Source organism: Schistocerca gregaria, chromosome 5 (genome assembly GCF_023897955.1).
Source record: "Schistocerca gregaria isolate iqSchGreg1 chromosome 5, iqSchGreg1.2, whole genome shotgun sequence".
Lineage (NCBI taxonomy): Eukaryota > Metazoa > Arthropoda > Insecta > Orthoptera > Acrididae > Schistocerca > Schistocerca gregaria.
In genome coordinates, this window is record NC_064924.1 from 442,733,951 (window position 1) to 443,022,308 (window position 288,358).

The following is a 288,358-nucleotide window of genomic DNA, read 5'->3' on the forward strand; positions in this document are numbered from 1 at the left end:
GTCCTACTTTCTGTTAAAAGATACAGAATTCCCCAGCATAAAGTGCCCACTGAATATAAGTCGGTAAAAACCAAGCATGTATTGGATAGAATATTGAAATATGTTGAGTAAATGCTATCTGAAGTAGACGTTATAAACAAAAGTTTGCTGGTTGAAAATATTGTGAAAGTGCTAGAAGTGCTCTGGTTATTATGTAAAGATAGAGCTTTTCCTAAAAATTTGTGAGATTTGCACCTCTTCAGTGCTATCTGATAAAGGATTTAAAATATCCGTCCTATATTACTTCATAACAGCATAAGATCGAGGAATGTTGACAATTCCCACTGAAAGTGCTGTTATGGTGACTCGACGTCTTTGGTTGGTGCAGAAAAAAATATTAGTTTTGTATTCTGGTGGTTTTATTGGTGATTCAGATCAGCTTTCTCTTTTACACAAAATATGTTCCTTAAACCTGGAGAGCTGTGATCTTACTGAGCCTGACTTAAGTGGTCTTTGCTATTATCAGAGAACTTTGAAGGAAATACTGCAAAATATTAACATTTTATCCTGTAAAGTAATGATAAACAGTATCACTAAAAATTTCAATGATTCTGTAACTATGCAGTTAAAGAAACTGAAGACAACTTTTGTGAATAACTTTTTTAATTGGTTAATTCACTGCATCCGTGGAGATGTGTCTACTGTTACTTAATATGTGGCAAAATAAATACAATTTTCTAACATAATTAGCATTGAGTCTACCAGAAAATAAATATTATAGCTACGAAAGTAATGCCGAACGCACGAAGTGGAAAAATGTCAATGACAGGAATAAATAATGTATTATACAACTTTAAAAATCATGACGTGTAAGTGTATTTTACTACTTTAAACGTAATAGAATGTGTAGTTTTTCAATAAATTACTATGCAAATACTAAATACATTTCTTTAAAAATAATTCATTTCCATTTGTCCTTTTCATTAAGTTTATAACTCAAATTTTGAAGTGTCTGCTAAAGAAAGAGTATGTTTGACTTGTACAGGTTTTGGAGGTAGTTTATTTAATATTTGGAACTGAACATCCCAGTTGCTTAGTGAATGAGTGGAATTTAGTGGTGAGACAGAGTAAAGTACAACATTTCACATTAAATATGCTATAGTGAGATACTACACAATTTTTTTTACGCTATTACCCTGTTATCTAACACTCTCCCTCTCTCTCTCTCTCTCTCTCTCTCTCTCTCTCTCTCTCTCTCTCTCTCTCTCTTCCTCTTTCCTATACCCCCTCCATAGTGTGTGTGTGTGTGTGTGAGTGTGTCGAGAGAGAGAGAGAGAGGACGGAGAAACAGAGAAGCTGGGTGCAGGAGAGACTGAATTTGAAATATAGAATTTATTCAGTACATGAATATATAAATGCTGGTGCCTTTCACGACACGTTTTAGCTGTAAATTTTGAAACATCTGCTAAGGAAAGACAGGAGATTTATCTTAAAGTAAGTGAACATATTTGAGCTGTACACTTTTTGAGAGGTATTCATTTAATGTTTTTGAGATGAACACTCTGCGAACGCTGTGGTATTTATGGTGATGCCCATTCTGAAGTGGCCTACTGTGTGTAAATACCAGATACATTTTTTCCCAGTCTTTCACCCCTGCCCTCTCTCATTTGCTACAACCTTTTAACTGTAGATTTTTAAGAATCTGCTAAGGACAGAAAAGAGGTTTCACATTAAGATTCTTGTGTGTATTAGTGTTTGATCTGGAGACTTTTTGAGTGTTCTTTACTTAATATTTTGAGAAGAACTTTTCAGTATCTCTGTATATGTGATTAAGTGATGAAATAGAAAAGTGTGTTCTGTAGTGAACGTGTGTGTGTGTGTGTGTGTGTGTGTGTGTGTGTGTGTGTGTGCGCTAGAGAGAGAGAGAGAGAGAGAGAGAGAGAGAGAGAGAGAAAGAGAGAGAGAGAGTGAATTGGAAGAACACTGATTGACTTAATAACTTAAAACATGTTGTAGTAAGGTATAAAACATCGTTTGCAAATATCTGCATGTATCAAGAAATTTAATGGCGTGACTGAAAGACACTATTTGATAAACAGAATGCAGTATTGAAGTTTAAAACAATTATTTATGAGTATCACTGCGAATGAGAGTTATGCGTTTTCTTTTATAAAGAGTCGAAACAGTACAGTGTGTTGTTAAACTGTGTTAATGAAACTCTTTCGAGGCCAAAGGTTTAAAGTAATTTAAAGGTAATGGAATTACTGAGAGCAGTATTCTTTTGGAATCAAGAGTAAATAGTAATCAGCGAGCAGTAACATCATTTGTAATTTTGCGAAGAAGAAAAGGAAAATACGTGAGATCCGATGCACGCTGAGCTGGGTCACTAGAGAGCTGTGTCTAGACCGTAGCACTACAAAGCTGACGTCATCAAAGAGCGCCCAGGCTAGTACCTTTAGTCGGGTGTAGCTATGTCCCATGCGAAGACGAGTGACAAGTACCTCATCTCGTCTGCGAGGCTGGAACGAAGTACGCCACAGCCGCGTTGTTGATTTTTCTAGGAGCAACTTACTGTCCGTCATTTCAGCCACTCTTATTCCCATCTACACATGACTCTTTACCTCAACAGTGAGGTGACAGTATGTAGAGGGATGTCATACTGAACTGTCTGACCATTACAACGCTCTCTTTGGCTGTCAGACCCGCCATTTCATTTCCCTCAATACACACATGCTCGGGTATGCAGCAAAAAAGACACATCCTTCCTCGGCCGTTGTACGTGGAGAAGGACCTCCTGGATACCATGGTCCACATTGTCCACTGGGTACAAGTGTTGTAAAGCATGAAGGGTACCTTGGGTGCCGGACAGACGAGGACTTTAGGCGGCTCGAAACATCTCATATGCTCAAGCGCTCTCAAGATCGCGTATAATCGTCATCGAAGACAGTGAAGTCTCGTGATAGCTTAACCTTGAGCACATTATAAGGGAAAACAACTGAGCAGTCATCGATTCCCCCTGTTTAGATCCATCCGTGAAAACAGCAATTTAAAATAGCGTAAAATATCAATTAAAACGGATGAAGGTGTGCAGCCTCTCCTGTACTGCACTAAATATAAAATTAATCTGGGCCTCTGGGCCACTAGGGTGTTAGTCAAAACCTTGGATCTGTGTCTCTACTTGCCCCACAGCAATTCTAATAAATGTTTCTCACGGATCCAAAGGTCTTCTTGTTACGGTACGATTGGAGAGATGGCGTTCTATAGCTGGACTAGCAACACTATAATACGCAGGTGAATTTCGAGCAGGTAGGATATATGCATGACACACCGTGAGGAGTTCCCACCGGAAGGTATGGGCGGTTCTTGTAAGCGTCCATGACCAAGCATCCGTGGCCAGTCTGATCCCCTCATGGTAGATAGCGTCAACGGTGTGCAGGTGAGAAGGTCTCGTTGAACCGTGTACCATGCACCCTTGGTCTACCCACGATCTCAGAAAACCCTATAAAACTAGACAGACGCCTTCTATTTGCTCCAGAAAACCTACAGTGTAGGGTTTTGCCCTATCTTGACGTATGATACCCTGGCCATGAAGCACGTGACAACAGGATTTACCACTGTTTACTGGCAAGCATTCAGCAGTTACGAGTACCAAACCAGTCATAGCTCCCCAAAATTATAGGAATTGGAGATTGTGGGTCTCGAGAATCTTTTCTTCCTGTGACCTTTCATCAGGCCATCTACGGACACCTTAGTGTCTAGCCGTTACACATAGAAGTGAGGCTGATCTTTCAGCACCATACAACGAGAGCGTCCCATTTTACTATGGTTCAGTGTCACGAAAGTCTCTGTTGACTGTGGTATGGTGTGAACAGCATACCACGTATGGCAACTTAAGATCTGAACCCAGCATCCAGTAATCTCATCCGGTGAAATTCTCTCTCAAAGTCCATCGGTTGGAGACACGGTGGACGATGACATGCCGGCCGTTGTGGCCGAGCGGTTCTAGGCGCTTCAGTCCGGAACCGCTCTGCTGATACGATCGCAGGTTCGAATCCTGCCTCGGGCATGGATGTATGTAATGTCCTTAGGTTAGTTAGGTATAGTAGTTCTAAGTCTGAGAGACTTCTTAGAGCCATTTTACGATGACGTTTTTGACCATGCTGTTTTGCTGTCTTCACATTAAAATTCCAGTAACGTTATACACACCCAACTTTCATCATGTTCTCACACTATTCACTATGCACAGGAATGGCTAATCTGTGTACAAAAAATAAGCTCGCGTAAGACTCGCACAGGTGTAGAAACAGTGAAGTATGTGTTTGACAGCAGCCAGGGTATGAAATTCCCTAATTCCGTCAGTGTCGTTGCTTGAAAGCCTGGAGAACAGCGCGAAAGAGACTAACTGAGAAAACGTTGTGCACGTTCCTTCTCTCCATATCGTAAAATGCTTGCGGCGAGTATTAAACCTTCTTAAAGGGTAGTCACAAGTATACTTTGCTGTAGATGCACTCGCATGACGGTTTTAAACTTCAGAAAGTACAAAGCAGAGTCGCATTTTCCTGACTTAAAGCCATATTTGTAGACACTGACAACATGCTTCACTTGTACACTTCCTGTAAAGCCTTTTCTAATTCGTTCTGGATGAGAGGTCTTCTATCTACATGGAAGACTAAATATTTGCTTCACCCTGTAGAATATGTCTCCAGAAGAGCCATTTATAAGAACCAGAAATTACATATTCCGTAAACAGTAATGAGGCCATGTACGGAGAGTTCAGATTTATGGCCGGCTGCGGGAAACTGGCTCGTGGATAACAGGTCGGGCCGGCACTAATTGTGGCCCGTTTAGGAACGCCAGGAGACGCGATAAGTCGTTAATTAAAAAACCGTAACAGGCCCGGCTGTTTAAGCACCTTAGTCGGTATTATTTACTGTGGCGTGACTTGGTCTGCGCCGTGGGCCAAAACATTATTTTGCTGGCGTAACCGTGCCTAACGCCTGAGACCAAACAACCCGTTCACCGGGTGACTTTCTGCCTGCAATCTATTTAAATATCAGATAAGGCAAACGTTTGGGGGATCAAATTGATCCTACGAGTATGGAGAAAAGTAGACTGGATGCTGCATATTCATGAACGCAATGCGGTCTGTGTGAAATGTCGCTAATTAGGACAGTTTAAAAATCTTTAGAAACTATCAATTTCTCTTGTATGTAACTGTATTTCGTCGAGCTTCGGATTTCGTGGTGTGCTGCGGCTCTGTCCCGTAAAAATGTTCTCAGTTCATTTTGTTTTATAATTTTACTTTCTGTTCTATAATAATTCGGTAATAGATATCGTCGGAGTGAGAACGCTCCAGGTGCCTCGGCGAACATAATAGCCTTAGGTCAGGTGACAGGGATGTTGTAGTGGTCTGAACGGACAGTGGGCGCACCCCGTTGAGCCAGAACATTGTGACCACCTAGCTAATACCGTGCTGGTTCATCTCTGGAACGCAATACAGCAGCTGTTTTGCTTGGCGTGATCCCGATAGGTCCTTGGTTTATTTCTAGAGGTAAGTGGCGTCAGATCTTTATGCCCAGGTCACACAATTGTCACAGATTATGGGCCGGTATTTCATGGGCAGAGAGCTGGTGCCCGATTGTACCCCAGATGTTCAGATCAGGCATATCTGGGAGTCAAGACATCAATGTCAGCTCAATGTCGCATTCCTGAAACCGCCACAGCACAATTCTGGCCTTATGACTTGGGCAGTTATTTTATTGGACAATGCCATCGCTGCGGGAAAGACATCAAGATGAAGGGATTCAGGTGATCCAGAGTAATATTCACGCCGTCTCCAACCATCTTGATGCCTTCGATTACTGACACAGATCCCATGGAAGCCCCGGTGAATGTCCCCCATAGCATAATACTGCCCCAGCAGCCTGCGTCTATCTAGCGGTGCTTGGTTAGAGTAGCCGTTCGTCTGGATGGGGAGACAACTGTACAAGGATATTGACCTGGTGTAACAAGAAACGTGAACATCACTCCAGGAGACACTTTCCCACGGATCCACAGTCCAGTCTCGATTTTCCCATGCACACTGCAATCGGGATTAACCAGTTCGTTGGACCTACATGGGAACCAGTAGGGATCATCTACTGCAGAGCCCCATGTTGAGCGATGTGTATTGAATGGTGTGCTCCAGAATAATAGCTTTGTGGATGCACCAGCATTGCACTCTGCTGTCGGATCTGCCCCAGTTTCACCCTGTTTTACAGATCCATCCTGTTTTACAGAGAGTGAAATTCTCCGACGCCCAGGTTCTCTGATGATTCATTGACGTCCAACACACAGTCGTCTCTTGGTGATTTTGAAGAAACACATGGGTGGGTCCCACTATTAATCAGTTTAATACTAAATAACAACATCGGTCAGCACCAAATCGCCCAGGAACGTTGCTTCGCTGATTCCAGAAGGCACTGCCTAATGCCCATATTTCTGCCCACGTTTTAGCATTTATGGAAATGTTGCAAGGATATCGATGCTGTGGCCAAGACTCCTTTTCTCTTCCACACACAAAGGAAAAATACAAAACCTGTAACACTAGCTTGTTTAGCTAGGGCCTATATGATTACGGCCGCAACATTATTAGCCAAATGTATTTATCGCGTATATGGTGTAGTACTGCGTATCTCGGACTGTCATCCACCGCCACATGCCATGGTGGATGTGGTGTTTAACATAGCTCATATTAACACTCTAGAAAATAAAGTAAAACCAATTCTTACTAAAAAATATTAGAGCAGACTTTTTGCAGTTGCTCATGTCTGTCCTATGTCAGTAGTTGAGTAGTTTCCACTGTTGCTGCGAAATAGATACAATATCATTATAGCAATATTTTACAAAAACCGTAAGATGCAACTTGTTGTAGGTGGTGAGGAAGGGCACCTCACGTTGCAAATAGGTATTGTTTATCGCCTTGACCGATTATATCCCAGTACAACACAAAATTACTAAGTCATTACTTATCGGGACATGACAACGTATTATGAAACTAACAACACACCTTTTTTTTAAAGTCCACAGAAAGACAAACATCACCGATGTCGCCACAGGTGAGAACTATTTCCATCCAAACCGACATAAATCAGTAGTCATGAAGAAGCCTTTATGAACAGACCTCACAAATTCCCATTAAATCCAGAAAATTTTTGCTAAGCAATGAAGATAATCAATAATAAAGTAATAAACAATGGACATAGGCAATTAAAGATGAATTCTGTTTGCAACAAAGTGAATAAAACACACAAATTAACACACAACATTGAGGGTAATAAGGGAAACAATATAAACAAATATTCAAGACATTCTGTTTTAGAAAACTTTTGTACTAACCTGGAAAGCTTTTCAAGAATAATGACACCAATTTAGCCTTTAAGTGCCTAAAAATAGTCCACTACATCCAGCAGATGACGAAAAAAAATTATCAGTGTTGAGTGCACAAAACTGCAAATATGCAATAGGAAAGTAACTGCTGTTCCAAGAAGTTCTTCACAGCTTCAGGTATGATAAAGAGGATGCATCTGTAATAACTACCCATATGCAAAACAGAATTTTGCCCAGTACCAGAAAATACCTCCAACCACTCAACCACTTCACGCTCAGATGAGGTTATAACTGACGAAGAATCAAGATGTAATAGATGAATCACTCGACCTACAGTAGTTTCTGAACTTCATAATTTAAACTCACATCCATGCCAGTTTTAATGCACTGTATTAAATTTTTACCTGAAATAATGCTGAGCTGCAGTTATGTATTTATATTTTTCCCTTTCTCAGTTATGTTACATGGTAATGCCTGTACGTCATGATAGGCGTTTCATACTGTCTAATGTCATATCTTTGATAACGAAGTGTGCAGAAATACATGTGTGCAGCGGACAAAACGTAAGTAATAGTTAGTTAGGTTCAAGCTCCATGTATCATTTTGCATGATATGATGCGGAACAGGTGATTTTACATTCACGTCATAAATTACGGTAATTTGTGAGTTTGTATATATCTTGTGACACACACACACACACACACACACACACACACACACATATATATATATATATATATATATATATATATATATATATATATGAGACTAAGTGAAAATTTGGTGGGACTAAGTTGTTTTAGAAGCTCTAAAATGTCCTTCTTCTAATTTAAATTCTTATCAGTATGGACGCATAAGGATTTTGAAGTTATGACCCTATATGTTATTTCCTCAGCATATGTTACGCTTATCACTGACACAGTACTCCTAGGTGTACAGAACTGAGCATGTTCTGTCTTTTTAAAATTGAGGATGAGACCATTCACATAAAAACAGTCAATGATACTTTTAAAAATTTTGTTTAGTATTTCTTCAGTTTCTCCACGTATGCTTGGACTTCTAATGCCATCAACAAAAAGAACTAATTATGCCTATTATGCACTAGAGGGAAGATCGTTTACATTTATGAGGAACAGTAGTGACTCAATAGTGAAGCCTGAAGAATCCCGTAAGCAATTTTTCCCCAGTCAGAATCATGTACCTGAGGCAAGTTGAATTACTAAGGACAGCTTTCAGCATTATTTTGTTCAGGTATGAGATTACCCACTTGCCGACTGTACCATCAATTCCATGAACCCTCAATTTTTCCAGGAAAACACTGTGATTCATACAATGAAATGCTTTAGATAGCTCGTAGAAAATACGAACCGGCGCTACTTTATAATTTAATGCTTGTAAAATTTGGTGAGTGGACATGTGAATGGGATTCTCAGTAGAACACCACTTCTGAAGTTCATACTGTGATTTTCTGAGGATATTATTGTTTCTGTGGTGAGACACTTTTCTAAAATACATCAACTTCTCAAAATTTTTTGTAAGTGATGTCAGCAGTGAAACAAGTCGCTAGATATTGACACCTCTCCTACCTCCTTTCTTATAAAGGTGTTTTACGACAACATATTTGTCAGTCTTCCTGGAAAATTACCTTGTGCTAGAGATGAATTACATATTTCAGATAAGACCAGACTTACTCCATAAGAATAAGTGTTTAGTACTCCACTGGAAACACTGTAAAAACCAGACGGTCTTTATTTTTGAGATTAAGTATAATTTTTTCAATTTCAGAAGGCGATGTTGGTGATACATTCATATTACTGTATTCTACCAGAGATACTTTTGCAACATACTGCTGTGATTTTTGTCTTCAACTGTTTCTCTCTATACTTTCTACTCTGTTTCAGAAACGACTATTAAATATATGTTCTACTTGTGACTCGTCACGTACAGCCTTACCAGTCAGTTCAGTATCGATGATATCCTCTTCTCTGGTTGGTTGTCATGCCTCTCATTTCAATACATTCCACATAACCTTTAATCTATTGTCAAAGTTATTGATTTATGACATTATGTACATCTTGGAATTTTTAATGACCTTTCGTAGTAATTTTGAATAGTTTTTGTAGTATGTAACTACTACAGGATCTCTACTTGTTTTTGCCAAAAGGTACATTTCCCTTTTCCTTTCACAAGGTATGTTGATCCTTCTAGTGATCCACTGGATTATACTGGATTATTAATGTCCATTCTAATTACATTACCCGAAAGCCATTTTCAAATATCATATAAGAGATTATATGTCATATATTAGATTAAATTTTAAGATAACACTGGTAACACTTGTTTCATTACAAATTTCATTACAGGTCACAAATGGTAAACTATTACTCAAAGCACTTGTGTTTGAGTCATTAATTACTGATTTCCAGTGAGGGGTACCTGTACTATGAGGAGCTATGTTACTTATCCTAACTATCTAACTGTACATCATGGTCAGAGACAGCATTTGTTACTGATGAAACAGTTCTTTTCCTGCTTTCAGCTGCACCAAAGAAAACATTTTCGGTTATAGTTCCAGTCACTTTACCTAACTGTGTTAGAAAATTAATTACTCAGATCAAACTGAGGGAACCAAATAAGGTTTCCAGATCCTTTACATATCTGAATCCGTCAGAAAATGAAAGTGGAAATCACGACAGATTAATAATTGATTGCTTCTGCCTGACAAGGAGTATAGTGAGTAACTCAGATTCTCTTAGACGATTCAAAATTTCCCATTGGGGACCTGTATACAGTTACAATTAAAAGTGAACTGTTTTTCAATATTAATTCACAAGCACGTGCTTCTGTTGGTCACTACAGAATCTACTTGCCTCATTCTTTTTCAACTTGCGTTTTAATGTGTGTAACAGCTCCTCCTTTTCCCATATAAGTTGTGTATGAGTAAGTTACTAGGGTGTAATGTTTTATATGTAACTTACCTAACCTGTGTTTATGTGGTTCTAGATAGGGACAAGAAGTCAATCTTTCCAGAGTCTCTGGATTTTCCAAATAGATAGGAAGCTCTTCTACCTTATTATTAAGTCCTCTAATATTTTGAAGAAATAAGCTCACGTTACTGTTCAGTGCAATTTTAAGCAAATCGTTTGCATATTGTGTCCAAGTAAAATCAAACTGCTTCAGAAAAGGTATTTATTTACAGTCATACCATCGCTGTTTTTATCATCGGAAACAAGAAAACAAATAGCACCAGCGATGAACAGAGAGAGAAAGTGTTTTTCCTACAAATAAGATGACGCATAATCCCCTGCCGACAAGAGGTAAAATTTGGATTGCAAAATGTGCTGTCTTTAGTCTGAAATTTATGATCTAGGGCTGTGAATAGTGAAGACATTATATAAAAGTCTATTTTTGTGCTGCGATTTAAAGCACAAGTCAATAACAAAAACTTGTGACTTAAATGTTCAAAAATGGTTCAAATGGCTCTGAGCACTATGGGACTTAACATCTATGGTGATGAGTCCACTACAACTTACAATTACTTAAACCTTACTAACCTAAGGACATCACACAACACCCAGCCATCACGAGGCAGAGAAAATCCCTGACCTCGCCGGGAATCGAACCCGGGCGTGGGAAGCGAGAACGCTACCGCACGACCACGAGATGAGGGCTACTTAAATGTCAGACGACGATCGCTCTAGAATTTTTCAAACTGTGCTTTTGCTGTCTAAATTTACACTCTTTTCTGGAATATGTGACGATGTACAGAATTTACAGCAGCAGCAGCAGCTATTGAGCAAAAGACAGATATCTGCAACAATAAACAGAAACTCTAAAATAGGATCACTAAGTACAGGTTCGGTTTGAATTTGTAGAGTATAGATGCTTCAGAAACCTTACGGAGATAGGGCAGCAAGAAAACTTGAAAAGGGAAGGGAAGTACATCGACGCCGTCAAGGTATATTGGTAAGGGGGGGGGGGGGGGGGGTCAATGAAGTGAAATGGAACGAGGATGAGGATTCTTGGTCAGACGAATATAGGGTAACATCAGCATAAAACATTATAACGAGATTAGGGTTGCTTAGCAATAGGAGGACAGGCCACTGAGTGAGCTGTTTTCAACAAATCAATGACAGGATTATTCTCATCGGAATCGACAACAATGATTCAGGTACACATTACAGTGTCATAAGCAGATGAAGATGGCGCAGATTATATGTGGACATTGAACAGACAACTCATTATGTAATGAAACATGATCATCTAAAAATTATGCGTGACTGGAACGCTGTGGTAGGAGAAGGAACTGAAGACGGTGTTACGTGAGAATATGTCAACGATAGTAACAATGAGAAAAGAGAAAGACTAGTAGAGTTCTGCTGTAAATTTTGGCTGCTAATAGCGACTACACTGTTCAAAAATCACAATTGGAAGAAATGTACTTGAAAAATCCCTGACGACCCGAAAATATCCCAGCTGTATTACTACATGATTAGAGATTTTGAAATCAGATATTGGATTTAAGGTGTATACAGGAGCAGATATCGGATCACAATTTGGAAATGATAATGAGCTGACGTAAGCTTAAGAGGATTCTCGGGGAGATCGGTTTAGATTCGGGAGATATGTGGGAACATGCGAGGTAATACTGAACCCAGCGACCATTCTTATTGTTAGACAATAGACTGAAGAAACACAAACCTGCGTGTATAGGATTTGTTATTTGAGAGAAAGCTTTTGATACCTTTGACTAGGGGACAAACTTTGAAATCATGAATATAACTGAGACAAAATACAGGCATGGAAATCTTATTCAAAAGTTTCACAGATATCAGATGGCAGTTTTAATGCGTTATAGGGAAGCTGTGTTAGAAAGCGTTTTCTGAAGGTGTTTGTATAAAAGTGAAACGAAGACGAGAAAATGTTCAGAGAAGAAGAGATCGAACGCTTTGGAAATGCAGTGTGAAACATCCCCTTAGAAAAATTGTACACGACTGTGCTTAAACTGACACACAATAGTTTTTTAGCGCAACGCAATCTGACATTCAATAATCCCTACAAAAGAATGGCCCTGATTAGCATTAACCTATACGTTTCACAAATCACTTACCTCACAAAATTCTTCGTTACTCAAGCTACTGCAATACAGCGAGCGCCACTACTGCCAGCTAAATAAAAGATTCAAACTACTGAAGGCACTAACTACTGACAGGCATAGTTATCAAATGAAAGATTTTAAAGAGAAAAAACTAGCAAATGAAATATTTTAATAGAGAACAAACAATGTATTTACCTTAATAGTCATAATATATATAGCAATTCATGACATCCACCAATAAGAAAACCTAAACAGCCTAATTACAAGTGTTACAGAAGAATACTGAACATTAGATGGGGAAATTGGATATCTAAGGAGTAGGTTTCAGTTTGTAGTAACAGAATGCTATAGACAAGAGATTTCAAACTGATTCCATATTTCTGGATTTGCAGAAGGCATTTTACACCTTTCCTCACAAGCCGTTTGTTATCAAATTGCGTGCTTATGGGATATCGTATCATTTACGCGACTGGATTGGTGATTTCCTGTCCGAAAGGCGACATACGTAGTAATTGACGGACAGTCATCGAGTAAAATAGAAATGATTTCCGGCGCTCCTGGAGGAGTGTCATAGGCCTTCTATTGTTCCTTGTCTTCGTAAACGATTTAGGAAACAATCTGAACAGCCATCTTTCGTTGACTACAGATGATGCTCTCGTTTATCGTCTAGTAATGTCATCAGATGATCAAAACAGATGGCAATACGATTTAGATAAGAGATCTGTATGATGCGAACATTGGCAGTTCACCCTGACTAACGAAAAATGTCAAGTCATCCACATGAGAGCTAAAATAAATCCGTTAAACTTCTATTACAAGATAAAGCAATCAAATACAAAGGCCGCAAATTTAACTGAATACCAAGGCATACACGCAGAAACACATAGACAATGTTGTGGGGAAGGCGAACCAAAGACTGTATTTTATTTGTAGAAAACTTAGAACATGCTACGACCTACTAAGGAGACTGCCTACACTACGCTTGTCCGTCCTCTTTCGGAGTATTGCTGCGCGGTGCGGGATCCTTACCAGAGAGCATTAACGGAGTACATCCGAAAATTTCAAAGAAGGGCTGCAGGTTTTATATTATCGACCAATAGGGGAGACAGTGTCAGGGGCGTGATGCAGGATTCGTGGTGTAAATCCTTCAAACAAATGCGTTTTTCATTATGGCCATATCTTCTCACGAAATTTAAATCATCAAATTTCCCCTCTGAATATGAAAATTTTTTGTTGATGCCGACATATGTAGAGAGAAACGATGATCATAATAAAATAAGGGAAATCAGAGAGTACATGGAAGGATACAGGTGTTCTTTTCTTCCGCGAGCTGTTCGAGAGCGGAATAATAGAGAACTGGTGTGAAGGTGGTTCGACGAATCCTCTGCCAGCCACGTAAGTGTGCTTTGCAGAATAGGCATGTAGCTGTAGATATCGGATTGGGGATAAAAGAAATTTGTGCTCAACTCGATCGAAAGAAGAGATCGTTTAATAGAACTCATCCTGATGCATCCACGAATTGTCAGTTTTGCATTGGAGGGAAGTGTGCAGATGGAAGGGTTAAGGTATTGGGGGAGGAGGGAGGGGGGGGGGGGGGCAGGGCTTTAAAATGTGGAGGGAGATCGAAACTTGCTAAAAGTAAACAAGTTCTGATTGAAGTAGGTTCCTCTTGTTATGCAGAGATGAGGTGTCTTACATTGGAAAGACTAGCAGGGAGATCTGCATCAAAGCAACACAACAGTAACAACAACAACATAAAGAATATACAGTTGTTGATGTTTCGCCGATGCGAGGAGAAGCGAGGGAATCGTGGAAGGCGCCCCGCCGCGGCTCACGCGGCTCCCTCCCTGGACTTTGAGGTCGTGTGGGCTTTGTGTGGCAGGCGTGCGCCACAGTTCCTGGATCGGCACCGTCCATTGTGGCCCTCTAATGCATTCACCATGAAGTCTGGCCCGCCGGCCGGTAGCTCCCTGGCGCCCGCTTTCTTTGCTGTCCTTGGCGTTTTAATTGCCGGAAATATCGATTGTTCACGGCGAGGCAGCCGACACTAAACCATTCCCTCACGAGTGCTGCTCACGCGGACGGGCTTCTCGTTAAAGTTCGGGCGCCTGCAGCTTCTTCTGCGAGTCAACACAGCAGATAACTGGCAGCTACGTTTGTGAGGCAACACAACAGGTAACTGGTTGCTTCGTACAACCGTCGCCGTTCGCGTTTTTTCTACAACTGATGGATGTCTGTACTTATCGCCGACTTCAAATGGTTGAAATGGCTCTATACACTATGGGACTTAACAGCTGAGGTCATCAGTATCGTAGAACTTAGAGCTATTTAAACCTAACTAACCTAAGGACATCATACGCATCCATGCCCGAGGCAGGATTCGAACCTGCGACCGTAACGGTCGCTCGGTTCCGGACTGAAGCGCTTAGAACCGCTCGGCCACCGCGGCCGGCTTCGCCGACTTCACCAATTCGGAATTGACCAGGTAGTGGACGGTGTAAGATCCCTTTCTCTAAAAATTATTTTTTGTGTGTAAAATTTTATGTAACGATTCTCGACCAGTGTGTCCATAATCAACATTGATACTACCTGTACAAATAAACGAGGGCGCAGGCTTTAATTTTTTCTAGGGCAACTTGGATATGCCTGGCTGCTCTCTTTTCTGTTTTTACATCCTGATTTTGTCATCTAAGCATCATTCTCTGTAGTTCTGAAAAGTCTTCCATATATTAATGTAATCCTCACTCAAAATCTATTCGGATACTTTATTAAAAGACCAATCTACATTTTTATGATTAATAATCATTGTATAGCCAGTTCCATTTTGCAACCTTTATGGGAAAGATGCAACATGTCGACGTGGCGTCGACCTGCCATTGGTGAGACGTTGTTGTTTATTATCACTGTCTTTTTTCACTTATCGTAGAAACTAAACCTAAAGTCACTCGAAGAAAAATCTCGAGACTTTTCACTGATTACTCCACATAGTGCGATTATCAGACCGTAATATGTAATTTACATTTTCAACAGCTCCATTGGTCCACATCCCAACACTAAGCTGGTACAATTATATTGTGCATTATATCGTTAGTTTGGCACTTATTTAGCGACCAGAGGTGTAAGCCATCTCACAGTAAGAAGAGAGAACTCAACTTTTCACCATCTCCTAAATAACACCTATCACGGATATATCGTGACTCGGGCGTACTTGAGAATTTCGATGTTGTGTCTCTCTTCACGAGGGTGCCTTTGCATGAATTATTGGAACTTATTGCTCAGACATTTGACAGAGACGACCAACCTTTTCAGACACGTCCTAACGTCGACATGCTTTCTCTTCGACGGTGGATGCTACAAGCAGACGGAAAGAATGCTCATGGGGAGTCAACATTTCGAGGAGGAATTCCTGGATTCAGCGTAGTGGAAACCTACTTGATCCTTCCACTATGTTGACGACACCTTTTTCATGTGGCCGCACGGTAAAGACAAGCTGAAAGGTTTCCTTATACATCTCAGTTCCAGTCACCAGAACACCAAGTTTATCATGAAAGTCGAAGAGGATGGAGTGCTCCCCTTTCAGGGTGTCCTGATTAAAAAAAGAGTAGACGGCAAGTTGGCCACAGAGTGTACAGTAAGGAGAAGCACACCTGCCTTCACTTACATGCAAACAGCGAATAGAAACGACGTCTTCGAAACGTTGTTTCACAAGGCCTGTAACCTGTCTGTCAATGAGAGCCTTACTCAAAAACTTGAACATCTGAGGTCAGTTTCCCGAAAAAACGACTACACAGAGGAGCAAATTCGGAGAACTCTATGTGCCACATCGACTGTACAGCCGGAGGAAACAGAAGAGCAACCTCAGCAGGATGTGGGCACAGCATTTCTTCCTTTCTGTGGCGCTTTATCGGGAAAATAGGTCGAATTCTTCAAAAACATCAAGAGAAGACTGTATTCCGGCCAGCAATTAAGACACAGGCACTGCTTGGTAATGACAAGGACGATCTAGGACTACTGAAGTCTGGAGTCTACCAAATGGTTCAAATGGCTCTGAGCACTGTGGGACTTAACAGCTGAGGTCATCAGTCCGCTACTTTAACCTAACTGACCTAAGAGCATCACACTCATCCATGCCCGAGGCAGGATTCGAACTTGCGACCGTAGCGGTCGCGCGGTTCCAGACAGAAGCGCGTAGAACTGCTCGGCTACTCTGGCCGCCTGAGTCTACCAGATCCCCTGCGAATGTATCATGTATTACATAAGTCAAACGGTGCGTGTTATCGAAGATCGTTGCCAACAACATCAACGGCACACCAGAGTGCAGCAACCTAACAAGTCGGCGGTTGCTGAACATTGCCTCTCGGAATGAATTATGACCAGATCAAGATCCTGACACAGACGTCCAGATATTGGGATTGTGTCATTAAGGAATCTATCGAGATTCGAGTACGGGAACTGCCGATTAATCGAGATAGCTGTTCCATCCTTACTAAGGACTGGGAACCTATCTTGAATCTGATTAAAAGGAGAAAGAAGACATCCCACCACGAACTGACTTCGAGAGCAGGTAGAGGTATTGAGAAGACGTCGCCGGCACGCGGTGCTGGGCGTGAAGAGAGAACGGAACGTATGCTGGACACACTGCGCCTGGGCGCGGACCGAGTTCGGAATACCTGAAGGGGAGGGGGAGGCGATCAGTTCATCAGTGCACCTGATGATGGCAAAGTGGTCGCTTGCCGAAATACTGTGCCCGTCGAACACTAACACTCAACTGTTCACCCGTGAACTGTTTGGTATATTGGCCTATGTTACTACATCTTTAAGAATGTCTTCATCACAATAAAATTTTGAGCAACCTATAAAACAATACATAGAAAATTAAGTGTGATAAAAAGTATTATCCGGCCGGAGTGGTCGAGAGCTGTTCTAGGCGCTACAGTCTGGAACCGCGCGACCGCTACGGACGCAGGTTCGAATTCTGCCTCTGGCATGGATGTGTGTGATGTACTTAGGTTAGTTAGGTTTAAGTAGTTCTAAGTTCTAGGGGACTGATGACCTCAGAAGTTAAGTCCCATAGGGCTCAGATCCATTTTGAAAAAAAGTATTAACCAAGATAACAATTGTCATGACGTATGCAGCTTTCTTACATTGAACTGCATTGCGAAAAAGCAGTGGTGTTCCATTTGGCACACGTGCCTAGCTAGGAACATTACTCTGAGCAGCCCAGTGGCTATCATTGCTGCTGGGGGTATAACCGATTCGATTTCTTCCAAGGTTAGAGAATCAGTGTATTTGTATACTGTCCAGAAATCTGAGTTAAATCAGTTTTTGACTAAATACATAACTGTTGTCTTCAGAGAAACCCCGTATACTACATGACACAGTCTGCCACACCCCATACTTCGTCCCACAGACCAAATGGGAGTCTGTTACTAAAAAGATACTAAAATGATAGAAATTGGAATTATAGAGCCGTCTCTTTCACCTCACAATAGTCCGCTAGTGGCGGTAGTAAAACCTGGAGGAAAATTTAGATTAGTTCTGGACACCAGGGATATCAATAAACACACTGTACCAATATGTACCAGACCAGAGAATCTGGAGGAACAAATCCAAAAATTCTTCGATGTAACGTATATAACACGGATCAGTTTCTAATCTTCGTACTGGAAGATCTGGTTGTCTAAATCATCAAAGAAATGTACAGCTTTCACTTTGTGCGGAAGAAGTTATTAATGTCGAGTGCTTCTCTTTGGGCCCAACGTAAGTGGAGATGTATTCATTAGTGCATTAGACGTAGTGTTAGGCCAAGAACTCTTGGACAGTGTCACTCTGTATGTGGAGGACTTGTTAATAACAACCCAGACATCGGAAGAACACATCGACATACTAGAGAGAGTTCTGCGAAAATTAGCGGACGCAAGTGTGAATGTCAACGCAGAAAAATCGAAGTTAGGCAGAAAAGAAGTAAAATTTCTCGGTCATGTAATTTCACCCTATAATAGTGCATGATTCAGAAAAGTCGCCGGCAGTTGAACAGTTTCCACCGCCAACGACTTAAAATCAGTTAAAGCCGTTTATAGGATCAGTATTCTTCTTCCGGCTTTTTGTTCAAGACCAGATACTCAACGGTGATATATTATTAAGCCTATTACGTAAGAATGTGCCTTGGGTTAAGTCAGCGGATGCCTACATGCATTCGAAATAATTAAAATAGGATTGTTGAAATCAAATATCCTCTACCAACCGAATACTTTAAACGATTTTTCTTTGGCAACGGATGCGTCGTCGTAAGGTATGGCATCATCTTTATTTCAAACCTAGAAGAAAGATGATCATAATGAGATACGAGTTATAGGTTTTGCAAGTCGTTGGTAAAAGACCAAGTACACAGAAAAAACTTTTTGTACACATGCTTCAACGTAACAGAGCTGAAAAACCTTGTCTCTACTTGGAGTGATGTAAAGAAATTTCTATTACAAGATCAGATCAATAGAAGATAATGTCTTATTTCACAGAACGAATGTAGACTCTGGGGGTATGTGTGTGTATTCCACAGCTATGTGTAGAAAACTTGATCTGCTACACACACCTCATCTGGGGACATGCAGGACTCGGAAAATGTGCTGCTATCACAGGTCACAAATAAGACGTAATGAAAAACAAAATAGACCACACAGACAATACATAAACTGAAATAAAATAACTACCACATACTGCAAATTACTGAGATACAACGCATAGTACATAAACCGAGTCTAAATGTTCTCAGTGTACTTTAGTCTCAGTTTGAAAGACAAAGGAAAACATGCCCCTGTGCCGTAAGATAACGCCCTATTTACCTGTCAAAAGCGCCACGATTTGTGCTCCTGACCAAGGGTCGCCAATTGCAAGCCATCGCCTGCTTTAATCATCAATGTGTCTCCGACTGATGCAAAATTTTATTGCCTTTACGCATAGAAAATATTATCTTCTCAACAATCTTCGAATAGTGAGCAGCATCCTTCATTTTTTATTTATTAAATTACTGAATGTACTCATGGCACTTCTGAAGCCTATGTCTGCAGCCACATTTGGAACACAAATTAGTAATCAAATTATCGAATTCAGTAATAAATGGCTCTGAGCAATATACGACTTAACGTCTGAGGTCATCAGTCGACTAGAACTTAGAACTAATTAAACCTAACTAAGCTAAGGACATCACACACATCCATGCCCGAGGCAGGATTCGAACCTGCGACCGTAGCGGTCGCTCGGTTCCAGACTGTAGCGCCTAGAACCGCACGACCTCTCCGGCCGGCCGAATTTAGTAAGACTGAACCTTTAATTACTTGTGTATCTGTGTATAACCACTAACAAAGTTGGTGGATATTTGAATCACAGGCACTACGGTGCATGCTGGAATTTTCAAATGTGAGACAACGCCTTCGCGACACACTATATGTCCGTGATGATATGCAGTTACACTGTCAGTACAGGTGGAAAGTACCACTCGCTCTTAGTCCACCACAAATTGCAGACCACAAGTATCGTCCAATAGGGAAAGACCTCAAGTTCTCCACCAGGAGAGGAGCAGAATATGGAAAAAACAAAGAATCACAACCACTTTCCACCAAGCCTTGACACCAGAGCCGAATTAGCAAAAGAAAAAAAACCTGCATCCTGCATTGTACAAACCAATCATTAAATCTCCCATCTTGATTGTTCTACTGGCCTGGTAGCCAATCCAGGCGAATCCAGACATAGCACTGGGATTCCCAAACTGCAGGAGTAACGTTTGCTTTGCATATCCTGAGAGGAACCAATCAGCTACTCAAAATCTCTCTTATCTGAAAAAAGAAGAGTTTAGGTTAGGAAGGCGTCGTTCTCATTGTAAGCATGGTCATGTTTTGGCAGAATATGTCCACCTGGAAGGGACTACAGTCCCTCGTTTACGGAGAGATCTAATCTTTCCAGGTCAACCATTTCAAATTTCTGAAGGAATGTTAATCCATGTTAAGCTTCGCAGACAGTTGTGCCCGTGAAATATACAGTATGTTTTTGCCGCTCGCTAAAGGAACCTGGCGATTTTCTGGAGTCAGGGGAGTTATAGTCTTGCCTCCACTAAACACGTGCACCAACAGATCCGTCTGTATCATCCCAGTTTCTCACACGAGAATGTTTGGAGTTTTGTGACCGTCCCACCCTTTGCACAAAAACTCAGCAAACAGCAGTCTCTCTTAAATGACTTCCTCCACCCAACCGGCCACTTCGTAACAGTCTGTTGGCTGGCCTTGGTAAAATGTTTTGCAAACCGGTGCCCTCCTGCTCCGACTCTAAGTTGGAAGAGGGGAGTGCCACGATTCGAAGTCTCTCTACAGGTAAAAATTCTCAGAGCGCTGCTTCCCAGAATAACTCGCACAGCCAGGTCGCTGGAAACAGCATTTATGGCCCACAATCCATCTTTCTCCCTGTTCTCAGTCGCCTCCACTACAGCTCCTTGGGCACAAATTCCCTCCAGGCTGTACATGCAGTTATATGAACGTTCTGCCCACAATTTCCTGACATAAAAGGCCACAAGTCACATATACAAAATGTAGTGCTATCGAGTACCGATATCATAACGAAAAATATGAATATTAAACTGACTGCCAAAGTTGTTAAAGAGAGAGAGAGAGTGGCGTGCCACTCCCATACTCTCGCTTGAAGTACTAAAATCGTACAGTTTTGGAGTACGTCTTCCACATACACAGCTTCCTTTTTTAAGTCCTATTTACAGAAAGTATTTCTGCGTCTTCATTTACCTTTAGCAACATGCACTGCTCTCCTTGCAAATGTAATCTCAAATGAGAAATAGTAACCATATTCTTAAAATAACCTACAAATTAAAGTAAAATATTTTACAGCTAGGCTAGCTGCTATAAGCCAGATCACAGAGATCCAATGAGCGATTATTTGACATTGTGTGATATAAAAAAATCAACATTGTATGCTATGCTTTCATGTACAGACCTGTATGCAGAAACGTGATGATTATTCTCTGATGTGGGAATCTGGCAAAGTAATCATTCTTATAAATAGAGAATTGTATTGTGTGTTAAGTCGGGGCCTAGATGCGACGGATAGGCTCCGTCCCTTCCGCAGCCGCAGTTGCCCGCAACCCCACGACGACTACCGCAGACCACTTCAGCTCTCCGCCGCCCCACACAGAGCCAGTGTTATTCTGCGGTTCGGTCCCCAGTGGAACCCCCCCCCCCCCCCCCCCCAGGGAACGCCTCACACCAGACGAGTGTAGTCCCTATGTTTGCGTGGTAGAGTAATGGTGGTATACGTGTACGTGGAGGTTTGCGCAGCAATCGCCGACAAAGCGTAGCTGAGGCGAAATAAGGGGAACCAGCCCGCATTCGCCTAGGCAAATGGGAAACCGCCTAAAAACCATCCACAGACTGGCCGGATCACCGGACCTGTACACACGTCCGCCGGGCGGATTCGTGCCGGGGACCAGGCGCTGCTTTCCAATCGTGAAAGCCGTGCGTTAGACCTCAAGGCTAACCGGGCGGGCTATAAATAGAGTATACTAATAGGAACTTCATAAGGAACTGTGTTAGTGTCTCAGATCCGTGTGAAATGTATGCTATCTGAGACTGTTCAAACAGCGGTTAGTGAACATGGAGCGAAATTGAAGTTTTCTGCGACAGAATTAAGACCACGTCGCAACGTCGATATGAGTACTATAGATGACAGTGACATCCAGGATTTAAGAGATAAAGCGAGCAAAACAACTGAAAAGTGATATTACTTTAAGTATGGACAGTGGTTTGATGCATAAAATCCATAATCAGTTCTTCTGGACCTGGTGCGAGTTTCAACAGTCAACATGCAGCATACCTCGAAAGCAACAGATGCGGCGGCGTGGACAGTTCAAGGTCACGGCGCTGAACGTTTTCCAGACAGGGAATGCAAATGAACGTGAGCCGTGTCGGGTAGTTCTATGTTTTACATCTTTGTCTGCTGGCGAGGTCCGTCTCTGTCTACCCGCTTCGGTGGCGTTCCGGTCACGTGTTAGTTGAGTCTTTGGTTGTAGTTCCTTGGTGCGGGTAGTTGACCACATGCGCAGGCAGTTGGTCGCAGTTCATGAAGTTTCCAGGAGAACGATTCTCTACGCGACCGATGGTCGGTAGAGTCGTCTTGGTCGGAAATATTTGGGCATAATGTCGAAGCAACCGGTTTACCCTGGATGAAGGAAGCATAGTTGCTGATGTGGGTGTTGGAGTGCAGTTCATTTTCTGCTTCCGTCTGTTCTACCCTTCGGCTGTAAGGTACTCATGACTTGATTGCCACATGTGCTCCCGTGCTAAAGCTGCTCCCGCTATGCTGGATTGCCTGTGGTTCTCCATGACTATGTGTCGAGTGTTAAATTTACCGTGTGGTGCTTCTGTTTGAAATTATATGGGTGCCACATTTGTTTTTTAAAATTTCCTTTAATTTTAACTTGTTTAATGTATGCTTATCTTGTCATTCGGGCCTTAAATTGTGTCATATGTCTTAGGCTGTATGCTCTAGAAGAGCGTAGCGTTCCAACAGTTTGGAAGAGTGCACAGGTCATCCCCGTTTTCAAGAAGGGACGTCAAACAGATGTGCAGAACTACAAACCCATATCTCTAACGTCGATCAGTTGTAGAATTTTGGAACACGTTTTGTGTTCGAGTATAATGGCTTTTCTGGAGACTAGAAATCTGCTCTGTAGGAATCACCATGGGTTTCGAAAAAGACGATCGTGTGAAACTCAGTTCGTGCTATTAGTCCACGAGACTCGAAGGGCCATAGACACGGGTACCCAGGTAGACGCCGTGTTTCTTGACTTCCGCAAGGCGTTTGATACAATTCCCCGCAGTCGTATAATGAACGAAGTAAGAGCATATGGACTATGAGGCCAATTGTGTAATTGGATTGAACAGTTCCTAGATAACAGAACGCAGCATATCATTCTCAAAGGAGAGAAGTCTTCCGAAGTAAGAGTGATTTCAGATGTGCCGCAGGGGAGTGTTGTAGGACCGTTGCTATTTACAGTATATATAAATGACCTTGTGGATAACATCGGAAGTTCACTGAGGCTTTTTGCGGATGATGCAGTAGTATATGGAGACGTTGTAACAATGGAAAATTGTACTGAAATGCAGGAGGTTCTGTAACGAATTGACGCATGGTGCAGGGAATGGCAACTGAATCTCAATGTAGACAAGTGCAGTGTGTTGCGAGTACACAGACAGAAAGATTCTTTATCGTTTAGCTACAGTATATCAGGTCAGCAACTGGCAGCAGTTAATTCCATAAACTATCTGGGAGTAGGCATTAGGAGTGATTTAAAATGGAACGACCGTATAAAATTAATCATCAGTGAAGCAGATGTCAGACTGAGCTTCTTTGGAAGAATCCTAAGGAAATGCAGTCTGAAAACAAAGGCAGTAGGTTATAGTACACTTGTTCGCCCACTGCATGAATACTGCTCACAATGTGGGATCCGTACCAGGTAGGGTTGATAGAAAAGATAGTGTAGATCCAACGGAGAGCAGCGCGCTACGTAACAGGATCATGTAGTAACTTCGAAAGCGTTACAGAGATGATAAACTCCGAAGAAAGACTGTACAAGAGAGACGCTCAGTAGCTCGGTAAGGGCTTTTGTTGAAGTTTCGAGAACATACCTTCACCGAGGAGTCAGGCAGTATATTGCTCCCTCCTACGTATATCTCACGAAGATACCATGAGGATAAAATCAGAGAGATTAGAGCCCACACAAAGGCATTCCAACAATCTTTCATTCCACGTACAATACGAGACTGTAATAGAAGAGAGAACCGATAGAGGTACTCTAAGTACCCTCCGCCACACACCGTCAGGTGGCTTTCGGAGTATGGATGTAGATGTAGATGTAGATATTAGTAACCACTGAAGTCGAGACTGAGTCTAATTTTATTGGAAGTTGTTGCTGACCTGACTGATGTAGCGACTACAAAATTGCCTACGGCTGTGGTAAGCATACGCTAGCGGCCCAATGAATTTTGGTTAATTTCAGTGATTAAGTCCCATAACTCTGGTGACATTTTGCCCCTTTCAAGAAAATTAGTGTTTATTGCTTTAAATAAAATTACTATTGTAGTTGTTTGAGCTTTACACTCAAGCTTTGCCGGTACCCTTTAAAAACATACGTTAATGTGTTTGAATAGTATGTGATTTCTTGGTTATAGCATTAACTTATTATATTTTATTGTAAGATTAATCGGTTAATCCTTTTAGTAATTCTTATTATAATATTCTTGATGTAATAGGTAAGGTTTGGTTGGGGCTTGGGCCCGCGCTCTCTTTGAGTTCTTGTCTTGATCTGAGCACTTTCATACGTTCTAAGATTATTATGCATGAGTTATTGTTTGCTTATTTTCTCTAGGCTTTTCGAGCTGTTCGTAGCGTTTCACCGCAGCCTCAGAGACGCTGCGGCCACCTGGCTTGCTACGGCATCCCTAAAAAGTTGAGTTTCTATCTGGTAGCAATTGGGCGTTAATTTAATCTGAAGTGCCCGTTTTTCTAAACCATCTTATGCAAATCTGGCCTGCTGTAAACGCCCCTTCAATGTTTCCCTTCTTTGAAGTTTGGTTTTAAAGTAATAATTTTAATATTGAGGAAATACTCAATTGTTAAATGGTATTTTATTATTTTTCCACGTCAAAATCTTTATTATTCCCAGTGGAAGACATCATTACATATCAAAATATGCAACGACCTAAACATAGCCAAAAATGACAGAGTATAAACCCATCTTACAAGTCCCCATTGCTATACAGTATTTTGCACGCACAGTCGTTAACCAGTAATTTTTCAACCAGAACATTATGTTTAGGAATGCAAACAGGCCCAATAGCCTGTGGACCCACTCAGAGCTGTAAGCAGACTAACAGGCTGAGCGTATTCACGTAGCTCCATAAAGAAGCGAATGATGTCCTAACGTCATTCAAAGGTAGCGAAGGTGACATTCATAATAATACTGTTTTGGTGAATGACATGAACCCTAAGATTAAATTCACCCTAAAACTGGAGCATAACTATTCCATTAACTTCCTAGATTTGTCTGTCAATAGGAAATATTGTAGAAAGCTTTTGGTATTTTTGGGAAACCTACTTACACTAATGTCACTATGAATGAGCAGTATTGTCACCCAAAACGATAAGAAATTTCTTTCTATTATTTGATGATTCATCGACTTTTGCGCCTGACTTTTGAAAAAAATGAAACTGAAACATAGATCACTATCTTAAAACGGATTCCCATTTCTAAAGGTTATAGGGCTTCAATCGTTCCCAATAATTATAGTAAACTTTATAAACAAACATATTCCGAAGTACGAATAACGATTTAAGCCCCAGTAACAGCCAAAAGACAAAAACCATATTTGTTGCTATGTCGTACAATGGCCACGCCTCAGTTGAAAATGAACACTGTTTCTCGAAATAAAATGTTAGGTTGCGCTTCCAAACGAAGACACATCGAAGCATGGGGGACCAGAGACAAATCATTTCGGTGTGTCTGCAGTGTATAAAATAAAGTGTAGCTATTATCATTATTTTTGCACTGGCCAGATGAGTCGTTCCTCTGACACATTCTATTAAGAGCATAGTATTCTCTGAATAGGACGATATTTGCAATGCGTTAGGCAACCAAGAGGCACGCTGTTCGGAATTCCAAATATAATATGGAGATACTACCATACATAAGGCTCCCAAAGACAGAAAACGGGACTTGGATGGAACGGAGATTTATAGTGGTAAAGTCCCCAGACTTTGTGCTCAATGAGCAGTGCGATTTCAGTCAGCGATGTTCATTCAATAGACTTCATAATTTTTACATTCATATTTACTGTCCTCTCACAGTACTTAGGAACGAGTTGTTGTTCTGCTATCTGGAAATACGATGCGCGCTGGATGGGCGTTCGCGGCCACCGCCACATCTCGTCTGCCACGGCCAGTCCATGAGCACTGACGTCGGCCTACGACTCGCATACCTGTTGAGTGATGGCGCTGCGACATCTCACAGCCTAGTCTACGTTTTCTCCTATTTCGTCATTTTATTGCCACGTGGGATTAGCCGAGCGGTCTAAGGCACTGCAGTCACGGACTGTGCGGCTGGTCCCGGTGGAGGTTCGAGTCCTCCCTCGGGCTTGGGTGTGTGTGTTTGTTAGGATAATTTCGGTTAAGTAGTGTGTAAGCTTAGGGACTTATGACCTTAGCAGTTAAGTCTCACAAGATTTCACACACTTTTGAACTTTTTTTTGTCATTTATTGTATTCCTTAAACAAATATTTGTTCTGCTGACCGAACATACGACGCCTGTCGTCCGTTCGGTTGAGGCAGTCAGTACATCTTTCCTGATTACTTCAGCAGATGCGATAGACGTTGGGCTACAACAAGCTCAACTGTGGAGTGATGGGGCTCCTACCATTTTGCAATCTACAAGCTTTTTCGTTTACTTAATTATTTATAATATACCTCTACTTATCCTCCAAGATTCCATGCACTCATATCACATACCAGTGGTCAAAAAACTGTTACATGTTCACCTTACCTGCGTATATCTTTGCATATATTTGTCTTAACTATTTTGGCATGTTTTGTCGTTAAGCATATATCGGGTAATTAAATTTTGTTTTCATTGATTTCTTTTTGCGTTTCATTATGTATATACCTCCTTCTTAATGTTTGTAACTATGTGTACTCAGACAGCACCTGTGAGCATTTTCCTTTTCTTCCTTGTGGGTCTGCGCAAGTACAAATGGCCGGTTAGTCTGCTTTTAACTCTGAATGGGGCCACATACTGTCGGTCCAGCTGGTCTTCCTATGCATAATGTTTTGATGTTTCAGTTGACAAGTACTGGTGTAACGATTATCTACACAAAATACTGAATATCAATGCGGACTTGTAAGATAGGTTATTACTGTGCACGTTTTTGGCTTGGTTTATGGCTTTGTGTATTTTACTACATACTGATGTCTTCTATTTATTTCTGAGGTCTTGTATACCCAATTTCTTATCTCATTTTGGTATATGTTTTTATTTCACTGCATATCGTTTCTTATATGAGCATCCACTGTGTGACAGACCCGTGCTACCGGTAGGCCTACAGATGCTTTTTACAATCTGTATGTATTTAGCTTCTTGTCTGTATTATTAAAGTTCCTTCTCGTGCCTTACCATTGTGCAATTTTATGTTATTATTACAGAGCTGAAGATGACTGACTAATCAGTTGAAACTAGTCACCACTTAACGTTATTTATTTGCGATCTTCACTTTTTACAAAATTTCTTTACGAAAGTTTTTTTTTTAACTTTTGCGTTCCATCTATCTTGTTATTTACGGCGAAGTCCGGAAACGCATTGTGGATATTTGTCAAAAAATTCGGAACCCGCCTGAAATATTTGAATGTGTACGGTCGTCGATGAGCAGAACTGTCAAGCCTGCCTTCCTTTGAACGATTACTGTGTCAAAGACTTGTAATATCTGTGCCTTTAGGTGGTTATCTGTAGTTTGTATGCTCCGGAGTCTGTTATAAGGTGTTCTCGTAGACGCATCCAATCGTAACACATCGTGTCAGCGAAACCATCGGGTTGCGGAACTACGTTTATAAGGATTACTTGCTCGTTTTATTGACATCCAACCGTCCATTCTCTTTGTACTTATTAGGCATACACATTAAATAAGCAGATGTGATCTTTGCACCAGAAAACATTAATCCATATGGATCTTTTTTTCTCTTATACAATGGGCAGCGACATTTCCAAGTTAACCGAGAAATGTTTGGGCGTTTTGTTGAATAAAGTTCAAAGAAGATGCGAAGAAGGGATATTAGAAAAGGACACATTGAAAATATAGGATCGGTAGGGTTCATTAGTTTTCGGTGCGCCACTTGCCCACTCAGCGAGACTCCAGACACTGCGTCACAGACGACGTTACCGCGTGGAGATAGAATCGAGGGCCACACCGGGTGCATGTTTCATCTGAATCTACACCACAAGCTCCTGGCAAGGAAAGAGTTGCTACAGCAATGTGTCAACGGACCAAATGACGTAATACAGCAGTGTTGGAAGCTATCAAGCTCCAATTCATGTGCGTGATAAATATATGTGCTAGGTGGTACAAATAGCTCGAGGAGGCAAAATAGACAAGTTTTAACTTTACTGCTGTTGCGGAGCGACAGATATCACTTTTGGCTGTCAGTGTCACTTAGACGAATTAAACTAACGACCAGCCTCGGCTTCGCACGGGAATCAGTTAATATCTACGACTTGACAACGTTTCTGGCGCAGCGGCAGTAGATTATAAAAATTCACCGTTAATCCGTCCATTTGCGAAAACCATATCAAAATCCCTACAGTAGTTCCTGATATCACCCTCCAGCACGTAGACAGATAAACGTGGCGGGAGACTTTAATTCGGTAATGTGTAAAAATTACCAACCTATCAAAGAGCTTCTGCTTATATCGACGGGACGCTGAACAGTAATATTTTTTCCCTTTCAGTTCCTCTTTCTTGCGGAATGAAGTCCATTAGAGAGATGCTTTCTGTTTGTTTAGGATAAAACATAATGATATTTTATTGCTAGAGAACAATTTATGTTGATCGGAGAGTTTAAACTATGACACCATAACATGCTGTCTTTGGTCTGGAACTGGACTCCATCCCGTATCGTACTAGGTGATTGCTATGACATATTGGGTGGTGAAAACCAAACTGTATACGATCAGTGCAAAGAAGAGAACGTTCTAACCTAGAAAAAATTTCCTAATGGCCATAGGTCAAAATTAACCATTGTAGAGTACTGGACATAAAGCAACAACAATTCAGTGACGGACTCGTAAGTGTGTGCGTTCAAACTGACACCATATAACACCAGATGTGACTTTGGCGCAGTTATTAAGATAAAGATTTCAGTTAAACAGTCTAGGCAAACTGTAAATTTCTCCTCATTGTTGGTTACAGCAAACGCGAATTTGCTGTGCTGTTACCTGTGCAAAACTTGACTACGGTATGAACTACGCTAAACGTACCTTGCTATCACTAATTTGTTGAGATAACAAGTTGTACCGCGGAAAGAGCGCTCTAGTGGGACAGCGGACATGGGGTACTGTAAGGTGACAATGTTATTAATAATACTCTCTGAATACATGTTTTAACTTTGATTAATACATAGACAACTTGAATGAACCTCTTTTTTAACAAGTGCAGTAGATCAGTAAGTGTAAACTAAGTCACGTGTCTTACAGAAAATACACTCTAAGACAAAAATATGACGCACCACGAAGGAATTATCCTAATGGGACGGAAGTCATTGATGTGGCGTACATGTAAAAAGAAACAAATGATTAAAATTTTAGGAAAATATATGAATTATGCAGGACAAAGAACTTGAATAATTGGGCAACTCAATAACGAGTTGATCCACCTTTGGTCGTTAGGAAAGCAGTTACTCAGCTTTGTACTGATTGACAGGGTTATTGGACGTCTTCCTGAAGGATATAGTGCCAGTTTACGTCCAACTGGCGCGTTATATCGTCAAAATCCCACTATGGTTTGATGGCCCTGCCCATAATGCTCCAAACGTTCTTAATTGTGAGGAGATCCGGCACGCTTGCTGACTGTAATAGTGTTGAGCAAACACGGAGACAAGCAATAGAGACTCTCGACGTGTGCGGGCGGACATTACCTTGCTGAAATGTAAGCCAAGGATGGCTTGCGATGATGGTCCACTAGGTGTTAGGATGGCGCGGATGACAACCAAAGCGCTCCTGCTACGAAAAGAAATGGCATACTGTAACTGACGGTTGTCTGGCCGTATGGCGGGCGCCAGTCAGGTTGGTATCCCGCCACGGCCCAAGTAGTTTCCAGCCACGTCTCCACCTGAAATCTCATTGACTGAAGTGGAACTGTCTCCAGTGATGAGTCCCGCTTCGAAGTATGCCCCGATGACCAACGTAGACCTGTCTGGAGACGACCTAGACAGTAGTTGGGCAACACCCTGACCACCTCCCGCCGTCCTGCCTGACAACCGGGAGTGGGGGTCTCGGTTGCCATTTATTTCATAGAAGAACCGCGTTGGTTGTCGTCCGCGGAAACCTTACAGCAAAGCAGTACGTCATCGATATTTTACACCCAGTTTTGTTGCTCTTCATGGCAAGCCATCTTGGGGTTACATTTCAGCAAGATAATGACCGCCGACACCTGCGAAAGTTTCTACAGATTGTCTTCGAGCTTGCCAAATACGATCTTGGCTAGCATAGTCGCTGGATCACACCCCGATTCAGATGTTTTGGAGTGTTATTAGCAGGATCCTCCAACAAGCTAGGAATTTTGACGACCTTACTCGCCAATTCGATATCATTTGGCACAATATTCATCAGGAGGATATACGACAACTGTGTCCATGCTAAGATGAACTGCTGCTTGTATAAGACGCACCTCTGGAAATTTGCTGATATGTTACGGATTACTGTTGTCGCCTTAAAAATTTTGGCGAGCGGCCTTCCACAGGTGTCTTCTTCGAGCTCTTCGCTGAATTGTTGCGTTTTCTGGCCGAAGCGCCTTTTCAACTGGAGAATTTTGTTCGATCTTATGTCCACTGCGCTCCTCTGAAGTTATCAGTCTGATTTTCTCCACCTAGTATAATCGAAAGAGGAAAGTGGACAGTCTTTCCTTCTCTTTTCTGAACATGTGCTTGTAAGAAAAGCTATGGTGCTGTTTTTAAAGGCCATGCACCATCTGCCGCATGTCCGATTAGATAGAGAAGGTAGTCATGGTGCCTTTCCCTGCAATTACCTTAGGTAAGTTTGGGGAACCGCATAAAGAATGAATGTGGATTGTATCTGAAGATGCCTCCAGCGCGTTAACTACTGCACCACCTCGCTCCGGTGTTAACAATTCAAAAAACAAATTCCTTGTAGAAGAGGGATACACGTCACCAAGAAGGTATATGGCTCAGTGTCATCTACAGAAGGTGAATGTGTGTATAAAAACCATTAACTGCACCAAACATTGTAATGAAACTGGTCTCAGTTTCATAACGAGTCTCCGCTTTCTGCGCTAGTCTTAGTCATTAGTGGTAATAATTCAAAAGCATTAGCGGGTCATGTTAATCATAGAAAACGAAAATGTTCGATTGTGTGTGAATTCTTAAGGGACCAAACTGCTCAGGTCATCGGTCCCTAGACTTACACACTACATAAACTAACTTCTGATAAGAACAACAAACACACACCTTCCCGAGGGAGGACTCGAACGTCCGGCGGGAGGGGCCGCGCAATCCGTTACGTGACACCTCAAACCAAGCGGCCACCCCGTGTGGCTTAGGAAATGACTTTAGAAGTTTTTTAGAGAGCTGAAGTTTTCTCTTTTTATCCTTAACGTCTGTACGGCGTTCTGTAACAATTTGGTGGTTTTATCGACCACACATTATTTTAATAGGTTTGCGCTATTAAATTTATTGCAACTTAGTCTTCCACCGACTGAGCAGCATTTTAGTAGGGTAATGATTTGGGAGCACTCCAGCAATGGAAGCTGGCTACCAGAGATAATTCTTCGTTGGAACGTGAACCTCCGAATTACTCGTCTGGCCCTCAACAAACTGAGTTGCCAACACTTGCGCTATGCGTTTATTTAGATGAATTACCGACGACGAGTCAGAAATCAGTCGGTTCAGTAAGTAAGGCTTGCGAAAATTCAATGCAAGTTTCCATTCCAACAAAATTATCGTTAGAAAACCTATAGCAACTTCTCTGATCGTTATAATTTGATGCCGATGTAGGTATACATGTGAATGGAGACTATCTCAGCGAACTTTGCTGATGACTTTGCCCATGTTGCATGTAAACGTCTACAACTAATGGAATGTCTCATCATAATTAAGTCCAATAGTAAGCCTTAAAATCAGTTAAATAAAAGCTGAGGTAATATACAATCTGCCAATAGAAAAAAAATGCAGATTAAAACTGAATATAAAGAGAAATTCAAGAGTGTTTGTATTTAACGGCAGGTGGAGAAGATGTCTGGATGGACACTTAAATAAATAAATACAGGAAACAATCGTAATGCGCCTTTTACCAACTAATTACAGTTCTCAGAACTAAGAATCCGACATGAATTCAGTAAAATCTGCAGCCAGTGTATATTTCTAATTCTAACATACGACTGTGCGACAAGGACTTTTAATACGTACTTGATATTTTTAATCCGTCTTATAGGCTGTCGACCACGTTTCCTTTTCCTCTCTGGGATGTAGTGTATACGTTCTTTGGTTATCTACTGCCCCATACACGCTAAACTATAGATAAACCCCGGGTTTCTAAATAGGTAAAGATTCATGATGGATATTACTAGGAAATAAAGAAAATCAAAGAGTTGAAGTACCAGAATTAAGTGCAAGACTTCGTCATAACTATAACGAAAAGGAAATAGAATTGGGCGGAAAATTCAGCTCTATAAACGGAGGTTGAATGAACCACGGACGTTCGTTCTTAAATCAGAAACGGTAAGGAAGAGTGGACAACACGATCTAACTGAATGCTGGAGCTACACGGAAGCCTATCGCCGAACCTAATTCATGCAAAATTACCTAGAAGGACTTTATCTAGAATTTCTAATGATAACGAGTGTAAATATATGTACAATGTGCTCTTGAACAGCAGATAAAAAGTTCGGAACGTTATTCTCTGTAGAAATAGAGAACATTATGAAAACAATGTTGTGTGATAGCACCCTTGATCATAGTTGCCTGAAATTACTGTAAATGGCGGGGTGCACTGGATGAAAGAGTAGATCTGTGACGAATAACCCGAAACCTGCAATCAGTTGCATGCTACTGTGTTCCTATACTGAGAAAGGCAGGATGTCTCTCGTGCGGGCATATGTGTGTGCTGCTGTTGCTGGTTTATTTGTCAGACTGTGAGTGAACTTCCAATTCGCAACGTAGAAGGATGCACGTACCCAGGTGGTGGTCGCTAATTCGAATTGTTTCTGTGAAACACACACCTGGAGGGCAATAGAGTGTCAAACCTGTTTTCCTTACAGTCTTGCATTGCCCCGACGTTTATGTTTACTTGCCAGTGCATCGCGGCTTTAGAGGCCAGACGCTAGTAAAATGGTACAAGAAAATTTTAATTTAAAATAATTGTTTTCAATGTGACTGAAATAGAAATTTGTTCACTTGAGGAATCGACAACGATAAATTTTCTCAAAGAGGAGTCATGCCACATAAATTATTTCTAAACCGTGGAATCGTCCATAGATAAGCAATTACACCTTCTTTTCGCGATCATTTGGCAGTGCAGGTAACTAATAGTCCATGATGAGTTCACGATTAATATCGAATGTTTGAAGTACTGTGCGCTACTACAGCTATTAACGTTTGTCAAGAGTGAAGGTTATATGCCAGCAACCCGCTTTGCAAGCATCGAGGGTGTGGCTGTCCTCTGTTGTCGAGAGACAGCTGTCAAAGTCATACAGGAGTAGTGCCCTTGGATTGCGCTCTCTACAGTTATTTGTGTACCGGGCATAATTTACATTTCAAATCCTGAGAGATATTCCTCCTTGATGGGTCTTCGATTTCTATGACTATTTAACTCAAATACAGTTATTACATTTGCTGCACTGTTTACTTTGTTGTCGTTTTTATTGGTTCAAATGGCTCTGAGTACTATGGGACTTAACTTCTAAGGCCATCAGTCCCCTAGAACTTAGAACTACTTAAACCTAACTAACCTAAGGAAATCACACACATCCATGCCCAAGGCAGGATTCGAACCTGCGACCGTAGCGTGTCGTTTTTATTGCCGCTGCCACTATTCTTATTGCTGCTGCTATAGTTAATACTCCTCTTAACATATGCCAACATGTGTGTACAAAACAAGAATGGACATGATGAAGCAAATTTATTTCAGTTTTTAGTTTTTGTTTTTCTGTAGCGTTGTTGTTGCTGCTACCGTAATTGTCGTTGCTCCTGTCACTACAATTAATGCCACTGTTGAGCTACGTCAACTTCTCTCGGCAAAAATCATTTAAAGGTACTGTACCTAAGATATTTAAATTTTTTATTTCTACATTTTTCTATAGCGAATGCACTAGGACATTTGACTTAAACAACGCATTATTATAATTCTGGCAAAAGCTCTGGTATCAAAAAAGTCTCTTATAGCATTTTGTGTAGCGTCTTAGGCAATATCTCGTCTGTGGAACAAGAAGAATGAAGTATTTTTTTAAAACCACCAGGCAGAGAGGCATCGAACGCATAACGTAGTTTTTTGGGGCATAGTATCATCATTTGAGTCATCCAAATACGACATTTGGTTAACTCAAATGTTTAACCTGGCTGTACCTGTCAGCTATTTATCTGTACTTCTACAAACGTCCATTTATTTTATTTGATTGACTGACACATATGCGAGGAAAATATGGCTGAAACGACTTGCATAATAATATATGCAATTGATATACAACTTGTCTGTAATATTAGGGAAGTATGTAGCTAACAGGAAACAAAAATAGAACACCTCAGTGCACTTTCAGACACCATGTAACGTAAAAGTTCAGAAACTAGCTTTGATACCGAGTGTAGTGTAATGTGAGAGCATAATACTGCTAACATGATTTTTTCTGGACTGGATCCTTAGCAAAGTTAAGTATGCCAAAGGTGTAATGAATTTTAATACTGGACTGCACCTACTAACAGTTGTATTTCAATTTTTAAATTACTTTGAATGTTTCGCAGTTGCAAGCAACAATTTATATCTTGTAACATGATACATAAATCTCAGGGAAAGATCAGAAATCAGCAAAAATGCAGTGAAAAAGCTAACGTTTAATTATAAGCATATTCTTTTCAGAATTTTTATGTGATTCACAACTTTGACCTGGCATGAACAGTATTCAATATTCTTTTTGTCACTGCACAAATCAGGTTAGTTACGCTATCCTCATAAATTAATGTAACAAGGAGTAATGATAGGTATAACAGGAAAGGAGGGATGACATTTTTGCTGCAGTTGAAGGTGACCCCCTCAGCCTTAAAGTCATCCCTCAAGGACACCACCACCTCCTCTTCTTCCCTCATGAACACTCTACAAGGTCCTTTTCCCCTTTCATGGTCAACATCTCCTTCTTCAAGGTCAGCCTATGCCCACCCCACAACTCTCCCATTCCCCCCCCCCTCCCCATTCACTTCACAATTCCTCCACCCCTCCAATACTCCATCCCTTCTTTATGTGCATAGGTGTTTCATTTAAAAACTGTTGCATGCTGTTATATTATTATTTATTCGAATAATTTCTGCATGAGTGCTAGAGCAACAAATGAGCACTAGAGTAGCATTCATCCACGAGACATGTATTGCTGGAGATGGCTGTCGACTGCACACGCCCTATGGGTAAGGAAACCAATTGGCTGGAGTGGTAGGTAGCTCCCTGCGATTTTCATCTTGCTCACATCCTTCTCCTCTACAGTTGGCAGCATATGCATCTGTAGGTAGCATCCGCCCTGGTTACACAGTGCACATACAGGCTGGAAGCCTTTGATGGACTGAGCGGTTCACACTATTAGCTGGTATCACATGCTGTGGTCATGACTTTTCCCCATACACATCTGTGACAATCACCTGTCAAACCACAAATGATGTCCTGCCATTTGTGAAACAATTTTTGAAGATATGTGGGTTATAAGTGAAGCACACCTTTTTGAGCTGAAAAAGGGAATCTTTTTCCCACAAACTGACATAAGAACTACAACCTGAACATCTCTGCTTTCTTTCCAATGCAGGCACCAGATCCAAAAAGAACAGAAAATCAGTGCCACGTGTGTTAAAGATGTCACTGCAGAGTGTATAACAATGTGTCAGGTATGTGTGTGTGATCTGAAGTGCCTAGCTGTGCTGCATCACGCTACGAGTGTGGTGGCAAGTGCTTGATGTTACTATACATAATACCTGGATTTTCTGTGCTCCCAGTCCCCCCTCCCCCTATCCCACCCTGCCCCATGTATATAGGACCATACAGTCATATTGCATAAATAAACACGCTGAAATTTTTATGATACAAGAGCTTGCATGCTCAGCATCAGTGATAGTAACCACATGCTGGTGAATAATACGCATTGCCAAAGTGTAAACATGAGATGTGAAGCAGCATTAGTTCCCTGTCATGGCACTACATAAAACAAAAAAGGAACTGTTCAGGTAAAATGTAATGTGTATTTATGTTGTTATCGTCATTGTTGCAAGTGACACTGAATCTGCACTGTCGAAAGTATTGCTCTTTAATACAATATGCAGTTTCAATATCAGCAATGGTAAATAACTTCCTGTTGGAATGGTGTCAGAACACTTGTTCAGTTCGGTTTTTGTTTTCTAAAATCATCGATAATGTGGCAGCAAAGTGGCATTATGCAGCTATGAGTGGCTCCAGCTATGCAGTAATTTTATGCTAACTGAAGCCATATTCAGCAGAAATACTCAAGCTGCCTTAAAGGCAGTGGTGACTTCCTATGAACATTGAATTTGTATAACACAAAAGAAAACGCTTTTATGATTTTAATGAATGTGAGCTATGCAATCCAATGTACAACTGATGGACACATCAGCTAGCAGCCATATGTAAATAGCTTCTATGAAAAGGCATACAGGAATTCGATGGAGATTGCACATCATGAAATATAATATGTGGAAAAGCCCATTACACAGCATTCTGACATGTACTGGGCTTAAAAATTTAATAATAATATGGATGATTCCATTATGCCAGATATAGGTGCAGAACTTCAATCACATTTATGCGTGTTCACATGTTTAAGTATATCCGAAAGTTTATAATGTATCCATTCACAGAACAGAAAAAATGTAAGCCATGTCTTTTCCTCCCTATAAAGTGCCTTGATTACTAATGTAATCAAATAGTCAACTTCGTGACTGGATAGATAAATACTAATTTCACAATGACTTATAGCAATTTACGTGTCCTGCAGTACTACAGGAAAAAAGGAAGAATGTCACAATAATGCCTGACAACGTACCGTCGAAAATTGTGGGCTATTATATTATAGCAAGACGAACATTCGAATGTCATGTTTGGATATTCTGGTGGAGTCTGCTTTGAACGTTTACGTGTATTTTTTTAAATATAATGTCACACCAAGTACCAGCAATTTATGAGCTGCTGTCAGGCATTGATGATGTAATATACGACAGCCCATCAAAGCAACGCCGTTCCATCTCTGGAGAGTTTATAGCAGAATGCTGTGTTTACATTTAACCAGGCTGTGGGAAACAAGGAACAGACGAAAATATTTATATACTGGTCGTCATTTGAGGGTTCACGGTCGTTATTTGAGTCAAACACACTCAAATTTTGCATTACATAAACTTCATTAGCACTTACAAACAAGATAAAGAAATTAACTACAATTATCAAACACATATAGGAACTAACATGATTTTTAATGAATGCAAAAGTATATGTAGAGACTGCTGCAGTCACGCACGGTGTGCGTTTTTGGTTATGGATAACACGTCAGCTGAACATAGAACAACACAGATGGAATTTTCTGGTGTTATGATTTTAATATAATCTAATGACATGTAAGTAAGTCAGTACATAGTACACCATGAACAAGTACAACCATATGACATGTCCTCACAACCACATGTACATAAATCTCAGAGCTGAAATAATGAATATACTTACATCATCATCATCATCATTTAAGACTGATTATGCCTTTCAGCGTTCAGTCTGGAGCATAGCCCCATATACTTACAGATATACAAAAAAATATTAAATATTTCCTTACAAAGTATAAAACCAGTGTCAGTAAGGTACTGAATGCCGAAAGAGAACTTGCCGCAGGATAGCTTGATGTAGATGTATTACATACCAGCCCATCTGTTGGTTTAGTTTCAAGATCAATTACCTGGCCTGTTAACTTATTCAATTCTCCTATGAATTTCCATACATTTATAAATAAGCAGTCAGTATCTCTCCTAACAGTCATCAAGTGCATTTTTTCTGGTCTTTCTGCATGTATTTGCAACCTAGGTTTTGCAGTGTGTCGCTAGGGTCAGCCTCAACGAATACTGCTCATCACGTCTTTCATGTGACGCTCAGTGTCCATGGAAAGCGTCAGTTTGTTTCCTTTTACGAACAAAATTATTCTTAAAGCGGAGTTTATATGCCCATTCAGTAGATCACTCAAAAACTAGTTTAGTGAGATATGCGTCCTAGCATTATGCAATAGAATGAACAGTACAACATGATGAAAACCAGTAATCCAGATAGAATCACGGTTAACACAAAATTCGAGAGGGACTTTCGACAGATAAACAGAAAATTCGAGAAAATCTGGAATACAATCCATTTGTTAGCGACAAGGGTTGTGTTACTTAAAAATGCACTAACAGAGACAAAGGAAAGAAAGAGTGTGTATGTGTACGCTAAGGTCAGGTGGACTACAGATTGAGGGAGCAGCTGTTGTCATACGGAAGCTGGACAGGAGCAGAAATGATTAGCGAACACATAAATCCATTAAAGAGAAAATTTATTTAACTTTTAGCTTCTTCCGAGTGCTGTAATGAATTTTTACGAAAGAACAAACAGTAGTGTAGTCCAGCTATTACAAGAAACAAACTAAAGAACGTCATGCAGCATGAGGCTCCCATTGCTAAAGCACAAGTGAACTATAGAAGGCTAAGACTGAAGACGGTCCAAGATTGCGACATAGACCCGGCTGCGTAACTGGCGCCGGCCACCCTGTATCGAGGTGTCAGAGAGAGCTAGTAGTAGGAACTGCTGGAAGTATGGCACATTGGGTGCACAACATTGGACTACCGGGTCACCATGTGACCACTATCAGCGTCTCGCAGAAAAGTGCATTACCACTTCCAACTGAGATGCCAGTGTTGATTGTGTAGATCTACGATACCACACAAGTTGAGAACAATACTACAATGAATGAATAACTCAGCAGTAAATTGATACGCTCAATCCACTAATTATTCGCTACATCTCGAGCAGGATATGAAAACGTTAGCCGACACCTTACACATTCCGGTAACCGTCCATACATTAGAAAATTCGAGCTGAATATTGTAGATAAAGACAGACATATTTATGACTTTCATGGTGAAACAATCGTAACACATTTTCTCTTGAAGCAGAATGTTAATACAGAATAAAACTGATGCAACGAACTGTGTAAATCACGATTTGCTATCACGAAAGAACTGATTTCCTTAAGTGGCTAGGCTTTGAAACTTGATAGTGTTTGATATAACTGCCCTAGTATACTATGATGAATAGTTTATGAGGCAAGAATGTTTCTCACAGAAGTTTTCTGCTTTGGCAGCATTCAAAATGATGAGGAAATTAGGATTCTTATTCAGCCACAAGTTTCAAGACCTTCAAGCAACAGCTTTCTATATTTGAAAGGAAAACTGGAGCTCCCACAACAACATCCCATCTTACATGTAATGCCTTCACATTACTGTTTCAGCAAGTTAGAACTGTGCTTAAATCAATCATATGTGAAGTATAGAAATCCTGTCACCCTTTAACATGATTCCGCATCAAAATCTGATTTTAATGGCTTGGAAAATGACGGATGTTTGATGGAAAAAAGACCCAACATTGACAAATGAAAACACATTGTTTAGTGCATAAGTACTACTCCAGCAGCCGATAATGGTATATTTCAGTAACATGGAACATATTGTCATCAGTTTACTATAAGAACTCAATCTTATATGAAGTGTAACGGCTAACAGGACCTATACTCAACGAATGTAAGCAACTGAAGATAATAATGTTGTGAGTGATGAAACTGTACGGAAAATGCTTCAAATCTCATTTACCGACGAAGAAAGATTAAAGATCTTACAGATGTTAAGTATGGGAGTTATATTGTCTACAAATTTCCATTCTACCAGATGCGTCGCGATGAAGCTACTGAAACAGCACTTCGTCTAGAAATGCCTCGATTCATCATACTCACAGCAAACAGAACCCAAAATGTGATTCCAGCGAATTTGACAATTTTAAGTTACTAAATGCCAAACTTGAGGAAGCTTAAAGCTTTTACAGATGGGAGTTCAATTGTCTTTAAGTTTCTATTCGTGTTAACTGTTTACACACCTCACACTACCAAATGTCTCCCAAAAAAACTACTGAAACAGCATTTCACCCAGAAATGCTTCGATTTATAATATCCACACAATAAACCGAGAGTAAGATGAACCAAAAACGGAATTCTAGCATACCCGGCAACTGAAAGCTACTAAATGACAAAGTTTACGTTGATTTGAAATTTTACTCATATGAAAGTTTCCAACAACAGTTGAGTAATAATGTTTACTGTTTGTAGTTTGATACGTAAGCAAGGTTTCACTGTTCTTGCTCTAAGGGCTTGGAAGAAGAAGTCAAATGCATGGTCGGTTCATGACGATTTGAGAAGCTAGAACCAGTAAGGTGGCAAGTCATTTTGATTTTTCTATGTTATCGATGTGCATGTGAGAGACAGAGCAAATTATGTTACTCTTAAGAAATCTCTGCTCTTGTTGTGGCACAGTTATTCCCACTGTACACTCTGACGCATTCTTAGTTGGAGTGTGTTGCCTTTTGATTGTATCTATCGGAAAAAGAAAGATCTATTGTAAGGGATAACAAGGCTGAATGCGATGTACATATTGGAAGGCGAAAAGAATACAAATTTCGAAAACTGTTATATTTTAAGAGAAGAAGTCTGAGATAAGACGGCAGCACGGTGCAGCTAGTTTCTCGGAATAGTTATCGTCATCAAGTTCACTTGCTCAGATCTGACAGAAAGATCACGTCACTTACCTGAGACATGTATAACGATATCAACTGATTAAGTTGTTTGGTTTATAAAGAAATTCTCTGTTAACACCGTACCCATTTCACATCATAGTGCACTTTATTAAGTGTAACATCACTCAGGCCAATGTTATGTGTCAAGATCACGCGAAATTTTACTCTGTCTTCTTGAATACATACTTTTCTAAAATCGTTGCCTCAGCACATCATTTTATAGGAATAGTTACTCTCCCCATCCCATTGATTAAAAAAGGTTCATCATTACGCATTATCACATTCCACAACAGCTCGAAAATTGTTTGGAAATTTTATTCAAAAATAGGAGTCTATCTTAGCCGCTGCCTGGTTGTTGTTAGCTGCAGTGCTTCTGAGACATCTGTAACAATGTTGTCAATACGCTACGTAAGCGAAAATTTTTATAAGTGCCAGATGACTGTTTTACTTCAGTTGCGCATTTAATACAAAGACAAGTTATAGTCTAACCAGTTACAGTTTCATTCAAATTAGGTTCTGTTTAGTCAAAGGTTAGCATACGAGTTTAAGTTGGATAACAGTTTATTGATAGATAGTTAAGGTAATATACAGATTTTTAATAGAGTGGAGCTACTTCTGCGCTATATTTCATACGAAAAAAAAGTAGTGGGGAGCTTACAAAACTTTTATTTAATATACTGCTAGAAATAGTACGCATCTGTAAAATAAGTTATCATTTACGTTTATGTAGAATTTGAAGCTTCAGCAAACTTACCATACACAGTAGTTGGCGAATTAATACTAAATGATTATGTGATAAATCATGTACCACTCACATGAAATGTACAAACATTCGTATAAACGCATAGGTACAGCACCATATTCAACACATTTTACAATGGTGCCTAAAGTTGCTACTGATACACTGTTATTGATGAATATGGATAATTCATATTCAATAATGTTCGCTACATTCACAAATCGTGGACAAAGTACTAGAACCTTCTCCATAAACGTTACATAACAGAAATTGTTCAGAGATGTGAAACGTGGCAAGACACGTAAAACAGCCTTACCAAAAACTTATAATTATCAGGGTACACATTAGAACGACCTGGAGATAAAATGTGCAGATATAACGACACCTACAAGATCGTTGACTATATATGTACAATTATAGTTATACCCAACGTTTACAAACATGCTGCAGTATCGAACTTGGAGAAGTATGGATGATTTCAGTTCACCTTCTGAATATTAATGGTGTTGACTGCGATTCATACTTTATGTGTACTGTTGGTAATGTAAACTGATAATAATTGGGATATCAGATAAGTTATTTTATTTTATTAAAAGACAATGTGTTGTAATACACCCCAACACCTTTCCGCTGGCAGTGCAGTGTAGTGCACATGCTATCAGCCCCATAGTCAGCTGCAGTGCGTCTGCAGACCACTCAGCCCCACCACACCCATCTCTCCACAACATTCGTCGGCTGTTGAGTGAATAAGCAGCGTGGGTTTCACACACAGTCCAGCAACAGTTTTCCACAATGAAGCAAAAGGGCTGCATCAGCAATAAGGAAGGAGCTAGCGACAGCAACAGTTCACATGCTCATCCAGTAGCCCTTTCAATTGCAGCCTCAGAAGCATATAGTCTGAAACACATTCCTCATAAGTACTGACACAGTTTGGACTCAAACATAAGTGTGAGCGAGACAGATTGGGGGTTAGAGATGATTATTTTAGTGAGCAGGCATCCATTCCTGCTACCTCATTCTATACATGATTTGACACTATATAAAACTATACCTACACAGTTTTTATTATCCTCATTTTACATTTGGTTACTATAATTTGATAACCTCTTTTGAAAACAGTATCCATTCCGTCCAGCTGACTTCTCTCATAGAATTACAAATTTTTTATTTCTTCTCTACGAACTGTAACTTCCCTTCCAAATTTCTTCTAGGTTTCGTTTATTGCTTACCCAGTGTATATACAGAATAACATCAGGGAGAGGCTTCCGTGGTGTCTCACTTCTTTCCCAACTACTGTTTCCCTTTCATGTTCTTCTACATGTACATCTACATACACACTCCGCAATCCACCATACGGTGCGTGGGGGAGGGTACCTCGTACCAAAACTAGCATCTTCTCTCCCTGTTCCACTGCCAAACATAACGAGGGAAAAATGACTGCCTATATGCCTCTGTAAGAGCCCTAATCTCTCTTATCTTATCTTTGTCGTCTTTCCGAGAAATGTAAGTTGGCGGCAGTAAAATTGTACTGCAGTCAGCCTCCAATGCTGGTTCTCTAAATTTCATCAGTAGCGATTCACGAAAAGGACGCCTCCTTTCCTCTATAGACTCCCACCCGAGTTCCTGAGGCATTTCCGTAACACACGCGTGATGAGGAAACCTACCAGTAACAAATCTAGCAGCCCGCCTCTGAATTGTTTCTGTGTCCTCTCTCAATCCGACCTGACAGGGATCCCAAACGCTCGAGCAGTATTGAAGAATAGCTCTTATTAGTGTTTTATAAGCGGTCTGCCTTACAGATGAACCACATCTTCCCAAAATTCCTCCAATGAACCGAAGACGACTATCCGCCTTCCCCGCAACTGCCATTACATGCTTGTCCCACTCATATCGCTCTGCTATGTTACGCCCAAATATTTAATCGACGTGACAGTGTCAAGCACTACACTACTAACGGATTATTCAAACATTACAAGATTATTTTTCCTATTGATCTGCATTAATTTACATTTATCTATATTTAGAGTTAGCTGCCATTCATTACACCAATCACAAATCCTGTCCAAGTCATCTTGTATCCTCCTACAATCACTCAACGACGACACCACAGCATCATCAGCAAAAAGCCGCACATTGCTATCCACCCTATCCAAAAGATCATTTATGTAGATAGAAAACAACAGCGGACCTACCACACATCCCTGGAGCACTCCAGATGATACCCTCACCTCCGTCGAACACTCACCATTGAGGACAACGTACTGGGTTCTATCACTTAAGAAGTCTTCGAGCAACTCACATATTTGGGAACCAATCCCATATGCTCGTACCTTAGTAAGGAGTCTGCAGTGGGGCACCGCGTCAAAAGCTTTCCGGAAGTCAAGGAATATGGCATCCGCTTGATACCCTTCATCCATGGTTCGCAAGATATGTGAAAAAAGGGCGAGTTGCGTTTCTTATCAGCGATGCTTCCTAAAACCGTGCTGATGCATGGACAGCAACTTCTTTGTCTCAAGGAAATTCATTATATTCGAACTGAGAATTTGTTCGAGAATCCTGCAACAAACCGATTTTAAGGATATTGGTCTGTAATTTTGAGGATCCGTCCTTCTACCCTTCTTATATACAGGCGTCACCTGCGCTTTTTTCCAGTCGCTCGGGACTTTAGCTTGAGCAAGAGATTCGCAATAAATGGAAGCTAAGTAAGGAGCAAATGCAGTAGAGCACTCTCTGTAAAACCGAATTGGAATCCGATTAGGACCTGGCGATTTATTTATTTTCAACCCAATCAGCTGCTTCACAACCCCAGGGATGTCTATCACTATGTCCTCCATATGGGAATCTGTACGAGACTCAAACGGCAGTATGTTTGTACGATCCTCCAGCGTGAAAGATTTCTCAAATGCTAAATTTAAAGTTTCAGCTTTCGTTTTGCTGTCTTCCGTTGCCAGGCCAGACTGATCAGTGAGTGACTGGATGGAAGCCTTCGATCCGCTCACCGATTTTACGTAAGACCAGAATTTCTTTGGGTTTTCAGCAAGATCTTTTGCTAAGGTATGACGGTGGTAGTGGTTAAATGCTTCGCGAATCGCTCTTTTTATAGCAGCACGAATCTCTACTAACTTTTGCCCGTCCTCATTCCCCCGATCTTTCTTGTACCCCGAGTGAAACTGCCTTTGCTTCCCGAGCATTCTCCGAATTGCGCTGTTAAACCACGGTGGGTCTTCTCCGTCCGTAACTCACTTTTTCGGCACATACTTGTCCAACGCGTGATTTACAATGTGGTTAAAATTTGCCCATAATTCTTCCACGTCCATCGTACCGGAAGTAAATTAAGTCGATTCATTTACTAAGTGGGATGCTGACAACTGCTTATCTGCTCTTTCTAGTAAGAATACTCTCCTAGCCTTCTTGACCGACTTTTTAACTTTCGTAACCATATTCGTAATGACATCATCATGATCACACATCCCTGTCTCAACAATGACACCGTCGATGAGGTCTGGTCTGTTCGTGGCTACCAGATCTGAAATATTTCCATTACGCCTTGGCTGTCGATTTAGCTCCTCAAGACAGTTTTCGGATAATGTGTTCAAAAGTAATTCACACAACGAATTGTCTGTATTATCTGTAATGAATCCATAGAGATCCCAGTCTATACTAGGCAGGTTGAAGTCGCCTCCGACTAATGTAGCATGATCCGGGTACTTCTTCGATACAGAGTGTAGACTCCCTTTGAATGATTCTAATACCGTCACGGTGAAACCTGGTGGCCGGTAATAACACCCAACAATTAACTTTATTTCTCATAGCCCTGTTAAACTGTCCAGATAACTTCACAATCACCCTCTACTTCGGCCTCAGCAGACACAATATTTTTTGTGAACTGCAATGAAGACACCACCTCCTAGGGTGTCTGTCTTTCCTATACACGTTCCAACCCTCACTAAATATTTCAGAACTTTCTATCTCAGGGTTCAACCAGGTCTCAGTCCCGAGAATAATTTGTGTGCCAGACGCTTCCTGCAGGGCAGTAAATTCAGGATATTTATTCCGAACACTCTGAAAATACAGAGGTTGTACAGAGTTTCAGGGAGAGCATAAGGGAACATATGACAGGAATGGATGAAAGAAATACAGTAAAAGAAGAATGGGTAGCTTTGAGGGATGAAGTAGTGAAGGCAGCAGAGAATCAAGTACGTAAAAAGACGAGGGCTAGTGAAATCCTTGGGTAACGGAAGAAATATTGAATTTAATTGATGAAAGGAGAAAATATAAAAATGCAATAAATGAAGCAGGCAAAAACGAATAAAAACGGTTCTAAAATGAGATCGAGAGGAAGTGCAAAATGGCTAAGCAGGGATAGCTAGAGGACAAATGTAAGGATGTAGAGGCTTATCTCACTAGGGGTAAGATAGATACTGCCTACAGGAAAATTAAAGAGACCTTTGGAGATAACAGAACCACTTGTATGAACATCAAGAGCTCAGATGGAAACCCAGTTCTAAGCAAAGAAGGGAAAGCAGAGAGGTGGAAGGAGTAAATAGGGGGTCTACACAAGGGCGATGTACTTGAGGACAATATTATGGAAATGGAAGAGGATTTAGATGAAGATGAAATGGGAGATACGATACTGCGTGAAGAGTTTGACAGAGCACTGAAAGACCTGAGTCGAAACAAGGCCCCCAGAGTAGACAACATTCCATTAGAACTACTGACGGCCTTAGGAGGGCCAGTCCTGACAAAACTCTACCATCTGGTGAGCAAGATGTATGAAACAGGCGAAATACCCTCAGATTTCAAGAAGAATATAATAATTCATATCCCAAAGAAAGCAGGTGTTGACAGATGTGAAAATTACCGAACAAACAGTTTAATAAGCCATAGCTGCAAAATACTAACACGAATTCTATACAGACGAATGGAAAAACTAGTAGAAGCTGACCTCGGGGTAGATCAGTTTGGATTCCTTAGAAATAATGGAACACGTGAGGCAATACTGACCTTACGACTTATCTTAGAAGAAAGATTAAGGAAAGGTAAACCTCCTTTTCCAGCTTTTGTAGACATAGAGAAAGCTTTTGACAATTTTGACTGCAATACTCTCTTTCAAATTATAAGGTGGCAGGGGTAAAATACAGGGACGGAAAGGCTATTTACAATTTGTACAGAAACCAGATGGCAGTTATAAGAGTCGAGGGACAAGAAAGGGAAGCAGTGGTTGGGAAGGGAGTAAGACAGGGTTGTAGCCTCTCCCCGATGTTATTCAATCTGTATACTGAGCAAGCAGTGAAGGAAACGAAAGAAAAATTCGGAGTAGGTATTAAAATCCATGGGGAAGAAACAAAATGTTTGAGGTTCGCCGATGACATTGTAATTCTGTCAGAGACAGCAACGGACTTGGAAGAGCAGTTGAATGGAATGGACAGTGTCTTGAGAGGAGTATATAAGATGAACATCAACAAAAGCAAAACGAGGATAATGGAATGTAGTAGAATTAAGTCGGGTGATGCTGAGGGAATTAGATTAGGAAATGAGACACTTAAAGTAGTAAAGGAGATTTGCTACTTGGGGAGCAAAATAACTGATGATGGTCGAAGTAGAGAGGATATAAAATGTAGACTGGCAATGGCAAGTAAAGCGTTTCTGAAGAAGAAAAATTTGTTAACATCGAGTATAGATTTAAGTGTCAGGAAGTCTTTTCTGAAAGTGTTTGTATGGAGTGTAGCCATGTATGGAAGTGAAACATGGACGATAAATAGTTTGGACATGAAGAGAATAGAAGCTTTCGAAATGTGGTGTTACAGAAGAATGCTGAAGATGAGATGGGTAGAGCACGTAACTAATGAGGAAGTATTGAATAGGATTGGGGAGAAGTGAAGTTTGTGGCACAACTTGACTAGAAGAAAGGATCGGTTGGTAGGACATGTTCTGAGGCATCAAGGGATCACCAATTTAGTATTGGAGGGCAGCTTGGAGGGTAAAAATCGTAGAGGGAGACCAAGAGATGAATACACTAAGCAGATTCAGAAATATGTAGGTTGCAGTAGGTACTGGGACATGAAGAACCTTGCACAGGATAGAGTGGCATGGAGAGCTGCATCAAACCAGTCTCAGGACTGAAGACCACAACAACAACATCTTGATAGTTGAATTGCCTTTACACTGAGCGCGTCCTGATTTCCCTGCCTGCAAGTCCACTGCTGAATGTTCATTAGGACACCTACTGCTTAGCCTAAAAAAAAAAAAACCATGTGCACGCCACAAGTACTCTGCTACCCGAGTAGCCGCTTCCTTTGTGTAGTTAACCCGTGACCTATTTAGGGGCGTCCTATAATTCCCCACCCAATAGCGCAAGTCTAGAAATCTGCAGCCAAGACCGTCAAAGAGTCGACGAAGCCTCTGGTTGAGACCCTCCACTCGGCTCCAAACAAAGGACCCCGATCCACTCTGGGAACGATGCTGCAATTAGAGAGCTCTGCTTGCACCCCGCGTGCGAGGCCAGCGATCTTCACCAAATGCGCCAGCCGCCTGTACGAACTGAGGATGGCCTCAGAACCCACTATTCTATTTATGTACTGCGGTTTCTGTACAATTTGTAGATGACCATTCATTCCCTGAACTTTGTCCCTGCAGTCTACATTGTCCACCGGTGTAGTAAATCTACAGGTGATATAAACAACAGTTTGCCTTACTTCAGTCTATATTGTAAGATAAAGTGGCAGGGGGGGGGGGGGCTAGTTAGTATCCCCTCGCGATTTCCTACATTTCTCCGGAACACAAATTCAACTTCCTACATCTGCTTCCACCAGATTTCCATTCTTCTATAAATAATTCGTGTCAGCATCTTGGAACTATGATTTATTAAACTAATGGTTCGATAGTATTCACACATGTCAGCACTTGATTTCCTTTGGAAAGTTGTTGAAGTGGAAATATGGAGTTTCTTTCTAAGTTTTGTGGTCATGCCTCGTACTCAAAAACAAGAAAAAATATTCATATAAACATATGCCCGGAAATTCTTCGTTTGAGAGTTATTAATGACAGATTGCAATTTAGGTGATCGGAGCTTATCAACACATAAACTCACAATAAATGCTCGAAATATCCTCTTGCTTCTAAACACGCATGTACTCGTTGAGTCGTGAACAGTCCCACCCTTTCAAATACTCTCTGACGTTTCCAGTGATTTCAGAAGCTTCATGACACATCGGTGCAGAGCCTCTACATGCAGGTTGTCTGCTCTGTAGAGCAGTTCTATAAGACGACCCCAAAAATAAAAATCCAAAGGACTGTGGTCGGAGGAGCGTGCAGACCATAGAACTAGTTCTCCACTGTATCCATCTGTCAAGGTAAATGACAGCCAGTGTATCCCTAACACTGAGGTTAAGATGTGCCAGAGCACCATCAGGCATAAGCCACATATTTCGAGGGGAATCTGAAGGAAGCACCTGTAGATATCACCTGGAAGAAGTGCGAGGAGGGCGTATGGCTCAACAAGACAGTCACCAACGATTCCAGACGACACGTGAAACCGTTGCTGATCCATAGCCTGTATAGTAGTGTGAGAACTGGTACCGACCCATGTGCGTTGGTTGCAGAATTTTGTTATTCCATCGCCAACTCAAGAGACAAATAATGGATTGGGGGTCTGTGGAACAAACCGGTGGTAAAACTTCTCCCGTAGAGGGTGATTGGCAGGAGCACGGCCCAGCACACGCTGAAGATAGTAGGGATACGTGAGATGCTCATGATGTACTCTTCAAGCTGAACCTCGACGTGCACCATATGCCAAGGCCACTGGTCTTGCTCTGATATGAGGCTCATCTTCTCAAAGAAAAGGGCTGTTAAAGGTAGCACTCTACGAAGTACCGTGATTCTCCGCCTTACCTCAGCTCCGTCGGAGTTCTGCGAACGGAAGCGCGGAGCGCTTGACTCTTCTCTTCACAGTGACAACCAAGAGGCGCTGCGCGGAGCTGGATTATGCTTCTTTTGTGGAAGACTGTGGTGTCGTCGTGTCGTCAATAGAAGAATTGTTTATTCACAAGCAAACAAATACTCATGTTAGCAATTGAGGATGCACATCCTAAAGGACCCGTAAAAAAGAACCACAGTTCCAATCAAACATGTTGAGCGTTTCCATTAAACGCTCAACACAATAGTCTTAATGCCAAACAGATTTTCGAATTCAAGAAAGCATTTTCAGTAAGTAAAGGATAAAATGAATTAAATACGAACTATTTACGAAAGTCGATGGATGATGCAAAACTAGAAGGCCAAACTAGTAAACAGAATAACAAAGAAAATGCGTGAAATTAATCCACCTCAGTTTCCCGCTGCTGATTTCCACATTCATTTACTTTTCTTTGCTTTATAGCTTTAATGTTGGGAATGACTGATGCAACACAACTCAATCTCAGGACACATTTCAGATGCTAATTTGATGTGGTCTATCTGAATCATGTTTTACACAGTTTCACTGGGGAAAAAACTGCTCACATTTCTACGATAACCCGAACAGCCTAAGCATCGGTCCTGCATGTCTATGAAGTTTTGGGTAACGCTTCAGCGACAAATGTTTGTAGAAGTCACTTGAAGTCCTTTTGCTCTGAGGTGTGTCTATCAATTATGAATCGCACTGAAGATCTATGACTTCCGTTGGAAGACGGTGGCTTACAGGATCCACGTCCACAGAATATGAAGTAACAATAATTTTTAAATCTGTTTCCATGCTCGACATACCAGTTAATCTAGTTTCAAACTCAGGACACAATTCTCTAAGAAGGTCTGCGTACTCTCCAAAATCTGCAATAATGACTACGTTTGTTAAATCTGACTTTTTCAGAAAGTAAGGGACGTTTCTAACCTCCAGCTGTCTTTCCCAGAGCGACAGCTCCATCTTGAATGGCTTAGTATTGTCACGTAAATGGATGAAAAGAATATCCTCAACTTGAAGTGATGTCCTGTTCCATCAGTTAAAAAGCTAAACCACAAATCCGAAAGCTGAGAAACACCTCGACCCTTCATTTACATGAATAATGACATATCTTGGCGCAGTTCCATGAAACGGTAAAGGACTTCTAACAGCCGTGTATCGCAAGTCTCTAGAGGAACGGAAGGTTCCAAATGATTGGAAAAGAGCACAGGTAGTCCCAGTCTTGAAGAAGGGTCGTCGCGAAGATGCGCAAAACTATAGACCTATATCTCTGACGTCGATCTGTTGTTGAATTTTAGAACATGTTTTTTGCTCGAGTATAATGTCGTTTTTGGAAACCCAGAATATACTCTGTAGTAATCAACATGGATTCCGGAAACAGAGATCGCATGAGACCCAACTCCCTTTATTTGTTCATGAGACCCAGAAAATATTAGATACAGGCTCCCAGGTAGATGCTATTTTCCTTGGCTTCCGGGAGGCGTTCGATACAGTTCCGCACTGTCGCCTGGTAAACAAAGTAAGAGCCTACGGATTATCAGACCAGCTGTGTGGCTGGATTGAAGAGTTTTTAGCAAACAGAACACAGCATGTTGTTATCAATGGAGAGACGTCTACTGGCGTGCCACAGGAGAGTGTTATGGGACCATTGCTTTCCACAATATGTATAAATGACCTAGTAGATAGTGTCGGAAGTTACAGGCGGCTCTTCGCGGATGACGCTGTAGTATACAGAGAAGTTGCAGCATAAGAAAATTGTAGCGAAATGCAGGAAAATCTGCAGCGGATAGGCACTTGGTGCAGAGAGTGTCAACTGACCCTTAACATAGACTAATGTAATGCATTGCGGATGCATAGAAAGAAGGAAGATTTTATGACAGCGGAACAAACACTGGTAGCAGTTACTTCTGTAAAATATCTGGGAATATGCGTGCGGAACGATTTGAAGTGGATAAACATATAAAATTAATTGTTGGTTGAGATTCATTGGGAGAGCCCTTAGAAAATGTAGTCCATCAACAAAGGAGGTGGCTTACAAAACACTCGTTCGACCTATACTTGAGTATTGCTCATCAGTGTGGGATCCGTACCAGATCGGGTTGACGGAGGAGATAGAGAAGATCCAAAGAAGAGCGGCGCGTTTCGTCACTGGGTTATTTGGTAACCGTGATAGTGTTACGGAGATGTTCAGCAAACTCAAGTGGCAGACTCTGCAAGAGAGACGCTCTGCCTCACGTTGTAGCTTGCTGTCCAGGTTTCGAGAGGGTGCGTTTCTGGATGAGGTTCGACTACTTATACCTCCCGAGGATATCATGAATGTAAAATCAGAGATATTCGAGCGCGCCCGGAGGCTTTCAGACAGTCGTTCTTCCCGTGTACCATACTCAACTGGAACAGAAAAGGGAGGTAATGATAGTGGCACGTAAAGTGTCCTCCGCCAGACACCGTTGGGTGGCTTGCGGAGTATAAATGTCGATGTAGATGTAGATCTAGAACTTCAGATGGACTGAACCAGTGAACCTCATAATCATAAGGTAAATCTTCATGTTGACAGCTGACATCGTCCAGAAACGCTTTGAATGAGCGGTGATTGAATCCTTTTACTCGAATAGAATTAGTGACTTTTCACAAGTAAGCTCATAACGATAATCAGTTTTACGCTTTCGGAACGCGAACGTTGTTGATGTATCAGTCAATGTATATGGATAACTAGAACATAATGATTTTTCTCTGGACGCGCCCTAGTAAGCCATTGAGATGTCCAGTCATAGCTGAAGCACTGGCTGATGCTACGTAAAATAGTAATTCCAGTGGCAGATCAAACATCTCCATAACAGGAATGAAATTTGCACTCTGTAGCAGAGTGTGCAGTAATATGAAACTTCCTGGTAGATCAACACTGTGCAGGGGGCCGAGACTCGAACTCGCCCTTACCTTTCGCGGGCAAGTACACTACAGACTGAGCTACCCAAGCACGACTAGCGACCCTTCCTGATAACTTCACTTCCAGCAATACATCGTCTCCTACACTCCAAACTCCATAGAAGCTATGCTGCGAGACTTGCAGAACTAGCTCTCCTGGAACAACGGATATTGCGGAGTCATGACTTAGCCAAAACCTGGGAGATGTTCTCAGGATAAATTTTCGCTCTGCAGCGGAGTGTGCGCTGATATGAAAAAGTTTTAATCTGCCGTGAAGTTTCATATCAGCGCACGCTCCCCTGCAGGTGAAAATTTCATTCTGGAAACATCCACCAGGCTGTGGCTAAGCCATGTCTCCGCGACATCCTTTCTTCCGGGAGTGCTAGTTCTGTAAGTTTCGGAGAAGAGCTTCTGTGAGGTCTGGAAGGTAAGCGACGACGTACTGGTCGAAGTGAAGCTGTGATGACGGGCCCTGAGTCGTGCTTCGGTAGCTCAGTCGACAGAGCACTTGCCCGTGAAAGGCAAAGGTCCAGAGTTAGTATGTCGGTCAGGCAGACTGTTTTAATCTGGCAGTAAGTTTCATCCCCATAACCACTATAACACTTTCGTCTGCTGCTGCTGTACCATAACCTTAAAGCAGGTTGTGAAATAAAACAATATTATTGAAGCAATTATGGTATAACGCAACAGAGCAGTGTTACCCTCTGAGAGGAATTTTGTTTTGTTGACCGTGTTGTACCTAACGGAGGTGGCTTATCGGAAGTGAAAGTCAGAATTACGGAAATATTTGAACAGTAACAAACAAAATTTTGCCTATCTGTGCCGTTTAACAGGTAAAGAAAACGGTCGCCAGCCTAACTAGGCAAGAGAATGATTAACATTCTCGTTCAAGAAAATAGTTATTAGTAACTTTAATGGATAAACACACCCTATCTGCAAACTTATAACAGATACCGAAACACACTATTACTTTAAGGGTTACACAAACTGGATGGTCTTTATAACGTTATTATTACTATTCACTGCAGAATCATTAATTGGATATAGGTTTAAGTCTCTCTCAGTTAAATACTTTACTATTTAAAATGAAAGTTAATTGGAATCCACTAACAGGTTGCTTCTCACAATCATTTCAATAGAGAAAATATGGTTTTCATAATTAATGGTCTTTCCGTTACTTGTTACCGAGCATTAACACAATAGACAGACTGTGGATCCTGGTATACTATTCATATGCACTTCTAATACACAAGAGAGACAAACACTTAGCAAACATGAGTATATAACGTTTCATACTGCAGTTTCCCACTCTTACTACATTGAGAGACAAAAGTAACATGTATATAAAATACTGACTCACCTTCTGTGATTTACAACAGGCATTAATGAGATCATTTACGATGCAAAACTTTATAAGCCTCAGTCTTACGAACTCTTAATTTGAAGTTGGCAACAATACATTAATAAGCAGTTTTATTAGGAAAACTACTTTCATTAACTTTCTTTTTTATGTTCAAGAGGCATTAATTAGCAAAAACACTGGTCTTTAATGTTCTTTCAGTAGGGACACTCGGAAATCACTTTAGTTCAAACGGAGAGGAACGTGAGAGGTGTTATGATTAGGAGAAAAATCAAGGTAGGTACATAAACTCATTTATAAATTACCTTATATTTGGGCACACTAACACATCCATTTAGCCGATCCTTCACTGTACTTTGCTATAGTGCTCCATTACGGTGACTGCGCATTGTGGTGGCGATTACATGTCGGTAGGTGGAATTGCAGGTAGAATTGCTGGACTCTGTCATTTCTTGGTGGCGATGATAGATACAAATTTCAGAATAGTTCCAGCTATTTATCCATCCATCCGAGGCATTGGAACCAGCACAATATGTAACATTTACATGGCAGTGCACAGTTTGGTAGCTCGTCCCCGACTGGTGGTTCGCCCCCGACTGACTCTTGTCCACCTTTTCTACCTAGGCCAACCACAATTTGCGCGCGTTACACAGTTCCGTTCCCGAGGGGAACAACAACACGTTTTACATACAAACTAACTAAGAACCCTAAGTGAGGATCAGCAGTTTACATAACATTAACCAAATAAATTAAATAAAACAGAATATTTGCACATATTGACATTGCTACAAAAAATTATTCACACAAAATCACAATTATAGACAGTAAGTTTTGTTCCCTCCAAATGGGACAAAGAATTTAAATGACAGATACACTACATTGCATAGAATCATATCATGACATCGAAGTTCTTACAAAGAAATGAGTATACAATTTTATGTTATCGATTCAAACAAACACATTTACAGAAGCTCAGTGATGTAACATTAAATGAAACAAAAACCAAAATAAATCATTGGAGTATTAGAGCTATGGTGTTACACCACTTCCAGTGAATCGCGCATGTCTTGACCTGTTGTTGTGTCCTTCAATGGAATGAAGCCTAACATCTCCTAGCGAACTGTCAGCATTTTCTTTACTGTCCTAATATGAGTGCAGTGCCCTTTGCTACAGTTGGGAGATGGAGTTATTCTAGACAGGGCCTGCACCTGAATGGGAGATGGAAAGACAGATTGGCTGAACTTCTTGCAAGAAACGCACGGGGGGCCACCATCGCACAATGCAATATTCCTGTGGTTATTGGTTTCAGAGAGGCACGTTTTTTGGCGCTCTGTTTTGAAACAAGTCAATCTAACAGAAAAGTGAGGTTAGTTTACTAAACCAAAATATTAGAGGACTGTGTAATCAGGTAGAAGAGCTTTTTGCGTGCCTGCAAAATTTAAAGATTGACATCCTGTGCCTGTCTCAGCACTACATAACCACAGCGTTAGGTAAGTTACATATAAAAGGTTACAGTCTAGCAGCTTACTCACGCTGAACTAATATGGGAAAAGCAGGAGTTGCTGCATACATTAAGACAGAACACAAGATCAAAACCATTGACACAAATGGCTTTTGTACTGATCAGTACGTAGAAGTGCGTGCTTGTCAACTAATGCAGAAAAACAGGTAGCTTTTAATTGTAACAGTATATAGATCCCCACTGGGAAATTTTGAATTGTTTATGAGGAACCTGGATTCATTACTATGCTGTCTGTCAGACGTCAGGAAGCAGTTCATAGTCAGTGGTGATTCAATGTAGATTTTCTAAAGGATTCTGATAGGAGAAATGATCTGGAAACCTTACTTGGATCGTATAGATTGCTCTCAGTAGTTAACTTTCCAACACGGGTATATAAAGACAGTAGGTCCCTAATTGATAACGTTTTCTTTGATGAGACACAAAGCAAGAAAATAACTGTTTACCCAGAACAATTGCTCTCTCTGATCATGACGCACAGTTCGTCAGGATAAACGACAGAGTGCTTTACAGTGTGGATACGACGCAGCGGAAGTCAATGAGAATTATTAATGACTACTGGGCAAATGTTTTAAGAGTAGTTTACAATAAACAACCTGGGATGACATGTATAAAGAACCGAATGCCATTATGAAATATGATCTATTCCATGATAAATTTGTATCAGTATTTGAAAATAGCTTTCCGGATAAGCTAATCAGAAGAGACATTAAACAGCCATGTAAAAAACCATTTATCACTAAGGCGATTAAAACATCTTGTGAAAGGAAAAGGGAAATGTATCTTTTGACAAGAACAAGTAGAGACCCTGCAGTAGTTGTGCACTTCAAAAACTACTCAAAATTAGTAAGGAAGTTTATTAAAAAATCAAAAAACATGCACATAATGTCAGAAATCAGTACATCTGAGAACAGAGCTGAGGCAATATGGAATATAGAGAAGAAAGAGACAGGACAAACAACCACAGAAGAGGATAAAATTGTTATTGAATGGAATGGAAGGGCTATAAATGACAAGTCACCGATAGAAAATTAATCTAATAATCATTTCGTAAACGTGGTAGAAAGCATAGGAATGAACAGTTCAAGAGATAAATCACAGCACTATGTTGAAGAAGTAATTCTCATAAAATTACGTCATATGAATGTAACACCAGCTTCTACTTCTGAAATTAAGTGGGTCATACATTCTCTCAAGAATAAAACCTTTTTCGTTTTCGATGGTGTTTTCAATAGAGTACTAATGATTTGTTCATATACAATAAGTACGATATTGTCTGAAATATGTATTTGTGAGTTAACGAGCATTTCACTCTCATTTAAGTATATGGCCGAAAGAGTCAGCCTTCAGGAATTATGAAACGAAACCTGTCGTCCAGGACCATGTGCCACAAAGAGCACAGATTCGCCACGAGATGGGGAGATTCACGGGCATCTGTTGTGTTGAATGAGGACTAAGTGCTGTAGTGTGCAAGTGAGACAGACGAGAACCTACGTCATAGGGAAACCCCGTAGAAGCTGTTTGTGGCCAGGGAGACATAGAAGTGTTAAATATGGCGTACCTAAGATCGGCCATAAACGGAAGCATTTATGAAAACTATTTAAATCTGTAATAATTAAAGGAAATGAATCCACAGTAATTTTAATCTGCCATCCTGCATAAATTTTCATAACGATCCCAATAAAACTTGAATATTGATCATATCTATAATAGTTTAGGATTTACTGTTAAAATAAAATTAAAAAAATTGTAACAAAGACCTGAATGATAATACCTGAATGCTTTGGTCGACCTTAACGATCGACATTTCATATGAAAGCGCATCATTGAAATGATAAATGTTGTAAATTTCGTCCCTATAACTTTATTTATTTAAAAGATATAGTAAATTTAAATTATCGGTATCTTCAGTTAAGCATCAGATCATCATTTCCTCCACACAAAACACTTTGAACGATGACAGCATGACACCTTATTGTATCATTAGGTAACAGAATATTTGTTGTAAAGTTTAGTAAACAGTATTTACTTTTGTTCTTTCTTTATTTATCAGAAAGCGCATTGGTGCAAGGCTCCTGGCCCTGACATTCAAAGTTAAGAAGGAAATTGTATTGGTTTTATGAAAAAGAATGTAAAGTTTATTATATAATAGATATTATTGTTACTTCATTTAAAATGTGAAAGTGATCAGGCTCCGATAATTTAAATGTATTAAAATGTAAAATAATATAGAATACGCTGAAGCCATTCACATGGACGGCTTCAGGAAAGAGAACTGCCCTAGTCAGTTGTACGAGGATGTTCGGCGCGCATTTAATTGTAACTGTTTGACGAAGTTGCTGAAGTTTCAACGTCAACGTAACTTTCCGAGTACAGTTGGCAATTGAGCGTTCTGTGTACAAGCGGCCTATGTTGTCATTCTTGAACAGTTTTGGCTAAAGTTGACTGTATCAGACTTACTGTGTGACTTCGCTTGTTAAAATCACTCACTGTACCGTCAGTGATTGTGTAGCGAGCCTTCTTTGTCTCCCTCAGAGGCGTATTTGTGTTGCTAGGAAATCTTTAGTCTGGAACAACCAGACCAGGACAATTTGGTTTGGGCTATACTCGCGACATTATCATCACCACGACGGGACGCCGAAGCAACCAGCCATCGCCTCCAGCATGCCAGATAGTGTCCTTGCAGTTGAGAAGACAACTTGGTAATGTATGTTCGCAGCACCGGCAAATCAGGGAATTTTGCTATGTGACAATCAGAGCACAGCAGAGCGCGCCTGTTCCCGTCTTTTCTAACATGGTTCTGTCTTGGGTGTTCATTGTTTGAGTTCTCTCCCATTACTGTAGCAGCAATTAATGTTGGGTTGGCTGGGTGTTTCTCTTAAGATTTGAGTTGCAAGGAAATGGCTCCACTTACCACTTGGTCATAAATGTCACAATTCTCCTTTATGGACAAATTCACCTTCACAGCATTTATTTATCCTATATGACGTATTGTAAATGTTTCACGTGTTTTGTTTATTATTTTGAGTTTAGTCATAATAAATCAAATTGTTATTTTGCACAGAACTTTCATTCTGTTGATCGGTAAAGCAACCCCTCATTACTCACTACGATAATGAAATTTTCCTTTATCAAATTAATTTATGTGAAATTTAATTATTATAGGTGCCAAACTCTTTTCTACTCCACTTGCAGGATCGATTAGAGTCAGTTCGCGTTTCTTCTTAATCCATGTGCAACAGCAAAAGTCGGAGTTAGAAAAGGGGGCTTAGAGTATCATTTCCAAATGAAGATTTTAGAAGAATTTGGTGTTAAATACACTGCTAGCCCCGGCACATCGCTTGGTTTAATACTTAGTGACACATTTATGATTCTACGCGACCATCGCACTCAGTAAAAAGGTATAGATCCTCCCATGCACCACTGAAGTAAGTTGGTGCTGGGGACCTGTTGTTAGAACTGTTTGCTGCTTCTTCCGTGTTTAAATGCCCTGACGACTGGGGCTGGCGGCCGACAAGGCCCACGCTTTTACCGTCGCCCTCGCCTGTCGCTCGTTTACATCTTGCGGCCCATGCTTCCGATCTGCTTTGCTGAACATCAGTGTCGCAGAATGTGATCTTCCTGTCCATAAATGCTCGATGGGATTCATTTCGGGTGATCTGGGCCACACTCGTAACCCTTGCGCAATAATCTATGATGCTAAATACCCTGTCCCGATAACACGACGATACACAGCCCCAGAGGTTCGATGACTCTGCTGCCTTCTGTCTGGAATCGGCGTCTCACACAACCATGCATCCTTGCGTCAATTACAGTCCGCACGGTCGTACAGAAAAAGTAAGCTACCCTGCCTACGAAACGAATGGCCTGCCATGTGTGAAAGGAGCGCTTCCAACTAACTCACTATCTGTAGTGTAGCGTATGTACTCAACGGAAACGTTGAAGAGAGAGACGAATGTGAACAAGTCTCTTTGGCAGCACAAAGCCCTCTATGATATACTGAGTCAAATGGATGCACAGATAAGTGAAATTGTTGGGTTATATGTTGAAATCTGAATATCAAATTGATTTTTTTATTCATCAGGCTTTTTACTCCTTTTACTCTGTCCCCCATTAGTGCTTGTCCCGTGCCAAACTCTTCATCTCAGAGGAGCACCTCCTGCAAACGACGTTCTCAATTACTCAATTATTCGCTGAAAGTATTCTTGACTCTGTCTCACCCTACAGTTTTTACTTACTACGTAAGTTATTCCCTGGTATATTAACAGATGTTCTACCACTCTGGTCGCCGGCCGCGGTGATCTCGCGGTTCTAGGCGCCCAGTCCGGAACCGTGCGACTGCTACGGTCGCAGGTTCGAATCCTGCCTCGGGCATGGATGTGTGTGATATCCTTAGGTTCGTTACGTTTAAGTAGTTCTAAGTTCTAGGGGACTGATGATCACGGCAGTTAAGTCCCAGAGCCATTTGAACCATTTGAACCACTCTGGTCCTTCTTCTTGTCAGTATATCCAATACATTGCTTTCCTCACCGATTCTCTGCAGAACCTCCTCATCCCTTATGTAATCACTGCACCTGTTTTTCAGCATTCTTCCGCAGCACCATATCTCAGATGCTTCAATTCTCTTTTGTTCCGGTTTTTCCACGGTCGATGATTCCCTACCCTACAATACATTGCTTCAAACGTACATTCTCAGGAATTGCTTCTTCAAATTCACACGTATGTTCTATACAAGTAGATTTCTTTTGGTCGGGAATATCCTTTTTGCCAATGCTAGTCAGCTTTTCATGTCCTCTTTGCTCCCTTCGTCATGGGTTATTTTGCTGCCTACGTAGCAGGATGTCTTAACTTCATGTACTTGGTGAGCGCTCGCTGTTTCCATTTCTGATACTTTTCATTACTTTCAGCTTTCCTTGATGTATTCTCATTCCATATTCGATACTCATTACGCTGTTCATCACATACAGCAGATGCCGTAATTCTTCTTCACATTCACTGAGAATAACAATGCCATCAACGAATAGTAACATTTACACTCTTTCACATTGAATCTTAAGCCACTCTTGAACTTTTCATTTATTTACGTAATTGCTTATTTATATTTATTACGTATTTATTACGTTTCATATTTATTATGTAGTTACGTAATTTCTTCTTCGGTGTGTAGGTTGAAGGGTAGGAGCAAAAAACTACTCCCTTTAATCCTAGCACTTCTTTCTTGGTCCCCCAGTCTTACTGTTTCTTCTTGACTCTTATACATATCGTATGTTACCCGTCTTTCTCTATGGCTTACCCTCTTTTTGTGAGAATTCAGAATATCTTGTACCACTTGGCACTGCCGAACTCTATTTCCAGGGCGACAGATCCCATGAACGTATCTTGATTCTTCTCTAGCCTTGCTTCCATTGTCCGCCGCAACCTCAGAACTCCCTCTCTGTTGCTTTACTTTTCCTACAGCCAAACTGATCGTCTACTAACACTTCCTCCATTTTCTTTTCCACTCTCCTGTTCATTATTCCTGTTAACAACTTAGCTGCATGAGGTTTAAAGCTGAATGAGCGATTATTTTTCGCATTTGTTCTCTCTTGCAGTCGTCTGAATTGTGTGGATAAAGTTTTTCTAAGACTCAGATAATGTATCGCCAGACTCATACACTGTACGCACCAATGTGAATAGTTATTTTGTTGCGAATTTCCCACCCCTCAAAACACCACTACGATTTCAGAGATTCTGATAGAATTTTACCTATCGCTTCTGCATTATTCGATCTTAAGTCTTCAAAGCTGTTCTGATTCTAATACTGGATTATCTGTTTTTTTTCTGTACCTTCTCCTGTTCCGTCTTCTTTCCAGTCATCAGAGAAGTCTTCCCCCTCATAGAGGCCTTCAGTGTACTCTTTCCTCCAATCTGTTCTGTCGTCTGCACTTAGGCAGTGGAATTCCCATTGCACTCTTAATGTTAACGCATTACTTATTTCATCGAACATCGCTATGACGTTTGTATGCGCTGACTCAATCCTGCTGACAATCATTCCTTTTTCGATTTATTCACATTTTCTATGCTACCATTTCGTCTTAGCTTCGTTATACCTACTATTTATTTCATTTCTAAGAGAAATGTATTTCTGTATTCCTGAATTTCCCTAAACTTCCTTCTTTCGTCGATCAACTGGATTTCTTCTGTTACCCATGGTTTATTAGCAGTTACCTTTCTTGAACCTATTATTTTCCTTCCAACTTCTCTGATATCCCTGCCGGCCGAAATGGCCGTGCGGTTCTAGGCGCTGCAGTCTGGAACCGCGAGACCGCTACGGTCGCAGGTTCGAATCCTGCCTCGGGCATCGATGTGTGAGGTGTCCTTAGGTTAGTTAGGTTGAACTAGTTCTAAGTTCTATTGGACTATTGACCTCAGAAGTTGAGTCCCATAGTGCTCAGAGCCATTTTAATCATTTGTGATATCCCTTTTTAGAAATGTCCAACATCCTACTCAGCTATGCGTTATCGCAAGATCTTAAAGCCTCGGAGAACGTCAAGCATATCTCTTCATTCGTTAGTACTTCCGTATCCCACTTCTTTGAGAATTTATTCTTACTGACTAGTCTCTTAAACGTGAGCCTACTCTTCATCGTTACAAAATTGTGATCTGTGTGTATATCTGCTGCCGGCCGCAGTGGCCGAGCGGTTGTAGGCGCTGCATTCTGGAACCGCGTGACTGCTACGGTCGCAGGTTCGAGTCCTACGTCGGGCATGGATGTGTGTGATATCCTTAGGTTAGTTAGGTTTAAGTAGTTCTATGTTCTAGGGGAATGATGACCTCAGAAGTTAAGTCCCATAGTGCTCAGAGCAATTACTTTTTTTCTCTCTTTCTTTTGTATATCTGCTCCTCCAGTACCTCCGCTCATTCTCCCAGTATACCTCCTCCTCTTGCAATAATAATTCGAATACGACGGATTTTCAGACTTGCGTTAATTTCAACGGTGTTTTTCTTTCTGTTGTTTCGTTGTGAGGAAACTGTCCCCAAAGGTTAAAAACATTTTTGAAACACCCAGTGCATAATTTCTGTAACTTGTTTTGCCATTGTACAACGACTGAATGGCACGCAATGCGACGTGCATCGGGGGCAGGGCGGAAGTCCCAGCTCGCGGCCCTACCCAACGACACCGGGCCCGGACGCTGGCTGGGGCCAGGAGCGCAGCACTAGGTAGCCCGCGCCCTGCAGGGCGGCCAGCGGCGGCCTTTGTGCGCGGAGCGCCCAGCCGCAGCTGGCGAGGACCGTTCCCACGGGGCGGCGCGTGCCGTCCGCTTTGTTGTCCGCGACGTCTCCTTCACCCCACATTACCCCCGCCCGTAATGTTTGCTTGGCCTGCATGGCCCGCGCAGGTCCCCGCAGCTCGCCCTCCACCCCCAATCTGGCTTCTGCGGTCCTACTGACTCTTCACTGCCGAGTAAAAATTGAAAGTAATATATACGTGTCTCTGTTCAGAAACAATTTGCTTACGATGTGGATCAATGGAATACAGATTAACATGGGTATGAAGACAAGGAACTATCTAATTAGTTGTCCCAAACATCGTACTCACAATAAAATTTATGCCTTTGAACGTGTCGGCAGAACGAACATAACGTACAGGGTGGGTGAGAAGTCCATCAATGGGAACAAATGTCCATAGAAGTTATATTAATGAATAGTTTCGCACGCGGAACAAGTTTTAGCCGGTTCTCAGGACCATGAGAATATGTGTACTACATTATACTTTCCCATATGCTCTTGCGTTGTAGACCAAACTACGTAAATGTGTAGGAACGTCAATCTTCCTGGCAGATTAAAACTGTGTGCCGGACCGAGACTCGAACTCGGGACCTTTGCCTTTCGCGGGCAAGTGCTCTACCAACTGAGCTACTCAAGCAAGACTCCCACCCCGTCCTCACAGCTTTAATTCCGCCAGTACCTCGTCTCTCACCTTCCAAACTTCACAGAATGTCTCCTGCGAAACTTGCAGAACTAGTACTCCTAGAAGAAAGGATATTGCGGAGACATGGCTTGGCCACAGCCTGGGGGATGTTCCTAGAATGAAATTTTCACTCTACAGCGGAGTGTGCGCTGATGTGACACTTCCTGGAAGATTAAAACTGTGTTCCGGACCGAGACTCGAACTCGGGACCTTTGCCATTCGCGGGCAAGTGCTCTACCAAGTCTCTGTCCGGCATACAGTTTTAATCTGCCGGGAAGTTTCATATCAGCGCACACTCCGCTTTAGAGAAAAATTTCATTGTAGGAACGTCGTTAATATCAGTTATTGATTTCTGCAGGGAAGTCACCGGAACGTTTCCGAGGACAACTACGATCCTCTCCTCTATTTTGTCGAGAGTGCGTGGATTTGTTCGGTGCATCTTGTAAGTAGGCTGTTTAGGTTTTTTATTGGTAACGCCACATAGCGCACTGTATGAAAAATCACTGGCTGTGCTGTGTGCAGTCAGTGGCTGGTCGGCATTGTTGCAATATTCGCCATTGTAGTGTTGGGCAGTTGGCTGTTAACAGCACGTAGCGTTGCGCAGTTGGAGGTGAGCCGCCAGCAGTGGTGGACGTGGGGAGAGAGATGGCGGAGTTTTGAAATTTGTAAGAATTGGTGTCATGAACTGATATATATATATTATGACTACTAAGGTAAATACATTGTTTGTTCTCTATTAAAATCTTTCATTTGATAACTATGCCTATCAGTAGTTAGTGCCTTCCGTAGTTTGAATCTTTTATTTAGCTGCCAGTAGTGGCGCTCGCTGTATTGCAGTAGTTCGAGTAACCAAGATTTTTGTGAAGTAAGCGATTTGTGAAACATATAGGTTAATGATAGTCAGCGCCATTCTCTTGTAGGGATTACTGAAAGTCAGATTGCGTTGCGCTAAAAAAATATTGTGTCTCAGTTTGAGTACAGTCGTGTATAAATTTTTCTAAGGGGACGTTTCAATCTCTTCTATCGTCCTATCCCACAAGAAGAATTCACAACGGATGAGACAGGGACTTCGCGGAGGCTATTTAACGGTCCTCTCCGACGCAGCGTACGTCCTGGGAAGCCTTCCTCCAGCCAGTCATGAAAGATGCAGCAAAATCAAGCCATGTTCTGTCTTGTTGAAAAAGAATTGTAATGGCAGTGGAGACGCATATCTATTCAGCATCTGGCGATTCTGGTCGCTGTTCATGAGACGATCCGCAGTCATACGGCGCCAGACTGTCAATTTTGATCCAGTTTGTGATTTTCAGTTGTCATTCCTATGTTTGTTTCTCCCCAGTAACGGCAACTGCGTCGATTGACGAACTCTCCACAGTGAAATACCGCCACGTCACAACATAATGTTCTTCAAAAATCCAGCCAATCGTTAGGTCATGACATAATTTCCGCGAATTCCATGCGGAAGTCACAGTCCTCCAGCGATAACTCCAGAACATAATGGCGGCTCCAGGGTTTCCAGATCAGGTTCTTCGTTATCACAACACGCACCTTGCGCCTGCTTATTCCACTCACACGAGCTGCCAGGCATGTTGATTTACAAGGACTGCGCGAGAAGATTTCCCTCACTTCCGCTACATTTTCTTTAGATCACCAGTTGCCATTAGCTTCGTGTGACAATTCCTAATGGTTTCAACATGAGCTGTGGCAGAGGGCCATGGGCACCATCGCTGAACAAGGCCTACACATCGCCTCATTTCAAACCGCGAAGCGACCTGGGTGAGATTTTGTAAAGTCCATTTTCCTGCCATGGTACTACGTATGGTCAAGGTATTCTCAGGGATCCTGCAACAAAACACAACAACGTTTGTTAATAAACATAGGCAATCACAAAACCTACGGCCATTTAAAACTATGGAGCGGCATCATACTCATCCTGTATATGGCTACATGATGTCAATTAACCATTTTTTACAGTAACAAGAAAAATAAAAAATAAAAAATAAAACTAATCCAAGAAAATTCAAAAATTTATCTGGTATAGAAAGATTTGTTATGGAGAAGCATCTTTAATTTAACTACGAAAACACTTCTGCTGCCAGTCAGACATTTTATTTCCGTAGCTAGATTGGCAGTTTTGTACATGCATATATTACCCCAGTTTCTGCGCCAAAGTTAGACATTAAATAGGAATGCAGATCATTTTTCCTCCTAGTGTTGAATACTGCTTAGAACGAACAGATTCAAATAATAATAACAAGTTTGTTTGCGAGGTCATCATCCCAAACTACTACACATGTATTCTGTTTATAAATTCAAACACTTTATTTCTAGCTGCAGTATATTTTATTTGCTCCACACATGTTTCGCTTGTTTATACCACTGAAGATACTTTATTTAGGAAATAAAATGCACAACAGCTACAAAAATTCGTTTAAATGTATCAAACCGACAAATAATGACTTAAAAATACCTATAGGATCAATTAGTTATAAAACACTGAATCTGTACACAGTCGATGTTGTTTGAAGGTGAACGAATAGCAAGAATGAAGACGATGATGATTGTGAGTTGGTTTGGACAAATAGCAGCAAAATCCTTAGCGCCAATACTAAAAAGCATTATGGATAAAGATGGTAGACTAACGAAACTTCATATTTATGCGCAAGGGCTAGCGCAAGTGCATCCACGGACGTGTGCGCACACAGAAATACGAAGCAGTACGTGAGATGGCTGTAGCTTGCAGATCTCTAGAAAAAAAATGATGTGGTGGCTACTTTGTAAGACACCAAAATACTTCCATCCCAAAAGCTAAGCCTGAAGTCCACCCACTACACGAAATACTAAAATGCTTCACCACGTCTTGTCAAAAGAACTATTGAAGCACAAGTCGTTGAAGGTACAATATCGTGCGATAGACGATCATTACCAGCCAATTCATATGAGTCGTAAATGAGGAATTATTTGCCATAAACAAAACAAAAAAACTCGCATTTACCATTAATTTTTAACACATGTGGTACTTTCTGAGTTGTGTAATACCAAAGTAAAAGTTGCTTTGTTGTACGTTTTTTCATTATGCGTCATGAAAGTACAAATATACAGTTTCAATAAAGTTATTAAAACATAACAGAAAGAAACAACTCGTGGCACACACTCGAAAAATGTGGCCACCGCGGCTTTTATGTGTGAATACACTGTAAATGACACAGAACGATCAGAACTTACCTCTTTTAGACGTGCATACTTTTCCATTCATCTGTGTTTTAGTTATTTCACTGAATCGATGACGAGTAAGGGACGAATCTATAACGACGTAGCTGCTTTTATCGGGGATAGTAAGACTACGTAAACGTACTATCATATACTGTTCCAAATAACTATATAGCGATATGCAAAACCATACCTTACTCAAGATTCTTCTAAATCTGCTAGTCCTGATAGTTACAAGGGAAGTTTTGGTTAAATTTTCGCCATTCAGGCTGGACAATTCCCTTTTCAGTGGTCTGTAGCAGGACATGGGAACACTGAATAAAAATTCTGCGAGGGGCGTTGAGTAAGTAATGCAAGCTTTTTTTTTCTAAACGCATTTTGGTTTTATTCCAGATTTCAATAGATCAAACTATACCCCACTCTTTTGGCTACAAAAACATACTTACCAACATAATTTCCGTTCAATGCGAAAGCGTTACACCATCTTACTCCGAGGGCTGTCTACCTGCACGCCTCCAGTATACTGGTCGATGTCCGAGTCAACGTCTTGCTGCATCTGTAAGGCTGCTGCCGAGTGCATCCTTCATTACTGTTTATGATCTTCTGTTAGATGCCGAGCAACTCAACGGGCACACAGTTTTCAGTACTCCACGTGGTGGACGAGTGTGTCAGCACCACTAACGGAGAGGTCCAGTTGTTCAGAGCGGTGTTTGATTGCGATTCGTCTATCACCTCGAATGAGAGTGGCTGCATGTTCCAACATAGCAGTAGTAACAGCCGTGTTAGGCCGTCCGACACGCACGAGAGCGGACGGGTTTTCGCCACCTTGTTTCGATAGTAACAGACATCTCGACCAGCGACTCGCCGTGCTTTTGTTCACTGCCATGTCTCCGTAGACATTCTGAAAACGCTTATGAATATCTGCGATACTCTGGTTTACCGCCAAAAGAGAATCAATGACAGCTCCTTTACCGTGCGGTTCTAGAAGCTGCCGTCTGGTAACGAGCGACCGCTACGTTCGCAGTTCCGTATCCTGCCTCGGGCATGGATGTATGTGATGTCCTTAGGTTAATTAGGTTTAATTAGTTCTAAGTTCTAGGCGACTGATGACCGCAGAAGTTAAGTCACATAGTGCTCAGAGCCATTTGAACAATTTGAACAGCTCTTTGCTTGGAATAGACCTCGGTTATAGACGTCATTTTGAAGGTTACGTATACCGCCGCCACTTATCGGAACGTCATGAAACTATAGGGCCGGTAGCGGAAATATTTCACGACGCCAGAAAACAAATTCAGCATTTTTTCAACCGAAAGTAGCCGAGAAAAAATGTATTGCATTATTTGTTGAAAGCCCTTCGTAGTACAGTGAGCGCTGCATTCACAGTGCCACGCTGTGGCATGCACTTCGATCTGCAATCTACACTTCCCCAATCTGAACTAAAAGCCGGCCGGGGTGGCCGAGCGGTTCTAGGCGCTTCAGTCTGGAACCGCGCGATCGCTACGGTCGCAGGTTCGAATCCTGCCTCGGGCATGGATGTGTGTGTTGTCCTTAGGTTAGTTCGGTTTAAGTAGTTCTAAGTTCTAGGGGACTGATGAGCTCAGAAGTTAAGTCCCATAGTCCTCAGAGCCATTTTTTTTAAAAGTAAAAGTCTGCCTGTATAACCTAGTCATCGACGGGACATTCAGTCCTAAACTACCGTCCTTTTCTTTTTCATACTGCATAGAAGAACAAGCACTGCTTTCGCAGCGATACGCCGTGGCGTGAACTCCTATCTCCATTCCCACTTTTCCCCAATATGGCCTGACTGGATACTGAAATCTTCCTTCCACGCTATTTCTTTGATCAACAAGAGTGCGATGGCGGCACTCTAAAGTTTTGGAGTGCCTACGGGTCTGCAGTTTCTGAGAGACTTAACCGAGCTCGATTTCTGGCCCGGTACGCAATTTCAGTCAGTAACGTAGACCTATTTGAACGAGTAGGAGAGTTAATTCACACACATAATGTGCTGTCGGAGATACTGAACGGCATCACCGTGCACACGACGCCCTTGACTGTAGTGTTACATCTGCGCGGAGAGAATGGGCGGCGAGATGCGGCGAATATGCAAACACGGCGCTGCCGCGGGCGGACGCGAGAGGCCGGCTGACGGCCGGCCGCGGACAAAGCCAGCCAGCGGCGGGTGGCCGCGAGTAACGAGCGCGCCGTGACTGAAGAGGCCACTGCGCCCGCGGCGGCGACAATGGGCGGCGCGCGACCAGCATATGCGGGAGACGACAAGTGTGGCGCAGCATCCCGCCGTTAATCTGGGAGGGAGAGGCGGCCGTGGCAGCCACCAGCTGCTCGCTGTGGGAACGGCGCCGTGGGACCGGCGGTGTCAACGCGCCGGCAAGGTGCGCGCTGCGCGATGCACGCGCCGCGCCCCTGCAACCACAGGGGCTGCACCCTCCGTACGGGCGGCTGGGGGTCAGCTCCCGTAGCGGGGCGGGCAGCCGCTCCCAGCCTCCAGAACTTATCTGAGGTCCAATCCTTGGTCAGCTGTTGTGGAAACAGCCCGTCAGTATACAACCACTTGGTACGGTGGCGAGTCTCGTGTCAAGTGAAGGGTCTCTACGTGAGGTTCTTCATCATTTTGTTTAACATTTCACTTAACGTACTGTAAGTAGGCTGCTTAGGTTTTTATGTTGGTAACGCCACGTAGTGCTCTGTATGAAAATCACTGACTGTGCTGTGTGCAGTCTGTGGCTGGTTGAAATTGTTGCAATATTCGCTATTGTAGTGTTGGGCAGTTGGGTGTGAACAGCGCGGAGCGTTGCGCAGTTGCAGGTGAGCCGCCAGTAGTGGTGGATGTGTGGAGAGAGATGGCGGAGTTTTGAGAGCCGATGACCTGGACTTGTCTGTCCATCAGAAAGAGTAAATTTGTAAGACTGGATGTCATGAACTGAGATATATATATATATATATATATATATATATATATATATATATATATATATATATATATATATTTCATTTGCTAAGTATAGCCACCACTGGTTAGTGCCTTCAGTAGTTAGAATCTTTTATTTAGCTGGCAGTATTGGCGCTCCCTGTACTGCAGTAGTTCGAGTAACTAAGTTTTTTGTGAGGTAAGTGATGCATGACAGGTATAGGTTATTGTTAGTCAGAGATTATTGAAAGTCACATTGCATTGCGTTAAAAATATTGTGTGTCAGTTTAGTATTGATCAGAATAGTTAAAGAGCGAAATGCCTGAGCACATTCAGTACTGCTCAGCTGTTTGAAAATCAAATAATGTAAGACGTTTATCAGCCCAGTAATTCATAGATTTTTCTAAGGGCACGTTTCAGTACCCACCTCTGGCACCTCAGTTCTGGGCGCAAACTGTAAACTACATAAAAAAGAAACTTAGCAGCAGAGAGAGTCTATAGTGGCCGCGAGATATATTACCCTTATTTCAACACAACTTTTACAAAGATTTTTGATAACTATTGGAGCCCCAAAAATGGTCCAAATGGCTCTGAGCACTGGTGGACTTAACACCTGAGGTCATCAGTCCCCTAGAACTTAGAACTACTTAAACCTAACTAACCTAAGGACATCACACACATCCATGCCCGAGGCAGGATTCGAACTTGCGACCGTATCAGGCGTGCGGCTCCAGACGGACGCGCCTAGGACCGCTCTGCCACACGGCCGGCTATCGGAGCCCGACACGCATACTCAATACATCTATGTGCAGTATGTCAGTGTATACATCCTTTCCTCCTCTCACCTGATGAATGAAAAGCGTGAAAGAGAGTGTACAAGGTAAATTTCAGTATAATTTCTGAGAGTAAAAGTAGTCTGCTACTGTGGCAGAATAACCAACCCCATAAAGCACGTAACACGTAGCAAACAAGTTTCTGTTCGCTCTTGTACAGGTTGGCACTACACAATAGGGATCTCTTGGCACTTCCGGAGGAACGGAAAGCGTGGGTTTCAAAAACTGATACTATTATGAAGAACAGCAAACATCACCCAATTATTAATTGTTTAGCTTATTCTATAGTGTTCGGAAGACGCGAGACGGGCAACACCGACCAAGTGTGAGTGTGCCTATTCGTAGTGAATTTATTACCTTATTTTTATAGATTTGAGCTCCATTCAAAATTAACGTCTTGCTCTCATCGCTCATGGCTCGTTGAACGGTATTCCGAATTTTTCTGGCCAATTTGGTTCAAATGGCTCTGAGCACTATGGGACTTAACATCTGTGGTCGTCAGTCCCCTAGAACTTAGAACTACTTAAACCTAAGTAACCTAAGGGCATCACACACATCCATGCCCGAGGCAGGATTCGAACCTGCGACCGTAGCAGTCGCACGGTTCCGGACTGCGCGCCTAGAACCGCGAGACCACCGCGGCCGGCTTTCCAAACTTGTTTTAGTACTTCTTCTATGTTGCAACTATTAAGAGTTTATTCTTATCGATGAATTCTTGTTCTCTTGCTTCGTGCACTCAGGCTGAGGGAATGGCCGTTTCTCAATCGCGTGCATACTGTTGAAGTTTCTCTTTATTCTTATATTTGTCCTTAATCTCTATTATCCGTGTATACGTGCGTGGATGTCGCCACTGAAAGATCCCACTGATCCTGATTGTGCTGGGGTCCCCAGGACGCAGTAGTAAATTTAGTAAATCAGCCGATACTACTATCTAGAACAGTGAACATCACCCAACTATTAGTTGTTTAGTTTATCAGTTTGTTCAGCTGTCCTTGAATAAACGTGATATTTTTAACAGTACACGTGCTTACGTACTCTCGCAAAACCTCAATTTTACGTATGCTGCTATCCTTGTGCAACAGATAAATATCGCCAAATTATTTATTTAAAATTTATTTAGTTATCATACACGTAAATGTTATATGAGGGTAAAAATCGTAGAGGGAGACCAAGAGATGAATACGCTAAGCACATTCAGAAGGATGTAGGTTGCAGTAGGTACTGGGAGATGAAGAAGCTTGCACAAGATAGAGTAGCATGGAGAGCTGAAGACCACTACTACAACATCATACACGTGCAGATCTGGCAACCCAGTTCGTCTCAATGTCAAAAGTTTGTCTTTCATGTGCATCCAGTTACTGTCTTCCCACCTTCCATATTATTAGATACCTCATTTTCATGGACACCTTCATCACGAGCAACGATCCCGAACCAGAACGTTCACCGACAGATGCCCTTCACAAGTAGGGCTCAGTGTAATGGAGAAACCTTTAAGCGCTCTCGGAATCTTTCGAGGTGGCAGGCTTCAATAAAATCTTCTTGATTTACAAACCGCGTCATTTCGAATGAATCCTTCAAGGCTTGTGACTCTGTTGATTGTTTACTGATCAACATGGGAGAAATACACCCATTTTGTTCGTCTTACTCACGATTATGCGCTAGCGTGTGATTAAGTAAGTCTAAAACTGGAAGAGGTGTGTGTATCAGCTTAAAATTTTATTTTCCTTTTCAACACACTCCCCTTGTATCTTAAATACTTATGCCATCTTTTGACAAGGCGTTAAAAGCCTGCAACCTACAATTCAGACGGAAGCATTGGCATCTACGGAATATAACAAATTTATTTGGTTCCTTAAATTGCTCCAACCCACAAGATTGATGTATCAGGAAAAATGTGCCCTCACTGAATAACCAGGGTGGCTGTGACGCTCCTTTCATGTCCTTTGGCGAATTCCTACAGCCGTTTGAACATAAATTTCCATGAAATACAGTTGTAACCACATACAGGACAAGTTTCGCTATGAACATGCTGTGCGGAGAGTCCCTAGGCTCACAAAAAATCATGTTGTTCTATTCAGCTATGCACTCACGGTACACGTGCCATCTTGGTCTGATTGCAGGTCATTAACCATTACCCGCAGAATACTGTGTGTCGACTGCCTTTCACGCGACATGTGTTGGCACTTTTCAGATACGTGCTGGCGCGATATTTACAACGATATGTGGTAGTCTGTCGTTTGCGACTTATTTATTGTCTCAGTCTCGTAGGACACAGATTGTCCATACTCAAAGTACAAGTTTCAGAACCCCGTAAAAGGAAAGCCGCTCTTCAGAATGACGTCACGTTTGAACAGAATATTATTGAGGAAGAGGCCAAACTCATGGTACAAGAAAAATTAACTAAAATCTTGCCAACAGTTGGCGTCAGTGGTATAGGCTATAAATGACAGATAATACGACGGCTATGGATGGGATTACGTTGACACACATCTGTACTCCTCAATGTGCATGGCTGCGCAAGATCGGCAGTCAAGAGTCCGTTAGGCAAGTCGGACCACTACAGCAACGTCATGCCATTTCCGACGGGAAAAAGTCGCTTTTTAATTATCCTGGGGCCAAAAACTGCATAAAAAGCGAAATTAAATCTGTTTTTAAATGTCCTGGGCAAAAAACAGCATTGAAATTAAAATGACATCGATATTTGCTAAGGCCAAAAACCGCACAAAGAGAAAAATGAGATCGGTTTTTATTCTCCTGAGGCCAAAAATCACATAAAGGGCAGAATCACATCGTTTTATGACTGCCGTAAGACGGGCGCTAGACGTATACCACATGCTGTCGACCGTTTCCTGCCACAAGATGAAATCGAGATACAGCATGTTCCACAAATCATTGGATTGTTTCGGGGATCACTTTCAGAGAGTGTTGGGCAATGTGTAGCTTCACTTCAGCTACCTACGAAACTGAAGCACTGAACAGAATATGTTTAATACAATCCTACAGTCAGAGGCTGTAGGAAAATAGCAGCAGATAATTTTAGCATTTCCGAAATACCTCTGTAGCAGCCGCTTAGCTTGTTGTGCAATGTGCAGAGGAACACCATCTCGCATAAACATGATCTTCCTCAAACATCCACCCCGTTGAAAAGCTGGAAGGACGTTCGTGTATAAAAGATTGTGGATACGTTTACCAGTAATGGAACAGATAACACCCGCAGCTCTGATGTCCCAATAAAAAATAAAAAAATAATATTCCGTCGACCCGCTCCACAGTCACCTAATTAATGGACACACTGCAACATTCTCTGTCATCTTGGGCAACTGGTCAGAGATTAGCACAAGGCGGACTAGAGCATTACAGTCCCATGCATACGCTGCGTCAATGTAACAACGGAAACTGTTGTGTATAGAGGGGTGCCGTGACGAGGCAATGTGTATTGCTGATGAATGGCGTCGCATTGTGTTCATCGATGAATTGCTACCTCAGACGACTATCATATGGCGGAGACCTCAGGAGAGGTCCCATCCCTCCATTGTATTGGAGAGACACAGCGCTGTTAAATCCCAGCTTCATGGTGCGTGAGCCACTGGGTAAGACTTCAGGTCACAGCTATTACTGATAGAAGGAACTCAGAAGGCACAATGGTTCGTCACAGACTTGCCGCGAGAACTCTGCATGATGTTGAGCTACTCTCGTGGTCAGCAAAATCCTCTGATCTGCTCCAATATAACATGCGAGCGACTAACTTGGATGTCAACTCTGTTTCGATGACAGCATCCAGGATATCAACGACCAGGTACTATTCGGGCACTATTCAGCACCGTGGCTGATGGGAAAGACAGTAAATGGGAGATTACGGGTCGGTCAGGGTGGCCGAGCGGTTCTAGGCACTACAGTCTGGAACCGCGCGACCTCTACCGTCGCAGGTTCGAATCCTGCCTCGGGCATGGATGTGTGTGATGTCCTTCGGTTAGTTAGGTTCAAGTGGTTCTAAGTTCTAGGGGACTGATGACCTCAGATGTCCCATAGTGCTCAGAGCCATTTGAAACATTTTTGGAGATTACGGTCGGCCCCACCAGCCACCGGATCTAGTGTCAACTTGGTATGCGCGAGTACATATACGACATCAGTGGATCAGTGTGTCTCAGGAGAGGATACAACGTCTTTATGACGCCATTCATAGCCGAGTTACTGCATGAAACCTTGGTCATATGGCCACGTTCTGTACAAATTTTACTCGCACTAGTAAGCACCGAAATAACATCACACACCATCTCAATGCCTCCGAATCCTCTTCTGGCTGTTTTAATTTTTGTCAAGCAGTGGACTTAAATTATTGGTTTCTATTCTGACACTGCCTCAGTTATTGTTTAAGTTTCAATATGACTTTTTTCCATATCACTACTTAGTTCACAGACTCTCTCCACAACTAAATGATAAATATTTACCGGTTTTCGACCCTTAAATTCAGGAAATAAATAACCGATCGGATGTCGTATTACATCGACTCTTTTTATAATACCAGGCTTCTTGATGTCTTATAACTAGGGCACTTTATTGTTGTCTTGCTAAAGCATCTGTTACAGACCAATAGAAATTCATCTATAAACAGATCATGCACTTGAAATCTCGAACATCATACACATACACACACACACACACACACACACACACACACACACACACAGAGAGAGAGAGAGAGGGGGGGGGGGAGGGAGGGAAAGAGGGAGAGACATGTTCCAGGACAGATGGTGGTATAGCCATCTGGTGTGCATGATAGGAATTTAAAAATAATGGCATGAGTAACGTTTATGAGAGTATGACATAAATGGTGAAATAGGTCAGAGACATTTAAAACGTGAAGTAGCATTTTGTGAATATAAAATATACATTTCGTGAAACCTGGCATAGTCAGGGAGGATTGACGGCGTTATTAAATAGATTTATTAAATAATATTTTTTAATGTAGAAACGTTTTTATAGCCAGACTGCAATTTTCAGTACTCAATTCAAGCACGGTGTCCAGGTTCCATTACTTTTCACAACCGCCTTCCAATCATTCAGATACGCAAAAAGCGGTGAACATGCATTGGAAAACATCGTCATTAGATGTAGTCATGCAGTGAAATGTATTCGTATTATGGACTAACAAGACTATGACAGTATTTAGTTAAAAACTTCATCACGAACCAGCGAGGTTGTAAACTATAATAGCACAAGATGTCAGTAGTAAAGAAGTTTTGACATTAACAAGCTTTTATTTAATAAAAAATATATTAATTTTTTACTTTTTAATACGTAATTTGCTATTATCGTCTGTAGAAGAAAATTTTTTGTCCTGTTCTGGAAAAATAATGGAATAAAATCTGTGAACTTATGGACATGGAAAGGGATTTATTTCTGAGATTTGGAGAAGGAAACTGCATTGAGAATTAATGAAAAAAATTATAATTATTGTAAGTAATAGGTGTATGGTAATTCGATGGATAATAGAATACGCTATAAATTATTTGAAATACTTCTACTCTTTCCCATTATCCAGATTGCAACCTGTTAATTTTTTAAATAATTTAATTACAGCTTTAAGTGAAGGAGAAGATTCACATGAGTTTGCTGTTGGTGGAAATAATTTCAAATTGGGCCACGTAAGAGTCGATTATGGCCTTGCCAAGAGAGCGGTATAGCTCGACGTCTTGTTCTCAATGATACTTGACAGCAAGTACGGTTTATATTGTGGTAGTTGTTATTCTGATCTCTCAGCCTGTAATGCGGGAGAAGCAATAACGTTGTTCAAAGATCAGGGTAGGACTACATACTTTGTCTGCGACCTCCGGGCTGAAGGTAGCAACACCATAAAGCTGTGATGGCAATTTTTAAAAACAAAATAATCTCTCTTCCGAAATATTGATTGCAATTACACCGAACATTGGATTACTAACAGAAAACTTGACTTATTTTTTCTGTCCGATACATATTGCAGGCCCGGTATCCTGCCGACTGCTCTTTTAAATATTTAGTAAATACTTCGTTCGGCTCAAGAATGGATTTCGATTAACACACGGTTTTTGTGTAATAGCATTACGAATCGAAAAGTGTCGGGTTAGATCACTGGGACGTCCTACGATTTTTATCTGTCACGTATGGCTTCTTTCACCTCTGACTCAGTTTGTTTGTTAATGAGAAAAATGCCGATCTCCATCGTGGTTCAGAGTTCACGTTTAACTTAAATGCGTCTATAATGCCTGGGTAGTCAGTTTATAGGACGGAGGAAGGCAATGGCACATATTTCCTAGCATATCACTGTAGTGTTCACACCACCCTTCAGATCGACGACCTCTTTACGTTGTGAACGGCACTTCACGTTCACTTTGATGCTTACACCTGTAGGCAACAACCACTGTGGTTGTTTAGTTAGGGACGGTCGGTGGGGAAAGCAGAGGCTGAAACGAAGGAAAACATTGAGTTATTAGGCCTTGAAAGAACAGCATAGGTGGAGGAAGCAATTCCCAGTTTTATTGCCAGACCTACACAAATATACACGTGTGGTGAGTAAGCGTACGTGAAGAAAGGGCGCCCACGCTATGTCTGCAAGAGCTATGCTAATCGCACAGAGGCGCTGCATCACACGGCCCAGTAGCCGCAGGAGCAAGGCAGTCTGAACCCTGTTAGCCTTTGCAAGTGTGCACCCACGTATCATTCTCTTCTCAGAGATTGGACACTCTTGCACTCCGCCTGGTTTGCGAATGCATTTTCTGGGTCATTTTCTTTTACAGCAGCGAAGTACAGCATGAAGATCTGCGACTTTCAGTAGAATGCGGAACGTAAAATTCATTTTCGCACTTCGGCTCGCCAAACACAGCATAGGAAGGTGGTGTAAGTTGATCAGCTCTGACAGATGTGCGCACATCGGCCATTGAGGTAGAGACCTGCTGCACTGCACAGAGAGCGAGTCACATGGCTGTTGTACTGGCAGTTGGCACAAGATGGAAGAAGACTCGTGAAAACAGATTACAATTGATCATGGCCTGATTCTTGGTGCCTCGCCTCCGTAGCAGAGGTCACTTACAAAACACGCGAAGGCCACCGGTTAGAACCCAGATGAAGTGTTCCCACCATCATTCCCTTTTTCAGGAAAGTTCAACGGCACATAATTACAGGCCCGTATCACTAACGTGAGCCTGTTGCAAATATGAAGCGTCGGTAGAGCAGTTCAGCTCAGCCATGAGATGCTACTGGGCTATGCCTGGCGACCTGCAGCGATAGATAACTGCCCATAAAGTCATGCGAATTTGAAGAAAACGACGCCGTGCGTTGAAAAACGGTTTATCTGATTAACTTACCAGGGATGAACCTATTAAGCATGAAAATGTAGGTACTCCAATTCCAGTGGATATATTGATAATAGCATCCATCGAAATACGAAAAGAAACTAAGGACCATGAGAAAATCTGGTATATTACTAAAAGATATCAAAAATATTTTAACCGGTGAGTCAAGAATACAATCAATTTTCAAATGTACAAAGGACTGCAAATGTGGATTATGGCCTTGGCGCAGGTGGGTGGATACATGATAGAAACGATAAAAACTAGCCTCTCAGCTATCTCCAACGATTATGGAATAAGTTAATGATTTAAAGACATCTTTCCCTGCAGCTTTATGATTTTCAAAGAAAAAGTGTTATATCTTATGTTCCCACAACAAGAGCTTTCTTACTCTTCCCTACAAAACTTAGCTAGTCGTGGCAGTATTGGAATCTTAGTGGCCAATTGCAACAGACCTTGCAAATTCCAGTCAACAATAATTTAAAAACATCCTAACGAATTCCCCACTCTAATGTATTTTGTTGCGGTTAACCAAAGAATTGTATTCCTCTCCTGAAGCGGGGTAGAGGGCAGAAAATCTCCACGTCCATGTAACAGATCTTCTGCTTGCAGTCAGTGAGAAGGCGTCCATCTATGTGCACACTTGGGAATTCTTTCCCAGTGCGAAAATAATTACTATGAACGAATCGGAGTTCACCTTACTATATTTTGAACAATTTCCAGCCTTCTTTGGGCCTAACGGATGGTGCAATGGTAGTAGTGTCGTGTTTTCTTCTGTCCTCCAGATCTATATCTTCGCCAAAAGTGCTTCTTTCCGCTTCGTTCACAATGACGGTTTGTGATGGGCTGGCTACCTTCATAGTCACTTCAGCTACATTCGGTTGGTGGACCTCTCCTCCAAATGTTTATTTGCACGATAGGTTTGTTTACAGCAGAATCATCCTCAAGACGCGTCTAGTCCCTTTTAGTGACTCAGGCTTCCGACAGACAGTTAAAAGCCCCATGCTGCAGTAAATCTTAAGGCACTTCCATTGCACGAAAAGGAAAAGAGATGAGGTTATTCCGATTGCAATTACTGGCATTTGCTACTGTTGCATGCAGTTTTCATGCAGCGTTAGTCATTTGATTTGATTTACTAGTCGGATACGCATATAGGATTTTTAAACAGCTTTTGGAAAAAACTACCACACAACATAAAGTTGTGGAACACCTTTAGAGCTCACACATTATTAGGTTTTTGGAGATCTAAAATCTCTAAACACCATCATGGACACCATCAGTTGTCTCTGCTAGTGCATGATATCCAGAGCGGCGTGTCTCGAACCACGTATGACACACCATTTATGTACGGTTTAATGGTAAAGAAAGACGATGTCAATACCGAAAACTATTGTAGTCGTTCCAGTTGACCGGCAGCTCCTTCTGCATCTCACGTCGGGCCTGTGACGTTGAAACCTTCTGTCGACAACAGGATCCCCAGCAAAGGCACGGTGATGCAAGGTAAACTTTCATTTTCGCCACACATGTTAAAGTCCACCCTATATCAGTGCCTGTAAGATATACTCTTGTGAAGTCGGATTCTGGGAGTATGTAAGGTATTCAAGTGGCAAGACACAAAGAAGACGAGGTAAATACTGCAGAATTCGAATCGAGAACAGCTGCCAACATGAGTAACTTAGAAGCAGATATTCTCAGAGTAGTGAAGCAACTTAATCATTTAATAAAAGCAAGTCTTCCGGTCCAGATTGTGTACCAGTTAGGTTCCTTTCAGACTATGCAGATTTAATAGCTCCATAGTTAACAGTCAGATAGACGCACTTCCTCGACGGAAGACCCGTACCAAAAGACTGGAAATTTGCACAGGTCACACCAATATTCAAGAAAGATTAAAAGAGCAATCAACTCAATTACAGGCTCTCATCATTAACGTCGATAGGCAGAAGGATTTTGGGATATATATTGTGGTCGAACATTATGAATTACTTCGAAGAGACTGGTCTATTGACACACAGTCAACACGGATTTAGAGACCAACCTTCTTGTGAAACACAACTAGCTCTTTACTCAAATTGTTCATTGTTATCGACAAGGGATTTCAGACTGATCCCGCATTTCTAGATTTCTATAAGCTTTTGACACCGTACCTCGTGATTTTCTGTCAGAGAGGTCACAGTTCGTAGTAACTTTCGGAAAGTCATCGAGTGAAATCGAGGTGATTTATGGTGTTTCCCAAAGTAGTGTTATAAACCCTCTGCTGTTCCTCATATTTATAGACGAATTAGGAGAAAATATGAGCAGCGGTGTCAGGTTGTTAACAGGTACTTCTGTTGTTTATCGTCTAGCAAATTCATTAGGAGTTCAGAAGCGATTGCAAAACGATTTGGATAAGACATCTGTGTGATGCGGAAATTGGCAATTGAAGCTAAGTAATGAAAAATGAGAGGTCATAGACATGAGTATTAAAAGGAAACCATTAAACTTCAGTTCCATGTTAATTCCGTCAAGTCTTATGGCCGCAAATTCCACTAAATACCTAGGAATTAAAATTGGGAAACGTAAATTGGAAAGAACACATAGAAATTCTTGTGGGGAAGGCGATCCTAATACTGCGTATTATTGGCGGAACACTTAGAAGATGCAACACATCCACTAAAGAGACTCCCTATACTAAGCTTGCCCGTCCTCTTTTGGAGTATTGCTGCGTGGTGTGGGGTCCTTCCGAGAAAGGATTAACAGAGTACATCGATAAAGTTCAAAGAACAGCAGCACGTTTTGTATTACTGTGAAATAGGGGAGAGAATGTCCGTGACATGACACAGTATTTGGTGTGAACATCATTAAAACGGAAGCGTTTCTTGTTGTGACGGGGTCTTCTCAAGAAATTTCAAACACCAACTTTCTCTTACGAAAGTGAAAATATTTTGTTGACTACGACCTACACATGAAAAAACGATCATTATAATGAAATATGGGACATAAGAGCTCGCACAGAAAGATACAGGTACACTTTTTCCGGGTGCTGTTCGAGAGTAGAATAATAGAGAATAAGTGTGAAGATGGTTCGAGGAACCTTCTGCCAGCCACTTGAGTGTGATTTGCAGAGTTGCCATGTAGATGTAGATGTAAAACCGTTCTGAAATCTTTTATATTGTATGACGTGAAGACATGAAGCACATAACAAGCTTTCGTAAATGATAACACTGCAGTTTTGAATTGTTGTCTACAGTGATACCAAATCAAACACACAGTCATCTGAGAGGCAGTTTCCTCTAATCCCTCTCGAAAAAAGTCGAAACATCAATGAATAATTTATCATTGAAATAAGAAATTACAAGTGGCGTTTGGTCTAATAAAATATCGGAAAAATGATTACTTATAATGTTCGGCTTGGATCTCAAAAAATATTAACGACAAGCACTTGCGGACATTAGCGTCGGATATTAAATAACTGAAGTGGTGGATTTTCAGTCCTTAAATGGGCAGCGAAAGACTAAAAACGAACAGCTCTACTACCCAAAGTTTTATGCAGTCAGTGCAAAAAGTTACAGAACTGCTCAATAAATTGTAAAGGGAAACACTCCTTGAAAGCCTCGCTTAACGAGAGGATTGCTACTTCTTGTTCTGTTCAAAAATGGAGAGCGGAACAAACGACTAATAATTTCTCATATACAATTTACTTTCAGTCCTTGAACAGGCAGAGAAAGACGAATCAAAAACAGCTCTATGATAGTGTGGGTTACGTACAGCGGGATCAAAATACTGAGAATTTCGGCACTGAATGCTGATCTTGTTTCAAATACCTAGATGTGACTACACATGTAAATGGAAAGAGTGTAGACGATATTATAAATGTTATTGAATAAAGGAATGTGTTATTAGACAGTTAAGCTAAATCATCTGAAGTAACAAGATCACCAACAAAACTAAAAGGATTATACATAAAATACACTTACCTTATATTAAACGTAGTCAAACTTTAACCCACTTTTCTACACTTGAAACTTCCGGTCTGGCACAGTTCAGAGACAGAGCTCCAATTAGGGAAGGATGGGGAATGACATTGGATGGGCTCTTTCAAAGGGGCCATCCAGTCATTTGCCTGAAGCGATCTACGGAAACCACGGAAAATCTGTATCGGGATGGCCGTACGCATATTTGAATCGTCGTCCTCCCAAATGCGAGTGCATTGCGCTGACCACTGCGCCACCTGGTTCCGTAACAGGCGCCGTAGAGGGCAACACAGTTCATCATATGACCTCGGCAGAGAGATTACCTCTGCTAATGCAAACATTCTCGATTGAAAGTAATCGATCGTCATTCTTACGGTACCACGTTAACATCCACATTTCATCAAACTTAAAACCTTCTTCTTTTCTGTTAAAATTATTACGATGCTAACAAGTCTCAATAGTCTCTCCATACATGCGTGCAAGACAATGTGATGTTTTCGATTTGACTCTCGTCTCACTCAATTTTATGATCACCGCTATGGCCGATTTGTACGTATGTCCCAGGCGGACACTCCTCTTGTGTTCAACCAGCCGGACGTCTTTTTGTGGTTCTAATGTGAATAAGTGCACAACTACTACCGGTGCAGCCAAAGGATGTCGTACATTTTTTGCTGATATTTAAGATTCTTTTATCTTTCTGGTGGGTCTGAAAATACATGTTTTTCAACACTTTCCCAATGCGATCCATAGTTTTACTAATGAATTGAAGGAAAACTTTTCCCTTGAGCTGCGTTTGTTCATCATTGATACTGATTCCCTCCTTAGGGCGAAGTGCTCGAGCTATTTCCTTTTTAGAATAGTCTTTCTTTTTGATTGTCTACAATAGATGTTCAGCCTCGTCTTTTAAATAAGTCAGTTCATAAATTTTGCACGCCATGTCTACCAAGGTTTTAATCACACCTCTTTTTAATCTGGGTCTCTGGTTAGGATCTTTATGGACCATGACGGTCAGTGTGTGTGGCTGTTCTATATACACTATGGTCCATCGTCCCGTCCACTCACTTGATGACAGATACATCCAAAAAATCAGCTGGTCATTGTTCTCCGTCTCCATAGTAAACTGGATTTTCGGATTGTCTTCTGTGGGTCTCGATTTATATAATGCAAAGTTCATGGTTGTTTTTCTAACCTTAGGAACTAAAACATACGTATTATATGGTGCTCACCTACAATTACATTGGTTGTAAAAATTGTGTCTCTGTATCGTTTTTGACGTCATATAACCTGCAGGGTAGTCGTGAAGAAATTTCCTTATATCTGAAATGTTTTTTTGTGATTAGTGGTTGTGTATGTCACTACTTACATTTTCCCTCCAGTTGTAGATTTCTCCGTCACGTTTTCGTGCGAACAGTTTTGGTTTGTGTGTTTCTAAGTGTGTGTGTGTGTGTGTGTGTGTGTGTGTGAGTATGTGTGTATGTGTCTATGTGTCTATGTGTGTGTGGGATGTTAGAATAAGGACTACAAATATCATCCCACACGAACAATACTCTGCTGAAAAATCTAACACTAAGAGGATCTCGAGAGACAGATTTTCCAAAGCTAGAATCTATCAATCTACCTGTATCATGCCAATGTTACTTCATGGAACAAAAATGAATAATTTATAAAACTAGATGTTCCCAACACCTCAGCGCCTTAATAAGTGACGATATACACTCCACCTTTACAAATCATCTCCTACAAGAAAATTAACCTTCAAAACAAGATTGAGACTGGTCACATGATCTACAGAAAAGCAATAGTCTCTATAAAGAAAATGCAATAAAGAAGAACTACCACATACAAAAACCGGAATACAAGGAAAGAAAGTCGTGTATGGAAACAAAACGTTGGGCAACAAAAGACAGTTTCCAACACTCAATGAATTATAGAGGAACTCTTCCCCACAGAAAACATGGCAATTAAACATCATTACTTAACCTAAAACATCTGCTTGTCAATTACCTCCCGCTTTTTCCTACCTTTGTCTCTTTCTCTCTCTATCTCCGTCTCTCCCATTCAAAGCATATACACGTACTCATACCCACGCACCGACCCACACAAATCCTCCCTCAGAAGACTCACCACCATTGTTCGCAGCAAAACAGGTGAAATTAGCACCAAACTGAACAGACGCAAAATAATGAACAAGTGAGTGGAACCAATAAGGGACCACCTCTCTACGTGTATGGACACTTAAGTGTTTACTCAAATACCTTTTTGCGACCAATACGTGTGAGGGAGAAAAAAGGTGAGAGCGAAATGAAAGAAGAAGTGTGGTAAACAGTGTACACAATAACAACAGAAAGAGAAACGCACCAGAGATGCACAACTGGACGGTAAATGTAGATAGTAGCAAACACAGTCACTACTCCGGAAGAAGCACTTCAAAAATAAGCAAATTTCTTCATGACTACTTTTCAGATGATATGCGGTCAAAACAAACAAAAGGGCACATGAAACGTCGACCTAAAAATTCAGTTTTCACGAGAAGTGTAATTCCAGGAGACCAATTAAAACAAATTAAACAAAACAAGGCCTGCTGGGGTGGCCGAACAGTTCTAACCGCTACAGTCAGTAATCGGGCGGCCGCTACAGTCGCACGTTCAAATCCTACCACGGACATAGATGTGTGTGATGTCCTTAGGTTAGTTAGGTTTAAGTAGTTCTAAGTTCTAGGGGACTGATGACCACAGATGTTAAGTTCCGTAGTGCTCAGAACCAAACAAAACACACTTGTTTTAGTTCACAGACCTAAAATAGAGAATGGCTCTGAGCACTATGGGACTTAACATCTGTGATCATCAGTCCCCTTGAACTTAGAACTACTTAAACCTAACTAACCTAAGGACATCAGACACATCCATGCCCGAGGCAGGATTCGAACCTGCGACCGTAGCAGTCGCGCGGCTCCGGGCTGAGCGCCTAGAACCGCGAGACCACCGCGGCCGGCCCTAAAATAGAAAAACAGTTTTGAACTGCGTATGATATTTTACATAAATAAATGGAGACCCACAGAAGATGGCACAAGGGTGTCGAAACGTTTCGTGGTAAATAAAAAAGATACACATCAAATCTTCTATAAAGCGGAGTTAAAAAAATGAATTTATTGGTATCTCTAAATAAATCAACACGTGTAGCATTGCTCTACGTAACGAAACAAATTAGTCAAGATCATAATAATAATCATATTAAAATTCTGTTTTATTTCAGGAAAATTATTATGGACTTGTATAATACCTTAACCGCACCCAAACAGTTCATGAAGGCCCAACGGGACCGTCCGGCTGCCGTGTTATCCTTAGCTCACAGGTGCCAGTGGATACGTCTACGGAGGGTCGTGTAGTCAGCACACCGCTCTCCACGCCGTATGTCAGTTTACGAGATTTTTCAGTCAAGTAGCTCCTGAGTTTGCCTCACAAGAACTGAATGCATTCCGCTTGCCAACAGCGTTCGCAGACCGAGGGGCCACACATCCAAATGCCAGCCTAGCACGACAGCGCTTAACTTCGGTGATCTAACGGCTACCGGTGTTATCACTGCGGCAAGGCCGTTGGCGGATCTGTACAATACGTTGCCTTTTTCGCAATCCATGTCTGCACTGAATACGGAAACTGTCCGCCGGCCCCTTTCGAGACGACGTAATCTGGAGTCACAAATGTTTCACAGTGATATATACTTAAATAAATCGTACCACAACATGTACTTTAGGCTTTTACCTTTTACTCACTACGAAGAAATGAGGACTAAAGTCACAGTATGCAAAATACAACACTGGCCATTAAAATTGCTGCACCAAGAAGAATTGCAGATGATAAACGGGTATTCACTGGACAAATATATTATACTAGAACTCACATGTGATTACATTTTCCGCGTGACCGCTACGGTCGCAGGTTCGAATCCTGCCTCGGGCATGGATGTGTGTGATGTCCTTAGGTTAAATACGTTTAAGTAGTTCTAAGTTCTAGGGGACTGATGACCTTAGAAGTTAAGTCCCATAATGCTCAGAGCCATTGGAACCATTTGATTACATTTTCACTCAATTTGGGTGCATAGATACTAAGAAATCAGTACCCAGAACAACCACTTCTGGCCGTTATAACGGCCTTGATACGTCTGGGCATTGAGTCCGAGTTTGGATGGCGTGTACAGGTACAGCTGTCCATGCAGCTTCCACACGATACCACAGTTCATCAAGAGTAGTGACTGTCGCATTGTGACGAGCCAGTTGCTCTGCCACCATTGACCAGACGTTTTCAGTTGGTGAGAGATCTAAAGAATGTGCTGGCCAGGAAAGGCCCGTACAGGACCTGCAACATGCGGTCGTGCATTATCTTGCCGAAATGTAGGGTTTCATAGGGAACGATTAAAGGGTAGAGCCACGGATCGTATAACACATCTGAAATGTAACGTCCACTGTTCAAAGCGCCGTCAATGCGAATAAGAGATGACCGAGACATGTAACCAGTGGCCCATACCATCACGCCGGGTGATAGGCCAGTGTGGCGATGACGAATACACGCTTCCAATGTGCGTTCATCGCGATGTCGCCAAAGACGGATGCGACCATCATGATGCTATAAACAGAACCTGGATCCAAAAAAATTACGTTTTGCCTTTCGTGCACCAGGTTCGTCGTTGAGTACACCATCGCAGGCGCTCCTGTCTGTGAAGCAGCGTCAAGGATAACCGCATCCATAGTCTACGAGCTGATAGTCCATGCTGCTGTAAACGTTGTCGAAATGTTCGTGCAGATGGTTGTTGTGTTGCAAATGTCCCCATCTGTTGACTCAGGGATCTAGACGTGGCTGCACGATCCGTTACAGCCATGCGGATAAGATGCCTGTCGTCTCGACTGCTAGTGATACGACGCCGTTGGGGTCCAGCACGGCGTTCCGTATTACCCCCCTGAACCCATCGATTCCATATTCTGCTAACAGTCACTGGATCTCGACCAACGCGAGCAGCAATGTCGTGATACGATAAACCGCAATCGGGAAAGGCTATAATCCGACCTTTATCAAAGTTGCAAACGTGATGGTACGCATTTCGCCTCCTTACACGAGTCATCACAACAACGTTTCACCACGCAAGGCCGCCAACTGCTGTTTGTGTATGAGAAATCGGTTTGAATGTTTTCTCATGTCAGCACGTTGTATGTGTCACCACCGGCGCCAGCCTTGTGTGAATGTTCTGGAAAGCTAATTATTTACATCTCACAGCATCTTCTACCTGACGGTTAAATTTCGCGTCTGTAGGACGTCATGTTAGTGGTGTAGCAATTTTAATGGCCAGTAGTGTAGTTTCTGTAAAATTTCGAAAATAGGAGTGACGGAATGTTTGAACTGAAGCTGTGAAACGTGTCTGGTTAGCTCAGTCGTTAAGAACACTACACACTAAAGGTAAGGTTATAATTTGGTAATAAAAAATGAAGGTCAGAGTTTACGTCCCATCGACGAAGAGTTCAGTGCAGACAGAGAGCAAGTTCGTATCAGGGAAGGATAGAAAAGGAAATCGGCCCTGTCGTTTTCAAAGGAGCAGTCTTAGCATTTCACTCAAACGGCTTAGGAAAACAATTAAATAACTGAATCATGATGGCCGAACGTTGTACACAGTGTCGAACGCAGTGGAGGAGTCTTTTACGGAACTGACTCACAAAAATGTGATTTCAAAGTGCCGAGATAAATCTTCACGAGTTTTCTCCTAGAGCAACTTCCTTTGTGGCTATGTTACACAAGTTACCTGCCTTTCAGAACCGAAACAGCTCTCTGCGGTTGAAGCGGCTGATAAGAGACGCCTTCAGTCTTCTGCTGATATTTGTAGCGAATTCACCCCTTCAGTTTTAGCCAACAGCGTACGTGGGACACAGGTCGCGTGTGTGGACTCTGGAGGGTCCAGCAGGCCAGAACACAATTGTTTCGCTCTCTTATGATCCTGACCTCCAGCAGAACATACGTCTTTGTTGGGAGGCAGAGCCTGTGGTTCTGCGCCACTTAATATGAACCGAATCCCTCCCGTTGCCCATTTTATTTAGTTCGTTCGACTTCGTAGACAGGCCTACACTTGGTAACTTCCTTCCTAAGAAGGGGCCCTTGTATCCTTTTCGTTGAAATTATTTCTCTTTATTTTACCCAATTTCTGCTCCTGTTATTTGATGTCAGCCCTGGAAGCCTACTCACAAGTCCTGACGGCTCGACCACTTGTACCGGGTGATCAGAAAGTCAGTATGAATTTGAAATCTTAATAAACCACGGAATAATGTAGAGAGATAAAAATTGACACACGTGCTTGGGATGACATGAGGTTTTGTCAGAACAAAAAAAAAAAAAAAAAAAAAAAAGTTCACAAAATGTCCGAAAGATGGCGCTGGCCAGCAAAACGTCAGTGACCGCGCTTGACAATCGTGTATAAAAGGAGCTGTAATGAGAGAGAGAATAATCAGATGCGCCAGCAGTCGGAGCATGTTAACATTACCTGAAAAGGCGCTTTTAGTGAAGCTGTATTATGAGAATGGGAAATGTGCTAGTTCAGTGTTACGATCCTATCGACATAGGAAGGGGATTCGAACGGGTAAAGGTCCGTTGACAAATGCAGCTGTGGCGTGAATGATTAAGAAGATCGAAGCCACGGGTTGTTTAGACGACAGACCTCGTCGTGGCCGACCGAGCATAAGGCGTAATGCTGCTGAGACAGTTCCGGAAGAAATGGAAACTGTTGTGGGTTGTTCTGTGCACGGAGAAGTCAGCGCTCGTGCAGTCGCACGTCGCACAGGCATTCCATACATTGCTGTTTAGTTGGCACTGAGGCGTACACTCCGATTCTATCGGTGCAAAATCCATCGGCATCATGAACTGTTATCTGGAGATTTAGTGAAGCGGAGGGCATTTGTGGTGTGGGCGTTTCAAAAGATGTCGGAATATGGCGATAGGTTGAGTAACGTGTTGTGGACCGACGTAGCTCATTTCACGCTCCGAGGGTCTGTCAACGCCCACAAATGCAGAATTTGGGCTACCGACTATCCTAGAACTGTCGTGGAAACTCCATTGCACGACGAAAAGTCAAGGTATGGGTTGGATTCACCACATCTACCGTTATCGGGCCTTTTATCTTCAAGGAAATGCGTGATTCTGGTTTTGTAACTGCTACCGTTACGGGTGAGAGGTACACCGCTAAGTTACAGAATCGCATCATCCCCAGCCTGGCTGATAATCACCTGCTGGAACGTACGAAGTTTATGCAGGACGCCGCTCCACCACATAATGCTAGACGCGTGAAAGATCTCTTGCTCGCGTCGTTTTGTAATGATCATTTGTTCAGCCGCCATTTTCGTCATGCTTGGCCACCCAGGTCCCCAGACCTCAGTCCGTGCAATTATGGGCTTTGGGTTACCTGAAGTCGCAAGTGTATCGTGATCGGCTGACATCTCTAGGGATGCTGAAAGACAACATCCGACGCCGATGCCTCACCGTAACTCCGGACATGCTTTACAGTGAACATTATTCCTCGACTACAGCTATTTTTGAGGATTGATGGTGGACATATTGAGCATTTCCTGTAGAGAACATCATCTTTCTTTGTCTTACTTCGTTATGCTAATTGTTGCTGTTCTGATCAGATGAAGTGCCATCTGTCGGACTTTTTTTTGAACTTTTGTATCTTTTTGGTTCTAATAAAACCCCACGTCATTCCAAGCATGTGTGTCAATTTGTACCTCTATAGCTACATTATTCCGTGATTTATTCAGTTTACAAATTTATACTGACTTTTTTGTCACCCGGTACATTGTCGCCGTAAGCGAAATTCAACTACCTTCTACCCTCTCCCCAGGCTTGCACAGTTGCTTTGAACCATAGTCCTTCCGAATTCGAGTTCAGTTTCGTACCATTGCCCTTCGTGATAAAAAAAAGGCCAAAATGCTGTTCAAAAAATGGTTCAAATGGCTCTGAGCACTATGGGACGTAACTTCTAAGGTCATGAGTCTCCTAAAACTTAGAACTACTTGAACCTAACTAACCTAAGGACATCACACACATCCATACCCGAGGCAGAATTCGAACCTGCGACCGTAACGGTCGAGCGGTTCCAGACTGTAGCGCCCACCACCATCCGGGCCGGCGCCAAAATGTTCATAAAGTGGATGACGCAGTAATGCTTCCAGAGTATGAAAGGATGTTGAAACTTATCTTCATTGAAATCGTGCAGTTACATAAAGGAGTGTGATTTTAAATGAAACCTCAAAACGAACACCTTCAAATGCTGTTTCCCACGCCCGGGTTCGATTCCCGGCGGGGTCAGGGATTTTCTCTGCCTCGTGATGACTGGGTGTAGTGTGGTGTCCTTAGGTTGGTTAGGTTTAAGTAGTTCTAAGTTCTAGGGGACTGATGACTATAGCTGTTAAGTCCCATAGTGCTCAGAGCCATTTGAACCAAATGCTTTAAACAATTATTCTATAATAATGTTGTTACGATGTATATTCTTTGGACTTTGCGATTATATCTTCTCTTCTGCTATACGAACCTTGCACCTAGCTGATTCCAGACGCCATATTTGTTTACAAATGTGGCAGTATACATGTGATGTGTTACGACAGCAAAAGGAACCTGATACCACTGAAGGTACTCTAGTTTATTTATGTAATGTTTACCATTAGATATCAGTTTAATGTTTTGTCAAAAGTAATCCTAAACCACATTCTGAAATAGTGTCTTGTTTCTCCACTGGGCAGTACCACAAGTTCCTCCAAAAATAGTAACACAACACACACACAAATGTAATACTAACTAATGTAAATCCACCCGATGATGGATGTTTAAACCTTCGAAACGCGCCGTGGAAATAAATAGCACGCTGACTGGTAACAGTGAACTTGTTGTTTCATTTAATGTCACGGTAAAGCCTAACCTAAAATGTTCGCATTTATACATTGTGATTTTGTTTTCACTCGTTGGAGTCAGAACTTCGTAATTCATAACACGGAGAATGTGCCATTTGCCTGGTGATTACTCAGGAAAATGTAGACAGAGCATTAGTCACCGGGTACAGTGACATATATACGACTGCGATTCGTGCTGTGGGGCGGTGTCATCCAATACTCGCAATTAATCACGCGCTGTCGCGTGCGGCTGTGGGAGACGGGGTGAAGCTGTGTGGTGTGGGGGAGGGGTTGTCTATTCATCACGGTCCACGTGGCGCATCTCGCACGGGTGGGCTCGAAATTAGCGCCGGCCCCTGGGTCCGCGCCCGCGCCCGCGCCCGCGGCTTAAACCAACACCGCCGGCCGGCCGCTGCCTGCGGACTGTGCCGGCGAAGGGGGCAGGGGCGGCTGTGGCGACGGCGACAGCGCCAGGGTCCCGTTACCAGCAGGGCGTCGGCGGCGCGGCCCACGCGCCGGCCGCTCTGCGCATGCGTAATTCATAAGCCACTGTGCGTACGCCGTGGCGCCGGCGCCGGCGAACGCCCGCCATTGTGGCACGCTCTCGTAAATCGCCACTCCCGATTGGGCTCTGCGAGCGATGGCCGGCGTGCTGTAAAACTCGCAGAGCTGAAATCTTTCCACAAGGCGCTGATGGATTACACCCTCGCTAAACACAATCATCTTGGACGCACTTTAAAGCTAGTTGTTGTTGTGGTCTTCAGGCCTGAGACTGGTTTGATGCAGCTGTCCATGCTACCCCATCCTGTTCAAGCATCTTCATCTCCCAGTATTTACTGCAACCTACATCCTTCTGAATCAGTGTATTCATCTCTTGGTCTCCCTCTACGATTTTTACTCTCCACCCTGCCCTCCATTGCTAAATTTGTGATCCCTTGATGCCTCAGAACATGTCCTACCAATCAATCCCTTCCTCTTGTCAAGTTGTGCCACAAATTCCTCTTCCCACCAATTCTATTCAATACCTCCCCATTAGTTATGTGATCTACCGATCTAATCTTCAGAATTCTTCTGTAGCACCACATTTCGAAAGCTTCTATTCCCTTCTTGTCCAAACTATTTATCGCCCATGGCTACACTCCATACTAATACTTTCAGAAATGAAAGAGGAAACCGTCTGGTAGAATTTTGCACAGAGCATAACTTAATCATAGCAAACACTTGGTTCAAGAATCATAAAGGAGGGTTGTATACATGGAAGAAGTCCGCAGCTCGTGGTTTTGCGGTAGCGTTCTCGCTTCCTGCGCACGGGGTCCCGGTTTCGATTTCCGGTGATCACTGGGTGTTGTGTGTTCTTCATCATCATTTCATCATCATTGACTTGCAAGTCGCCGAAGTGGCGTCACCTAAAAAGGACTTGCAATACGGCGGCCGAACTTCCCTGCAAGGGGCCTCCAAGCCAATAATGCCATGCGATCATTTCATCATTTTTATAGATGGAAGAATCCTGGAGATACTAGAAGGTATCAGATGGATTATATAATGGTAAGACAGAGATTTAGGAACCAGGTTTAAAATTGTAAGACATTTCCAGGAGCAGATGTGGACTCTGACCACAATCTATTGGTTATGAACTGTAGATTAAAACTGAAGATTCTGCAAAAAGGTGGGAATTTAAGGAGATGGGACCTGGATAAACTGACTAAACCAGAGGTTGTACAGAGTTTCAGGGAGAGCATAAGGGAAGAATTGACAGGAATAGGGGAAAGAAGTACAGTAGAAGAAGAATGGGTAGCTCTGAGGGATTAAGTAGTGAAGGCAGCACAGGATCAAATAAGTAAAAAGATGAATGCTAGTAGAAATCCTTGGGTAGAAGAAGAAATATTGAATTTAGTTGATGAAAGGAGAAAATATAAAAATGCAGTAAATGGAGCACGCAAAAAGGAATACAAACGTCTCAAAAATGAGATCGACAGGAAGTGCAAAATGGCTTAGCAGGGATGGCTAGAGGACTAATGTAAGGATGTAGAGGCTTATCTCACTAGGACTAGGGGTATGATGGATACTGCCTACAGGAAAATTAAAGAGACCTTTGCAGAAAAGAGAACCACTTGTATGAATATCAAGAGCTCAGATGGCAACCCAGTTCTAAGCAAAGAAGGGAAAGCAGAAATGTGAAAGGAGTAAGTAGAGGGTCTATATAAGGGCGATGTACTTGAGGACAATCTTATGGAAGTGGAAGAGAATTTAGATGAAGACGAAATGGGAGCTACGATACTGTGTGAAAAGTTTGACAGAGCACTGAAAGACCTGAGTCTAAACAATGCCCCACGAGTAGACAATATTCCATTAGAACTACTGACAGCCTTGGAAGAGCCAGTCCTGACAAAACTCTACCATCTGGTGTGCAAGATGTATGAGAGAGGTGAAGTACCATCAGTCTTCAAGAAGAATATAGTAATTCCAATCCCAAAGAAAGCAGGAGTTGACAGATGTGAAAATTACCGAACTATCAGTTTAATAAGTCACAGCTGCAAAATACTAGCACGAATTCTTTGTACACGAATGGAAAATACTAGTAGAATCCGACCTCGGGGAAGATCAGTTTGGATTCCGTAGAAATACTGGAACGCGTGAGGCAATACTGACCTTACGACTTATCTTAGAAGAAAGATTACGGAAAGGCAAACCTACGTTTCTGACATTTGTAGATTTAGGGAAAGCTAGTACTACCAACGTATTTTCCACAACGTGTACTATTAATGGGAAGTACTTTATGCACACCCCAAAAATAAAAAAAGGAAATAAACAAGTTTCGTTAATTATATTCACGTTTGATACGGCGTCAGTTTGGGGGCGATCTGAAAGTTATATTAATCTTGAAGAGTCAGGTTTCGTAAGATGGACAGCAATTATTCTTGTTACTACACTAAAGAGCCAAAGAAACTGGTACGCCTGTGTAATATCGTGTAGGGCCCAGCGAACACCAACTGCACACGCCCCACACCATTACAGATTCTCCATCAGCTTGAACAATCCCCTGCTGATGTGAACTGACCAGGGATTCATGATGTGGTCACTATACACATTGTATTGTATTGTATTGTATTTTAACCGGGGACCTAGAAACGACAAGAGGCTCCGTCCCCGCCGCAATTGCAGTGGTCTACAACCCCACGACGACTACCGCAGTCCACTTCACCACTCGGCCGCCCCACACCGAACCCAGGGTTATTGTGCGGTTCGGCCCTCAGTGGACCCACCAGCGAACGTCTCACACCAGACGATTGTAGCCCTATGTTTGCGTGGTAGAGTAATGGTGATGTACGCGTACGTGGAGAACTTGTTGGCACAGCATTCGCTGACATTGTGCAACTGAGGCGGAATAAGGGGAACCAGACCGCATTCGCCAAGGCAGATGGAAAACCACCTAAAAACCTTCCCCAGACTGTCCCGTACAACCAGACCTCCACACAAATCCGCCAGGTGGATATGTGCTGGGGACCAGGTGCTCCTTCCCACTCGGAAAGCCGTGCGGTAGACGGCACGGCCAACCAGGCGGGCTCTCCATACCCATACATGCCCATCTGCTCGACACAATTTGAAACATGTTTCCAGTCATCAACAGTTCAATGTCAGTGTCGACGGGCCCAGGTGAGGCGTAAGGCTTTGCGTCGTGCAGTAATGAAGGAGATACGAGTGGGCCTTCGGCTCCGAATGCAATGGCAGATTATTAAGATTTTGAAACGTCCCCTAGGAAAAATAATACATAACTGTGCTTAAACTGACACACAATATTTTTTAGCGCAACGCAATCTGACTTTTAATCATCGCTACAAAAGAATGGCCCTGACTAACATTAACCTATACCTTTCACAAATCACTTACCTCACCAAAAATCTTCGTTACTCAAACTACTGCAATACAGCGAGCGCCACTACTGCCAACTAAACAAAAGATTCAAACCACTGAAGGCACTAACTACTGATAGGCATAGTTAGCAAATGAAAGATTTTGATAGAGAACAAACGATGTATTTACCTTAATAGTCATAATATAAATACAGCAGTTCATGACATCCAGTCTTACAAATTTCAAAACTCCGCCATCTCTCTCCTCACGTCCACCACTGCTGGCGGCTCACCTCCAATTGCGAAACGCTACGCGCTGTTAACATCCAGCTACCCAACACTACAATGGCGAGTATTACAACAATGCCAACCAGCCACAGACTGCACAAAGCACAGCCAGTGATTTTTCATACAGAGCGCTATGTGGCGTTACCAATAAGAAAACCTAAACAGCCTACTTACATAGCCCCCATGCTCCCCACAAAAAAAATTTACAAATTGTTTTGGGCACTGGCCAATACAAATTTGAAAAATTTTTTCATAATTATAACAACAAAGAAATGAAATGCCAACACTTATCGATACAATGTTGGCCAAAAGCTAAAATTTTCTCACAGTCCATAAAGACAGTCCTGACCGTTCATCACAGTAAAATAGCAGTAGTTTTGCTCAATGTCTGAGCAGTAAACGAAAATGCACACGGAAGTAGTGGATTCCCATGCAGTCTTGAAGAAGTAGTGTTGTCCTTCCAACGGAAAGACATGCGGACAGGTAATGGGCCACAGCAGAGTCAGTCGAAGTTTCGAAGAATATTGGAAGGTTGGTCATCACAGAGCAGACCCACTGTAGTCCTAGTAGAGATTATGGTGTTGGTGGGCCACCAGAGGTGCAAACACACTGCAGTCCTTGTAGAAATAATGATATTGGTGGGCCATCGAAGGTGCAGACCCACTTCAGTCCTTGTAGAGATGGCCAGGAGCCATCTGTTGCGACTGTGCAGGTGCACAATCACCATCGAAGAGTCTTGTGGATAACATAGCAAGTCCATAAACCACCACTTGCGCACTCACAATTTTTTTTGGAAATGTCCTTAGAATTAGCAATGTTGTTAACAAGTCCCTGGTTGAATTATTAATACATGTGCAAACACTATCAGTTGCTACTTCTCACATATTGTCCATATACTATGACCAACAGAAATGTGTGCAGTGAAATGTAACTTACAAGTTACTTAATTTGATGAACTGGTGTCAATTCCAATTTTATAACACAAGAATACAACAACAAAGGTACAAAATATATCATTAAAGAACATAATAGTACAGATAACTTTTGTAGTAAAACAGGCTTTACAAAAGAATAGAAATAAACATGCACACCAGTGTTACAAAAATTATGACATAAGTACATACATAAAGATCAGAATAACTTTTGAAACATAAACTTCACACATGAGCATTAAAACAGAACAGAATTAATAATGTCTAACATCTTTACAAAGTAAATAACATGTTATTAATGCAAATTATATTTGAGGATAACAGTATTCCTCATCATAGTTCATGTAGCTGAGTATTAGAAAAATTCTGCAACATAAGTATTATCAGATAAACACATAAAGACCGGAAAAACATAAATACACAAGGGTACACAAACACATAGTGTGATAGCACAAGGAAAGGACAGGGTTTGTTTTCAGTGTAACATTTGGTACTGCAGTCCAACCCAAAACTTCATTCCATAGACCTTTCATCTTATTTCAACATTTGTTTCCACCAAAAAAATTCTATCCAAGCATGTTTTTGTGTTTATATGTTCACCTATTTCTTACCTCATTATTTATTTTCCATTATCTTACCTCATCATTTATTTCCAAGAAAATCCTACCTAGACGTGTTGTCCCTAAACCCTACATTTTTTGTTCCTATCCTCTTTGAAAATACTTTTTTGGCCAAACCATTTTCTTATAGCTTCTCAATGCATTCCTTCCAATTCATCGCAACTCATTCTCTTATATAGTCTACCCCCTCTTAAGCTAACTTAAATCTACTGAGCTCAGATTCTTAACTAAGGGACCAGGCAATGGAGCAGCACAAAACAATTAACACAAACAGCAATGACAAAAAAATGAAAATTGGCAAAGAAATTGCAATATTACAACTAATATAAGGCACTGCACAGCAAACAAGAAAATAAATCCATAGTAAAACTGGCTTAACGGAGTAATACAAAGTCAAATTCAGTAACACTATGCCTGGCAAACAGCAGCAGCAAATGCAATAACTTATATCTAAACATGACAAAGCTCAAGCAGAAAAAATATTACACTAAAGACAACAATGCAGATAAGGGAAATGTATATTCACATCTTAATGTCTATGTAATTATAGTGGTGCACCACAAAAACTTATTCTATGAAATAAATTACCAAGAACTTGAAAAGAAAATTATGTATGCAGTTCCTGTGAAGGGAAATGTCTTTTTGTGCTCCCTCATTTTTTGGAAGCATATCACATTATTATTATATACTGGATCCGTAGACAGAAAATATTTATATTAGTACATCTATAAAATTTTATCCTAACCAATGATGCAGTGGAGCTAGTAACTAGATATTAAACAAAATAGGCAAAGCAAGGCGTGAAACGTCATTCGCTAGCCATTAGGCATTTCATAATGCAGTAAACCATCTTCCAACTAGCAAGACAATAGAAATGAAACGTTTCTCATCATTTCATTTCAGTAAATATCATAAATTAAGAACTCTACAGTGTAATCATGTTTTCAAGTTTGAGGGTGTCGTATTTACGATGCTTTCTACAGAGGAAAGTCAATAGCGAGGATAATAGCCTCTTTTTTTTTCTCCACCTGTGCCTCTGACAGGCACACACTAATGGCTTTTTTCAAGGCGTCTGTCGCGCAGCTGGGTGTCCACGACGCATTACGTGCAGGTGGTCACTTAACATTCTTACCGAAATATTTACGACAGCAGTTTCTGCTACAGTGACAGTCTCATATAAAAATATTTCACAGGTCAAGAATTTGCGTTACAAATCTGTAGAAACAAAATCCTTTAAATATAATAGTGTCCAAAAAATTTTCGCCAGCATAGTGATACATTCACGCATATACACACATTTCATAACTCTTAAAGTACGATTCTCGGTTTGCAACATCCTTTTTCACAAACCAGAGTCCCTAACCACCACTCATTATTCCTTACCTTAATACACATAAACATATTCGTCGACACTTCTTCAATATTTCATCATAACAGATATGTAGCATAAACATATAACTCATATAGCATCAACTTAACCATACCTCATCAGCATAATTCACATCGTCGTAGTAATACTAACATCATAACACCTCATTCAAATATCAAAAACGTCATAGCTTTCTGCAATAATTTCAAAACCTAAAAAAAATTCTCTGCTCATGTCAGAAGTGTCATCTACCTCAAACGTACTTTAAAAATCATGTTCCCATACCCAATATGTCATTCAAAGCTCTCATAGTTACACAATGGTTCCAAAAAAATATGAACAGTTCACAAAGTACAGACAAAATACAATTTCGTAAGTGTGAAGTCATCCAACTGTGTAATTACGTAAACATCTGTCACTGATGTAATAAAATGAATGTTTGTCTCTCCCAGTTAAACGATCAGATAGCTGTGTAACTAATGTGTTAGAGAAATATGGTACCGATGTATAAAGTTGTATAAGCAAATACCATATTAGCTAGGGCTCCTTGTGCTTGCCATACACATGGTACACAAAGTAAGCGTGTACCCCCCTGAGAATTAATGTAATTATATCCTCAGGTGTTACAGATTACTGCAATCGAATGAAATGTATCACGGAAAACCTTTGTATCATTGTACTTCAAATATCTTTAAAAATAAATATTTTAAGTACAAAATTAGTCACTCAAATACGTGTACTGTAGCGCTAAACTGTGCGTCTTGTTGTAAAATAATCTCTGTGGAAGTGTCGTAGTTATCGTCCTCCGAAAGCTAAGTTCTGCAGAAGTCAATATACTTACCTCATGATAAACAAAAGTGAAATGCTTTGCGTATAGATATCGTGGTTACTACGCTTATTGCTGTGATGACGTAAGTACTGTACTGTAACGTATTGTTGTGCTACAGAAAAGGCTGTCTCATTGTAGCTATACCACAAAGGTACTACTAAAACATGTCTTCCTTTCCAGAAGAATTCAGAAAAACTGTGCAGATATAAAACAGATACACCGCAAAGCACAATGTAAATTCTGTCACACATTAGTAGCGTCGTGATATAATCGTGTAGCTATCAAAGAAACAAATGCTAAGTCATCTTTAATCTCACAGAAAGTACTTCAAATAAAAAATATCTTTTCAACTAAACCAAAATGTTCGATTAAAATCCCATTAACAGTATATGTTCTAAGTATGTAAGCCTTATAGTCGTTACGTAATCGTGCAACTAACAAGCAAGAATGTACAAATAACAACACTTTCATCTGTTCACTATAACAATGCATTCGTAATTTCTGTTTTAAAATGTTCTCTAGGTTCTAGACTGGATAGTTAACTTCAAAACAATGTTGCATGTTAACAGTTTCTCAGTGTGACAAAGCATACTAGAAATGTGAAGTGAAATGTTTTATAGCAAAGACAAAGTCAAAAAGGTTAGGTTAGGTTAGTGGTGTTTAACGTCCCGTCAACAACGAGGTCATTAGAGACGGAGCGCAAGCTCGGGTTAGGGAAGGAAATCGTCCGTGCCCTTTCAAAGGAACCATCCCGGCATTTGCATGAAACGATTTAGGAAAATCACGGAAAACCTAAATCAGTATGGCCGGAGACGGGATTGAACGGTCGTCCTACCGAATGCGAGCAAAGTTAAAAAGCAGATTATATTTCAATAAACGGTTTTCCATGTGAAATATGGTGTAAACTTTTACTCTTCCTAATACGCAGAGTTTCAGCTTCAATGTAATTATCATGTGGTGTACGTCAGATTCTGTAAGGTCCATTGTAAACTAGAAAACATTTGTGACTCAGGTGTTTCTTCTTATGTGACAGTGAATGAGCTTTAATGAGAACTTTCTGACCAATATATAATTTCTTTGCATTTGCTTTACAGTGTAACTTTCTCCTTTTGTCTGCAGCACAATTTATATTTTTAATACCCAAATCAATTATGTCTTTGTGTCGAAGTTAACGTGTATTCGGAAAAGGTACAAGCTCTGTGATTCTGTTCGGTAGTTCTTTATTCTTCAGTACAAGAACAGGTGGTAAAGCAGTGGAGTCATGAGGCGTTTCATTCAGCACGTTTTGAAATAAGTGTAAATATCTGTCCCAATGCTGATGCTTTCTGAGACAATAAAGTCTGCAAAGCTTATTGATTTCTTTCATAATCCGTTCAGACGGGTTACAATGTGGTGAGTACAATGAAATAAAAACTGATTTGATTTTATGGTTACGAAGCATGCGTGACCAAACAGCAGATGTGAATTGCGGTCCGTTATCTGAAATGACTTTACTAACGTGTCCAACATCACGTAAGAAATTTTTAAGAAAGGCGTTGGATACAGACCGTCCAGTGGCTTTACGTAACGGAGTGAAAGAAACAAATTTTGAAGTAAGTTAAACAGCGACTAGAACGTACGAAAGTCCATTAGATGTTCTGACAAGCGTTCCCAAGAGATCAACAGCAGCAAATTCTTTTAATTTAGAAGGAATGATAGGAAACAATGGAGCACGTTGCGAGATAGTAGATGGTTTCGCGTTTTGACAAAGTTTACAAATAGACAAGACTCTTCGAATTCTCTTTTCCATATTGTTAAAATAACAAGTCGTTCGAAGAATATGATAACATTTTCGTGGACTAAAATGTGCATAGCTGAAATGAATGTACCAAATGAGCTTATTAACGAAATCGTCTGGAATGCAAAGTACCTATAGATTGTCATCAACAGTGCAGCGTTTGAACAGTATGTTGTTCCTAACCAGATAATAATGCCGAATCTGTGTGTGTGTGTCTTTTCATGCCATTTACTTTTGAAGTCTTTCCAAATCGGATCTTTATCTTGTTCATGAGCAATGTCCTTTAAAGATTTGGTGATGAAGTTTTCAAAGGCGACTTTCTGAATGTAAAGAATACTGAAATTTTTCTCGAGGTTGCTTTCTGTGTTACTTTTCTCGAGCCCAGCCGGTGCGCGTGACAGTGCGTCCGCAACAATGTTCTCCTTGCTGGGAATGTAGACTATTGTGAAGTGGAATTCTTGCAGAAACAATGCCCAACGTTTTAACCTGTCATGATTTAATTTTGAAGACATAAGAAATTATAATGCACGACGATTACTGTATGCCTTTACGTGCTTACCATAAAGAAATAAACGGAATTTGTTAAATGCTCAAACGATAGCTAAAGCTTCTAATTTAGTAACAGAATACTTTTTTTCAGATTTTGTTAGAACTCGGCTAGCAAAAGCAATGGTTTCCTGAACAGTAATGTCATTTTCTGTGGCTTCTTGAAATAAATGGGCACCAAGACCGACTTTAGAAGAATCCGTGCTAAGGCAAAAATCTTGTGAGAGATCTGGATGAGCTAGTATTGGCGCGTTAAGTAGCGATTCTTTCAAAGAATTGAATTCCAACTGTGCTTGTTCGTCCCAGTTCCAAACAGTATTTTTGCCAGTGAGAGAACAAAGTTTTGGTGTAACTAGAATTTGCATATTCAGAAAACGACAGTAAAAATTTACGAGACTTAGAAAACTGCGGACTTGTTTTTTTGTGGATGGAACTGGAATGGCTCTGATTGCTTCTAACTTTTCAGGGTCCGGCTGAATGCCTTCAGAAGAAATAATATGTCCCAAAAACCTCACCTTTGACCTACCGAATTCAGACTTTTCCAAGTTAACTGTAATGCCAGATTTTGCAAAAATACGTAACAAACTGTTGAGGATGCGATTATGTTGTTCCCATGAGGTTTCTGCTATTAGAATATCATCCACATATAAGGTGATGTGACGTTTTAAGAAATCAGGTAATATGGAATTTAGCCCACGAATGAATGCTGCCGAAGAAATGTTCAAACCAAAAGGAAGAGTCCGAAACTGATAACAAACGCCGAAACAAAGGAAAGCTGTGTATTTTCTACATTCTGGATGAAGTTCGATCTGATAAAAGCTGGTTATGAGATCAATGGAAGACAACACTTTTACACCATTAAAATTTTGAAGAAATTCTTCCAACGCTTGCGGCCTGTCTGTTTCAGGAATAATGATAGTATTGATTTGTCTCGAATCTAAGACAACCCCGATCGATCCATTTTTCTTCTCAACAACATGTAATGGATTGTTGTATGAGCTTACTGCAGGCTCAATAATGCCCTCGTCAAGCATAGATTGTATTTCTACTCTAACACGGCCCCCATAATGTGCTGGAATTACGTATGGTCTAACACAAAATTTAGTATGCTCACGAACAAGAAATTGGTACTGAAATCCCTTGATTGTTCCTGTTTTGTGAGTAAAAACTGTGGAATGTGCCTGTAAAATCTCAAAAAGGTACTTCCTATCAGTGTCATTACAATTCTCAATTGTTTGAATTTTATTCTGAATTAACTCATTAGTTTCAAATATGCCGTCGACATCATCCCTGTCAGTACTTGCAGAGTGATTGTTAGTGTCTAGCTCTGTATAAAAATTCCGAACTGTTGTCTAACAGAAGGTAAAGACGATTAATTTCCTCGTCATGGTTTGAGAGCCAATCTTCAAATTTCAAAGCTATTGACTTACCTTCTTTCTCTAAACTTATTTCAGCATCGTCTACTCCCAGTATAATTTCCGTCGACAATAATGGAACAATAAACAAGTTCATAGAGAAGCTGTGGCCTTGACAGGAGAATTCTAAGTATACATAACTGTGCTTAAACTGACACACAATATTTTTTAGCGCAACGCAGTCTGACTTTTAATCATCCCTACAAAAGAATGGCCCTGACTAACATTAACCTATACCTTTCATAAATCACTTACCTCACCAAAAATCTTCGCAACTCAATCTACTGCAATACAGAGAGCGCCACTACTGCCAACTAAATAAAAGATTCAAACTACTGAAGGCACTAACCACTGATAGGTATAGTTAGCAAATGAAAGATTTTGATAGAGAACAAACAATGTATTTACCTTAACAGTCATAATATATATAGCAGTTCATGACATCCTGTCTTACAAATTTCAAAACTCCGCCATCTCTCTCCCCACGTCCACCACTGCTGGCGGCTCACCTCCAACTGCGCAACGCTACGCGCTGTTAACATCCAGCTGCCCAACACTACAATGGCGAGTATTACAACAATGCCAATCAGCCACTGACTGCACACAGCACAGCCAATGATTTTTCATACAGAGCGCTATGTGGCGTTACCAATAAGAAAACCTAAACAGCCTACTTACAATTTAAGTGAATTTGAACGTGGTGTTATAGTCGGTGCACGACCCATGGGATACAGCATCTCCGAGGTAGCTATGAAGTGGAGATTTTCTCGTCCGATCATTTCACGAGTGTACTGTGAATACCTGGAATCTGGTAAAACATCACTCTCCGACATCGCTGCGGCAGGAAAAAGATCCTGCAAAAATGGGACTAGCGACGACTGAAGAGAATCGTTCAACGTGACTGAAGTGCAACCCTTCCGCATATTGCTGCAGATATAGATGCAGGTCCAACGAAGAGTGCCAGCGTGGAAACCATTCAACGAAACATCATCGATATGGGCTTTCAGAGCCGAAGGCCCATTCGTGTACCATTGATGACTGCACGACACAAAGCTTTACGCCTCACCTGGGCCCGTCAACACTGACATTGGAAACATGTATCATGGTCGAACGAGTCTCTTTTAATACTGTATCGAGCGGGTGGAGGTTTACTGGTATGAAGACCGCCTCATGAATCTATGGACCCTGCACGTCAGCAGGGGACTGTTCAAGATGGTGAAGGCTCTCTAATGTTGTGGAGCGCGTGCATTTGAGTGATATGGGACTCCTGTCTGATTACTTGCATCCATTCATGTCCATTGTGCATCCGAAGGACTTGCGCAATTCCAGCAGGACAATGCAACACCCCACAAGTCCAGAATTATTACAGATTGGCTCCAGGAAGGTACTTCCGCTGGGCGCCAAACTCCCCAGACACGAATGTTACTGAGCATATCTGGGATGCCTTGAAAGTGTTTTTCAGAAAAGATTTCCACCCTTCGTACTCTTACGAATTTATGGACAGCCGTGCGGGATTCATGTTGTTAATTCCCTCCAGCACTGCTTCAGACATTAGTCGAGTCCATGCCCCATCGTGTTGCGACACTTCTGCGTCCTTGCGGGAGAACCACACAATATTTCTTTGGCTCTTCAGTGCATATTGACGTGTAAGAAGGGTCCTGAACGTGAAAATATGAATGTAACATTAGTTGTGAAAAGTGGCATCCATTACTAGGACTTGATAAATTTAAAATAATTTCCGTACCTAGTAGAATTAATTATTAAAAACTACAAGTTTTTCACAATTTTAAAATATTAGGCACATGAGTCGATAACAATAGTTTGAGAAGATGCTCATGAAGTACCTCGTCCCACATTGGCACTGCGATTAACAATGCTCTGACTACCAACTGCAACCGATTTGCTATCCACCCCTGTCAATCACGCTCTCCACAGCCGTCATCTTTGTTGCTGTTTTCCGTCTGCCTTATACGACGTGTCATTTACAGGTAAAACCCATAGTTTGTGGCCTCTCCAAACACCTGGAAGCATCTGAAATTACATGCGAGACAAGAATATTCCGTAACAAATTCTTTATAATTTTGAGTTCACAGACGACTGCAAAATATTTCATAAAAGCCCATGGCATACTTAACAGTTAGAAACAAAGAAGTAGTAGTAGTTAGTCATTATGAAATCAGTTCCTCAAAACCTTTCCCAGTACAGTTTACTGAAATCTGGGACATTATCATTCAACTCAGTTCTCACTGTAAGTTAATGTAGCTAACTGGTCAATCAGATACGGCCATTTACAATATCTTCGTAGACATTTGTAATGGAAAATATTTTATAACAAACTCAATAGGCAATGGCCTCTCAGACCATGAAATACAGGATGTTTCACATTGTTTTGACGATTCAAATTTAAGAAAGACACAGACTGATCGCGAAATAAAGTTGAAACATTTTATTCAAGGTACAACATTTTTCGAAGTTTACTTGCGAAATACTACCTCGGACAGATGACGACTGTTCGCGGCTATACAAAACTCGACTTCCTTTACCCAGTTTTTGAACACATCTTTTGGAGCTGCTGTAGCAATTCTGGAAATTTCATGGTGAATTAGATCTGTCGCAAACTTCTCGGCCGGCCGTAGCACACTCTCATCTTTAAATAACCCCACAGATAAATGTCTGCCACCGCTAACTCAGGCTGGCGAGGCGGTCGTTTGACATAAGCGCGTTTGGAAATTATGCGCTTACCAAACCATTCACTGAGAATTTGAAAGGTCTTGTTGGATGTGTGGCATTTGGTGCCGTCTTGTTAGGGCCAAGTTTTCGTAACGAACGACGGCTTGCCTGCAAACTGCTAAGCACACCGTCGATGTTCTCGGGAGTTCGAACAGTTTTCCGAGGACCGATTGGCTTCCAGTTGGTTGCGCTGGTAGTTACACCGAAGTTTCTAACTCATTTCAATATTGTTCCACGAGCAAGACTTGGATATCGCAGTCGAACCTTGAAATACTTACGATAGATGTGTTGTACGCGCGGTAACGTAAATAACATCACATCGCGAACGCACAATGTTACTTAGAGTAGTACATGGGATGAAATTTACCACTCTGCACTACTAACAGAAGGCGCCAAACTCGCTGTATCTTCCTTTTAGCGTTCGTTATTCAGATTTGAAATCGCTTAAACAATGAGAAACGCTCTGTAAAATTACCTTGCGTTAAATTTTAGTGCAGATTAAGACACGAAATCTATAAAAATAATGTTGGACAAAGCAAATTTCTTATCAGACAGTTAAGCTGAAAATTCAGAGTCATAAGATCACCGACAAAACCAAAGCAGATATATCGAGACTAACAACAAATCTGTAAAACTCTCGTGTCAGTCTGTTTGTCAAGCTCCAATCAATTATACTAATTTTCTTGGGGTTTTCGGAGATAACTTCAGCATCGTTTGGAGCACCATTAACTTTATTAAATCGAATAAAGGTGAAAATCGAGATTTAGTCTTTAAAAATCCTTGTATCTGTCTGATTTTGTGTCCTAACACGCTAATGTCTAAAACTGCTAGAATTTTCATCTCGTTTTCGCAGGTATTTTGAGCACAGTTTGGGGTACCATGAAGGCTTTATTTCATCAAAATCGGATCACGGACGAAAAATATCGCAATTGAAAGTTCTGTCCATACTTATATTATAAATGTGAAAATAACTCAGCCTCTTACGTTCTCATGACTAAACGCTAAATCCTAAAAATGGTTGAAATGGCTTTGAGAACTATGGGATTTAACTTCTGAGGTCATCAGTCCCCTAGAACTTAGAACTACTTAAATCTAACTCACCTGAGGACATCACACACATCCATGCCCGAGGCAGGATTAGAACCTGCGACCGTAACGGTTTCGCGGCTTCAGACTGTAGCGCTCGGTCACAACGGCTGGCGATCGCTCTCACGATTTCGTTGAAATTTGGTACGGGGATAACCTCAATCCTGAAGAAGAATATGGGCTACTCTAAAAAGTTTACTGTACAAAATACTTACTCGTTTGAAGAATATTACACGAATTAGGGAAAAATATTTATTCCTTGACAAAGCTATTTTCTCATTGATCTTTGATCATTATCATATTTGTGAAAATACTTTTATTGTTTGATACGTGTTACGTTATACGGATCAGAGCAGTAAATACATTGCTTATGTAATCTTCAATGTGTATAATCCATACTTGTACATTACTTGTTAGATAATGTACACGTTGTATTAACTACTTCAACAACTCGCTGCATAGATGCGCACTCTTCCCCGTGCTCCTCAGTCCACAGTGCTCGAAAGCGACGCTGCGCGTGCCAACTCAAAGCATGTTGGGACAGTTTTGGGGGGGAGAGAGCGAGGCGCATATCTGTATCTATGCTTACCCAAACGGGCAGAACATGAGGGCAGCTGAAGTTACTGCATGTGGAGTAGCTTACTTACTCACTATCAAAATACTGATATGCGAGCGCAGCTGGTATAAAATAATATTATAAATCATATGTATGAGAGGATTCGAAAAGTAAGTTACACATTGTTGTGGCTAGCCAATTAATTTTAATTTAATGCTGCACTACACTGCAAAGCTCCACAGACACTCGATGCTTCTTTTACCACAGTCAACAAGCCTCTGTAAACAATGGTGGGAACGTTCTGGCAATCATTCGGTTCCTTGGCGTCACCGATCTTCTACTTAGTCACAGAGACGTTCGAGACCCGCTGCGTGAACGTACTCGTCACCGGAAGATCTGCGATTGCTGTGAATCAGTGTGGTCTGTGGTCGCTGTCGATGATTTCCTTCTTGAAAACATCGTCCTCGTCTCTGGGAACTTTGTCCAATTACTGTACTATTTCACTACGGCGTGAACGCGACGTTCCATTTAGACCACATTCCGCCAGAATTTCACGTTTACTTTATGTGAAATTTAGACATTTTGCAACACAAGAATTGTAGCGCTTTGCATACTTCAACTTTCGTACACATTCTTATCTTTCTGACTATTTCACTCCCACACTGTTTTGCATCAGTTATCCGTATCACAGTATTACTGTCCCCGCAGAAACTCCTGAACATGTTTCCACCTTATAAGGCGTAGGTAAGTGATTTACGCATGTTGCGCACTGCGCAAAAAGAGTCGCGCATTGTTTGAAGAGAGTACGTAATGTTAAATTTGGGAAATAAGAGCAGCTACTAGCCATGGAAGTGGGTCACTAGAGTCAAAGTGCAGGAATCTCAAATTTACACCTCTTCAGAAATGAAGAAATCAGAAAAAGCATTAAAGTGGTAGGAAACGTAATGAAGCCATTGAGAGGAATGAGAAGAAGTGGGTGATAGCGAATTGGCAAAGAAGGTGTGACAGAGGACCCCAGAGGGAAAAAGAAAAAGAAGATGACCATCTGGAGCTGGACAAAAACTTTCAACGAAGTTATTCATTCGAAGAGTCTCCTGTCAAAATCAATAGAAACCATATCAATATGTGACCACGCATCAGGTGTTCGCACTTGTACTAACTACAAAATAACTCTCCTGACAGAAGAGTTCTGCCGGGACCAATAATGGCAACTCAGAATTGATAGAAATACTACGTTGTTATGTTTGGATGCTGAAAGCATCTTTACTGGGTCACACAGCATATTGGACGAGTACTCATAATCCTTGTCAAGAGACAGTGACCATTGTGTCGTAATTAGTGAAATCCTTATACAGTGTCCTGTTATCGTCTCACCTGATTCATTAAAAGTTCACGTTTTAAAAAACTGATGACCTAGTATTTTGAACCTACTTAGCCTTCACTACTACGACGAGGACTACCTAAAAACCAAAATTTATTTCTTTTCATTAATGTCCCTGCAGTCTTACTTTTCAAAGACTGTTTTGCTCTGTGGATACCTACAACTGCCTGAGGCTCACCCCATGAAAACCAAAGCAACAGATCAAGCTAAGTTTTCCACATTTAGCACAAAGCTTTCGAAAGAAGTGTTACGCCTGTTTCTTCTATTATCTGTTGCTTCCTCCCTCCTTAAGCCCTTAACCCGTCTTGGCCATTCCCAGCCTAAACCAATCACATCTGAAAAAAGAAATTTTTTATTGTTCGTCTACTTTTTTATCTCTACTGCTGATTCTGCAAAACAGCTGAATAGCCTCAAATGTTCTCCGAAATCCCAGGCCATTAATCACTACAACGGAATTAACTACTGCTTGCTGCATACCAAGTCAGGCTTTTCATTCACTGTAAACAGTGATTTGGAAAGAATAAGAGATGTAAAATAGCAGGAAATGTCTTTTACGCCAGTACGCGACTGTAATAACTCAATCGACTTGTGCAAATTTTGTGAACCAGACCAATTAAAATCTGAACTTACTCGCATAGTATGTAGTAAATAATAAACAGATAAGCTCCACTTACAATTGTGGATAGAAAGTAAACAATTAAACATAAATACATTCGCCAAAATGTAAAAAAAATCGTCTACAACCTAGCTTTCCGTAGTTTTCGCGTTTTGTCGAATAACAGCAATTACAAAGTGAAACCTTTAATGGGGAGCTTAAAACATGGTTCTGTACACTTATTTACTGTATAATCTTAATTTTTATTACTACCTCTGCGAGACTTCGCAAGTCACGTGTTTCACTCGGCGCAATGCTGCTAGTTGGATGTACTCATGAAAAACACGTGAGAGGATGTATGGTGAGAGAGAGATGCTAATCATTATTACTAAACTTCAACTGTTGATAGTATGCGTTTATCGTCTGACTCCCATGTCGCAAGTTCAGGGTTTCATCGCCCACTGCGACGAGAAATGCATGAAACAATCGGAGCTCCTTCTACCAAATGAGAAACAAATAGGTTATAATGTAAAAGAAATGTTTCACTTTTGTTTCTGCAGCGTTGTCACCTTAACGTGTGCCTCTGTTGAATCCTACATCCAAACTCAGAGAGAAAATGTCCCACAGAAGAGGATATTTATTTTTGTCCTAAGCAATACGAGATTTACATCATTAAAATACTATCACATTTGTGTAGTTATGTACGACTAAGAAACTCATCAGTATTAGGTAACAACATTGGTGAAATAAAGGTTACCAACGGAAAGTAACTTTTACCATAGTTTGTACTTTCTACCTCACACTCACACTTCGTCATTAGATAAAAGTCGAACCCTTACGATCTCTTCTCGCAGATGATCCTGCGGCATACTAAAATAGATGTAAATTTCCTTCCCATGGAAGCCTTTTCCTTAGCAACACAGTCTATAGTTCATGTTTTCTTACTAACCTACTAGAGTGCAGTCTTGCTGTCAACCTAAGTACCTGACGGCCATTAATACAAACTTGCAGCTTCGTCTTAACTGAAATGGAAATTTAGGTAATTGGAATCGTGTCTTCGCTGTGTATTTCAGAAGTCAGAATAGCGTGACCCTTCGTGAACAAACAAGTTATACCTTACAGCAAGGAAAACTGAGAGATTTGGAAACTGCGTTCTCGTGGTCGGGCGTGCATTCCGGATTCAACTTTACAGTGTTCTAGCCGAGCTAGAGATGTAAGTACAGGCACTGCGAGCACTGACATCAGATCATGGAACCAGTAGCTAGTTTGATGATGGTGTTTCACCCAGCGAAACGGACGATTCGAGGTTTAGAAGCCGCCAATACAACCTATATTTGGTGAACTGTATTCCTCTTCTGTTGTTGTGGTGACTAACGGCGGGGGTTTCTAGTAACCAGCTGAAGGCTGCCTATAGAATCGTTAGTAATGAATATGTACCAGTCCCGTCAGAGGATCGCCGGCCGGAATGGCCGTGCGGTTCTGGGCGCTACAGTCTGGAACCGAGCGACCGCTACGGTCGCAGGTTCGAATCCTGCCTCGGGCACCGATGTGTGTGATGTCCTTAGGTTAGTTAGGTTTAAGTAGTTCTATGTTCTAGGGGACTGATGACCTCAGCAATTAAGTCGCATAGTGCTCAGAGCCATTTGAACCATTTTTTTGTCAGCGGATCTCGGAATCTTTCCTGACGTCAATTAAATAGCTACAGGGCTTTCTACGCTCTTTGCTTGGAACGCACCTCTGTTACAGACGCCATTTTGTAGGCTACGCATAGCGTCGCCCCGTATCGGAACTTCAAGAGACAGTAGGGTTTGCAGCGTGTATATTACACGATGTCCCACAAGAAATTCTGCATTTTCTCAACAGCAGGTGGTCGAGATAAAAATGTGTTGGATTACTTATTGAACGCCATTCACAGTTTTCATTCTTTCAAATATGATTTTGGGTTGGTTTGTATCACTTCAGATTTTTATGCAACTCACGTCTGAATTCTCACTTGAAATCACATTTTCTTCAAACAGGTTTTTTTTGTATTTACAATAAAAATGAGTTAATTTGTTTTGAAATCTTGTAAAGAATCGCTACACACTGCGTTAGTGTAGAAAAACTTATATGACCACATAAAAATACTAATAATTATTTCAAAAACACAACACATGTTTGATTGCCGCGTCGCGGAGCCGCGCCGTCAGGATGGCCTTGCCACGATTCGCACGGCTCTTCCCGTCGTTGGGTCCAATCCTCCCTCGGGCATGGGTGTGTGTGTTGTCCTTAGCGTAAGTTAGTTAAGTGTGCCTAAGTAGTGTGTAAGCCTAGGGACCGATGACCTCAGCAGTTTGGTCCCATAGGAACTTACCGCAAATTTCCAATTTTTTTACGTGTATGATTTTAATTTCCCTTCGCTGATTTCACTGCATCAAGTTCTTTCTGGCACTCGCGAAACTTCTCTTCCTTAATTTTCTCCCTTCACTACCGCTATCTCTTTAGTACAAAACAGTGCTCAGTTATCATATTTGCATTACACCTTCCCTGGTATATCATTTCCATTTCCCTGACCATCCGATGAAAATATTCTCCCTGTTCTTCACTGACTTCGCCAATGTTCCCGGGCAAATAATCTGTAGGTGAATGTAGAAAACCAAGCTTCACACGCATGTCGTCATAACGTCATGACATTCTGCAACATTGTTTTAATCATGGTTTTACAGTTTCCATTTTCGTTGTTGATCGAAAAGTTGACCATTGCTTCTTTAAATGAAACCAATGCCGTCTTTAACCTACTAGATTCAGGGTACTTTCAGACAAACAGACTGTTGTTAAATTTCTGATCTGCTGGCCTACAAAGATCCTTCTTTAAATTGTCGTAAAATAGCTTAGGAAATGTTATTACCATCTACAGGAAGAAGTCACCATCTTTTGGAAGCACTGGATTATAAGTAACGTTAAAATTTTTAGTAAACACTCAACGAAAAGCCACACGATCTTCTACTAATTCCTTTTACTTTTCCTGTGCCAAGAGAACGATTCTCCCGTTACTAGATGTTTTGCTTTCAATCTTGATCCACGTAATTCGGCGGCATCTTTTCTCAGATTTAGGTCACGAGTTAAATCATTTGGTTCGCTTTCACTGAAGAATTCCCATGCAGAATCTTGTTTCAACTTGTAATGATTATTATCATCGTACCCATTTTGGGAACTGCTTTCTTGTTGCAAATCATCAAAAATGGTACATGGATTGGAACAGAGAGAAAAGCTATGCGTAACCGGTCGTAAGGCCGAAGATATGGATAGAGTATTACATTTTATATTCTCACTTCTTGTGTTATGACCTTTAGCATTTACGATTTGAGAAAGGCATTGATATTGTGTTCCAATTTTTCCACAGTCTTACTTCCTCAACTTATTTACAATATACCTTGCTAGGTGAGCAGCTTCTGTAGAGTGAACCAAGCCTGATACCAAAGTACGAGTAGTAGATATTGTTCACGAAACTATTAATGTCCTGTCTTCGCTTAGCAATTGCGCAGCTGCCACAACATAGCAGAATACAGCTGAGTTATTCAAACACTTCAAGAACTTTTTTCTAAGAAACTGCAGAATAAAATTTAACGCCACAAAAAAAAAAAACTTTAGAACACTGCAGCACGTTAAGAGCGAACTGAAGTTTGGCGCCAAGGAGACAGATGAATGTGACTGGTTAATTATTTTATCTTGCTAAAATAAAATTTTCCTTACTTTCAATAAATTTTCGTTGTATGGAACTTAGCTTTAAATGAAAATCGAAAGAATTTGACTCCTGAAAAAACTGTACATGACAGTATAACTGCTAGCTTCTCTCAGGACGAAAAGTGATAATTCATGCAAAAGTAAAGATATTATAATGATTTAAATATAAAAAACTGCAGATGTTATTCGTATTTTTATGCTTTGCCCAACGTGTTTCGAGAATTTATTCTCATGTTCAAGTCCATTTCTTTACATGAACATTTTTTGTGATGTGTACGTGTGGGTTTCTGCCTCTCTTGCACTGTAGAAAACTACATTGCAAGGTAAGCACAAAATCACACACAAAAACGCCACAATTTATTTTTAATTTAACTATATGCACTTGAAAATGAGAATAAGTTCTCGAAAAGAGTTGTGTTAACAATGAAAATATAAGTAACATGCATTTTTATTTCAATCGTGAATGCCACAGTTGCACCCTTTCCGAAAACATTGATTATGATGAACGAAATAAAGGTATCGTGATGTAATTGTAACCTTGCAGCTGGTTGATGTAATCATTTATCTTACGAATTGCAGATGCCAACCGCAAGTGTGTTACTTGCATTTTTTGACTTCTTTTTGCTGCACTTCACTTCTCTAATTCTAAAAAACACATTTAATTAACACAAATTAACTCTGCAACCCAACTAACATAATAAATCCGCAACCATATAGACATTTACGATTTGAGAAAGGCATTGATATTGTGTTCCAATTTTTCCACAGTCTTACTTCCTCAACTTATTTACAGCTTCTGTAGAGTTAACCAAGCCTTGTACCAAAGTACGAGTAGTAGATATTGTTCACGAAACTATTAATGTCCTGTCTTCGCTTAGCAATTGCGCAGCTGCCACAACATAGCAGAATACAGCTGAGTTATTCAAACACTTCAAGAACTTTTTTCTAAGAAACTGCAGAATAAAATTTAACGCCACAAAAAAAAAAAACTTTAGAACACTGCAGCACGTTAAGAGCGAACTGAAGTTTGGCGGCAAGGAGACAGATGAATGTGACTGGTTAATTATTTTATCTTGCTAAAATAAAATTTTCCTTACTTTCAATAAATTTTCGTTGTATGGAACTTAGCTTTAAATGAAAATCGAAAGAATTTGACTCCTGAAAAAACTGTACATGACAGTATAACTGCTAGCTTCTCTCAGGACGAAAAGTGATAATTCATGCAAAAGTAAAGATATTATAATGATTTAAATATAAAAAATTGCAGATGTTATTCGTATTTTTATGCTTTGCCCAACGTGTTTCGAGAATTTATTCTCATGTTCAAGTCCATTTCTTTACATGAACATTTTTTGTGATGTGTACGTGTGGGTTTCTGCCTCTCTTGCACTGTAGAAAACTACATTGCAAGGTAAGCACAAAATCACACACAAAAACGCCACAATTTATTTTTAATTTAACTATATGCACTTGAAAATGAGAATAAGTTCTCGAAAAGAGTTGTGTTAACAATGAAAATATAAGTAACATGCATTTTTATTTCAATCGTGAATGCCACAGTTGCACCCTTTCCGAAAACATTGATTATGATGAACGAAATAAAGGTATCGTGATGTAATTGTAACCTTGCAGCTGGTTGATGTAATCATTTATCTTACGAATTGCAGATGCCAACCGCAAGTGTGTTACTTGCATTTTTTGACTTCTTTTTGCTGCACTTCACTTCTCTAATTCTAAAAAACACATTTAATTAACACAAATTAGCTCTGCAACCCAACTAACATAATAAATCCGCAACCATATAGACATTTACGATTTGAGAAAGGCATTGATATTGTGTTCCAATTTTTCCACAGTCTTACTTCCTCAACTTATTTACAGCTTCTGTAGAGTTAACCAAGCCTTGTACCAAAGTACGAGTAGTAGATATTGTTCACGAAACTATTAATGTCCTGTCTTCGCTTAGCAATTGCGCAGCTGCCACAACATAGCAGAATACAGCTGAGTTATTCAAACACTTCAAGAACTTTTTTCTAAGAAACTGCAGAATAAAATTTAACGCCACAAAAAAAAAAAAAACTTTAGAACACTGCAGCACGTTAAGAGCGAACTGAAGTTTGGCGGCAAGGAGACAGATGAATGTGACTGGTTAATTATTTTATCTTGCTAAAATAAAATTTTCCTTACTTTCAATAAATTTTCGTTGTATGGAACTTAGCTTTAAATGAAAATCGAAAGAATTTGACTCCTGAAAAAACTGTACATGACAGTATAACTGCTAGCTTCTCTCAGGACGAAAAGTGATAATTCATGCAAAAGTAAAGATATTATAATGATTTAAATATAAAAAATTGCAGATGTTATTCGTATTTTTATGCTTTGCCCAACGTGTTTCGAGAATTTATTCTCATGTTCAAGTCCATTTCTTTACATGAACATTTTTTGTGATGTGTACGTGTGGGTTTCTGCCTCTCTTGCACTGTAGAAAACTACATTGCAAGGTAAGCACAAAATCACACACAAAAACGCCACAATTTATTTTTAATTTAACTATATGCACTTGAAAATGAGAATAAGTTCTCGAAAAGAGTTGTGTTAACAATGAAAATATAAGTAACATGCATTTTTATTTCAATCGTGAATGCCACAGTTGCACCCTTTCCGAAAACTTTGATTATGATGAACGAAATAAAGGTATCGTGATGTAATTGTAACCTTGCAGCTGGTTGATGTAATCATTTATCTTACGAATTGCAGATGCCAACCGCAAGTGTGTTACTTGCATTTTTTGACTTCTTTTTGCTGCACTTCACTTCTCTAATTCTAAAAAACACATTTAATTAACACAAATTAGCTCTGCAACCCAACTAACATAATAAATCCGCAACCATATAGACAAAATTCATAGCCACTTAACTAAAAACACCACAAACTTGTGTTCTGAAGCCAATGCACCTCTCTTGTGTCAGCAGTCTCTAGTTATACAGAGAAAAGATGGAAAGAGAGATAATCCGGTCGCCAATGGTGCTCTCCACCGTCAGGGATGGGAACCGGATGACGGAATCTTGGCAGGAAGCTGCAGAGGTTCTCCCCCGTTACCTGCACCCTGACGATAATGTAGAAGAGGATACAGAAGAGTATCGCCTAACTAGGCAGGCAGTTCAGGGAGAATATATGAACAACACTGTGGTGTATCCATTCCGAGAGGAAATAGTGGCAGCACATATAAAATCATTAAAGAGAGGCAAGGCCCCAGTACCAGATGTAATTGTAGCGGAAGTAGCGCAGTACCTCGCCCCTCAACCGGTAACACCTCCGACAAAATATATGGTTCAAATGGTTCTGAGCACTACGGGACTCAACTTCTAAGGTCATCAGTCCCCTAGAACTTAGAACTACTTAAACCTAACTAACCTAAGGACATCACACACCCATGCCCGAGGCAGGATTCGAACCAGCGACCGTAGCGGTCGCGCTTTTCCAGACTGTAGCGCCTAGAACCGCTCGGCCACTCTGGACGGCGACAAACTATACAATGAGGCATTCCGCCTCAGAATGTTTCCCTCCATCTGGAAACAGGCCAATCTAGTGATCATCAAGAAATGCCAGGACAAAGACCTACAAGAAGAATACAGACCAATTGGTCTGTTGGACCTGCTGCGCAAAATGCTAGAGCAGTTGCTAGATGACAGATTGATGACACATCGAGTGCTGTGTGGGATGAGCGACAGGCAATTCGGCTTTCGGCAGGGGCGACCTGCGTCTGACGCAATTGCCCTGGCGCGTGAGGTCTATGGATCGTCCCCACATAAATACATAGTTGGCATCATGGTTGAAATCAATGGCGCCTTTAACAGCCTCCGGTGGCCTTCACTCTTCTCCTGCTTGCGGGAGAAAGAGTGTCCAGGGCCGCTATATGGCTGTCTCAGGAGCTATTATATGGAAAGGCAGATCTGGCTATCATCCCCTAGCTGGAGAGTTGGCAAAAAGATTATGAAGGGGTGCCCACAGGGTTCTGTCTCAGGGCCATTTTTTTGGGATATAAATATGGAGCCACTGCTGGACAGCCTGGAGAGAAGTGCACATGTGCTAGAGATGGTAGCCTACATGGATGACCTCCTCCTGCTGGTGGGTAGCCATGACCACGAAGATCTTGAACCTAATACTGAAAGGGCAATGACTATACTGACACAACGGTGCCAAACAACAGAAATTATAATAGCGCCCAATAAATCAACACACTTATTTTTAAAGGGTTAATTGGATCTAGGGCTCAGCAGTTATTTTGCGTCTCGAGGCCTGATACTTGGGTGTCATCATAGACAAAAGATGGAGCTTCGCCAAACACATCAAAGAGATGACCCAAAGCTCTTTAGCATGACTGAATAACCTCATTATGATCAGTCACAGGGGATTCCACCTACCCCCAGAACTGATCAAATTATAACACCATTCTCACCTCCATCGTGGGTTACAGGTCCAGAGTCTGGGCACACAGGCTCACGGCGGTCGAGCCCGTCATGGCCGTGAGGAGGGTGCAGTGCAACATGCTTCTACATTCGATTGTAGCTTACCGAACATCTCCTTTGGGGGTGGGGTGGCACTACGGATTCTCATGGGGCTGTGTTCCTTGGACATAGAAATCAGGGAACTAGCAGCTTGGTATTGGGTCAAAAGAGGGGAAATTGAAAAGACTGAACATATTCTGGGGGGGGGGGGTGCAGGTAAGGGATAAGTTTGCAGTAGGAAGAAGGGGAGAAGAACTGTGGCAAGAACTTTGGGTTGAAGAAGAGACGGGAAGAAGGACTTGCCAGCTGTTGCCTAATATCAAGGAACGGCTCCAATTTACACATTTCAAACCAAGAAAATTATTGCTGCTCGGACATACCCAGCGTATCTTTGCCGGTTCGGGAAGAAGGCTACACCCTCGTGTGACTGTGGTGCTGAAATAGGCACTCAGGACCATGTGATCTACGAGTGTCCCCTTTTAGATGACATAGTCACAGAATTAAGACGCCAGTTATCAAATAGAGACACCTATCACCTGATCAGAAATCCATTTACGTTCAGATCATTGACAGTCTTGTCAGTGGGGTATCAGCAAAAGTCTTGCATGAATACTGTAGTGAGAAACAATGAAACTTATAAATTGACATTCCACGCACCTGTCCCATTCCGCCAGGGTAGGCACGTGACGGTCGGAATCCGCCATGTCTTGGAACAGGGGGAAGGTGCGAAACAATCCCGGACTTGACTCATAGAACACTAATGATGACTAATAGTAGTTTGGTGGTTTAAGTAGAATGTAGTTTTTTGCACAATGACTAACAGTACCTGCAGCGATTTCTAGTTAAGGTCAGCCCAGTGCCACGGATACGCCCACTGGGGTCAGCTCGGTGGACACTGCCAAAAAATAGTAGGTTTATAAACCTACTGGCACGCCTGTAACGTTGCAGGAGCTAGCTTCCCAGTTAGACTAGTACTTCAGTGGATAGTAACACTTGCCCATAGCTTAACTTATATCCCCATACCCTGTAGAAAGCAGGAAAGTATAAAATTTGAAACATTTTAACAAATGATGCTAAGAAAACAACTGTACTCTAGATGATTAAGGCGCACTAATGTGTAAGTTTGTGGGTTATGACGTATCAATGTTATTTGTTGAACAAAGAATTTAAAAAAAAATAACAAACGTGGTAACGTGCTGCCACACCGGCATTGTCAGGGAGTACAGATCTCAATAGCCACTTGCTCTCAGCTGTACCTACGTAGAGATACTTCACCAGATTTGATCAGTCAAAGTCTGCACAGTGTCAGATCAATTCAGCTTGCGTTATCCACATTTTTAGGGCGAGAGTACTTGATTCACTGATCACCTAGTTAAACTGGATTTGCCAACCAGGATCGGCCCAGTGGAGTATTAAATCATCTGTTAGTTATTAACTTGTTTAGTATATTTTATGTCTTCATTTGTAAAATAAATGTTGTTAGTACACTAAATTTTGCCAACGTTCTCAATCAATCAAATAGTGCAAACAAGTTACCTTTCAATCTAGGCATGAATACGGTAAGCACTTTCAAATAGATGTAGGTTTCAGTAGTTATGAAGATATTTAAAGGTATCCACAGGATAGATTTCTATGCTGCATCAAACCGGTCTTTGGCCTTGAGATATAATTCAAGTACTGATGGTTTAAATGGTTCAAACGGCTCTGAGCACTATGGGACTTAACATCTTAGGTCATCAGTCCCCTAGAACGTAGAACTACTTAAAACTAACTAACCTAAGGACATCACACACATCCATGCCCGAGGCAGGATTCGAACCTGCGACCGTAGCAGTCGCGCGGTACCGGACTGAGCGCCTAGAACCGCTAGACCACCGCGGCCGGCTTAAGTACTGATTATCCATTAGTCAAGCAAAGTCGATCAACAAACCTAGTAACGGACCCGTTGACGCCAACCTAAACTGAGAAATTCAGTTTTTTGTATATCAGACATTTTTATGACAATAGCATAAGAATGCTTATTGTCTGCTGATTCTAAAGCTGCCATTCAGTCCTTCTCAAATTGTGTTTTAGGATTCTAGAACGAAATCCATATTTTGCATGTTGAAACTAGTTAATTTCTTCACCCTATACTTTCCTACCAGGAATTGAGAGTCTGTGAGAACAAGATCGTAATAGGTTAATAGGTTTCACGGAGCTCCTACTCATTCGGCTAATTCCAAAATTGTATGATGATTTAACGGTGCCAGCTGTGGCACAGTATTAAAATTCAAACAAACGACTGTTTTCAAAAGTAATGTTCATTCGGATAATGCTAGAGTCATACTATTGAGTCCTCCAACCCTTTTTTTGCGTGTCTCTTTCGGCTAACCATACAAGATTTACGAGGTTATGGATCGGGTAAATCATCTCTAACGACCTAGTTGTCGACGCGACGTTAAATAATGATTTGTTCTTCCTCTGTGGATCAGTTAAAATACGCTCATTTATATTTCTAACATCTGACTCACTTTAATTCTTAGCTCTTCCCCTCCTACAACTGCGATTAGAATCTCTCTCTCTCTCTGTCATAGCTCCCCTGCATTAAGTTGCTCTTTTGGTAACGGATTCAACAGCGAAACAGCCAGACGAGGCCTGCCTGCTACGAAAAGCACTTGACATCAATTTCCTTCACGTTCACCATAGTTTGTTTCCAGATTCTTAAAGTGCTCCTACTATTGCAACTGCCGCTTTCATTTGCCTGTATATTGCTAAATTATCTATAGCCCATTCTTAATTAAAGGTACCCTATGTCGGCATAACATAGAGAGCTTAGTGAGCCATACAATGAGGTGACAAAGGTCATGCGATATTTCCTAATATTGTGTTGGACCTGCTCTTGGCCGGCGTAGTGTAGCACCTCGACGTGGCAAGAACTCAAGAAGACGGAAGTTCCCAGCAGCAATATTCTGACCCGTTGCCTCTATAGCCGTCAGTAATTTCGGAAGTGTTGCCGGTTCAGGACGTTGTGCACGAATTCACCTATCGATTATGTCCCACAAATGTCCGATAGGATTCATGTTGGGCGACCTAGGTGGCAAAATCACTCGACATAATTGTTCAGAATGTTCTTCAAACCAGTCGCGAACTATTGTGTCTCAATGACATGACGCCATTGCTCGGTAACATGAAGTACTTGGTTCAAATGGCTCTGAGCACTATGGGACTTAACATCTATGGTCATCAGTCCCCTGGAACTTAGAACTGCTAAAGTCTAACTAACCTAAGGACGTCACACAACACCAAGCCATCACGAGGCAGAGAAAATCCCTGACCCCGGCGGGAATCGAACCCGGGAACCCGGGCGTGGGAAGCTAGAACGCTACCGCACGACCACGAGATGCGGGCATGAAGTACTCGAATGGCTGCAAGTGATCTCCAGATAGCCGAAAATAACCATTTCCACTCAATGATAGGTTCAATTTGTCCAGAGGACCCAATCGAATCGTTGTAAACATAGCTCACTTAGGTAGATGGCTTCCTGGGGTGAGCGCCACACTCGAACCCTACCATCACCTCTTACCAACTGAAATGGGGACTCAGCTGTTCAGATAACTGTTTTCCAATCGTCTAGGGTTCGACCGATATGGCGCAACAGGCAGTGAGCTGTTAGGAAAGGCACTCGCGTTGGTGGTCCTCTGCAGTAAAGCATCAACGCTAAATTCCGCCGCCCTGTCCGAGCGGATACGTTCTTCGTACGTCCCACATTGATTTCTACGAGAGACAAAACCTTCTCATACCTAATACGTGTTACTAATATGATTTTGTGTTGATTAACCTGTGCAATATCATGGATTGTAGGTTGTAAACTCATCTGGAGTGCATCTTCCTTTTTAAAACAAACCTTGATATTCACCAGATTGACGGTCAAGCGTAAATTGTATACTGTTCAGTAACGCTGTTGAGTAAATAGTGAAAGAACTATTTTATAATTTCATCGCTACTGTGTAAACCGTTTCACCATTGGATAAAAAAGTACTACTGCTTAAATTCTGTTTTGTATCGTGCGTTCGTGAAATTTACAACAGGTCTCTTTGTTCAACCCGAAAAATAAACTAATAATATGTGGCGAGAAAGATGTAGGTGTCCGTTTGGAGGAGTGTCGAGGTATTAATTATTCTCCGGCAGATGTTTTCCTGCCAACAACATTATTAGCGAAAGATTTTCATGGGAAGAGTTTCGGAAAAATACCTTAAGAGGCATCGCCCTGTGGCAGTGTTTGATATACTGCGCCTGTGCAACTTCCACGGCACCTCGTGCGCTATGCAAAAACACGGTAATTTTAGGGCACCGTCGTTGCCGATTTAATTCTTCGCCATAAAACCGTGACCAGAAATAGTTTTCGGCGTTAAGCAGATAATGGCGGGTTGCCGCGTCCATTGCCAGCCGTTGCGCAGTAATTTACGGCGCCGGGCGGCCCGCCAGCCACGCGTCTGCCCCGCGGCGCACGGCGCATGCGCGAACCCGACACCTGCTCGCTTGAGCGCGCCACCGTGCTGGAGGCAGGCCATTATTTACACTCCGCGAGTGTTTGCACGGCGCCTCACCGACGCTCTTGCCGGGTTGTTAAAGTGAGTGTGAGCGCAAACGGGATTTCCGACAGCCGATCCGCCGAAGGATACGATCTTACGATACGGCAAAAGTTTTCAGGCAGCAAAACACTTAAAGGTATTGCGGTATTTCTCTCATCTGGGATAATACATGCTTTACGATAGCACGCGATTCATTCAAAGAGTAAAAATAATAATAAACCTTTAATAATTACTTAGGCTACTTGGTCACAACAGATTTTCTACCAAACCCTAAAGTCCTAACCTCTCCTGACATTTGTATTGTGAGCCTGTGGGATTGATCTGAGATGTACCCTTTACCCTGTGGTTCCTGCAAGATGCAATTCCCACCCACACACTACTACAGAAGTCAGACAGACGCTCCTAACGTTCTAAAGAGAAATGCCTGAAAAACTTTCAGCAATAAATATCTTCTGGAGTCGTCTGCTGTAAAGAAATGACACAAAAATTCACAAAATCTCTTACGTAACTAGTGGGATAGTTGGGTACTGGAGTAGTGCTAGTTAGTGTAAGAAAAACATGAAACTAACGAAAATTATTATTTATTTTCCCAAAATTCTGGGAAATCACAATGGCACTTTTAGGTATGAACTTACCATTTTATTTCCAGGTTCTTTTCGGAATGTGAAGTTATCTCTCAAGGATAGAATTCGCTAATGGAATTTCTATGAAAAGTTTAAGATTTTTATTGACTTGGCAGAATGGCTGAGAGCAGCACCTACTCAACTTGAATAATTATCCGTTAGAATGTTGCTAGGTACGCTCGTGGCTGTCGCATGTGCAATGCAGTGAAGGGTACTCTTGTGGAGGAAATATGGGGCTCGCAATAGCTTTTGGGCACAATACCGTAAGCTACGATGACTGGTGTCTGCGTCGCTCGCTGCTAACAAATAAGATAACTCTCGTTCTATCTGGATTGACCTTCGCCAATCAAACTCTCCCCACGCCTTGATGAAGTCAAGGATTCCTATTCGCCCCTAGTCTAACTATTGGCGTGGTACACCGGTCAGATAACCAGTCCACCGCGATGCCACTCAAAAATTCGCTCACAGGTGTTTAACTATAACTCTGTTCGTTCACACCGCACAATAAGTGTGGTGGCCAACACAGTGAACAACGCTTAATTGCAAGGACTCAATATAGAATCACACTCCAATTCGCTCTCGACAGAGGTGCTCTCCCAGTGAAGTACTGAGGAGAGACTTGTTCCTCGCTCTTTGAGTACATGTACGAGCGACACACTCCCATGACGTGATCTCGCTCCAAGAGCGACAACGGAACAGCCCCTCTCGAGACCAGACGTGAAGGTATATATCTTTCGATCTCTTCCATTACTCCTTCAGCTTAAGGCATCAGGAATATCGTCTGCCAATTAGCATTGCTCTTCTAAAATGGGAGAATGACATTTCATTTAAGGCGACCAATCCGGAAATCTGTAGCATCGGTGGTTGGCGTTTTCTGCCTCCCTGTAAAAATCTCTGAAACTGTGTGCTATGTGTAGAGAATGTGTAGGCTGGCCGCTCCCACACAATGTAGCTGAATTTGCTTTTAAGCCGAACACGGGGTCATTCCTCCTTTCACTAGGGCACACGCTGTCCACTCTATGAGCGGTCACGGGCCAACGTAGATAGCTCCCTGTGAAAACCTCTGAAGGGACCGGCGTCCTGGCGTGCGGTGTTTGCCTCTCCCAAACTAAAAGCTTTTGTTACCGTCGTGTCTTGAATGTGTGTGTGTGTGTACGCCACCCTCGGGTTTCATCACGGTGTGCTTACTTGTTATTTATTAGTTATTTGCATATCGTTTACATGAATTCATACTACATTGACTTTATCTTATCGCGATTGGGTTCGAATGAAGCGTCTTGATTTGCGGAATGTGATTGTGAGGGCGGAATATGTAAGCAATGAAGGTGAGGAGACCACGGTGTCTTACAGTACCAGTTAGCCTTGACCTCACGGACCTGCACTCTACAAAGCCATTACACTTGGAGAAATATTAGGAAGTCTTATCAGAGGGTTGTAAGTTGGGTAACAAACCCAATCCGTTTATGTACACTTCCCCCGTTATTGTGAACCTACATTGTTTCATAATATTTCTGAAAGCATTTGATAACGTCACAATCTTTCGACACTACCGCAAACTATGTATCCTCAGCAGTCCTATAGAAGCCGAAAAATACAATAAGCACAGTTAAATAAAAACTTTTGTAATGTTGCGAAAGAACGCAAACAAGAATGTTCATTGGTGCCTACTGTTTTCTGCGTGTGCATTAGTGACATTCAACTCTGTAAGCAAAGGTAACAAATCATCCTCAGTCAGTATTTTAAGTATTTTGCTTCATACTGACCACACTATAAAATATATTAAAAGGAAGATGTTTTATAACGTTCATCACTTAAATCATCTATGTGCAATACGATGTTGAAATCTGTAAAATCATGGTGGACAGCATGTTTTTAAACTCAATAGTTGGGTTATCTGAGTTATTTATTAACCGAAACGATAGTGAATACCTAAATGTAAGTATAGTCAATTGATAAACATGTCACACGATCCAAAAACCTTAAAATATAAGACCACTAATTAGGCTGTTTAGGTTTTTTTATTGGTAACGCCGTCGCCACGTAGTGCTCTGTATAAAAATCACTGGCTGTGCTATGTGCAGTCTGTGGCTGGTTTGCATTGTTGTCTGCCATTGTAGTGTTGGGCAGCGGCAGCTGGATGCTAACAGCGCGTAGCGTTGTGCAGTTGGAGGTGAGCCGCCAGCAGTGGTGGACGTGGGGAGAGAGATGGCGCAGTTTTGAAATTTGTAAGAATTGGTGTCATGAACTGATATATATATATTATGACTATTAAGGTAAATACATTGTTTGTTCTCTATTAAAATCTTTCATTTGCTAACTGTGCCTCAGTAGTTAGTGACTTCCGTAGTTTGAATCTTTTAGTTAGGTGGCAGTAGTGGCGCTCGCTGTGTTGCAGTAGTTCGAGTAACGAAGATTTTTGTGAGGTAAGTGATTTGTGAAACATATAGGTTAATGTTAGTCAGGGCATTCTTTCGTAGGGATTTTTCGAAGTCAGATTGCGTTGCGCTAAAAATATTGTGTGTCAGTTTAAGCACATTCGTGTATAATTGTTCAAAGAGGACGTTTCACATTGACCAGTCTTGTATAATTTTTCTAAGGGGACGTTTCATTATAAAATTTTGTAAATCTCGTACTGAGAGTGAATGCTGACTTCTTAAAAAAAGAACTTCAGTCAAAGCAAAAAGTACAGGAATGAAATTTATATTGAGAACTAAAGGTATGTGAAAAGCAGACCACATAAGAAACAAAGGAGAACAACGAGAGCTTGAAGTATATGCAGTTGAAAACGAAGATGTATGGGCCACTACATTTCATGTGGATGACTGCAGAAGGAAGACAACACACATAAGCACTCGCTTGTAAATCGGCAGACAGTAAAGTTTGCAATGATCCTTCCGTACATCCTCAAAGCTTCCTTGGCATGACGCAAAATCCTAATTGCACCTAGAATCCGCAGTCTTGAGCCTCGAACACACCTAACGATGAAGTCGCGAGGCATTGTACTAGCCAAACACAATATTACTGCAGTTGGCCAATATGGGAAATACGCGAAATTGTTACAGTAAAGAAGTACGGTGTTGATCAAGTAAAATGCACAACAATGTCAGTGCTTTAAGGTCATTTGTGTATATCCTCTCAGCCTTGATTGAATGGCGACTCACGATGAGCCGACGAAACTGTTTTCACATCCAGGTACAGCGATACTTTGGTCGCCTAACATACAGACAGTCCCTGTAGAAAGTCGCGCGTACACATATTCGGAATCTGTTGCGCTATAGAAGATAAGCACTGTAACTGGGATCAAGCGTCAAAGGTAAGATAAATAGTTACGTCAGTGAAAAATTATATGTCATAGCATTTGGTATTATTATGCGGATGAGGGAATATAATTTAGTGAATACGGATATGCACATATAATTTTTACTTAGAATGAAAAATAATGCTGACATATGCATACCTGCATAATTAGTAGTTCCCACAAGATTACAGGTAACGGAAGTCAGCCGGCCGCGGTGGTCTCGCGGTTCTAGGCGCGCAGTCCGGAACCGTGCGACTGCTACGGTCGCAGGTTCGAATCCTGCTTCGGGCATGGATGTGTGTGATGTCCTTAGGTTAGCTAGGTTTAAGTAGTTCTAAGTTCTAGGGGACTGATGACCACACCAGTTGAGTCCCATAGTGCTCAGAGCCATTTGAACCATTTGTAACGGAAGTCAATCTACAGTACTGTATAAACTGTTACATAAAACACGTATTTGCTTTACTGAGCGTCTATCTTCATCGCCTTCGTAGCAGTCTGTATGCCAACTTCCCCTGTATTCTATGTCCTGTAGTAAAAATTGTAACTGGTGCCAGTTGGGCTACTCTGACGTTTCGGAGAAGAAGCATTTTTAATGCCCCTTTGTGCTTCTGTTTTTGTAGTTTTGGAGTGTCACATCCGAACGACATGTGAGGGCCTGAAAGTCTCCAATTATTTTCGATGCTATCCCCCAGGCTTTCCCGGCGAGGCGTTGTCATGCTGAAAAACAGGGTTTCTGTCTGTGATTCAAGTCTTTCCTGCACGATATTTCAACTGCGTGACTCGCAGCCTTCTTCAGGTGCTGTCTGATATTCAATATGACTTTCGATGTTGTCTTCGTGACAGCAGTTAGGAACTGACTACGAAAGCGTATAGACTGCGCCAAGTCGTGTAACGTTATCACATGTCCCTCTTTCGTTTGGCATCACGGAATCCGTGCAACACGAGAAAAATGCCGCTGAACAGCGACTCGCCATGTGTGTACGAGAGTTAAGTGATGCGTGGCTCGCGACGGAAATTACGTTCTTCTGAAACATTAACTGACGGACTCTGATCAATAATCTGCTCTGGTGCACTGTCAGGGCAGTTGAAACAAGGGACCCCCGGCCTCGCTTTGGCCCACGAGACGTTGCTCAACTTCTTTCTGCTCCAAGGTTCACAACTAACAGCCTGTACTTATCTGTCAGCGAGAGTCCTACGTTTCACCACGGGACTGCAAAATATTCATCACTAGCAGTTCATTCACCGACTCTAGCTGGCTCCTGGCTACATCTGCTGACAACTTCCAAGAAGATAAAATAGGACAACAGCTAAACTCAATAGAGAGAAAAAAACAACAACTGAAATTTCCACGAAAACACACTGAATTTGCCGGTTTCAATCAAACTTCGCCAAGTCTGTTCGGTTTACTGGACACCATTTCTAGACGGCTACTGAATGCGCGATTTGATATACACTCCTGGAAATTGAAATAAGAACACCGTGAATTCATTGTCCCAGGAAGAGGAAACTTTATTGACACATTCCTGGGGTCAGATACATCACATGATCACACTGACAGAACCACAGGCACATAGACACAGGCAACAGAGCATGCACAATGTCGGCACTAGTACAGTGTATATCCACCTTTCGCAGCAATGCAGGCTGCTATTCTCCCGTGAAGACGATCGTAGAGATGCTGGATGTAGTCCTGTGGAACGGCTTGCCATGCCATTTCCACCTGGCGCCTCAGTTGGACCAGCGTTCGTGCTGGACGTGCAGACCGCGTGAGACGACGCTTCATCCAGTCCCAAACATGCTCAATTGGGGACAGATCCGGAGATCTTGCTGGCCAGGGTAGTTGACTTACACCTTCTAGAGCACGTTGGGTGGCACGGCATACATGCGGACGTCCATTGTCCTGTTGGAACAGCAAGTTCCCTTGCCGGTCTAGGAATGGTAGAACGATGGGTTCGATGACGGTTTGGATGTACCGTGCACTATTGCACTATTCAGTGTCCCCTCGACGATCACCAGAGGTGTACGGCCAGTGTAGGAGATCGCTGACCACACCATGATGCCGGGTGTAGGCCTGTGTGCCTCGGTCGTATGCAGTCCTGATTGTAGCGCTCACCTGCACGGCGCCAAACACGCATACGACCATCTTTGGCACCAAGGCAGAAGCGACTCTCAGCGCTGAAGACGACAAGTCTCCATTCGTCCCTCCATTCACGCCTGTCACGACACCACTGGAGGCGGGCTGCACGATGTTAGGGCGTGAGCGGAAGACGGCCTAACGGTGTGCGGGACCGTAGCCCAGCTTCATGGAGACGGTTGCGAATGGTCCTCGCTGATACCCCAGGAGCAACAGTGTCCCTAATTTGCTGGGAAGTGGCGGTGCGGTCCCCTACGGCACTGCGTAGGATCCTACGGTCTTGGCGTGCATCCGTGCGTCGCTGCGGTCCGGTCCCAGGTCGACGGGCACGTGCACCTTCCGCCGACCACTGGCGACAACATCGATGTACTGTGGAGACCTCACGCCCCACGTGTTGAGCAATTCGGCGGTACGTCCACCCGGCCTCCCGCATGCCCACTATACGCCCTCGCTCAAAGTCCGTCAACTGCACATACGGTTCACGTCCACGCTGTCGCGGCATGCTACCAGTGTTAAAGACTGCGATGGAGCTCCGTATGCCACGGCAAACTGGCTGACACTGACGGCGGCGGTGCACAAATGCTGCGCAGCTAGCGCCATTCGACGGCCAACACCGCGGTTCCTGGTGTGTCCGCTGTGCCGTGCGTGTGATAATTGCTTGTACAGCCCTCTCGCAGTGTCCGGAGCAAGTATGGTGGGTCTGACACACCGGCGTCAATGTGTTCTTTTTTCCATTTTCAGGAGTGTATTATGGCTTCTATCTACGAAGTACGACCTCACCGTAAAAAATCAGAAAACGTCTAAACAGAATTTCGTGACTGCGCACGCAAACGTATTTTATGTTCTTATAGTTTTTCCGTATTTTATATGCTACTCGTGGATAATGAAAGGTAACGTGCTCCTGACTTCCAAAGTGATAAGCTACCTCCTTTCCCAGAGACAACACGACTTCGTCTCCTTCACACAACAAGAGGAGTTAGCCCTCCATTCTGATAGCTCCTAACGGTTCGACGAACTTTCAGATCTAGGAACAGAGCACAGGTGAGTTCACTGGACATATACAGCTCTTCTGTAAAACTAATTCCTGCTAGAACTTTCCTTCCAATAGTGGCTGGAAGATTCCTGTCGTCACTATAAAACCGCAAGTCCTAAAGTCTTAGAATGCTAATTTGACGACCAGACCATAATCTCCAGACTGAAGAAGATTCCCCTCCGCCAAGTATCAGAAGTAGACCCTCACGTCCACAGTAGCGAAGAGGCAGATCACACATGCACGACTGGGAATGATACGCTACATTGACACTGGACATAAGAAAACAAAGAGGAAGAAGGTCAGATAGCGAAGGTTTAAAGCAGCCTTATAAGGAGAAGATGAAGGACAGCAAGTGAAGCAGACATAGCAATCATAACCTCTAGTCTCACTCAGGATCAAATAGCGCTTATATCTGTGACTCTGTTCTTCAAAACTACTTCTTCATCATAAACGGTTCTTCTCCGAACAGAGGAGTAAATCCGAAGATTCTCACTTAGCAGTTTTCACACAGCTCTAGTTCATGTTCGACGCTGTTTTTGGAACCCTCCTTCCCGGAACTACAACGTTCACTTCTTTCAGACCGGAATGCACAATGTACGCTTTGAGGTGAGATGGACAAGATAGTTAAATCAGTTGAGTTAATGTTGCAGAAAGCAAGCAAAGTTCGCAAACACCTTCCCCCAAAAAGTTATTGTTGTTGTCCTCATCAGTCCGAAGACTGCTTTCATGCAACTCTCCGTCCTCTTTTCTCTTGCAGAAGTCTCTTGCACTCCAAATAACTGCTGAAAACTATATCAAATTGAATCTCATTACTTATTCATTCCTTCGTCTCCTTTTACAATTTTTACCCCTCATACTTCTTTACTCTACAAAAATTCACAGTTCCTTGTTGTCTCATGATATTAATCAACCTACCTATTCTTGCAGCCAAGCTGTGCCGTAAATTTATTTTCCCCTCAATTCGATTTAATTCCTTTTCATTATTTACCCGATATGCACGTTTAATGTGTGGCATTCTTCTCTGGCACCACATTTCCAAGGCATCTATTCTCTTCAAACCTGATATGCCTGTCGTCCACCTTTCACTTCACACTTCAGTGGAATGCCTTCAGGAAGAACTTGTTAACACTTAAATTTGTACTGTATGTTAACAAATATCTCTTTTTCAGATTTGTTTCGCTTGGTGTAGCTAGTCTGCATTTACGTACTTTCAGTTTCGCTCATCATTACTTATTCTGGTTCCAAACGGCAAAACTCGTCTAGTGCATTTAATGTCTCATTTCTTAGTCTAATTCTCTTAGCATCCCCTGATTCTATTCGATTATATTGCACTATCATTGTTTTACTTTTGTTGATGTTCATTCTATAACTGTCTTCCACGACGCTACCCATTCCGTTTAACAAGTCTTCCTGGTCCTTTACTGACAGATTACAGTGCAATCGGCAAACGGCAATCTTCTTCTGAAATTTTAACTCCTTCTTCAATACTTACTGGTTGCTCAGTGTACAGATTGAATAACATTAGGAACAGGCTAAAAACTGTCTTTCTCGCTCTTCAACTACTGTTTCCCTTTCATGTCCTTCTACTGATAACTAAAAAACTTGTTTCTACTCAATTACAAAATAAACCTTTGCTTCTCTGCATTTTTCCCCTGCTACCATTCGAGGTCTACGCTGCGAAAGCTGTTTCTAAATCTAGAAATGCTATAAACGTAGATTTGCCTTTCTTTAAAGTATCTTCTAAGTTATGTCATACGGACAGTCCCACCTCTCCTCTTCCTATATTTCTCCAGAAACTAAATAAATTTTCCCCACGTCAGCTTTCTCCGAAGACCCCTGCGCTGATCCGAGCGGATGCGATAGGATGCCATAGTCATTTTAACATTCAGTAGAGTTGCATGTACTCGTGAAAAATAATGGCTGTTCGCAGAACCAGTACAGCAAGGCCGTGTTACAGCGTCTGTTTAGTCAGTCATCCAGACCGATTTCCACGCTACTGTTGAACAGGTTCCTGCCCCTGTTCAAGAGCCACATATTTGTGTGACCTTTCGACAGACAGTTCTCTGCTATGGCTCCGCCTACATTAAGACTGTCTGTATCGTAGAGACACGCAATCCACGCTACCTGAGCAAGATCCATGATGGTGCGTTTTTTTCTACCAGATACCTTAACATGTTTTCGAGTTCATCGAAAATGTTGTACATGGTATATGTAGAGAGTATTCTACGCTATTTCCTCCGTAACTGCTCAAGAAGTAAACTAAAACCAGGTAGCACGTAGCGACGTGAAATTCAAATATTACTTACCATCTTGTAATCGTTCAGCTGCCTGATAACTTTGCCCAGACCTCTGTGGAACGGCCTTCCACGGTAGCCGACCGGTTCTAAGCGCCTCAGTCCGAAACCACGCGACTGCTACGGTCGCAGGTTCGAATCCTGCCTCGGCCATGGATGTGTGTGATGTCCTTATGTTAGTTAGGTTTAAGTAGTTCTGAGGGACTGATGACCTCTGGTGTTAAATCCCGTACTGTTCAGAGCTATTTTTGAACCTCTGTGGAACAATACGTTATTACTCCAATTATCTGCGCGTTGCTGGCGGTCAAAGGCTTCACATCTACAGCGTAATGTAATTTTAGAAAAGTAGAATCGCTGTGGAACTGACTTTACGCTACACATAGTGAATTAATCTCCAAAATGTTTGTTTCCACACAACGAGATATTGCTCCTGGAATGGTTAATTGCAGTTGCAGTGACTGATAATTATGATTACATATTTGTAGAATCACATCAGTAGTGTCCCCAACTCATCTGACGAATCACAAGTTTAAATTAACATTCAAATGGACAAAATGTTTAATTAGCACTGCCTAGTAACGACACAAATGATCACCTGTAACTGATGACAAATTCTTCCAGTCACGTGACTTTCAGCCGGTAGTCTATGAAGCAAAAAAGCTACAATTCATGAAAGCGTCCCCTTCACAGGCACTACCCACGTCACATATCCGTGCACGCTGCCATTTCCCTACATCAGCAAGCAATTCTTTTTAAACCACATGAGCTACATTTAATCTACCAAGGTAGTGTTATAGGCCCTTTGCTCTTCCTTATCTATATAAAAGATTTTGGAAGCAATTTGAGCAGCCGTCTTCGGTTTCTTTCGGATAGCGCTCTCGTTTATCGACTAATGAAGTCATCAGAAGGCCAAAACAAACTGCAAAACGATTTAGAATAGATATCTGAATGGTACGAAAAGTAGCAGTTGACCCTAAATAACGAAAAGTATGAGGTGCTAGAAGGAATTCGTTAAACTTCGGTTACACGATAACTCACTCTAACCTAAAAGCCGTAAAGTCAACTAAATACCTAGGCACTACAATTACGAACAACTTAAATTGGAAGGAACACATAGAAAATGTTGTGGGGAAGGCTAACCAAAGACTGTGTTTTATTGGCAGGACACTTAGAAAATGCAACAGAGCTACTACGGAGACTGCCTACACTACGCATGTCCGTCCTCTTAGAATACTGCTGCGCGGTGTGGGACCATTACCAGATAGGACAGACGGAAAAAATCGGAAAAGTTCAAAGAAAGGCAACACGTTTTGTATAATCGCGAAATATGGGAGAGAGTGTCACAGAAATGATACAGGACTTGGGCTGGAAAGCATTAAAAAAAAAGCGTTTTTCGTTGCGACGTAATCTTCTCACGGAATTGCAATCACCAACTTTCTCCTGCGAATGAGAAAATGTGTTGTTGACGCCGACCTACATAGGGAGGAGCGATCACTACAATAAAACAAGGGAAATCAGTGCTCGTAGGGAAAGATAGAGGTGTTCATTCTTTCAGCGCGCTATACGAGATTGGAATAATAGAGAATTGTCAAGGTGGTTCGATGAACCCTCTGCCAGGCACTTGAATGTGATATGCAGAGTATCCATGTAGACGTAGATGTAAATTTATCAAAGCGTGCACGCAGACTGCAACGGTCGCGATTGCATTACTGTTATCATATTAGGTATTCCAATATAACCTTAATAATAAATTCTCATACTGCATGATTTTCGTACAATAAAAGATGCTTTGTTTACAGTTGTCAGGAAATAGCTACATTATGTGATATTCTGAATGGACTTTTTTATTGCTTCTATTGAAGGCAGGCGGAAATGTCCCACTGTTCACCGTTAGTTACGACAGTTAGGAAATTACGGTTCCTAGAGACAGTTATTTTCTAAAATCCATAAAAGTATAACATCACCATTATTGTTATGTCTTAATCTTTCGCACGGTACTGCTTGCGTCTGTGTCTTTGTTGATGGTTACTTGATGCACAGTAGATTTTTCTACACCATAAGAAGCGCATTCCACTGGAAAACGCTGGTCACTGCGTCAATTTTTGCTTGGCAGAAATGAATTGTTTAGTAAACTATATATCTGTGCATTTTAAAACATTTCGAGTGATTAAGTTTTCTTTGAATCAGTAAGTTCTTTACAACTTCTGTTTGAAACTTCTGCTCAAGTAGTGTACTTCGTAGTGTATTAGAGCAGCTGTTATTGCCACTGAATATCCACACAAAAATAGGATATTGCCGATCTTCAGCATGCTCAGTATTCAGCATGTGACGGCGCGGACGTTACTACGCTCTCGTCTGCCACTGGACGTGTGGTACTCTGCGCTCAGCACGTGGCTACCTCTTTACACGTAACGACTGGCTGGTCTCCTGTTGAGTCTTCGGCTTTCTGCAGCAGTGACAACTAAGAGCCACTCAGGATTGATGGCCAGCTTATGAATGGTCACGCCCACACTCAGAGCTCGTCGTGAGGCGTTACGCCTTATTAAGAGACAGCTTATGAAGAAAGTTATATCGTAAAGGGAGACATACCACTTTGATTGCCTAGCGTTCTGGCACGTATTATCAAGCGTTTATGCACCCAGTCTTACCCTTTAATGTTCTTAAGCAACGTCTTGTGGATTATTTTTTCGGTGTCTCTGTTTGGGTGCACGCTGCACCTATCTCGATCCCTCACTGCTATAACACTCAACGCCCTTCGTTAGATGTACTATGCAGAACGTTTCAAACTTACATCTGGGTGTGATGGACCACGTCGTGGGGAACAAGCTTTGTTGACGAAACATGTCCGGTGACGCTTCCCGCAGATGCTAGCCATCCATTTGGACAGGTTATGCCCGAGAGGGACGGCAGGGTGTGATCGCCTTGCGCCCTGCGTATGCCTTGTGTGTTGTCCATAACGCAGCCATCTCTCTTTATGAAAGGTCCTGATTCTCTTCTAAAGCCTTTTTCTCCGTTTACAGGCACGTTTTCTTCATGTTTTCTTGTTGCATAGGTAGTTTTCAGGACATCTGATTAGTAAACCATGCATGTTCAATGACATTTCGTATCCTAGGGCCGGTAGATACTGAAACTCGCCTAGCGTCGACGAGAATCGTTATCTAACATTTTGATTCTAACAAAAGTTGTTCCTCAAGACGTGATCTATCACCCCAAGACGTTTGATACAAACATCTTGACGCAGCTATTATATTCTAAGGCGTTCCCCTCTGAATTCTTTTCCTCTTCCACTTTTCTCTACTTCTGAACGATATCACTCATCAGATGCCATGGAAAGAGTGACACACATGAATTTTCCGTTATGTTAAGAATTTTCTGTGTTTTTTCCCCATATAATTAAAATTGGGAGTGACACTGTCGTCCACTGATAGAAGTACGGATGATGTAAACAATAAAATAGGCCAGGGCAAGCGAGCCATAAAACAACTAAATGGTATTCTCTGGAACAAAAGCATAAAGCGCAGAACAAAACATACGATCTACCACACAATTATTGAAAGTATCACAACATATGGTGCAGAGTTGTGGGAACGAACTCAGAGGCAGAAAGATCGCCTGCTGGCTGTCGAGATGGATTTCTGGAGATACTCCAGACTTAACCATATTAGAAATGATAGGATCAGAGAGATTATGAATGCCAAAAAGTACAGCCCTAGACTACATAGAGAGGAAGCGCCTACTCCGGTATGGTCATTTACAGCGTATGCCGTACACAAGATGGCCAAAACGGGTATGGCATTGGACTCCACATCAAAGAAGAAAGCACGGTAGACCTGCGAGATGCTGGAAAGATGACGTCAACGAAGCAATGGCGGCGAGAGCTCTTAATGAAGGAGATTGGAATGACCGTGAACAATGGAGATTGGGATGCGAATGTTTTCTTTTTAATTTCTCAGCTGGGTAGTCCATTAGGGTCTCACAGCTGAGGTAAGCGAGAGGAAAGGAATATGTGGAAAACACTGACAAGGAGAAGTGATAGGATGGTAGTACATCTGTTAAGACATCAGAGAATGATTTCCATGGTTCTAGAGGAAGTTGTAGAGGCCAAAAACTGTAGACGAAGACAGTGATCGAAATATATGCAGAAAAAGTTGAAGACGTAGGTTGCAAGTGCTACTCTGAGATGGAGAGGTTGGTACAGGAGAGGAATTCGTGGCGGGCCACATCTAACCGGCCAGAAGACTGATGACTGAAAACAAGGAATTATTTCAGAATAAAGGATCACTGCTGTAAACTTCGTCTCAGATCTTGCCAAAACACGCTTTAATTTCACCCATGTTTGGACGTCTTGATAACGATCTGTGTTGCCTATGATGTCACTGAAAACATTCTCCTAATGAATTCCTGTGATCAACGTCTGAGAACATAAAATGTTTCAGAAGTATCCTACCATCATTGGTAGTAAATCAAAATAGTGGGGCAATTCTGAAGACGGCACATATCTACGCTGAGGGTATAGGGTTAGGGTAGGGAGTGTCAAAGAAAACAACGGTTTTTTCGTAAGTATAGGTAGAAAATTCATCGATGCGGAGATAAGACAACAAAAGATAAGTCAGTCAGTGCTGCCATACGGCAGGAAACGCCACAAAATCGCTGGTCCCAAGGGTTTTTGAAATCGTGACGTACATTCGCTAATACATCATAAATTATACGCTGCGTGACACAAAACTGAAGTAACCAGAATAGGAAGAGGAAACGAAATGATACTTCACGGGCTGACAGGACATTTGATGTTAGTTCACTGATTACAACATCGAGTCAAATTTACAAATAACTTAACTGTAGGAGACCACTTATCACTACGACGTTGCAGCCCCTCTGGCGTGGACGCATGCAGTGGTTTGGTTGGGAACGGCGACATACTCTACTCAGATAAGCTGGCGCACGCTGTTGTAACTGGTCCTTGATATCCTGGATGCTGACGCTAGGACCGAATTGACGTCCGCAATTGTCCACAGATAACATATTAAGGACAGATCTGGGAGTCTTGCTGACCACGAGAGTACCTCAACACCGCGCAGACAGTTCATTAAGACACGTGCCATGTTTGAAGGGACACTGAACCGTTGACAAAGGGTACCACGATACTGTCGCTTGAGAAGTAACACACGAGGACGCAGGATGTTCTTGGTGGTCAGTTGTCTCTTTAGCTTTCCCTCAGTCACTACCGGCGGTGACTTTAAGTCGTATTCGATGACTTCCCACGCCGTGACTCCAGGATTAACAGTGCTATGCCTTTCCAAAACAGTGGAATATCGGGACCTCTCCTCGGATTACCAATATACTTGCCATCAATGGTGATCTTCGGCGGTGTAGTAGTGCAATTCAAACCTAAACACAGTGCTATGGGATTCACAAGCAGTCCATGCTTCCCGGTCATCATAACACTCCAAATACAGTCGTTTATTTCGTTTGTTAGTGGCAGCCTACGCATGAGAAGGTAAACGTTTGCTATTTCCTGATCGATGGTGCGGGATGACAGAGAATGTTGCAGAGAGCCAGTTACCTTTCGTCGGATGGTGCATGATACACACATCAAGAAAATGTTTAACATCACCTTGGTTCCTAGGGTTCCGGAACCTGTACAGAAAAATGGAATAGAGATCAACATTATCATTTTCGCCCTTTTTAGTGCTCATGAAAACCACACATTGCATGTTGTACCACCATACAGCGAGACCTTCAGATGTGGTGGTCCAGATTGCTGTACATACCGGTACCTCTAATAACCAGTAGCACGTCCTCTTACGTTGATGCATGCCAATATCCGTCGTGGCATACTACCCACATATTCATAAACCACTGCTAGGCCAGATTGTCCCACTCCTCAACGGCGATTCGGCGTAGATCCCGCAGAGTAGTTGATGGACCACGTTGGCCATAAACTGCCCTTTCCAATCTATCCAAGGTATGTTTGATAGGGTCCATGTCTGGAGAAAATGCTAGCCACTGTAGTCGAGCGACGTCGTTATCCTGCAGGAAGTCATACAAAAAATGGTTCAAATGACTCTGAGCACTATGGGACTTAACTTCTGAGGCCATCAGTCCCCTAGAACTTGGAACTTCTTAAACCTAACTAACCTACAGACATCACACACATCCATGCCCGAGGCAGGATTCGAACCTACAACAGTAGCGGTCGCGCGGTTCCAGACTGTAGCGCCTAGAACCGCTCGGCCACTCCGGCCGGCGAAGTCATACACAAGAGGTACACGATGGGGGCGCGAAGTGTCGTCCATGAAGACGAAAGCCTCGCCAATATGCTACCGATATGGTTGCACTATCAGCCGGAGGATGGTATTCACGTATCGTGCAGCCGTTACGGCGCCTTCCATGACCACCAGCAGCGTACGTCGGCCCCACATGATGCCACCACAAAACAGCAGTGAACCTCCACCTTGCTCCACTCGCTGGAGAGTGTGTCTAAGGTGTTCCGCCTGACTGGGTTGCCTCCAAACACATCTCTGATGACTGTCTGGTTGAAGGTATATGCCGCACTCATCGGTGAAGAGAGCGTGGTGCCAGTTCTGAGCGGTCTATTCGGATTGTTGTTGGGCCCATCTGTACCGTGGCTGCAAATTATCGTGCTTTCAAATATGGACCTCGCCATGGACATCGGAAGTGAAGTTGCTCATCATGCTGCCTATTGTCCACAGTTCGAGTCGGAACACGATATCCTGTGTCTGTACGAAAAGTATTTTTCAACAAGGTGGCTTTGCTGTCGGGGTTCCTCCTAGCCATAATCCGTAAGTAGCGGTCCTCCTCTGCAGTAGTGGACCATGGGCGGCCTGAGCGAGGCATGTCATCGAAAGTTCCTGTCTCTCTGCATCTCCTCCATGTCCGAGCAACATCATTTTGGTTCACTATGAGACGCCTGGAGACTTTCCTTGTTGACAGCCTTTCAAGGCACAAAGTAAGAATGCAGACGCTGAGGAACTGCAGTATTAACCGTCTAGGCATGGCTGAACTACAGACAACACGAGGCGTGCACCACCTTCCTGGTGGAATGACTGGCATTGATTGGCTCTCGGATCCCTCTGTCTAATAGACGCTGCTCATGCATGGTTGTTTACATCTTTGGGCGGGCTTAGTGATATCTCTAGACAGCCTAAGGGATTGTGTCTGTGATACAATATCCACAGTCAAAATCTTTCTTCAAGAGTTCTGGGTACCGGGATGATCGAAACATTTTTTTTTATGTCTGTATGACGACGTGGTCGACCAAATCTTGACGACGAGTTTTCCTGCCATCATGTACCCACGCAGTCCCACATCGGGCCACTGTCACGTTCAAATGCCCAATAAGTCTGGATATTCGGCCAGTCAGCTAATTGCAGGCACAAAATGAGGTGCTTTAAAATTCTATTAGGTGCTGATGAAGCTGTTTCCAGATGTCTCAGTGTACTCCGCAGTGATCACCAAGTACATGACTCTCTTCATGTCCCCTGACACATCCTATCAGGACTGGTAACAACACTAAACACGAACAACTTGTAACGGTAACGCCGACACTTTAAACGGCAATCAATGCTAACGTTAAACCTCTGCGAGGAATTTTTGAGGAAGTTATGACCATGAGATAACCTAACGGGAACAAAACACTCAGACTGGGATTCGTATCCGAAACACTCCAACAGAGTATAACCAACAGACGTTCTTCGAGCACAAAAGCATGTTGTAATATAACGTTTTAATAGTGGTCGCCAGCCTAATTAGGCATTCTTGTCTCAAGCAATATACACAGTACTGACCATTAAAATTGCTACACCACGAATATGACGTGTTACAGACGTGAAATGTAACCGACAGGAAGAAGATGCTGTGGTATGCTAATGATTAGCTTTTCAGAGCATTCACACAAAGTTGGCGCCGGTAGTGACACCTACAACGTGCTGACATCAGGAAAGTTTCCACCCGATTTCTCATACACAAACAGCAGTTGACCAGCGTTCACTGATAAAACGTTGTTGTGATGCCTCGTGTAAGGAGGAGAAATGCGTACCATCACGTTTGCTACTTTGATAAAGGTCGGATCTTAGCCTATCGCGATTGTGGTTTATCGTATCGCGACATTGCTGCTCGCGTTGGTCGAGATCCAATGACTGTTAGCATAATATGGAATCGGTGGGTTCAGGAGGGTAATACGAAACGCCGTGCTGGATCCTAACGGCCTCGTATCACTAGCAGTCGAGATGACAGGCATCTTATCCGTATGGCAGTAACGGATCGTGCAGCCACGTCTCGATCCCTGAGTCAACAGGTGGGGACGTTTGCAAGACAACAACCATCTCTACGAACAGTTAGACGATGTTTGCAGCAGCATGGACTATCAGCTCGAGGACCATGGCTGCGGTTACTCTTGAAGTATGATCACAGACACGAGCGCCTGCGATGGTGTACTCAACAACGTACCTGGGTGCAAGAATGGCAAAAGGTCATTTTTTCGGATGAATCCAGGTTCTGTTTACAGCATCATGATGGTCGCATCTATGTTTGACGACATCGCAGTGAACGCAGATTGGAAGCGTGTATTCGTCATCGCCATACTGGCGTATCGCCCGGCGTGATGGTATGGGGTGCCATTGGTTACACGTCTCGATCACCTCTTGTTCGCATTGACGGCACTTGGACAGTGGTCGTTACATTTCAGATGTGTTACAACCCGTGGCTCTACCCCTCATTCGATCCCGGCGAGACCCTACATTTCAGCAGGATAATGCACGACCGTATGTTGCAGGTCCTGTACGGGTCTTTGTGGATACAGAAAATGTTCGACTGCTGCCCTGGCCAGCACATTCTCCAAATCTCTCACCAAAACGTCTGGTCAATGGTGGCCGAGCAACTGGCTCGTCACAACACTCCAGTCACTACTCTTGATGAACTGTGGTATCGTGTTGATGATGCATGGGCAGCTGTACCTGTAGACGCCACCCAAGCTCTGTTTGACTCAATGCCCAGGCGTATGAAGGCCGTTGTTACGGCCAGAGGTGGTTGTTCTGGGTAATGATTTCTCAGGATCTATGCACCCAAATTGCGTGAACATATAATCACATGTCAGTTCTAGTATAATATATTTGTCCAATGAATACCCGCTTATCATCTGCATTTCTTCTTGGTGTAGCGAGTAGAGTAATAAAGCATCAGGCAGTGCTCAGGCTAACCTTCCGCACTAAACTCTTTCTTTATATGTGTTCACACTACAGTACAGTAACCTAAAATTGCAGATGAATTGTATTACTAACTTGGAAGTCAGACAAACTAATGGCCAATGAGATTGCAAAAAGTAACGTATGCCTCTCAGCAACAACTACCTTAAATGAACTAGATGCGGAGTTTATTGAACCCACCACGAACACACATGAAACTAATACCATTACTAAACAGGAAAGAACTACAAATGATTCTGATTTAAATCAGGGGGGGGGGTCTATGAATGATCCTACTCTATAACACCATTGCTTAGTACGGGATCTCTATGCCTGTGCATTAACGAAGTTTCATTAGAACAGCTAGCACAGTAAATATTTCTTTCTTAAGCCCAGTTTGAAGCAATTAAGCAGAATGCAAATCTGACTACACTGGCTCTGAAGGGGCCTTTGCTTTGCTTCATTAACTAACTAGCCTAGCACATGAAGTCCCTTGAACTTTCATGATTTCAAGAATCATGCTCATTAACAATACTACACAAGTATGTACAACTAATGATAAGTATTCTTATCAATAACTATTAATTAAGTAAATTACAACAAACTACAACTCTTTAAATAACAAATGTGCTTTGATAAGCAGTCTTTTAACCTACTCAAAATATAGTTGGCTGTGCAACTGCCAACACAACATTAAATTTAAGTTCAAACAGTTTCTCATGAAATTAACACTGGTAAAATTTTGTAATGTGATCAAAGTGCATAAATGCAACAGTTAATAGCGTTTAACGCTTCAAATCGATATTATTGTTCTTTTAACTTACAACTTTATCATTTTCAGGTAGCTTTTCAAGTAAGGCAAATTATTTAAGAAAATGACTGCAGATTGATTTAAAAATGTACTGAAAGTGGAGTATTTCTCAAACTACAAAACGGAACTGTAAACGTTGTAACTCCTCACATTACTGAGCAATCACAACTATTTTTACTGCTGCCGAATAAGTCTTTCCGTAATAAATTAGGACGCTCGGAATTAAATTCTCTACGATAGAATTCCAGTCCAAGTTCGTTAATTGGGATAATCACGGGTGTAAGATGGAGTCTGTAGCAACACCACGATTATTATTAATATCAACTAAATTTCAGAAATACCTGGTCCATCTGCAGAATGTCAAATATAAACAATTTAGTGTAAGTGTGGTGGCACTTCTGGCGTAATTTGCAGTGGCTGTTAACATGGCGGCGATTTAGTCATGGCTGTTAAAGGTCTTCTTGGCGTCGGAATAACATTTTTACATTGCCAAAAACCATGCCATGATAATAATATCACCAAATACAGCATCTGAGGCCCATACATACTGCTCTTAAGCTCATCTGGCCTCAAAACTCCAATAACATGAACCACAATTATGTGCTACACTAGTGAGATGTTAACAAAAGCATTGCTCAGCTCAAACTCCTTATACACTCCTGGAAATGGAAAAAAGAACACATTGACACCGGTGTGTCAGACCCACCATACTTGCTCCGAACACTGCGAGAGGGCTGTACAAGCAATTATCACACGCACGACACAGCGGACACACCAGGAACCGCGGTGTTGGCCGTCGAATGGCGCTAGCTGCGCAGCATTTGTGCACCGCCGCCGTCAGTGTCAGCCAGTTTGCCGTGGCATACGGAGCTCCATCGCAGTCTTTAACACTGGTAGCATGCCGCGACAGCGTGGACGTGAACCGTATGTGCAGTTGACGGACTTTGAGCGAGGGCGTATAGTGGGCATGCGGGAGGCCGGGTGGACGTACCGTACCGCCGAATTGCTCAACACGTGGGGCGTGAGGTCTCCATAGCACATCGATGTTGTCGCCAGTGGTCGGCGGAAGGTGCACGTGCCCATCGACCTGGGACCGGACCGCAGCGACGCACGGATGCACGCCAAGACCGTAGGATCCTACGCAGTGCCGTAGGGGACCGCACCGCCACTTCCCAGCAAATTAGGGACACTGTTGCTCCTGGGGTATCGGCGAGGACCATTCGCAACCGTCTCCATGAAGCTGGGCTACGGTCCCGCACACCGTTAGGCCGTCTTCCGCTCACGCCCCAACATCGTGCAGCCCGCCTCCAGTGGCGTCGCGACAGGCGTGAATGGAGGGACGAATGGAGACGTGTCGTCTTCAGCGATGAGAGTCGCTTCTGCCTTGGTGCCAATGATGGTCGTATGCGTGTTTGGCGCCGTGCAGGTGAGCGCCACAATCAGGACTGCATACGACCGAGGCACACAGGGCCAACACCCGGCATCATGGTGTGGGCAGCGACCTCCTACACTGGCCGTACACCTCTGGTGATCGTCGAGGGGACACTGAATAGTGCAATAGTGCACGGTACATCCAAACCGTCATCGAACCCATCGTTCTACCATTCCTAGACCGGCAAGGGAACTTGCTGTTCCAACAGGACAATGCACGTCCGCATGTATCCCGTGCCACCCAACGTGCTCTAGAAGGTGTAAGTCAACTACCCTGGCCAGCAAGATCTCCGGATCTGTCCCCCATTGAGCATGTTTGGGACTGGATGAAGCGTCGTCTCACGCGGTCTGTACGTCCAGCACGAACGCTGGTCCAACTGAGGCGCCAGGTGGAAATGGCATGGCAAGCCGTTCCACAGGACTACATCCAGCATCTCTACGATGGTCTCCATGGGAGTATAGCAGCCTGCATTGCTGCGAAAGGTGGATATACACTGTACTAGTGCCGACATTGTGCATGCTCTGTTGCCTGTGTCTATGTGCCTGTGGTTCTGTCAGTGTGATCATGTGATGTATCTGACCCCAGGAATGTGTCAATAAAGTTTCCCCTTCCTGAGACAATGAATTCACGGTATTCTTATTTCAATTTCCAGGAGTGTAGGTGTTACAAACTCTGATGCGCTCTGGATGCAATATGAACTGTTACAGCGAATTGCAATTCGTGATTTACATAGTGGACGGTGCGGTGTAAGATTACGAAGCTATATTGACGACTCACCATGTCCTCCGAATGCTTCGCGTTTTTTTTTTTTTTTTTTTTTTTTTTTTTTTTTGTCATGTATTTGCTACAGGAAGAATACCGACGTGCATGGTTTTGTTTTCTTTTTCAACACCTTAGAGGCTGATAATTACTGATCTACGTGTAAGAATAAATGTTCGCTTATAATTGCTGCATTAATAAAAATGAGAACCTGTACGTTTTATTATTAAAACTACTGCACTTTATATTGTTACATGTCGAATATCGTACTGTAGTGCTGTTTTGTACTGCAGTTTCTCTTAACGAAATTAGTAGATTACAGTGCTTCAAATGTAGTTGATTTAATAGTCAAGCTTTACTCAGTAAGTATCAAAGAAAAGGCCCCCCTCAGGATATTAAGCTTTGATTTATCGCCTTAAACAATTACCTCGAACTAGTTTAAACAATAACTCCACTGCTTAGCATAACAGGTATTAGCCGGAGCGAGTTAAAATGCATATCCATTCACGCTCTCGTCGCAGGTTGACTGCCGTTTTATTACCGTGGCTCCACAACGCTACACTCTCTGCCTATACTTAGCTGAAAACTACTGCTCTGTTAGGTATTACCTACCCTACTCTGACATTACGTTTAGGTTTTTCCTTCCGTATCCTTCATGAAGGAGAGTGATCACTAGGTAGCATGGAGTTCCTCAAAGCGGGAATGTACTTTTTTTGAAGGGGGGGGGGAGGGGAGAGGAGGGCGTGCGGAGGTAGGAGAGTGGAGGGACGCATAAAGGTTTACGTGTAAGTGGTACGGCAAATGATCCTACGGGAAACGAGACTGGAGATTAGGGGAGTCCTCTTGTGGTTGAGATCTGCAGAGAAGGGGATAGAAGAGGCACATTGACGATAATTACGTGCACTCATGGTATTCAGGTTACAAACTAAATATTTAGATACCAACCAAGGCGAACGCTTCTGTCGGATTGGCCTGAATTGGTAAGATATGTTTACTATAGTTTTAGTTGCACCTGATACAATTTTAACCTTTTTGAGATTTTTCGGGCTACGTACAGTACTGTTGTTCAGGTGCCTAAAACTGATATTATCGTCACATTTTCTCTTTAAATTGCATAAGAGTGCTACTAAATTGAGATATTTAATTATAGTTTTCAGTTTAATGTAACGACGGGAACTATATATATATATATATATATATATATATATATATATATATATATATATATATATATATATATATGCCAAAAGACATCTTGAAGCATCTGACTGATACTTTATCGAACGCTAATATTGGCACTTGTAACTATTGTGCTCTCATTTGTGTGTGGTTCATCAAGTCGACTCATTATATGGCTGTCTATACAGCGCATTGCAAAACTTCTTGTATTAGTGAATATAAACTTCACAATCGAGTGAGTGATTAATATCACACTCGCTCCCACTCAGTTTACCGTTAACGGAAATGAGCGGAAGGCAGACAATATAGAGTAATATCTTTCAATATTTGCCTCTACCTCCAGTACAGTAGTCCGTCAAGCATCTTCGTTAGCCCCAGATCTTTTAAGACCACTTCACAGGGGTGCTAGTTCCGTTCATTCAAAATGTAAGAGCTGCTTTGACCATTGTTGTAAGTACAGGTACATGCCGACTCGATAGAGATGGTCTGAGTTACCCTCATCTCTTTGAGAATATGTCCTTCAGTTATCAATTAGAAAGTGTTTTCAGATACAAATTGCAGTAACGTTCAGTGATATATTTACAAATTTTAAAATGCCTATTTATTTGCTGTATCACAGAAATAGTCATTTTTAGCAGATATCTGTAATTTTCAGTTCCTAATGACAAGCGGCTATAGAGTTATTGGCCTTCATAAAGTGATGAAACATCTTACTTATAAAAAATTAAATGTTGCTTTGGCAAACCACTGAACTTTTCCTGGTATTAAAAGTAACTTCAACATATGGCAAAAAATGTTTCTAAACATGGCATGCCATATTGGCGTTCAGTTCCATTCTAAAAGTGTTTGCACTGACAGATAACTGCCTCTGTGAGAATTTGCAAATCGGAGCTCAAGATTAGAGTAACTCATCCATAATCACTTTTACCAGATACAAATAATTACGTCACTTTTATGGTGAAAAACCGTCGGAACTGGAAACAATATCAGCCATGCCAGTGGAACTGACGGTAAGACCTATTAATCTTTATTCTACGTTCATAAATGACTTAGAATGTAATTACACAACATTACATCGTTGGACAATGTCGTTATATGTGGGGAAAATACTTCACAACATTGTTACAAAATGTAGGAATACTTGCTCATGATACGTGCTTGTGGGTAGGTTCCAGATTCCTCCTGAACTGAAGTGTAAATAATTTGACCCGAATAAACACTTGAAACTAATTTTATATGTAACTAAAAGGACATCTGACATTTTCAAAATACATCAAAACGACGATGTTCAAGTCCATTAAACAATCAGTCCAACTACCTGGATAGGCTTCAAGTTAGCTGTGTCTTCACTCTGCGATGGTCGATACTGGTTTCGCCGACAAAATCAGTGTTGACGAAAGTTCAACTAAATACCCGCCACGCAAAGGCCACAATGTTCAGTCTATGGGTAGCAGCTGAAGGTTAGTTAAACTATAGAACGTTCGAGGTTATTGCATGAGTCGTTAACAAAAGTGTCAAAAATTTCCTTTTTGTTGGCTTATTTTCTTTAAAAGAGGAAAATGGCTATTAAGTCCGTATATAATATCCCGACACAAGTAATGCAATATTTCTGACAGTCTCTGTAACAAATTCACACAAAAAAGCAGCCAGAAGATATTAGCTCGCGTTATTTTAAACGTCCTAAACACTCACTAACCAACGACTACTTGCGAATTAACATATTCAGTCGTTCAGTATGCTTCTTGTAAAGAAGTGCTCACCGCAATGTCTCGTTATCTGCACGAAACACACCACTCTAAGTTTATGGACGACATGAAATGTTCACAGGCTAATATCTCCTTAAATAAACCACCTACAAGGCTAAAAATTTCACAAAATACTCAGTGCTGTAGTAATGAAACAAAAGGAAATTCATAAAAATTAGATTGTATGAACCTATCCTCTTGGCTGTAGTTTCAGTTGACACTATAGCTAAATACATTGCAGTCCCGAACTCGGTTTCACAATGCCAGCACGGTTATTATGTGTTTTAGGTAAATATTTATATTTCCGAAGGTACTGAAGTTACTGATTTGTAATTTTAACGGTACAGGTGTATTATCCATAGAGTTCGGTATACTAGGTACGAAAAAGAGCCATTAGTATTTAACTGTACTACTTCATATTCATAGAGAGTACGTGTTACGTACTGTACACAGCATTAAGCAATTCCGCAGCTCGCCAATTCTTAAAGATTTGCTACATTTCTAATCTGCCTCCTTCGTAGTTGTGCTACACTTCCTAAGAATTCTTTCAAAAAATCTTAATCCGGTATCTCGTGCGAATACTCCCAAATATATTTTCTGTACTTCATTATTTCTAGTGACTTTTAGGCAATCGTGTAATCGAACACTAATGGGTTTTACTGCCTGTTTTCGCTCAACGTTACATATTTTACATAGTAACGTTCAACTACTATCCTTGGTACTAAGCGTCTATCTGCTGCTGCTGTATATTATTCTGACCAGAAATGGTCATATAAAACTCTACTGTTGGAAAGGGGGGCTGAGATTTTATGTCCGAGATTTCTCAGCAGTATAAACGATACGATGCTTTCTGTTTTCTAGCTATTTTTAATTACTAAATTAGTCATATATTTCCTATCTGTTGCATTAGGTGGAGGCGCGCAGCTGTGTTGACCATCTGCCGAAAGTCAAATAATACGTCATCAACCTGGACCCCGAAAGCTTCTACCATATTGGTCTCGATGACTAAAGGGGCGAAACGATTTTCTCAGGATCGTTGTTCGCAGAACGCGAACTGATTTCTACAGAAGGTATTTTTCGTGTCCAGGAAGGTCATAACATGCAAGCACATAATGTTTTCTAAAATGCTAAAACAAATTGACCTCAGAGATACTCATTTAGGTGTTTAGTTGCGCTCGTGTGTCCAACAATCATTCTTTCCAATTATTTGGAAATCTTCGTACCTTCATTAATGTACTGTATTCTGCTGCTAGAAGATGAGCAAGTACTGTTTTCTATTTGTAACAGTAGCAAAACGCAAGGTGAACCAGGCGACAACGCAGTTTATGGCGGCGGGAGTACACTACAAGGTCAGTCCAAGATTAATAACACTACGAAAAACTGTTATATATTGCTGTTTGCTTGTTCTGTTACTGAACTCTGTTATGTATACAAACTAAGGACTGCTACAAGCTGCTATTTCTGCGGCGACTGGAGCACACGTAATGAAACGAGTAAACGGAATAAAACATTAAATAAAAGAGTAGGGGGTCGAACATGCAGATACTTTCCCTTCATGTTATGACACGAGTCGTTGCTGTAAACTGAGTTTCAGAGGATAGGAAGGGAAATATCGGAGTAGTAGGTCTAGGTAAAGGAAAATGATTAATAATGAGGCAGCAAGCAGGTGACCAATATTGATACGCCCCAACCCCACCGAGTTGAGATTGGATTATGGTGTCTTTAAAATCTTTAAAATATGAATGTAAGATACTGATAAAGCAAGTCATCATTAACTGAGGCAGCAAGAGGATGATAAAGTCAGAAGTAGTTACATAATTCAGATCTGACGTATCGAATCTTTAAATAAAATGTTTCGTCTACTGCCCGCCTGATCTCGGTACATGTAAACTTTTCTCGCCATGCCTATATGTACGTCAAATCCAGAAGTCATCGTTGGTGATCGGGGAGCTTGGTGACTTAAAAGCACTATTATTATTGTGTTTTAATGCAATTTAATGTTCATCACTATAAAAATAATGATAATAACCGATCTTGGTTTAAAATATAGATTGCAGGCTCGACTTGCAAGTACTGGAATGCCTAACGATAACGCAATGATGGCGCGCTGTCGATGGGTCATCAAACCGACTACTTCAGAAATATTTAACGGACTTAAAACACACAACAATTTTATACACGAGCTATTAGTATGGCGGTCCAGGCGAGAAGAAGGAAGAAGACGAGTGAGTACTTCACTTTTTATAAAACAATATACCCCTGCAAATTAAGAAGAGGTATTAATTGTAATACAGAAATAAACCTTTCATTCAAAAAAATAATTACGTCGCTGATCGCTGCGAAATATAGCGACTCGTTTTGTTGCCCCCTTGAATGACGGAGATATCATGTGTTACAGATTTTGGATACGCGATTCAATAGCATATAATTTAGCAGTTCAGTCTTTGTCATATCGTAATAATTTTAGTAATCATACATCCATAGTTAATTGACATAAAGTGATTCTGTTAAACAATTGGTATGTTGTAGGTGAAAGATGTTTTATTGTAAACAGTTCCAGTTAATTAATGTGAGATATTTCCTCGTCATTCCGCTCATGAGAGTTACTTGATTATAAGACATTGCTTAAGATTTACAATAAAATATTAGATGTATTGTCTTACTGTGGAAGTCTGGAATTATCTCCATGCTCAGCACTATTTTAGTGAACATATGCTTCCTCTTCCCTTTCGGGCGTAGTCAACATGAAGCCTTAGAAGATTGTGACAGGGCCTTCAGATGTTCATATTTTACGAAATTAAAGATGTTATGAATCATTGCAAAATGAAATCGGTATAACATAGATTACAGTTGTCAATTCTATTAAGTACAGTCCTTCGCAAGCTAACTTGTCAGATACGTTGTTCTCTCCTTCGGAAGCTCGGATTCTTGGAACTAAATTTCTGTTAGTGATATTAACATGGAGCTATAAACATTTAGACAATGTTCGTATTCTTCAGTCCATCTCTTCTCACAGGTAATACATATAATCTGTACGGTAGCAGTAGCAAAATGACGTTTACACTTTTCTCTTTTTTTTTTTTTAAAGTAAGTGCTAAAATTCACGAGATGCTGGAGTGTGGTTAGCGTCGGATGGTTCTGCACACGATGGCCAGGTGCCATGGACCCAAGGACAACGTGAAGGCGACATTGTCGGTTGTTGTGGGACCCATGTTAGGAGCTATGATCGAGAGAGAATGTTCTATGCCCAGAACGACAGGTGGGATGTGTCAGTATAGCATCTCAGAGAAGCAGCAGAGTGTCTCGCGTTATCACATTACATTCAACAGTTCTACAATCGAATTAGAACTATGTAATGCACCATTTTGTGAAATGTGGTCAAATGAAATATTTGTTAATATATGAACAATTTCTCATACAAGTGGAACTGATAAAGAATAACGTGGCTTACGAACGAGAAATAGATCCGTGTTTAGCTTGCGGGGAGGTTCATAATCATTAATTTTTAACCTCAATTTAGTGTCAGATACACCGGGCTTTTAATCGTTAACCGTAGCTTCAAATTAGCTGACGAGATTACTAACAGTCTTCCATACTAAATGACCACAACATGCACAGAGAAGTGTCTTTGTCAGGCATTTATATTTACAGCATAGGTGTAAATTAATAGTGACAACACGCGTACTGCTTCACAACAGCAGTGAGGTTTGCAGCAGGCATACAGTATCGTAGGGCTCGTTACAACGAAATCCATTGCCCATTACGCGTCTGTCCCAACTACTTGGTGAACGTGAGCGCAACGAAAACCGTTCCTTACACCACGAAGAAAGCCTTCAGAGTGGATTTAGCACCATAAGTGAATCGTTGTTTGCTGGTTACTACTCAAGTAAGTGAAAATATTTGCCATAGTTCCCGTTGGTGACCTTTAGTGTGTTACTGTTCCGTTGCGTGCCCAGTAACACAACACATATTCGAAACTGTCAGGACACATTATTCACAATAAATGCTTTTGTCACCCCCACAAATCTCAATATTATTTCCAAGGCGAAAACAACAAAATATCTACAAGGTAAGTATGTATACATTTCAAGGGGATCATATCATTATTCATAACAACAAGATTGCAATACAATGATATATTTTTTTTCACAGTTCAGACCTGAACTGGCGAAACCCCAAAATTCTCTAGCATTTCATTGTTTGTGGAGGACAACATCACGTTTCCACTCATAGGACAAATGTAGCCAATGCGTATCTGCATTAAGCTAAGCCATACGCTAAAACCTGACAAAAGACAAAAGCCGAAAAAAAACTCAAAGCAGAACCGAGTAATTGCTTTAGAATTCGCAAAGCGCCAAGTCAAATATAATTCAAAATCCGCCCACACATAGAAATGTAATTATTCACATGGCTCTGAATTCTATTAACACTTGCTCAAATGCTTTCTTTTATTAAAAAACAGTAGTTTCTTTTGAACACAGGAATAGCCATTTCAAACAAACATTACATTATTTCTGGTAAACTAAGAGTGGCAGTGTGACCTCTTGTTCACTTTATGCTTCATTAAGCAGAACTTGCGGAGCGCCACAACATGTAGCCATCATTTTCATTTCCAGAGGACAGATGGAGTACATTAATCCTAAAACAATTTCTTGTTCTGTATCGCTAATTTTGTGACACATCCACTGCAGTGGCCACTATTCGTTCTCTCCAGTACATGTGTATTGTGGGTGATTGTGTGTCATCATAAATAACATTACTTACTTTCAGACTGTGTTTATTCTGTGGGTAAAAATAGTGTTACGATCTTTCTCCAAGAATCACATGTAATGCTACTTACTAAGAGACACTCAATTATCCATTTACTTTCATAGCAAACAATAAAAGACGACCTATAGGGTCAATACTGTAGATATTTTTTCAGATCTTTTTGTGAGTATTCATCATTTATCTTGTGGCTTCTAGGATGGGCTCTAAACTGAATTCCTTTATTAGGTGTCCTGATTATTATGTACGGACCTGTATAAAGTAGCTGTCATTTACAGTTTGTATGCCGTAAAAGTGAGGATTTTGGATGAGTTTTCAACAGTATGTTTTCACTAATGTATCTCTGTACACTGTCTAGTTTCTTGTCGTAACTACCTTTTCATTAATTGAGCTTGTCCTGCAAAAGTGATCATCGTTTGCATTATCTTTTCCTCCCAGTAACACTCTTCTTTAGGGTGTCGGGGGCAATGAGGGGGATTCATATGGTAATTTTGTTCTCTTACGGTGCCTGTAAGTTCACCTGATGTGTATGGTGTGGTGTATACTGGTAGATTATTTACTATTTGTTCAAATAGTTGCAGATGCTCAATCTAAGGTGTCTATCTGTTATCTACATATACACAGATAAACCTATTAAATTTATGGTAAATTCTAGCCTTGTGGTTATTCTAAAATGAATTTTCTATATAAGAAATTCTATGATTTGATTTTCCCGAAAAAATACTTTCCATCTTTTACTCGTAAAGTGTAACACTTCGGTAGTCATCCAGGAAGCAGGCTTGCAGACGTTGTTAGGTAGTCACTTGCAAGTCTTTGATTAGTTGATCCGGCTGTGGCAGACCTCATGGCATACAATTTAAGATAATTTGAAAAAATATACAATGCTACTATGTACTTCACACCACCTCTTGCTGAAGGTGAAAGCTCGACAACATCAAAAGAAACCATCTGTAATGATTCTGATGGCAAGACAGGATGTATTCTGTACAATTTAATTGGTTTGACGGTTTTATTGTTTGACGTATGACACATGTATCTGTTAACTACTGAAAATACCTCCGCTTGTTAAGAAAATGGCAATACACATTGATCTTTCTTGTGCATTTCACTGCTGCATAATGTCCCAGACATGAAGCGAGTACCAAACTAAACCATCCTGGTAGGTGGCTAGAATACAAACAAACACACCACACGTTTTATCATGAATTTTGTGTAGAACTGACACTCATTATCGATTATCTAATGTAGGTTTAAGTTTGGTGTGGGATTTGCGAAAGCAGGGATTTAACTATCCATCAGCACTGGTCAGCATTCTGCAAGTCAGCAATATTTTTAAACACATCTAAGAAATACTGACTGTAATGATTGTGTTTTAACTATCAGTGCTCGGTAATCTGTAGTTTCTTCTATAAATCCGCAACGTTTAAGTAAACCTTGTGGCTGACGAGGCAAAGCGTGTGCTGCTGTATTATCTTCTCTAGAAACATGCTTTATTTAAAAATTGTACTTCTGTAGAAATTGTCACATAAACAACAAATGTACATGGAGCAGCTTGTATGACATAAAAACTTAATGTTTGAAGATCTCAAAATACATTGACTTAAAGGCCGAATTACTTGTATGATATACAACTTGATAGCAGAACAGATCCGTTCAAATTTTGACAGCGTGCAGCTAGCAGAATACATGACATGAATGCATGGCTACTACCATCTTCGTTAACCTGAAATAAACGTGCCCCTAAAGCAATGAATGAGGCATCAGTAGCAACACAAAAGTCCTTGGGGAGATGCTTTATTAAACATAAAATATTTGTTATAAAAGTATATATACACACCGCTGTCAGTCAGAGACCATCATCACAGGAGATGAGCAGAAAACAGATGACGTTTAAGCATATTTTATGTTCCTTTTACATTTATGCAACATAAAAGTCGATATGTTGAAAGTTCACAATTACAGTGATTAATACCCAATCACTGTGATACTGTGTTACTACTGTAATTGCTGTATTTGACTATTGGATTACAGACTTTCACTACGTCAACTTTGAAATTAGATGAGCCTAAAAGGAGTACGCAATATGGGAACACTCACTATGGTTCCACCTGATCTGTTTTCCCCTTATTTCCTGTGACGATGGCTCTGACAAAAACTGGCAGATGTGGAGGTCTATAATAATCTGCTGATGCCTAATAATGCATCTTTTTGCGCGAATGTAATGACTGTTGATTGTCACTTAACCAAAACTTTAAACAAAACTCCTTGGAGATATCTGAGGGACGTAAAATTTTGGATTTGGCTAAAGCATGCTTTCCTAAATCAAAGTCTTTCTGGCAGTCACCTCACCAGAGTTACGTTGAAATTTTCTATAATAGTCCTCGTAAAGCTACAGTATTTGAAAGATGATTAAGCACAAATTCTCTAAGATATGAGCATAATTCTAAGATTGCCCTTGAGTTGTTTTTCAGTTCTGTATAAGGGGAATACTCTGTAGCACTGATTTTATTTGGATATGGCGTTATCCCTGTGGAAGCAATTTTTTGGTCTAGAAATTTAATCTTGTCTTTTACAAATTTCTACCTCTGTAACTCCTGGTTCTGAGAATTTTATCTTCTTCCTAATAAGTTTATAAGTTATTTCCATGAGGGATAGCTATCAACAGAACATAAGCATACAAACATAATTTATCTAGTAAGGCTGGAAGATGGTGTCCAAAGCAGTAATGAACACACCTGAACTTAGACTAAATCTGAGCGAAAATACACAAAATTGATAATTGCTTCGTCTAAATATTAAAGGCATATTTATTCTGGATCCTTCTGACAGGCTCAACTGCCAATATGAAATCCCAAATGGCTGGTGCCAAGATACTTGACGCTACGAACCTCTTTCAACTGTTCATCTATGATCTCTGGTCTAGTGTGAACAGGCATGATGATTTTGTTGATAGCCCTTGTATCACAGGTACCAGGTGAACACACCCAGCGGGCTATACTACAGCTAATAAAGGGCTGCAGTATTGTGACATCAGATGTTCTATAATTTTCCATTGAAGCAATTGCCGTATTTCCTTTGTGACCACCGTTCATATGGTCCATGGGATAGAGTATGTATTCTGATAGTAAATTTTACATGGATAGACTTCCATTTGATATTGGTATGTACTAATAATACCTCTTTTTTATCAAAAATATGTACATTCTTGAAAAGCAAATACTTCAGCTCTGCCTTCTGCAAGGAGTCAACGGTTGAACAATATCACCTTATCCTTAATGAAATTGCTGTGTACTATTGGTGTGTGCAGCTTTCGTTTTTATGAACTTTACTTTCAAGTCTTCGTGGTATTTACCATGATCAGTCCTTGTTTTTACCAAGTTAACAACAATTTTTTTGCCATTGATGTTCTGGAAGCATTCGCCTGAGGACAAGTCGATCACCACATCCTCTCTCTTAGAAATTCCAAGCCAAAATGCACTCTACAAGTAACCCACTTGCAATTAGAAATGGACAGACTATGGCTCCATTCCCTATTACTACTTCAACCTAAGATTGCACGTCAGTATGGCACAACCTTACACTGACTGCTTCAATAATGCTATAAATCTGTATGGAGAAAGCATGTACCCTTGTGGTGTCACGAATCTTATTAATTAAATTGGATGAAATAATATTTAGCATAACACTTGTATACAGAACAGTTGTAGTTGGAACTCTTCCTGCAGTACTGTGTACAGTGGCTGGAACAATTTCATTGGTACAGTCACAGCATTTCTATTGGTCAGTGGCCAATGCGTCTCTAATGTCCATCTCATTGTTATATCTCAATAGGCGTACAGTATTACTTTCTCTGGACCCAGTCCATCCTGCGACAACCATTAGAGGGCGTAATGCTCCTGAATCTAGATTATTGAACCCATTGTAGTCGGACGGGATTCTTTCGCCACCTTAATAATATTTACAACTAGATTTTGCACTTACTAGGGTGAGTCAATTTGTAGTTTTGTACAGGACCTTCTTCATGTTGGTATTGTTCATGCATGGCTGACTGCAGCTTCCCATATGGGGATTCCGCCGATTATTGTCATTGTTATTCTGTCACAGCACTGTCTCAATACCGTAGTAACCAGGATGATACCTGTTACAGTTCCTTCTTTTACTGAAGAAATTCGATGCACTGGGGTTAGAAAGCTAAGCTTTATGCAGCGGCAGCGATGCTGGCTGTGTCACGACGTTGACACGACAGCGCCTTGTCTTGTGATGATTAGATTTCATGCGCAGTGGAGTGGACTGGCTCATGTCACTACATCTGCATGAATTAGATTGGGTGACGCAATACAGACATGAAGTGTTATAGATTTATTTCTGGCACATAAGCTAATGTGTGTCTTAGGTCCAGTGACGATTTTGTTTTTAACATTCGTAAAACGTCTCTGTGTGGTAAGTGTTCATCCCAGCGCTAAATCTCATTCAACTGCTTCTCGAAATGTTTTTATACCTTTCTTGCTTACCGTGAAAAGGTTCAGGGTTGAATATGTCTTTGTTGTGTCTTTCTTGCACACTTTCTGGTCAATGTTTCGGTAGAAATACTTTCTCAAATAGTTCATATATCTGTTTTCATCAGTCTTAGAAACATGGATTCTCTCTGGACAAGGCATGTAGTAAAGTGTATTTTTTGCAAATCTGTCCATGCTCTTGGTAATACGCCCTCAAATGATTTCCAAAACAACACAGGTTGAAAAGCTAAAACTTTTTTCTGTGAGGCGCCAAGATCTGTAACTTTTTTTTATAAGCTGTCATCTAATAAAATGGTTGATAAAGAGAAGGTGCTGCCCCTGCTCCATAGAATAATTTTTCAGATGACATTGGCATATGATCTGTATCACTTCTATACATTCCCTCATATGGTATGCGACTATTATTTCCGCGCCGGCTTAGCAACAGAGGGAGTTGTGCCATTTACTACCTACTTTGCAATGGACAGCTCCTGTTCTTTTAAAATAAAACTCGTTACTGTTTCACCACTCTGGTCTTTACTCAAGGTTATCTTACTTTGGTTCGATTCTGTCTTAACTGTTTCTTCTGAAGAGCTTTTCTGAGAGAAGACTTCAGTGGCAGATTTTTACGTAACAACTCTTAATTCTGAATAGAACCTTTCATTTATTTGTGTTTCTTTATTGCAAAAAACGCCTGCGAAAATCCTTCTCTCTGTGGATCAAACCGTCCCTTCATTTTAAATTCCTGTTCAGTTGTAAAATGATCAACCTTTTCGTTCACCTTATGAACAGATTCCTTTAGCTGTATTTGTTCTTCAGTTAGTTGCTGTGTTGCTTCAGGAAGGCCTGGTGTTCAGTTTTTAGATCTGTGATTTCAGTCGTTAAAGAATCCTGTTGCAATGATTAATTTGTCAGTTTGGATGGCATTGCACATTATTGTAGTAGTCAATTTGTCACGTCAGTTGACAAGCTTATCAGTTATTATGACTTAACATTTTCTTGGTTGGAGTTTCATTTAGCCTGGATGCCATTGTAGATGACATTTCATCTTGCTTTACTGATATCTAATTTTGCTTTAACGATAAATGTTCAAAGTTTTTGTAGGGTAGCTTCCAAACTGCGACATAACGCAGTAAATGGATCTCGTGTGGGGCTAGCAGTTGTATTAACTACCTCGCTCTCGGCACTGGACTCAGTTTCAAGAGCTGAAGCTTCAATGTTTTCAATAGTCGCATCAGCGAACTCCCTATCCTCGGCATTTGATTCTACAGCATTTCGGGATTCTGAGTCCATTTTCGTGGGCTTCCCTATTTTTGCCGTACATGCAAATTGACTGAATATACACGTGAAAAATTAAGTATTTAATTTTGATATTAGCACGAAAGTAACAATGTCGCCGGATATGAACACTCTACATTAATGTGCGACACCTTTACCTGCAAAGTCAGTCATCTTGTAGAATCTTATTATTAATTATTACATGTTGCTATAAAATTTCAAAAAATTTGTTTATGGACACAGAATGAGGTTTTGATGAAAAATTTGATAGGTTATTAAGACGATATGTATAGCCAAAGGATAATAGATAATGTTCTCCTTACTGTGTATGTATCGTTGTAATAAAGGTTAAGGATATTATTTCCAAAATATAGTCACCTGATAATGATAATAACCGAACTTGTTTTAAGACATAGATTGCAGGCTCGACTTATAAATGTTGTATGAGTAAATGGTAGGTCTCTGGTGGCGTGCTATGGTTGCGTCAACAAGCCGACCACTTGCAATGTGTTTAACAGGAATAAATCAATACCTTCCCGTATGGTGGTCCTTGCAACAAGAAGGAAGGAGACACTTCTGCGTGCTTCTCTTTTTATAAAGCAATATACCAGAGAAAATTAAATAGAGATATTAATTGCAACATGGAAGTAAACCTTGCTTTTGCAAAAATAATTTTATCGTTGACCACAGAAAAATACAGCTGTTAGCTTCCAGCATGATGGTCTTTGGTGGTTGATTAAGGAAGTCAGAGAAACTAAGCGCGGAAATGGCAGAGAGGAAAAAAAAGTGTAATATACTGCTTGGTGGCGCGCCTTCGAGCTATTTATGATATTGCGTTTAGTGAAATTACACTGCTGACCATTAAAAGTTAAATGCCACGAAGGATGGCAGATATGGAAATTTTTACTTATTATGAGTATGCCGTATACCAGGAAGAGCAGGCAGTTATATCTGAAGGTGATTTGTGGGTAAACAACCCGAAATTTGATGTACACAGCTGCCACCTCTGGCAGCAGCAATTGCTCGAGCCTGGCTCATCGTCGGATCAAACTGAGCTTGGGCGGCAGACACATGTACGTCATTTTATGTTGTTTCATGAATCTTCGTGCCTGGTCAATGGTTCGCCGCTCGGTAATCCATAACCAGACCATTCCAGCGGGTGAGACATCCGCAGCACGCGTTTGGCAGGGCAACAGTCGAAAGCATGGAAAACATGATGTCTTGTGTTATCTTGTTAACAGGGAATTTTCCAAGACAGGACGCAGACACCGGCCTTAACACGCCAGAAAGGTAGCGCCTATTGTGTAACCAATGTTATTCCATACCATCACGCCCGATGCTGGGCCCATATGATGACGACTGATAAAGTCTCTCAACGTATATCCACGACACATGGATACGTCCACTGTAACGCAGTAAACAGCCTGAAAAGACGATGGTTTCAACTTCCAGATCCATTGTTGTCATTGGGCACACCGTTGTCTGCCATGTCGAAAGATGCCACGACAATGGTCTCTGTGCTGACAATCCATGGCACTCCAGACGTGACAGCATTATCCATACAGATACTAGTCTCGTTACAAACAATCCCAAATTATTACCCAAAGTGCATGACATGGCAGTACGGTCTGCTCTCTTGAGCAGCCGTCTCAAAACGCTGCTGGGATCTTGAATAGAAAAGTTTGGCCCTCCAGAAACCACTATTCCACATTCTAATTACAGTCGTAGTATCGCAGCCAGTACGAGGAGCAATAAACAAAAATGTACAGCACAAATTTGCATGACACATTGCTCATAGGTAGATGAAGAAAATATGTTATATGAACATGGGGCTAAAATCGTGTTACGACTCATTTTCTCCAACTCATTAATCACGGAAAACACACACGAACGGAACGCAACAGCATACCACATGCCACTCTTTCTCACAGGAGATGTTCAATATGCCCTCCGTGGCCACTGACACACTCATCAACCAACCATCGCAGTGAATCTCAGATGCGGTGATGTAGCCCGGGAGTGCTACGTGTGGTACTGCTGCCTTTCATATTTAATAATACGAGCACGGAGACTGAACCTCTTGTATTGCAGCCCTTCAAACAAAATTCCACTGGGTTTAGATCCGAAAGCGTGGAGGTCAGGCAATTGGTTCATCTCTGTCTATCCGTCACCGAATCTATTATTTAGAAGCCAACGGAAATTTATATTAAAAGAAGAAAGTGCTCCAACGTGCAATAAGTACATGTTATGTCACACAGCTAAAGGCACAGCTGCTAACATATGAGGTAGAACACTCTCTACGAAATTATAATAACTGTGTCCGTTGAATCAGGGTGAAAAAAAGTGAGGCACTACCAAAAAGGCACCAATTATGCCGGCCCAAACATTGACAGAAAATCTTTGGTGATGACTTGCTTCAACGGTTGCGAGAGCATTGACGTCCCCCAAACATGCCGACTGTAAAAATTACTGGTAGAAACGTTGAGTTTGAGCCCCATTGCCATCAGCTAATTCATACATGAAACAGGCATCTGAACTCTCTGCATTTGGGTACACTCCGCCAAGTCTAAAAAAAATGGCTCTGAGCACTATACGACTTAACTTGTGAGGTCATCAGTCGCCTAGAACTTAGAACTAATTAAACGTAATTAACCTAAGGACCTCACACACATCCATGCCCAAAGTTGGATTCGAACCTGCGACCGTAGCGGTCGCTCGGCTCCAGACTGTAGCGCCTGGAACCTCACGGCCACTCTGTCCTGCTCCTCCAAGTCTGTGATTAATTCTACGTAGTAACCCGTGTGCTTGTAACGCTGATTGCTGGAACAGCAAAGGCGTACGCCGCGTGGCAACAGGGACTTGTAAACAATACATTGGCTGTGCACAACGTAAACAGACGTCGCCAAATGTTCCCCATGATGTTAACATTCTGTTCATGTCTGATTCCCAGAGCAAATAAGATGCAACATGGAAATGAAGCGTTTCCAACCCAAGTTCTTTTAACAAATATCTTCGTCTACGTGTGAAGAATGTCTTCTGCAATTCGTGCTGTACATCTTTGTTACAACCATAATGTTCTATCTTCTTTGTGCGGGTGTTTTATCAAGCGAAGTGGCGCAGTGGTTATCATATTGCACTGTTCAAATTCTTGTCCGGCCATCGTGATTTAGATTTTTCGTTATTTCCCTAACCCGCTTAAGGCAAATGTCTAAATAGTTCCTTTGAACGGGCACGGTCCAATTCCTTCGCCATCCTTGACATAAACCGAGCTTCTTCTCCGTCTCTAATAATTTCGTTGTCGACTGGACGTTCGTGTGACTGCGCTACTACCTAGGCAAACAGTAGACTTCACGCCATTTGAAGTTTGTTGCATACAACCTACATGTTCTCCATGTTCTCGGTTATGTCCCATAAATGTTCGATGGGATTCATATTGGGCGACCTCGGTGGCAAAATCATTCCCTCGTATTGTCCAGAACGTTCTTCAAACTAACTTCGAACAAGTGTGGCCCGGTGACTTGGTGCATAAAAATCCCATCGTTGTTTGCAAAGATGAATTTCATGAAAGGATGGAAAAGGTCTCCAATTATCCTAACATAGCTATTTCCAATCAACGGTGAGTTCAGCTGGACCAGAGAACCAGACCCATTCCATGCAAACAAAGTCTACACCATCATTGAACCACCGTTATCTCGTATAGCACCTTACTGATAACTTGGGTTCATGACTTCGTGGGGTCTGCGCCACACTCATATACTACCATCAGCTCTTGCCTACTGAAATCTCTACTCATCTAACGAGGCCATTATTTACCAGTCCTCTAGGATCCAAGCGATATGGTCAAGACCCTTGGAGAGGCACAACAGGCGATGTCATGCAACCACCGTTATCTCGTATAGCACCTTGCTGATAACTTGGGTTCATGACTTCGTGGGGTCTGCGCCACACTCATATACTACCATCAGCTCTTGCCTACTGAAATCTCTACTCATCTAACCAGGCCACTATTTACCAGTCCTCTAGGATCCAAGCGATATGGTCACGACCCTTGGAGAGGCACAACAGGCGATGTCATGCAACCACCGTTATCTCGTATAGCACCTTGCTGATAACTTGGGTTCATGACTTCGTGGGGTCTGCGCTACACTCATATACTACCATCAGCTCTTGCCTACTGAAATCTCTACTCATCTAACGAGGCCACTATTTACCAGTCCTCTAGGATCCAAGCGATATGGTCACGACCCTTGGAGAGGCACAACAGGCGATGTCATGCTGTTCGCAAAGGCACCCGCGTCGGTCATCTGCTGCCACAGCCCATTAACGACATATTTCACCGCACTGTCCTAACGGATACCTTCATCGTACATCCCACATTGATTTATGTGGTTATTTTACGCAGTGTTGTTTGTCTGTTAGCACTGAAAACTCTACGCAAACGCCGATCTCCTCTGTCGTTAACTGAAGGCAGTGAGCCGATACGGTGTCCATGATGCGAAATAATGTCTGGAAATTCGTATTGTCGTTATTCTCTTGACACTGTCGGTCTCGGAATATTAAATTCCCTAAAGGGTTCAGAAATGGAATCTCCCAAGCACCTAGTCCCAACCACCATTCCACGTCCAGAGTCGGTTAATTCCCGTGGGGGGGGGGGGGGGGGGGGCTATAATAACGTCGAAAACCTTTCCACGTGAATCACCTGACTACAAATAACTGCTCTGCCAACGCACTGCCCTTTTGCACCTTGTGCACGCTATACTACTGTCATCTGTACGTGTACGTATCTTCATCCCACAACCATCGTCACCTCAGTGTTTGGAGGACAAAAATTTGCAATATAGTCTCTAGTGAGATACAGTGTAATTAAACGGCGCCGATCCCTTAAAGCAGCTGAAGAATGACACGACGGGAGCACTGTCTGATACAAGGGTTAGAATTCATTACTTTCGGATATCTTATCACATTTTTATTAGGTCGGTTTCCTGTCTGTCTGGCCATCCGGTAGAAATTTTGCAATTGATATTGAACTCACTTCCTGATGACCTAGAAACTTAGTAAGTTAAATGCAGCTCAGAACTGGATGACAACGCAATATTAATTTTCTTTTTTTTTTCTGGTGTGTAGTGCAGTGTTGTATGTGTATCATTGCGATTTCCCCATTATCCTGCTCAAGTACGAAAAGTTTCGCGGAGGAATGATAGCTGGTAGGCCTCCATGTGAACTTTAAACTACCTCTTTAGTTATTTTTTTAAACACTCACCTACCGAATTTTCCCTGACAAAGACAACTCAGACTTAACCTATTCATTTATTACCCAGAACCTACAACCCCAACGCAATCTGGCTGTTACACATTGACAACATGACTTCTAACAATTAACACAAAAGAATGACCCTGAATTGGAAGAAATCCTAACGATAATACAAGTCCAAAAAATACGAAATTGAAGAAATATGGAACTACCTAGTACTCTTTTAATTGCCTAAACTCATTTCAGTCTCGAATATCGATAGTGGAAACCCATTCTTTTTCATAAGTCACTTATCTCACAGAATATCCTGATAACACTAAGTACAGAAATTGCAGCAAGTAGTAACAACGGCCCGCTAAATAAAAAGCTTCTAACTACTATAGACTCTAACTACTATGAGGCATATGGTTAGCAAAAAGAAAGATTCTGTTGAAGAGCAAACAATGTATTTGGAAAATTTTACCTTATTCCTGTGACATCCAGTTCCAAAAATTATATAGTAGTGAATAATTCCTATAAACACACATTATCAACAACATTCATCATCATACATTTCCTTGCATATTTTCTTATAAACACATCATTTCATCTCACATTATATTTCGTGTCCAACTAACACAGTGTCTACACTAAGAAAATGCTAGATCGTTCAATCACGAAATCTCTTGCTGAGGGCGCATAGCACTGTCAACGATATTAACAAAGTCTATAGCGCTGTCACATACAAACAGGCTACTTACATAGCCAAGCCCCTGCTCCACTGAAAAAATTTTACAGCGTGTTTTGGGTAGTGGCTGGACTAAGTTGTTCAAATTTTTATGTTAACAATATCAAATAGGGCATATGCACACAAAGGTTAAGTAATATGCTGTTGGTCAATAAAGTAAAAATTCTCATCACAGTCCCTAGAGACAGTCCTAATAATTTTTCAGGAGAGAAGTCTGCGAGAGTTTTATGCACAAAGATTGATTAGTATATGAAAATGCACAAGTAAGTAGCGCACAACCACGCAGACGTGAAGAAGTTGTGTCCTACGGAAACACACTGCTGATCTTGACATGAAGTTTTGTAATGGTATCGTAAGACTGACAATGGTCCACAACAGAGCAGACCCACAGCAGCATTAGTCGAAGTCTTGAAGAGTTTTGGTGGATTACCACAGAGCAGACCCACTGGTGTCCTTGTAGAGATGGCCAGCAGCCATCTATTGCGACAGTGCCGGTGCACATTCACAACTGAAAACTCTTGAGGATAATGTAGCAAGTCCACGAGCCACCATTGTGTAGTTAGCATTGATGTATATTACGAGTTCCTAAACCATCGCTTGTGCATTGACTTTTTTTTTTTGTTGCAATGTCCTTACAACCAGCAATGCTTTCAACCAGTCCCTTGCTGAATTGTCAACACGCATGCAAGCACTAACACAGTCACCTAATCTTTCTAATCTCTGAGATTTGATATGTGCAGTATGACGAACTAGCAGATGTGTGCAGTAAGAAGAACCCCTACTATTTACCTAACTTGGATTACTGGTCTTTATACTAATACAATTTTACAGCATAAGAATTAATTACAAATGTAAAGAAAACATCATTATAGTACATAACATGATGATTCAAATAGCATTCGTAGTAATACAGGCCTTAGAAAAAGAATAAGCACATACATGAATATTACAGGAATTATGAGATAAGTAAAGAAATGAAAAATGAGAATATCAGTAGAAACATTAACTTGACACATGAATAATAAAGGAAAACATGACAGAATAAAGAATCTCTGACCATCTTCCTGAAGTAAAAAATTCTACCAAATTTATCTCATTAGGTAATGTCAAAGAGATAGGAAAAACACCTTTAAACAAGGGTACACATAAACATATCGGAATAACACAAATGGGAAGGACAGGATCTGTTTTCAAGTGTAAGTGTGTCAAAGTGTAACTGTAGGTGTAACACTTGATACTACAGTACTTGTGGTATGCATTTTATACTCTGTTTCATATTTCTCTTTTCAGTAACATATTCATGGTCATACCTCCTTTACTTTCAACCAAAACTACTTCATTTACAAAGAAAACTTCATTTAATTCTCGCAGACCTCTCTTACTTCAACATTTGTTTCCACAAAAAATCCCATCTAAGCATGGTATCTGTATTTATACTTTCAACCAATGTATACACTTCCATACTTTTCTTACGTCATTATTCGTTTCCAAGAAAATCCTACCTAAACCTTTTATCGCTATACCCTACTTATACCTATTCATTTCCCATATCAAAATAATTGTTCCTCATTATACAATGCTCTTTGGCCATACTTTTTCCTTATAGCTTCTCAATGCATTTCTTCCCCACTCACCACGACTCATTTTCTTATATAGCATACCACTTCTTAAGCGAACTTAAATCTACTGAGCTCAGATACATAAACTAGAGAATGAGTCAATGCAGCAGCACAAAAAAAAGACATAGACAACAACAACACAAATGGAAATTGGCGAACCAAATAGTAGCATGTCTACATTAGCAAAGCAAATGCAGTATTACAACTGGTGTAAGACAATATGCAGCAACAAGAAAAATAAATCAGTGGTAAAACTGGCTTAGCTCCTTACAACAAAGTAAAATTCAGTAGGACACTGTGTGATAAATAGTAGCAGAAAATGCAATAACATATACCCAAAAACGATAATGCACAAGCAGAAAAAATATTACAGTAAAGTCTGCAATGCAGATAAGGGAAATACATGTGTAACCATATAATAGCACGAGTGCATCTGTGATCATCAAAACTAAGCAACGCGCCAGCACAAGGAACAATATCTCTACTATCTCCCATGTGAAATTCAATGGATCCATGTCACATCTTAACAGTAAAGGCGTCCACCACAAAATCTATTCCACAAAAAAATTCTTGAATAGAAAATTATGTATGCACATTTTGTTACTAGTGCATTCTCCTTCTTACTGTTCTTTCCTTTCCAAGTGCTCTTTTTCTAGAATGTGGATCATAAAATTATTATGTAAAGGATCTGTTGACAGAAAGTGTTCGCGTTAGCATAGGTATTATATTTTATTTTATAAAACGAATACTGCAGCGCAGCTAGAAACCAGATCTCAAATAATATAAGCAAATATGTACAAAGCAAAACATAAAAAAGTCATTTAGTAACCATGTGGCATTTCATAAGTCAGTAGAAATTCTCTCAACTCTCGTACAGAGACACTTGTCATAATCAGGTGTGTAAATGTAAGAATATTTCTCATCAATTCATAAGCATTTCAATAAGTTTCACGAAGTTCAAACACGAAATTGTAATCATACGTTTACAAGTAGTAGTGTCTGTCACGTTTGGGATGTGTTCTGCAAGTAAATGCCAATAGTAAGGTGAACGGCCTCACCGCGCTCCCGGAAGCCCTTGCAAAGCTGTAGAAACAGCTTTGCAAGGGCTTCCGGGAGTGCGGTGAGCTTCAAAATGGCTGAAGCGGCATCAGTATAGTTTAAAGGCAACACAACGATGGGTATATTTCAAGGCGGCTAGCGCTCAGCCCAGCACAGCAGAGCATTATGTCAAGGTCAGATATACTCTCCACCAAAATATCTATGAAAGCAGTTTCAGCTACATTGACAGTTTCGTACAAATGAAAAAAATTTCACAGGTTGAATAATTACAGGAGAAGTTTGTGTAGAAACGAAATCTCATAAAAAACAGTATCCAAAAATCTCCGTCAGCATGACTCTTGAATTACAATTCTTGGCTTCAAACATACTTTTCCAGAAACCAGAGCACCTAACCCCTACTAATTACTCACTGCCTCATCACGAATATGCGTATTTATCGATACTTCTTCAATATTTCATCATAATAAACAAGTAGCATAATCTTATTCCTCATATAGCATCACCTTGTTAATCATAACCATATCTCAACATCATAATACACAGCATCATCGTAATAATACCATCATAAAACATCGATCAAATCACAAAATCGTCGTAGTTTCCTTCAATAATCTCAAAACCTCTTAAGAGAATGCTCTCTGCTGATTTCAGTAGACACCTACCTTAAATGTAGACACCTACCTAAATCATGAGCCCATACAATATACATCATTCAAAGCTCAAGCAGTATCACAGAAGTTCCGAAAATATATGTGAATAGTTCACAAAACGCAGACAATGTACAAATTCTTAATTGCAAAACAATCCAACTGTAATTATGTAGACATGAGTCAGTGAAATAGTAAAAATGTTCATTTCTCTCTGTTAAATGACCAGATAGCTGTCTAATTCTGAGTTAGAGGATGGTACTGATGCATAAAACTGTATAAGCAAATGTCATATTACCTAGGTCTCCTAGTGCTTGCCGCATGTGTGGTGTACCCCCTTGAGGGACAATGTAATTATACCTCAGGTCTTACAGATTAAAACTGCGGAATGAAATGTATCGCCGAAAACCTTCTCTGTATCATTGTAGTTCGAAACTATTTCTAATAATATTTCAGTTGCAAAAAGTAATCACTCAAATGCGTGTCATGTAGTGCTAAACTGTACTCCTTGCTGTAAGAAAATTTCTGTCAGCGCTTAACGGTAAAAATGTGCCAAGTCTCGTAGTTATCGTCGTTCATAAGCAAAGCTTCCCAAAAATCAATGTAGTTACTTTGTCACATACAAAAGAAAGTGCTATGCGTATAGTTGACATAGGTACTACGCTCATTGCCGTGAACTTGAAAGTACTGTACTGTAACATATAGTTGTCTTACGAAAATAGCTGTCTCATTGTAGCCATGCCACAAAAGCCGTTACCAAACCATGTTTTACTTTCCAGAAGAACGTAGAAAAACTGTGCAGATATAAAACACGTACAGCGTAAAAGCAATAACGAAAATTGTGTAGCTGTCAAACAAACCAAATACTGTGTCATCTGTGACCTCTCAGAAAGTACTTTAATTAAAAATGTCTTTTCACGTAAATCAAAATGTTGCAGTAAAGCCTCATTAGCAGTATGGGTTTCAACAAAGTGATCATTACACTCGTGACGTAATCGTGTAACTGACAAGCGAAAATGTACTTGCAATAACACTGTGTAGTCTGTTCCCTGTAAAAGTATACACACAAAATTACTGTCTTAATAAGTTCAATACGTTCTTGACTAGACAGTTAATTTGAAAACTTCGCTGCATGTTAACGGTTTCTAAATGAGACAAAGCTTAACAGTAACTTGAAGCAAAAAATTTTATATCAAAGACTGAGTCAGAAAGCAAATTATTTCTCAATAAACGGTTTAACATAAGAAGTGTGGTGTGATCCTTTACTTTTCTTAGTATGCAGAGTTCCAACTTCAACACAATTATCATGCGGTACACGTCGGATCGTGTAAAGTCCATTGTAAGTCAGTAAGAAGTTGTGACTCAAATGTTTCTTCTTATGTGACAATGAATAGGCTTTAATAACATCGTTTTGACCAATGTGTAGCTCCTTTGCATTTGTCTTGCCGTGTAGTTTTCTCCTATCTCCAGCAGAATTTATATTTTAATAGGCAAATCAATTATGTCTTTATGTTGAAGTTTACGTGCACGCGATAAGATACAAGTTCTCTGATTCTGTTCGGTGGTTCCGCATTCTTTGGACAAGAATAGCTGGTAAAGTGGTGAAGTCATGAGGCATTTCATTTAGTACATTTCAAAATAAGTCTATGTCCCAATACTAATGATTCATGTGACAATAAAGTCTGCAAAGCTTATTAATTTCTTTCATAATGCGTTCGCCGGCCGGAGTGGCCGTGCGGTTCTAGGCGCTACAGTCTGGAGCCGAGCGACCGCTACGGTCGCAGGCTCGAATCCTGCCTCGGGCATGGATGTGTGTGATGTCCTTAGGTTAGATATGTTTAATTAGTTCTAAGTTCTAGGCGACTGATCACCTCAGAAGGTAAGTCGCATAGTGCTCAGAGCCATAATGCGTTCAGACGGTTTACAATGTGGAGAGGACAATGAAATAAAAAGGGGTTTGATATTACTAGTCCAAATCATGTGTGAAAAAATAGCAGAACTGAATTGCGGTTCATTATCTGAAATTACCTTGTCAGTGTGTCCAACTTCATGTAAGAAATTTTCAACGAAGGCGTTGGATACAGAAGTTCCAGTGGCTTTGCGTAATGGTGTGAAAGAAACAAATTTTGAAGTAACTTCAACAGTGACGAAAACATACGAAAATCCATTCAGTGTTTTTGAAATTTTTTCCTGAATTCAAACGTTAGTAACTTGAAAGTCTTCAATATCATCCCTGTCAGTGATCATTAGTCATATTCCGCAGAAAGTTCCAAACGATGATCTGATGAAATGTAAAATCGATTGATTTCCTCATCATGGTTAGAAAGTCAGTCTTCCAATTTCGAAGCTATTGACTTACCTTCTTTCTTTAAAGTTATTTCAGCATAATAAAAGTTTTAAATTGCTTTATACTCATTCAAAAAATCTGCACCTGATATAATCTCCGTCTACAATAATGGAATAGTAAGAACATTCATAATAAATCTGTGGCTTTGACAAATGGATCCTAAGTTACTTTGTTGGCGTATATATACACTTTTTCAAAAAATTGCAACTCGTAATTTAATTTTATGTAAAGGAAGTGTGGAAAATTCATTCGATCTCTTGCATTTATTGAAAGCTATTTCACTAATTACCGACAGGGACTGCTGGAGTCAAATACTGCCATAAATTTTATGTCATTTGTTGTAATGTGAATTACAGGATATGCATTATTTTTCTGTTTCATGTCATGTTCCTGGAGTAAAATCTCCCCTATGTCTTCCATTTTCACATAACTGATAGTCATGGCAGCTACGTCATTAGCCTCATAAGAACGTTTTGTAACTGCCTGCGGCGTGAGTAATTTATTATCTCTTTGTTGTAGCACATCGTTACTGGGAATTAGAGGTCTAATTTCTACAGTTTCAACGTGTCGAGAGGGCCCTACCCTATTTGAATCACGCTAGTTCCGCTAGTTCTGATTAAATTTAGATCTGTTGTCATGGCTATATCGTCTTGTCGATTTCTGTAGTGTCTTTCTTGTCGATTAAGTGGTGGAGAATTTCTCCCAGATTCGTATTTACGGGATGGACTGTTGAGTCTGAAGTCATTTTCTGTTCCTTGATAATAATTATTCCGGTTCCCATATCGTCTGTTTCTACGGGTGTCTCTGCCATAGTCATTGCCACGGAAATGTTATTCGTCTATGTAATTATTGTTATTCTGCCAGTGGTTGTCATACGGGTAGTGTCTGTGTTGGTCACGATTTGCTTTATAATGCTAGACTTGTCGTGTACGGTTATTGTCTCTGTAGTCACGAAATAGTGATGGATGTGACTCGCATTTGTTGCTGTTTCCTGTTTTCGCATCATGCTATTGTCCGTGTCGTATTCCATTTCTTGCAAATCTCTCTGTAAAGCTTCGATACCATCTTCACAACGCCCAGCCAAAGTAATATGTCATAAGTGTTCAGGCAATTTAGTTAAGCAAATGCGAATAATTTCCGAGCGGCTGTACGCGTTTGACAAGTACTGATTCTTGTATAACGTATCTTCAAAATATTTGACAGAGCTAGAAAATTCAGACTGTTCGAAATGCTTCATCATTATAATTCTGTGTTCTACTCGATCTTGTGTAACCTGAGAGCAATACGCAGAAATGAAGGCATGATAAAAATCTCCTTCACTGTGATAGTAGTGAATTCTTGCAACTGGTTCAGTTTCTAAATAGCCACACATAAATTCTAATCTATGCTCAAATGAGCAGTTAGGGGGAAAACAATGAGGAAATTGGTGTTAGGTTTCTGATGAACCCGCCTGTTACAGGTAACTAGGACAAAACACGAAAGAACGTGATGTCTTACTGCCTCGTAAATGCAGAATGTACTCACTGAGATTTTATTCAGTTACGGCTCTTACAAAGCTGAACGAGGAGTTGGGCATCATGTCTTGTTCGCCAACGTTACCAATCGCCGCTAGCGTGTAGCCGCCTTGTAGTAGAGCTACGCGACGTAATGACTGTCTGTGTGGTTACCTCTCGCCCGAAGCAAAGCGTTTAGCGCGGTAATTTCCCCGTCTGCACATCCTGCCCCAAACGCTCGTTCCATCTGCAATATGACCTGAGATATGGTCACTAAGACGAGCAAGAAGTTAGGGAGAGACGCCCTCATCGGGGGCGGCCGCAGGGGTGAAACTCCCACATTGCTTTCCAGACGTAGGGGATAAATATGTTTTCTACGTCGGTAATATCACCAATACGCCGACCAGTGAAAGGGCGCCGACATTACAGTTCCTTAAGGAGCAGGACGTGATCCGCGGGCGAGTTTTCCCGCCTAATTGGTGCCCGGAAAAAGAAATAGCAGAGGAAACGTAGCCACCGCCCTGTAGTTACGGCCGGGTCGGTTAGTGAAAATTAATGAAGGCGTGGACTGCGATGGAGAGATGATTGTGGGATAATTGCATCTCGCAGAGTCCGCTGGGGAGCTCTCACGGACGACGGCCAGCGGGGGTGCACGCCACGTTCACGTTCTAGGGAGCTGAGCCGACTGTACCGCAGAGGTCGTAATGCGAACTGCAGACCGCCTCGTACCAATCTGGGTGCCCTTAACTGCGCCTCCTGCGGCACATCAGGTTCTGCTCCCTTCTCTAAACAATAGCGATAACAGGCGCAACACGGCTTCCTGGCATTACTGGTGAGTTCGCTGAGTACTCCGTGTCTCGACCGATTTATCTAGGCACGGTAGACAGAAAAACAATTATTACTATCTGCTACTGCGATATAATAAAATTACTTAGCAGTTTTCCGTGCTGGGATCAGTTAACAGGCTATGTTCTAGGAACAATGTAATGAACTTCGCACATTTCCAAAGCTAAAAGCGAAAAAACCAAATATTCCAACTGAAAAAGCTGTTACTTCTTTAACCTGAGCAGATTAACGCCTTCAAAACCGCTCTTAAAACCGTCCAGGATTTTAAATTTCTGGGTACATACAAGTACAGATTGTCTGACTTTGATAGCTGTATCAGGATAGTTTCAAACATCTAATAATGGCAGTAGCTCGAAACGGTTATTGTGAATTGTATAGTGTATACGACCAAGATTGACACTCATAAATAAAGGGCCAAAACATGATTGAGGGCTTTTGACACACATTACGTCATCAGCTGATAAGAATGTTAAAAGCGAAGAGATATGTTCTTGTGGTCTTCAGTTCTGAGACTGGTTTGATGCAGCTCTCCATGCTATTCTATCCTGTGCTAGCTTCTTCATCTCCCAGTACCTAATGCAACCTACATCCTTCTGAATCTGCTTGTTGTATTCATCTCTTGGTCTCCCTCTACGATTTTTACCCTCCACGCTGCCCTCCAATACTAAATTGGTGCCTCAGAACATGTCCTACCAACCGATTCCTTCTTCTAGTCGTTTTGCCACAAACTTCTCTTCTCCCCAATCCTACTCAACACCTCCTCATTAGTTATGTGATCTACCCATCTAATCTTCAGCATTCTTCTGTAGCCCCACATTTCGAAAGCTTCTATTCTCTTCTTCTCCAAATTATTTATCGTCCATGTTTCACGTCCGTACATGGCTACACTCCATACAATTACTTTCAGAAACGACTTCCTAACACTTAAATCAATACTCGATGTTAACAAATTTCTCTTCGTACAGAAACGCTTTCCTTCCGATTGCCAGTCTACATTTTATATCCTCTCTAGTTCGACCATCATCAGTTATTTTGCTCCCCAAATAGCAAAACTCCTTTATTACTTTAAGTGTCTCATTTCCTAATCTAATTCTCTTAAAATCACCCGCCTTAATTCGACTACATTCCATTATCCTCGTTTTGCTTTTGTTGATGTTCATCTTATATCCTCCCTTCAAGACACCATCCATTCCGTTCAACTGCTCTTCCAAGTCCTTTGCTGTCACTGACAATATTACAATGTGATTGGCGAACCTCAGAGTTTTTATTTCTTCTCCATGGATTTTAATACCTACTCCCAATTTTTCTTTTGATTCCTTCACTGGTTGCTCAATATACAGATTGAATAACATCGGGGAGAGGCTACAACCCTGTCTCACTCCCTTCTGAACCACTGCTTCCCTTTCATGCCCCTCAACTCTTACAACTGCCATTTGGTTTCTATACAAATTGTAAATAGCCTTTCGCTCCCTATATTTTACCCCTGCCACCTTCAGAATTTGAAAGAGAGTATTCCAGTCAACATTGTCAAAAGCTTTCTCTAAGCCTACAAATGCGAGAAACGTAGGTTTGCCTTTCCTTAATCTAGCTTCTAAAATAATCCGTAGGGTCAGTATTGCCTCACGTGTTCCATGTTTCTATGGAATCCAAACTGATCTTCCCCGAGGTCGGCTTCTACTAGTTTTTCCATTGGCGTTAGTATTTTGCAGCAGAAACTGATAGTTCGGTAATTTTCACATCTGCCAACACCTGCTTTCTTTGGGATTGGGATTATTATATTCTTCTTGAAGTCTGAGGGTATTTTGCCTGTCTCATACATCTTACTCACCAGATGGTAGAGTTTTGTCAGGACTGGCTCTCCCAAGGCCGTCTGTAGTTCTATTGGAATGTTGTCTACTCCCGGGGCCTTGTTTCGACTCAGGTCTTCCAGTGCTCTGTCGAACTCTTCACGAAGTATCATATCTCCGATTTCATCTTCATCTACATCCTCTTCCATTTCCATAATATTGTTCTCAAGTACATCGCCCTTGTGTAGATTCTCTATATACTCCTTCCACCTTTCTGCTTTCCCTTCTTTAGAGACATAGAAAAGACTATAGGCGTCCGTCAGGCCGTAAAGGATACCTAGTCGGATTAATTTCCCTTGTCTCTACGTAGGCAGGACATCTGTGCGTAAGATGGTGAAACATGAAAAAAATCGTGAGCGTCAGAGACATATCACATTAGAGGTCACCAGCAGCTCATAGCACCTTTGCAGAGAAAGATTTAGTAGCCAACCACGAAAAAATCGCTGATCTCAGTAGCGTGAGATACGACGGTTTGCGGAAGTTTCAGTTTCAAGTCACAGGAAAGAGTTTTATATTTTCGCAGGGCATGGACAGCCACTGATGCCTTATTCCAAACCGTAGCTCTCTGCTCTGAATATCTGTTTTCCTCTAATATTATAACCATTCAAATTAAAAAGGGGTCACTCGATGTAAACTCTACAATCAAACATGAATAATCAGATAAATAACACATTCTACTCAGAGGGAGGGAACTACAGATGGGATAGATTCCAGAAATTTCAGGCTACTGAGTCTAGAATGAAAAACCAGGACTGCATGGGTTTTAGTCGATTCTTCAAAAATGGTTCAAATGGCTCTGAGCACTATGGGACTTAACATCTGATGTCATCAGTCCCCTAGAACTTAGAACTTCTTAAACCTAACTAACCTAAGGACAGCACACACATCGATGCCCAAGGCAGGATTCGAACCTGAAACCGTAGCGGTCGCGCGGTTCCAGACTGAAGCGCCTAGAACCGGTCGGCCACACCGGCCGGCAGTCGATTCTTTGCTCACTGTGATGATGTAGACACGTGTGCACTCACTTTCTTTTAAGCTCTTCTCAAGATAATTGATTCTATGTTTAACTGCAAATGCAGATCAATGGCATACGTGATATGTTCGTTTGCATGGCCATCTTCAGCAGAAGTTGTTAATATCGGTTATAGCTGGTTTCTCCATCTTAAACTTACTGGAACTTAACTAAACGTATTTTTACAACATACACGTTTCGCTTTTATTTATATCATCTGTGGTCATTCTGCAAATTGGACACGTATGTTCCTACATTTTTGGTCGTATTAGATTAAAAACAGCGTTTTGTTTATAAGGTTGGTGTGCAGTTTTCTTAGATTTTTCTGCGTCTTGTCTCCATATTTTTTAAACCACTGCTTATTCCCTCTTTGTTAGTAGAGGTTGATGTCGAAAGGCTTCGTTTAACGTGTACAATTGGCAGTTTTTGCCTTTTTGCACTTTTTCTTAAGCTGTAATTGCGCTATTTGCACTTCGCCTCATTTCTGAATAACTACTACTACCTAAATACATTTTAATTTTCTTACATATTCAATCCATGGTCTCCCTGTGTAGTTCTTACTCCACAAACGTCCCTACATTACTAAAATGACGATCCCTTCTTTTAGTCAATCTGTGCCATAAATTTCTTTTTCCTCTAACTTTATACAGTAGTCCCTCATTAGTTATTATACTTATCTATCCAATCTTTAGCATTCTTCTGCAGGAGCACATTTCAAAAACTTCTGTACTCATCTCCTCTGAACTCCTTATTAAGTAGGCAAAATAAGCATCTGTCTCAAATGACACTTCCTTAGAAACGTTAAAGTTCTTGGGAAAACTTAGCATTTCACCTGGTATGAAGGACACACAAGGCAGGTGAAATAGTGTTAGGTTAAAAAAAAAGGATGGAATAATTCCAGTTTCCAAGGACTGTTAATTATACAGTTGAATGAGTCGCGGTTCCAAATATTGCTACAAATTATTTATAGAATGGAATAATCGGTAGACGCCGCCCTCTGGAAAAATCAGTTTTGCTTCTGCACAAATCTAGGAACACAAAACGCCATAATAACTGTCCGAAGAAGAGCAAAGCTATGTTTATAGCATTTGTAGATTAAGAGAAAGCTTTTGACAATCTCAGTGTGAATACACCAGTGGAAATCTAAGAGAGCAGGGAGAAAATACAGTGAACATAAGGTCGTTTACATGTTGTGCAGAAACCAAACTACATGTATAAGAGCAGAAGGGCAGTGAAAGGGAAGCAGTAGCTAGAAGTGAGTCAACGATGTAGTAAATAGTGAACATAAGCCCGGAGAAATTGGGGACGTTCAAGTAAAAGAAATTATAACTTTTATCTTCGCCAATACCGTAATAATTCTGTCAGTGACGGTGAACGACTTCAGTAAGTTGCTGATCGAAAGGGACAGCGCCTTGAAAAGAGCCTGTATAATGATCATCAATAAGAGTGAAACAAGGGTAATGGAATGCATGCGAATTAAATCACTGGATGCAAATGGAAGTGACACTAAAGGCAACTGGAGGGTTTTGCTATATTAGTTGCAAAGTCCCGATCTCGCGACGTAGATTTAAGTTTTCGCTGGTTTTCCCAAATCACTTACGACAACTGTCGTTAAGATCCTCATAAGAAGGCTCCAGTAAACTTCCTTCCTGAGCTCATACTCCTTCTGTTACAATGTCGTCGTCCAGCTTTTTGCCAGTACTCTTATTGACACAAACACTACTGCCTCTCTTTTATGCCATGACTGCAAACACCACACCTACTTATCTGAAGAATATTTTGAATACTAATCTTCCTTCCAAATAATTCCGTCAGCAGCATCGCCGCGAGGAGTGGCCCCATGGTTTGAGGCGCTTATGTCACTAATTGCGCGGCCCCTCTCGCCGGAGGTTTGAGTCCTTCCTCGAGCATGGGTTTGTGTGTTGTTCTTAGCATGAGTTCGTTGAAGTTAGATGAACTAGTGTGTAAGTCTAGAGATCGATGAACTCAGCAGTTTGTTCCTTTAGGAATTCACACACATTCAACAGGAACAAGTACGACAAAGTTAACACGTTTTACTGTGCCTGATAAACCGATTCTCCAGTGTTTCGTCCTAGATATTTAACTGATGATTCGATGCAAAATGCTTTCCTGCTAATATAATCAGAATTAGAACTTTTCCTTGTAGTGACTACGCAATAAACATCTCCGTTGTTCTGCTCTTGCTAAAATGGCCACCTACCCTGTAGCTTCCTACCCTGTCTGTAACACAACCTTCGGCTTCATTTTGTAGTTACATTCGTCATTAACGTTGGTCTCTCGCTTCATTATGGTCACTATGATGAAGCACCAAACAGTAAGCTGAAAGATATGTAAATAAGAGTCATAGACAGACTCAAAGGGAAAAATATATTCCAATAAGACCTCAGTAACAGGTATAAGTAGCACACTTAATCAGTTAACGAAATATCACTTAAATTAATGGCAAAAGACTCTTACACTGATCCGCTTATTACAGATCGTTGGACTGGCAGTTCCTGATCGGTAAACGCAAGCAAATCACTCTCAGTAATTATTACAGTACACAAGAAAACGAAGACGAGCGTGAGAAATGATGTGTCACGTAATGGTTGCAGTACGTTTACCGTTACCTGAATGGCAGCACGGATGACTTTGTGGTTCCGTTGCGGTCGTATTTCGAGTTAATATTTAATAACTGAGGGGTATAAAGAATACTTTCTTCAGTCAACACAACTAAGTTCCTCCTCCGACCAACAACGAACTCGCCTGAAGTATATGAAGTGACTTGTGGTTATGGAAAAATATATAGCGATCCAACTGGAAGAACAATAAAAGAACGCACGAAACCCATGCACGCTTAAAACAAAATCCGAAATCAGCATTTATAAAGTACGTAAAATAACTGAAATGTCAAAGAAAGAGTACATTCGTTATAATAGCAATGACAGCTACAGGCTTCCGTGTTTATGCAGTCCGCTATCATGGAAGTAAACACGAGCCATGACGAACGAGAGAGGAACATTATGAATCGACTGCAATATTGTGGCATGTAGATGTGAGAGCGCTTTGGTCTGTTTATCGATAATTTTTATCGCGACAATCGACGAGGACACTCTGAAACATATGATGGTATATGCACAACTGTCTTGATGTCATTCATAGTGTGACGTTTCTGCCTTAGCCACCAGTGTGCTTGTTTATTGTAATGTCACAGCGCGTTTCTGGCAACGGAAGTGCATTAATATCGCGGACAAGTAGTACTACCCACAAAAAACTGAGCCAGCACCACAACAATAATATTTTGGATACCCCCTTCTTTCAGTATCTGCTTTCAGTTTTTACCCTGCCCCCCTCCCCCCTCCCTCTTCCCAATAACATCCTGAAGACTTTTACCAAGTATTGTCTCGGAAAAAGGGGGACAAAATAGTCTCTTATAAATCAAAGCAACTCTCTTTCGACCGTTCAGACACCAAGTACACCAGTTGAAACCTTAAGAAGATCATAGGAACGGTGTCGAAATATCGAGCATTGAAGAAGTTTACAAAGCAAAATGTCGGGGCCTAATGACTCAGAAGGTTTTGTCAGCAATATTAAACTGTTTGCTCCTCGAAAGCCGGCAACCTTTCTCAAATTTCAGCACTCAGGGAACAATAACATGGTGCTTCAACTGTTAGCCCCTGTGCCTAGGAGACCGACTATGCATAGTGGTATTGTTTGTTGACTTCTTCAGGGCGGTCCAAAAAGTGTGACCTACTGCTCGTTTTGGTCTTTATATAAAAACTACGTTCCCCTATAAAACACTCTCCAGAGCGAAGGGCTACTTTTTATGGCCAACCTGTCTCTTTTACAGCCGTTCTGGAAGAACAAACCTGGAACATTAAGTTGGCTGGCTCGGTGTCTTACAACTGCTAACAGAACCTCAATGTGTATGCGTGCTCATGAACGCGGTCAAGTTCCAAGGAACCCTTGGTCTTAATGGTAGTAGCACTGTTCCTGATAATTAGTAAGTTATTGTAGGAACTAAGCAGTCTCTAGCAAAAGTCAAGGAAAAAATGCTTTATATCTATGCATCACAATTATCTTCTGATCATCTATCGGCTGCCATCAACTGATATGCAAATCAGCCGACTCATTAATTACCAAAGTATCTGGATTATTTTTTGACCTGAAGTGTTTGATATTCTTTCATCGAAGTAATGATGAATTTTTATTACCATTCTTGAGAATGTGGCAGCAGAACTACGAATGTCAGTTACTTTAATCTACGTACCACATAGTACATTCCTGCAATTTGCCAGGAGACTTTCCGGTCGGCAAGGTGTACGCCAGGCCTGACGGAGCTTCGAAACTGGCGCATTCTTATTGCGTAATTACCTGTTGCCGAGTGGGTGTTCCCTCGTCTGGCGAGGCTGCGATAAAATCTCAAAACAGACAGTTAACAGCGATCAGACAACGGGACGCTCGGAGCATAGGAAGCAGCATAATTCTGCTCCCTCCCTTACACAGTCCACGTAATTTCTCGTCGGCTCTTTCTTAATTAACAGTTACCGATCGCCGTTTAGAATTAATTACGAGGCTTTTCCAGCATTCTTCTGGGTTAAATTAATGTTTCCAGCGGCCGCACCGGCGAGGAGAACTCGCCGCTACGCTGCAAGTGGAGCTGCGGAGTTCAGAAACCAATACACGGCGCAGGAAATAAGATCTCGGCCATCTCGACCGAATCTCGACTAATGGCTTTTATGGAAAGACGTGATAATGAGAATTTCGTTGCTGTAGCAATAGGTGCCGTGTCCGCGAGATGCAGTCGGTTTGCTGAGAGTTAATGTGTACGAAAACTGGCCGAAACGTGATAGTCGGAAACGAGATGTGTCGGCGCTCCGTGTGGGACGACGGCCGATGGCGAGAGATTATAGTAATTACGGCCGGCGGCTAACGACGTGTGTTGGCACGGCGGTCGGCGGTCGTGCTGTCAGACTGCTCACGACGGTCCCCGGCTTCCGCCGTCCCAGGCGCCGGCGTTGACGCTTGGCTGCCGTCGCCACCGAGTGCCGCTCTCACTCACTCCACAACACTCGGTCTGCGCACGGAAAGGGCAGAAAATTCTGTCCCTATATGAATTCTTCTTGTTAAAGTGTACGGGTATGTGCTACGTCTTCACCTAACTCTACAAAATGAACCCTAATTAACCGACAGAATTTTAGAGGCTGCCTTCTCGTGCGATAGCAATTAAGATACTATCGATGACATTGCTGCTATAGCAAAGTTAATAAACACAGCCTTCCGAAATGCCTTCGCAAAAGAAGACGAAGTAAATATTCCAGAATTCGAATCGAGAACAGCTGCCAACATGAGTAACGTAGAAGTAAATATCCTCCGAGTAGTGAGGCAACTTAATTCTCTTAATAAAAGCAAGCCTTCTGCACCAGTCTGTATACCACTTAGGTTCCTTTCAGAGTATGCTGATGCATTAGCTCCATACTTAAAAATCATATATAACTGTTCGCTCGACGAAAGATTTGTACACACAGTTCGACAGTTGCGCAGGTCACACCAATATTCAATAAAGGTAGTAGGAGTAATCCACTAAATTACAGGCCCATGTCGTTAACGTCGATAAACAGCAATATTTTAGATATATTATATATTTTGTTCGAACATTATGAATTACCTCAAAGCAAACGGTCTATTGACACACAGTCAACATGGGCTTAGAACACATCGTTCCTGTGAAATACAATTATCTCTATATTCACATGAAGTGTTGAGTGCTATTGACAAGAGATTTTGTAAGACGTCGTGGTCCCCTGACCTTTATTGCTTACATATTCCGCCCTCACTATCGTATTCCGCACATCAAGACACTTCATTCGAACCCAAACTCGGTAAGATAAAGTCAATGCTGTATGAATTCACGTAAATGATATGCAAATAGCAAGTAAATCGCAATTGCACACCGAGGTTGAAATGCTCGAGGCTGACGTACACACACACATTCGAGACACGACAGTCACAAAAGCTTTCAGTTGGAGAGAGGCAAACCACATGCCAGTCCCTTCAGAGGACGAGTGAACCTATCTACGTCGGCCGGCGACTGCCCGTAGAGCAGACATCGTTGGCCCGAGTGAAAGGGAGAACGACCCCGTGTTTGGCTTAAAAGCAAATTACGCTACATTGTGTGCGAGCGCCCAGCCTATGCATTCTTTACAAACATAGCACACAGTTTCAGAAGTTTTCACAGGGACACAGCAGACGCCAAACGCTGATGCTACAGATTTCCGGATTGATCGCCTTAAATGAAACGTCATTCTCCCGTTTTAGAAGAGCAATGTGAAGGAGTTATGGAAGAGACCGAAAAATATACCCCTTCACGTGTCGCGTGGAGAGGGCCGTTCCGTTGTCGCTCTTGGAGCGAGAACACGTAACGAGAGTGTGTGTGCTCATACGTGTACTCAAAGAGCGAGAAACAAGTCTCTCCTCAGTACTTCACTGGGAGAGCACCACAGTCGAGAGGAAATTGGAATGTGATTCTACACTGAGTCCTTGCGATTAAGAGTTGTTCACTGTGTTCGCCGCCACACTTATTGTGCGGTGTGAACGGACAGATATATAGTTAAACGCCTGCGAGCGAATTTTTGAGTAGCTTCGCGGTTGACTGGTTATCTGACCGGTGTACCACGCCAATAGTTAGACTAGGGGGGAATAGGAGTCCTTGACTTTATCAAGGTGTAGGGAGAGTTTGATTGGCGAAGCTCAATCAAGATAGAACGATGAGTTATGTTATTTGTCAGCAGCGAGCGGCGCAGACAGCAGTCATCTCAGCTTACGGTATTGTGCGCCACAGCTCTTACGAGCCTCATATTTCCTCCACAACAGTACACTTCACTGAATTTCACATGCGACCGTACCTAGAAACATTCTAACGGATCATTATTCAACCATTCTGCCAAGTCAACAACAATCTTAAACATTGTATAGAAATTTCATTAGCGAATCCCATTCTTAAGAGGTAACTTCACATTCCGAAAAGAACCTGGTAATAACTTGTTCAGTTCATAACTAAAAGTGCCATTGTGATTTCTCAGAATTTTTCCAAAAAAAAATTTATTTAGTTTCATGTTTTTCTAATACTAAGTAGCGCTACTCTACTACCCAAGTATCCCACTAGTTAGATAAGAAATTTTGTGATTTTTTTGTGTCATTTCCTTACAGCGAACGACTCCAGAAGATATTTATTGCTGGAAGTTTTTCAGGCGTTTCTCTTTAGAAATTTAGGAATGTCTGACTTCTGTAGTAGTCTGGGGGTGAAAATGGCATCTTGCAAGAGCCACAGGGTAAAGGGTACATCTCAGATTAATCCGTTGCGCAGAATGACAGAATAGCACCCACCCGTTCGCTCACAATTTCAGATCGATTCCGTATTTCTGGATTTCCGGAAGGCTTTTGACACTGTACCACACAAGCGACTCGTAGTTAAATTGCGTACTTATGGAATATCGTCTCAGTTATGTCACTGGATTTGTGATTTCCTGCCAGAGAGGTCACAGTTCGTAGTAATGAACGGAAAGTCATCAAGTAAAACAGAAGTGACTTCTGGCATTCCCCGAGGTGGTGGTATAGGCCCTTTGCTGTTCCTTATCTATATAAACGATTTTCGAGACAATATGATCAGCCGTCTTCAGTTGTTTTCAGATGACGCTGTCGTTTATCGACTAATAAAGTCATCAAAAGACCAAAAATACTTGCAAAACGATTTAGAAAAGATATCTCAATGGCGCGAAAAGTGGCAGTTGACCCTAAATAACGACAAGTGTGATGTCATCCACATGAGTGCTGAAAGGAACTCGTTAAATTTCGGTTACACGATAAATCACTCTAATCTAAAGGTCGTTAATTCAACTAAATACCTAGGTATTACAATAACGAACAACTTAAATTGGAAGGAACACATAGAAAATGTTGTGGGGAAAGCTAACCAAAGACTGCGTTTTATTGACAGGACACTTAGAAAATGTAACAGACCTACTAAGGAGAGTGCCTGCACTACGATTGACCGTCCTCTTTTAGAATACTGTTGTGCGGTGTGGGATCCTTACCAGATAGGACTGAAGGAGTACATCTAAAAGGTTCAAAGAAAGGCAGCACGTTTTGTGTTATCGCGAAATATGGGAGTGTCACAGAAATGATACAGGATTTGGGCTGGGTGCGACGGAATCTTCTCATGAACTTCCAATCACCAACTTTCTCCTCCGAATGCGAAAATATTATGTTGACACCGACCTACATAGGGAGGAACGATCACGAAGATAAAATAAGGGAAATCAGAGCTCGTACGGAGAGATACAGGTGTTCATTTTTTCCGCGCTCTATACGAGCTTGGAATAATAGAGAATTTTGAAGGTGGTTTGATGAACACTATGCCAGGCAGAGTATCCATGTAGATATAGATGTAGATGTAGAGCCTGCTCTTGGATCTTTTCTAAGTACTCTGGTATAACTGAACCGTGGTCTCCGATGGTTTGGTACAGGGTAGTTCCTTTTGTTTGATTTCTTAACTCAGTTAGACATATTTTTTATTAGTTGCACTGAAAGTGTCTGCACAAAAACGTAAATTACAATGGTACGTCCTACGTGCTGTGGCGTGCCTACCGCGGAGCGCCATCGGCCGAATGCCTGCCGGCCGCATAATTAAAACCCCTTACTTCTGCTCGAACCGCGGCAGGTCCAAGAACTCAGCGACTAGGCCATCAGTGGGCGGCGCCGGCTGCCTGCCAAAATCTCAGTCGTCGCTCGCAGCTAGCATAGGCGTGCGCCGGTCAAGACTAAGTTCTGCTTCCGCGACCCAGCCAAGCAGCCAGTCAGAAAGTTGTAGTATTCCTCACATTCAGAATTTAACCTCGCGCCGTGGCAGCAGAAGGCAAAAAGGTAGAAGACAAAGAACAGACCATGTTCGACACAATCGACAGCTTATGGCACTACTCGGCAGTTGCAGCCAGTAGGAACAGTCCAACCGCACAGGTGGCACAAGTATCTGGTGCCACGTCTAAGGCAACCGACATCACATCGCCAGTCTATGCAGCTAATTACCACCTTCAATGATATACTCCTACCAACAAAGCACGTTTAACGGCCCAAAAAATGATAATTTAATTACAAGTAGAAGGCAGTGACACTGTCAGTCCAGAACCAATCAACTTCACCAGAGATGTCGCCGCTGTTGCTATCTACACTCCTGGAAATGGAAAAAAGAACACATTGACACAGGTGTGTCAGACCCACCATACTTGCTCCGGACACTGCGAGAGGGCTGTACAAGCAATGATCACACGCACGGCACAGCGGACACACCAGGAACCGCGGTGTTGGCCGTCGAATGGCGCTAGCTGCGCAGCATTTGTGTACCGCCGCCGTCAGTGTCAGCCAGTTTGCCGTGGCATACGGAGCTCCAGCGCAGTCTTTAACACTGGTAGCATGCCGCGACAGCGTGGACGTGAACCGTATGTGCAGTTGACGGACTTTGAGCGAGGGCGTATAGTGGGCATGCGGGAGGCCGGGTGGACTTACCGCCGAATTGCTCAACACGTGGGGCGTGAGGTCTCCACAGTACATCGATGTTGTCGCCAGTGGTCGGCGGAAGGTGCACGTGCCCGTCGACCTGGGACCGGACCGCAGCGACGCACGGATGCACGCCAAGACCGTATGATCCTACGCAGTGCCGTAGGGGACCGCACCGCCACTTCCCAGCAAATTAGGCACACTGTTGCTCCTGGGGTATCGGCGAGGACCATTCGCAACCGTCTCCATGAAGCTGGGCTACGGTCCCGCACACCGTTAGGCTGTTTTCCGCTCATGCGCCAACATCGTGCAGCCCGCCTCCAGTGGTGTCGCGACAGGCGTGAATGGAGCGACGAATGGAGACGTGTCGTCTTCAGCGATGAGAGTCGCTTCTGCCTTGGTGCCAATGATGGTCGTATGCGTGTTTGGCGCCGTGCAGGTGAGCGCCACAATCAGGACTGCATACGACCGAGGCACACAGGGCCAACATCCGGCATCATGGTGTGGGGAGCGATCTTCTACACTGGCCGTACACCTCTGGTGATCGTCGAGGAGACACTGAATAGTGGATGGTACATCCAAACCCTCATCGAACCCATCGTTCTACCATTCCTAGACCGGCAAGGGAACTTGCTGTTCCAACAGGACAATGCACGTTCGCTTGTATCCCGTGCCACCCAACGTGCTCTAGAAGGTGTAAGTCAACTACCCTGGCCAGCAAGATCTCCGGATCTGTCCCCCATTGAGCATGTTCGGGACTGGATGAAGCGTCGTCTCACGCGGTCTGCACGTCCAGCACGAACGCTGGTCCAACTGAGGCGCCAGGTGGAAATGGCATGGCAAGCCGTTCCACAGGACTACATCCAGAATCTCTACGATCGTCTCCATGGGAGAATAGCAGCCTGCATTACTGCGAAAGGTGGATATACACTGTACTAGTGCCGACATTGTGCATGCTCTGTTGCCTGTGTCTATGTGCCTGTGGTTCTGTCAGTGTGATCATGTGTTGTATCTGACCCCAGGAATGTGTCAATAAAGTTTCACCTTCCTGGGACAATGAATTCACGGTGTTCTTATTTCAATTTCCAGGAGTGTAGTTCGCCGTCCACTGCCGCTCTTCAGCCAACGCGTTGTGCTCCCCAGGATCGGACTACCAGCTCGGGGCATCTGCACTTCGTCATTGTTTCGGTGACTGTAGCTGGGAACATGGACTTCTTCATCACTCGTGCTCTGTATAGAGTTACGGTCACGACGAGTGTACTCCATAATGGCTTGTCGGAAAATAGCATTTGTTCTACCAGTTTTATCGTCCAGCAACGTACTTGACTATTTGCTTTCTAATTACTAACGTTTTTCAAGACCGTGTTGTTTATTGTAGTGTTCAAGAATAGCTCTTCTTCTCAGAGTAAATTTTCTGAAGAATTAATTTCTATGTTGTTAATTGATTAGTTTTCGAAGATAGTTCAAGAAGCTTATTTTCTGTTGTTGTTAATATTTAGCTAAAGTCTAAGAACTATGTGGCCTCCAAATAAATGTGTCAGTAAATACTTCTCCAGTTTATGTTCTGTGTATCAGTTATATCAGACATAATACTGTGGGTCTCATTTGGAAACAAACTTGTTTCATTACTTCACATAACTTGCCATTGGCAATAGAAAGACAGTTCTATCGCATAATCTTTATCGACTCTTACAGTGTTTCCCTACTGCAGGAAGGCTTACGACACTGTCCCACACTTCCGTTTGCTGAAACCAAATGCTAGCTTACAGGGTACAAGACTTCATTACACATGGAACACATCGAGTCGCTCTTGTCGGAACAAAATCGACAGACGTAATTTAGCTAATACCTGGGGCACCTCAAGGAAGCGTGGTAGAACCATTACTGTTCACAACGTATATAAATGCATCAGAATCTCTTTAATGCTCCTCGCAGATGACACTGTTGTCTTTAAGAAGGTAGCAACGTCAGAACACAGTAACGATCAGCAGAAGAACCTACAGAGGATCGATCAATGGTACAATAACTGCCAATTAGCCCTGACGTAAATAAACGTGACATATTGCGCATAAATAGGAAAAGGCACTGCTCCGTTGATGACATATTACTGGAAACATTAACCACTGTAAAATACCTAAGACTAACTATCCGGACCGACCTTAAGTGGGATGATTACATGTCGCAAACAGAAGGACAAGCTCATGCCAGTGAGTCTTAGGAAGAATCGTAACGAAACGTGATTCATCCACTAAAGAAGTGACTTATAATGCACTTGTTCGACTGATTCGTGACTACTGTTTATCAGTCTCGGATCCTTACCAGGTAGGCATGATAGAAGAGATAGAAAATATCTATCAAGAACAGCGGGTTTCGTCACGGGATTGTTTCTTTTGGCGCCAGAGCATGACGGCGATGCTCATCAAATTCCCGTGTGAGACGCTACAAGAGAGGCTTTGTGTATCATGGAGATGCTCACTATTGAAATCTCGAGAGAGGACTTTCTGGGAAGAGTCAGAAACATATGTCTTCCTCCAACATACACTATGTGATCAAAAGTTTCCGGAATCCTGGTTGAAAATGACTTACAAGTTCGTGGCGACCTCCACCAGTAATGCTGGAATTCAGTATGGTGTTGGCCCACCATTGGCTTGATGACAGCATCCACACTCGCAGGCATACCTTCAGCCAGGTGCTGGAAGTTTTCTTGGGGAATGCCAGCCCACTCTTCACGCAGTGTTGCGCTGAGGAGAGGTGATGACGGTAGGTGGGGCCTGGCACGAAGTCGGCGTTCCAAAACATCCCAAGGGTGTTCTATAGGATTCATGCCAGGACTCTGTGCAGGACAGTCTATTATAGGGATGTTTTTGTCATGTAACCACTAAGCCGCAGGCCGTACACTATGAACAGGTGCTCATGTGTTGAAAGATGTAGTCGCCATCCCCGAATTTCTCTTGAACAGTGGGAAGCATGAAGGTGCTTGAAACTTCAATGTAGGCCTGTGCTGTGATAGTGCCTCGCAAAACAACAACGGGTGCAATCCCCTCCACGAAAAACACAGCCACACCATAACATCACCACCTCCGAATTTTACTGTTGGCACTACACAGCCTGGCAGATGATGTTCACCGGGCATTGGCCATACCTACACCGTGCCATCGGATCGCCACATTGCGTACCGTGATTCGTCACTCAACACTACGTTTTTCCACTATTCAATCGTCCAATGTTTACGCTTCTTACACCAAGCGATTCGTTGTTTGCCATTTACCGTCGTGATTTGTGGCTTATGAGCAGCCGCTCGACCATGAAATCCAAGATTTCTCGTCTCCCGCCTCACTGTTATAGTAGTTGCAGTGGATCCTGATGCAGTTTGGAATTCCTGTGTGATGGTCTGGATAGATGTCTGCCTATTACACGCTATGACCCTCTTCAACTGTCGGCGGTCTCTGTCAGTCAATAGACGAGATCAGCCTGTACACTTTTGTGCTGTACGTCTCACTTCAGATTTCCTCTTCACTATGACATCGGAAACAGTGGACCAAGGGATGTATAGGAATACAGAAGTCTCGCGTACACATATAGGACACAAGTGACACCCAATCACATGACCACGTTCGAAGTCCGTGAGTTCCGCGGAGCGCACCATCCTGCTCTCTCACGATGTGTAATGACTACGGAGGACGCTGGTATGGAGTATCTGGCAAAAGGTGGCAGCACAATGCATCTAATATGAAAGACCTATATTTTTGGGGGTGTCCAGATACTTTTGATCACATTGTGTACGTCAAGTGGAATGAGCACAAAGAGAAAAATTTAAAAATTAGATCCAATAGACACACTCAGCGACAGTCACGCGCTATTTGCGAATGGGACAGGGAAGGAGAGTTCAGTTAGTGCCACAGGGAGTACCCTCCACCACACACCGTCGCTTGTCTTGCTAAGTATTGATTTAGATGTACTCTTCACTATAGGGTTTGCATTCAGTACTGGTTGGTTCTAGCTTCGTTCAGGTTTTCCGCCTGTGTTCGTTGTACGTTGTTATATACACGAGTTCTGGTAATTACAAATAACAAGCTTTTTCATTCGATAGGTTTACTGATGGAGAAATACGCGACATTAGCCTTAGAAGAGCGACAAAACGATGCTTTATTGCGCAGTTCCCGCAACGACAGCAACCACATCACGTTATTTTGGATTTGAAACATTTATAGCCCTCCACCAGCTAATAGGAGATTATCACTACCTGGATGGTACCATTGCTGTTCGGCATACAAAGTTGCTATCAACTGCCCGAGCGCCCGTTTTTCTGTTCCGAGAATAATCTCGCATTGACATGAAACTTTATCCAACATATCCCACACGCCTGTAAATATTGGAGTATCGACTTGCTATCGTGTCGCCAAAGAATTTATGGTGTAACAGTTTCCGTTTCCGTTAATATAAACTGAAATAAAATTTTCAAGAAGAATCATACAGGGGCTATAAAGAAGTTTCTGCTCGAAGGCCGTACAATCAAAAAATTGGTTCAAATGGCTCTGAGTACTATGGGACTTAACTTCTGAGGTCATCAGTCCCCTAGAACTTAGAACTGGATTCGAACCTGCGACCATAGTCGCTCGGTTCCAGACTGAAGCACGTAGAACCGCTTGGCCACTCCGGCCAGCCCGTACAGTCCAGAATCGGTATGCCTATTAGGAAAAATGCTCCATGTTGCAGACACCTGTTTGGTATAACACGGTGTCCTGCTATATGTAGAAGTCCGTAACTGCTCGTGCATATCCTCGTCCAACAGGAATGTTCGACTATTCAAGGCCTTTTTTAAGGGACCAAAGGCCTGATGACTGCATGGGGAGAGATCAGAACAATAGAGCGGGTTTCCCACTTGAGTTAGTCTAAGTTCTGCATTACGACATTTGCGATATGGCACTGTGTTATCAATAGACAGCATAACCCCTTCTCGCACCCTTTCACAACGACGGTTTTCGGCAGACCTGATGCTCCATACATACTCTTCATTCTCCGATGTATGCCTGACAGTGTTTGCCCTTCTGCCCCTAATAAAAGCAAAGCAGCACAATGGTCCTGTTTTGAACGCCCTCAAACGCGAAACTTTTGATTGCTCGTGATATATAAGTCGTTAGCTGCAATACTGTAATATTTTATTGCACTTAACCGGCCTCGACCAATTAATCTGTCATCTTCGGTAGTTCAGGCCTGGATTATGGCATGGATAAACAGACGTCAAATTCTGATCGGACATTTGAGAAGAGAATTAAGAATTCATCCGAGTTTGATTTCTCTTCATCCACGCTATAAATCTGTATCAGCTTTGAAATGTTGGTCAAGTGCGATAATGTATTTCACTAGTGTAGTTAACGACTGATTTTATGCTGGAAAATATTCAGAGTGTCCCAGGAAGAATAGCCAATATTCATGGATATGACAGGAACGATTATATGTGGCAAAATGCTTCGTATGGACATATGACCTATTCTGAACGGTTTCACAGACAATACACATTTTAGGTTAAACTTTCCTTATATTCTCTGTTATTCGAACATTGTCATGTTTACACATGTACAGCAATTAGTAAACATTAAAAAAAAGCGTTATACGAACTGTCAACTGAAAAATAAGTATTTTTAGCACTTTCATCTCTAAGCATTGTCGCAGACGCCATATCCAGCTGTTGTACAGTTCAAAATAATCGCCTGAGTATCACACCGTCGGCTTCAACGTATTTGTGCACTCTTAGGCGGATGCGTCGTGGGGCTTGTCGGAGAGCCTCTGGACGTTACCCACTGAGGACAGCAGCGCCCACAACGCAACCAAGCAGTTCATCTCCATGCTCGTCTTTCATTGGTACACCTTAGACTTTACTCAAACCTGCGAACAAAATTTTTAAGGCTTAATGTCTGGCGACATTGGACGCCAGTTAATTGTACTATCGCAATCAATCCTGCAATTAAAGTAAGTTCAGTTAAGATGCTCCCTCATACGTCTGCTAAAATGCGGAGGGACTCCGTCATGCTGGAAGTACAAGGCAGTCCGCGTGGCTGAACTAACACCCTCAAGGTGTTCAACAAACGGATTTTCAAGGAAAAAAAGAATTACAAGTAATTCTGTCTCGTCATTCTCTCTTATAAAATGACTGGACCTATCAACACAGAATCGATCATACCGCACCAAACATTAATCGAAAAATGAGCTTGGAAACTGGTTTCCACTGTTGCGTGTGGATTTCGCTACCACTATTGACGATTATTACGTGTGTTGTTGATTCTATTCTGTGTAAACGTAGCTCATGTAACAACTGCCGTATAACCAGAGACAAAATTCAAGTCATATGGCATTGATAGAAATGAGAAGATTGAGGACACGCTCTATGTGAAAAGAGTACAAGTTTCCTGCGTATATTGTGTCCATACAGTCGTTCATGGGAAATCGATGTGTACTGGTAGTAGAGGTATGCTTCACCGTTTCAACAGTATGTTGCTGTTTCTCCAAAGGTTGTTCAGCTATACCTTTAAATTAAACATGGGAATTTGGAAGATCACTTGCTTCACACAGTGTGCCGAAACTTCAGGTCAAAGCTCTACCGTCAGGAATTCGATGTGCCACGAAGCGCCGACGGTATTCTTCGACATGAGCAGGAGTACCATCATCGCAAAAGTCGTAATCATACGCCACATCCGCATATTTCCCTCTGATTGAACAAATCTGCCAATAAAAGCTTCGCCCATGCAGTTTTCTGCAATTTAATTTTACCCTCGCGCTCCCTATTTTGTAACATGAAGTTTGGTTCTTACCTTACAAAGTTTTTCTTAAACATTTTAGATGTCTCAGAGACGAGGATTCCATCGAAATTCTACTATCGTACTTCGAGCCAATTTCTGTTATGCCCGCTTTTCTACAGTTGATGCTCAGCTTTCTTGTCATACCCATCCAACTGTAAAGAGCAATACGTACACTCAGCTTGAAGTTTAGGGTAAAGGTGATAATTTTGCAACGATTAACAGAAATAAGTAACAGAACTACAATAGAATGTGAAGAGGTATCTTTTAGAGGCGAAATTGTGAAGGCATAGTGCAACAACTAGAGGAAGAAAGGCCCGGAGCGTATCCGTAGATGACACATGAGTCATTAAATTTAAATCATAGAAGAAGGAAGTATAAAGTGCAACAAATGAGGCAATCTACTGCAAAGATTAGAAGTGCAAAATGGCAAAGCGAGAATAGTTAGCTGAAAAATACTAACCTCCAAAAAATTTCATGTCTATAGTAAATTTAGATGTTACTAACATGAATATTAGCGAAACTTTTGGAGAAAAGAGAAAGAGAAAGAACCCTATAGCAAGAAAAGTATGGAAATCTGAAATCAAGTAGGAATGTGGGGAAGGGAACGTGGATGAAGATGGGGAATTAAATACTGGGACAAAAATTGTATACGGCCAAGTTCAGTACAATCCAATCAGCGGCCAGCATACAGTCAGTGATTTGTTCAGTAGAAATAAGACGTAGAATGTATCAAACGAAAGGAGACTCGGCTAAAAAAAGACTTGCCTTGAATAGGAGGTTGTGGATATCAGTGATCGTCTTCTTCCCCCTATTTCGATTGTTCATGAGTTTGGATTCTTCCAACAAGTCGGTCTGTGGGCCTAAAGATAGCGTAGTGAAACTCCGAAAATGGTCGCAAAAATAAAATAATATAAAATTGGAAATATAAATGGCTGAAGGTGTTTTTTATTTTACCTTTGATATTGCGCATCGAAGTTCCGCAACCATCCTGTAAAAATATGAACATACAGAGGTAAAAGATATGGGTTCTGCTATGTTTCATTTAAGAGTCAGTCTACGAATCATGACCGCAAATTACAAACTTGCATTTCTACAGAAGGATGAAACAGTTGGTAAAGCCTATTAGGCGGGAAGGAAGGTAATTAGATTGGGTACACAACATTATAACATTTGCAGATTTAGAAAAAAAGTGTTGAAAACGTCGACTTGAATACACTCTTTCATATTCTGAATTTATCATGGATAAATAAAGGGGTCGAAAGGTTATCTACAACCTGAGCAGAAACCTTTCGCTCCCTGTATTTTGTTCCTGTTACTTCCAGAATTTCAAAGTGTGTAGTCAAGTAAATATTGTGAAAAGCTTTCTCTAAATCTTTAAAAGGCATAAACGTAGCTTTGCTTTCCCTTAATCTATCTTCTAAGATAAGTCGTAGGATCAGTATTACTTCAAACATTTTCCCAGAGCCCAATCTTTCCCGAGGCCGCCCTCTACTTTCGCCAATCTTCAGTAAATAATTTATGTCAGTAGTTGTCAATGATGACTTTTTAAACTGATGGTGTGGTACACTTGTACACATCTGCTTTCTTTGGAAATGATTATTTTCTTGAAGACAGGCGTTTTTTCACCTGTCTCATATATCATGCACACCAGATAGAATAGTTTCGCTTTGGTATATGCTGCCAAGCACCTGAACATTTATGAGTGAATATCGTCTACTTCAGGAGACTTACTTGGATCCAGGCCTTCCAGTGTTCTGCAAACCCCTCTCGCACCATCACATCTCCTGTATCACTTACTTCCTCTTTCCATGATATTGACGTAAGGTTGGTAGTCCTTCCAACTTTCACTTCCCCTTCTTTGTTTAGTTAAGGCGTACCATTTGAGCTCCTGAAATTCTTACCGGTACTGCTCTATTCATAAAAAGTCTAATTTTACTGTTAGCGATAACTACGTTCCCCTGCTGATGTTCACTACCAAAGTCTTGCATTTCTCATCTACTCATTTCTGCTTAATTATTTGGTACTTCCTGTCAATCTCATTCTTAAGACGTCTGTATTCCTTTTCATCTTCTTCACTTCATCAGCTAGATTCAATATCGTGCATGTTATGTAAGGACATCAACTAGGCATTCTCTTGTTACATACTTAATTCTCCATTGCCTTCACCCGCTAATTTAGTCGAGAGCGCTGAATGCACGGCTTCCGGGACTTGGGTAGGCGCGCAGGCCATGGATCGAATCCGCCCGGCGGATTACCGAGGGGGCCAGTGTGCCGGCCAGCCTGGCTGGGGTTTTTAGGAGGTTTTCTGCATCTCACTAGATGAATACAAGGCTGGTCGCCACATCCGGCCTCTGTTACACGAAACACAGACATCTGAAAACTGTTCACACTATTTGATGGCCTACACTAGATGCAGCCATTGGGGTACAATAATTCTGTCCTGGAGTGGACGAGGTGACGACAGGAAGGGCATGTGGCCACCCTCTGACATTAACATCACCACTTCCATAGAAACAAGGCCGACCCCACGTTGAAGTGCGACAAAAGCCCAAAGCAAATGATGATTCTTTGCCGCCTTCGCTATTCAATCCCTTCACTATTTAATCTCTCAATGCTATCCATTTGTTTTTCATTGTAATCTTTTCTTGTAATTCATTCAATAGCTGCGTGATGCTCTCTTTGGAACTACGAACAACCCCCCTCCTTTTTTTATTTTATCAAGGTTCCACATCATTAATTTCCCACCTTTCAGCAATTTATTCAGGTTTAATTGTCAGTTCATAACAAATAAACTATATCAGAGTCCTCGTCTGTCGCTGCAATGTAAAATCTCGTTACGAAATCTTTGTCTTACAATTACAAAATTTTTCTGAGGCCTTACGATACAAGTCTCTTCTCACTTTCGTCCATGATTCATAAACCACGTTTTAGGAATCATTGAGTTATGCTCTTTGCAAAATTTCTACCAGTTAGTAGTTCTTTCATTACACTGCCCCAATCCATGTTCCCCTGTTATTTCTCTTTCTTTCCTGGCTATCAAATTCCAGTCTTCCATCACAATTAAATTTTCGTTACCGTTAACGATCGTAAAATGTTTTGACATCGAATTGTGTGAAAACTTGGTTTATGGCAAAATTTTACTTACTCAAGGGATGCTCTGATACGTCACGTCAAGAGGTGCTGAGGTATAGTTAATGTGGTAATTGAGCAAACTATGGGCGATAAAGACTATACAGGAATACAAAGTACAGTAAGTAGGTTCAAAAGGATGTGGGTTGATGTAGTACTATACTAGTAATACAAAGCTGAGTCGTCTTGCACAGGGTAGGCTAGCGTTCAGAATTCTAACGTACTAGTGTTCGGGCTATTAATTTGTAAATTAACTGGGAAGCCAATCTAAACTTAATTTGTTTTCAAGTATAAAGTTAATTGTTGTTGTTGTGGTCCTCAGTCCTGAGAGTGGTTTCATGCAGCTCTCCATGCTACTCTATCCTATGCAAGATTCTTCCTCTCCCAGTACCTATTGCAACTTACATCCTGAATCTGATTGGTGTATTCATCTCTTGGTCTCCCTCTACGATTTATACCCTCCACTCTGCCCTCCAAAACTAAATTGGTGATCCCTTGATGCCTCAGAACATGTCCTACCAACCGATCCCTTCTTCTAGTCAAGTTGTGCCACAAACTTCTCTTCTCCCCAATCCTATTCAATTCCTCCTCATTAGTTATGTGATCTACCCATCTAACCTTCAGCATTCTTCTGTAGCACCACATTTCGAAAGCTTCTATTCTCTTCTTGTCTAAAGTATTTATCGTCCATGTTTCTCTTCTATACGTGGCTACACTCCATACAAATACTTTCAGAAACGAATTCCTGACGCTTAAATCTATACTCGATGTTAAAAAATTTCTCTTCTTCAGAAAGGCCTTCCTTGCCATTGCCAGTCTACATTTTATATCCTCTCTACTTCGACCATCATCAGTTATTTTGCTCCACAAATAGCAAAACTCCTTTATTACCTTAAGTGTCTCATTTCCTAATCTAATTCCCTTAAAATCACCCGACTTAAGTCGACTACATTCCATTATCCTCGTTTTGCTTTTGTTGATGTTCATCTTATATCCTCCCTTCAAGACACCATCCATTCCGTTCAACTGCTCTTCCAAGTCCTTTGCTGTCTCTGACAAAATTACAATATGATCGGCGAACCTCAGAGTTTTTATTTCTTCTCCATTGATTTTAATACCTACTCCGAATTTTTCTTTTGTTTACTTCACTGCTTGCTCAATATACAGATTGAATAACATCGGGGAGAGGCTACAACCCCGTCTCACTCCCTTCCCAACCACTGCTTCCCTTTCATGCCCCTCAACTCTTACAACTGCCATTTGGTTTCTATACAAATTGTAAATAGCCTTTCGCTCCCTATATTTTACGCCTGCCACCTTCAGAATTTGAAAGAGAGTATTCCAGTCTACATTGTCAAAAGCTTTCTCTAAGTCTACAAATGCTAGAAATGTAGGTTTGCCTTTCCTTAATCTAGCTTCTAAGATAAGCCGTAGGGTCATTATTGCCTCACGTGTTCAAGTGTTTCTACGGAATCCAAACTGATCTTTTCCGAGGTCGGCTTCTACAAGTTTTTCCATTCGTCTGTAGAGAATTCGCGTTAGTATTTTGCAGCAGAAACTGATAGTTCGGTAATTTTCACATCTGCCAACACCTGCTTTCTTTGGGATTGGGATTATTACATTCTTCTTGAAGTTTGAGGGTTTTTCGCCTGTCTCATACATCTTACTCACCAGATGGTAGAGTTTTGTCAGGACTGGCTGTCCCAAGGTTGTCAGTAGTTCCAAGGGAATGTTGTCTACTCCCGGGGCCTTGTTTCGAGTCAGGTCTTTCAGTGCTCTGTCAAACTCTTCACGCAGAATCATATCACCCATTTCATCTTCATCTACATCCTCTTCCATTTCCATAATATCGCCCTTGTATAGACCCTCTATATACTCCTTCCACCTTTCTGGTTTCCCCGCTTTGCTTAGAACTGGGTTTCCATCTGAGCTCTTGATATTCATACAAGTGGTTCTCCTTTCTCCAAAGGTCTCTTTAATTTTCCTGTAGTCAGTGTCTATCTTACACCCAGTGAGATGAGCCTCTACATCCTTACATTTGTCCTCTAGCCATCCCTGCTTAGCCATTTTGCCCTTCCTGTCGATCTCATTTTTGAGACTTGTATTCTATTTTTCCTGCTTCATTTACTGCGTTTTTACATTTTCTCCTTTCATCAATTAAATTCAATATTTCTTTTGTTTCTAGTAGCCCTCGTCGTTTTACCTACTTGATCCTCTGCTGCCTTCAGTACTTCATCCCTCAAAGCTACCCATTCTTCTTCTACTGTATTTCTTTCGCCCTTTCCTGTCAATTGTTGCCTCATACTCTCCCTGAAACTCTGTACAGCCTCTGGTTTTACTCAGTTTATCCAGGTCCCATCTCCTTAAATTCCCACCTTTTTGCGGTTTCTTCAGTTTTAATCTACAGTTCATAACTAATAGATTGTGATCAGAGTCCACATCTGCCCCTGGAAATGTCTTACAATTTAGAACCTGGTTGCTAAATCTCTGTCTTACCATTATATAATCTATCTGAAATCTGTCATTATCTCCAGGCTTCTTCCATGTATGCAACCTTCTTTTATGATTTTTGAACCAAGTGTGCAAAATTCTACTAGGCGACTTCCTCTTTAATTTCTTACCACCAATCCATAGTCACCTACTACGTTTCCTTCTCTCCCTTTTCCTACTACCGAATTCCAGTCACCCACGACTATTAAATTTTCGTCTCCCTTCACTATCTGAATAATTTATTTTATTTCATCATACATTTCTTCAATTTCTTCGTCATCGGCAGAGCTATTTGGCATATAAACTTATACTACTGTAGTAGGCGTGGGCTTCGTGTCTATCTTGGCTACAATATTACGTTCACTATGCTGTTTGTAGTAGCTTACCCGCACTCCTATTTTTTATTCATTATTAAACCTACTCCTTCATTACCCCTACTTGATTTTGTATTTATAACCCTGTATTCACCTGACCAAAAGTCTTGTTCCTCCCGCCACCGAACTTCACTAATTCCCACTATACCTAACTTTAACCTATCCATTTCCCTTTTTAAATTTTCTAACCTACCTTCCCGATTAAGGGATCTGACATTCCACGCTCCGATTCGTAGATCGCCAGTTTTCTTTCTCCTGATAACAACGTCCCCTTGAGTAGTCCCCGCCCGGAGATCCGAGTGGGGGACTATTTTACCTCCGTAATATTTTACCCAAGAGGACGCCACCATCATTTAACCATACAGTAAAGCTGCATGCCCTCGGGAAAAATTACGGCTGTCTCCTCTTACTTTCAACCGTTCACATTACCAGCATAGCAAGGCCGTTTTGGTTAGTGTTGCAAGGCCAGATCAGTCAATCATGCAGACTGTTGCCCCTGCAACTACTGAAAAGGCTGCTGCTCCTCTTCAGGAACCACACGTTTGTCTGGTCTCTCAACAGATACCCCTCCGTTGTGGTTGCACCTACGGTACGGATATCTGTATCGCTGAGGCACGCAAGCCTCCCCACCAACAGGAAGGCCCTTGGTTCATGGGGGGATAATTAGAATTACAATATTACCTTCAAATTCCATATTGGTGTGATAACTCGAACAGGTCAACAACTACGTTCTTTATCAAGGTAATGAAGAGTCACAAACAATATTGGATAATGTAATATGAAAATACCTTCGTTTCGCAGAAGTTGAACCACGGGTCGGATGAACACGATCTACATTATGTTAAAGTGTTGCCATTACAAACTCCGCTTACGACGAATTCGCCGTCTTCATGGTATATCCTTTTCGGGTAAGTAAAAGGAGAACCTAGGAATTCAATGCAAGTTCTAAAGAAGCTGGAACATTTAGGCAGCACTTTCAACACAGGTAGAATGTTCTGCCACAGAAATAGATCCTTCCATCCTAGCTTAAAGAGGATGACAAGCTTTTTGCACTCTGAAGGGGAAACAGCTGAGAAACAAAAAGGGAAGAAGATTACTGTGTAAAGAGTTATTAAAGACAGAGCAGAAGCTCGAACTGGAAAGAACGGGGATGCTCAAAATGGCTCAAATGGCTCTGAGCACTATGGGACATAACATCTATGGTCATCAGTCCCCTGGAACTTAGAACTACTTAAACCTAACTAACCTAAGGACAGCACACAACACCCAGTCATCACGAGGCAGAGAAAATCCCTAACCCCGCCGGGAATCGAACCCTGGAACCCGGGCGCGGGAAGCGAGAACGCTACCGCACGACCACGAGCTGCGGACAGAATGGGGATGGAAATCATTCATGTCAGACTCGAGCTTCTTACACATATTTACAGGACACTTTATGTGTACTGGGTCTTATACAACAGAGACAAACAAAGAGAACTATAACGTTGTTGCCAATGAAACTTAACTACCCGTGTGATGGCATGCGACAGATAGCCAAGAAATGTGGGGCAACGCTTCCTGCCTTGGCACAAAGTCGTTACTCATTCCCAGTGAAAGCTAACGAGATTATTTCAGCTGTCAATGTCGTCGAAACACGACACAATCTCCCTATAAATTCCGGCTGTATTCATCGTCTCTTCGTCACTGCCTGGTATAATCGTTTTAAAAGAGTGAGATTAGGACAACTTGAATAATCGACGTTTCGTATGTGTAACTGCTGTATCCCGGCAATCGTCTAGAGCGAGTGTAGTGAGAGTTTTAGTAACGTGTCTATATTACTGATTAAAGACAGGGGAAGGCAATGAAACCTGACTTCTGTACTTCATACTGGTTAAGGCACCGAACTCACATTTAGAAGGAAGGAAGTTCGAAGATCGCGTCCAGTCATCGAGATTTGAGTTTTCTGTGGCCTTCCTAAATTTCTTAAGCTTACTGTAGGGACGTTTCCAATGAGAAACCTAGCATATTTCCTGACTCATTATTGCTAATTCAAGCTTGTGCTTCGTCTCTAGACTTTATATTCGACGGGACGTATATCTCATCTTTCGAATCTTAATAAGAGTTCCTACGAAGTCAGTGTCCACATTCCTTATCGTGGGAATCATCGTGAACAGTGTCCCATGCTCTCCGTCCGTGAAACAATAAGGAGAAAACAAATATTACGCCAGGGATGACAGCCAAAAACTACGACGACACTTCCTTTCACCGTCAGGATTCAAACTCTTTACCTGTAAATCGAGAACCACCGTATAGTCACGCAGAGACTGGTTCTTGCGGTCACAGGAGGTAGCGTTTCCGTGTGGAAAGTACGCGAGCGAAGCTGGAAGTACAACCCTAACTTTGCTAGGTTGTCAATACTGCCAGAAACGGTGTCTCGAAGACTCTTCGCTCGTTGCGATCGTTGCTTAGAACGTCACTGTCAGCGAAGAAGCTCCAGGCCGCCGACGCCCAGTACAGTGTTACAAGCGGCGTCCACCTGGGTTGACTTCAGCTACTTCTACTTGTAATTCCAAGTTCTCGTAAGAATTCTGCGTTGCTAATTAATTACTCGCAAGTTGTTGTTAGCTTTACCGGCAAACATTCATTGTACCTGGTGATCAAAAAGTCAGTATAAATTTGAAAACTGAATAAATCAAGGAATAAGGTAGATAGAGTGGTACAAATTGACATACATGCTTGGAATGACGTGGGGTTTTCTTAGAATAAAAAAAATGCAAAAGTTCAAAAAATGTCCGACACATGGCGCTTGATCTTGTCAGAATAGCAATAATTAGCATAACAAAGTAAGACAAAGCAAAGATGATGTTCTTTACATGAAATGCTCACTATGTCCGCCTTCATTCCTCAACAATGGCTGTAGTCGAGGAATAATGTTGTGAACAGCACTGTAAAGCATGTCCGGAGTTATGGTGAGGCATTGGCGTCGGATGTTGTCTTTCAGCATCCCTAGAGATGTCGGACGATCACGGTACACTTGCGACTTCAGGTAACCCCAAAGCCAATAATGCACGGACTGAGGTCAGGGGAGCTGGGAGGCCAACCATGACGAAAGTGGCGGCTGAGCACACGATCATCACCAAACAACACGCGCCAGAGATCTTTCACGCGTCTATCAATATGGGGTGGAGCGCCATCCTGCATAAACATCGTACGTTCCAGCAGGTGTTTATCAGCCAGGCTGGGAATGATGCGATTCTGTATCATATCGGCGTACCTCTCACCCGTCACTGTAGCAGTTACAAAAGCAGAATCACGCATTTCCTCGAAGAAAAAAAGGTCCGATAACGTTAGATGTGGTAAATCCAACCCATACCGTGAGTTTCTCGTCGTGCAATGGAGTTTCCACGACAGTTCTAGGATTCTCGGTAGCACAAATTCTGCAGTTGTGGGGGTTGACAGACCCTCGGAGCGTGAAATAAACTTCGTCGGTCCAAACACGTCACTCAACCAATCGTCATCTTCCGCCATCTTTTGAAACGCCCACACCGCAAATGCCTCCGCTTCACTAAATCGCCAGGTAACAATTCACGATGCCGATGGATTTTGTACGGATAGCATCGGAGGGTACGCCTAAGTGTCAACCAAACAGTAGTGTATGGAATGCCGGTGCGACGTGCGACTGCAATAGCGCTGACTTCCCCGTGGATAGATGAACGCGCTAGTCTCCATTTCTTCCTGAACTGTCTCAGCAGCATTACGCCTTGTGCTCGGTCGGCCACTATGGCGTCTATCGTCTAAACAACCAGTGGCTTCGAACTTCGAAATCATTCTCGCCACAGCTGCATTTGGCAACGGACCTTTACCCGTTCGAATATCCTTCCTGTGGCGATAGGATCGTAACTTTGAACTAGCACATTCCCCATTCTGATAATACAGCTTCACTGAAAGCTCCTTTTCAGGTAACGTCAACAAGGTGCGACTCATGGCGCATCTGAATCTCTCTCTCATTAAAGCTCCTTTTATACACGATTGCCATGCGCAGTCACTGACTTTTGCTGTCCAGCGCCATCTTTCGGACATTTTGTGAACTTTTTTTTTGTTCTAATAAAACCCCATGTCATTCCAAGCATGTGTGTCAATTTTTACGTCTCTATCTACATTATTCTGTGGTTTGATAAGTTTTCAAATTTATACTGACTTTTGGATCACCCGGTATATAAGAAGCACGCCAGTGTTAGGCCTCTTCTTATTGCTAGTCACGGCTATAAGTTGTCAACTGTGTAGTACTTCTTCCGAATAAATTGAGTACGATTATATTTATTCAGACGGCATTTCTGCCAACTAATCTTTTGCTTATTTGTCTATATTCCTACGGCGACAGATCCTTTAGCCACAATCCAAACGTTTGTCATTAGCAACGAGGGTATAACGGATACGGACGCACAAAGAAACACCTTCCTTCCTCATTTACGCAAGACCTCCTCAGTCAAACGTCACAGCGTGTTAACTATGCTGCTGATCGAGTGAAAAAGGCTGAGAAACGTCTGAGTATGTCCACAGCGCTTCACGGCCGCTTCGCATGCGACGGTGGTCTGCTGAAGACATCAGCTGTAACTGCTCATTCAGTACGCACACTGTGGCGCATGGCCTACATTGTTACCCACATGCAGTGCGGTGGAGCACGGTAGACCACAACTCAGCTCCCGCTGCGCGCGTAATGAATATACTAACTTAGAGCCCAGTCGCCTCACGGAGCCATTTGTATTCCGAGTGCACGGAATAAATTTTTCAAATTTGCATGCAAAGTGTATTCCGAAGTAGAGCACGAAGCCATTAGAGGGTCGTAACAACATTTAATGTTTCATTGACGTGAATTTCTGTCGGCGAATATTCATCCGTAGTTAACAGAAGAGTATCGCATCAGTTCCCACTCTACACATTCGTACCGACGCCCGCTGTGACGGAGGAAGCCGATGCATCACGACTCAATTCTCCGCCATCTCTATCGTCCATCTCCAGTTCACTGTGCAGGCAACTGCTATAGAATTTGACCTTGTAGATACTGCCTTCAGGTATATTGTGCCTTGTGACCTACTCTTCTTTCACATTATACGCACTGAAGAGACAAAGACACTGGTACACTTGCCTAGTATCGTGTAGGGCCCCCGCGAGCACGCAAAAGTGCCGCAACACGACGTGGCATGAACTCAACTAATGTCTGAAGTAATGGTGGATGGAAATGACATCATGAATCCTGCAGGGCTGTCTATAAATCCGGAAGAGTATGAGGGGGTGCAGATCTCTTCTGAACACCACGTTGCAAGCCATCCCAGATATGCTCACCAATGTTCGTGTCTGGGGAGTTTGGTGGCTAGTGTGTAAGCGTACTGTCATATCGCTGGCTGGTTGCAGAGTAACTTTGTGATTGGCGGATTGCAGAGTCAAGCCCGGGACACGGAGCTGCTTGTTGTCGGTAACTCTTCATGGGAAAGACATTGTTATAGAAGTTCTAGAGTGGTTGCAAATAATATTATTGTGAAGTAATGAGATATGGAAGTGGATTCAGTGAAAAGTACGTAGAGAAGTAATTAGGTACGAGCAGTGCAGCCTATAAAGTATTTGAGTATCCACCAGTTTGGCTGTCGTACCGTGCGACATCAATCATTCCGCGTCGTGTTCGTCCACCACGAATAAAACTAATGAGAATCAGTAAAATAGCTTACCACAGCGGAGAGCAATGAAGTGCTATGGTCTTGTAGCGAGCATGAGAACATGTGTTCGGTCATCGCGTTTCCGCATCAGCAACAATCAACCGCGTCGCGACGGTTACGAGTACGCTCTTACAAGTGATAATTGTGGACAGATAATCATATTCATTGCCTGTGTATCTATCACCGAAGGTTCGGCCGGAGTAAGATTGCGCAATACGTGTGACGACGTGAAGTACAATAGTGACAAATAGTAACATCGTCAAGAATACTGTACAATAATAAGGGAATGATAAATATGACCTCGCATCAGTTTCAGCAAGGATGTTAATTGGCATGAGCACATACGACTTTGGAGTAAACAGTGCAATCTGCTATTTACTTAACGTCTCAGAATATAATTTTTCGTATCAGACGTAGGATAGTGTTGTGTTTAGTGTTGAGTGTCTCCCCTAAACCCATTTGCATTTTTGTATACATAATTTCAGGTAAGCCAGCAGCAATGTGGAGCAGAAATAATGCGACCGCCACGGCAGTTCCGGGTACGTGGTGTGGACAGGGTCAAAACGGGAACAGTTTTGGGGCCCCCACCAGTTTCACCCCTGGGAGTGTTACAAGCGGAAGTGTTTAAACTCAGAAGAGTGTTCCTGGAACAAATCTGGACGTATAGGCTGTCGCATTGTCGTGCTGCAATTTCCCAAGTCCGTCGTAATGCACAATGGACATGAATGGATGCAGATGATCAGACAAGATGCTTACATGCGTATCACTTGTCAGAGTTGTATCTAGACGTATCAGCGGTCCCACACCACTCCAGCTGCAAACGCCCCATGCCATTACAGAGTCTACACCAGCCATCTGGTGTGGCCGTGCGTTTCTAGACGCTTCAGTCTCGAACCGCGTGACCGCTATGGTCGCAGGTTCGAATCCTGCCTCGGGCATGGATGTTTGTGATGCCCTTAGGTTAGTTACGTTTAAGTAGTTCTAAGTTCTAGGGGACCGATGACCTCTGATGTTAAGTCCCATAGTCTCCATCACCTTCAACAGCCCTCTGCTGAAATGCAGGGTCCGTGGAGTCATTGGTTGTCTCAATATCCGTACACGTCCATCCGCTCGATACAATATGAAACGAGACTCGTGCAACCAGGCAACATGTTTCCAGTCACCAACAGTGCAGCGTCGGTGCCGACGGGCCCAGGCGAGGCGTAAAGCTTTGTGTCGTACAGTCATCAACGGTACGCGGGTGGCCTTTCGGCTCGGGGAGCCCATTCGATGATATTTCGTTGAATGGTTCTCAACGCTGACACTTGTTGATGGCCCAGTATTGAAATCTCCAGCAGTCTGTTGAAGTGTTGCACTTTAGTCACGTTGAACGATTCTCTTCAGTCGTCGTTGGTCCCGTTCTTGCAGGATCTTTCTCCGGCCGCAGCAATGTCGGAGATTCGATGTTTTACCGGATTCCTGATATTCACAGTACACTCGTGAAATAGTCGTACCGGAAAGTCCCAACTTCATCGCTGCCTTTGAGATGCCGTTTCCCTTCGCTCGTGCGCTGACTATAACACCACGTTCAAACTCACTTGAATCTTGATGCGTGTGTACATATATTGTTCGACTATATTTTTCCAACTGCTTAGGGTTCATCTTCAGAGCAGTATTTTATTTCATTTTCTTTGTGAAATCAATATCTCCACGTTTGTATTGAGTTCTCGAAGTTTTCATCTTGCTCTCCCCTATATTTGATGTACAGAGTACAAGAAGCTATAGAAAATAGCCTAGGCCAGAGAAACAGATTTTTACTAGTTAGCATAAAGCTGTTGCTATATACGATAAGGACCAAACTGTATACAAAATCATTTGCTCTTTGGAATGGACATGAGATTAAGTAGCAGTATATTAGCAGTATATATATTACAGAAAAAGGGCCTGATCTATCGCAAAGAACCTCCGTAGAGAATGAGACGAGTGAGTCAGAAATAAGTTTAACTTAAGTCTCTGATTTGCGTTACAGTTCACAATTTCATAGAAATTGGGAAGACTATCGACATCTGTCTTCTGTAGAGAAGTTAACGGCTTTATCTGTAACAGATAGAAATTGTTATTTAATAGTTCAGAGGGTCAGTTCCACTGTTATTTTCGAGTGAGATCTTATTATCTGTGTATTCCACAAGTGAACATATGAAGTGGGGTGACAGTGTTGGAATTCCTATTGTAGGACTACTGATTTGGGCAGATGAAGAGACAGACTGTTATCCGCTAAGTGTGATCAGGTCATTATTCAAATAAAGATACGAAGCTAGAACTGAGAAAGCCACAGACTCAGGAATCAACCATAACGTTTGCTGTATGGAATTTTAAGGCACCATAACATCGAACCTCTATGCCGTTCATGCTGTAACGACACATAGGTGATTTCACACTATTCTTAAAGCGCTTGAATTTTTTGTTGAGTGATCTTTTTCTGTTCACTTTAGTTATAGTTACGCGTACAACAAACACAGAAATCTGTTTCATCCGTCTAAACGCCTACTATGTGGTCTGTGAGTAAGAGTGTAAGTAATATTACGTGCACCCATCACATAGCCGTAGTTGTAAGTACACAGTACAGCAAGCTACTTGGAAGCTTGGATAGCCTGCAAAAAAGACTGAAATAAAAAAAAATAATATGCCGGAAGAGAAGAAGAGAATATAAGCTTTTGAAATGTGATCCTACAAAAGAATGCTGAAGATAAGACGCGTAGAGCAAGTAACAAACGAGGAGGTACTGAATAAAATTGGTGAGGAAAGGAATTTGTGGCACAACTTGGCTAGCAGAAGGGATCGGTTGGAAGGACACGTTCTGATCACCAATTTAGTATTGGAGGGAAGCGTGGAGGGTAAAAATCGTAAAGTGAGACCAAGAGACGGATACAGTGATTCCGAAGGAATTCAGGTTGCAGTAGTTACTCGGAGATGAAGAGGCTTGCACAGGATAGAGTAACATGGAGGGCTACATCAAACCAGTCTCTGCACAGAAGACCACAACAGCAATGTCTAGAATATTTGGCAACTATATGGGACGCATTTGACGTCGGACTAACTGAGAATATCAAGCGTGTGTTTAGAAGGGTGGTATAAATTGTCGCATGCTTGCCTGACTGGAGAGATACTGCAATAGAATAACGGAAAAATCTCAACTGACCGAATATTTGGCAACTATATGGGACGCATTTGACGTCGGACTAACTGAGAATATCAAGCGTATGTTTAGAAGGGTGGCATAATTGTCGCATGCTTGCCTGACTGGAGAGATACTGCAATAGAATAACGGAAAAATCTCAACTGACCAACTTCCGAAGAAGAACATCTGACAATAATTGTTTAGAAAACTTCAACAAGTGTGTTTCAAAGGGAAAAACACGAATATTCGTTACCGTCTACGTATCTGTCCAACAGAGGTCGTGCAGATAAAACTAGGAAAATAACACCTCACACGCAAGAATATTAGCAGTCATCCATCTCACAATCCATGCGTGAATACAGCAAGAATAAACCTTAATACGCTGAGCAAAGGAAGTCCTACCTGCCAAACTCATAGTGTTTCCCCGAGTATACGCGTAGATGTAAACGTAATTTGTTAGCATAGCTTCATATATTCTCATATGTGTTCTCCATAGCTTATCATTTCCGATGCACACAGTGGCAGTATTACGATTTGTGCAGTTTACGTTTCCAGAGTCTTTTGCGATGGCGTCTTCTCTTTGTCCGTTACTCCTTCGCTGAGGGCGGTGACCGCTACATATTATGGTACTGGTTTCTTGAAGGTCTAGAAGGTGTATACCGTTGCACTGTTCCTGCGTACACAAAGTTGCACTCGTAGTAGATCAATCGGTCTTTCTCGATACTTGGTATTGTCTAATACGCAAAGTCACTACTGCTATACGTGTGACGCCAACGTCAAGATATGTCGTTGGCTTTATCGTAAAATAATCACTGTAGTCGCTGTAGACTGTCCAGACAATATTCTGTTTTCTAAATATGCGTTTCTGTCTTTTGTTTAGGTTAGAACGCTCCTTTAAACGTTCTTATTGTTCACAGACGAAAGTTGATATGTTACGCCCACTTCTTGCAGACCACATCCTTTGCTAACAAAGACACGCTCAGAAAATTCAGGGTAGATTAAAAGTGCGGGACACGAGCCTGAGACGTTTGTATTTCGAGAGTAAATGTTCCACCGATTCAGCGATCCAAGCTGGAATTACGACCCGCCCTCATAGATTTATTCCAGTCAGTACCTCAACTCTTACCTTCCAAACTTTACAGAAGCACTTCTGCTTACTTTGCAGGACTGGCACTCTCTGAAGAAAGGATACCACGAAGATTATCCCCCAGGTTGTGGCTAGACCATGCCACCACAATGTCCTTTCTTCCAGGAGTGTTAATCCATCGAGGTATACAGAACACCGGTGAAGTCTGTGAAGTGGGATGTGAGTTACCAGCGGATGTAAAGCTGTGAGGGGAGGTCGAAGTCGTTCTTCAGTCACTCAGTTGATAGAGCACTTGTTTGCGAAAGACAAAGATCCCAAGGTCCGAGCAGGTCCGTCGCACAGTTTAAATTTGAGAGGAAGTTCCAAATCAGCGCACACGCTGCTACAGAGAAGGAATTCGTTCTGGCTAGTATGATCACTTTCATTGCAGTTACTGTCACAACCGTAATAGCCCCCAAGGTACGGTTGTTCTCTTATGTTATTCTGTATACACATATCTGTAAACGTGACTATGTCTGTGACGTAGGTAACTGAAGAAAATCTGCTAATGAAAGGTGAGAGCAGAGTTCTTAGATGATAGGCTAAACTACGGGTCCTACACGCAGTACTAATTTCCCAGGTTGTCTATCGCATCTAACTATTTCCCAGATTTATGCACGCCAAAAGTTTTGGTGAGGATGATGAAATAACGACTGAGAAAGCTGGTTTGCCACTTTTCTGTCGGTGTCTTTTGTCTACTGCTACCTTTCTTTTCCTTGTTACAGCAGAATGCGTTGCTCAAGTATAACGAACTCTGTAGGCCAGCAAAGTTTGACAGCTTTTTATTTACTTCGATACAGATACTTTTAGACATATAAGCAACAAATAACTACGCACAACATATGGTTATCACAAAACCGTCTCCCATACAATGCAGTTTCACATTACACTACTTCACATAAAAGCGCACAACATTTTTACTTTACACCTACAGTATACGAAAATTTGCAGTGTTTGATTTGTGAGTACAAAGAATTTTGAATGACAAATAATTTTCTGTAAAGTTTCCGCGCCGCCATGTGGCACCATCAAATAAGTTGCAGGTCAAGGTAGCCTGCATAGCTGTGAAGAGCTCATCACACAGATGTAGCGCATCATTAAGGTCTGTTGCTCAGTAAAATGAGACTAAGAACATAGTATGGCGACCTTGTGATGACCACAGAGCTCTTGCCATGTGTTCACTACATCATTTACTACTACATTTACGCCACAGACTAGATACTACTTCCATATTTTGCGATCATAAGTAAGGTCAATTTGAACCTCTGGATCTGGGTAATGACTAATGATATCGAGAAGAGTTTCAAGATTTTGCAACAACACCAGCTAAAGCACATATAGTGAAAATTTATAAACTTCCCATGAGTAGAAATTACAGAGGAAGCCAGCCCCTCTGGTTTTAGTTTTGGTACCTGGAAATCACGGTCTTCCGAGTGTCTCTTGATATAACGAATAAGATTTAAAAAAACGTGAAAATAGTGTTTCTCAAGAATGTACAGTTCAGATTTGAGCCCTTTCCTATGGTTAGTAATATAGGTAATTGCAGCTCATGGTGTAATAAGACTAAGAACCATTTTTGCGCTTTTGCGTGTAAGAACGGTGACTTTAAATCTTTGGGTCTTGGTGATGGATGATGATATCGAAAAAAGTTTCGGAGTTTCCGATAAAATCATCTTAAGAACGTGTGGTAAAAATTTTGGCGATTTGTCACGAATAGAAATTATAGAAGAGGCCATCCCAGTGAGGATGGATTTTCGAGGAGTTCTCAGTATACGCCCATGAACAAATGGTGCTTCGCTAAGCTGTCTTGGTCCACCTTAAACCACGCCTAATGCTAAAGAACCCACCGATATGTTGAATTTGCCCGGGATGGAGGAAGTGTGTAAAGTTTATAATTTTTACGCTGTATTGTAGTATTCCTACAGTCCAAATGTTCAAATGCATGTGAATTCCTAAGAGACCAAGCTGCTGAGGTCATCGATCCCTACACTTACACACTATTTAAACTAACGTGCACTAACTTACGCTAAGAACAACAGAGACACACACACTCCCGAGGAAGGACTCAAACCTCTGGCTATTCGTGACATGGCGCCTCTAACCTCGCTGCCATACCTACAGTGTGCCCATTCTTCTGATAGGTATACAAATGGTCGCTAGGCCAAGGGCTACCCAAAATACTTATCCCTGTAATCAACAGGAGAGTAGTGTTCATAAAGTCCCGCCAACAACGAGGTCATTAGAGACGGAGCACAAGCTCGTATTAGGGAAGGATGGGGAAGAAAATCGGTTGTGCCTTTTCAAAGGAACCATCCCGGCATTTGTCTGCAGCGATTTAGGGTCGTGCGCCGACCGATAGTGAGTCGGAGTTCAAATAGCCCAACTAGTGCAAATATCTGGATACAACAATTTCTAGGGATGTTGAATGGAACGGTCAATAGCCCCAATCGTAGGAAAAACGGATCGCAAACTATATTTCACTGGAAGAATACTAGGAAAACACAATCAGTCTGCAAAGGAGACCGCTTACAAAACATTCGTCCGACACATCCTAGAATATTGCTCAAGTGTGTGAGGTCGGTACCATGTAAGACTAACAGGAAATATTGAACGGATACAAAGCAGGGCAGCACGACTGGTCAGAGGATCGTTCGACCCTTGGGAGAGAATCACAAAGATGCTGAAAGAACTGACCTGGCAGACACTCGAAGATAGACGCAGCCTACCACGTGGAAACCTACATTCGAAGTTTGTAGAACTAACTTTCAGTTATGAATCAATCGATCCCATACGGATCGTGGAGACAGGATCAGACTAATTGCAGCACGCACAGAGGCATCTGAGCAGTCACTGTTTCCGGCTTCATACTTCAATAGAAAGGAAAAAGCCATGAAAAACGGTGTAGATCCAGAGGCTCAAAGTTACTGTGCTTATGGTCATAAAGTATACACGTAATATCTGGTCTAAGACATAAATGTAGTTTTAATTTACGTGGTGAACACATGACAAGAGCTCTGGTGTCGTTGCAAGAATTTTGAGGTCACCATACTGCTTTCCTGCGCCTTTTTTCCACCAGTAACTTTATGACGCTCCGTCTCCGTAAGACGGACACTTCACGGATTTACAGGCAGTCTTTCCTCGGAAATTATTTGATGGTGCCGCATGGTGCCGTAAGAACCTTAAAAATGATTTTGTCGTACAAAATTCGTCGTACTTACGAATCACCTTATTTTTTCATATACTGTGTATGTAGATTAAGTTTTTGTGCATTTTTGTGTGAAGTAGTGTAAAGTGAACTTGTGTTCGATGGAGAGAGCTTTGTGATAACCATATCTTACTACATAATTATTTGTTGTTTATATGTGACAAAGTGTGTGAGTGAGTCGAAGTATAAAAATAAATTGTCAAAACAATATTGGCCTACAGAGTTCGTTATATACGACGGTTGCCCAGAAAGTAATGCACCGCATTTTTTTCTTCAACACTTCTTTATTGAACATAACGAGAATTACACACACGAAATAATGGTCTTATATTTACACACCCAACTTTTCCAATTAATCTCCATCCCGTTCTATGGACTTCCTACATCGCGAAACGAGGGCGCGTCTGCCCTGTCAGCACCAGGTCTTGTCCTGGTGGCGGAGCCAGTGCTTCACTGTCTGAATCACCTCCTCATCATCCTCAAAATGTCTTCAACAAATGGCATCCTTTAATGGCCCAAACAAGTGGAAGTCCGAGAGGGCTAGGTGAGCACTGTTGGGGGGATGGGGTAACACTGTCCAATCCTGTTTTGCGACGTGTTCAGCAGTCCTCAGATTGATGTGGGGCCGAGCGTTATCGTGTTGCAGCAAAACATCTCCTGCTGTGGTGCCTAAGTCGCCGGAAGCGCGTCTTGAGTTTTGTTAATGCTTCTTTCTGAATTAATGAGAATGAGAATCACACCTTCACAGTGCCAGGATACGGAGACCATGACCTCACCGGCGGAAGCAGTTGTCTTTTTTTTCTTTTCTTTTTTTTTTTGACGTCATTCCTAGGTTTCATCACCAGTCACAATCCGGGAGAAAAAGACCTCCCCCTCAGCTTCGAAACGTTGCAACAAATCAAGACAAATGTTTCTCTGCGATTTGTGATCCACGTTGGACGCCGCGGGACTCATTGCATCCAGGAGTGCGGATAGTTGCATCCACACTTTTTTTTTCTAATTTACAGATGCAGCGCCAACTGTAGAATCGTAATGTGTCTATCCTCGCGAATGACAACATGTCAGGTATGACATCCGTGAATGGTCTCTCCAGCCGCTGCAAATCGTGGAGCTCCGCCGAACCATCTTTTTATGACCTCACCCTCCGTGCCCAGCGACTAACTATTCTTCTGTCGGCAACACATATTCTATGGGCTTTGCACAAGCCTTTGTGAATATTCCACACGGTTTCCTTCTCTGCAGTGAGAAATTCGACAACGACACGTTGCTTGTAACGTACATCACCTACAGACGCCATTTTGGAACTGTCCTGCTGCTGTACTATCTGTCGGACGTGACGGAAACATGCGCCCTCACTCAAGACACTTCAAATAATAAATACGTTACGTTTCGCGTTCGTAGCATTGTTTTCGGCTGAGAAAAAAAATGATGCTGTGTATTACTTTCTGGGCAAGCCTCGTACATGCAGCACAACCTAGTGTAACATGGAACAGAAAAGAGATGAATACAGTGACCTTGGGAGAAAGTACCAATATGGGAAAAAGGAGCCAGCAGGAGAGAGACATTTATAAACAATGACAGTGAAGCAGAGATTCTGAGCACGAAGGGTAAAAGAAGTTAGGATTTTCAGTGTTAAAAGAGCGCGAAAACAATCACATGCTAAAATTTTTGGTGAGGAAAGCCGAGTGAGGACTGAAGCAGTTGGTTCCCAGTTTTTCTTCAGCCTTTTTAAAGAGGAGCTTATTCTCTTTTTGTGTGTTTCGACATGAGCATGTTTCAGTTGTTAGAGTGTAACTAGGATTTTTCGTTTTGTGAAGTCCATTGATTTTCATTTCTAAACATTTAAAACAAATTGTCATGCTTAGCCCCCATTTGAATTTTTATCAAGATCTGATTGAATATTTGTGCACCTTCTGTCAGGCAGTAGTTCGTTAAAGACAACTACATCATCTACGGAAAGTCTGAGGATGCTATCAGTATTTCCCAGAATTTCATTAATATACAACATAAATTTGAAACTTCGCAAGTTAATTCTACTTCAAGATAACTTGCTGTGTCCTCCATGCAAAAGACATCAACTGAATCAGATTTCGCTTTATACCACAGACGATACTACAACCGATAGTAAGCGTAGAAGTGGTACTGGGTCAAGTCCTTTTCGCAAATCGAGAAGTAAGCTACTTACTGCCTTTCGTATGTCATGAAAGGAAAGTGCGAGTTGTGTTTCACATGATCGACATTTTCTGAATCCATACTGGTTGGCTTGGAGAAGGTCATGATGGTAGAAATACCTCAATACATTTGAGCTCGGAATTTGTTCTAAGATTCCACAACAAATGGATGTCAAGGATATCTTGTGATAGTTCTGTGTACCACTTCTGCTGCCCTTCGTGTGAATGAGTGTGACCTGTGATTTTTTACAACTATTGAGATGATTCAGCTGCAAATTCACTTTATACTATGATGGGAATCTATCGGGCCCTGGAGCGTTTTTATATTTTAATGATTTCTGCTGTTGCTACGCTAATGTATATTTCAGTCCTCGTGTCAGTGGTTCGATATTTAAAGTGGGCAATACTCTGGGATTTTCCTTTGTAAAAGAACATTTGAAAGTGGAGTGCAGCATTTCTTCTTCCGCAGTCCTACTATAGTCAGTAAGGGTTTCACATTGCTCTCTTACCAGCCAAATGTGTTTCGTTCAGCGTCTCTCTGTCTCTCTATCTATAGCCCTATTCTTTATTTTACACCTGTTATACTTTGGCCTCTGTGTCTTTGGCTGTATATCAAGGGGCGTCACTTTCATCACGAAGTGAGCTAAAGGTTTCAAGTTCCTCTTTACAATACGGCACTACTGCTACTTTATCTAGTTTATTGACATATATATTTTCTACTTATTTGTAGTTTGGTGGAACGTGTTATTTGCGTCCAGTAATACGACCGGAAACAGCAGGTCCACAGTTTGTGTTACGCAATGTTTATTACTTTGAACAATTTAAATACAATAAAACGTACCAATTTAACAACTCCAAAGGAGCACAATAAATTTTTTTCTTAAACCCAAGCTAAAATCTGCATAACAAGTGCATAAAACAGTAACAAAATTTGTTGGTGTAGATATTTAATAAAACTAAAACTTGCCGAGCTCTAAACCCTCAATTCTATCCTGTACAATGGCTTCTCTTTTGCAATATAAATTCATACCAAGGTTTAGCATTAAGACATAACATAAGGCACACAAGTATTAATAAAAGCAACTTCTAAAACTTCAACGCTCGGTAGTGAAGACAGCGGTCACCCTATTTCTGACTAAGAAAGAATCTAGTTGATGCCAGTACAGGGAGGCACTAATAAAATAAGCAATAAAAATCAGCGCCCCAGCATCTAAACATTCCCTGAGAACACACGCACATGAAACCTCCTTTATAAGAATTAAACTTCACAACTAGCACACAAGGTGCCAAAATAATAAATAAATGGCTGATAAGGGAATACAGAATTAATAAGGTGGAGCCTCCAGCAATGTGCTCGGGCACTAATACAAAGTGAAAACCAGTTTTAAGGGTTTAAATTCCATTTTCGAGCGAAAGGTACATTCGCCAAAGCGGCAGAGGAGCGAGCTACAAAGCTTAAAAGCCTGACAGAGCCAGCAACCAAGAAGACAAGAATACTGAACTTAAGGACGAGATAGAGACAGAAGGCCAGCAACATGGAGCCCAGTCCAGCGTATCACAGCTCTACTCGCAATGTCCAAGTCGTCAAGCCCCGGTGCCACGACCCACCGCACCGGACGAAATACTGGTATACTGCGCTCCGCACAACAGCACGCTTGGAATTGCACATTCATATTACATCAAAGAATAAAACGTAACATTAAAACAGGATTTTTTTTAACCTCAACACTAAAAAATTCTTTTAAACACTACATACAAGCGTAGAGAAGGTTGTTCCTTGAAACGGGATAGTAACATCTGAGTATTACCTTAAAGGGACAAGAGCCCACCAGAACCACGTTTTCATGGAGTCTGACGGAGACAGCGTAGTATTCTGTTACTCGTAAACTAAGGTGCAAATGTTGGTACTTAATCACAAAGGTTACAACTATAGATATATACAATCACTCAATAATGAACAATCTCCGGGCTTCCTTACGTATTACTGCAGATCCTTCATCAAGTGATAGGAAGCTAAGATGGAATGCCCAAGGCCCGTAATCATGCCACGTGTGACGTGACTTTGACATACCAGACTCGTCACCAAATTCACACTGAAGACGACATTAGTTAGCCATTAACAAATGTAGGTAAGCATACACAATTGCACCTGTTTAATTCAAACACACACCATATTTCCAGCTGAACGGTTAATGCCAGGCTACGCTCCGGCAGGCTCTTCTCAACATGCACTGCGTGGCGGGAAAAGCCAAACACCAAGCCTCGTGTCGGAAGCCGTACCTTCCCGCCGCTTCCGGCCGCACCACTCCAGTAACACCACGCGCAATGAGCAAGCGCTCCAAGTAAAGGGCAACCTCTCGACCCCGTTGTAATTGTAACCGACAAATGACACCGTAAGGCCTGCTGCCTCCACGCTGCAGAATTGAAAGCCGAACCGGCGATGAGCAACTGATTCCTGGCCGGCCAAAGCGAAAATCGATGGCAAAAATGACACTACAGGAAAGAGGTACTGACGCTAGCCGCTTGAAGTGTCATTTGGTAATAGTTGTTGCCACACCTACCTCATGGTGATTGCTACCAGTTCACTGAGTGTATCTTCAAAGACGTCGGGGCTATTTCTTGACATTAGATCCAACGTATTTCCATCATGAAAGAGGTTCAGAGAAGGGATTTAGTAGTTCCACAGGAAATCTTCTCACTGCCGCTACTAATAGAGTTGTAATGATCACAACTGGTTGTTGGATGACTGAAGTCCTCTTCGATGATTACATTACAGTATGACTGGAGACGTTACATGCTAGTTGACTGGGTTTTCTCTAAGGTTTCCGGTTAAATCAGGAGGTGAGTCCGGTGGTTGGTAGAAGGATCCAAATACAGTTTTGTACCTACATTCGATACTGACTCTTGATGAAACGTTCTGTGACGCAGCTTCAATTTCTAGCTCGATGAATGAGGGTTTCATGTGTAATGCTACAGATACCACACCTCAATTTCCCATTAGCCTTTCCTTTCGATACACACTTCAATTTTTCCCAAAAGTCTCAGCTGTCAACTTCATGTTTGAACCAGCTTCCTGCACCTATTATTATGTGAGCTCCACTGCTTTTTAGGAACGCTTCAAACTCTGGCTGCTTCGGACTTCACAAGAAGTTAAGCAATAGGATGTTGATATTCTCCCTTTCGTTAGGCATTTTCTTGGATCTTACACTGATTCTTCTCAGTCTCCTACAGCTATCATTATATGGACTGGATGTAGAGTTGCCTAGTCTAAAAAAACCTCTGCGTGCAATATATACACAGTCTGCTATATGGTTATCAGTCTCTGATGCACAGTGCACGGCTGACCCTTCTCAGTGCTGTTGTAGGAGTCTACGAAGTCCAGCTTAGCTCTCTGCAGAAGATTCGCAGTCTCTGTTGCGAGTCTTCCACTTGGTCGGAACCAGAGCCACGATTGACTCTGGGGACAATGTTGCTAACTGTATGCTTTGCTGAAACTCCGTGAGCAAGGATGGTCCTCTCAGCCTTCTTGCCCAGTCACTGGAATGATGCAAGTATGACCTCGGAGCCCATACGACTAGCATCGGTTGTACAAATGTGCGCCACAACCTGCAGTTGCTAGCACACTGTTCCCTCAATGGCTAGCAGAACAGCCTCTTCAACAAACTTAATGAAGCCACAGAAACATACTCAGTGAGTGCACTTTGTGTACCTTTCCATCCCTTGCTGCCATTTCCCTAGTTGTACCATTATTCACTGTAAATCTTATTTTCTGACGATCAGTAGATCATTATCCTTTTGTGTTTGCCTCTTCTTGACAAGGGTATCATCACGTTTCCCAGCAAATGAAGTGAGTCTCAATGGCTCAGTTTCGGTTTCAGTGGAAGACAGCACATCGCCTTGATGATTAGGGGGATGAGTGTAACACTGTTAGTGATAGACCCCGCTTTTCCTGCCGAAGAGACAATATCCATAGGAGAGGACAGTACTCGAGATACCTGTGGTATTTCTAGTACATGACTCTAGGTAGTCATCCTAACACACCCATTTACGACAACTTCCAGTCGCTTGGTAGTAGTCAGGATGATTTCCGGCTACTTACGTGCAGCACCTAACTCATTCTGTACCCGAGAGCAGCATACGCAATGAGGCTGCGTAATGGCTAGTGCAATATTTTACGGAACAGTAAACTAATAACTTTAAACTAAACTTGCTGATTATCTTTTAATTTATGGGTCTCATATGGTGCATGTTTAACGAGAGCCTTTTAAAACCGAAGCGGTTAGCAGCGAGCGAGGTGACGCAATGGTCAGCACACTGCAACCACATTCTGGAGGACAGGGGTTCTAAACCTCCTCCGGCTATACATGTTTCGGTTTACCGTGATTTCCCTAAGTTACTTAAGCGAAATTCTGGGATAGATGCTTTGGAAAGGGCACTAACGAGTTCCTTCGGCGTTCTTCCCATTCCGACTTTGTGCACCTTCCTAATGACATTGCTCTCGACAGGACGTTAAACAGCAATCTTGCTTCCTTGAAGTGACTAACAGCCATAACGAAGTATCTTCTCCTTGTTGTACTTTTACGGCCGTCGTCTTCTTCAGTAGGTTTCCTTACCAAGAGGTAATTCCAGGACTGTTGAAACCACACGAAGAACTCGTCGAGCCATTTTCAGAGCGGATTTTCTTCCGGAAAGGGAAGTTTTTCTTGAAGGTTGTTCGAAAGAGAGCGGACACTGTGAAAATCTGACGGCGCAAGATCAGGTGAAAGATGTGAGTGCGGAATGACTTCTCAGTCCAGCACCTGGTGTGTTTTTGTCAGTCTAGCAGAATGCGGGTGGGCGTTATTACATTACATTACGTTTATCGTTTTTTTTCCATGGATCCCTTGGAGAGAAGTCTCTGGGATGTGGAAAGAGTCAAATGTAATTTTATTTTATTTTATTTTTTTACTTAGATGTTCATCGATCGAGTAGAAGCTGTTAGCCAACAGGAAGTTCTTTACTTCACTCTGAAACCGATCTTTATCACTTAAAAGACCATTGATATGCTCTGGTAAGTTATTGAATTCGTGAGTACCCATGTACTTGACTCCCTTTTGCACTAATGTTAAGCTTTTATAGTCCTTATACAGGTTGTTTTTGGTTCTGGTATTATAATCATGTTTTGCACTATTTTGTATAAAAAGAGACATGTTGGAAATGACAAAGGACATCAGTGAGTATATGTACTGAGAAGTAGCGGTTAGAATGCCGAATTTCTTAATGAGGTCTTTGCATGATGATCTAGGACTGACACCAAATATGACTTCAATGACTCGTTTCCGACATTTTAAAACGTTCTCTTCGGGAGAGGAGTTTCCCCAAAAGATGATTCCATAACTCATTGGTGAATGGAAGAAGACCGAATAAACTAACTTCTTTAGTTTTAAATGACCTATTTCTGCTATCATAAGTACTGCAAATGTAGCTGAGCTAAGGCGTTTGATTAAGTCTAGAGTGTGAGGTTTCCAATTTAGGTTGTGGTGAATTTGTAGCCCTAAAAATTTGACACTGTACAGCTTTAATTTCAATTTTTGAATACGTTAAACTTATAGGGCAGGTATTCTTTGTGAGGTACTAATCTGCATGTACTGGGTCTCGTCAGAATTCAGTGAAAATCCATTTGCTAGGAACAACCCATTGACACTTATTAATATTTCATTAGCTGATTGCTAAGTGAGATCACGGGAACTTTTTTTATGCCAATACTTGCATCATCTGCAAATAAGACAAAATTTGCATTTTGTGACACTGCATAGGGAAGGTCATTAATACATAATAGGAACAACAAGAGACCTAAAATAGAGCCCTGGGGCACCCCTTTTCTGATGGTTTCATGTTTTGAATGACTGTTGTTATCTGGTAAGCCTGATATAGATACACACTGTTTTCTATTAAAAAGATAGGTTGAGAAGCATGAACGTGCTACCCCTGTTATCCCATAAAATTTTAACATTTGTATAAGGATATCATGCTCAACAGAATCAAAAGATTTAGCCAGATCACAGAATATTCCAATTGGTAATAACCTTTGATTTATGGATTCTAATATATCATCTGGAAAAGTGAATATAGCTTGATCAGTTAACAATCCACGATCTTATCGTGGAGTAGGCCACTCCATGCAGTCTTCCTTGACGTTGTTCTACGACTGCATTTGCAAGACGTAACAGTTATTGACAATAAATATCAACATTGTTGGTTACACATCGGGGAAGCAATTCGTAGTGCACCACATAGTTTCTGTTCCACTAGACACATAACATAATGTTTTGTGGATGCACACAGGTCTTTGTACGGGAAGTTGCTGCTTTGTAGCCGGCTGGAGTGGCCGTGCGGTTCTGGGCGCTACAGTCTGGAACCGAGCGACCGCTACGGTCGCAGGTTCGAATCCTGCCTTGGGCATGGATGTGTGTGATGTCCTTAGGTTAGTTAGGTTTAATTATTTCTAAGTTCTAGGCGACTGATGACCTCAGAAGTTAAGTCGCATAGTGCTCAGAGCCATTTTTTTGCTGATTTGTGTGGGCTCAACCATTCCGTTCTATTGCGTATGTTAGCATGAAGACACCACTTGTGGTCACCAGTAACGGCACAAAACAGGAATGGTCGGTTATGTTCATGAGCCTATTGATCACGAGCAAGCAGAGACGTACATATGGCCATCTGCTGATTTTTGGGACTTAGGCTTAGAGCATGCGATACCCTTACACCCGAGTTTAGAGCTTCCACAATGCATGAAAATGTCACAAGATGGTGGAATGAGCACAGTTCATCACATTTGCCAGTTATCGAGTACATTGACATGAATCATTGTGGATAAATGAGTTTAGACCATCTTCATCAAACACCGAAGGTCTTCCTGATCGCAGAGAGTAATTAATGTCAAAATGATTCTCATTTAAACGACAAAACCATTTTCTAGGTATGCTCTATCCCATGTCATTATTCTCACATGCAGTGCAAATGTTTCTGGCTGCCTCCTTTGTTATTACACCTCTACTGAGCTCAGACGATTATGCCGCAAATGTTCACATTTCTCCACTTTGCAACTCATTGTGTAGCGTCCAGAGCTCCACTCACTGTCTTCAAATAACAAAATGATAATATGTAAACTCAAATACCAACAGGGAACCGCAAATAAAAAATGACAATCGAAAAATAAACCCATAACAACCGAAATACTAACATGAAAAACAAAAACGCTACCAACTTATGCACCAACCTAATAGAATGTCGAATTGTCCTACGGGTTGCGTGTGAGTGGAAATAGAATATAGTTTTCCCGCAAACGGATTTGAAACCGATGTAGAAGCTTGTGGTATAACTGAGAGAATATTATGTACGAAGGAACAAACAGAAGATATTGTAAGTATTAGGAAAAAGTTAAATCTTATGTAAAAACAGGTTTGATTATAATTGTACGTTCGTAACAATGTACAGATATTAAAAATTAGAAGAGAACTATCAGTACCTAACAATGTCCTCAGAATTTCTAAATCACATGTGTGGGGAAAATGGTTTGATTGAACTGACACGAAAACCTGCGGGCGCCCTAGATACGAGTACAAACCTTCGATTTAATCTATCGTAGTTTCGCCTGGAGTCAAAACTAAAGGTACAGACGTTACTCAAAAATATTAAATTCGGAATACAAAAATTTGTTTTCACGAGATTCTATCACATCAGTGTGTGAGGGCATTACACGAGCATGAGAAATGCAAGTATAGTCAACCCTGGAATTCAAAAATAATTAAAAGTACTTGCGAACAAGGCACTTGACTCTGGAGGACTTTCTACAGATTTTACGTTGAATACGTTGTGGACTTCGCCCCTTTCCTATCTCATAGCTGTAAAGGGGCTACTGCGTTGCAAAAAGTATCCCACGCGACAGGAAAATAGCTCATTCCTGTTTACAAGCCAAATTAGAGTTGGAGTGCTCATAATCACAGACCAATATCGTTGAGGTGCGTTAGTGAAGCGTATTAATTTCATACATATCTAGGTCCCTGGAGGAAAATAAACGTCTCAGAAAGAATCAGACCCGATTAGGGTACAAAGGCTGGTGTGAAATATATCTTGCTTAATTCATAAACGGTAGAGCAAGTGAACAGGTACATTCCCTCTTCCTGGATTTTCTAAATGCTACTACAGCATCAACTGCTAAACAACGATACGAGCATACGAAGTACCCTCGCAGATACGTGACTAGCCAGGTGAATATGTGATGTTCTATGAGTCAGGACGTGGAATCCCAAAAGCGTGGACGTGGTAGCGAAAGTAGAAAATCTGAAAAGGGCAATGCTAACTCTCAATGTACATGGAGTGCGGGTTAATGAAGTGAAATGGAAATAAGAATTGCATTTCTGGTCACATGCGTGTAGGGTAGTACCAACAACAGCAGAAAATGGTATGACGGGAGTAGGATTGATTATGAATAAGAATGTAGGGTAGAGAGTGTGTTACCGTGAACAGTTCAATAATAGGGTTGTTCTCAACAGAATCGAGAGGAAACCAGTACCGACAACGATAGTTCAGGTATACATTCTGATGTCGCAAGCTGAAGATGTAAAGATAGAGAAAGTGTATGAAGATACTGAACGGGTAATTCAGTACGTAAAGGGAGACGAAAATCTAATAGTCATGGGGAATTGGGATGCGGCTGTAGGGGAAGGAGCAGAAAAAACAGTTACGGGAATAATGGTCTTGGTACTAGGAATGACAGAGGAGAAAGATAATTGAGCTAGTAATAGCAAATACTCTATTCAAGAATCGCATGAGAAGGAGGTCGGGAAATACAGGAAGATTTCAGTTAGGTTGCATCAACGTTACGTAGATATTCAGAAAACAGATATTGGGTTATACGACGTATCCAGGAGCAGAAATAATCTCAGTTCACAATTTAGTAGTGATGAAGTTTGGGCTGAAGTTTAAGAGATTAGTCAAGAAGAATCAATGCACAAAGAAGTAGGGTACGGAAGTACTAAGGAATAAGGAGAAATGCTTGAATTTCTCTGATATTGCAGATATAAGGAATAGATCAGTAGGCTAGTCAGTAAAAGAGGAATGGACATCTCCGAAAAGGGCAATGACAGAAGATGGAGAAAAAAACGTAGGTAAAAATAAGACGATTGTGAAGAAACTTTGGGTAACACAAGAGAAAATTCAGTTGATTGATGAAAGAAGGAAGTATACAAATGTTCATCGAAATTCAGGAAAACGGAAATACAAGCCACTCTGAAATGAAATAAACAGGAATTACAAGGAAGCGAAGGTGAGATAGTTCAGAAAAAATTTGTATAAATCGAAAATGAAATCATTGTCGAAAGGACTGACTAATCATATAGAAAAATCAAATGAAACCTTCGCTGAAATTAAAAGCAAGGATGTTAACATAAAGAGTGAAGTGTAAATTTCACCGTTAAATGCAGAGGAGAGAACAGATAGGCGGACAGAGAACACTGAGACCTCTATGAGGGAAAACTTGTCTGTTGACGTCATAGGAGACGCAAAACGAGTCGATATACAGCAGATTGGTGATCCGGTACTCGAATCAGAATTTAAAAGATCTTTGGAGGAATTACGACCAAATAAGGCAGAAGAGATAGACAACGTTGCATCAGAATTCCTGAAATCATTGGAGGAAACGCCAACAAAACGACCATTCACATTGATGTGACGAATGTAAGAGTCTTGCGAAATACCATCTGAGTTTCGGAAAACAATCATCCACACATTTACGAAGACTGCATGAGAAGACAAGTTCGAGAATTATGACACAATCAGCCTGCCGGCCGCTGTGGCCGAGCTGTTGTAGGCGCTTTAGTCCGAAACCGTGCTGCTGCTACGGTCGCAGGTTCGAATCCTGCCTCGGGCATGGATGTGTGTGATGTCCTTAGGTTAGTTAAGTTTAAGTAGTTCTACGTTTAGGGGACTGATGTCACATGTCAAGTCCCATAATTTTGAACATTCAGCCTAACAGCTCAAGCATCCAAACCGCCGACCAGAATAATACAGAGAAGAATGGAAAAGAAAATTGAGGACGTGTTAGAGACGATCAGCTTGGCTTTAGGAAAAGTAAAGGCATCAGAGAGGCAATTCTGATATTGTGATTGGTAATGGAAGCAAGACTGAAGAAAAATGAAGATACGGTCATACGCTTTATCGACCTGAAGAAAGCATTCGACAATATAAAATGCTGCAAGATGTTCGAAACTCTTAAAATAATACGGATAAGCTATAGGGAGAGACGGGTAACATACAACACGTACAGGAGCCAGGGGGGAGTAATAAGAACGGGAGACGAAGAATGAAATGCTCGGATTAAAAAGGATGTAAGACAGGGATGTAGACTTTCACCTCACCTGTTGAGTCTATACAACGAAGAAGCAATTTCGTAAATAAGGATACAAAATAGAAATTATAATTGAAGTTGAAACGTTATCATTGATAAGATTCTCTGACGAAAAGCTACCCTTAGTGGAAGTGAAGAAAAATTGCCGGATCTGCTGAATGGAACGAGCAAACTAATGTGGGCTGAGAGTAAATCGACGAAAGACGGAAGTAATGAGGAGTAGCAGAAATGAGAAGAGCGAGAAAGTTGACGTCATGATTGGTGATAACGAAGTAGATGAAGGAATTCTGCTACCTAGGCAGCAAGGAGGACGTGAAAAGCAGACTAGAACTAGCAAAAAGGACATTCCTGGCCAAGAGAATTACATTGAAATGAAACATAGGCTTTAATTTGAGGAAGATATTCCTGAAAATGTACGTTTGGAACACAGTATGGTACGGTTGTGAAACATGGACTGTGGTAAAACCAGAAACGAAGCGAGTCGAAGCATTTGAGGTGTGGTATTTCAGAAGAATGTTAAAAATTTGTTGGTTCGCCTAGTTAGGGAGAGGAGGTTCTCCCGAGAATGAGCGAGTAAAGGAGTATATGGAAATCACTAACAAGAAGAAGGAACAGGATGGTAGAACGTCTGTTAAGACATTATGGAGTAGCTTCCGTGGTCCTTGAGGGAACTGTAGAAGGTAAAAGCTATAGAGGAAGACAGAGTTTGGTATAAGCCCAGTAAATGATTGAGAACTGTTGGGAAGGACGACAGGAGCAGAAATGATTAGGGAACACGAAAATTCAGTAAATTGAACTGTTTCTTAATGTGCAACGTTCTCCAGGCATTGAGAAGGAGCTTTACAAAAGAAGGAGAAAGAATAACTTTTATCTGTTTCAGGGAACAAATTGAATAGCGTTGTGCATCGTGAGGCTCCCACTGCTAGTTCAAGCACGAACTGTCGAAAGCTGAATGAGACTGAAGTCTGTCGAAGACGGCAACTGAGACTGGGCCTTGCAGCTACCGCCGGTCATCCTTCAGGGTAACTATTTTTGAACTGTATTAAATAAAATCTCATAACTTGAGAACGGTTTGCGTTAGTACGTTCAAACGCGGGGCATGATGGGAATTCGTTTGCGCTTGTGCATGAACCCTGTTGTTTCATTTGGATGGGTTCGTCAATAAGCAAAATTGACGCATTTGGGGGACTGAGAATCCACATTTCGCGATCGAGAAGTCTCTTCACCCTTAACAAGTGACTGTACAGTGTGCTGTGTTCAGTCACGAAATAATCGGGGTGATATTTCTTGATAGCACGGTGATTACCGCACGCTACGTGAAGGTTTTGGAAGATGATTTCATCCTCATTGTCCAGAGTGGCACTGATTAAGACAAGATGTGGTTTTGGAACACGTATTATGTTCGAGTATAATGTCTTTTCTGGAGACTAGAAATCTACTCTGTAGGAATCAGCATGGGTTTCGAAAAAGACGGTCGTGTGAAACCCAGCTCGCGCTATTCGTCCACGAGACTCAGAGGGCCTTAGACACGGGTTCACAGGTAGATGCCGTGTTTCTTGACTTCCGCAAGGCGTTTGACAAAGTTCCCCACAGTCGTTTAATGAACAAAGTAAGAGCATACGGACTATCAGATCAATTGTGTGATTGGATTGAGGAGTTCCTAGATAACAGAACGCAGCATGTCATTCTCAATGGAGAGAAGTCTTCCGAAGTAAGAGTGATTTCAGGTGTGCCGCAGGGGAGTGTCATAGGACCGTTGCTATTCACAATATACATAAATGACCTGGTGGATGACATCGGAAGTTCACTGAGGCTTTTTGCAGATGATGCTGTGGTGTATCGAGAGGTTGCAACAATGGAAAATTGTACTGAAATGCAGGAGGATCTGCAGCGAATTGACGCATGGTGCACGGAATGGCAATTGAATCTCAATGTAGACAAGTGTAATGTGATGCGAATACATAGAAAGATAGGTCCCTTATCATTTAGCTACAAAATAGCAGGTCAGCAACTGGAAGCAGTTAATTCCATAAATTATCTGGGAGTACTCATTAGGAGTGATTTAAAATGGAATGATCATATAAAGTTGATCGTCGGTAAAGCAGATGCCAGACTGAGATTCATTGGAAGAATCCTAAGGAAATCCAATCCGACAACAAAGGAAGTAGGTTACAGTACGCTTGTTCGCCCAATGCTTGAATACTGCTCAGCAGTGTGGGATCCGCACCAGGTAGGGTTGATAGAAGAGATAGAGAAGATCCAACGGAGAGCAGCGCGCTTCGTTACAGGATCATTTAGTAATTGCGAAAGCGTTACGGAGATGATAGATAAACTCCAGTGGAAGACTCTGCAGGAGAGACGCTCAGTAGCTCGGTACGGGCTTTTGTTAAAGTTTCGAGAACATACCTTCACCGAAGAGTCAAGCAGTATATTGCTCCCTCCTACGTATATCTCGCGAAGAGACCATGAGGATAAAATCAGAGAGATTAGAGCCCACACAGAAGCATACCGACAATCCTTCTTTCCACGTACAATACGAGACTGGAATAGAAGGGAGAACCGACAGAGGTACTCAGGGTACCCTCCGCCGCACACCGTCAGGTGGCCTGCGGAGTATGGATGTAGATGTAGATGTAGATGTAGATGCAAGATGGAGCTCGACCCCATCGAAGCAGGAGAGCGTTTGATGTCCTGGAGGAGCACTTTGGGGACCACAGTCTGGCTCTGGGGTACCCAGAAACAACTGGCATGGGCCTCGATCGGCCGCCATATTCTCCTGATCTGAAGACATGCGACTCCTTTTTGTGATGCAACATTAAGGACAAAGTGCCTAGCAACAATACCAGAATCATTGCTGATCTGAGAACAACCATTCGGGAGGTCATCGACAGCATCGATATTCCGACACTTTGACGGGTCATGCAGAATTTCGCAATTCGTCTGCACCACATCATCGCCAATGATGGCAGGCAAATAGAGCATGTCATAAACTAAACCTGAATATTTGTAGTGACATTTAGATGTTGAATAAAGTTTGTGCACGCCGTAGTTTGTAACTAATTTAGTTTTTTTCTTCGTATAATTCAATTATTGTCACCTTGTATATCGCGGCGGCCCAGGGCGTTCGTGGTGGGAGCCACAGAAGGCACGGCTCAGCGGGCGCGCATCATTGGATCCGCAGAGTCCCCTCGCGAGTGCTGTCGGCGTCTGTCGGAAAAGTGCGTTTCCGTTGCCAACTGTGAAACAGCGATGAGAGTGGTATTGATCTATATTACCACATTTGTCTAACAGCACCGAGTTCATTTTACTGGATGGCGAACGTTCAATAGAAACGACAATAACGTCGGGTGTGCGCAAGGAATCGCCGCGCGGGATTAGCCGAGCGCTCTAAGGCGCTGCAGTCATGGACCGTGTAGCTGGTCCCGGGGGTGGTTCGAGTCCTCTGTCGGGCATGGAGGTGTGTGTTTGTCCTTAGGATAATTTAGGTTAAGTAGTGTGTAAGCTTAGGGACTGATGACCTTAGCAGTTAAGTCCCGTAAGATTTCACACACATTTGACCATTTATTTTATTTATTTATTTTTTGCTCAAGGAATCGTAAACGAAATGTAATACGCTCAATACAGCTACACGATATCGCTTATAGGTTTAACACCGATATATTTTTTCCTAAGCTGTTGTCTAGAGGAAACTATCGTTGTTGAAATATCACAAGGAAATGGAGTAACACTTGCATGAAATGTACACCTGGTGTTATGAATGACATGTATCTGTGAATGTAAATAAGTATTATATATCGCCTATTATAAAGGAAAAGGAATCGTTACTAATCGGTTACAAGATTAATTCTGTACATATTAAGCACGTGTCATTTAATACGTATGCAGGAGTAACAATATGATAATGAAGGATCAGCTAAAATCAACTATAGGGAAAGCGAACAGAAGAGTCAGATTTCTTGGAGAGGTTTTGGGAGACTGAAGTGCATCTGTAAAGGAGTTGTTATGGAGTGCTGCGTTCCCCATCATGTTGTCACAAGAACCGCGGAAAAATTAAGAGAAGCGCTGCTACGGTCGCAACAGTATGGTGTAGGCCGTGTGAAAGCGCAACAGCGATGCTTGGGGAAAATAAATGGGAATCTTTGGGAGAAACACAAATCAGTTCTCGAGAAATTCTGTTGGATGAATTTAGAGCACCTGTATTCGAGAACGATTGTATGGTTATTCCTCAATCACCAACATATACCTGGTGTTCGAATCTTGAGAATAATAAGACAAGCACCCATCTGGGTGCCGGCAGAGGCATATAGATCATCATTTTTCCCTCGTTAAGCAAATGACTGAAGTAACACAGAAAATCGCTCGTATTGACACTGAGTTGCTCAGCCATATTTCAGCGCAGTGGCTTCATGTAAATGTAAATGTTGGATGTCTTCATAGCCCAGAGGAATACAATGACCACTGAAATATGGAAACCCATAGCCGTAATTTTGACAACAACTGTTGTCTGTATAGGGTTCTGGACCTCAGTCGGTAAAAGCAGAACCCTTATGGGATGACACTGTCCATCTGTCTGTCTATTTGTCCGACAATTACACCTCTTCTCAGGAATGGATTTAAGTAAGATGATGAAATTTATGTCACACACTGAGGTCTGTGGCCCTATGGCTTCTAAGTCAATATAATCAAAAGATAGGACCATTTATGTCGCATATTTCGATACTCGATAACTCCTTCATCAAACGTATAGAAATATACAAAAATGACCGTAAGCACGACGGGCCTGCGGATCTAGTCGTAGCGGACAGTTTGCCGTCGGCAGTAGGTCCCGCCGGTCGAGTTTGTTTACTTCCCGTGGGCGCGGTCGCTTATTGCAAGTTCACTGAAGTAACATAAAGAACTCCTATAGGAAGAGCACTGTCAAGATTATGTTCGTTCCAAGCCGAGTATCCATGACCACGAGCACATGACACAGCCTATGCAGCCGACACTAACGTAGCTCTGTTGCAAGAAATATATGTTCTTGGCCTCCTGGACCTCTGGAAGCACGACATTCTCTCATGCATCACATATGGGCAGTAGCACCGCAATGTTTCTTCAAGAAGGTTTATTAGCCGCCGATTTACGCCACCTACCGAATACCACGGGCATGGCTCTTACGCTCCAAGGGATGCACTTCGTCAATGTTCGCGCACTTTCGGGTGCCATCAAGAGGTGTGAACATTCCCAATTCTTTGCTGCGGAATTAACGTAATTTTTACAAGGCATGAAATACGATATGGTAATTGGTAGCTATTTTAATTGTACATCATCTGCCAAGGAGCAAATTCTTCACCATTCACTATGCCAAGCACTCGGCGCTGTCATTTGGGAGATCCGTTTTGAAGACACGTGGGACATCATCCATGCTGATTGATCGGATTTAAAGCACTTCATGGAACCTCCCGCTCTCTCAGGGATGCGGTCACGGCCGAGCTGTCGCCGGCAGTGTTTACTGGCCACACTGCTTATATCTGCACCATGACGCTTGATCGCCATAGGGTGTGGCACAATCAATGGCTATGGAAATTTAACACCGTTTAACTGACCTAAAGGGAATGTCAAGCGACGGTGGGCGACACGTGCCTGTGCCAACCACAACAAGGAGCGTATATGTCAGCATTACAGTGATGCTGGAATGGCCCACCTTGAGGCCGTTTAGTAGGAAAGCTGCGACTTGCAGGCACAGCACTAACGAGTTCCCCATCCTCAGAGAGTGTTCGAATATCTCCCTGTCACTGAATCGCCAGATAATTGTCAAGTAAGGGAAAGCGAAAATTGTGAAGTTGGCGCTTGAAAGCTTAGGAGGGACGCCAGATGGTTGGATTCGCCAACTAACGTCTCTCCATGTACCATAAAGACATGAAATGAAAGTGTAGTAACAGGACTTCGATACATAAGTGACGACAGAAGATGGGCTGCATCACGCCACACAAAAAGACATTAGCAATGCATACTTTACCCATTATTCTCACCTGCATGCGGAGAAGAGACCCAGAAATGATTTCTGCTGTCGCTGGTTGGAACCACACCTGGTTACTCGAGAGCCAACAAGGACTGCTAGAACCGGTGACTGAAGAGATTTATCACGCTCCATAATAGAAGGTTCACCCAGTAAGACACCAGGACCGGATGAGCTACCTCTGCAATTTAATAGCATGTTCCGGAAGCTCTTGGTACCCTGTTGGACAACTATGTGGCAGGAGCTCATGAGGTTACAGGTGAAACCTCCGGCTGGCTTTGTGGAAGGTGTCATTATCGCAGTCCGTAAGTCTCGAGGAGGATCACGTATTGTGGACTACCGACAACTAACATTGTGGAACTGTGGTATGAAAGTCTTTACACACCTCCTGCAGCCCTCATTCAGCCTACGACTTCTCATGTCCTATCAATGAATGACGCATCCGTGGATGGGATGCAGAGTATCCGCGCCGCCCTGTTCCACTACAGGGACCTCATTGCCCTCGCTAAGGGGCGTCGTGTAAAGGGAGTGCTGGCTGCGACGGACTTCAGTCGAGCATGTGATCGCGTCACTCACATGCACTCAACTTCTATTCTTCAGAATATGCACTATCCGGGCAATTTCGTCGAGGGGGTGCTGCGTCTCCTCTGCACTGCTTGTCAATGGTATAGACTGTTGAACCCCATGCAGCTTCACCGCTGTCTTAGACAAGGTTACCCTTATCGACGATACTGTACGCTTTAGCATGGGAACACCGACACCGCCTCAGAGGAATGTTGCTCTCGTCGATTTTAGATGCACTGCTTATGAAGATCATATGATATTAACTCATCGTGACGAACATGATGCCCACAGAGCGACGGATTGGTTAGACATTTATGGCGAAGCTTGGAAGAACGGTACAGACATACACAGATCGGTGGGCTTGAATTTGGCACTGGAATGGAACGTGCAGACGTCCCCCACTCAGACTGTGCTATACAGTCAACTGTTGTAGGGGACCATATCACGCACGACGCCACTTGGAACATACCCGTGCTGGACATGCGGATCATCGTCTCAGTACTTCGGATCGCACTTACCAGTGTCTGTCATGCATCGAGCAGGCCACACGAAGCGCAGACAATAACAATGCGTTAACACACAGCCTGGAGCCTCATGGAGGAGTTCAGTTTGTTTGTCAGCTCTGAAACGATATTTAAGGTTCGACACGACTTTCTCAGTAGTCAACCTGTGGTCTAGAAGTAGTGTCTTTGATTAATAACAGAAACGACCTCGGTCGAGTTCCGACACTGCCTAAATTCTGAATAGAGGCCATCAGCTGTGGCAGTCGAGGACATTTGGCATAAGAAGTCATCCTCATTCAAGCAACGACCTTGTCAAAGAGGACGGAGCCGCGAACATACTTTCAGGGCACTCTCTTGCTTTTTGGGGTGGGAAAACTGCTCCTAAAGATGGAAGAATCAGCAGTGGTCAAAGGCATGGGGCTGCAGAATACAACTGAAATCACTGCATTAGAGACATATATTGAGTATACATAGAGCATGTGGCCTGTAATTGTAAAAGTGTCACGATGATCCTCCCATTGGCAAAATATTCTGGACAAGTCGCCCATTCGGATCTTCGGGAGGGAAATGCCAAGGCAAAGCCGACACTGAGTAAAAGACTGAATAACCAACGAAATGATAACGTTCTACGAGACGGGGGGTGAGATGACTGAACGTGGTACGGAAGCTAGAAAAGTCTGAAATGGGAAATGCTAAGGCTCGATCTAGATGTAGAGGAGGGTCAGTGAAGTGAAATGGAAAAAAGACAAGGATTTCTAGTTAGATAAGTTTAGGGTATGTCAACGGCAACAGAAAATGGTATAACGTGAATATGATTCGTCATGAATACGAGGAAAGGCCAGGGAGTGAGTTTCTGTGAACAGTTCAGTGATAGCGTTGTCCTTTTCACAACCGACAGCAAACCAACATCGACAGCAGTATTTCAGCTACACATGTCGACGTCGCAAGCAGAATATGAAGAGACAGAAAGTATAGAGGATATTGAATGGGTACATAAAGGGTGATGTAAATCTAATAGTCATGGGGAATTGGAATGCGGCTGTAGGGGAAAGTATAGAAGACAGGGTTTCGCGTGAATATGTGCTTGGTACCGAGGATGAGAATGGAGAAAGGCTAACAGAGTTCTGAAATAAATTTCACCTACTTCTAGCGAATACTCTATTCAAAAGTCACAGGTATACCTGGGAAAGACCGATAGGTACAGGAATATTTAGGTTAGATTACATCATGTATAGACAGAGATTCCGAAATCAGATACTGAATCGTAAGTTGTACCCGAGAAGAGATATAGACTCAGATCACAATTTAGTAGTTAGGGGGAGCCGGTTGAAGTTTAGCAGACTAGTCAAGAAAAGAAATGCGCACAGAATTGGGGGTACTGAGGAATGAAGAGATATGTCTGATATTCTCTGAGGCTATAGATACTGTAGTAAGGAATAGCTCAGTACGGCGTTCAGTTGAAGAGAAATAGGCGCCTCTAGAGAGCGCTATTACAGAAGTTGGGAAGAAAAACAAAAGGAGGTAACTACGAAAACCATGAGTAACAGAAGAAATAATTGAGTTGAACAAGGAAAGAAGGAAGTACAAAAACGCATAGGGAAATTCAGGAATAAAGAAATACAAGTCACTGAGAAATGAGATAAACAGGAAGTGCGGGGAAGCTAAGACGAAATAGCTGCATGAAAAATGTGAAGAAATCGAAAAACTTTGATTGCTTACAGGATTGACTCAGCTTACACGAAAGTCCAAACAGTCTTCGGTGAAACGAAAAGCAAGTGTGGTAACATTCAGAGTGTAATGGGAATTCCACTGTTAAATGCACAGGAGAGGCATCTATGAGGGGAAAGAGTTGTATTATCACTTGACAGAAGAAGAAACTGAAGTCGAGCAGGAAGACATAGGCGGTTCACTATTACGTTCAGAATTTAAAAGAGCTCTGCAAGTCTCGAAATCAAATAAAACAAAAGGGATAGATAAAATTTCATCAGAATTTCTAAATTCATTGGTGGAAGTGACAATAAAAAGAATATTCACGTTGCGCTGTAGAATATGTGAGTCTGCCGATAAACCATATGAATTTCGGAAAAACTTATCTAAAAAACTGCAAAAGCATATTAATTAAGATATCACGGAATAATCTCCACAGTACTAGAGAGAACTGTAGAGGTCAAAAACTGTAGAGGAAGATAGAGATTGTAAAACTTCCGGCAAATAACAGAGGAAGTAGGTTGCAAGTGCTACTGTGAGATGAAGTGGTTGCCACAAGAGAGGGATTTGTGACAGGCCGCATCAAATTTGTCAGAAGATTGAGGAAACAGAAAAAAATCTCAGTCACGGTTCCTAGAGAACGCAACGGACTTGGCCTTGTGAATGTTCATGATCGACCAGTCTCTCTGTACTTTTATGTGTACCTTAAGCTTTAGTGATGATGTCCGACCAGTCTTACGGACTAACTGATGGCGGCTCTCGTACCGTCTTCACTTAACCTTACGGTGGTGAATACTTGGATACTGGCGCCATATTCATATTTTGGGATGTTTTATCTGGAGAGTAGCTACCTAATGGACGCTCTCCCTACCTCTGGCTTCCTAACGGTTAGTAACATCTATCGCACCCTTCTTCGCAACTGGTCGCCTAACGTTATCATACACTGGAAGGCAAAAAATGGTTCAAATGGCGTGCTCAGAACTAAACTACGAGAAACAATAAAAATCACAGAACATCCTAAGCGTTTGATGGCAAGCACTAAAAAATGAACAGGAATACGTCACTAAAGACGGAAATCAGAAAACCAGCAGCAAGGACAAGGTTGTCGTAAATTAGGGAACAAAACAGGAGTGGCGAAATTATCTTCCTAATAGTTCTAAAGTGGGTAATTTTATTTATGTACGTTTTCTATTGCTGTTTAGCAGGTTACTTTAGCTTTCGAGGAGACGACACGTAAGTAACAGCGAACAAACTGGAAAATGTTGTCAAATATCTGAAGCTGAAAATATTCGGAAACAAAGGCGAGATTTCCAAGAGAAACAAAGTTTGTGGTCTTAACATGTTATAAGCACAGAACAAGGACAGTTTCAGTGTCTCTCTGTATATGTCTCACTGCGTGAAAATGAAGGTTAACAATAAAGTAAACAAATATCTGTGAATGTTTGTTGAAATTAATGTGACACTAAAGGCTAAAACGCAGAAACCAAGACAAATTAAGCTTTATAATGTGATGGGTAAGAGCTGCACAAAGAACACGTCAGACAAGAGGAAATGCGGTGCGATGAGACCTTTGAGGCCATTATGAAGATGTCATCTGTTCTTTAGGACATATCAGACAGAACAGATGCCATCTTCATATCGTAAGGCTAACCGGCTCGTGACCTTCTTCAGTGCGGATGCACACGAATTGCCTGAACTCTTACGGGAGACCGGGTATTGTCTGCCGCGAATGCAGTGTGTGGACTATAAGTTGAGAATGTGGGTCTCATGGGTGAGCGTGCCAGAGATAAATCCCTGCAGTCGCAATGCCCTGTGTGCCCTTGGTGGTTGAGTTGGATAGAACGTCTGCCATGTAAACAGGAGATCTCGGGTTCGAGTCCCGGTCGGGGCACACATTTTCAACTGTCGCCGTTCGTGTATATCAACGCCTGTGAACAGCTAATGGTATTTATTTAATTGTAGTTTCATTTAATCCCATTGGTCACATTCGTGGACAAAAGAAAAAGGGAGTTCAAAAGAAAAAGGGAGTTGCATGCGGGTGGACAAAACATTTTCATCATAAAATGTAGAATACCGAACAATAAAATAAAATGACCATATTGAATGGACAACAAAACTACGACTATATTTCTAGAGTACAAAGAATTTGGTGACGGATTGTAGGAATGCCTGTCATTAAATCGGCGTACGGGTGAGCAGTCCTAAACTTTGATCATGATCAAAAGATTCCTGACCAGCCACCGTACACCGTCATCAGAAGTTATTCTCAGTATTTGTTTTTCTATTCCACTGCCTCGTACTTCACACAACATTTTTGGAACTTAGACGTTTTCTAAAGTAGTGATACCATCACTCCAAATTCTAGAGAACGGAATGTCAGCTGCTATCGTCACGTAACATACGTGATGTAATTAGAGGCTAGCTAGACAGGTATGTGATAATTAACACATATGCAGTCAATTACAGGAAGCAGAAAACGTGGCTTTGAAGGCCAAAATGGGGAACGTGTATAATATCACATAGCTGCACACAAGTGCTCAACTAATTAATGGTAACAACTTCATTATTTCCGCATTAAAGTGGTATCAGCATGATTGTGAAACTTCGATTAATGAGATTTAGTAGTTTTACGGTGAATAAGTTCGAGACAGAGGGCGTTCCACGTCAATGATTTGCCGTCGTAAAAGAAGGCTGATTGCTGTAAACTGAGTTGCGTGTTATTTTCTTGCACAGTTTGCTAAATGAAGGCCGTGGCATAAGCGTTGAGCACACATAAATCAGCTCTGCCCATTTCACTTCTATTTCTTCTTGTACCTCGTAAGGCGAGACTTTTTCATTGGTTAGCAATTAATTCTCTATTTGGACTCTCATTCAAGTTACGTTAATAATCTCACTTAACCTAGATAATCTGTAGTAGTTAATAAAGTCTCCAAGGAAACAGCTCGCTGTAAGTAAAACAAGTCTGATACCCTTCAGGGTCACGTTGTACATGATGTGTCAGATGATGAAATATAGTACTGTGCATTGTAAACGTCGATGGTTTAGATATTGAAGCATCTTGCGTTTATGGAATATTTCGCAGAGATTTAAAACTAAATAAAAGGCTGCGCGACCTGTGTTTGGATATCATCTACTGTACTTGATCTGTAACAGGTCGAACGAGCAGTATAATCGAGGAAATAAATTGGAGCACAGGTGTTTATCTAAATGTTCAGCTCATAGATGAGAATTATCAATGCCTTGAAGAAGATGGCAGGGGTAACAAGCCATTATGCAAAAGATGACTTGTAAACCAGAAAGATCTTTCAACAGGCTTCTTTAATTTCTGTAAAGATCGCGAAAATCGGACTGTAATAATCACTCGCAAACACAGTGATACGAGCAGTTCCTTCAACTGTAAAAGGTGCTACATTTAATAATGTGGTATGTAAATATCTTTCTCTATCCATTTTCATTGCCTAAGGAGGACATTTAAGTCTTAGAGTTACAGAGACAGAAATACCGGAAGTCTTTCTGCATGAAAGGATTTCACATTCACAAGAAGGGTACCGAGGGTACACATACAATGATACGATGATTGTCATGGAGATATGGACTGATCTAGTTCCAACGCCTGAAGAATATCCCGATCACTGATTTATGCAATTGGAACACAACATACAAACCGAATACCACTCTTACCCTCAAACCTGGAGGTGAAGCTGGTTTCTGTATCGGTGTCGCTGCAACGGTACCTACTTTATCATTCCAGAAGAAATTCAGTGACGCTTTCTCCGAAACCCAACCCATTGTAAAACTCTAACAGCTCACAGGCACAGCACCACCAGATATTCGTCGTGAACGAACAGCCAACTGGGAGAGGACAAAAGGCGTTCATCAGGAAAACGATATAATATACTGGTAAGCGCAGCTCCCAGACTGAGGTCCACCACAAGGTTCCTCAATACCACTTGAATCTTGCTGACAACAGCAGCTACAGCAAGAACACACTTATCGATATATCGACTTGAGAATAACTCTCGTGACCTCTCCCTTCGCAGACCTCCCACCTGGGCATGAACAGAACTGAATCGTGTGGAGGTCACTCGACCGTCCTCAATCTAGAGGGTCCAGGATAATCTCCAGAAATGGTACTTCCTTGTGTATACCACAAACTGTGACTGCGGAGAAGTGCTGACCATGAAACACATACTAAGGTGTCAAATATGCCCAGCATCTTGTACAGAAGGAGATTTTCTACTTGCAGCTCCAAGTGTGACCGACAGTGCCAGTTATAGGTCGAAAGAAGTGCAGTCAGACAATTCTTTCTTCATTTTCTTTCAGTGGTAATTAACATGTACAGTATTGGCTTCTGACTCTAATAAATAATAATAAAACCTAAACCCGTACACAGGAAAATCTTTGAACCATATAAAATTTGAATATTTTTAGGGAAGATAAACAATAACCCACAGTGAGTTAATTTGAGTTTATTTGTTGCAAAATATATCGAGTGACTACCTATCCGTACAGAGACTGCCAGATTATTGATTATACACTAAGTTACCGTCATCAGCAGCAGCAGCCATTTTGCATCCACTGATTAGTAAAGTCATCCTCAACACTTCTCCATGCACTCTGGTCTACAGCCATAAGCATCTGTGATGATCTTATACTGCTTTTGGTATCTTATATCCGTCCTTCATTAGACTGTTATCTCGAATTTTGTTGACACTTTCACCCAGCACGCAACTTCCTTGAACCAAATACCGTCGTTTTCCTACTGCTAGAAATACCTCTACCAATCCAGACGGATTCATTTTTTTTTTTTTATTTCGCCGTGTTTCCTGGGAATTTTTAACCTGTCTCACTCCACTGGTTATTTCGTAATTTCTAATTTTTAATGTTTTTGATCTAAAAATTCGTGTTTCACTACTGTGTGAGTGGCCCCACATTCATAATGATCTAAAATTTTCAGTTCCAGACACATGAGAAATCGGTTTTTAAAACTCTACTTCGATTGCCAATAGCCCTCCATACAAGAATGGGTAGCTCTGAGGAATGAAGTAGTGAAGGCAGCAGAGGATAAAGTAGGTAAAAAGACGAGGGCTGCTAGAAATCCTTGGGTAACAGAAGAAATATTGAATTTAATTGATGAAAGGAGAAAATATAAAAATGCAGTAAATGAAGCAGGCAAAAAGGAGTACAAACGTCTCAAAAATGAGATCGACGGGAAGTGGAAAATGGCTAAGCAGGGATGGCTAGAGGACAAATGTAAGGATGTAGAGGCTTATCTCACTAGGGGTAAGATATATACTGCCTACAGGTAAATTAAAGAGACCTTTGGAGAAAACAAAACCACGTGCATGAATATCAAGAGCTCAGATGGAGACCCAGTTCTAACCAAAGAAGGGAAAGCAGAAAGGTGGAAGGAGTATATAGAGGGTCTATACAGGGGCAATGTTCTTGAGGACAATATTATGGAAATGGAAGAGGATGTAGACGAAGATGAAATGGGAGATACGATACTGCGTGAAGAGTTTGACAGAGCACTGAAAGACCTGAGTCGAAACAAGGCCCCCGGAGTAGACAACATTCCATTAGAACTACTGAAGGCCTTGGGAGAGCCAGTCATGACAAAACTCTACCAGCTGGTGAGCAAGATGTATGAGACAGGCGAAATACCCTCAGACTTCAAGAAGAATATAATAATTCCAATCCCAAAGAAAGCAGGTGCTGACAGATGTGAAAATTACCGAACTATCAGTTTAATAAGTCACAGCTGCAAAATACTAACGCGAATTATTTACAGACGAATGGAAAAACTGGTAGATGTGGACCTGGGGGAGGATCAGTTTGGATTCCGTAGGAATGTTGGAACACGTGAGGCAATACTGACCTTACGACTTATCTTCGAAGAAAGATTAAGAAAAGGCAAACCTACGTTTCTAGCATTTGTAGACTTAGAGAAAGCTTTTGACAATGTTGACTGGAATACTCTCTTTCAAATTCTGAAGGTGGCAGGGGTAAAATACAGGGAGCGAAAGGCTATTTACAATTTGTACAGAAACCAGATGGCAGTCATAAGAGTCGAGGGGCATGAAAGGGAAGCAGTGGTTGGGAAAGGAGTAAGACAGGGTTGTAGCCTCTCCCCGATGTTATTCAATCTGTATATTGAGCAAGCAGTAAAGGAAACAAAAGAAAAATTTGGAGTAGGTATTAAAATTCATGGAGAAGAAATAAAAACTTTGAGTTTCGCCGATGACATTGTAATTCTGTCACAGACGGCAAGGACTTGGAAGAGCAGTTGAACGGAATGGACAGTATCTTGAAAGGAGGATATAAGATGAATATCAACAAAAGCAAAACGAGGATAATGGAATGTAGTCAAATTAAATCGGGTGATGCTGAGGGAATTAGATTAGGAAATGAGACACTTCAAGTAGTAAAGGAGTTTTGCTATTTAGGAAGTAAAATAACTGATGATGGTCGAATTAGAGAGGATATAAAATGTAGACTGACAATGGCAAGGAAAGCGTTTCTCAAGAAGAGAAATTTGTTAACATCGAATATAGGTTTAAGTGTCAGGAAGTCGTTTATGAAAGTATTTGTTTGGAGTGTAGCCATGTATGGAAGTGAAACATGGACGATAACTAGTTTGGACAAGAAGAGAATAGAAGCTTTCGAAATGTGGTGCTACAGAAGAATACTGAAGATAAGGTGGATAGATCACGTAACTAATGAGGAGGTATTGAATAGGATTGGGGAGAAGAGAAGTTTGTGGCACAACTTGACTAGAAGAAGGGATCGGTTGGTAGGACATGTTTTGAGGCATCAAGGGATCACAAATTTAGCATTAGAGGGCAGCGTGGAGGGTAAAAATCGTAGAGGGAGACCGAGAGATGAGTACACTAAGCAGATTCAGAAGGATGTAGGTTGCAGTAGGTACTGGGAGATGAAGCAGCTTGCACAGGATAGAGTAGCATGGAGAGCTGCATCAAACCAGTCTCAGGACTGAAGACAACAACAACACACAATTTTTACTTCTCTGTATGATTCATTTGGTGTCCATCTGATCGTTGTCTTGATTTGCCTCAACTACAAGAAACTCAGCAGCTCTTTTTTTTTTTACTAATTGTCAATCTGAACAACTCTCTATTCGATATGGTCATTTTTTTTTTACTGTCATTGCTTTTCAAGTTACTCTCAAACTTATATGCTTTTACTGGTTGTTTATCAGCACTTCCTATACAATGGAATGTAAGCAGTCAGTACGGAAAAATGTTGAAGATTGTACGTTATTATCTCCGTAATTACGTCGGTGGCAGAACAAGACGTTGACACGTAGGCTGTAGTAGTAACAACAGTGTTTCTCGTAATTAAAAAAAATCGAAAGACGTGATAAAATTTAGGCAAAGTGTAGAAAGCATGATATAACGCAATTGAATATAAAATGCAGTGACGCCCATACAAATAGTTTTAAGCGCGGTTTGGAACGCCCAGATATTGTCGATATGGCTGTGACTGCGATGAGTAGAACTTTCATCATAGATCCACCACAAAGCTAGTTTCAGGGTTAAAAATGTATACGTACGATTCCATACTTCTTGAGAGCATTCCGAAAATTATCAGTAGCAATGAATATTAGCTCTGCCGCGGAGAGATCGCTAATTTGGAACTCCTTGACAGATGAAAACTGTGTGGACCGGTATTCGAACAGGGAACCATTATGTTCATGGGCAAGTGCTCTACCGACAAAGTATTCATGTACCAGGAAGTTTCAGATAAACGCTCACTTCACTGCAGAGTGAAAATAAATTGTGTAAACAATCCTTACGCCATGTCTCTAACGTGTCCTTTCTTCACAGGTGATAGCCCCGCAAAGTCTGCAGCAGAACTTCTGGGAAATTTGGAGGTACTGGCGGAAGTAAGGCACCGAGGGGAGGATAGTGGTGGAAAATGTTGTGGGTCGTTTTTGACAGTTTAGTCCAAGGGTCAGTAGACCACTTGCCTGCTAATGGCCTAAGTTCCAGGTTCGATTCCCAGTCCAGAACATAGTTTTAATGTGCCAGGAAGTTTCATGATCTACAACATTTAGGCCAGTAACGTTGACTGCCTTCTTGGTGTTCTTTGCTCATGAATCTTAATTTAATAATATACTCGCAAATTTAAAAGTTTTTAACTCGGCTTATGATGAGGTCAATTATTGTTGGCTGAAGTTATGAAGAGGTTCGGATGTCGGAATACCTAGGAAAGGCTTTGCAGTTTCAGCACTTTTTGTTCTGACATTTGCCTTATAATTAAGTAACAACTCACGTATATGAGGGTTGTAACTTTAATAGTGGCAACTATTTACTTACAGCTCGTACAAAATAGATACGTGTTTCAAAGTTTTACTGACCTTTAAAGTAGTCACCAACATTGTGTATAACCCGTTGCCACCGATGTGGAAATCGTGGAATACTCTTAGCAGTGCTAGTTGTGTTGACATTTCGAGTGGCGCAGTCTGTTGCCCGACGAATTTGTAGCAGTTCTGAAGCGAATGCCGTGAAGTGTTTCCTTCAGTTTAGAAACAGAATTGAACTAAAGAGGGCTTAAATCACGGGAGTGCCGTAGGTGGTACAGCACTTAGCAGCCCCATCAGTCAAACAAATCAGTAACACCTTGCACTGTACGTTCTTGAACATTGTCGTGCAAAATGATAGTCCGGTCCTGCAGATAGTGTCATCACTTCTGTCTCTAAGCTATTCATTTCTGGAACACAACCTACGACCTACCATGAAGTAGCAACAATCTAAGAAGAAGATGGGAAATAAAGAGGAAGTGGATAGTTTCATAGTTGCTTATATGTATTAGAACACAGATAACAATGGTCACAAAGTCATCTCAGAGGAGTTCTAGTAACAGGAATGTCAAGTGTGACATACATGCAATGGGAAAAATAAAATCCACATAAAAGTTCATTTACATCATCAGAGAAGAACAGCTATAGCAGCTACATACACAATTTATTTTTGTGAGAATTATCTACATTGTTCCTCTGTGTTGTTGTGTACCGTCTACGCAGAGGGCTTTATTATTATTTTCCCTCATTTTTTATCCCCTAAGGTCGAATAGGATGACCCATAGTCGTAGAGGGAGGGTCCTTTCAGCAGTATGCCAGGTGAGATGGTAGAGGGGAGGAAAAAGTGCAACTTCGGAATATTTATGAGGAGACTTCTAGCTCTGGTTTTGCCTTACCATCAAAGGAAAGATGAGACCTTTTCACTAAGTTGTCATTTCCGTGGCAAATTATTTACACATTAATTTGTGGATTTATTTATTTATTATTTATCTATAGTACGGTTATACAAGTACATAAAACTATGTACAATGCAATGGAAGTGTCCAGATGTGATAACCAGTCCGGAGCACTAAAAGGCACTTGGTGCAGACTCGTCAGATCGCCGTCAAATGCTCGCTGTGGGCACTCCGTATTAATGTTATTTTTGTTTGTTCCTCCACACCGCAGTCGCATTCAGCAGATGAAAGGAAACTCCACTTCTTCAAGATGTAATCATTCCTTCCTTGACCTATCCCAACGCCGCTCTAACTTGAACAAGTGTGGCGTGGTAGTTGAAATCCCTGAATCTGCTTTGCTGGATCTTGAATCAGATGAGCGTTGCTGGATGGATGTTATTTCAAGAATTAAAGGATCTGTTGAATGGAATGGACCGTCTAATGAGTACAGAATATGACCTGAGAATAAATCGAAGAGAGACCAGTACAATGAGTGGTAGAAGAAACGAGAACAGCCAGAAACATAACGGAGTAGTTGAAGTTACAAAATTCCGCTACCTAGGCTGCCAAAGAACCCATGATTGACGAGGCAAGGAGGACATCAAAAGCAGACTAACACTACAAAAAGGGCATTCCTGAGCAAGAGAAGTCTACTATTAACAAAAATAGGACTTAAAGTAAGAAATTTATGAGAATGTTGGGACCACAGCACTGTATGGTAGTGAAACGGGCTATGGAAAAACCGGAAGAGAAGAAAATGGTTCAAATGGCTCTAAGCGCTATGGTACTTAACATCTAAAGTCATCAGTCCGCTAGACTTAGAATTACTTAAACCTAACTAACCTAAGGACATCATACGCATTCATGCCCGAGGCAGGATTCGAACCTGCGACCGCAGCGGTCGCACGGTTCCAGACTGTGCGCCTACAACGGCTTGGCCACTCCGGCCGGTTGACAAGAAGAAGGTTGCAGAACGATAGGACATATGTTAAGACATTACTAAATAACTTCCATGGTACATGATGGAGCTACAGAGAGCAAATAATTGAGGACGTAGGTTACAACTACTGCTCTGTGATGAAGAGGTGTCTACAGGAGTCGAATTCGTGGCCGAGCGAATCAAGACTGATGAACCCCCCCCCCCAAAAAAAATACAAAAAACACTTACGTAACCTCTCCTTGTTGTTTGTTTACATACACCTCAATTTTCTTGAAAAATTCTACTCTTGAGAGTGGTGCAACTTCTTTCTTGCTGTTGTTGGCTCCTTTTCTGTACTCCACAGTGGCTCTACCACACAACCTGCCACACAAATAAACGACGAATGACGGAGACAAGCCCAGCTCAGCAAGCAACAGAACTGTAAATTGTTTCCATCACGCTTCCTGTTTGTGTTCTCTGAACAGCCTCAGTACTGTGCACATGGATTCCAGAGGAAAAAAGTTTCAGTAAAGGCGTAGGCGCTCACATAATTTGTCATAGCATACCAGGAGTAACGGATAAACCGCACGGTATCTTCGTTAGCGAATCCCTTGGCGCACGTATTTCCTGAAATGGTTCAAAATAAATTACCTTGTAAGAAGTTTGGTGCCAACATGACGGGAATCATAATTTCAGTGCCCTACATATGCAGTGGCCAAGTTTATTGTCCAGGTCTAGTGTGACAGATGAGTTAATGACCCCACGCGAAGAACGTAACTAGCGCTGGAGATTAGCGTGCGCCACAGCGGTACTGCCGGCCTTCCCTTTGCGCGACAGCCATTAAATTCGGCCGGCACCGCACTTACCACCGTACACAATTAGCCGAAGCGGCGCCTTTGGGCTATAATCCGATCAAGGCGCGACACCGCGGCAGTTCGCGAGGACGTGCGGGGCATGGAATAGTGTGCGGAGCTGTGCCAGCCACCCCACCTTAATGCCGCATCGCAAATTAAAGGCGAACGCATTCGCCGGACGCCTCTACGCATCCGGTTCGGAAGCTGCTCTGCCGACACTTAGCGAGCTGGCCGTGAAATACTAATCTGCCCGTCCAGCGGCAATTTGTGACTCGTGAATGAACTGGCTCCCTGAGCCAACCGGTAACCTCGCACGTCTTCCTTTCTTATGCTCTCGCCGTTTTAGCCGCCATCGTAAAGGCCCTCCTCCGCTCGTTCTCTGTAAATAGATACATAATACTTTTTTTGCAGATAACTTATGTAGGAGAATTCCTAACAGTATAACAGTAACAGGTCGTTTTGACGAGAATTTCTGCTAATTGTGGCGCAACGACAACCTACATTTCCATCTGGCATACACGATAACATCTAATGTACTTACTGGGCTCATAGTCGTGGTCTACCTCCACATTTACATATACATCTGTATTCTACAAACCACTGTAACGCGCGTGAAAGAGGACACTTTTTACAGTTCCATATCTTTAGGTTTCTCCCGGTTGCATTCTCGGATGGAACACGGGAAGAATATCTACATTTACACTCCTCTACGACTACTGTTATTTGCCTGTTTTATCTCCTCTATCTTTGCATGTCAGATACGTAGGAGTTTCCGGCTCTATTCCCAACAGACTATTCAGGACCGACCGACCGGCTTGTCATCCTGTGCCAATGGCGTCATCGGATGTGGAATTGAGAGGCATGAGGTCAGTACTCCGCTCTCCGTGCCATTGTTGACTTTCTTGACTTTGGAGCCGCTACTTCTATTCAACTTGTTCTGCAGATTCCTTAAAGTTTTCTCTCATATTATTCAATTTGTCGTCTCTACTATCGTCACTGGGCCCCCTATTCCATTTCGACATAAATGGTTTTCCAACTCTGCATCCTCACCTTCTTCCTTTAGTCTTTCTAAGCCAAACTTTTTCTTAGTGTTCTTCTTCTCACTCTCTTCAAACTTATTTACAAGTCTGTCACCACCAAGTTGCGATCAGAAACTGTTCCAGGGTATGCCCCGGTATGCCTTAGGCATTAATTGTAGCTGTTCTAAATTTTGATATAACAGTTTGGTATACGTTGTCCCCAAAGTAGATATTCAAGTATGCTTTCGACTTCCGTGATGTTCAGACAATGTGTTTCCAATCACAAGTGTATTTTTTCTGCACAAATTCACGGTCATATCACCCCTGTCACTCCTATTTCCCAACCCAAATATTCCAACCACTCCCTAAATATTCCAACCATTGCCCCTTCGTTTCTCTTTCCTACTACTGCATTCAAATCCCCTATTACGATGATGCAGGCCTTTCTTTTTTCTTTATCCATAATTTCTTCAGTCTTTTCGTAATACCCCTCTACTTCCTCCTCAGTGTATTTATTTGTTTGCAAACGCATTTGTAGTAAAATAATATCCTTCTTTCCACTTATTAATCTCATCAGTGTCATTTACGTACACTTTCAAAACGATTTTCATCAGCCGCTTCACTATCATAAGTGCAACACCATAGCCGCTACTCTTCTAACTGCCTGAAGAAAACAATTTGTGTGTGCACTCTTCCTTACTCCCCCATCTCGGTTCACACATACCTAACACATGCTGATTATTCATCATGTTCCAGCTTACCACCTGCAGTAGTGTAAGCACATTCTCCGCCTCCAACGCTACTATATTTGATCTCGATGTAAACCCCTACTGAGATTCCATTGCCGGCCGGAGTGGCCGAGCGGTTCTTGGCGCTACAGTCTGGAAACGCGCGACCGCTACGTTCGCAGGTTCGAATCCTGCCGCGGGCATGGATGTGTGTGATGTCCTTAGGGTAGTTAGGTTTAAGTAGTTGTAAGTTCTAGGGGACTGATGACCTCAGCAATTAAGTCCCATTGTGTTCAGAGCCATCTAAACCACATTTTTGAGATTCCATTCAGGGCACGTTTTGCCTCTGTATTCTTTTACAAAGACAGTAAAAACCATACGTTCCCTGAGAAAAATAATGTGGTAGTATCCCATTCCTTTCCACTTTTTAGCAGATAGATGCCCAGCTGAAGTCAGCTGCTCAGTGTGAGTCAGACGCTGTTTGTAGATGCCCCTCTGAGAACAGACACTACAATTTCCCTCTGCTAATAATAAAATGGGTGGTGATCAGGCCGCGAAAACGTTCCTTAATTTCCCTCTGATTCTTCAGCTAAATGCATAACCTGTACTTGTGCTATATGGGCTTGTCGAAGTCTTGGATGGGAACTCAATGAAGGAGGGGGCAGGGGTCGCTGCCGGTCAGCCCTCAGAGATCCCTATGGAGAATAGGCAACTTCCTACAACAGGGCCGCTGGCCGCTGGACATCATGCACTCACTGAGGGACCCTACACTGTCCGGACCGACGCTGGCGTGGCAAGAGTGATCAAGATTGCACCAGACGCAGTCAAGTTCTGTAGAGACCCAGAGTCTGTGTAAAAAGAAGTGGTACCATGAACTGTGTTTGCAGGTCAGTCTCCCTGCTGAAAGGACACCTGGGTGGAATGCTGTTTTCCGCCGGTAACGCTTTTCATCGAAAAATGAAGTGTTCTAGGCTGGTCAGGAGATTTTCATCCCTGCTTTCACTTAGGAATCTCAGCTTCTGTTTATTGTTGACCTCTTTTTTCCTCTCTCCTTATGGGGAAGGAAGCGCGAGGCACGAAGAGAGCCAATTCGCTGTTCTGAAACAGTATGTTAATAATGGCAGTACAGAAATTACGGAAATTCTAGACATGGGAAAATATCCAATTGGCGACGTAAAATTATATGTGACAAGTGTTAGGTCGGAGCTTCGATTTCTCAGAATTGCATGCACTGGAAGCAAATCTATTGGATAACTTATGAAACACATGCTAGGTGTGTCGCTGAATCACTGTCGTACGAACATATCTTCTGAGTGTGCAGTATTCTTTTGCGCAGGTTCTGTGCAGCCAGAGAGGAAAGACAGAATTTTTTGGGACAAGCTGGAGGCGAACGCGAAAGCGTACACTTTGGAAGAAAACGCAGAAGCAGACGCTCGGAGCATAGAAACATGGAAAGTAGATGTTCTGACTTCGGCATCGCTGTAGAGGCCGCACTCGTATCTCTGGGGATCGGGTGATTCAAAGTCTCCAGGCACATCTTCGGCATGGAATGTCATTGACTGGAGTACAATTGACTTCACTGATGAGTCCTGCTTCGAATAAAGTACCGATGGTGAAGACGTGTCTGGGGACACCCCAGATTGCGGTGGGGCACCAACCTGACTATCGCCCGACATACGGTCCGACAGCCAAGGAGTCATGGTCTGCCGTGCCATTTCTTTTCGTAGCAGAACCCATTTGGTTGTCATCCGCGGCACCCTTACAAGAGAGCGGTATGTCGACGACATTCTGCACGCCCTTTTGTTGCCCTTCGTGTGAAGTCATCCTGGGCTTACATTTCAGCAAGATAATGCCCGTCCGCGCGCAGTGAGAGTTTCTAGCGCTTGTCTTCGTGCTCGTCTAACCCTACATTTTAGTAAGGCCCCTGTATCTGTCCCTAACTGAGAAAATGTGGAGCATTTTGGGCAGGGCCCTTTAAACATCTGGCGATTTTGACGATCTAAGGTATCAGTTAGACAGAATGTAGCACGAAACTCCTCAGGAGGACATCTAACAAATTCATCAATCAATGGAAATCCGAATAACTGCTTATAAAGGGACCAGAGGAGGACCAATGCGTTACTGACCTGCCCCATTTGTGAAGCTCTTTCTCTTGAAGAAATCATCCAATTTTTCTGTACATGAGTATCACACGTATTGGTACACGTCCCATTTGGCTAATTCTTTCGTGGTGCGTTTTTTTCTTTTCTGGAATATTTGAGGTTATCAAGATAGAAAACACACGTATACACACTAAGTCCCGTGCTAATACGTCATGAGCTCTTAAGCAGTATTCAACTATGATCTATAAAAGCGTTTTCAGTGGAATCTGTTTTGTTGCTAATCTGACACCTCTCACTATTTTACTACTGAATCGTACCCTGCCATTAGCATTACTTACAAGAGAGCCTGGGAGATCATTCTGCTTTATAGCCCCCAGGGGCTCAGCATTCACTTGCTGAGTACGGGCTTGGCGACCCCGGGGTCCTGAGCTGGGGACTGGTCTGCGCCGCCAGTGTCCTGTCACCGTAACCCCCGGACATGCTTCAGCGACCACCGTACGGCGCGGCGGTGAAATGTTGTGTGCTGCGGGGAATGGTAATCTTGGCTTGACCGCCTGGATTGCGAGGAAGGCCAACCTCTATAAAAACCCCTCAATCTTTCGGTGTGCTCCGCGCCTAGAAGATGCATGGCTGTTGGGGTGGAACAGTCGCAAGCGGGCAACCTCTGGGGCACCTGCCGCACCCCAGTTGTATAAGGCTTACTCAGGCACGCGGGGCTCTGTCTGGGCGGACTTTTAGTTCCCTAGCTGCTCGTGGGACCACAATGGACCCTTCGACCTCTACATTTCCCCCTACCAGTGGCTTGGGTGGGCCGCTGGTAGGAAAACACACCCAATCGAAAAAGCGGCTACGCGCTGCGAGTCCTCCAGCGCCTGGTGTTGCTAGAGGTTTAACAGAATGTAGTAACGGAGCACATGCTGATAATCAGAATGTGTTTTTGATTATTAAAAGGAAGGAGGGTAGCTTTGAGAGGGTTTCTCCCTTTTACATCCACAAGGGTCTTGAGGGAATTGCAGGAACACTGAAATCTGTAAAGCGACTGCGCAATGGGACTCTGTTAGTTGAAACTTCTAGTTCCCGTCAAGTCGCTGCCCTTCGGAAAGCAAATTGTCTAGGAGAGTACGCTGTCGAGACCGAGCTCCACTCCACTTTGAACTATAGTAAGGGTGTTGTGACGTGTAGGGACTTGGTGGATATCCCCATAGACGTGCTAAAATCTGAGTGGGCTGACGAAGGAATTGTTGACGTGCAGCACATTATGAAACGAGTCAATGGGGACCTCGTCAAATCTGACTCGTTTATTCTCACATTCAGTTGCCCGAGACTCCCGGAGCATGTTAAAGCGGGGTTCTTACGTTTGTCCGTACGGCCATATTTCCCCAACCCAATGCGCTGTTTTAAATGCCAGCGCTTTGGGCATACTACGTTGGGGTGCAATGGGATAGCCACGTGTGGTAAATGTGGTCAGCCTGCCCATGACGGAGCCGATTGTTCATCGCCTGTGAAGTGCGTGAATTGCTCTGGGAGTCGCCCTGTCTGGAGCCGGATCTGCCCCATCTATCTCGAAGAGCGGAAGGTACAGGAGATTAAAACATCTAAGCGCATCCCCTATGGTGAGGCCAAGAAGATCTTTAAGGCCATGCAACCTCCTGTGTTTTCCACATCTTTCGCTTCCGCTCTCAAAAAACCGGTACAACTGGCCACTGTTGCTACACAAACGGAGGTTGCTAGTGTTAGCACTAAAACCTGCGCTTGCCAGTGCACTTGTGCTGCTGCGGTTGTTTTGCAATCTGCGGCTCTCCCCGCTACATCGGACAAGGCCGTGGTTGCTGACATTGAGGTACTTCCAGCCTCCCCCCATATGGCGCCTTCTGCCCAGGCGAGTCAACCTCCAACTGTTGACAAGGCTCTGCATTCCAAGCCCCCCAAGACAAAGCCTCAGAAGATGAAGGTTCTGCCACCTGAGGAGACTAGTCAGCATCGGTCCGATGATGATGCCATCGTACTGTCTGACATCTCCCGTGGGTCGTCATCGGATCTTATGGACATTGATGTCGACCGGGGGCGATCTTCTCGCCCCAGGAATAAATCTCCGGCCAGTACGGTCTCTCCTCCAAAGCACAGAGGCAGGGTGAAAGTTCAGCCACCCTGATCACTGGCTCCCATATTACAGTGGAACCTGAATGGTTTCAGGACGCATGTGGCCGAATTACAACTCCTCATACGAGAGTGCCCCTTGTGCTTATGTATCCAAGAGACACATTTTCGGGCCACTGATTCTCCTTCTTTACGCGGCTATACCGCATATCGAAAAGATGATCTGACGGGGCAAAGGGAAAAGGGTGGTGTTGCGGTTTTTGTCCGTGATGTGCACCCCTCATCTGAGCTCCCTCTCGTCACCGACTTGCAAGCAGTTGCAGTTGACATTCTTGTGGGTCGGAGGCTCACAGTCTGTTCTGTTTATTTACCACCTCCGGATGCGATAGACTCTGAGGCTCTCACGGACCTTATTAGCCAACTCCCTCGCCCATTTCTTCTTCTGGGGGACTTCAACGCTCATAATGTCTTATGGGGCTCTCCGACTACTTGCCCCAGGGGTCGCATTCTGGAAAGCGTCATGATGTCTGAAGAACTGTGCCTCCTCAACTCTGGTGCTCCCACTCATTTCTGTACTGCTTCCGGATCGTCATCGGCTATTGACCTTTCCTTTTGCTCTCCAGCACTCGCGGATTCTGCTCTGTGGGAGGCTGCAGCTGACCTCCATTCTAGTGACCACTTCCCCCTCTGGATTCGCCTCCTGGATGAGGCTGTGGCATTACCAGTGCCGCCACGGTGGCACCTTTGCAGAGCTGACTGGACACTTTTCAGCCAATTGGCTGTTTTGGAACACCGTGCCAGCGTCCACGAATGGGTAGACCATGTTGCAGCCGTGATCTCTCATGCTGCTGAATTGTCAATCCCACGATCATCCGGTCATCCCAAGAGGCGTCCTGTCCCTTGGTGGACCACTGAGTGCCACTCAGCCATCCGCGCCCGCCGTGCAGCACTGCGCCGCTTCAAGTGCCGTCCCTCAGCTGACAATCTTGCGGCCTTTCGGGTGGCAAGGGCCAGAGCGCGGCGAGTGATTAAAGAGAGCAAACGACGGTCATGGCAATCGTTCTTGAATTCCATCTCTCGCTCCACTAGTTCTACGAAAGTATGGGAAGCCATCAGGAGGATTTCCGGGAAACTCAGCCAGCTACCTGTCACGGCATTGCTGCATCAGGGATGTCTCCTCACGGCGCCGAGAGACATTGCCCAGACACTGGCCATGCATTTTGCGGAATCTACCGCCACTATTAACTGTGATCCAGATTTCTGCCGCTACCGCACTGCCGTCGAAAGGGGTCACTTGGACTTCCGGTCTCTAAATTCTGAACCCTATAACTGCCCCTTCACAATGTGGGAACTGGATTCTGCGCTGTCTCTGGCTCATGATACTGCGCCTGGTCATGATCAAATCCGGTACAGCATGCTGCGGCACCTGTCGCTGCCATCCAAGGAAGTTCTCCTGAACTGTTTCAATATGATATGGTTATCTGGCACGTACCCTGACTCGTGGAGGGAGGCAATTTTGATTCCCCTCCTCAAACCAGGGAAGGACCGAACGCATCCCAGTAGTTATCGGAGTATTGCCTTGACGAGCTGTGTTGGGAAGACGTTGGAACGCATGGTCAACCGCCGCCTGGTTTGGCTGCTCGAGACCAGGCAGCTCCTTAGCCCTTCTCAGTGTGGCTTTCGGAGATGTCGTTCCACTATAGACAACTTGACCCTGCTTGAGGCCGCCATCCAGCAGGCCTTTCTACGTAACCAGCATTGTCTAGGGGTCTTCTTTGACATTAATAAGGCGTATGACACTACTTGGCACCGCCTTATCCTCAATCAACTCCATGAGTGGGGCTTTCGTGGCCGTCTCCCCATCTTCATTCGGTCCTTTCTTTCTCACCGCCTCTTTCGGTATCGGGTTGGTAATGTGCTATCGGATTTGTACGTGCAGGAGAATGGTGTTCCTCAGGGCAGCGTTTTAAGTGTCACCCTCTTTGCCGTTGCTATTAACAGTATCACGTCCACTATCCGGAGTCCTGCCCAATGCTCCTTGTTTGTGGACGATTTTGCTGTTTTCTGTTCTTCCTCCAGTCTTGTCAGTGCTAGTCGGCAGTTACAGCTTACGATAAAGCGCTTAGAGGCATGGACTGCAAAGACGGGTTTTACCTTTTCTGCAGACAAATCTGTGTGTGTTCATTTTAATCGTTCTCGGCGTCTTTTTACCTCCCCTGAATTGCGTCTGAGGGACACCGTTCTTCCTTTTAGAGACACTGTGAGGTTCCTGGGCGTCACTTTTGATTCCAAGTTGTCGTGGTTGCCTCACCTTAAAGACCTCAAGGTGCGGGCCCTGAAGGCACTGAATATTTTGAAGTGTCTGAGCCATCGGTCCTGGGGAGCAGATCGGGCGCGTCTGCTGCAGTTTTATAGGGCTTTCGTCCGATCGCGTCTTGACTATGCTTGCACCGTGTATGGGTCAGCAAGGCCTTCGTATCTGAAGATCCTTGACGCAGTACACCATGAGGGTATCAGGCTGGCCACTGGTGCCTTCCGTACCAGTCCCATCCCCAGCCTGTGTGCTGAGGCAGGGGAACCGCCGCTCGCCATCCGGCGGAAACTCCTCATGGTGCGACGGGTGTGTCATTTCCTTGCCTGACCTACCTCCCCTGCGTACCCTACCGTTGCCCGACCGCCTATGGAACGTCTCTTTTCCAGTCGTCCCAGGGCAACAAAACCATTTGGGATTCGTGCCAAGCATTTGCTTGAGTCCCTTGGTGTGGAGCGTGTGGCCCCCCAACGACAAGGTTTTACTCGCCTGCCTCCCTGGTTGCTCCAGAGGCCCAGCATCCTTTTAGACTTGTCGGAGAACCGGAGGAACTGCACTCCGGCGTTTGTTTTTACCTCCTTATTTTACGATATTTTAAACCAGCATCCGGACCATGTACCTGTATTCACAGATGGCTCTAAACAGGGGGACACTGTTGGTTGTGCTGTTGTTTTCCCTGATCGAGTCGTCAAGTTACGGCTTCCTGCGGTGTTTACCATCCTCGATGCCGAATTGTTTGCAATATTGCGGGCATTGGAGCAGATGAGATGTGTTCCCAGTATTAAGTTCCTCATCTGTTCTGACTCCCTGAGTGCCCTTCAGACCATTCAACACTTGTACCCAGCGGATACGGTCGTCCAGAACATCCATGATGCCCTACTCCACCTGCAACGGCAGGGGAAGGAGGTTTCTTTCTGCTGGGTGTTGGGGCACGTGGGTATTAGGGGAAACGAACTGGCGGATGTGGCTGCCAAAGATGCATGTTCCCTCCCTCACGTTGTTGAATGTGCCGTCCCCCTCCATGCTGTAACCTCCCTTTTGCGTTTTCGTGTTATGCATCAATGGGAAGAGGAGTGGTTGGCAGTTTCTGACAATAAGCTGCGTCTGGTAAAGGCCACTACGCGACCATGGCGTACGTCCTACCAGTCATACAGGCGGGATGAGGTTCTCCTCACTCGCCTCCGCATTGGACACAGTCCCTTCACGCATGGTTTTTTACTCCGGCGGGAGGACCCCCCAATCTGCAGTGCTTGTGGCGTCCAGATTACTGTCCGCCACATTTTACTTGGCTGTCTTTTATTCTCTGACCAGAGGGCGGTGGTTTCCTTGTCACCGGATTTGCCCTCTATTTTGCAAGACGACGCAGCGACTGTGGTTAAGGTTTTACGGTTTTGTGTCCTGTCCAATCTGTTGCCTCGGATTTTAGGGAGAAGGTTTTAATGTGCTGCTGGGTGACTGGCTCACCCAGTTTTTAGGTAAGAGGTCCGCCAGTCACGATTACCTCCTTGTTTCACTTCGGTATCTGTTCTCTTTTCCTTGTGTTTCCTTTCCTTTTTTAGTGTGTTTCTTCTCCTCTTGTTTTGCCTCTGTATGTGCGCATTTGGAACTGCGTCAGGCCTGTGTCTTTTAGCCGTTCTCCTTGTTCGGCGTCCGTCTTCGTCCCTTCACCGCCTGTGTTCCTGTTTCTATGCGCTTGGGCGCTGATGACCACGCTGTTTAGCGCCCGTAAACCTCAAACACACACACACACACACACACTGCTTTATATATCTACACATTTTTACTGCCACGCATTTGCATGATGTGAATGATCCTAGTTGTGACTCATTAATCCTGCTGCCATTGGATACCAATTTAGCGACGGTATAAATTTACCTTTCTATGCGGTAAGAGCAGATTTCCAATTTTTGCATCTAACAGATATTCTACGGAAATGTGACTAGATACAAATACTATTTTTGTCACAAGGTTTTTTTAATTGATATTTGCATCATCTGTGACAAGCCTAAAAGCCTGGCGGCTGGAGTGGCCGAGCAGTTCTAGGTGCTACAGTCTGGAACCGGGCGACCACTACGGTCGCAGGTTCGAGTCCTGCCTCGGGCATGGATGTGTGTGATGTCCTTAGGTTAGTTAGGTTTAAGTAGTTCTACGTTCTAGGGGAGTTATGACCCCAGCAGTTGAGTCCCATAGTGCTCAGCGCCATTTGAACCATTTGAACCTAAAAGTCTGCCACTTTGCGCAATAAGTCCGTATATTGTCCCTTACGAATTACTTGTAACAACGTCTATCATATTAGACGCCTTTTCGTTAGTAGCTGTCCTACGTATGTCTGTGTGTAATTAACATCTTCTTTGTATGCGAAACTTATTCTTTTGTTTTGTCATTTATTCTATGGAATAATTTGTATTTAATTCCAGGGGGTTTATAACAGTTTATCGTCAAACAGTCACAATTTCTTCCGTACTTTTACAGAGCGACGTGGCGTAAAAGTTATTGGATCCGCTTTCGGGGAGCAACGTTTCAAATCCACGTTCAGTCATCTAGATTTAGGTTTTCCGTGATTTCCCTAAACGGGACATAGGAAATGCGGGGATGTTTTATTTTAAAAGGGCCCAGTCAATTTCCTCGCGTGCCCCTCAGTAATAAGAGCTTGTGCCACCTGTAAAATGGCGTCATTGTCAACGGGACGTTAAACTCCAATCTTCCTTTTCTTCGTCTCTCTTTATTGTGTGTACCGACGTAAATTTTTGTTGTGATTGTATGTAATGTAAGATGTAAAAACTTTGTAATGCTATTGACCATTTACGCTTTTGGAAAAGAAATTCATTAAAGCTCGAACATTACTTTGTTAAAAATCAAGAGACCGTAATTGTCCATGCTACAGCGGGTCTCAAAAATGAAGCAGACGGAATTATTTTCTGAAAATTTATTCCGGTTGTGCGAGAGTTTTAAGTCAGGACGTAATTCTAACTGCGAATTATCGTGAGAGGTACGGAACAGAGGAGTCTGGTACTGTTTTATTGGAGTGTGTCGACTTGGAGCCTGTGGAAACATAATTTAGAGTGCGGTACTGAGGAGCAAACGGGGAGCTGTTTCGTTGTTAAAAGAGACGAGTGTTAGTAAACAGCGACTGTGGACATGTATTGGAGGTAATTGAAGGAAGGTATGAACAGATAAGACAACTGAAAAGCGTCTGACTGTAAACTGTTCTCTTCAGAACTTTGTTACTTGACTATGGGAAGTTCAGTTGATTATTGAATGTTCATGACTGTGATTAGCATTTTATTATACTGTACAGGCGGTCTGGTGAGTTTTACGTGTTACTAGTTGACAACTTCAGTGAATGTGCACGCTCCAGGGTAATAAATTTGAAAAGAGTGTGTACACTGTTCGCAGATACCCAGTGCTTTTTGTGCTACCGAACCTAAGAATTCAGTCCTGATATTAGACCTCCGTGTAAATAATTCAGCATAGCTGGCCGTCGATGAGTTGCGATCCCCCCCCCCATCGGATCATAGTTCGTCTTATACGGTGATCTGTTCATAAAATGGAATTCTGCTTTGGGCGGTTCTTCTTTCTTCAAGACTTCTATGAGTTTCAGCAGTGCTAAACCTCTCTCTGTTTAAAAGCTACGTCATTTCCCATGGTGATGGCATGCTCTTTCTGTTAAAAAGCTACGTCAGTTCAACTGGTGATGACTGAAATTTCATGTGTTCTGCTAAAGGACTCCCTAAAACGCTGCCAGTGTCCCTGTGACGGCGTCACCTTTGGTACACCATTGTGATGTCGTACTCCTGAAGCCACAGTCAACCCGACGGATCCTTCAGGCTGGTCATCCAATGTAGAGTATCGTTGTCCATCACAAAGGTGAATGCACTTCCAAATAAATATGGCTTGAACTAGTTGATGGTCCAAACAAATCAAGTCTCTCTTTCTCGGTTGCAGAATAGATCGAACTTGGGCAGTACTCCGGAAGTATAAAGTGACACCTTTCCAGCACGTTCCTGAATTTGCACCAGAACTGCAACTATCCGATAACCGTTAATAGTGTTCAGAAGTTCTCTCTCAACATTCTAGTTGCACAATGCCAAAAATGGAAAAACAAGTTAGCGAGGGGACAAGGATAAATCTTTCTTGCGTCTCAAACCAGGAAAATTTGGCGTCTCCCTGTTATAGTTCTTCCAAGGGAGGTGACTTCGTACAGAAGGAGTCGGAAAATGTGTCTTCTTTTCAATTTATTAATCCAAATTCGAAAGCAGGATCGTCAGTTAAATACAACAGTTACAATTGAAAGCAGGTTTATTAAGAAGACCAACGTACAGCGAGAATTAGCATACTTCCTACACAGAGAGGGAAGCTGTTTAAAGAAACTTCGCATATGCCAGAATGCTGATATTTATACTTAGGTCTACATCGAATATTCCAGAATATACAAATATTATAAACTCGAAATATTCCAAGAACCTTCCCTAACTGATAAATACCAAATAACTGCTGGTACTCACGATTCAAGGGGCCACTCGGAGCATAACAGCAAGCATCACTAACCACAACACCTCACCGTGTGCGTTAAGTCTGCCTCAATCTTACAAAAAAGCCGCCGCGAAAACCTATTTTCTGCTCCAGGAAATCAAAATATTAAGAACCAAAAACTGAAAATAACCGCCTGTACAATAAGGCAAAACACTGGCCACAACTGCCGTTGTACAGAGGGCCGAAGTGACCTGGCTGTCTTTTATAAATTAGTAACATAAACAACATTCTCGAACAACTTTGTAGCCGCAACTAAAGAGTAATTTGTAAACAAGAGTTATATTTGCTTATTTAGATTTCACAAGGAATGTCACTGAGAGAAGCAACTCCCCTAAGTGGAGAGAAGGTTATACACGGTGTTACTGCTAAAAGAAGTTTTCCAGGACTAAACGAAATTTTAAAAGCAAGGGAATCTAGATTCAAAGTGAAAACAGTTTAAGTTGTTGTAACAAATAAGACTGGTTAACGTTAGTCACACAAATTAGTTTAAGTTTGACATTACCATTATTTTCTTTTGGTATCCAGAATGCGCTGTTCGTTTTAGTTTAAATAGTTTATTTGCATATGCTGTTGCATAAGTATTCTCCTATTTTCTCGTATAAACCCACATTTCCTATTGTAAGATATATTATGCACGACGTTAAAAAAGTATTCCATAATTTGAGAGAATATGGGCCAAAACGAGACAAAAAGTCCAGTAAACATGGATTGCAAAATAAATACCTTAATAAATATGAGCACTTGTACATCTTTGCTGCTGTGAAATACATCTCGTCTACTGCAAGCTCTTCTCTATGGCGAAAGAGATGTTGTGCCTTTACTGTTAGAGGATACATCATTCAACAGTGGCTTCATCCATGATAGAGCATCAGCCAGTTTTCTCCAAAATGTCCGGGAGCACCTCACACAAACATTTAAGGTGCAATGAATTGTAAGGGGGAGGGGCGGAGTGGGGATTCCAGTTCGTTGGACAACTCGACTCCCTGAACGGGCTCAAATTAATCAAAATGGTTCAAATGGCTCTGAGCACTATGGGACTTAACATCTGAGCTCATCAGTCCCGTAGAACGTAGAACTACTTAAACGTAACTAACCTAAGGACATTACACACATCCATGCCCAAGGCAGGATTCGAAGCTGCGACCGTAGCGGTCGCGCGGTTCCAGAGTGAAGAGCCTAGAACATCTCGTCCACCACGGCCAGCAAAACATGTTAGACGGGCTTATTTTCAGAAATTCAATTTGACGTGCTTGGAGATTTTCCAGTTCCAGGTACTACAAAACAACGAGCCAAGACCAACTTCACTTTCCTGTTGGAATACCAACAGCGGAAACAATTGCTCAGCTTCGGAAACACCGTGGGGGCTAAGCACCGAGCCACGGGCGGGTTTACGAATTGTTTTCTCGTTTCAGAAGTTTCGAGGGGCAGTTTAAAAGCATCCGAAACGCCCCTCGCCTTATGGAAGAGACGAGAACATCGAAAAAAATCTTTCGTACCGTCAGTTACAGAAGACATTGATGAATTGGATCAAAAGACAGTAATTCCCGTGAGTGATTCTAACACTTTGTCCGAAGATTTAAAAGTGAAGATTTCCGTAAGTGTCTTCTGGAGGACGTGGTAGTCAGTGAGAGTGTGTGACAGGTTCTGAAAGAACATTTCTCATTGTTTAGCAAAACCCATTAAAGCGACTAGACAAGATGTATTGGGTATGACAGAAAAGAAGCGACGATTGAACCACCAATGAAAGCAAAACAGGCGAGAAGCAAAGTGGAAACACTATTGGTTTATGATTTCGACCATGCATTTTTTTCTCAGATATACCACAGTTAAATTAACTTGAGGTACTTAGATAAGTGTGAGTCTTGAATGGTACCGCTAAAAATCACTACATATGATGAATAGCTGCTACGACTGAATCGAACCAACGCGGATCGTCGTAACCACATCATTCTTCCAAGCCCAGTTCGGCTCTATGCCCAGCCTTGTTGAAGCCCAAGATGCTGCAAGACTTGGGAGCTCTGTGTACTGAATAACGCAACCTGCAAACACCAAATCAACCACAAAATGCAGTCTTCTGTTCTTCATACTACACTACAGGTGATAGAAAGTTTTTATCTACTACGACTTGATAATGGATGATATATTCTTGTTATCGTATTTATGCTATAGCAGACAAAGTGAAATTTAGTACAGAAGGTTTCCGAACTGGTTTCCTTTTCAGATGAATTTCTGAAGAATATTGTTTCCGGCTGCACGAACCTCTCTGTAAATTGCGCTGCGGAGATCCTGTATTGTTGCAGGAACATCTTTGAAGAGCCTGTCCTTTAGATAACACTATAAAAAACATTCACACGGGTTGAGGTCGTAGCTGTAAGGGCACCATTCCGTACTATGTCCAGTGAATGGTAACGTGTCCAGGACGACGATCCGACGTCTGTATGTCGCCTGAAGATATCATGTCCCAGGACTTGTCTGTATTTGTCCTCTGTGAAGGGTTTCTAGGTAGAAAGTAGCCCATTAATGCGCGCCAAACGGTGACTTTTTGTGGATAAAATGGGCCAGCAGCTTGAATATGTGGGTTTACTGTACCGCTGTTCCACTGTTAATGCTTCCAGTCTGAAATGTGAACTGGGACATCAATGAATGAGTTATAGAATTTTCAGATGTACAATACAACAATATCACAAAGAGAATTGTTTACGACATACGATTAACCCACAGTGGACAGACACTTTCCAATGCGTATTTTGCACCACTCTGTACATAATAAGCACTAGGTAAAATTTCGATGTTTTATATTCTTCCTGGTATTACAATTGTAAAGGCCACTGAGCCGCGGTAAAATTTGCTGTTTGAAGAGCGCGCCGCAGCGCGTAGTGTGAAGCACTCGCCCTCCGTTTTTGGCGGTGAAGCCGCTGTGGCAATCGCAGCTTTGGTGTCTCCCTCTGGTGGAAAAGGGGAAAGGTTGCGTCTTCACGTGCATTTAAGGGGCGCTATGAGCTCGTCAGGCCACCCCTCTACCATCCTCCACACCTACAAATCCTTAATCTGTCCCATCCTCTGCTACGCCAGTCCTGCCTGGATATCTGCCACCCCCCCCCCCCCCAAATTCTATGAGTCCCTCCAGATCCTTGAGCGTCATGCACTCCGCCTCGCCATCCGTATAAGCCTCCCATCCCCCACGCGGATCCTCTATGATCTCATTCCTTTCCCCCATCTGCTCCTATTCCTTGAACATATCCGTATCCTCTACACCTCCCGCCACCTTGAACCCTCTCACTCCCTGGTTGCTCCTCTCCTCTCCCATCCCTGCCCCCTGCCACGTCTCCACTGTGCATCCCCCCTACCCTCCATTTCTACACTCTACATCTCCTTTCCCAAGGTGGCTTTCATCAACTCCCCCTCCCAGATGATGCCCTCTCTCCTTCCATTTATCCCTCCTATCAACTCTGATCCTTACTCCCCCTCCTTTTCTCTGTCCTTTTTCCGGGTTCCCTCTCCCCCCTTCCATCCTCTTTTTTCCCTGCCTCCCCTCTCTCTGCCCCCTTCTTTCCCCCAAGTTCTTTTGCATTTCACTCCTCTGCTTCCTCTCATTCCCTCTCGCGTCTGCCCTGCCCCTCTCCCCCTTTGTTAGTCCTCTCCCACCTTGGTTCCCCCCCTTTTCGTTTTTTCCTTCCTCCTTCCTTGTTCTCCCCCCCTCCTCCTGGTCCTCCCCCCCCCCCCCTCCCCGTCTACCTCTGGCTCGGGAGTATCATCTTTGTGCTGCCACTTTCGTGTAGTGTTCTACAGTGAGTGTATTACAGTGAGCGTTCCGTGTTGTGTTTTATTTTTTTTTTTGAAGTGTTGCGAACGGCCGTCATACTGTCGCTGGGTGTGCTTTTTATCTCTTGCGAGCAGAAACCAGACTGTCGCCGTGTTTTTTGATTGTGTGTGTACTATGTTACTTGTCTGATTCCTGTGTCTTTTATTAACATTGTCAACCCCTTCTGCTTTCTGTTTTAACTTTCCGCATTTTTCCACCATTTTACAATTTACGTCACCGTTTTATCGCCTGTTTTTCTTGTTTCTTTTCTTCTTCCGTTTTTTAAAATAAAAGTCTGTAGGCTGTAGAGCAGCGTACTAAGCTGCTGCCAGCCCGTCCCCTTCGGGGGGGGGGGGGGGGGGGGAATTGAAAATCTATAAAGGAGAAGAAAAAAGCCCTGAGGCTGGTCAGTCAATCGGAGGCAGTTGGTCAGCCGGGGCAGTCTGTCAGTCTCGCCGAGTCTAGTCAGTTGGTCAGGCGGAGTGAGTCTTCGTCAGTCACTTGTCACCGGTTGCTGGTCTGACTCTCGTTGGCATTTGTGCGCCAGTCAGTGTCTGTTTGTCGTCCTGAGTGCTAGTATGTGTTAGGCCGCCAGTCTGCTCGAGTTTGTTTAGGCAATGGGCATTGGCTGTTGGATCGATCGGTTGGTCGGTCGCGCACTGGGACACAAGATGACTTGTCCGTCTTGGGCGTCGGCGCATGTGAGGTCTCCACGTCAGTCCAGTGGGCCGCGCCTTATAGCGAGGGTCGGTGGCTTCTCGGCCGACACGAGAGCAGCAGGAGCCAACTTACGACATCGGTCTGCCCGGTGCGAGTTGCGACGCCGTGAGACGGGAGATAGGTGCGCCTTCCTGCGGCCGTTGAAGCGGCTGGCAGCGGACGGTTCTGGAAAGCGTTTTGGGAGACCTGCGCCAGATCTTCGCCAGACATCGTAGTTTTAGAAGTGATTTGTGATATGTTGTTTCATTTACGCGCTAAATTCTACTTCTTTTCTTGGTCAGTCTCTCGTCCCCAGCTTACTCGGCTGTCTCCCGTCCGCATTTGTTAGGCAGTTAGTGTCTGTCGGTCTGCCATACTTAATAGCGGCCTCTGTCATGTTTGTGGAATTCGGTGTTAACGAATTTATTGCTTAAAGGCCGAATTCCTGAAATATGTTTTTATCTTGAGTTTTATCTTCCGAGGTGGTATATGTGTAATCTAGAGCATGTTGTACATTTTATGTAAGTCTGAGTTTCATGGGTTTTATTTAAATAGTTACTTTAGTTTATAAAGTTGCCGCCCTTTCCCCGTAAGAGTTCTTTAAAAACAAGTTGCACTTTCGGTGGCAAATAATTTTAATGTGAGTATTTTGTACCGTTTCCATCCCATTTACGGGTTCACAGTTTATGTGTTTGTGTGAGTTGTTAAAATTTTTAGGTTAAAGTAATCTGGTGTGTTTCAGATTTGCACCAGTATAGATTTTCAGAGGTCGTTGTTGTGAGTGGTCGTGACTACGGCCGTGTTGAAAGGAACGGAAGCTTCTCAGCCCGTAGGCTCCTACTGGGACAAAAAGTTATTTTGCCTCTGAATAACTTGATATTTAGAAGGTGCTTTCTGATTAAAATTTTAAATCGTTTTTCAAAAAGCTTTTAGGAATGAAATTCATATTTGTTAAAGGTAATTTTATTTTCCATCAGTTACTTCCTAGAGTGATTAAATGTCTTAATGTTCTTGGTGAATCGCTTGTAAATAAAGTAAAATTACGGTTCAACCACCATTGTTGTTTGGCCACATTCATTGGTCTTGCAACACATTAGGCAATCGTCCTTTGTAAAGACAAGCATCTGTGGATTGTCTCTAACGGACAGCAAGAGGAAGTTTCACGTGCATTGACGGTCTGATAGCTCCAGTATTACTGGTCCCCACGCATGCTGAAAAACGAATATTTCTCCATTTGAGGTGCAAGGTGGTCTTCATGGACCTTAGCATAAGTAGTCTGGACTGACAGAGGAAATGCCTGATCGCTTTGCAGACACGGGGAAGCCCTCTCGTAATGACACGGTTTGTGGACGAGTGGCGCCACGCCGCCCCGTGGATCGCCAGCTGTGGGATGTGGAGCGAGGGCGCTGAATGGCTGCCGGTGCGACACCCGTGGGCCGGGACAGATGCTCCGGCCCTGTTGGCCTCCAATTTAGCGGGCCGAGCGGCGTTGGTGGGGTGTGGGGTCGTAATTGTTTAGCCCGGGTCTGAATCGGGCCGACCCCTCGCGCGCCGCTGCCACCACCTGCCTCCGCACCGGGCTGAACACGCGCCACCGGTAATTGCTTTACTACGCCCAGCTGTGCCACACTTGGCGCCAGCCCGCAGCCTCCTGTTCTCGTACGGCATCTCTCGTCCAAGGCGAGACAGGTTTCGCGGGAAGTGGCTCCGAAAATGGCATGAACGCCAGTCTAATACGGTGTTTCATAACCTACAAAATAAGTCTCTGTCCCCTCGGAGATCGATATACACTACTGACTATTAAAATTGCTACACCACGAAGATGACGTGCTACAGACGTGAAATTTAACAGACAGGAAGAAGATGCTGTGATATGCAAATGGTTAGCTTTTCAGAGCATTCACACAAGGTTCGCGCCGGTGGCGCCACCCACAACGTGCTGCCACGAGGAAAGTTTCCAACCGATTTCTCATACGCAAACAGCAATTGACCACCGTTGCCTGGTGAAACGTTGTTGTGGTGCCTCTTGTAAGGAGGAGAAATGCGTACCACCACGTTTCCTACTTTGATAAAGGTCGGATTGTAGCCTATCGCGATTGCGGTTTATTGTATCATGACAATGCTGCTCGCGTTCGTCGAGATCCAATGACTGTTAGCAAAATATGGAATCGGTGGGTTCAAAAGGGTAATACGGAACACCGTACTGGATCCCAACTGCCTCGTATCACTAGCAGTTGAGATGACAGGCATCTTATCCGCATGGCTGTAACGGTTCGTGCAACCACGTCTCGATCCCTGAGTCAGCAGATGGGGACGTCTGGACAACAACCATCAGCACGAACAGTTCGACGACGTTTGCAGCAGCATGGACTATCAGCTCGGAGACCATGGCTGCGGTTACACTTGACGCTGCATCACAGACAGCAGCACCTGCGATGGTGTACTCAACGACGAACCAGTGTGCACGAATGGCAAAACGTCATTTTTTCGGATGAATCCAGGTTCTGTTTACGGCATCATGATAATCGCACCCGTGTTTGGCGACATCGCAGTGAACGCACATTGGAAGCGTGTATTCGTCATCGCCATACTGGCGTATCATCAGGTGTGATGGTATGGGGTGCCATTGGTAACACGTTTCGGTCACCTCTTGTTCGCATTGTCGGCACTTTGAACAGTTGGCAGTACATTTCAGATGTTAATGACCCGTGGTTCTACCCTTCATTTGATCCCTCCGAAACTCTACATTTCAGCAGGATAATAAAAGACCGCATGTTGCAAGTCCTGTATGGGCCTTTCTGGATGCAGAAAACGTTCGACTGCTGCCCTGGCCAGCACATTCTCCAGTCTCTCACCAATTGGAAACGTCTGGTCAATGATGGCCGAGCAACTAGCTCGTCACAATACGCCAGTCACTACTCTTGATGAACTGTGGTATCGTGTTGAAGCTGCACAGGCAGCTTTACCTGTACACGCCACCCAAGCTCTGTTTGACTCAACGGCCAGGCGTATCAAGGCCGTTATTACGGCCAGAGGTGGTTGTTCTCGGTACTGATTTCTCAGGATCTATTCACCCAAATTGCGTGAAAATGTAATCACATGTTAATTCTAGTATATATTTGTCCAATGAATACCCGTTTATCATCTGGATTTCTTCTTGATGTAGCAGTTTTAATGGCCATTAGTGTAGATTCAGGGTGATGCTCATTTTGACTTTATACCATTCTTCCCATTGAAGCATATCAAAATATGCTGCTGGTACGGATCTTTGCTCTGTCCGTGAGGTGCTGCTTTCTGCAATGGAAAGTGCTATCTGCCTGTCTGCCTGCTACACCTACGAACTCAACACACAAACGATATGCAAACTGGTGTAAGTCTTATATTGCCTTAACCCAGTAAATTGCTAATCTTAGTAACTGAAAATGCTCTGTGATATCAAAAATGTTAAATATAAGGGAGAGCAATTCACATCAATCGTTTGTCATGTAAATTAATTAAGTTTCGTGTGACATGTACACTATGTGATCAAAAGTATCTGGGCACCTGGCTGAAAACGACTTATAAGTACGTGGCGCCCTTCATTGATACCGCTGGGATTCAATATGGTGTTCGCCGACACTTAACCTTGATGACAGCTTCCAGTCTCGCAGGCATACGTTCAATCAGCTGTTAGAAGGTATGTTGGATAATGGCCGCCCGTTCTTCACGGAGTGCTGCACTGAGGAGAGGTATCGATATAGGTCGGTGAGGCCTGTTACGAAGTTAGTCGCCATCCCCGAATTGCTCTTCAACAGTTAGAAGCAAGAAGGTGCTTAAAACATCTATGTAGGCCTCTGCTGTGATAGAACCATGCTAAACAACAACGGGTGCAAGTCTCCTTCATGAAACACACGACCACACAATAACACCACCTTCTCCGAAATTTACACGCTGGCACATCACGTTCACCGGGAATTCACCATACCCACACCCTGCCATCGGATCGCCGTATTCTGTACCGTGTTTCGTTACTCTACACAACGTTTTTCCACTGTTCAATCGTCCATTGTCTACGGTCCTTATACCAAGCGTTTGGCATTTACCGGCGTGATGTGTGGGTTCTGAGCAGCCGCTCGATCATGAAATCCAAGTTTTCTGTCCTCCCGTCTAACTGTCATAGTACTTGCAGTGGATTCTAATACAGTTCGGAATTCCTGGGTGTTGGTGTTGATACATGTCTGCTTATTACACATTGCGATCTTCTTCAACTGTCGGCAGCCGCCCGCTGTGGCCGAGCTGTTCTAGGCGCTTCATTTTGGAACAACGCTGCTGCTACGGTCTCGGGTTCGAATCCTGCCGCGGGCATGGATGCGTGTGATGTCCTTAAGTTAGTTAGGTTTAAGTAGTCCTAAGTCTAGGGGACTGATGACCTCAGATGTTAAGTCCCATAGTGCGTGGAGCCATTTGAACCATCTGAATCAACTGTCGGCGGTCTCTGTCAGTCAACAGACGAGGTTGGCCTGTACGCTTTCTGTGCTGTACATGTCCCTTCACGTTTCCACTTCACTTTCATGTCGGAAACAGTGGAGCTAGGGATGTTTAGGAAAGTGGAAATATCGCGTACAGACGTACGAAACAAGTAACACCTAATCACCTGACCACGCTCGAAGTCTGTGCGTTCCGCGGAGCGCCCCATTCTCCTCTCTCACTATGTCTAATGACTACTGAGGTCGCTGATTTGGAGTACCTGGCAGTAGCCAGTAGCACAATGCACCTAATATGATCAACGTATGTTTTTGGGTGTGTCCGGATACTTTTGATCACATAGTGTATATTGTTCCTTATAGGGGCACCTGCTTTACAACGGAACGTGTAGACCACCTGATATAATTAGTTCTATGACTCAAAAAAATTGAATTCAGGCTCATTCTTTTAAACCAAGAGTTTTTTTACATCAAATTGTATCAAAATATATAAATGTTTCCTCTGACTGAATCCGTGAACAATAACTTTATTCTCAATTAAGAAACAAATCACCTCTACAAAAATGTAACAAATCAAGTACGACAGAGGAATGCACGTTGCTCACAAGTAGAATAAATGAGCGCGTTAGCGAGAATTGACACAGACTGTTCTTCTAACAAGTTCTGAATACCTCTAACTGATCAGAAAATTTCTCTCGATGTACAGTTGGCTTTCCAAGACATCGAAAAGTAACACAATTTGCGTAAAAGACCTCGCTAATTGTGACCTGGTAAAAGCAAAGGCACCGCTATCGCTGTTAAGTGACACTTACTCGAACGATTCACCGAAAACTGCGTCAGTCTGCTACCAGATTCCCTGTGTGACTTCACGGCAACATGTCTCCACATCGTTCCCCGTCTTGCTTTCTTCCCCCTCTCCGCTCCCAGAACCTCAAGGCTTGAAAGGAGGATTCACAACTCTGACGACACTGACGACCATGAATTATTCTCGACACGCTAAAATTTAGGGGAAGCCTACCAAAACTTCTCCACTAGTACTTATAGTACGCCCTGTAACTGGCCAGAGGTTAGTTAATTGAACGTGCGGTGTCGATGGTTAAGCCATTCACGTCACAGTGTCTCTGCTGACGACCCGTCGAACTGGCTAACATCATCCAGACACTTACATTCTGGAAATCTGCCACACTGTAAACGGTAACAGGTCGGTGTCACGTGTTTGCAACTGCCGATAGAAAATGAAGATTCATCTCACGATCAATACTCATGGGACTTGCGGTCATTCTGCTACAGGCCACGCCACATTGCGGACCATGGAAACCAACTAATTCGTGGCCTCAGCATTTCCTTGAGGCAGCAGCCCTCTAGAGTATCTTGAACAGCTTAGCATTCAAAGTGCTGAGACCAGGTGGTCCATTATTGCACCCTCCCAGGTTTGTCTCAGAGATGAGACGTTCACGAATCTTACTCCAGAAGCCACTACCTACGTATTTCCCTCCACCACAGTTAAGAATATTATGCTGCAGTTTTACTTATTATTGCAAAGTGATATGTGACGGCACTGCCACAATATAATTGCCCTAGCTGTACGTAAAGAGCAGCTGAATTAGAACATATATTCCTAGTATCGTCGAATACAGCCCGTCTTTGGTGACATAGCGGCAGTCGATCGTATCAAGGACTCAGAGACACCTATAGTCTGTCTGTGAACTGAAGAGGGAACAGCGCTTTTGGTGGGGGAAGTGCCCTTTCCCGGAAGAGCCCTGCCACTGGCCTACAGGGCAACCCAAAATCAGTTGCCCGTTACATATCACCTATCTAGCGGTGTAGTTCGGCGTCCAGTGATATACGTCGTTTCTGTTCGTGGGATCTTAGTTGCCAATCTCAGTCAGTTGACTTTGAGTATTCACTGATATACACTCCTGGAAATTGAAATAAGAACACCGTGAATTCATTGTCCCAGGAAGGGGAAACTTTATTGACACATTCCTGGTGTCAGATACATCACATGATCACATTAACAGAACCACAGGCACATAGACACAGGCAACAGAGCATGCACAATGTCCGCAATAGTACAGTGTATATCCACCTTTCGCAGCAATGCAGGCTGCTATTCTCCCATGGAGACGATCGTAATGATGCTGGATGTAGTCCTGTGGAACGGCTTGCCATGCCATTTCCACCTGGCGCCTCAGTTGGACCAGCGTTCGTGCTGGACGTGCAGACCGCGTGAGACGACGCTTCATCCAATCATAAACATGCTCAATGGGGGACAGATCCGGAGATCTTGCTGGCCAGGATACTTGACTTACACCTTCTAGAGCACGTTGGGTGGCACGGGATACATGCGGACGTGCATTGTCCTGTTGGAACAGCAAGTTTCCTTGCCGGTCTAGGAATGGTAGAACGATGGCTTCGATGACGGTTTGGATTTACCGTGCACTATTCAGTGTCCCCTCGACGATCACCAGAGGTGTACGACCAGTGTAGGTGATCGCTCCCCACACCATGATGCCGGGTGTTGGCCCTGTGTGCCTCGGTCGTATGCAGTCGTGATTGTGGCGCTCACCTGCACGGCGCCAAACACGCATACGACCATCATTGGCACCAAGGCAGAAGCGACACTCATCGCTGAGGACGACACGTCTCCATTCGTCCCTCCATTCACGCCTGTCGCGACACCACTGGAGGCGGGCTGCACGATGTTGGGGCGTGAGCGGAAGACGGCCTAACGGTGTGCGAGACCGTAGCCCAGCTTCATGGAGACGGTTGGGAATGGTCCTCGCCGATACCCCAGGAGCAACAGTGTCCCTAATTTGCTGGGAAGTGGCGGTGCGGTCCCCTACGGCACTGCGTAGGATCCTACGGTCTTGGCGTGCATCCGTGCGTCGCTGCGGTCCGGTCCCAGGTCGACGGGCACGTGCTCCTTCCGCCGACCACTGGCGACAACATCGATGTACTGTGGAGGCCTCACGCCCCACGTGTTGAGCAATTCGGCGGTACGTCCACCCGGCCTCCCGCATGCCCACTATACGCCCTCGCTCAAAGTCCGTCAACTGCACATACGGTTCATGTCCACGCTGTCGCGGCATGCTACCAGTGTTAAAGACTGCGATGGAGCTCCGTATGCCACGGCAAACTGGCTGACACTGACGGTGGCGGTGCACAAATGCTGCGCAGCTAGCGCCATTCGACAGCCAACACCGCGGTTCCTGGTGTGTCCGCTGTGCTATGCGTGTGATCATTGCTTGTACAGCCCTCTCGCAGTGTCCGGAGCAAGTATGGTGGGTCTGACACACCGGTGTCAATGTGTTCTTTTTTCCATTTCCAGGAGTGTACTTCAGTATCCGGAAGTGATGAATAATCGCCTTGCATTGCAAGAAAATGTGCAGAATACGAAGGAAATATTTACACAGAACGAGCGTTCGATCGTCTCTAACGTAATTACGGCGTGTGTTAAGGAGGCTATATAAAAAGAGCTGTTGGCTAATATTACCAGTCCCAATCAAAGGGCTGCAGTTTATGCAAACGTCAGCCCCGCCAAAATAGGACGCATAAGGAAAGAACGCGAAAACAAGGTGCATGGTTTACTGGAATTGCCGAGAAGAAAAACTAATAATTTAGGTAGGAAACCCACCGTTATAGACAGTTTCACAAAATCGGTCATTCGACAAACGATGGAGGACTTTTACATAAACCAAAAAATAAAGCCCACATTACGGAAATTACTCACTGGCGTGAAACAAAAAATACATTTTCGTTGCAGAAAGCTGTTTTACACAAGGCATTACGTGAAGTAGGATTTACCTGGAAATACTTTTCAGACATGTTTACGAAGACAATGACAAAAAAAGCAGTGTAAATCGAACTAATACAATACACGTAATTAAAAATTTCTGATTAATTTTTAAACACTCTTCGTGTTGCAATAACTGTTAAGTTTTAATGCAGCCCTTCAAAGAAAACTTCTACCTTTTAGTAGAAACACAAAGTAAGAACAAGCCTTAAATTCTACAGACTGATTGCACTATATCTGGTTCGTCTTACGAATAGAGGAAGATACATTCATATGAATAGGCATTCGGTTCTATGTTTGTAGTAGAATCCTGACTTCCGTTCTTATGTTAATATTATTTACTCTGTAATGTTTTGTTTCGAAGAAGCTATCGTCTTTTGTTTTCCTTATACTCTTAACGCATTTGTCTAAAAATAGACGCAGACAGGACGTATCTGTACACGGCGTCGCCACAGATTTAAAGCGCGCGCCGCGGCAGGGACTGTACTACGTTGTGGAACAGCCTGTAGAAGCGCCCTGTGACGTAACAGGGTAGGCAGAGTGGGGACTCGCGCGCTCGCTCTTCAGTTTACCGACAGACTATAATATATCAGGAGCTTCCCTACAACCGCCAAGACATGATATAGATTTGGGAACACGGAGTCACGAATGAAGCAGATGGTCTCTAAGTAGAAGAAATTAACAATTTACCTTCGATGATCGATACAGTCGGGGCATAAGACCCAGTCCATTCCATGTAAACACAGACTACACCACTATTGAGTTACCACCAGCTTGCACGATGGCTTGTTGACAAACTTGGGTCCTTAGCTTCATAGGGACTGCGACACACTCGAACCCCACCATCAGCTTTTACCACCTGAAATTCGAACTAATTTGACTAGTCCACGGTTTTCCAGCCGTCTAGGGTCCAGGAGAGGCGCTGCAGGCGATGTCGTGATGTTAGCAAAAGCACTCGCGTCAGTTGTCTGCTGACGAAGCCCATTAACGCCAAATTTCGTCGCATTGTCCTAACGGATACGTTCGTTGTACGTCCTACATTGATTTCTGGGGCTATTTCACTTAGTGTTTCTTGTCTGTTATCAGTAACAACTCTACGAAAACGTCGCTGCTCTCGGTCGTTAAGTGAAGGCCGTCGGTCACTGCATTGTCCGTAGGATAGGGATCCCCTGCAACAAGGTATTCTCGGAACACACTTCACTGTGGATCTCGGAATACTGAATTCCTTAACGATTTCGAAAATGAAATGTCTCATGCGTCTAGCTGCAACAACAATTTCGCATTCTTTTTTTTTTTTCTACCATCGCAAGCCACCTGACGGTGTCTGTTAATTCCCGTCGTGTGGTCGTAATTACATCGGACACTTTTTCACGTGAATCAGCGGAGCACACATAACAGACCAATGTTCTGCCCTTATATACTTTCGTTGGTTGAATTATTTGGAGGAGGGGGGCCCAACAGCGAGGTCATTGGTCCCATCGGATTAGGAAAGAAAGCCGGCCGCGCCCTTCCAAAGGAACCATCCCGGTATTTGCCTGAAGCGATTTAGGGAAATGATGGAAAACTTAAATCAGGATTGCCGGGCGCGAGTTTGAACCATCGTCCTCCTAAATGTCCAGTGTGCCAACCACTGAGCCGCCTCTATCGGTTTCATACGTTCTGTGTGCTGTCCTACCGCCATCTATATATATATGCATATAGCTACCCCATGCCGTTTGTCACCTCCGTGTGAGTACAATTAAATGTCTAATTTTAGAGCTCAGATTTGTTCCACCCAATGTATACGTTTTATCCGCGTAGGACATTATCATGGAATCTTCTCTGTCCACAGCAACGAGTGTTCATTGAACCAGAAGACCTTCATCTAACGAACGCGGTGAGGTGCATTGATAACAAATACTGTATGGCCTCTCGGACAAATGTCGCTGATTCGGCTTCACAGTTTAACGTCGCGGCACCTGATTGATCAACGAGAGTCTGGATAGGAGGATTTGATACGTTCATTGACTTCGCACAGTATCAGATCTTCTTAATGTTTGCTTAAACAGCTTCCACTGTTACTGCGAGAGAAAAATAGGATTTAGAAACGAAACTTCTTTGTTTTATCTCATGTCAGAGACACGGTGTTACGGGAGTAAATGCATGTGGGAAAGTGGATAGGGCGCGCTAGTATCGTCGTGTGTGCTCTAGTTGAAGCAGAGGAGTATCGAGCTATAAACCTGAGTCAGAGCGAACCTTTTAAAACATAATTTAGTCCTCTACATAATTAACGGAACACTCTGCTGCAACATGTAGACTGTTACTGCAATCCACTAGCGCCACCTAATGCGGGACGCTGATATTGGCAGAAAATGTACACGTGTAAAGACTCACTTCCAAGGAGGCGGCGGTAAAGTGAAATTAAGGAGTCTGCGATAGCCGGCTCCCAGATACGCTGCGTTACAAGTGAAGTTCCAATTAGTTTCTTTTGCCTAGCATTGTGCGCGTTCAGCATATACCGCATAATCTGGCAAAGGGGTAACAAAAAATTATGACACGGGTGTGATTATGACACTTGTGTGATGTAGGATACATTTACGGATGACAAAGGTCTTGAAGTCCTGTGTTTGTATTCCATGCACTGAATGCCCTCGAAAACTGATATTATTTTTGTGGTTTATTATTCATATTACTTTTGTGGTTTAGTGCTATCTGCTCCAGTACAAGCATTTATTACATCTATGTCTACGAAAACGAAGCAGCGAATGTGATGGGCTTCTATAAACATTATAGTGTCACAACATCTGTATGAAATTAGATAAACATGACCACATTTCGTTGTTACTCAGTTTGCTATAAAATTAATAGGAATGTAAATAAAAGTGTTCTACTGAAAACAGATTCACTGAGAAGACACATCATTCAATACATATTTCTTATATCTCCATCATTACTTATCTCGTCTCTCTGCTGTATCTATTCTTCTGACTGAGGCTCATGAATAGCAAACAATCTACTGTTGCTTAGATACCGACAAGGTACTCATGGAAAACCCGCCGGCGTTTTGGAGTATGCTTATGTTCACTTTCATGTACCATAGGAATAGTAATACACTAAACTAACTTTTTTGTCTTTGTGTTCACCTGTCACTGTGTTCATCATCTTGATGGTGAGATGATAACCGTCCTGGCTATCTGGAAACATAAATGGGTACTGTACTGCAGTGAATTGTAGTATCTATGAGTGTCAGCAATTCTTCGTAGTTGTTAATTTCGGCTCAAGTGTCCACCTGGCGTCATCTTCAGCAACACACAGCGTAGGTTCATAGACAGCCTCTGCCGTCCGCAGCATAGGGGAATATTTAAAAAGGCGATGCGCAGTACGACGTCAATGGATCACTGTGGTCCCTTGTTTATTTGTATTCCCTTTCTGCATCTCTGTACGTGAATTATTGGTTGCCCCGTGTGAACTATGTACGAAACGCTAGTGATTGTTTCTGTCCACTCACGGCTTGGTAAGACATTCCACATTCTTCTATTTTGTTCCATTTTTGCTGTCCAAATAAAAGCGATATCACTATAGTAAAATCATCATATAAATTTCTAGTATCGCCAGCAGAATATTACGGAGTCAGAAAGAATATGCTCGCAGTCTCCAAGCCACGGGACCAGCGCGTGCCAGGCTAATTCCTCTCAGGCACCGTCACTGACTGCTGAAGCGGGCCACACCCGTGACCCGTCAGCAGAGCTAAAGTGGTCGCACTCATGACTCAATGTCTGGTCCCCGTACACTGATTTAGGTTGCGGCGTGCTGGTTTTGCACTTCCCTGCGGTTGGTTACCGTTCTCGTGATGTTGCTGACATTTTTTCTGAACTCTGACGACTTCTCTCTCTGTCGAACAAGCCTCTAAAGTGCCAGTGGTTTCGACCGAGCGCAGCTTCATCCTCAGCCGATAGCGGATGGCCATGAGTTCAGCACACGGCTCTTCCGACTGTTGTCAGTTTTCGTAACGGAGCCACTGCTCTCAAGTAACTCCTCAATTGGCCTCACAAAGGCTGAGTATAAACCGCTGGCCAACAGCACTCGGTAGACCCGGACGGTCACCCATCCAAGTGCAAACAGTTCCAACAGCGCTTAACCTTGGTGATCTGACGAGGTCTGCTGTATCCACTGCGGCAACGCCGTTCGCACAATCAGGACTAATGTTAGGAAAAAATCCTCGCGAAAGGCAGTCAAGTTGTTCCATATATTAGCCTTATTTTTAGGAAGAAATTTCAGTGAAATTAGTTCCGGAGCACAGCATTGTATGGAAGTGACTTACGGGTTCTATGTAAACAGAAGTAAAGATTCGAAGCAGTTGAGATATGATGTTACAGACAGATGCAGAAAATGAAATCATCGGATAAGAAATGGAGAAGATCTCCGCAGACTCGGTGTGGAAAGGAACTTGTGCAACACACTGACGAGAAGAACGGAAGGGACGAATCGTGTCAAAACACCAGGGAATAACTTACAAGTCAATAAACAGAGCCGTAGAGGGCAAAACTATTACAAAGGTCGTATAAATAACCTAAGATGTTGAGTTTATCCCAGAGGAAGCGGAGGCATAGAAGTGGAATTCGTGCCAAGCCACACCACAAGAAGAATTGTGATCAATAACAATGCTGTCTTTCCCTGGCAGTTTTGGATTCTTCACAAATAATGACGCTGCTTGGGACAGTTAAAGATGTTTTGTGGTATTCTCTGTACGTTGATTTTCATCGTGGAAGTGAAAATGGTGTCAGGACATATAAGGGTTGTTAAAAAAATTCCAGAACTTTTTTTAGTGTAATTACCTGGCACGTCTTAACGTAACGGGTACGTTAATAATTTTCACTAAACACTTTTCGGTCAATATGAACCCAAAAATTACTGTATGCTCTATGATACTGAAATAACTTTGTAAGCTTGTTGTTGGTGTGAGCAAATTGATTTACTTTGTATATAGCTTAACTTCGTGCCTACATAATACGTTTCGTCGAGACTCCTGCTACCTGGCATGCTCTGTAGTATTATGTAGACCGTTTGACAACTTTTCAGCAATAAGGAACCGGTTATCAACATATACACATTTGACAGCGGTGTATATGCTGTATATGACGTATTTGATACCTCTGTGCCCTGCTGATACTATTTTGGCTTTTAATCTAGTGTACTTAATGTTGCATTGTAATGTCTTTCCTGTGACCTAAATGTTATTTTAGTCTATGACGCTGGAGTCACCATAAATTTTTTTAGTGCTTTCTTTACGAAATATTTTTAATTTTACAGTTTACCTCCATGTTTTCAACAACCAGATGGCCACATTAAGTGGGTTTCTAATTTACATATCCGATTGTATATAAAACTGAATTAATGTTTCTTGATTCGAAATTACATATGATAATTATATACCTTGTAATATCTGAAGATGGCAATATAACTTTGCTCAAAGTAGTAATCAGAATCTGTATAAACAGCGATATGTGCAATAAAACTCCTGTTCTGGAAGCGTTTTTATGTGTTTTATTTTGTAAGGAAGCATCCACTGATCGCTGCGAGAAAGTGCGGCAGTAGACCTCTCTCAGCACCTGTTCTGCATTCTGCCTGCCCTTAACTAAGAAATCATCTCCTCTCTCCCGGAAATGCCTCCTGTTCCAACCGCCACCTTCATTCAACACATTCACCAGAGTACTAGACACCACTCAGTTGCCTGAAGCAAGGCTTAGAACCTGTAGTGACACACTCTTTTTGTCACACACGTATGGCAATATCCACGGCTACGTGAAAATCAGGCAGTTATACTTTCAGCACCTAGCTTGTACAGATGTCTCTGTACAGCGTTGACGAGACCATTGGCTAACCGCCAGCAGAGCGGTGCTCAGATTTCAACAGTTTGCGGCAAACATTTGCCCAGCTACCGCTGCGCTGTCACGGGCGCACTGTTTATACAGCGCTGTCCCCCTCCGCCGGGCTGGGTCAACACAATATGTCGCGCCCCTCCCGGGGGAGTACTGCCGTTTCCCACAGTGGGCGACATTGGAGAAGGGGCCCTCGACATTACCACCCCTATAAATACTGCCTGCATAATCAGATCGTCACCGGCAGATACGGGAAGCAAGTTGCTCGGCCGCCTTCGTTCGCCCCATTCTCTAAGACCCATCGTTGATTCTCCAAGCAGACAAACCCCTGTACATCACATATTGCCTGCGCTGAACGTTTTTCTTCTGTGCTAGGTGCAACGGATACAACAGTAGTCACCCCTAGAATCGTCATGTTAACAACGTGTAACAAGGTATGCAGGCTTCCAAATTCGGCGAGGAAGAGAGCTCACAAGTTGTTTCAACGTTCGACTCCTAATCGGGTCGGAGATTTTCTCCGCTCGGGGGTTGGATGTTGTGTCTCTGTTGATCCATTGGCAGTTGATCTATTGTGGACATGGGGCAGTAGCTGGTCAAGTATTTAACAAAGAATTTCGCCAAACAGCCGTGCCGTTCCGGGAATTCAGTGTGCCATCTTCAAACCCCATATGCACCTCTCAAAAATAATCTACGCCGGCGAAGACTTGACTGCAGCTTCTACAGCTTCTATCGGAAATCCGAAGAAAACCTAAAAACTGTCAGAGATATGGTACTTTCGAAGAGTGTGAAAAAGTGATTGGATATACGTGACGTACGTCAGACATCAAACGAGGAAGACCGTTGCCAGAAGAAGGGACAGGCCACTGGGACACCTGCTGTGTTGTCCTTATCTTGGTATCGTCAGAACTGGCACGAAAATCGCATGCATGGCGTTTTAGAACAAGTCTGAGACTATGAGACTTCGTATCAGAGTAGGGCTTGACCCGATGAATAGTCTGAATTGTTGATTCACACTGTCGAATCGTCTATATATACGATTCGACAGTGTGAATCAACAATTCAGACTATTCATCGGGCCAAGCCCTACAATATATATATATATATTTGGGGAAATGTGTGTTTAGGGATATCGTAACCGCCAGCTGAACTCATTTACTGAGATATGGGAATGCAGGCTCTCTCGGGAAATTTCTCTGATGATATCTTCTTGGAATGTCAATCTATTAGTGGCGTCGTGTTGTCGCAAGGTTTCGACTACTTGCTCGTCTTCAGGCCACAAGATGACGGGTATGAAACTAGTTTTTGTGAATTCCAAACGGTCCAAACGACTTAGGTCATCAGTCCCTAGACTTACACACTGCTTAAACTGACTTATGCTAAGAACAACACACACACACCCACGTTTGAGGGAGGACACGAACGGGGGTGGGGGGACATCACACAGGGATTCGTCTGTTAACTGACTGACAACTGACAGAGACCGCAGAGACAGCCGACAGCTGAAGAGAATCGCAATGTGTAATAGACAGGCATCTATCCAGACTATCACACAGGAATTCCAAACTGCATCAGGATTCACTGCAAGTACTATGACAGTTAGGCCGAAAACTAGGATTACATGGTCGAGAGGCTGCTCAGAGGCCACACATCACACCGGTAAATGCCAAACGACGCCTCGCTTTGTGTAGGGAGCGTAAACATTGGACGATTGAACAGTGGATAAACGTTGTGTGGAGTGACGAATCACGGTACAGAATGTGGCGATCCGATGGCAGGGTGTGGGTATGGCGAATGCCTGGTGAACGTTATCTGCCAGTGTGTGTAGTGCCAACAGTAAAATTCGGAGGCGTGGTGTTAAGGTGTGGTTGTGTTTTTCATGGATGGGCTTGCACCCGTTGCTGTTTAGATTGGCACTGTCACAGCATAGGGCTATATTGTTTTTTTAAGCACCTTCTTGTTTCCCACTGTTGAAAATTAATCTGGGGATGGCGATTGCATCTTTCAACACGATCATAGCGCACGGTCTGCGGAGGAGGGTTACACGGCAATAATACCCCGGCAATGAATTGGCCAGAACAGAGTCCTGGCATAAATCCTACAGAATACGTTTCGGATGCTTTGGAACGCCGATTTCGTGCCAGGTCTCACCGACCGACATCGATGCTTCTCCTCAGTGCAACACTCCGTGAAGAATGGGCTACCAATCACCAAGAAACCTTTCAGCACATTATTGAAACTATTCATGCGAGAGAGGAAGCTGTCCTCAAGGCTAAGGGTGGGCGAACACTATGTTGAACTCCAGCAGTACCGATGGATAGCTCCACGAACTTTCAAGTCATTTTCAGCCAGGCGCGTCCGGATACTTTTGATCACACAGTGTATAACATTTACTAGCTTATAGAACTAATGATGAAAAGCTGAACAATAGACTATCACAACCGACGGCGAAACATCGCAAATATGTAACTGCTTACAAGAAGGTGAATGCATGGCATGTCATCAGACTTCAGGGAATACCGATTCGACTTATCTGAAGAGGAAACATGTACCTAAGCCAAAATTACTGACCTACAACTTATTTTAGAATGTATATCTTCATAGTTACCCGGGAAATCATGCTTTGGAATTATACGTTGAGTTATATATTAATATATAATGAATCTCTGTCTGCTATTCGGTTGTACTGTCTAGTTAAATGAGTAGGCCTATTCAAACAGGGAGAATTATACATATGAAATACTTTTTAAAAAAGAAAAAACTTACAACCGGGTATCCACTGAAGGCGTAGTGGCGTGAAGGCGTAGTAAAAATACGTATTTTTATTCATTTGGTTTCAGGAAGATGACAGGTATTAGAGGAGCAACGGTGACATCGGACTTAGTAGCGTAGGGCGGCAGATAAAAGAAAAGAAAAGTAATTTTCCTAACTTGTATCGACTTAGAGAAAGCCATCGACGATGTAACATGAAATAAGATGTTTACAATCCTTAGAAGTTTGAATCTACAGTGCAGAGGTGGATAGCGCGCTTTATTTAGAAAAAGAATGTGCCAGTAACAGAGGTATAATATCAAGAAAGAGAAATTCGTTTCTTAAACGAGATAGGATAAGTTCGTATTAAGTAGAATGTGAGGAAGAATTACATCTTATCACCAACGTCGTTCATCTTTTACAACGAAAAAGTAATGATCAAAGAGGAAAGCTTTTGGACAGAAAAAATGAAACTGCAAGAAGAAGAAATGTTAGTGCTAATCCAGTAAACGACATAGCTCTTCTAGCCAGCTGTAAGGAAGTGAAAAAGTACCACGCAGTATGTATTAAGGACAAGCAAAAAGGCGATGAAGAACAGTAGATACGAAAGCAAGGACTTGCATAAATTCAAAATTAGTGTTGTCACTGTGGTGGAAGAAGCGAAAGAATTATCCTATCTGAGATGCAAGATTACACAGGATGCCCGTATCAGAAACAGACTTCTTCATTCAAAGAGCCCCACTGAAATCAGATGTTCAAGAGGAAATGATGAAGTTCCTGAAAGTGTAGGTTTGTAACAAAGGGACGCTTGACTTATCGGAAATCCGAAGAAGACCTAAAAACTGTAGAAATGTGGTGCTTTCGGAGATTGTTAAAAAGTAAGTGGACAGATGTGATGTGTGAACGATTCTAAACGAAGCATCGTTAAAAGTATCACGGGAAGAGAGAGGTTTATGGATGACCTTTGGCAAGAGAACCGAAAGGCTAGTGGGACACCTGTTACAGCATCTATGAAGACCCGGCACTCGAAGATGCAATAGAGGAAAAACCCGAAGGGGCAGGCAAAGATTAGAGTACGCAAAATAGATTACGTAAGTCACTAGGAGTAGTAGTTACCTAGAGATGGAGGAATCGGCATTAGAGAAGTATGGATGACAGCATTAAACTACCGTTGAAAAGCATTGTAATTTAATAGCTTTTTTTATCCAATTATGTAGGTGAATAAGAATGTGTGGTGATTGTCAGTGAAGGAGGTAAAAGAATATTTACATTTAAAGCAAGCATCATGGATAGACACAAGGTAAGTCAGACATTTCTGGAGACGCAGTAGTTAAACAAGAACCAGGTGGCTCCTGTTCTGTCGCTATTGGAACGCAAAATGTCGACAGCTACATGCCATGCTTTCACCCCCACAAAAAAGTTGCCGGTATGAATTGTATGCAACCCGTGCACTCGGTTCTTCACCGCATTTGTCCCAGGTACCTCTCCTCACTTCATCACTTGCAGCCGAATGCTTTGAATTTCTCCCTCGTGTTTCACGAACTTGCTGCAGGCAGATGGAAATTGTCTGTAAGAAACGTAAAACGCGCCGAGTACTTACACAGTGGCTGCACAGTTCGGAAGGGGGAGGGAGCGACGAGAAAATATTTTCGCGAGGCCGTAGGAAAGAAGCGAGGTTTACATAAACATAAGGTCCGCAATGGAAGCAGTAGTAGCTGTGCTCCGTCGCCGTCTCTCTAACAAGACGCTGGTGCCATTGTATGTTGATGAACGTGAATATGCAATTCCGACGGCGAGCCGCGCCGCGTCTTTATTAGTAGCTCCGTGAATGAAGCGAGGGCGACCGTGCGATGGTCAGATGAATAGGCCCGCGCCTGAAACTGTAGCTCCTGCCGCCCGACGCAGCTTCGCCTGTGCTTCTACCGCGTCCCATCCGCTCGGCGTTGTCTGCTCTCGCAGCCCGCCATATCCGCCTGTAGTGTCTCTAATAACAACACCCGCGCGCGCCGTACCCCGGCCTTTATTGCCTCCGCCACCATTAAGTGTGTAGCTGTGGTACTTAAAGTACAAGGGCCACAAAAACCTTACAGTGCGAAGCGTATCGGATCTCCGGCTTCCCCTCCCGTGCGTAAATCAGTCGGCTGTCGCCTGCACACGTTACTGTCCACACTTTCTCTTCCCGCGGCTGCTACTTGCTGCTAGCGCACCGCCCAGCGAAGCGGGTAACTGTGTTGAGAAAATGGCCTACGTGCGCGGGTCAGACACTGGCGCTTGTTACGGAGTTATGGAATGCGGAAATGTTAATCGACGTCTCAACTCAGCTAAACAGTTATTAGTCGACGCCTTAGCTCAGACAACGAGCTATAACGGCTAGCAGCTTGAAACGGTCCTTTCGTCCCTCCTGGGACCCGGCACGGGCAGAAGTCACGCATGTTTAAACATGTGTTACACTACACACGTATCGCATACAGATATGCACCAGCGACCCAAGAGTGCAAGCCTGAAACTGTCTACTTTTTCCTTAGCCCTAGTACACGCTACACCTTACGCTATGTCTGAACCAGCGGTCCAAGGGAACATATTCGGAACCACAAGTTTGTGTCCATCGTCCATGTCCTTTAGTGATAAAGTTGATATTTTTATGAAGCTTCCATTTATTTATTATTTTATTTATTGCTTATGACTCATACTAAACTTCTGAGGGATCTAGCTTCGCATTTCTTAAGCAGTTATTGTTATCTTGTACAGCTATAACAAAGTTACATCTGCATCTACATACGCAGAGGGATCCAAAAAAATGTATCCACTGTTTAAAAGTCCATAACTGCCAAACTAATTGACAGAGTTGTCTCATCTTTGGTAGTGTAATAGTCTTTAATTCCGGCAATCGCCACACAAGCGTTGTATTGCGTTATTTTTTGTTTTATTTTGTCAGATGCTTCGCCAGATAGTGTTTTGTTCTTAGTTGCATCTAGTTACTTGAGTAAACATGGCTGGCGCAAAGCTTACATTACATGAAAGGAAGTCAGTTTTGAAGTGGTCTTTTAAGTACGGAAACATTAACGAGGCTCAACGGCAATAGAAAAATGAGCATCAAACAGAGCCACCGACACGTTAGAGATTCGTCGCATTCGAGACAAATTTGAAGCCGAAAGCTGTGTTAAAGATGTACCCAAACAACGATCTGGACGACGTGCAACTGTAACACGCCCAGCTAACTCCCGTCGTAAGTTAAAACAATTCACTCGCTCACCTCAGAAGTCTGTGAGACTGTGTGCCCGTGAAACTGGTGTGACCGTTCAAGTGTTCGGCAAATTTTGAAGACAGCAAAGTGGAAGTGCTACATCCCATGATTGCTACACGTATCCACCACGTTCCCCAGACGAAACTCGTCTGGACTTTTACCTGTGGGGAATATTAACGGACGTCGTTTATCGACAAAAGCCACGCACATTGGATGAACTTCCAGAATCCATCGTACATTCGTGTGCAAATATCCACCTGAACACTTTGCAGTCAGTAGTTCGTGCTGCAGTTCGGCGGCATCGTTTGTGTGTGGATGTTAATGGTGACCATTTCGAACACCTACAGTGATATCTTTAAGTTGGACTTTAAGCTACACTTTTACCAAAAATGAAATAACTCCGTCCATTAGTTTGCAAGTTATGGACTTTTAAACGGTGGATGCATTTTTTGTACCCCTCTATATACTCCGCTAGCCACCAAACGGTGTGTGGCGGAGGGCACAATGAGCGCCAAAGTCATATTCCCCCCCCCCCCTCCTTCCCCCCTGTTCCACTCACTCATCGCGCGAGGGAAAAACGATTGTCTGAACGCTTCAGTACGAGCTCTTATCTTTGAATGGTGATCATTGCGCGATTTGAAGGTTTATGGTAACGATAAATGCTCTACATCCTCGGCGAAGATCGGATTTTGAAATTTAGTGAGCAGCCCCTTTCGTTTAGAGCGTCGTCTATCTGCAAGTGTGTCCCACTTCAAACTTTCTATGTTATTTGTAACGCTCTCGCGATGGTTAGATGTACCACTCACAAATCTTGCAGTTCTTCTTTGGACCTTCTCAATCTCTTGAATCAGACCCAACAGGTAAGGGACCCATACAGATGAACAATACTCTAAGACTGGACGTACTAACGTATTGTAAGCAATTTCCTTTGTTGAAGGACTGCATCGCTTCAGGATTCTGCAATAAACCACAACCTAGAGGTCGCCTTGACCGTTACTTGTGTTATCTGATCATTCCATTCATTCGAATAGTCACACCAAGATACTTGAAGGATGTTACCACTTCCAAAGACTGGGCATTTATTTTGTACTTGAACATCAATGCGGATTTTCGCCTTGTTTCTAATATTGAGAGATAGCTGCCAGTCATTACACCACGCATTTATTTTCTGCAAATCCTCCTTGATATCTTCACAGCCTTCGTGTGATACTACTTTCCTGTAGATTACAGCATCATCGGCAAACAGTCTAATGCCGCTTTCAGTACCATCAACTAGATCGTTTATGTAAATCGTAAAAAGCAGCGGACCTATTACGCTGCCCTGGGACACACCTGAAGTTACGCTTGTTTCTGTTGAAGTCACCCCATTCAGGAAGACATACTGCTCTCTGTCTGTTAGAAAACTTTCTATCCAACCGCATATGTCATCGGATAGACCTCAAGCGCTCCCTTTTTGGAGCAAGCGACAGTGCGGAGCTGAGTCGAACGCCTTTCTAAAGTCGAGAAATATGGCATCAACCTGGGAGCCGGTATCTAGAGCCAGTTGTATATCACGCACAAAGAGGTCCAGCTGTGCCTCGCATGACTGCTGTTTCCTAAAACCAAGCTGGTTTCTGCAGATGAGCTTCTCAGAGTTTAGAAAGGTCATTATGCCTGAACACAAAATCGTTCCATGATTCTACATCTGTTTAGTAAAATCATGGTCTGGCTATCCAGTAAAATAATGCGTTTGACAACAAACTAAAACGTATACAAACATCACATATATATAAACAAACGAAAAATGCAGTTACAATTAATAATACGTCTTATCACCCGCAGCGTCAATAATTCCTTGGCAAATCCGAGGCGTGCGTGAAACAAAGTTTTCCGCATATTCAGGCGGAAGATACGTCTTAATGCGTCGAATTTGAGTTGACAGCCGTTTCAAAGTGTATTCTCCTTGCGACTGACGCAAAGTTGGCAATGGGTTTCTCGGGAAAAGGTTAGTAATTTATAACATGTCACACATGTTACCCGCCTTTAGAAGTCGTGGTATGACTTATTTTCGGACCTTTGAGGTGGCTACAAAAAAACGCACCCTCACGTATCTTCTCGTGTATCTCAGTCAAGAATTAAAGTAAACTATTGCTTAATGGACACTGCATCAAGGACAAAGGTTCGCTCGATTGTCTGTGAAAGAACTAAGGCGATATCTTTTACTATATGTTTGTAACGCCTACTTAATAGACAGTACGTTATGATTATACAGAATTGTGACCTGAAGTATTCGTTTTATGTCATGCTGTTACAAGTAAATTATTATCTGTGTATTCGTTTCAGAGCATTTTAGACATCGAGGACGCAATTATCTACGTAACAATTGCTGTAATAATGTCCTCCATCGTTAAGAGAGGACCAAGCGACGGTGTAATCCCAGGAAGAGGAAATGGGTACTGGCCTGGTCGAGAAGAAGGGGTGAAGGCAAGGATATACACTCCCTGTAAATGAAAGAGTAGAATGGATGTGCCTTGTCGATCACACACGACGAGATTCGCGCAAATGACACAGTACTGAGGCAAGCTGCTTCACAGTAATGAGACCACAAAAAAGGTAAACTACTTATACTGCCCGCACTGCTCGCGGCCTGCGCAATAGCTCCAACTATAGAGGCTATTCCCTCAGCTCTACACTATGTGATCAAAAGTATCCGGCCACCTGGCGGAAAATGTGTTACAAGTTCGTGGCGCTCACCATCGGTAATGCTGGAATTCAATATGGTGTTGGCGCACCCTTAGAGTTGATGACAGCTTCCACTCTCGCAGGCAGTCAGGTGCTGCAAGGTTTCCTGGGGATTGGCAGCCCGTTCCTCCACGGAGTGCTGCACTGAGGAGAGGTATCAATGTTGGTCGGTGAGGCCTGGTACGAATTCGACATTCCAAACTTGCTCTATAAGATTCACGTCAGGACTGTGTGCAAGCCAGTCCATTACAGGGATTTTGGTGTGTAACAACTCCGCCACAGGCCGTGCAGTATGAAGAGGTTTTTGACCGTATTTAAAGATGCAATCGCCATCCACGAATAGCTTTTCAACAATCCGAAGCAAGAAGGTGCTTAAAATATCAGTGTAGGCATGTGCTAGATAAAGGTACGCAAAATAACAAGGGCTGCAAGACCCCTCCATGAAAAACACAATCACACCATAACATCACCGCCTCCGAATTTTACTGTTGGCACTACACAGCCTGGCAGATGATGTTCACCGGCCATTGGCCATACCGACACCATGCCATCGGATCGCCACATTGTGTACCGTGATTCGTTACTCCACACAACGTTTTTCTACTCTTCAGTCATCGAGTGTATGCGGTCCTTACACTGAGCGAGGTGTCGTTTGGCGTTTACCGGCGTGATGTGGGGCTTTTGAGCAGGTAATCGACCATGTATTCCAAGTTTTCTCACCTCCCTCCTAACGGTCATAGTACCTGCAGTGGATCCTGATGCAGTTTGGAATTCCTCTGCCATGCTATGGATAGGTATTTGCCTATTACACATTACGGCCCTCTTCAACAGTCGGCGGTCTCTGTCAGGCAACAGACGAGGTCGGCCTGTACACTTATGTGCCGTACGTGTGCCTTTACATTTCCACTCCACTATTACGTCGGTAACAATGGACATAGTGATGTTCAGGAGTGTGTAAATTTCACGTACAGACATATGATATGGTAATGAGATGGGGAGCCACTAATATCAATGGGGGCTACTCTGGGAAGAAGGTACAGCTGGTAGAGGCTGCAAGTAAGATGGGGCTGGACGTTTTAGCTGTTAGTGACATTTGGGTAAGGGGTGAGAAAGAAGAGGAAGTGGGAGAATATAAGATCTACCTGTCAGGAGTCAAAACAGGAACAGCTCAATGGGGTGTAGGGCTTTACATCAGGAAAGAAATGGAACCCAGCGTAGTTGCAATAAGGTATGTAAACGAACGACTGGTGTGGATAGATTTGACACTGTCTAGCAAAAAAAATTAGGATTGTGTCAGTATATTCGCATTGTGGAGGGACAGATTAAGATAAGACGGATAGTTTTTATGAGGCACTCAGTGATGTAGGTGTTAGAGTAAAGGACAAGGACAGTGTTCTGCTCATGGGTGATTCTAACACCAGGATTGGAAATCGAACAGAAGGGTATGAAAGGGTTATGGGTAAATTTGGAGAGGATATGGAGGCCAACAGGAACGGGAAACAACTCTTGGATTTCTGTGCCAGTATGGGCTTAGTAATCACAAACTCCTTTTTTAAACATAAGTTCACTGGTATACTTGGGAAGGCACGGGAAGCAGATCTGTCATTGACTATATAATAACAGATCAGGAATGCAAGGAGGCTGTGAGGGACACACGTGTATTCAGGGGATTCTTTGATGACACTGATCACTATTTAATCTGCAGTGAAATTGGGATTGTGAGGCCGAAAGTGCAGGAGGTCAGGTCCATATGTAGGAGGATAAGAGTGGAGAAACTTCAGAATGAGGAAATCAGGCACAAGTACATAACAGTGATCTCAGAAAGGTACCAGTTAGTTGAATGTAGTCAGTTACAGTCATTGGAAAAGGAATGGACAAGGTACAGGAACACAGTGCTAGAAGTGGCTAAAGAATGTCTTGGAATAGTAGTGTCTAACAGTATGATGAAGAAAACAGCTTGGAGGAATGACACAGTCAAGGCAGCCTGTAAAAGGAAAAAGAAGGCGTATCAAAAATGGCTACATACTAGAAATCAGTTAGACAGAGAAAGTTATGTTGAAGAAAGAAACAAAGCCAAACAGATAATTGCAGCATCCAATAAGAAATCTTGGGAAGACTTTGGAGACTATGGGTCAATCTGCTGGAAAACCATTCTGGAGTGTAATTAGCAGTCTTCGAAAGGGAGGTAAGAAGGAAATGACAAGTATTTTGGACAGGTCAGGAAAACTGCGGGTGAATCCTGTGGATGCCTTGGGCAGATGGAGGGAATATTTTGAAGAGTTGCTCAATGTAGGTGAAAATACGATCAATAATGTTTCAGATTTCGAAGTAGAATGGGATAGAAATGATGAAGGAAATAGGATCACATTTGAGGAAGTGAAGAACATGGTCAATAGATTGCAGTGCAATAAAGCAGCTGAGGTGGATGGAATTAAGCAGGAACTCATCAAATACAGTGGAATGTCAGGTCTTAAATGGCTACACAGGATAACTGAATTGGTCTGGAAGTCGGGACAGGTTCCATCAGACTGGACAAAAGCAGTAGTCACACCAATCTTTAAACATGGAAACAGAAAATATTGTAACAACTACAGAGGTATCTCTTTAATCAGCGTCGTGGGTAAAATCTTTTCAGGTATTGTTGAAAGGAAAGTGCGAGTATTAGTTGAGGAACAATTGGATGAAAATAAGTGTGGGTTTAGGCCTCTTAGAGGCTGTCAGGACCAGATCTTTAGCTCATGGCAAATAATGGAGAAGTGTTATGAGTGGAACAGGGAATTGTATCTATGCTTTATAGATTTAGAAATGGCATATGACCGGGTTCCTAGGAGGAAGTTATTGTCTGTTCTACGAGATTATGGAATAGGAGGCAAACTTTTGCAAGCAATTAAAGGTCTTTACATGGATAGTCAGGCAGCAGTTAGAGTTGAAGGTAAATTGAGTTCATGGTTCAGAGTAGTTTCAGGGGTAAGACAAGGCTGCAACCTGTCTCCCCTGTTGTTAATATTATTTATGGATCATATGTTGAAAACCATAGACTGGCTGGATGAGATTAAGATATGTGAACACAAAATAAGCAGTCTTGCATATGCGAATGACTTAGTTGTGATGGAAGATTCGATTGAAAGTTTGCAAAGTAATATTTCAGAGCTAGATCAGAAATGTAAGGACTATGGTATGAAGATTAGCATCTCCAAAACGTAAGTAATGTCAGTTGGAAAGAAATATAAACGGATTGAGTGCCAAATAGGAGGAACAAAGTTAGAACAGGTGGACGGTTTCAAGTACTTAGGATGCATATTCTCACAGGATGGCAACATAGTGAAAGAACTGGAAGCGAGGTGTAGCAAAGCTAATGCAGTGAGCGCTCAGCTACGATCTACTCTCTTCTGCAAGAAGGAAGTCAGTACCAAGACTAAGTTATATGCGCACCGTTCAATCTTTCGTCCAACTTTGATGTATGGGAGCGAAAGCTGGGTGGATTCAGGTTACCTTATCAACAAGGTTGAGGTTACAGATATGAAAGTAGCTAGGATGATTACAGGTACTCTATAGATGTAGCAGTCAGGCCGAACAGGCTTAGATGGTTGGGTCATGTTACACGCATGGAAGAAGCAAGGTTACCCAATAGACTCATGGGTTCAGCAGTAGAGGGTAGAAAGAGTCGGGGCAGACCAAGGAGAAGGTACCTGGATTCGGTTATGAATGATTTTGAAGTAATAGGTTTAACATCAGAAGAGGCACCGATGTTAGCACTGAATAGGGGATCATGGAGGAATTTTATAAGGGGGGGCTATGCCCCAGACTGAACGCTGAAAGGCATAATCAGTCTTAAATGATGATGATGATGATGATGATGATGATGACATATGACACAATTGACACAGAATCACCTGACCAAGTTCGAAGTCCGAGAGCTCCGCGGAGCGCCCCATTATGCTCTCTCACGATTGAGGTCGCTGATACGGAGTACCTAACAGTATGTGGGAGCACAATGTACCTAATATGAAAAACGTATGTTTTTGGGGGTCTCCGGATACTATGGATCACATATTGTGTGTATCCTGTCACGCTGAAATTATGCAAAAGATAGTATCAAAGCAAAAGCAGTGCTTCCAATTTAAGGTGACACGCAAACACATCGAAAGTAAAAGTGCCTATACGTAACACATATAAACTATGAATCAAACATTTGTTGTTATTTTTGTTAGGGTCTTCAATCCTGAAACTGGTTTGATGCAGCTCTCCATGCCACTCTATACTGTGCAAGCTTCTTCATCTCCCAGTACCCACTGCTACCTACATCCTTCTGAATCTGCTTAGTGTATTCATCTTTTGGTCTCCCTCTACGATTTTTACACTCCACGCTGCCCTCCAATACTAAATTGGTGATCCCTCGATGCCTCAGAACATGTCCTACAAACCGACCCCTTCCTCTAGTCAAGTTGTGCCACAAACTCCTCTTCATTAGTTATGTGATCTATCCATCTCCTGTTTAGGAAGTTTCTATTCTCTTCTTGTCCAAACCATTTATCGTCCATGTTTCACTTACATACATGGCTACACTTCATACAAATACTTTCAGTAACGACGTCCTGACACTTAAATCTGTACTCGATGTTAACAAATTTCTCTTCTTCAGAAACGCTTTCCTTGCTATTGCCAGTCTACATTTTTTTCCTCTCTACTTCGACCATCATAAGTTATTTTGCTCCCCAAATAACAAAACTCCGTTACTACCTTAAGTGTCTAATTTCCTAAACTAATTCCCTGAGCATCACCCGACTTAATTCGACTACATTCCATTACCCTCGTTTTGCTTTTGTTGATGTTCATCTTATATCCTCCTTTCAAGACATTGTCCATTCGCTCAAGTGCTCTTCCAAGTCCTTTGCTTTCTCTGACTGAATTACAATGTCATCGGTGAACCTTAAAGTATTTATTTCTTCTCCGTGGATTTTAATACCTACTCCGAACTTATCTTTTGTTTCCTTTACTGCTTGCTCAATATACAGATTAAATAACATCGGGGAGAGGCTACAACCCTGTCTCACTCCCTTCCCAACAAGTGCTTCCCTCTCATGTCCCTCGACTCTTATAACTGCGATCTGGTTTCTGTACAACTTGTAAATAGCCTTTCACCTCCTGTATTTTACCCCTGCCACCTTCATAATTTGAAACAGAGGATTCCAGTCAATATTGTCAAAAGTTTTCTCTAAGCCTACAAATGCTAGAAACGTAGGTTTCTCTTTCCTTAATCTATCTTCTAACGTAAGTCTTAGGGTCAGTATTGCCTCACGTGTTCCAATATTTCTAAGGAATCCAACTCATCTCACCCGAGGTCGGCTTCTACCAGTTTTTCCATTCGTCTGTAAGGAATTCGTGTTAATATTTCGCAGCCGTGACTTATTAAACTGATAGTCCGGTAATTTTCACATCTGTCAACACCTGCATTCTTTGGGATTGGAATTATTATATTCTTCTTGAAGTCTGAGGGTATTTCTCCTGCCTCCTACATCTTGCTTACCAGATGATAGAGTTTTAACAGGACTGGCTCTCTCAAGGCTGTTAGTAGTTCTAATGGAATTTTGTCTACTCCCGGGGCCTTGGTTTGACTTAGGTCTTTAGTGGTCTGTCAAACTCTTCACGCAGTATCACATCTCCCATTTCATTTTCATCTACATCTTCTTTCATTTCCCTGATATTGTCCTCAAGTACATTGCCCTTGTATAGGCCCTCTATATACTCCTTCCACCTCTCTGTTTTCCCTTCTTTGCTTAGAATTGGGTTTCCATCTGCGCTCTTGAAAATCATACAAGTGGTTCTCTTTTTTCCAAAGGTCTCTTTAATTTTCCTGAGGCAGTATCTATCTTACCCCTAGTGAGATAAGGCTCTACATCCTTGCATTTGTCCTCTAGCCATCCCTGCTTAGCCATTTTGCACTTACTTTCAGTCTCATTTTTCAGACGTTTGTATTCCTTTTTGCCTGCTTCATTTACTGCATTTTTATATTCTTCTCCTTCCAGCAAATAATCCAATATTTCTTCTGTTACCTAAGGATTTTTTCAAGCCCTTGTCTTTTTGCCTACTTGATCATCTGCTACCTTCACTACTTCACCCCTCAAAGCTACCCATTCTTCTTCTACTGTATGTCTTTTCCCCATTCCTGTCAATTGTTCCCTTATGCCCTCCCTGAGACTCTGTACAGCCTCTGGTTTAGTCAGTTTATCCCGGTCCCATCTCCTTAAATTCCCAACTTTTCGCAGTTTCTTCAGTTTTAATCTACAGTTCATAGCCAATAGATTGTGGTCAGAGTCCACATCTGCCCCTGGAAATGTCTTACAGTTCCTAAATCTCTGTCTTACCATTATATAATCTATCTTACACCTTCCAGTATCTCCAGATTTTTTCCATATATAAATCCTTCTTTCATGATTCTTGAACCAAATGTTAGCTATGATTAAATTATGCTCTGTGCAAAATTCTACCAGACGGCTTCCACTTTCATTTCTTACCCGAATTCCATATTCACCTGCTACGTTTCCTTCTCTTCCTTTTCTTACTATTGAATTTCATTGACCCATGACGATTCAATTTTCGTCTCCCTTCACTATCTGAAAAATTTCTTTTATCTCATCATACATTTCATCAATTTCTTCGTCATCCGCAGAGCTACTTGGCATATAAACCTGTACTATTGCAGTAGGCGTGGGCTTCGTGTCTATCTTTGCCACAATAATGCGTTCACTATGCTGTTTGTAGTAGCTTACCGGCAG